Here is a 288,358-nt window from a genome sequence, read left to right as displayed (position 1 = left end):
CTTTCTTCTACAGTTCTTAGATAGTTCTGTTGATGTATTACATCTTAAAGTTTTAACAATGTTAATGTGCTCAGATACAAAGCTAAACAATTTTGGATATATTGTTTTAAATGGTTGAATAGAGAAGCAAGTTCTCTGCCAAAGCAATAAACGGGAATCCAAGAATGTTGTTCATTCTGTGAATGTGCAATTACTCACTTCAATTAGTAGCTTCGGTATTTAAAACATTTTGATGAAACATTTTGTAAATTAATTAGTAAGGGAGAATAAACTGTGTAAAAAGAAACATGTCAAAAAAGAGAAAGACTGCTAGAATTCTGAGGAGTCATTAGAATGTGTCTTTTTTACATTCCTCCTCATGAAAAGAGAGCTCCTGTTTTTTCCCTAATCGGTATGACATTTTTTATAGCATCCTTTAGTGATAAAGTTAACAATGTTTTGAATGTATAAAGTGCTTAGTAGAGAAGTCATCACTGTTGATTGGCACTCATTCTTGGCATCAAAGTACAACTTCACTGAAACTAAAAACGCAGAGGTGCATCAGGAGTCATGGTGTTCATTTGCTGACTGTGCCTCTAGCTACAGTATATCTTTTATTGTTCTCTTCTCTTTCTTTTTGCATGGTCTATGATACTCAGTTATGTAAGGACATTTTTATATATAAGGATATAAAGAAGTGTGAGCATGCCTCCTTACAACTACCTTCCATTTCTGCAACACCACCCTCCTCCTGTTAGTCCCGCTAGACACATCTGCCTTTACTTCCATGATATTTGTACATATATAAATTTTGATATATCTTTATTCAAAGGAGCCACAAGTGATAGAAAAATTTATATGCTAATTGTCTTTCTGAGGTGACATACATCACTTGCCATGGTTGAATGGTTGTTCCCCACCACATCCATACCCTGTGAATAACATAACAACTTTCTTCTTAGGTTTAAAATATTTCAGTATGTATGAATACTCTGTTTTCTTGGTCAGTCCCTCTGTTGACAGACATCATGGTTGGTTCCATGACTTACAGATTATAGGTAGTGGCACAATAAATATTGCAGAGGAAGTGTCCCTGATCCACTGATGTGTAATCCTTTGGATAAATACTCAGGAGTTACCTAGACCATGTGATAGGAGTTGGTAATTAAGAAAGAAAATCAGAAAGTCAGAATTAGTGGAAGGCTAAACCTTGACATACATTTTATATTATGATAAGCCCCTTCTTTAGTTTTACAACCCACACATGTATCTGCTATTTGCTATTTGTGGCAGTTTTCTCTCTTTCCAATTGTGACATTTATCTTGAGAACTTTTCAACATATTGGTGTGGACTCTTTAGTTAAAAGATAAATTTTTAAATAAAGGATTGGGTGAAAAATGATGTTTCGTACCTTGATGGGAAGTCTTACTATACAGAAAACACTTGTATGTTGGATGAAATATCTCTGAATTATTTCATTAGATGTAAGAGGACACTATTTTGTAATATATACAATTGTTCTAAGTAAACTAAAAGTATCTTATTTAAGAATAGTTTTGTTATGAATTTTCACTCTTGATATAAAAACATTGCAACTAATATATTATATATGGTACTTGTTCAATTAATGTTAATTTCAATGCTTTATTAGAAATTACATATATAGCAAAAATTGTATTTCCCCAAGAAAATGAATGCTCTTAACATGAAGTGAATAATGAAAACAGATAAGTGTCCTTTTTCTCTAGAGTTATAAGAAACTTTTGTGTCATTCTCTTAATTGAATATCAATATTTTTAATCAAATATTGTACACACAAATTAATATTTTAACCTGATAGACTTTTAAGTCTGATAATTATCATTGCCTCTGTCTGGACAATGGTAATTGACTAAGCTTTGAAAGTTTTGATCTTAAAATAATATTTATCTTCATATTACATTTCATCAACATACTCATAATTTATAGCTTAATTGCACTGTACCCCAGTGCATTTTGCATGTTGATTAGGTAATAGTTTTGTGTAATTGTCTGGATGATTTAATTAGACATCCATGGATTGACTATGCTCTGATCACATTAGCCCCAAAAGTAGTGCGACTATGTTTGCTGTGTATTGTTATTGGAAATTAAATTGCTGGTTCAGCAAACCTTATTTGAACATTAGCATTTTACCAATTAGGATGTTTTCATTAAGGCTATTAAATACAAATAGCCAAAACACTAAGAATGTAACATTTATATAATTCCTAATTGTGTCATGATTCTTCTTGTTATAGATAATCTATTATATATATGAATAATATTATAAATGTATATGTAAAAAATAAACATTTTTTAAAAGCTAAAAAAATGATTTTTAGTGGGTTTTTCACCTAGATTCATGTTTATAATTTCTACTGTGTATATATATATATATATATATATATATATCTGTGTTTTTATTTATAAATCCCAACTCAGTAATCCTATAGTGATACCTAGATTTATTTAAAAGCCTTGACATTATAATTAAGTCTGAGAGATGAGAACATTGTTAACCCTTCTCTCGGCCTCTGTATGGTTACATATATTTACATATCTACCTAATAATTGTGTATAATGTGTTATTGTCAGTAGATAGTAATGCCTGCATATATTTATCATGATACATAGAGTCACATATAGATGTAAATAGTATCAATATAATTATAGGTTCATTATGCCATATGCACTGTAATGTTTACTCTGGTTGTGCAGAATAACATACACTTATATAAATATGCATGTGATAGTGAATAATTATGTTATATAGGGTAACATGCTTTGAAATATATTGTCTACTTAGTTATCATCTTGTATAAAACTATATTTATATGCTATATGCCATCTGATAATATCACCTATTACAAAGTATCACCTCATATTTCTGCCATTGCCCTGATATAGACATTGCTGAGAATATGTGATAAAGATACGGAACAAAATTCATAGCTTTCTGCTAGGGAGAAATCAAACCATGCAATTTATAGTAAAGTTAATATATCCAAATTCTAATCTTATTTGGGGAGAAAACACATACTTAAATAGAAGTACATCTCATAACTTTTATTATTCTGATTTCAAAGATAGTAAAAGAAAAGGAGTAATTATAAATCCAGTTACTCACAGATAAGTCATCATCTCTATTCTCAGTTTCTATATAATTCCTTTAAACACATTTTCTAGATATTAAATTGAGATGGATAGATTTTCATAAATATATTGTGGAGATTATATTGTCTTCTGGCTTGTTAAAGAATCCTGTTAACGAATTCATCTTTCACATGAAATATGAAGTTGGCTTTTCTTTCTCTATCTGTCATAAGCTGATAACAGATGTGAAGTGGGTAACAAAGACAACAGGGAGAACACTCAGCCACTGTTTTGATTTTCCTTTTTGCTCCAGCAATTGTCCATTCATTCTGTTGATTTTCTGAGAGACCATATACATTGCCTTTTCTTAGCCCTAAAATCACCTCATTAACCTCCTTAAGAATAAATCACACCAGAGATATACAATTGTCACGTTGTCATATAAAGGCAAGTGCTATTTAGAAAACCCCAATCTATTTTAGATAGCTCTTCTCCATTTGTATTTTATGGAATATGTTTATTAACACTAGTGTTGAGATTTCAAGTAAAATGTCAGTCACAGAAACTATTTTTATAGAAATAAACTTCCACAAAGACTGTTTCTGTACTTTACACCATTCCTGGCAAAAGTATATGGTTTCTATTACAATAAACAGCATGTACAAAATCTAACCCATCTTGTTATGTATAGTCTGGCCTTGCATGCCACCTCATGCCACCAAAGAGACATAATTAGAAAGCACAGCATTTAAAAATCACAAATGCCAGCCTTTTCAACTGTCAGCAATTTTTCCCTTTGCACGTGAGGATGCTTGCTAATTGGATTGAGTTTGTGTCTGTTTATAATCTTTGCCAGCATCAGTTACGGGAACAGCTGCCACGTCACACCTGGGTGTTGTTCTAGGAGGTGAAGCCCACAGTGAAATCGAACAATTTAGAGCGCAGACCATGTGCATAAGTAACAGTGTTGTATTTCCTTGTTTAAAACTCTGCTTATCAAGAGTAATTGCTCAAGTGTCTTCAGGGATATCTAGACCAGCTACCTGTTTTGAACAAGTGGTAGATTAATGGTATCAAAAAGTGTTTCAATCACGAGGCCAAAACATTACAGCTAATTTTGTAGCATTCAACAGAAACACAAATTCTGACTTTTCTTAATAGCAGGTGGCAGAGAGTCACAGTAGTGTTTAAATTTTTCTTTGTAGCAGTGAAATACATCCAAGAGGACATATAGAGCACCAGCTCACCATGCAATTTATTTGTAAGCTAAGTTTATTTGCATGCAAATATATTTATTATAGCACGTATTTTCTATATTTAACTATATCAGTGATATTTCCAGGGTAAGAAACTTGCAGGCTGAGTTATCAGCATTTTTTTTTGCATCTGAACAGGGCATTTTCAGTTACAGAAATGTAAAAAAAGACATGTCACTAAAATATTTTTCAATATTACCTGGGAGAATGCTTTGTTCTGATATTACCAGGGAGATGGTAAAGAGACTTAAATGGAGTATACTGTAGGATGCAGAAAAGAAATTAAAGAATTAGCTAAACTGAACCTGATCCCCTACACAAAGTAGAGGACTTTCTCACTTCTATAACCTATTCATCCTGGGTATAGGATGTTTGTATTTATATTTTATTTATTTTAGATTAGAATTCTCTGGTGCAGTTACTCATCCCCTGTAGCATGGGACAGATGGGGTAAAATGACGTTTCACCAAGGCTGAGGGTGAAACCCAGGATGACGTTTCAACAAAGCTGAGCCCAGGATGAAGGACGCAGAAGATACTTTCTTGGTTCATTTTGTATTGCTCTTTCCCATTCTTGTTTTCTAGTATAAGGGAAATGTTCTCTTCTCTTCCCAAATTTCTCTGAAATATATTTTCTAATGCTTCAAAGGCTGATACTCTCTGTGGGTGAGCAAACGCTGCTACATGGACACTTGTGCTTCCCATATTTTCCTGTTAGCATCTCATCGAAACTTCTCCTTGAGTCGTTTTTAATTATTATGTGCTGTTTGCTGTATCCCTGAGGATGTAGGTACTCATCTTTTGACCATCTTTGAGGTTGTGTTTATCTTTTTTTTGTTTGTTTCAGTTTAGCTCTTCACCTGTGAGAAAGACTTTTGATCAGTTGAAATGATTATGACTCCACCAATGGTCCGGCTTTTGAGTTTTTTTTTTGTTTTGTTGTTGTTTTTAAAATGCAATATTTTTTTAGTTTTGTGTTCAGTGAAGGTCAAAAGTGATCTGGGATAAGTTTTAAAAAGGAGATTCATAATGAAATTACTGTTTTAAAGACAGTTAATATTTCTGTGGTTCTTTGAAGAGTTTGGTTAGATGCAAAGACAGCTAGAACCAGAAATAACTCTAGTCTCGGGAGACTGTAGAGGCCACTCTCTAACTAGGCAGAACTACTAGTGGAGCGAGGGGAACTTTGACCCAAAATTTACTATGCCTACAAGATGTGTGGATGGATGAAGATAGAGCAGAGATTGATGAAATGTCCAACCAACGTCAGACTCAACCTGAGACCCACCCCATGGAAGAGAGCCAACCCCTGACACCATTAATGATCCTCTACTATGATTTCAGTTGGGCGCCTGGCATAGCTATCCTCTGAGAGACTCCACCAACAGCCAATTGAAACAGATGCACAGATTCATAGCCAAACATTGGGTAGAGAGCAGGAAGTCTTGTGGAAGAGTCAAGGAAAGGATGGAAAGACCCGGAGAGTCAGCAGCTCCACAAGAAGGACCAACAGAGACAATTAATCTGGGCCTGGGCTGGGATTGGGGGAGCGTTTGGAGGATGAAGCACCAACCAAGGACCAACCGTGCACTGCACCTAAGCCCCTTATACAAATGTAGTGGATGAGTAGCTAGGTCTTCATGTGGGTCCTCCAGTTGGGGGAGCTGGGTCTGTCTCTGACATGGACTCTGTTGTCTGTTTTGTTTGTTTGTTTTGTTGTTTTTTTTTTTTTTTTAGAATTGTAGTGAGCAAATTATTAAAAAATTATTGTACAATCCAGGCATTTAAAACATCTTTACTTCTTCCTTTCCCATTTGGATCCCCTTGATCTCCTTTTGATGTCTTATTGCTCTGGCTAGAACTTCAAGAACTATATTAAAGAGATATGGGGAAAGTGGGCAGCCTTGTCTGGTCCCTGATTTTAGAGGGATTTCCTTGAGTATCTCTCCATTTAATTTAATGTTGGCTATTGGTTTGCTGTATATAGCCTTTATTGTGTTTAGAAAAGTGCCTTGTATTCCCGATCTCTCCAGAACTTTAAACATAAATGGGTGTTGGATTTTGTCAAATGCTTTTTCTGCATCTAAAGAGATGATCATATGGTTTTTCTCTTTCAGTTTGTTTATATGGTGGATTACATTGATGGATTTCCGTATGTTAAACCATCCCTGCATTCCTGGAATGAAGCCTACCTGGTCATGGTGAATGATGTCTTTGATATGCTGTTGTATTTGCTTTGCGAGTATTTTGTTGAGTATTTTTGCATCAATGTTCATAAGAGAAATTGGTCTGAAATTCTCTTTTTTTGTTGGGTCTTTGTGGGGTTTAGGTATCAATGTGACTGTGGCCTCATAAAAGGAGTTTGGTAATATTCCATCCATTTCTATCTTTCGGAATAGCTTGAATAGTATCGGTATTCGCTCCTCTTTGAAGGACTGGTAGAATTCTGCGCTGAAACCATCTGGCCCTGGGCTTTTTTTGGTTGGAAGACTCCGCAAACTGTGGCAACAGCCAAGGAAAAAATAGGCAGTAAAAACCTTGAACCCCTACCTGGACTAGCCGATGGACATTCTCCACTGTTGAGTGGAGAAGGAGATCTAACTTTCACACAAACTCTGGTGCCCCATATTTGAACATGTCCCTTGGACAGAGATGCCTGGTGGCACTCAGAGGAAAAATAATAGATCACCAAGGAGACACTTGATACCGTATGAGCATATTCAGGGGGAGGAGGTCCCCCTCAGACACAGACTTAGGGGAGGGGAGGGGAGTAGGGGGGAAGTGGGAGGAAGGGAGGGATGGGAGGATACATGGGATGGGCTAACAACTGAGATGTAATATGTATAAATTAATAAAAATGTATTTAAAAAAACATCTTTACACCAAAAACAGAGCAACTTGACTACAAGAATCATAAGTGACTTATTTCAAAAAGAGTATATTTATAGTTGAATGCAAATATTTTTGGATAAATTTGTATCAAATTATATTTTTGTTAGAATAATTTTGATTTCTCTAATTTTTTACCTACAGGGAAAAAATTTTTAAAACAAGTATCTCGTGTTCATTTTATGGATGAGATGACTTCACTCACTGAATCTGCCATGTTTGTCTGAATTACAGCTGTTTGTAGTGCAAATTTCTTTTTGATCATTTCCCCCTTAGTGGGGCTTTCTCTCCAGGCCACAAGGGAAGAAAATAAATTCCACCCCGATGCAACTTGATGTGCTGAGGTGGGGGAAAAAAAAGGAACCAATAGAGAGAAATCTCGGCAGAAACCAAAGCATGTCCAATAATATTAAGAGGAAGATGAAGATAAAGAAGAGGTAGAGAAAGAGGATTAAGAGAAAGGAATAAGAGAGAGCAGGAAGAAGAAGGGGAGGAAGAGAAGCAGGCAGATATCAAGGTTTGGAAAGAGATCCAAGGGATGGTGGTTTTAATCCACTGATGTTTCCTATTTAGGAAAAAAATAGCTTTTTTTAAAAAAAATCTGTTTATCAGGTCAATAATGTGTTCATTAATTATAAATGTACAGAAAGGTTTTTACAGAGTTAAAGTAATGTTCAATGTTATATTTATCCTTTAATTAATGAATGTTACAAATTATATTTGTGTGTTTCTTTTTAAAAATATCTTCAGTCTCTGAAAATTGCAAACATGAATAATGCGTGTAATTTACTTAAATCCTATTCATCTCCCTCTCCTTCCCTTAAACTTCTCCCAAGCAGTCTCACACCCACATCCAACCTCCACATTCAAATCCTTGTCCATTATTTTCCATTAATTTTCCACACTATGTATTATCAGTGTTGTCAACATGGGTAAGAATGTGAAACTGTCCCCAGGGGTATGGACGACCTGCAAGGAACTACATCCTCAAAGAACAATGATTTTTTCCATTTTCCTGCAGCACTCAACTGCCAATAGACCTTCAGAATGGAGTGAGCCCTGGAAAGCAACTTTCTCATCTATAGGGGGAGTTTGGATGGCTTGATCTTGTATAGGCCTTGAGGAGGTGTCCACCAGAGCTTTGATTTCATGACTGCAATAGTCACACCATGTACAGTAGACAGAATTTTCACAGCAGTCCTCACAAATCGCTACCTCTTCCAGGATGCTCTATAAGTCTTGGACTGAGGAGTGTGATAAAGACATCTATTTATAGCTGAACACTCTGCAGTAAACTTTTTTTTTTCATTTTGACCACTTGTGAGTTTCTTTTTTAACTATCTCAACACAGTAAAAAAAAGAAAAACGCTTATATGATAATGGTTTAGAGCTACAATGGGAACAATGTTGGTTAATTTTTTTCCAGGTAGCCATTACGTATCTTCTATCACTATGAAAGCTAGCTAGGTGGGGCAGAAACTTTTCTAACAGCTTGGTTTTTCTGTATCACTTGACCCAAATGTGTAGTGTTTCCAACAATGAGATTTGACCATCCAGTTCAGTAAATCATAAATCTTGTAGTTCAAAAAATTTACCTGTATTAAGAAATTTATTTTTGGTCAAGTCCAAGAAAAAACTGAGAGAACGTGAAATGTATGACATTAAGATTAATACATGAGATACCAGCTTTAGATTAGACTCTATCTAAGGAACCATTGGCATACAGATGAATATATATTAGAATTATGAAAGCCAAAGAAATTTGAATTAGAATAGAGACAATAGAAGCGAACGTTTTCCCATAAAGGTTTCCTCCAAGGTGCAAACAATCTATGTTTTCATATATAAAATTCGGATACATTAACAAACACAGAATTAGCTCTCTCAACCAAAGACTTAGAAATTTATGTTTTTGAGAATTGGAAAAGAATACAAACAGACATCTCAAGCTGGGCGTCAAGACAAGGACTGTTTACCCAAGTTTATTTCCCTTGTTGATACACCAAGTAGACAGTGACGTGTTACTAACCAGTGAATTTATCAGTCACTCACTCATATGTGGACAACACTTTTGATTCAACAAAATAACAGGGTTATTTTCAAGACTGTATCAAGATGCTGCAAGGGGAAGAAGTGTAAAATACCTACAGTTACCTTGCTACATAAAAGCCACGAGCCAGTGAATGTGTCCTCCTGGTTTATACTACTGGGCATGGAGTGATCTCCACACAGCTGCACAAGGGGTGAAGACCCTCCTTGTTCACCTTCCCCGCCATTTGTATTTACCGAAGTAAACTCGGATTCTTCTAACAGTGGATCCGTAATTGTATTTTACTGTTAAGCAATCAGTTTAAAATTAGAACAACGTTCAAGGATGCAGCACAGAAATATTAATGTATCCAAAGTCACTAGTAGTAATAAATGAAGAAATTAATAAAAGCATCACTAGTGCCATGTGCCCCTGAGCACCAGAAGTCAGTCCTCAGTAAAAGGCCTAATTTGACTCCTGTACTTGATTTTATTTTTGAACAGAGAAAGTCACCAACCAAGCAATCTAAAACTTGCATACTGTATAATGACATTTCTCTCCAAATGGTCTTTTGTGTTCTGTGATTACACAGAAATGTAAATTTGGAGTTTTAAATATGGTCCTTAAAATCATGAGGAATCTCTCTTATCTCTCTCTCTGTCTTTCTCTCTCTCTCTGTCTCTGTCTCTCTCTCTCTCTCTCTCTCTCTCTCTCTCTCTCTCTCTCTCTCTCTCTCTCTCTCTGTCTCTGCATGTGTGTGTGTGTATGTGATATGTGAGTATAGGTGTGAGTATTGCTATGTGTCATGACTCTGATCTAGCTTAAGCTCCTTGTCTCAGTAATATAACTGAACCTGTTTGGCTGATTGACTGTGTGATCTGAGAAAGAGTGAGGCTGAGTATTAGTGCCTTTGCTGTAGCTCATCAACCTAGAAAATAACTTAAATATCATTAATTATTCCATCTCATTGTTGAGAGAATTTTCTTTTAAAAATCTAGATATTACAAGTGTATTTTTTCTAAGCATTGGCTTCAAAATATATCTTATTTGACTTTTTAAATTATTTTGTTTTAATTGTATGGGTAAGAGTGTTTTGTCTGTGTGTGTGCTTATACACTTGTTCATATGTAGTCCTTTTGGAGGCCAGAGTAGCTATTCAAATACCCTTGAATTGGATTTGCAACCTGGGTGCTCTGGAGTCATTCCATGGTAGCTCCCACTGAGGAAGCTGACAACCCATTTATAACTCAGAACACAAAGCTCTCAGGACAATCAATCAGCTGAGGCCTCTAAGCACGAAATTCTAATTAATGGCAAGCTGGAACATAAACCACTTAGTATCTGGTAAGGAAGGTCTTCTAAGCAGATATGGGATGCTTCCATTGAGGGTGTAGCCGTAGAAGACCACAAAATCAGTAATTTGAAAGCCAGCAACAGTATTAGAACTTGTCCTGTTGTCAGTTGATACATTTTGACACTATTTTGTACGCACTCTAATTTTAGAACCATGCTTTGACTGCCAATGGCTCTTCAGACACCATGACCAAGAAGGAGGGAGAATGCTTAGGGAAACATACTTCAGTCTTGTCTTGATATTTTTTGAATAGATTCCTGGTTTCCTTATGCACTGATTTTTCTATTATGTAGAATTATGCTCATAAAAGATCATCCCATCTCCACCAAGGTTAAGAAACATACTCAATCTCAGCCCCTCAGCTGAACCACATCTTCAGTCTGCAGCCTTTCCCTAGAAAGCAGAATTGACAGGAAATTTGAAATTCCTGTGTATAGCCAACACAACTGTTTAGGAAAAGTCAAGGAAAAGACCACAACAGCATTTCAAGACATGCTTGAAATGAAAAGCAATCGAGTCAAGTCACATAAATATACTGTAACACTAAACCTGAAAATAATATTAGTAAAAGGTACTATAATAAAATCATTTTGAATCAACAGATAACTGAGAGAGGTATGCATTTCTTATGTAAACTTTGTCATTGTTTTAATTCTTTCAAATATAATTTCTTGTTTAAAGCTACATTACTTTTAGCCGCCTTCCAAATAAATATTTCTCTTAAATGTTGAGTGTTCATTTAAGATAACATTATGACTGGTCGTGGTGGCGCACACCTTTAATCCCAGCACTGGGGAGGCAGAGGCAGTCAGATAACTGTGAGTTCGAGGCCAGCCCAGGCTACAAAGCAAGTCTAGGACAGCCAAGGTTACACAGCAAAACCTTGTCTTGAAAAACCAAAGTAAGTAAATAAATAAAAATAAAACACTAAATAAATAGCAGTGTAAGTATATGGTGGGGCAGTCTGTTTCACAGGATTGGTCCTAAAGCGTTGTGCAAAGTGATCCTTCTCACTTCATCAAAGTAGCTTTGCTAAGAAGTTTCTTCTTTCATAGAAACAACAATTGGAACAATTAATTAGTTTCAATTTTAATTAAATGATGATCTCATTTAGCTCTGATTAAATTACAACAACTAGATAAACCCAGACAGCAGCATTTAGCTAATTGAATTAGGTATGGTATTGCTTTTCTGTGCTGTCACAGGATGACTAAGAGATGGTGCCAGTGCATTTCCTAAACAGGATTCTTTGCACTTGACTTGGAGTGACATAAAATGGGCAGGAAAAAGCCCGAGTTAAATTGCAGCTTACACTTTTTTCTGCCTACTTTCAAACTATTGGAAAAATCATAAGATACATAGGAAATAAATGTATCTTTTTCCCTATTTTTAAATGCAATTTTAAGTATCAACAGAAGAGTTTATATTTTCTCGAGAAATAAATTTGTAAGATCTTTGGAGTGACCAGAGTTTGATTTCCCTGATAGAAGGTTATATCCTCAAGACCTTTGTCTGGATTATTGTTTTTTGAAAATAAATCCTCAGCATTGTGTTTTCAGTCTATTCTTTTTTTGTATCTTTCAGTCTCCCCAGTAGTTGTAAACTATGGCCAACTTTCAAAACACCTGGATTCCTCATATATATATACCACTGTATTTTCCTACCTCATTGCCCATTACTTACTGTCCATTTTTCTTCATTCTCTACCCATATATTGAATATATAGAGGAAATGTGTATATATATATATATATATATACACACACACACACATCACACATGTATTCATACTATTTATGTAAAATGAGACTTATATTTATATATTGACATTCTATTTGAACGTAACTTGACATTTCACATTTCAAAATTAATAAACAAACAGACATGGAAGTAGAAAGCAGATTATCGAGGAAGAGAAAAAAGCCTTGTACAATAAGAGATAAAGTAAGTGTGGTAAACATGATTACACTATATTATATACATGAGTCAAAGTGTTACAACGAAGGCCCTCATCTTAGGCATTTAATATTTCTTAACAGAATGTGACATACGAATGTAAAAGCATAATTTAAAGAGCTGGGGGTTTGCTGGAGTCCTGCGCTGAGCACGTTGTCTAACCAGCACCAGTTTCCTGAAGTGCTATGGGAGGCACATCTTCACAAAGCTTCTGTGATAACTAATGAATCGGTCTCAGTCATGGGATAATATGCCTTAGTCAGGGTAAAAAGACCAGGCATGAGAGACTGAAATGAAGCCATCACAGAGAAGAGCACTGACTCCTTCTGCTGAGGACCTGGATTCATCTCCCAGCACCCAAGATCTGTAACTTCAGTTCTAGAAGATCTGACCTATTTTTCTGACTTTCATGAACCATCATGCACACAGAACAAACATCAAAATGCCCATACACATAAAGTAAAATAAATATATAAAAAGTACCATACCCCAAACTGACCGGGAATGATTGGCTTCCTGCCTTTTCAAATCTCTTACAGATTTTAGATCCACTCAAAAAGATGTGTGCGGTAGATTGTAGGGGGCTCTCACTTAGAAAACACAAGCCATGTCATACTCTGTTTCAGGAAGTATGATGGAAGGTGAATTTACTTCATATGATCTCTACTAACTAGAAGTATTTTCTAGGTTTTAAAAAAAAATGTTTGTTTCTCTTTCTGTTCCTTCTGCACTTTTGTTTCCCCTTCCTTCTCCCTCTGTCCTCACCTTCCACTCAAGTGAATTTATAGCTTCTTGTTTGAATTAGTTTCTGACTTGGCAGAGAAACTTAGTTTTTCAAAGTAGCAAAAGTCAAGACAATGTTTTCTCTCTATATCTTTGAAGCATTTAAGAATTTCAAAGTATAATTTTTAACCGAACAACGTAGGTTGTTCACATCTCTTTTTTTTTTTTTGAAAGCAAAATATAATTGCCTGATTTTAAACTAAAATATAATTGTTCAATTTCCTTGGCTAAAGAGATGCTTCAAATGGTAAGGGCCTAGAATCCTCTCAGAGAGCTCATGCACATGGCAGCTCACAATCATCTGTAATTCTATCTACAAGGCATCTCACGTCCTCTCTTGGACTCTGTGGCCAGTGCGTGATTGCCACGCACGGGGCACATATAGGGAAAAACTCATACACATAAATGCATTTTATAAATTACAAAATTGTAATTGTATCATTGATCCTTTCTTTCCTCTATCCAGCCCCTCCCAGTCCCTTATACTCCTCAAATCCTTGGCTTCTTCTTCTTCTTTTTTTTAAATTTTAAACCCATGTCAACAAATGCATAAATTAAAAAAAATACAACATCATGAATCTATTCGGCCTTGTTTAATATGAATATGATTTCAGGGCTTACTACTTAGTGCTGGGTAACCAATAAAGGCACTCATCCTTGGAGCAGAGAAAGTCTTCGTATCTCCACTGTCACTAGCTGCACGTGTTCTCTCACTGGGGTGGTGTGCTTGCGAGTACCACTTCCTATGTTCAACTGTTATTGGTGTTGTCATTGTTTAGGTCCTGGTTACAGAGTCGCATTGCTGAGGTACAGTGGGTGGTTTCGATTTGTATATTATATACAGGAGTCGTCTACCCCCATGGCAGTCCTTTTTAGAGTTATAATGCCAGATTTTCAGAATATCTTACAAGGAACCATGATTTGAAGATACAATTTTTAAGTCATTAGAGTAGGTTTTTGACAGACCATCATATCTACTGAGGTAATATGTTCAAGTATGGCCAATGAGGAAGAGTGTTACTTCTGGAAACTTTATAAAAAATGTTTTCAACAGACCCACAATAACATGTAGTCATTAATGTACAGGTATATTTTTTTATGAGATTTGAAGTCTAGAAATAATATTTTAATTTATTTAAAAATGAGTATTTTAATATTTTATCTTGTCCTCATTTTTCACATTATAAATATGTTATTGAGGCCTCTCCTAGCACAGTGCATAATTAGAATCCTGAGCATAAAGCCACTTAAGTGGCACAAAGACATTGCTGAAACTGAAGTCCAAGAACAATGTTAAATTAGTACAATATTTATAGAAATATCAGTGGAGACGACGTGAGAGACATTCGTTATTTTAACTAACAAGTGGGCTTAGACTACATTTTGTGATCTTGCCATCCTCCTCAGCGTAATTGGAATATGATTTAGCAGCTGATAAATGAGTATCCAAAAAAAAAAAAAAAAAAAAAAAGACCCGCACATAATTGAGGAACAGAAACAGACTTCAGAAGTACATGGCTTAATTGATGTCCTGAGGACATGGGGCAGCTGGAGGCTGCACTTCATTATTCTGTTCCTTCCCACCAGGGGAGGTGAGCAGAAGCGCTCTCTAACTGCAAAACACCCACTCTCTCCTCTCTTTATATATCAGCCACCATTGTACTCAGAGTTTGTGAAAAAGTATCTGCTCCTGAAAGACATAGTCATTCCTCAGAGAAGTGAAAAAAAATTTTCCAGTGTGTGTGTTGAATTGCGCCTCCAATTAAAACGCACTGAAGTGCCTTCCTTCTGAGCTGAGATCTCTGCCACCATGGACTGCAAATCCCCAAATTAACTGCAGATGAGTTGATATTTTATATGTGCTGATATTCAAATTAACATCATCCAGATTGGCACATGGGATTCATAGGAACAGATGAGAAATCAGCCAGAAGGCTGCTGCTCTCATTCAATAAGTGTGCAAAATCACTTGAGAAAACACTCATAAAAGGAATTTTCTGAGTACCTGTCGACACCGATAGAGCATTTGCTGTTGTTTTAATGGACAACAGGCAATCCAAGTTTACACTGACTTTACAAATTGTTATGAAAACTATTACCTCATAATAACCCTGTAATTTCTGGGTTTTTCAATTAACTAGTTAGAAAAACATGAATATTTAACTCCTTTCCCAAAAGACTCACAAGAAACATGAATTTGATAAAAAAAAATGAATTATTTAGAAAACAGAGCTGAGAGAAGTGCTGCCTTAGCTCAATGGTCCTATGCGTGTGTAGTAATCATTAGGACCTGTGTTTGATCCCACTGGTAAACATAGCAAATAGAGTTTTTATGTCTGAAAGTAATACAGAATAAAGCCTTCAAGTGAAACATATATAATAACATTTCATTTTACAAAGCAAGGTAAGAAAGTGAATGGAAAATTGATGTTTGTCATTTATTCTTTTTTATAAAAGCTACCATATTGCAATACACTCAGAAATAAAAACAACTAGATAAGGGAGTCAAATTATTTTCCCAGCCCCAAACTCTGTACATTTCTTCCAGGGTCCTAACAGTTAGAATGGGCATTCAGAATCCTGGAGCAGAACTACGGGCTTTGCAGTTTCACCACCAGTCACATTCTTATTTACTTATCTACCATAAAAAGAAAAAAAGTCATAGTAGGAACTAAGAAGATAAAATAGCTATTTGTCTTTTGCAAATCATATGACACCTTGTCAGAATTCTGTCCCTTTGTCTCACCTAATATAACTTATTCTTGCTCTCATTTCTAAATGTTATACTATGCCCACCCTTACTCCTGCTTTGACATATGCATGTACACATTATAGGTATGGATGTGCTTATGATGGAGAATATAGCATTTTCATTTTTATGTCTGAGATTGTGTCATGTCATTCAATACTTTCTAAGTTCATCCATTCTTTTCTGCAAAGTTCATTATTTCATTTTTCTTTAAAGTTGATTAATTTTGAATTTTGTATACATAAATCTTCATTTTCATTTATCGGTTGATGGGCATCTAAGTGGGCTCCATGAAAATGGTGCCCATAGACTCTTACATTTGATGATTTGGGCTTCCATAGATGAAACTCCTTGGGTAGGGACTACCTCTGGCATGGGCTCTGGTGCCCACTTATTGAATTTGAAGCCTTTCCAGAAATTTGCCTGAGATGAAGTTGAAAAGCAATCCTTCCGGAAAACTTGCCATTCATGGATGGTCACCCAGCATGCCTTGGCCGTCATCTTGGTTTTACATACAACATAGCTTTTGACCAAGAAACTCTGCTTCATATCCAAAGATCTATGACAGTGGTCCTACACTCTTGGAATCCATTTGACATGCCATATTTCCCACAATCCTGAAGCAGCCGGCACTGGAGGATGATCGATTGGTCTTTTGAAATAAAAAATGATAGCAACTGTTAGATGTCAGTTGCCGAGAGGGCTTTTTCCTCACATAAATAATATTCTGATCACAATTTCTTCTTCCAGTTCCTCTTCTTCTCCGATACCATCGAGATCCACCCCCCCATTATGTTTCTCATTAAAAGACAAACAGCTTTTTAATGGGTGATGATGATGATGATAATAATAATAATTCAAGATAAAACAAGAACTGACATGTCAGAGTTGGACAAAACAAACAAACACAAGGAAAAGAGCCCTAGAGATGACACAAGAAACAGAAGTCCACTTGTTTTTAGGCTTAGAAATACCATACAACACTAAACTGGAAGTTATGATTTTACACAGCGGATTTTAATGTACAAGAAGATAAAATATATGTAAATTTATATGCTTGAATAAATATATAATTAATTTATATGTTTATAAATAATATTTATTTATAAATTGAAGAAAATATATAATTTTTCTTCTGAAAAGCAAGGAATGGAAAGCTGTAATTTGACACTGTGAGGCTAGGAACCTATAAAGAATTCAAGTTTGTTTTTCATGTTTGTTGTTCAATTTACTGCTAACCATGCAGCCTACCCTTAGGAGTAGTTTGCTTCACTTGGAGGAAATGAAATATTCATTTGCAAGTGGCTATCAATAGAGTGTTTATTCTAGATTAGGGATGAGGCATGTGTCCACCTCTCCTTTCAGGTCCACGATGCCATCTGGTGCAGATTTTGGCAGGCTCTGTGCGTGCTGCCTCAGTCTTGGAGTTTAGAATGACATAGCAGATCAGATACTGTGTCACATTGACAAGAAGTGGACTTGAAATCACTCATCTTGTTTGAGTACTTGAGCACATCTGGAATCAACTAATACCCAAGTGCTAAGAACCCTGTGAGCAGTTGATTACATCATTTAATATGGGAGGACCCACCCTAAATCTTGGCCAAACTTTCTGGTGGCAGCCCAAATGAAAGGACAGGAGAAAAATGTAAGGTTTTCTTGTTTGTTTGTTCTGTTTTTGTTTGTCTGTTGCTTGTTTGCTTTTTGCCTGCTTGCCCTCACTCTTACTGTCATGTTCACTTGTCTAATGCTGAGGAATTCCTTTGCTAGTATTTGAGTCTACTACCTTAGGTGTTTAACATAGACCACACAGACCAGCTGAGCCATCTAACTTTGTGGATCAAATAAGTCATGATTATTTGCTTCTCTCTTGAAAACCAGACACTGTTGAAGTAGCCAGACCACAGCCTATAAGCCAATCTAAAAAAAAAAAATCCTCTTTGCATATAAACAAAATAACCAGATAATTATGTTCTTAAGAAAAACTGGATGGCAAATTCCTTTCCTTCCCTCTAGTTGATTCATTAGCACTCCCTATTCATTTATGTTTTGTAAGATGCTTGAACATAGTAAATTAATGTCAGGTTTGTAAATAATCAAAGTAGTTTTAATGGAGAGTGTTTTTCAGTTTGGAAAATTTCAATAAGAACTTTCTATATTCTCAGTTAGTGTTTAAATAAAAGTTTTGGCAAATTCCAAAATAAATATGAAATAAAATAGAGCTGGAGAGATATATCAGCAGATTAGAGCTTTTATTCTTTTAGGGGACAGAAGTTTGATTCCCAGCACCTATATGGCAGGTAATAAGCTGCTGTCACTATTCTGGGAGAGAATACCTCTCTTTACCCCAGAGGAATACATATGAAATGGGATATGCAGATGCACATGCAGGAAAACATATATACATATAAAAGAAAAATAATGTGTCTAAAAATAAAATCAATAATAGAGCCAATATATTATCTTAAAAACACAACATATTAAATTATATCATGTTGGGAATGATTTCTCGCATTTATAATATCAGAACGGATTCACCAATTAAAATATTTTCTGGATGTAGGTAACTATGGATGACACATAGATCCATAGTGATCAATGCATGTCAAAACTTTCACAGCTGCTCCAAAGGAAACCATAATATTGACACATAAACCCAATAAAATCAACTTACCTGTATACCCAGTTATCATGTTTAGTTGGCAAATTAAGTCCATGGAACTAATTCTTTAAATTACTACAACTTATCTTCCACCATTACTTTCCATTGCTAGACATAGAAGGATAAACAAACAGCTGTGAAGTTACGTTATCTTATAGTTGAAAGGAAACAAATAATTGATATGAGCATTATTATATCAATTAACAATTAACTTATATAACTTATTTATCCTAAACAGCTTATACATCTTAGGTGCAACTGATAGATATATTCTATAGAAAAATCAGGTAAGATAGTTACATAAGTTTTACAAAAACCTCAGAGACATACAGAATATGGCATTTAAAAATGTTTTTATTATTTAAAAGTTTCATTGACAATGAGACAGGTTAACTCCTGGCAACACCCATCCTACTTCAAAGAGGACGATGAGCATCAGAGAACCTCCTTATGGAGATGGCCTCAAATGTGGCAAACAAAACACTAGGGAAAATGCCTTCATTTCTACCACAGACAGAATTTTGCCTAAAAAGGGCAAACTTGGATACAGGCAGAATTGACAGCCAAACTCTGCCAAGACAGGGTAAGAAAGTCTTCAATGATTCCTTCTTCATAAATATATCGGTCAAATATATTGGGCCAGAAGGCTGAAGATGCTGCTCCAATGTTGTAGAGAGTTTGGGATGACTTTTCAGGTAGCAAACTGACTCTGTCATTATATTCATTGGAAGCTGTTAACCTGCACCCCCTGTTTACTCAGGTAATTAATTTTATTCCTTCTTAAGCCTCTGATGTGGTTGAAGACCTGATAATTTAGTTTTACAATTAAGCTTAGTTGTTTAGGGGTTAAGATAGTTTTAGGTCTAGATAGAAGTTTTAAGTTGATAATGAGAAGATATGACAGATATTGACTTATATTCAGAATTTTAGATGCACCAAAATTAGAAAGATGTTTTCTTCAAGACTGCCAAATACAAATAGCCAAAACTCTAAGAATGTAAATTTTTTAAATTTCCTCATTGTTTCATGGTTCTTCTTGCTGTAGGTAGTTTATTTTATAATATTGTATAATAATATAAAGGTATATATAAAAATAAAAATAATAAATAATAAAAGAAATGGAACAAATAAGAATACAATAATGATTTTATGTAGTTAACAATCGACTGCTAATCATAGCATACATGCTAAAATATTTGATATTTGATAATGTCTTTTTTTAAATTTCTTACTACCAAATTCAAACTTTCTAAACTGAGATAGTGATTATATTTTAGCGATACAAGCTACACCCAAGTGATGCTTGCTGTATTTGAATAATGAGTGTTGAAGACAATGGATTGTGGAAATTCTTAATTATGTTAGGAATTGACATACTGACATTTATCTTGACTGAGAGTAATACCAGAGACATGATTCTTTGCAGGAAGGAGTGTTTTAACAACGGTTGGGAACAGCTGGGCTGGCAGATTGTTCTTGTTTGTCCCTATTTGGCTTTGTTGAGCACTTCAGCCTATACTCGGCAAGCTATTTGGTCTACACATGGTATTGCCAGTCCTTCCCAAAGGTCAGAATGACAGCTGCCTGGTTTCTACGCTCTCTGCTGGAATTATTTTTGTAGTAATCAACCCTTAAGCTTTTTAAAGCACTGCTCATTATTTTACATGATTTTTAAGAATCAGGTTTTCCGAGCACTAGAGTCTAATTTTGATGTTTTAACTTCTGAAGACATGTAATATTGATTAAAAACAACTTTGAAGTCTTTTTCATAGATTGCAAAGATATTATAATGGTTTTGTTATTTGTTATTATGAAGTGTCATATTAATATATGCTATTTTCACTATGTGTTATGTGCATATTTATTATGTGAATTTCACAATGCATTATCTAAATAATAAATTAAATTCAAATTCAAGTCTAATAGATGTTTGGCTTCCTCATCCGTTGGCCCTATCATTACCAGAAAGTCAAGATTGCATAGTGGTGACATCAGCATCTATTTTCCAGTATAGGAATCAGTATTAATACTCTAAACACTACTATACATGGTACATTTGGATATATGATAAATCAAACAATAGTGCATGTAGGATAGTATATTTTGAAAGTATGGTCTAACAAATTTCCATTTAACACAATTCAGCCTACCAAAGCTAACTGCTAACTGAGTGTGGTAGTTGTAGTTATTTGCCTATCTTAGCCTCAACCAGTATTCTGATTTATTATAAATTATTTCTCTTCATTTGGCTAATTTCCTATGTCTTTTGCCTATGTATTTTAGTTTTATTCCATCAATCAATATACAGTAATACAACACATATATCTTGTAGTCATGACTTAGACATGTTGAATGCTCTAGTTATAGTTCATGAGCACAAGCAACTGGCTCCAATTAAAGAAGTTATCTTAAAAAAAAAAAGGCATTGTTGTGTGGAAAGAATGTCATCAGTGATGCACGAACTCTATCTATTTCTTCCCATAGACTTTGGAGACAGAAGGATATAACCTCACTTAAATGCTGTCTGATAAGTAAAAATATTAGCAAATCTTAAATAGGTCATGTTTTTATCTCAATCATGAATATATCATTCAACATAATTGAATATATAAATCAACATAAACATGAAATTTGAACTTTTATTGATTAAAGGAGACATAATCTTACTTCATTGATCTTCGAACAATTTAAATATTATTTCATGCTCTGGTTTGTCTTCAGGTTGTGTAATACATGTTTTTAACTTTTAATTATAGTTTTATGTTTTTTAAATATGATTTTTAAATTTTCATATGAATTTTAACGTGCTTATTTTCATGGCTGTGAGTAAAGAAATGCTGCTTTGTCTCATTGAATCAGTCAATTACTCACTGAAACCCTATACTTTGAATTTTTTGAGTGAAATAGAATTCACAGATTCAAGTATTCAGATGCAATAATGGGGTTGGAGGCACGCCTCAGGGGTTTAGGGCATTTGCTGGTCCTACAAGGTTCCTGGCACCCACATTATACCCACAATCATATGTAATTCCAGTTCTAGAAGATCTGGAACCTTCTTCTGACTTCAAGAGGAATTAGTACTGCACTTCGTGCATAGATATACATGCAGACAAAGCAGTCATACACATAAAATAAAATAAGAAGATAAGATAAAAAATATTTAAAAACATAAAAGTTCAATGATGGAATTTTAATGTGTTTTTAAATCACATTAAAAGTGTCTATGTCCTTACTCAAAAATTTCAGGAATGAATTTTCTGCTTTATATACATATTTTATGTTCACAGTACTTATGTTAAAATTAGCATATTTGAGTTACTGCTTTACTTTCATTTCATTTTTATGGAGTTTTTTTTACATAATTATATTTATATTCTGGAAGCTTTTGCTTTTGAGTTTCAATTGAATATGTCAACTGGATAAGTAACGTTAAATATTTATGTCCCAAGAGGATTGAAAATACCAGAAAGGAGTGTTCTTATTTAGTAGACAAATATGTTTTTAAAACGCGTCTTTAGAATTCAAACAATATGTAAATCTGGCAAATATTTGCTCATGAGAAACTAGAATCATTCTCACATTTTTGGAGAATAATATTGTGATGTTCTGTACATTGTAGAAGACTGTGCCATTCATATAAAAAGTCCCTGGGGTTTCTGTGATATAGATAGCAGTAAATGCATCAAGGCCTTTGCACTACTGTCTTGAATCTTCCCTTCTTCACCTGTGCCTTGCCTCCCCATTCTTGCCTACAGGAAATGTTAAGTATTTTTTCTTTCCCACTTAAAATCTATGCATATTACTTTGATCAAGACATAAACCAGTGTGTTCCATTTTATTATATACTTTCAGTGTGTATTTATAGCCAGAAATCAGGGCTCCTGTACCCCTTTTCCTTCATCAGAAGATCTGGGTACCTGTAACTCAAATAATTATTTCCTTGTTCCTGCTTTTGCTCATTTTGTTGTCCTCAATGTTTTATTAATTTTAGTTTTATTTTTTGTTTTAAGGTACTTTCTTCCTATGTAGCCCAGTTTACAAACATATCTTGGTCCTGACCAAAATTTCTTCACAATCACAGGTGATATTAAAAATGATAGCTAATAGTTATTTACTGTTGGTAAATATGAACCTTTGGGTCATAAATATAGTTGTTCTCACCATTTTCATAGAAAGCTAGAAAAACAAAACTGGAAACACAGACCAGCAAGGATTGTGGGACGTTCTGCCTTAGGTGGAGTCTTGGATCACACAAAGAAAAGAAAACCACTGTAATTTCGGAAGAGAACATGGCATTTCCATTTCTTGCATTTTAAAATCACTTTCAAAGATAACGTCTCTGAGAAACATCAGAAGCCAAGTGTTACGCACATTGGTAAAACTGACATGTATTACAGTAACTCATATGGAATGAGGACTTTGAGACTGATTTCTTGTAAAACAGCATAGTAAACAGAATTAATTGGAATATATTATGATTACAGTTGCACAATAGCAAGCTGAAAGAATACACAAATAAAGTATGCATACACAAACAGAGGAAACAAAATTATCCAAAGAACACTCCAGACCACAGAAAAGTACATAATGCTTTCAAGAATAATGCATTCAAGATACTATATTTATATCAGACTGGCATTTTGAATGCTAAGACCTGTTCTATATTGCATGGAAAACATATTTCCTTCTATGGTTAGTCTTTGCAAATGTATGAGGTTTGTTTTTTTTTTAATAGTGTGATAAGACACCTTCAAACCTCTGCCCTCAGTGTTTCTCTTTGAATTTTGGTTCCACATCACATCAATTTTAATCCAGATTTTCCAAATCTGTATCCCTATTTTCTTTTCTTTTTGTTTTTTAAATATATTATAATTTATTCAGATTACACCCAGATTGTCATGCTTTCTCTTGTATCTTCCCTTTCCCACCCTTCCTCCCTCCTCTGTGCTATTCCCTTCCCCTAGACCTCTGTCCGAAAAGGTCCTCCTCCCTACCTTATAGCCACAGCCTACTAGGTCTCATCCAGATAGCATGCTTCCCATTCCTGTGTATTCACTGGGCCTATCCATCAAGGGGACGTGATCCAATCAGGGGCAGCAGTGTTCATTTCAGAGTCAGTCCCCTGCCGTCTCCATAACGCAGGAGAATGAACTGTCCATTGGCTGTATCTGAACAGGGGGTCTAGGTCTATCACTTATGTTGTCCTTGGTTGGTGCAACAGTTTGTGCAGGGTCCCCTGGGTCCATATGTGCAGGCCTTGATGGTCTCCTTGTGGGGTTCCTGAACCTTCTGGGTCCTTTCATGCCCCCATTCTTCCATACCTCTCTCAGCGCTCCACCTGGAGTCCTGCAGTGAGTCCTTAAGTCACTGTGAGGTCACTGCTGCCCTGCTGATCAAACAAAGGGTGTGTTCAGTGCCACCACCTTGGATCCTTTCTTATCCTTATTTTCTTGACCTAGAGTGTCCCTTAACTGCGACCAGATGGAAATCCCCTTAAATCAGAAACACTGCAAAAGCCGGAACTTAGCATATGTAATATTTGAATCATAATAATTTGTAGTCTTGTAGTTCTTATATCCTAGGATCTCGTCTTTCACCCCTTTCCGCTTGTTTTTGTATTTGCAAAAATTCATATTAACATTTCCCAACAATGAGTAGTTAGCAGTTAAGAACAAATGTTTCATCAAGGGAGGCGTGCATATGGCAAATAAGCACAGGAAAAATGCTTGGCCTTATTGATCACTGTTAAGGTGTAAGTCATTAAGGTGTAAGATAATGAGACATTTTAGATGCATGTTAAAATTACTATAATTAAGAAAGTTGGCCAATAAAGTCCTTTAAAGAATGTGGATGAATTACCTAACAAAACCCCCCAGTGACAAGAACAGAAAATTTCCTTACAAGTTGATGGACAGGGAAGTCCAAGAGATTGCAAAACTACATAGACTATCAGCATATAGGCTTTGATGCCTCCCAGAAATAGAATTTAAACCCCTATTTGTGAAGACACCACACACTGTGATACAGGACTTTTGAGAAATCAAGTTAAAACTCAGAAAGAGTTATGCCAACAGCCAACAGGGAAAATGAAATTGATAATCCTACCTAGCTGCAAAATCTATGAATAAAAACAATGACCAGAATACCACAATGCCCCAAAAGGCATAATAGCGCCAGGATATAATACTTAAATCCTGGAGGAAACCAACATCTGTATATTTAAATTCTGACGTGTTGAAGGAAACTCATGCCAGGTGCTGTTAAGCTAGTCAAATATCCGTGGCAGGTAAGGACACGAACCCTACAGGAGACAGTAGTTCTTCCAGTCCTCAAAACACCCTAACTGCACCCTATAGACTTCACTTATACCCACAGACAAGTGCAGCTCTTCTACTGGGCGAAAAAAACTTCTATTAGTAACATACAGAGGACCATCACAGAAAGCCATAATTAAATGCAGAGAACAATTGACTGAGGTGCCCAGCCCTACCTAATATATCTTGATACAACCCCTACACCTAAGGCTCAGGAAACATCAGTTAAGACAGGTCAGAAAAACTGTGTACACCGAAGTATAACATGTACTTGAAAGAAACTGCCTTTTACCTGTGACAGTGACAGTCTCAACAATATACTGCCTAAATAATACCTGAGATATGACAGCACCAAATGAGGGGCTCCTGTAGAAAAAGAACTGGGAACAACTCATGACTGCTGAGAGAGAGAGAGACTCAGTTTCCCTCTAAGGATGAATCCCCTAATAGGTTATCCAATCAGTTTTAAACACATAGAAGCAACACTAAGTGAAGTCAGCTCTTTGTAGGCATGTGCGTGTGCATGTGCGTGTGCGTGTGCGTGTGTGTGTGTGTGTGTGTGTGTGTGTAACAATAGTAATTAAGAGAAAGATACCATGAATCTGAGGAGGTGGGGCATGGGAGAAATTGTAGGGCGTGAAGAATGCTGTAAATACAGCACTCATAAAAATTTTTAATTAAAATATACAGGAAATGAAATCTGGCTAGTGGTTATGATACTACCTCCTCAGAAGCATGTTACTTTGGATTATTAAAGAATAAAACCTGAATCTGTCATTTGATCCCAAATTTCCAATATCTCCGTAAAGATATATGACATCTAGATATAATGTGAGATTCTGAATTGAATTCCAAGACAGAAAACTGATTATCAGGGGTTTGAGCTGTGGCTCAGTTGTATAATACTTGCTTAGTCTATATCCAAATTTCAGTCGACAGTACCAGAGAGCCACACAGTAAGCATGGGATGGAATTGTTACCACTGTTACTGCTAAGTAATTGAAGACTGTTTTATAGTTTATGCATTATGTTTTTAAATTGAAGGTAAAACCTCAACTGTTTAAGCATTTGGAGTGAATAGTGAAATGTTGGTCACCACAAGCCAGAAGCTAGGAGGTGGGGTGTGTAAGGCACTGGATCCAAAGTTGTAGTTACGGTGAGCGAGAAAATATGAAGACGTAGAACCCAGCATCAGCTTGATAGTTCTGCACTGTGAATGATAATAGACGTTCCTACCACATGAACAAGTAAATGAGAAACGAAGAATCTGATAATGTATATGGCTATAGGTATCGCTTCACACTATCTGTATCAGAGCATTATATGTGCAACCTAAACACATAAAATAAAATACATTAATACGTAAGAACTGGCCAAATGGTATATACAGAGGGCAAATAAAACATAAAAAAATCTACATTTGTCTGTTGGATATTCAAATTAAAACAATTATGATAAAATAAACATAAAAAAATATAAAACCATACCATAGACACAGTTCTTTAGGCAAATGTCACCAAGAAGCAAGTAGCAGCAGGTTTCTTCAGGAATACGGAAAGCATGAGATGCAACAGGGCATCAAGGGCTCTGAGGGTGGTATAGGAATAAGAAAAGAAGTTGGGAACGTTCAGTGTGTGGTAAGATCTCTGCTCTACTGCTTCAATTTCCTCATAGAGATCCCAGCATCTGAAAGCTGTCACGGGCCATAACTCAGTTTTGACACACGCACATTTCACGGGACATTTTTGAAAACACATCAAGAAGCAATGCCTCATTATACCTGAAGACTGTCACTTCCATGCTGTCACTGTTTCTAGAAAGAAATTAATCTATATGTAGTTGGCATTTGGACTTCGTTATTTCCCATTGTTGGCAATAGCCTATAAAGCTCTAAGACAAGCCCAAGGAATACCGAGTCAATCACGTCAGAAAATGTCTACTTTGGTTGTTTACTGTTCCCAGTAATTGCATTTGTTCATTTTTCCAATTCTGAAATAGCCTATATTTAACTTTAAAGAAGACTACCATGTGCATGTGGGTGTGTATGTTTGTTTGCTTTTAAAAAAGGAAAAAATTTATTATTTATTTTGGCTCACAGATTCAGTCCAATGTGGCAGGAGAGTGTAAGGAACAAAATTCCTAACCCCATGGTCACCAAGAAGAAGAAAAGACGCTATGGCCCAACTTATGACTTCTAGTTTCCCTGCCTTTCTCCATCTTGGACTTCACCTGGTCATATTTAGAGTGATCATTCTCTGTAGGTTAATACTCTGTAGGTATGCATACAGATACATCCTGGGGTGTCCTGAGATGATCTTCCAAGCACTCCTCAATCAATCAAATTAAAGGGACACCCTCCATGCGAGCTCCTGAGTTCTTTTAACAAGGCCGTAGAAGTCTTCTTTTCTTGGAGTCTCCTAAATCAAGATTTAAAAAGCCCATTTTGCAGATCCCTTGCTTCAGGTCTATAGTGAGTCTTTCTCCATTGAACTCTGATTTACTTCCTAACAGGAAAAGTTACTTAGGAGTCATTCTTTATTGCACTCTTCCTGGATCCTCTTCTTGAAGTTTCTGAGTCTTGAGGGGAGGGATATTATGGGGGCATCCCATTTTGGGCTGAGTCACATCCCTCTCTCTCTCTCTCCCTCCCTCTCTCTCTATCTCTCTCTCTCTCTCTCTCTCTCTCTCTCTCTCTCTCTCTCTGTCTCTCTCTCTGTGTGTGTCTCTGTCTCTGTCTCTGTCTCTCTGTCTCTGTCTCTGTCTCTTCTCTCTCTCTCTCTCTCTCTCTCTCTCTCTCTCTCTCTCTCTCTCTCTCTCTCTCTCTCTCATACCTGACTAGGTTTTTATATTTGTTCTCATGTGCCTCAAGAGAATAATTATCTCATAATAGCTGGACAAGGCACAGATCTAAGACTATAGCAGATATTATTAGGAGTCATTTTATTACTGTGATATTTTTCTCTTTTTAAGACCAGTATTATTTAGATTTAGCCTAGGTCCGTGATTATCTATTCTCTTGATTTTGGCCCGCCAAGCAGTGCCAGGTGTAGGTTCCATCTTGTGGAATGGACCTTAAATAAAGTCAGCTATTGGTTAATTACTCCCAAGCTTTGTGTCCACCATTGCACTAGCATATCTTACAGGAAGGACGCCATTTTATATCAAAGGGTTTGTGGCTGTGGTTTTGTTTCTGTTTCTTGTTTGGTAGTATACAGAGTATATTTCTTTACCACAGATGCCAGAGCATGGAAATGAAGGCTTTATGTATGCACCAGGTTGACATCTCTATTAAAGACTAGACAAAAGATATGAAGAAAACATCTATACATATTATTCATAATTTATTTCTATTTATGTGTGCATGTATACGTGTGGGTGTGTGTGAGAGAGTATGTTGTATGGGTATATGCAACAGTTATGTGGGTGCCCACAGAGCACAGAAAAGGCATGCATCATATGGAGATAAAATTACAGGTGGCTGTGAGCTGCCTACTGAGTGCTATGAGTCGAACTCTAGAAGAGCAACAAGTGTTTCTAACTGATGCTCCATCCCTTCACCCCCTAAACTACTTTGTAAATGACAAAGACCAAATTACATTTCTAAGAATCATATGGATTATGCTTATACAGGTTTTCCTCTTTGTATTACTTTCAATAACTATGTCAGAGTCCATCTTAAATGGTTCAAAATTATGCCATTAAGTTCTATGTCTGGTTGTTCATCTTCCAAATCTACATGTAAACCTGTAGTGCTTTTTAGTTCAAGGTTACAATTACTCACTATTTTGGATTAGTCTCTTACAAGCATCCACTACAGTGGCTAGCAGAACATTTTAGCATAGAATCAATTTCTTTCATTGATTTTCATTTAAAGCTATAAACACTAATATAGCACAATAGCAAAGTAAAACCAGTTTCACTTAGTGTTTGGACTGTGCTGGAAGATATGTGGCCTGTCTTTTGTTTGTTTTCTAAAGTAATTTAGATAATTATTAAATGTAGCAAAAGAGCAAATATCGACCCAGTATGAATGCCAAATCACATATATTCTCTGATAAAGATACTGAGAGACTTCTGTATAATACTGCTAAAAAAGCCCAAATTTATGCATAAAATGTCAAAGAAATATTTATCTGCCTGATGTAACTGTCATCTTGGAGGCTTACTGCTGAATAATCTAAACCTTTCTAGCTCTTTCTGAACTCTGGCTGGCTAGTTCAACTCAGCTGTTCTGGCTCAAACTCCTATCAGAGCCTACTGATTTAATCTGGCTTCTCTTGGTTTCTCACTGGAGTGCTCCGCTTGGAAAACTGTCCCTGACCTCCACAAACTGAACTCCACTCAACTGAATTCCACTGTACACTCCCAGCTAACTGCTCAACTCAGTTCATTGCACCAAATTGCTTATGCTGTATTGTTCTGTACTGACTTCAACTCTACTGTATTGTTTTCTCTACTGTATTATATATTCTCTCTTTGTCTTTCTCTGTCTCTCTCTGTCTTTCTGTCTGTTCTGTCTCTGTCTGTCTGTCTGTCTGTCTGTCTCTCTCTCTCTCTCTCTCTCTCTCTCTCTCTCTCTCTCTCTCTCTCTCTCTCTCTCTCTCTCTGTATTGTACCCTACTCTCTTGTGCTCAGTGCTACAGTACTGCTGTCAAGAAGCTGCTTTTTTCCTGTCTGTTCGTGTGAGAGTTGGACGTACCCTATCTATGACTAAGTCTGTCAAATTTTTCTGTATTTGTAACTTTGTCTGCCTCTCAATTACATGCCATCGTTTATTCCAGCCAGAGGGATTAAAGGTGTGGAAGATGTGTGGCATGCCTTGATTCCAGCTTGATCTAACAGATCCAGCACTTTGGATGTGAGCCCTTGCCAGAGCAGCCATGTTGTGGGGGTAAAATTCCTCTACAAGAAAATATAGTTAGTTTGTTATATGTTAATTAGATTGTAATTCATAAGTATATGAAATCACAGATTGCAAGCCACTGACCAACATTTTAAAATAAACACTTAGTTATGTGCTATTGTTCTGAATTTTAAAGAAGAAAAGTATCAACTTATCACTTGACTCTTTACTGGAGAAAATGACCTAATTTGCCATTAAAGAAACAGCGAGGCACAATGTAGGCTGTTAGAATTTAATGCTATCCACTCTGGTTAGAGCGGACTTTACAAATTAAGCAGTCACAGTTGTATTACATACCATAGAGGAAAAGGAAGTCAGGCTCCTTATCAGTGTGAACAATGACAGATATGTCCTTGTAGGGTTTTCAGGATCAAGATAGCTGATACCAATTAAGAAACACTACAGCATTATAAAATGCATGCAATCTTCCAGAGTATAGTCTCTGTGTTCAGATTCCTGAATCTTTTCTTATCACTTACTTATTCTTAAAGGAGAGAAGCAAAGCCATATTGGGACCAATCACTTGCTGTGACACAAGGTTCATTGTGTTCCTATATTGTGATTTATGAAGAGCTTAACCTTTGCAGCTGGTTTGCCTTGATCTGCAGCAAAAGCCTGCCACTGGTGATGTCCAAATGCAATGTCTCTTTGGAGGCCTTGGAAGCTCTTATGAGAGTGGATTTACTGACTCTTGTGCCCCTTGGCCACAACATTTATTATTTCCCAGTAACCATCAAAACAGAAGAAAATGGAAGTTATGGCTAAGTGGCAACCAAAGTACAGAGGAAGATTTTTGAATCATAGGACTAACATTGTTTGATTTTAGTCAGTTCCATGTACCTTGTAATGCTTTCTCCCAAGGAAATGAAAGATATGTACAGACCCATGTCTGAGTAATAGCATTCCTAATAGGGCATAAAAGACCATTTGATGTCACTAATTAGTAGCTACACCATGAATCCCATGCGCTTTCATCATCCCATGTGTTTTTTTTTAATCTTCATGTACAAGTGGAGGCTTCCTATGTGAGAGGTACTGCTTCTACTATAAGCTGTGACAGAAAATGAATGCAAATTTGAGAAAAACCGCTTCATTGTTTTATTTTCCTTCCTTGTGAAATAAGCACGCTTTAAAGTAAGTCAGTTTTCTAGGCTATTCCTTTTACCCACCAATGTTCTGGCCATCTACTTCAGCTAGAGAAGAGCTGGGAAAATAGTCACCTGGAAAAATTACTCATGGAGGCAACAAAGAATAGATGTAAAGTTCTGGCTCCCGCAGCAAGCTGATCTTGGATGTTGCATCCATCTTTTCTAGTGATGCCCTTTCTTAAATGCTATCTGGAGTTTTCACAGCTCTCCATAATTTAATCAACGGGATACAATAGAAAAATGTCTGTAAGCGCATTACAGAAGTGTTTCCTTATGTGTAGCTGTGGGTTTTGTCTTGGTAAGTAATTGGTCATTTCTTCAGTATTTAAAATACTTCGGTTTTGTATTTTATATCTTTTGGCTTCTGTTCCATGACTCTTCATAAACCAAGTGCATATATTCTTCTTCTCTCAGTTCCCCTTTTTTCACACTGAGTGATGAAACATTGGTAATGGCTGCTCAGTGTATTCAAGTCCAAAGTGAATTCATCATACAGGCTAAAAATGGATTAAACTCTTTCCTATCAGGGGTGTTCACATCACTGCTAGATAAATAAGGCAATCCTCTGATCCTCGTTGAGAAACAGATCAATAAAAATTTCAAAATCCCACTAGCTAAAATAAAACCTCAGCCTTCTTTCTCCAGTAATGACTTGCTGAGAGGTTTCAGCTTGGTATTCTTTCGCTGCCTGAAGTTGTTGCAGTGGATGGAGTTCGTTGTAGCTTGTAAGTTCTGTGATATACAATGAGGTGATGCTGACCTATTGATAGCTTTTGAACTGTGAGACACTGAAAGAAGAAGAGATCACAAGAAAAGGTAACAGCACACTAGCCTTCAATTTTAGGTAAACAGAAAACTGGAATAATGTAAAAGCATTCACATTATGCTCTACCACACACACAAAAACTAAAATGATTTATTTTGCACATAATTAAATTATGTGATATACAGATTTCCTTATTTCCATTTTTTTAAAACACAGAGACACTCAGAGAAAGCCAAACTTTAGTTGCTACAACCTAAAAATACATTTTGGGAATGAGGTACATATTGATCTTATGCTTGTATAAGGCTAATTGTTTATCAGGGTGCAGTGACACATGCCTGTTATCCCACAACTCAGGGAGGCAGAGGCAGGTGGATCTGTGAGTCAAGGCTAGCCTTGTCTACACAGTGAGTCCAGGATAACAAAGGCTACACAGAGAAACCCTGTCTCAAAACAAAACAAAAAACCAAACAAACCAAACCATACAAAAAACAAACAAACAAACAAACAAAAAACAATAAAACCAAAACCAATCAACCAAACAACAAACAAAAGTCTGCTTGTTATAACAGAATGGAGGCATTAATATCGTGAATAAAGATTGTTGACACAAAACACTGAAATGAATGTCATGTTCTGAACATGCTAACCACCCCTTCATAAGTGTTCAGTATGCTCTCATGTTCCAATGAGATCTGTTACACATAATCACACACACACACACACACACACACATGAAAATTAGTTACATGTTTACTACCAATGTATTAGCAATATGTTTATTAGTAAAACATTGTAATTTTTGTAAAAAAAAAAAGTACATATTGTCTTTATTAAAGCTATGTAAACCCTTGTGATTGTTTGAAACAGAGTGTCTCCATAGGCTTGTATACTTAGTCACAAATTGTCAGACTGTTTAAGAAACATTGAATGTGTTAGGAAGTACGGCCTTGGTGGAGGAAATGTGTCATGGGGTGGGATTGAGAAAAGCCCAAGGCAGATCCACACTCTTCCTCTCGTACATCCTGTGGATTAGGATGTAAGCTTTCAGCCATTGCTTCAGCACTGTGCCTGACTGCCTGATGCTGTGCTAGATCCCAGCCATGATGGTCATGGCCTCATCCTCCGAATGAGTTCACTTACAATCAAACTTCCATTGAAAGTTTTCTTTTATAAGTTTCCTTGGCCATGATGTCTCTTCATATAAGCAATAAAACAGTTACGATCTTTTGCTTATATCTACTTGAAAGTTGATTTCTCCTTTCTGCATGAGGCACTATATACCTTAATGACTTGTGAATACTGTAAAAACCCTTAAGTATTTCCCAATTAGTCCAAAGATTATATGAGAGAATTATATGGAAATGTGGGTACATAATTTTGCATCCAGCAATTTAATGGAAATGAAAAAATTAGATGTGACACTGGTGATGAGATAAAAATAAAACTATGATAATGAAAGGTTTTGAAATCATTTGAAGTTATTATACAATCCTTCCTTCTCTGGTACTTTCCAATAAAGATGTCTATGGCTTCAGACATAGTTTAGCTTGCCTCATCCTCAGAACATTGGGCTTTAGATAAAAAAGGATGAGATGACTTCGGCTTGACAGAGCCCTTCTGTAGTAATTGTCCCCTCTAAGTTTCTCTTTAATTAAAATTTCTTGGTATTAATTTCTTCTGAGACTCAAACTTCATTCATCTCTAGGTGCTGCCCACCTGGCAGTGTAGAAGTTCTAGAAGATTTGCCTGTTTAGCAAACACATAATCTAGTTTTCCCCATTGCTCAGTAGAGTCCATAAGACGATCAGAACACTGCCCAATGAAGCAAGACAACTCTTTTAACTTGTTTCCTTAGTTAATTTATTATTCGGTGTTCCGGCATGCATGCAGGTAGGTGCCTGTGGAAGACTGGCAGTAGAGGCTCCCCTAGAACCTGAGTAAAAGAATTTGATGGGCAGAGTGGGGAGCTGGGGATTGAATTTAGCAGTAAGAACCCCTGAGGCATCTCTCCAGCTACCCAAATCGTTCTGTTCATTATGAAATTAAAGAAATAGCAACTTCTTTATATATAATGAATACACATACACAAATATTTGTGTGTACCATATACACCATGTATATATACACAATATATATATATATATATATATATATATATACATACATACATATATGGTTGTGAAGTTATATCTATGTATATATACATTTCTTTCCTTACATCATTTCACCTTTGTTCATTTGTGTTATTTTCTGTTCTACATTCTTTCTACTCAGTCTAAAGAATAAAAACAATATGTGTATATGGGTGCACATATTTATATTAATTACTTTCTGGGCTAAACATTTTAATGGCTTTATTTTTAAGTTGGTTAGGTTGACTTAGTGAGTCCTCAGAGTCCTTACAAGAATGCATGGCACAATTATGATCCAAGGAATATATGTTGTATATAAGAAAGAATTGTGGATGACATTCAAAAAATAATTTACCTCTTGTATATTATAGGTACCCCTTCCCTCTTTCTCCATATTGATAAATATGTATATAAATATGATATGCATTCATATATACATAGACCTGTCTTCACTTATCACACATAAATATACATACATACATACATACATATACACATATATATGTGTGCGCCATATACACCATTTATATATACACAATATATACATAAATATATATATATACATACATATATGGTTGTGAAGATATATTTATGTATATATACATTTTCATATATATGATATTCATAGATAAATCAAGTGGCTACCATTTAATTTTAATATAAACTTAATCATATTTGTTTCATTGTCTAAATTTATTCAATATCTGTATCATCATCATGGATACAACAAAATTTGTATCCCTTAAGTGACAGCTCTACCTGGCTTATTATTTGCAAAGTTATGCTACCTTCTTGCTTAAATAATGCAGGCTGAAACTGCAAATCATGCCCTAGTTTGCTTTACTGCCTTTAAAGTGCTTTTTCAAGTGTTTTTGCAGCATTTTGCAACATTTTACAGCACTCTAAACATTTCATAGCACTTCCCAGTACTTTAAAAGTGAAATAGGAAAATCTTTGCACTCTTTGGCTACCAAAATAACAACATGTACTCCATCCCCGCCACTGAATGTTTTACTTGCTAGAATAGGATATCTAGTAAGGGGATTTTTATTTTCTAAAAAATTTAATTTAATTTAAATTGCTTCACAAAAGTGTATGTTTTAAGAAGCTTATATGGTACTAGTATTGTTATCACCCAGTCTAGATTCCTTCTCTCCATAATGCTATTTTTTTTTTCTGTCATGAGAAATTCTTTCCTTGCTTCCGGCCCTTTATTAGGTATCTAACCTCTGTGGTTATTCAGATTGTAGTACACATATCTAAAAACTTAATGGTTAACACTCACACATAAGATGAAACATGCAGTGTGTTTCCTTTTGAATCTAGGTTGCCTCACACAGGGTGATTACTTCCAGCTCCATTCTTTTGCATGTATTTTGATAAAAATCCATCTTCTCTTCACTTCTCCCTCCCAACTGAATGTACTCTTTTTTAAACCCCAATAATTCGGCTTAGTGCTACCAATACACACATTGGTGTAGGGTCATTTATTACAACATGGACATCCAATCAAAGGCCCCATATAAAGAAACCAGATCATCAGCCCTCAAGGAAACATCACTAGCAAACAGGCCACACATGATAGGTGAGATATTTTAACTGCAGACTTTTGCGTAGCTTGATAATGTATAGGTACTGTGAATGCAATTACTGTTCCTGGTCACTATTTCTTCAAGTTTTGTTATATATACTAATTTTTTCAAGAATAAGTAAAATATTTTTCATTGATGGAGTGTGTGCAGATTAGAGTAAAAATGTACAAAATATTTCTCAAAAGGTGAAATACTTATGTATAGATTTATAACTATTTTTAGAGGAATCGTATCTGTGAATGTAAAATTTTCAATTATCCATTTCAACTGAATTGAGTGAGCAGCTAATTGTAACGAGAGAAGCATTTACAACTGAATTTTACATAGTTTTTGATTTAATGAGATCACTGCAACTCAATGCTTAATCAGTTTATGTAAATATTTCAATAACGATTTTATATGATTTATATATACCTATATTTTGTGGTGGCTATTTTTAAATGCTAAGTGTGATTGAATGGGAGCAGAGCTAAATAGCATGGGAAATGTTCAATGGGCATTTTAAGAGTGAACTGTGGTTGGGACATGGATACACATATAACAGGAGAAGAGAGGTGTTAAATATGGCAATATAATGCTCAAAATCCACTGAGGGGTACAGTTATCGCAGGCAGTTGGCTTTTGTTCACAACTGAGCCACATGTGAACTTAAACATTCTTCTCAAATCTTCAATGGTAATCGTTTTTGTTTCCCTAGGTCAGAGTATAGCAAATGATGCAATGCCCCATCCACAAATGTTACTGTAAGTTCTCTCCATGGTCACTCCATACACAAAGTAGCAGTTCAGAATTCCAGCTAGAAGCACAGAACCTTTGTGGGTTAGTAGTTGTTTTATTTCCATTGTTTTTACGTTTTGAGACTATCTAACAAATGAATATAAAGTAGTATTTCTAGGTGATTTTAATGGGGTATTTGAGACAATCACATACTTATCAATTTCTTTTTTTCTTACTATTTATTTATTCACTTATTTTCTTTTTCATTTAAAAAAATTTAATTTTATTAATTTATTCAGATTACAACTCAATTATTATCCCATCACTTGTATCCTCCCATTCCTCCCTCCCACCTGCTTTTACTCTATTCCACTCCTCTGGGTATAAGACTGAGGGGGACCTCCTCCCTCACTATATGGTCATAGGCTATCAAGTCTCATCTTGGTAGCCTGCTTATTCTTTTTTTTGAGTGCCATCAGGCCTCCCTACCTAGGGGAGGTGGTCAAATATGGAGCATCAGAGTTCATGTCATAGTCAGTCTCGGCTCTCCACAGAACTGTGGAGAATGTCCTGAGAAGATAAGAGTAGGGGTTGGATGTTTACTACTTGTGGACAAATATATGGGACTAGAAATGATCATGATGAGTGAGTTAACCCAGAAGCAGAAAGACTCATATGGTATATACTCACTTATAATTGGTCACTAACCCAAAAGGCATGTCCCACAAAAGTCTTCACTTACCAGGAGATTAGGATAGATGTGAGGACATCCTACTGAGATTCTAGGTAAGAGAAATATAGGAGATGGGGAAATAGAAGGACCCAGAGGGTCCTAGAAACCTATAAGAAGAACATCATCATGGGTGGATCGGGGCCCAGAGGAGTCTGCTCAAACTATTGCACTAACCAAGGGCAATTCAAGTAGTAAACAAACATCGAACCTCTTATTGATTTCTTGATTGGCCCTGTTTGCCAGAACTCCTGGGTTGGTACAGCTTTAACTGGTGCTTCGCCCCTCTGCACGTGGCCTGTGTGAACAGTTCTCTGAAGGTCCTGGACAACTTTCTCTATCTAGTACAGCTTGTAACTTGTATTTAACTTAAATTAAGTTAATAATTAAAGGCAAACTAACAAGGCCCGAGTGTTCGTTTAAATTCCATTTCATTTTCCCTTCAGAAGTATTGCTGTCTGGACATTGAATCTTAGAAGACAGTGGTTTGTTTGTTTGTTTGTTTGTTTGTTTGTTTGTTGTTTGATTTGTACTCCCCTAACCTTGCACTGTTTGCTCCCACCACCTTCTGAATGCCTGATGCACCATGACATGTGACAAAACATTTCCTCTTGCTACATTAAAGACTTTCAAACTGTCTTTCAAATTTTTGAGTATAAATTGCCAGATGTGGGCTCATCATGTTTACTCTCTTAAAAACTGCTAAGCTTTTAGCACATGTAAAATAATGTTCTTCCTTGAATTTGGAAAGTTTTTGAGCATTGTCACATATTTTCTATTTTTCTCTTTAGACTTCTTTGACATTAATTATACACATTTTAACAGCTTGCATTTCAGTAAATTTTATCAAACTAGGTGTACATATTTATCTTTTCATGTTTTCTTTAATATCAAGTAATTCATGACTAGTTAAAATTATTGTATATCAAACAGTGAATTATTGCTGCCTGCACAAAAATAGGAGGTCAACTGAATAAAATTTGGAATTCATAAATAGATTGGATCTGTATACATGACAAACATTACACTGCTGATTGATGGAGAAAAGCTAAATTGTCCAATAAATGTTTTTGCAGAAATAAATTTTCCAAACAGAATTTAAATGAAAGCTCACATTACAATCAATGACAGGTGTATTACAAATTAAAATACAATATATTGCTCTAAATGTGTTAAATACTTTCACGGAAAATAGCTCTATGAAAGTGGGCTATGGGTTAGGAATTTTCACAAGACCATTTAAAGAAAAAAATCATCTTGGAGAAGAAAATAACCTGATTTTTCTGCCTCTCCAAGTCATCTGTGCATCAAAATATGAGATATAAAAATACCACAGGTAGGTAGGCAAGTTTGGATGAGGTAACTAGCAATTACTATATTAAATTTTTTCTATGAATTAATAATAAAACTATGAATATCCAATAAAATGGAAAATGTTCTCAAACAGTAGAGAAATTTATCTTCATACCATTATACTCAACACTCAGCAAGACTTTATAAATTATACTATTAGAAGCCAGTTATCTTCGGTTCCTTTCTGCAATAATAGCAGAGTATCATTAATAGTGACAGAGTTGGCTCTTTCCTGTGGGGAGGAGGGTCAAAGTTAGGCCAGTCATTGATTTTCCATTGCTGTAATCTCTGCTCCATCTTTACCCCTAGACTTCTTTTAGGCAAGACAAATTTTGGGTTTAGGTTTTATGAGTGGTGTCCCCCTCCTTCCATTGGAAGTCCCAACGTCAGGCTCCTTAAACTCCCTTGCCATGCTAGAATCTCAGGTAGGGTCACCCCCATGGGCTGCAGAGAGCCTGCCCTGTCACAGAAATGCCCCTCCACCAATTTCCATTCTCTTCCCACACACCCCACCCCTACTCTCTGCACACCTGATTCCTACCCCTGTCACCCTCCCCACTCTCTCTCCCGCCCAGTTTCCTCCCTCCATTTACTTCAGATGACTATTCCTTCTTAGTGAGATTCAGCATCCTCACCGGGCTTCTTTGGGTCTGTAGATTGTTGGATGGTTTTCCTGTACTGTATTGCTAATATCCACTTATAAGTATATACCAGGCTTCATCCAGCAGTGGATGGAAACAGATGCAAAGACCCAGGACTAAACAATAGGCCCATTTTGGAGGAGTTCTGTGGAAGAGTGGGAAGAGGATAGAGGGAGCCAGAGGGGCCAAGGAAACCACAAGAAGAGCTGCAGAGTAATCTAACCTGGGGCGCGCGTGAGGGCTCACAGAGAGTGAACCACCAACCTAAGAGCATGCGCATGCTGGAACTAGACCTCCTACGCATATGTCGCTGATGTGTATCATCAATACGTGGGTCCACTAACAATGGGTGCAGGGCTGTCTCGGACTCTGCTGCCAGCTACTGGATCCTTTCCCCCTAGCTGGGCTGCCTTGTCTGGCCTCAGTGGTAGAGGATGAATTTGGTCATTGTGTGACTTGTGCACGGGTGTCCTTCCCTTCTCTGCGGAAAAGGAAAGGGGGAAATGAAGGGAAGTGGTTCTGAAGGTGGGAGGGAGGGAGGAAGGAGAGGAGGGGGGAGGGCTAGGATCAGGCTGTAAAGAGATTAATAAATGAATGAAAAATTTTTGAAAAAAAATTACTCTCAGTTAATTACTCTTGCTGGAGCTAAACAAGTGTATAGAAAGCTACAAACCATCGCCACCACTTACAACAAAACCCAACAAAATAATTGGCAGTAACAAATAACATCATAGTTATAGAATGATACTGGCCCTCATTAATTTAGTAGAGAAATAAATTAATACAGATTTAAAGAGCTACTTTTCAATATTTAATAATGTTGACTACTTATGTACTTTGAGAGCTGCTCTACCAACAGTTTATTCTATTAAAATTCACACATAAACTGAGGAACAGAGGCAGCTGCAGTAGGGGGATTAAAAGATTATGGGAATGCAGGAAAAATGGCTGTATTGACTAGAATTCCTTCCTTTGATATGGATAGACAAAATGTGCTTGCTCTCTCATACACATACTAACACATACCTGCACACACACACACACACACACACACACACACACACACACACACACCAGATATTTGGCTGAAAAAAAACATAAAATTTTTATTGTGATATGCCAAGTTCAATATTCCATAGATATTAAAGTTCAAATGCTTATGTGAGGACTAGGTGTAGCCTTAAATGTTTCTAAAAATTCCAGGGTGACATTTTAGTTGCTAATAGAATGCTTTTTCTTTAATCGAAACCTCTCGTTTCCAATCTCTCTCTAAATAAATTACTGCATCGTTTCAAAAGACATTCCACTTTGAACAATGTTCTTACTATAAGAAAGAAATATATCAATATAAAAATTCTGAGACTTGATTCACCTACACTGGGTAACACTTGTTTATGACCATCTGTTTATTTTACTTTTAAAACATTTATTTATGTTATGAGTACATGTTTGGTTGCCTGCATGTACGCACCCATTTATGTATGTATTTATGTGCACCACATGTATGCCTTGTAGGACAGAGGTTGAGGTAATCTAATCTTCTAGATTAGGAGGTCAGATGTTTGTGAGCCACCATGTGGGTGCTGGGAACCAAGCTTGGGTCCTCTGCGGCAAATGCTTTTAACCATCAGCCATCCTTCCAGGCCTAGGCCCAACTTATGAATTTAAATAATCAAGTTTGCAGAGGCTTATCGATTGGTTAAGACCGTTAAGATAGTGATGTGGGTGTGAGATTTGAACTGGAGTCCATTTAATATTGAGTATAATTATGTAATAACTGCCATATTCATGACCTACAGACCCTGCATATTCTGCTTCTTTAATTTGCAACAGCCAACAATCACTCAAGTGGCCAACTGCATATATGTGATCCTTGTTACAGGGTTTTGTTTTTTTGTTTTTTTTCAGTCTTTCAATTTTCTGAGGGAATAAATCCTGAGGATCCACTTGGCAATCTGCTGCCGACCAGCCATTAATGCAGAGAAGGAATATGTGCCAAGATAGAAGTGTTTAGTTGTTTCCTTCATGTTTCCTTCATGTGTACCTTAGTCACATTTTCTCTTTGTTTCTAAATATGTAGATTTTTTTCTCTAGAATGGTTTATTAGATTTCTAACACTTCGAAAGAAATCAGAATAAAGTACATCTCACAGCTCAGCTGTACTCCTTAATCCTAAACATCAATATGTTTACAGTCTCTCTGAAGTGACACATATAAACTCACTAATACTGAAATTTATTACACATCTTCTCTATGCTTGAAGCCTTTGTTAACTGTGCAGTCCAACCCCCACTGATGCCTTGATTTGTAAACACTTACAAAGAAACTTCTGGCTCAATAAACTTGATTGAAAATGAATAAAGAGTTGGGACTGAAATTCTGCTGTTTTAATCAAAGGGAATTAAATTATTCTGAGTCTAATATACTTTGTTTTAATTTTCCCAATGGTGTAATAAGAATTAAGCAGCCCCAAGGTGTTAAATACATTAAAATATTTAATGGACAGTCTGACATTTTCAGAAAATGTAGATTAGTCATTTTGAGAGCTGTACCAATGTGTTTTCTCCATTTCTGCATGAAAATATCTCCAAGAATATGAGAGAAAAAGCATTTATTTTTATGTCCCTAACCAATATGAGGAGCATATCAACTGCTGGTTTTAACATCACCGCATAAAGATATATTTTTCCCAGTTTTCTCATAAAACATATTGCAAGCATACTTACTTTGCACCTAACAAGTTTGTGTTTATGGCTCAGATATTCATGGTTGTGTTAGCTATTCAATACAGTAACTCCTGTTCACACAGTGAATTTATACACCATTTTGTTCATTCACAGTTGTGCAATACTAATTTTAACTTTGAACATAATTTTAAAAAATGACTAGCTGAGTAAAATCCATCTTCTTTTTTCTAGTGAGAAGAGACATTTGACACAATACATTATTTAATAAAAGAAATAAAATTAGTAGTCATATGCTGGCAGTTCCTGTAGACTAATTATAAAAATTCACATGCTCAACTTCAGATATGTTTTTTTTTTCATTTTCTATTATGTCAGTCTTATTTATCTGCCCTCAGTTTTCTAGGAACTTAGATGAAACCTGATTTAACTTCAAAGAGAAAAGAAAGAACTTTTTATGCCAGTGTTTCTCTATCTGTGGGCCTTGACCCATTTAGGGGTTGAGTGACTCATTCACAGGGGTCACCTCAGAGCACAGCAAAAGACGGTTATCTACATTACTAATCACAACTTTGGCAAAATTACATTTATGAAATAACAACAAAAATAATTTATAGTTGGGGCTCACCACAATACAAGGAGCTGTACTGAATGGTCTTAGCATTAGGAAGGTTGAGAATCACTGTTCTATTTGCTTGAATTTTAGGTTACAAACTTAAATAATAGTCACAATATTCTCTAATTAATTCTTGTGGTTTTAAGATTGGCTATTGCTTTTTATAAAGGACCAATATCTTTGTCCAACAGGCTTGAAAGAACTTTTCATCATTTTATACCAAATAATTTGTTAATATTAATAATGAGCTGTTTCCAAAGTCAGAAAATCATACAGAATACTTCCAAGCATTTTCAATTTAAAATATACTAATTTTAAAAAGGCGGGAGTCAGGATAGAGGAAGGAACACCATGATGGGTAAGTGACATGGAAGATGTTTTCACAAATTCATTATGTGAACCTATAACAGTAGAAGTTTTCATATATACATATGACAGATAAAGTTAAAATTGACCTGTCCTATTATGGGGTAACTATTCCTATTAGGTCACTGATTAAGAAATAAAAACTCCAGTGCTAGAAATGAATTACCTCTTTCTGAGTTGCTGACAAGTGAGATCCCATAGGCCCTCAAATATTACAACTGGAGTCTTTCAGAGGACGCATATGTTGGGCGAGTATCTATTTATAAGTGAGTATGCACAATGCATGTCTTTACGGGTCTGGGATACTTCACTCAGGATGATCTTTTCTAGTTCCACCATTTGCCTGGAAATTTCAAGATTTCCTTATTTTTAATAGCTGAGTAGTATTCCATTGTGTAAATGTAGCACAGTTTCTTTATTCATTCTTTGGCACATCTAGGTTGTTTAGAGATCTGGCTATTACAAATAAGGCTACTATGAACATAGATGAGCAAATGCTTGTATGGTGGAGCATCTTTAGTGTATATGCCCAAGCGTGGAATAGTAGGGTATTGAGGTAGTACTATTCCCACTTTTCTGAGAAAGCACCAGATTGACTTCCAAAGTGGTTGTACAAGTTTGCACTCCCATCAACAATGGAGCAGTGTTGCCTTTTCACCTCATCCTTTCCACATGTATTGTCACTTGAATTTTTTATCTTAGCCATTCTGATAGGTGTAAGATGGAATCTCAAAGTCATTTTGATTTGCATTTCCATCATGACTAGGGACAATAAGCATCCCTTTAAGTGTTTCCTGGCCATTAGATTATCCCCTATTGAGAATTCTCTGTTTAGCTCTGTACCCCATTTTTAAATTGGATTAATTGGTTTGGTGTTATTTAATTTCTTGAGTTCTTTATATATTTTGGATATTAGCCCTCTGTCAGATCTTCTCCCAGTCTGTAGGGTATCTTTTTGATTTGTTGACAGTGTCCTTTGCCTTACAGAAGCTTTTCAGTTTCATAAGGTCCCATTTATTAATTGTTGATCTTAGGGCCTGAGCTATTGGTATACTTTTCAGGAAGTTGTCTCCTGTGCTAATAAATTTAAGGCTCTTCACCACTTTTTCCTGTAACCGATTTAGTGTGTCTGATTTTATGTTGAGGGGTTAAATTCACTGTGCAGGGTAATAAATATGCATGTATTTGCATTTTTCTATATGTATACATCCAGTTAGACGAGCACCACTTGTTGAAGATGCTATCTTTTTTCTATAGATGGCTTTGGCTTCTTTGTCAAATGTCCATATGTGTGTGGGTCTTTCATCAATTTATTCATCAGCCAGCTTATTTCTATGTCAGTACCATGCCATTTTTATTACTTTGGTTCTATAGTATGGCTTGAGATAAGGGCTAGGGATTCCTCCAGAAGATCTTTTATTGTACAGGATTGTTTTAGCTTTTCTGGATTTTTTTCATGTGAAGGATAGAATTGTTCTTTCAAAGGCGATCAAGGGGATCCACATTAGAAAGGAAGAAGTCAAAGTATCGCTATTTATAGATGATATGATAGTATACATAAGTGACTCTCCCCAAAATTCCATCAGAGACCTCCTACAACTAATAAACATCCCTCAGCCAAGTGGCCAGATACAAGATTAATTTTGAAAAATCAGTAGCCATGTTACATACAAATGACAAACTGGCTGACAAAGAAACTAGGAAAACTATACACTTCACAATAGCCACAAATAATATAAAGTATTTTAGTGTAACTCTAACCAATCAAATGAAAGACTTAATAAACAAAACAAACAAAAACAAAAATTGTAAGTCTCTGAAGAAAGAAATTGAAAAGATATTAGAAGATGGAAAGATCTCCCATACTTGTGGATCAGGAGGATCAACATAGTAAAAACAGCCATCTTACCAAAAGCAAATTACAGACTCAGTACAATCCCTATCAAAACACCAAAACAATTCTTCAAGTACCACTTTCTAATTTTAAGAAATGTTGTGTCCTGAATTATTAAACAGCAAATTAAAATTCTATACCACATTTTCTTTTTTGTTTTTTTACATATACATTTATAATGTTACACATATATACAATAAACTACCTACAGCAAGAAGAACCATGAAACAATCAGGAATTATATAAATGTTAATTCTTTATGTTTTGGCTATTTGTATTTGACAGCCTTGAAGAAAACATCTTTCCTATCTTGGTGAGTCTAAAATTCTAAATGTAAATAAATATAATATCTCCTCATTATAAACTTAAAATATCTGGCTAGATCTAAAAATATCTTAAGCCCTAAACAACTAAGCTTATTTGTAAAACTTTTCTGCACTAATGTTCTTTGGCAAAAATAAAAAATTCCTACTAAAAGAAAAGGTGCCTTCCAATCTCAATTGGGCCAACTTTTCTTTTAATAGGAATTTTTTTTTGCCAAAGAACATTAGTATGGACTAGAGAAAATTAAATTTGTTGTTAAAGATATTCTCACATCTGGATATGAATGAGATAGAAGTCCAAAACTATGTGGGTTACCATAGACTGAGCACTCACTTACAGAACCCTAACTGAATTGCAGCCAAATGTGGACTAAAACAGGGACATGAATGCCAAGGGAAACAAAGAGAACAGAGAGTAGGTTTAAAAAGATGTTTTCTTGTTTGTAGTGTTAACCCTAGTCTAGATTTCTAGATTTCTAGATAATGGAATGAAAATTGGGAAAACCCACTATAGTCTCGATTTCTACATCAAGAAATAGCTGTGCTTTATCCAACAAAGATTTAGATGATAAAATCAGGTGCCAGCATTTTGGGCAACATCACCAAACAGAGGACTAAAGCTTTTGCTTTGCAACACATTTTTAAATCAGCAACTTCTAAAAAAAAATATAATGTTTTTCTCTTTGGACAGTGTGAAAGTTATCATGTGACCAAGGAGCCTGAGAGTCAAAAGCACAATATCCAACGCAAATATCTCACCCCTGACACCAAAAGTAAAAACAGTACAGAGGATATAACGACTCAGGACCACACATGTGGCAAACCCATTTTACAAATCTAACCAAAGATTTTGAAATCCACTGCCTGAGTGGAAGAACATGTGGGAACTAATAATAGTTCAAGTCATTACCAAGACTAATCATTTCCTTGATGCGTGAAATGGAATAATGACCACAGAAATACAGGATTTATCCATTTCCTAGCTACTGGAGTAAAATATAATTCTTGATGTAATTAAAAACACCTTGTTTAACACCTACCACTCTTTTCACATCTGTCAAGTGTGAGTCATTTCCTGTGTCCGGTGTGCTATGTCTGGTGTAGTCATAGCAGGGTCACTTAAGTCTGTAGGATGACAAGTGCTTACACTTGTTTCTGTCTTCCGTACACAATGTACCTTTGGACCCTCCCAGCCTCTCACGAGTGCTCGTTGTCATCATCCCAGTACTATCAGAGTGCTTGAAAAGGCCACTTACAAAAAGTTTAAAAGCCTGACTCACAAGCTGCCATCTGCTGGAAAACAGTTTCCTAGAGACTTCTGCCTTTCCATTCTCTACTCCTCATCTTTGTCACCTGCCCCATCTTCTCCCGGGGGTGGGGGATGGGGTTAAGAACTGACTCTATAGCTTCAGCTTCCCTGTGTTCTCAACTACTCTCTTTAAACTAGAAACCCAGTCCATTAGTATCATGTCTGTTTAATTCCATTTAACATCTGTTTCTGTGTGGATTCAAAACAGTATGATGATGTTTCTGAGCATCACTATTGGGATGCCAGATATAAATGGCAAATTTTAGTGATGAGTATGAATACAATCATATTACTAGAGATGCTATTTGTAGCTTAACCGCACTGTTTCTTTTATTATTATTATTAATTTATTCTTGTTACATCTCAATGGTTATCCCATCCCTTGTATCCTCCCATTCCTCCCTCCCTCCCATTTTCCCCTTACTCCCCTCCCGTATGACTGTTCCTGAGGCGGACTTCCTCCCCCATTATACGCTCATAGGGTACCAAGTCTCTTTTTGGGAGCCTGCTATCCTTCCTCTGAGTGCCACCAGGTCTATACTTTCAGGGATCATTTCTATAGTTCGTTAACCACACTGTTTCTCTTTGCAACAACAGTCTTGTTAAGCCTTCGTGGCTGGACATTTCTCCTTTGTCCTCATTGTGGCTTTCTTCGCCCGCCCCCCATCTCCCTTTGTCTAATCCTATTAAGCACTACAGAAACTGAGATGGAATGGAAGGGATATGGTACAAATATAGAGAGGGGTTTCTCACCCTTTGGGAACGTGAGGTATTCTTTTCTGGTGACTTTAAATGTTTCTTCCTAAATGCTTTTCTTGGGCAGTTTCTCAGCCAAACCGGAGGATGCTACTTATCCCAGGCACCAGGGACCTTGAATCGCTCAGTTCCTTTATCGAAGGTTTCCTCACTCTTTCTGTCAGATTTGATGAATCGCACAGATTGCTTCTTCAGCCCCCAAATGGCTGAAGCTATTTAGAAGTTTGTATCATACATAACCTTCTTAGGATGGATACCCAACTTGTATTCCCATCCTGTTGATCCTTTCTGGTTTACAGCACAGTGTTGCTTTTGCTGTCAACTGTCAGACAAACACTGAAACAATTTAGGATTGGTAGTCATAACAGTGTCATTTGGATATTAATGTGACAAGTGGGCACACATCTGTTGTCCATTCTTTTGGGACCTTTGGCTCAGTCTACCTTAGATGACTGCTCATAGTTTGTAGCCATCTTCTACTGCACAGTTTATTCAATTTAAGTGTTGCATCTTTTATAAATTAAAGTCTAACTTTCATGTTAGAGAAACATCATGAACCACCTTTTTATGGTCCCCACTTTAGCAAAATATCTTACCCAATAATTCTTACAAATCAATTTACTTTTATCTCTAATCTTCCTATTTTGTATGTTCCTTTTTTCTTATGGTTCTAAGAGTTGTAAGAGAGTTTGCACTGTATCTCAGTGGCAGAGAAATGGCCTAGCGTGGACGAAGCTCTGGCCTTGATCACTAGAGCCAAAATTATAAGGAAAAAAGAGTGCCACTAGGCCAACCACCAAGGCAAAATGGTTAAATAGGGGGCACCAGAGTTCATGTCAGAGTCAGTCCACACTCATACCCAGGAAGATACATTTGGTATCTATTCACTTTATAATTGGATACTAGCCCAACAAGAATGCCCTCTGAGAGTCTTCACTCAGTGGGGGGTTGGGACAGATGCTGGGACTTGCTATTGGGACTTTAGGTGAGAGAGGTATGGGAGAATGGGAAAATAAAAGGACCCAGAGGGTCCTGGAATCCTACAAGAAGACCATCAAGGCTGGCAGAGCTGGACCCAGGGTGGCCTGCACAAACTACTGTACCAACCAAGAACAGTGCAAGCAGTAAACCTAGTCACTCTATTCAGATCTAGCCAATGAACCCCACTTCTTTTTTATTTAATTTTATTCAGATTACATCTCAATTGTTAATCCCTCACTTGTATCTTCCAGATCCCCCCTCCCTCCCTCTTTCATCCTATTCCCCTCCCCTAGGTCTGTGACAGAAGGGGACCGCGTCCCCCACTATAAGGTCACAGACTATCAGGTCTCTTCCTGGTAGCCTGCTTAGTCTTCCTCTGGTGGGTCTGCTCAAACTCCTGTACCAAACATGAACCCCATTTCTTAATTGGGTTATTTGGTTTGGTGGTGTTTAATTTCTTGAGTTCTTCATATATTTTGGATATTAGCCCTTTGTCAGATGTAAGGTTGATGAGAAGCTTTTCTCAGTTGCTTTTTTCTGTTGACATTGTCCTTTGCCTACAGAAGCTTTTCAGTTTCATGCGATCCCATTTATTAATTGTTGACCTTAGAGCCTGGGCTGTTGGTGTTCTGGTCAGGAAGTTGTCTCTTGTGCCAATGAGTTTCCTACTTTTCTTCTAACATATTCAGTGCATCTGGTTTTATGTTGAGGTCTTCAATCCACTTGGACTTATTTTGTGCATGGTGATAAATAAATGGATCTACTTGCATTTTTCTACATGTAGACATCCAGTTAGACGAGCACCATTTGTTGAAGATGTTATCCTTTTTCTATGGTGTAGATTTGGTTTCTTTGTCAAAAATCAAGTGTCTTCAAAGCCCTTAGTCATCAGAGAAATGCAAATCAAAAACAACTCTGGGATTCCATGGACAGCTTATTCTCCATGGTTGTGTGGAGAGTTGGGACTGCCTTTGACACGAACTCTGGTGTCCCCTATTTGACCACTTCCTCTTGGTGAGGAGGCCTTGTGGCCCTCAGAGGAAGAGTAAGCAGGCTACCAGAATGAGACCTCATAGGCTCTGAGCCAATGGTGGGGGAAGAGGTTCCCTTTTGTTACAGGTCTGGGGCAGGGGAATAGGGAGAAAGAAGGAAGTAATGAGGGAATGGGAAGATACAAGTGAAGAGGTAATAATCTGGATGAAACCTGAATAAACTATTTAAAAAATAAAAATTAAATTTAAAAAATTTTTCAAGCTTCATAAACCTAACTTCCCCTACTGAAAAACTTTAAAAATCATACAAGTATGTTGTCCTGGGTAATTCTGGGGGACAAAGCTCCAATCAGTTCTGTGATTGATTACTTTATATTAGAGATAAAAGACATTCTAACATACTCATAAATGTCATCTTCATACAAAATACTTTTTCTCTATTATATTATTTAGGATCTCTACATAAATTTGAAAGCATGTAGACAATATGCAGAACACAAACGTGTGGATCCTTTTGAATTGAAATGTTTAAATAAATTAAATGTCACATAAGAAAAAAATGTCAAAAACTCTCTAGTATGTAGCTTCACCCTCCAATGAACTCTGGTCTTAGTAGTCACTGATGTTTAACTCATGGTGTGAAGTTCTCATATTGAAATTGAAGCAAGTTATTGACTTGCTCATTAATTTTCATTTTGACTTTTATTTTGACTCTTAGAATATGTGTCATTTATATTAATGAGTGGTACATATTCTTAGGCTTGCATTCATCTTATTTTTCAGATAAATAAAAATTGATACAGCAATTCTACTTTAAAGAGAAGAAGTTATAAAACCATTAACAGTAGCCAAGTGGGTTGAAAGTTAAACTAGGGATGTGCTCAGGTCTTGGGGTTGTACAGTGGAAGTACAGGTTTCCATTCATAATGCTGCATAGAAACCACTTCCGAGACAAAAATGGGGGTAAAAGGCAATGCTTCTGCATCTGAATGCAATGCTCCATTAGAGTCATCTGTCACCCATGAGGTAACAGGCCAGATGCTTTTATGCTGTAGAGATGTTGATATGTACACTGACTTAGTGGAACATGTGCTTAGATCAGCTTAGAACATATACTAGACAAAGGCATCATAATACGCCTTTAGTATGAAGTACTTTCATTTCCTATATAATTTGTTCATATTACTTATTGAATTAATGACAACATAGTTGCATTTTATTATATGTTCAATTTTTTTTCTTTCAGAGATGATGTAATTTTAATTTACTAAAGAGGACTAATTAAAAAATCAAGTTCCCATAAAGAAACTTAAATTAAGATAACTTTATAAATGTTTATCTAAAATACTTAAATACAATACTAATTTTATATACATCTTCTAGAAAACATACAAATACATTAAAATACTTTGTTATATATGTCAAATATTAATATGGTCCCAAAATGATAATAGAACAACAACAATAACATTTCAGCAAGGAGCTATAATACTGGCTTTCATAACATATTGAGGGTATATTATGCCAGCATCATAATATAGAATATAGAATAGAATATAGAATAATAAAAATAACATAGCTCACTCTATTCATAGGCTAAAGAATATAGCATATACTTTCATGAGAAAGTGCATAGAAAAATATTATTTAAAAGTTTTCTTTATGACCAAGATTACCTTTGAAATATTCCAACAGTATAGTTAGAAGAGAAAAGTTCCACTGAGCAAAATGTCCTTGTATCCACCACAGAAAGAATTCTGCCTAAAAATGAGCAAGTTTAGATGCAGGCAGAGTTGACAGCCGAATTCAAGTCTCTGAGGGGGGTGGGGGTGGGGTTAAAGACCAGATAGTTTAGTTTTAAAATCAAATCTCATTGGTTAGGGGATAGGATCTTTTTATATCAAGATAAAAGATGTAAGTTAATAGAGATGAGATATGAGAGATACTGAATTTCATTTAGAAATTAGACCCAACAGGATAGGAAAGGTGATTATCATGTTTGACAAATACAAATGGCCAATTCTCTATGAATTTAACATTGATATAGCTCACGATGATCTCATAGTTCTCCCTGTGGTATGCAGTTTGTTTATGTAATAAAATAAATGTGTCTGTTTAAACAAAAAGAAGAGAAAGACTCACTATACCACTTGTGCTGATTTGAATGAGAATGCCCCAAGTAAGTTCAAACACTTGAATGGTTGATATTCAGTATGGATGTGGCCTTGTGAGATGTTTCTCCATCCACATTTGGAAGACAACTGGCGTTGTCATTGTGCGGGTCTGTTCTGAGTGAACACATAGTTAAGATTTCATAGGTGCATCTTCCTGTCATTGTTACAAGATGTGCCTTTTGATAGCTGGTGGCAAGTTTGAATATACCGGAGCACAGACAGAAGGCTTTTTCCAAGGGTTTCCAGGAAGAAACTTTTAGCTACTAACTAATGACTTCTGGAGGCTGAAAGATCTTATTCTTATTCTTGTAAAACCTGGACATAAAAACATAATACAATTTAAAGTGAATTAGAATTTAATCAAAGGATAAATATAAAAATTTAATATTCCCACCAGTTCAGTATTAATTTTTAAAGAAATGACCTTTAAGAGATGGGTAAAACATTTGCATGTGAGTTTCCTAGAAGTAAAAATATAAAAGGAAACATGTCTTGTGATTACATGGTTTTCAATATCAGCGCCAATTTAAAATGGGCATTTCTCATAAAAGGCAGAAAAGGGGTTATCAGATGCATCATAGGGAACAGAATAGATAAGGAATGGAGAATTATTAGTCGAAGGGTATAAAGTGGAGCAGGAGAGACAGCTCAGCTGTAATATTGCTTACAAGTCCTTGAGAGGACCATGGTCTTGTTTCCAGTAACCACGTTGAGTAGTTCAAAGCTCCTGTCACTACAGTTCCAGAGGAGACGAAAGGATGCTTTACATGGGTCTCTTCAGGAACCAGCATTCTTGTGCACCAAAACACACACACACACACACACACACACACACACACACACACACACAGAGAGAGAGAGAGAGAGAGAGAGAGAGAGAGAGAGAGAGAGAGAGAGAGAGATGGAGAGAGAGAGAGATTTTAAAATAATCTTAAAAAACAAAAGAGAGAGATATGGAGAAAGAGAGGTTTTAAAATAATCTTAAAAAACAACAAAGTGTAAAATTTCATAAAAGTTAAAGGAATTGGATTTGAGATTTTTGTCACTACCATCAACAACAACGTGCATTTCAGAAATGCCACAATAGTGACATCTGAAGGGCTCTAATGATTCAATGTAACAATTCAAAAAAAGCTGAGTAAACTTCAGAAGTCGCCACATAAAAGTGGTTGAAATGTTAAGCTTTTTCCTGCTTTTCTGTCACTCTATAAGTACAATAAACGTTTAAACTAATTGTTTTCTATTCATAGAATATGAATGATAAAGATCTAATTGTTTTAATAAGAAAGACACTAGTGGAAAACACAGCAATTGATGCTATGACCAAATGCTGATTTCTAGGTTCTCATATTAAGGAAGCAATGTAAACTTAGCAACTACATCCCAAACAATCTTTTGTAATAAATAACACAATAAGCTTTGAAGACATTGTATTAGATTTATGTAATATTTTCATTTAACAAATCTTATTTTTATAAACTATTTTCATATCAAATATTGGTACTTTAGGCAATCAAGAGTGCTAATGATAGTTCAGCCATGGTTATTCGTGAAGAAGCATGATAGAGCTTACCACTATCATTTATAATTATAACATCATAATTAATTTATTATGGTCCCTTGTAGTCTTGCTTCCATTTTGGATGAGGAAACTGTAAAAATGTTGTTCTGTCACACTGCCCGGTTCTGAAACAATGGTATTAACGATGGCTTTCTTCTTGATCGTAATTTCCTCGGTACCATTTAGTACAGTGTTTTCTCATTGTTGATGCAAGTATATATCTCTAAAAAAAAAAGTATTTAATTAATTTGGTTATTAAGAATTTATAAAATTACTCTGGGAAATTCTCTAAGTCCATATAGATAAAATTGATGGCTTTGATGATATGATGGTATTATATTAATATTTAAAGATCTTAATCATAATGCACACTTTCTAGATTACATATAACAATTTACCTAAGTTAAAACATTCCATATTTTACAAAGCTCCTCAAGTCTCAGAAAATACCAAAGAGTGGATAGTTAAGACCTGTAAGTTTCATGGAGTTCCTGAAACGGACCAGTTACATAAGGGCTGTTTTTCTCTAAGGTTATATGGACAATGGGTACTTCTAAGAGGCACTATCACACCAGCTGAGCTCCATGAAGAAGCAGGAGCCACGTGATCTGCCTTCGGGAGGCTCAGACCAGCTGAGAAACATGCATACACTTGTTCAGCTGATGGCAAATTAAACAGCGAACTTATGGTTTCCAGTTTCTGTAGCTGTCACCCACTCTGAAACAGACTTCAGGTGAAGAGTCTGTCCTTGAATCACGTCTTCTCCGGTAAGAAATTCTCACCTCTACACCTGTAAACAACCTCAATAAACTCACACACCACAAAGGAGTATGTTGTTCCCCATTGGCCCCTCATGTACTAGGTAATAGAGGCTTACGCAGAAGTCCTGCTTCTGCATTGGAATTCCACCACAAACAACTTAAAGTCTAGATTCTCATTCATCCCCTCACTACCTCAGTCATATTAGATGAGACACAGCATCATTCGTAGTCTTTGAAATGACAGTTACAATAGGTGACTCTAAAATTCAAGTGATTCAAGAAACAATAAAGATAAGTGGAGAATCAGTGATGGTAGAGGGAAGGTGGTGTCATTTTCTCCAGGGATAAATGGGAATAAAACAGAAATCTCTGCAGTATTTCATAAATTATTTCTCCTGGACTTAAATAGCTAATACTTATATTGTTTCCACATGATAAATACAATGTGAGATTTTTGTGTTAGAAAAAAGACACAGTTCGTACTCATGCCTAACACATATATACTATATTACTGTAACGTTAGTAAGAAAACTTAATATATATATATATATATATATATATATATATATATATATATATATCACAAAAAGTGGTAACTTCAGTTGTCTATGTTCAAAATTTAAAACTCTTTGTAGCACGTGCTAATATTATATTAGGAGTGGATTATAACTTTAACACCAACAGAAGAAGCAAAAGTGTAATAGTGGTGTCCCATTACATGGCAGGGAGTTAAAGGCCCCAGAAGTGTGATTCGACATTAAATCATTGTATTGAATGCCTCCTTATCAAGATTTTAGAGTAAATGGACAGTGTAATTAGCACATGGAGGAAAACATTTAAGCACACACAATTTGGACAATTGCATTCTTCTATACTTCCTTCTATGGGTTACATAAGTTCAAAAAATAAATAAAAGCAGACTATTTAATTTTAATGTAACCCTCAGTAATACAAGCATTTTTGTACCAAACAAAACAAAACAAAGGCAGTATAAATAACAAGGTGCATGCCATTCTATTTCAAGGGATGCATGGAGAGTTCCAGAACTTGGAAAATATGTTAAAATGTTTAATGTGTCAAGAGAAATAAATTCTGATTCTTTGTGTTTATGTTACCAAGACAAACTGTGTGTTTGTTTTGCAAGCATAGTTGATTACAGGGAAATATCTGTGTCTGGTTTTTGTATAACTTTGTGCATCCCACACTGTTTGGCTTTTTCTTGGCTAATATTATCATTGGCATGTGACAACTTCAGGGTATACAGTGAGAGCAGTTGTGTTTTCTTGAAATTTGCAGTAACACCAGCATTATTTTTCTCTTGTTATTTTAGATATAGTTTTAGAAGGTACTTTGTCAGTATAGTTTTAAATTCTAGAAATTGTAGAAAACTAATAAACTATTACATCAGAATAAAACAATAATTTTGTTGTATATATGAGAATATTTCTGCTCAAGAAAGTATGCAAAATAGCTTTGTATTACTGATGATTTAATATCAAAATGTAAGGTTAAATTTAGCCAAAATTTTTATAGTTTGGCTTATAAAACTCATTACCAAATGATTTTGTAAATTTTTATCAAGGTAATATAATCTGGGAAGCCAGTACAGATTGCTAAATATTCAAAGGGTAGTGGTTGGTCACATTGCTGAGATAAGTGCATGAGCATCTGTGGTTTTTAAGGATAGGAACGTGGTCAGGTAACTGACTGTGTATGAGGACAAATCAATGAACAAGGTACTTTATTTACAGATCGAATGAAAAATGAGAGTTAGAAATCAAAAACTCTGTTGCCAAAAATCTCTGTGGTAGTTTTTAATAGGTACATAAAGCAGATGCACTGCAGAGCCTAACAGGTTTAGTATTTATTATAGAAACCCAAAAAGGTGTTTCCTAGTTGGGGGCTAGCTTAGGTAAAATGTCAGTGTCATAAAACTCAGTAATTTTAGAAAGTTGATCAATAAATATTGTGCAGTTATTCAAGATAAGGCACTTAGAAGAGTGGTTTCAGAGTTATGGGGATATATATTCTTAAAATAGTGTGTTTCCCATATGTAGAAGTTAAGGACATTGATTTCTTAGAGGAAGGTCATGCAGGACAAGTCCCAAGATCCAAGAACCATAGATGGTTGATTTAGTAAAAGGCCAGAAGTCAGGAATCTAAATACAGCCAGACAGGAAGAAGAAATTAGAATATTTCATAGCTCACTTGATTGAAGATGATTCTGTAAATCAGATGATTAAAATCCTAAAATTTTCTCATATACTTTATGCAGATCTACAGTGGAGAAGTTTGAGATTTCATAAAAATAGAAATGATAAATATACTAAGTCACTGTGGCCTTAAATGTGTATAAATGCCATCCATGCATTGGTTAAAACAAGTGTTTCTTCTCATAACCAAATATGCTTCTTTTATATATAAAAGAAAAGACAGACAAAAATCTATAACCAAACAATTGAGAATTCATTTATTGCATGCTAAAATTGAGACAAACATATTTGTTTCACCTTAATCAGTCATCATTAATATCATTCACTAATTATCATATTCCAGATAGGACACTATAAATGCTTGATGATCAAAACAAACTGGAGCTTAAACAATATTAGGAAAGATTGTAGAAGTAAATGATTAAAGGAGGATTGATGTCTTCTCTAAGTTGCAGAAAAACAATAGAATCCTGTGTTTTGAAGAACTATATTATATGTCTCCTGTTCTGACAGGATTATTCTGAGTGCTGGGTTGAGAACGCACTGGAGCTTTGAAACCTGCAGATTTATAAATCAAGATTATAAGGGATTGTTGCTTGTCAGGTAAGAAGGGACCAATACCTCTGCCTTCTAAACAAAGAAATAGTAGAATGTCCAGGCACAGTGTATGCTAATTGTAAGAAAGAGACTGTTGCCTAGCATGTTGGTAAGAATTTTACTTGGGGAGGACTTTGTTACCTGAAAAGAGAACAGTTGTATAAAACCCAGACCAAAGAGTAGGGCAAATTGTGATTTTTCGTCACTGGCAAAACTGGGTGAGTTTAGATAATGTCCGGCAGACAATTGGATAAACTAACCTGCTCAGATTAGAGGTAAGATTTCTGATTAAAGATATTGTTGTGAAACAGGCAATTATATGTTGCAAAGGCATATGGATGACTAAGTTCATCAAATAAGTGACTGTTGACATAAAGGAGAAGTCAAGGGTTAGAGCCCATTAAAAGACAAATTATCCAAAGACACTTGGAAAACTCCAGTAAGACAGGTAAAAAGTTAAAGTTTTACATTAAATCTACTTATGAACTTGAGGGGGTGATGTTCTGAGGGAGAGAAATGAGAGTAGAAGGAATAAAGATACATTGTATACATGAATTAAATGTACAATGAGTAAGCTTTAAAAGAAATCAGGTGTCCTCCTAACCAAATGAGCTGATTGTTTTAAAGAGGAGATAGTGACCAAGTGTACACAGTGATCAAAATTAACAGATATTTCATCCATATTTATGTGAAAGCAATACAATATAACCATGTCATTAAGCACCTAAGGATCTGAATGCTTAATCAATGACAAGATAAAGATTTTGAGCAAAACCACACCACAATCTGCTTGAGTTTTCCCAGATTTATTCCAAAGATTTTTGAGAGGCATTTATGTACCTAAAAGGATATTAGGTAATGGGTAAACTGCCAATCAGACCTGAGAGGCATCAAAATTCTCTGATGTAAGACCCATATTTTAAAATTTTCTGCTTTCTTTTTTAAAGGGAATTATTAGAGACAAGAAAGTATGACGAGACTGAGCCACTGTTTTACCATATGTATTGGACGGAGGCCAAGATGGGTCCTTAAAGCATGCAAAGAGCTCTGGAGAATCACATCCTCATGGAACATCATATTTCTTTCTTTCTTTCATTTTTTCTTTCTTTCTTTCTTTCCTTCTTTCCTTCTTTCTATGTTTTTTTCTTTCTTTTTAACTAAACATGAGCATTTATTGGCCACAGCTATTTGAGGGGGATGAAGCAGGGGAAGTGGGTGGCACCAATACTAGGCCTGACATGTTCCACAGGCTTGTAGGTGATGGAGAACTCTCCCAGGTAGTGGCCAATCATCTCTGGTTTGATCTCCCCCTGGTTGAAGGTCTTTTAGTAGTGCACGCCCACCATGCTTCCCACCATCTTAGGTGGGATGATCATGTCCCTCAGGTGGCTCTACATCCCTACTCCCCCACCCCCCACCAGAATGATGTAAAACCTCTCAGAGGTTATCATGATGTCTTGTAGCTCAAATTATTTATGTAAAATGTATTAGACAATTTTCAGTATTCAATCAGAAATAATGATCCAAAACAGTAGAAAGAAACTATGACAAAAAAAGAAAGAAATACAAATTTAGACAATGACACAGAATAAAAGAGGTCCTTTAATAAATAATGGAGTGGTCAAACTCAGACTTATTTGTAATATTTTAGAGATTAAGATATTGTTTTAGAAAATTAAAAATGTCTATGGCTAAAACACTATTTTAAAACTCAGTCAGTATGCAGATATTCTAGTCTGTTATAAAAACACTAAGAGGTAATAATTGGTGTAAGAAATGAGAGTGGTATGCGGAAAGAAGGGAGTGTTAACCCATGCATTCACAAGAAGGAGAAAATGTAGGAAAAAGGCATATTCAAAATAGAAAATTAGATTAGAGAAAGAATTAATGAAAACTATAAACATTGTGGAGTCAAAATGTTCACTTGTGCTGAAAGATATAATCTTTCTTTGAATAAATATAAAATTGATAAAAATATTATAGTTGCTTATTAATTCCAAAATGAGCACTTGGAAATAAACTAGACAGAAAAATATATGAGCATTTTTAAAAACTATTGAAATAAACATTTAAGGAAAGATATATTACAAGTAGTAAGAATTCAACAAAGGACATTATTAAATATATTTAATCCACATAAATGTATGCCTAGATTCTTTCCAGTGGAATCAAACACACTGGAGAGATTCCTCTGAGTGAACTGCATAGGACAGGGATTCGGGCTGATGTCAGAATATTGAGCCCAATTCTTCCCCTTCCTTGGGAATCCCAGTTTTGCTATTGAGACATTTCTACACATCACTAGGAGCTTATAAAACTGTGAAGGGAAAAGACTACACTTATCTGTGTGTATAAGGACAAAGGTGTAGAGTGTAGTTAATGATTAGGGTCGTTTAGTAAAACAGCTGTTGTAGGTCCTCCTCCAAGAACCAGGATGCCACCAACCCTCCACAGTTAGCCTTGGTGTTCAAGTACCAGGCAGGATTTCCCTGTTGTTGTGTGGGTCTTATAACTGATTAAATAGTCTTCTCTATGGAAGAATGTATCAATTGATTACCCAACATCACAAGGTCAGCCTTGAAAACATTATAAATACTGACTAGGATGTGTGTGTGTGTGTGTGTGTGTGTGTGTGTGTAGTTTTACAATAATTACTATGTATAGAGACCTTGAATTTGAAAAGGAACAAGGAAGGCTTTGTGGAATGATTTGGAGTAAGAAAGCGGAAGGGAGAAATGATGTAACTACTTTATTCTCTGAAAAAGGTAAAGGATAGTTTTTATTTACAGGACACTGTAAATGTTTATAGTGACAAAATACCTTCAAAGAAACACCTACTTTAATGGTGGATTAAATTTCAGTGACTAAAAGGTAATCAGGAATCATGAACAGCACCAGGATACCAACCAAAGAGGCACATCATTCCTTCTCACACAAGGGCACAGAGAGAATGTCTGACCTCCTAGGAGAAGCAGTTCCCGGGTGGTTAATTCCTTGCTGAGCTAGGATTTTACCTGAGATCTAGCGTGCTATGAAACACAAATTCCTTTTATTATTTTATTTTTATTTTTAATGTGTTAAATTTACATCCCAGTTGTAGTTCCCTCCCTCATCGCCTCCCCCTCCCTCTCGCCCTCCATCATCCCCTCCCCCTCCTTAGTCCTTAGAAAGGGAGCCCTCCACCACTAACATCTGACCTCAGCTTGTCAGATTCCATCTGAACTGCCTGCATTTTCTTCCTCTGTGCTCTGCCAGGGGGGAAGTGATCAACCTGTGGGGCCAGAATCCATGTTAAAAGTTGTCCCTTCTCCCCACATTATGTGACCCACAAGGAGACTGTGTTGCCTATTGACTCCACCTGAGCAGGAAGTCTATGTCTTGATCGTGCATGGTCCTTGGTTGGTGCATCAGTGTCTGCAGCAAACCCCTCCTCTGCCTGGAACCGTTGGCTTCACTGGGCTGCTCGTGGAGCGTGGAGCAGCTGACACCTCCAAGTCCCTCAACTCCCCGACTCTTCCATAAGACTTCCTGTTCTGCCCTGGAGGTACCAGCAGGAGAGATCCAAGTACATGTAGAGAAACACAAATTCTTATCCGGTATAATATGAAGCCCAGAACCCAATGATAGTTCTAAAATAAAACTTGAACTTCACAATTCTCTCATCTGCTTTTAAATTCTTCTTCATATGTGCATGCATGAGGAATAGTAACAAAGATTCAGACACGATTCAGTTGGGAACAAATTAAATTTCTGCGCTTCTATCAGGTAAGGGACGGGATTTTAGACAGAAATGTAATCATTGTTTCCTCCACACTCAGTGAACCATTTCCTTATTTCCTGGAATGACTTTAGATCACTTGTTTAGAGCTATTAATATTTCCCCTTAAAGTATGAAATACAAATATTTATCTAAATTCTCTTTGATGGATGCTTAATATTTGGTGATGATTGCATTTAAGCTGTTAAATGTCAAGTCATTTGGAAACATAATGAGATAGCAACAATGGTGTTTTGCTGTACGGGTAGAAAGAGTTCAAGGGCACATTTCTCATTTTCTGTTCAAAAGGTAAACACATCCACCTGCTTCCTCTCAGCTTTTCAAATGGAACACTGTATTATCACACTGTAGTTAGGAAGGTCAATCGGTGTGTGGCTCTGCAAAGTGTTTTATTCTTAGCTTCAAAAGGGAGACCAGTAGTGAAAGGTCGAGCTTGTCAGGTTCATTCATGTTCAAGTTATCTCAAATTACCCACATTCCACCTTAAACGTCCTCCACAGACTCAGAACTGTTCAGTTCCACCATCTCTCAGTCAGTCTGTAAAATACATATCACTCCAACTGTGCATTTTCTCCTGAATTTGTTGTTGGTACTCTTTCTTAAACATAAGTTATTTACAACAAAAATAAATGGAAAGCAAATGTAGCCTATATATTTTTTAAAAGTTTTGTCATGCTAGATCATTTAAACTTTGTTACTTGAAAAGGTACTCAACTTTTGTGTGATGGTAAGACAAAAACTTATATGAACAGTTATCTGTGATTCATGGGAAGTAAATGTTTAATGTATGAACACAGTTTATTTTAAGTCTTCTAAAATTATGTTATGAAATAAATATTATTATTACTATTGACCATAGATAAATGCTGCATCAAGTAATTGAACATTATGCATCAAATGCAAATTAAAAAGTCAGGATTTATCCAAAGCATACTTTGGTTGATATCTGACTTCTGGGGAAAAAAAAAGCAGAGGTGTATAGCATTGTGGAAACATAGGCTTATATATGAGAAAGAAAACACATTTAAAAAAAGAGAGACAATGATGTTTGCTAAATATTTAGGCTTGTTCTCTGAAAATAATAATAAAATAGAAATTAAGTATCTATGTTGTTTTTAATTATCAATATTATTATGCCTACCATGTTGGGTGCCACTTGTTATTTTTACATTATCTGTATTATCAGCAATTGTTTATTATCAGGCCTATAATTATTATTACTTCAGTATGCCCAGCTAGCAATCAATCAAGACACAGACACCTGTTAGATTTTAAAATAGCTTTAGTTATCCTGGGGCAGGGCAGATATCGATCCTGTAAACTACTTCCCATAGTTCCCATACCTGCCCCAATTCCATGCCATCTGCTTTTAACAACTTCTATCAAGCTACCTCCCATACAGAATCCCAAATACTTTCTAATGTTCTTCATTTGGGATAAATCTCCATACACACACACACACACACAAATCTCCATCCACACTGGCCATGTGTTTCTCTTCCATCTAACCCATGGCGGCCATCCTCTCCTCTCTTCTTGGGACTCTCTTCTTTTTCCCAGGTCTCTCTTCCCTCTCTCTAAGTCAGGAACCTTAGCCACACCTATCTCATCTGCCCTGCCTAGGTGGGATGGCTTTTTTTATTAATTAGCATCAAAATACATCAGGCCAACCTCCAACATATCTATTACTGATAGGCTGCTAATTTGAACAGTATGTACATTTTGAATGAGAAACTGTTTTAGTATATAAATATCTGATGAAATAAAAATTTCTGAAGTTAATTGTTCAAAATATAAAATGTGTAGTACAAATTGCAATGACAGGCTTATGTGAAAAGATATTCAAAAATGACTGAATTTAAAAATTCCATGGCTGGTAAAACAAAGTCAGTGAGATAATGAGTTTCACTATGAGTGCTATATTCCAGTGATAGCATAATATGCTATAATAGAGTATACATCTGAATTATGAACCAGGAACTATTTCTTTCCCACTTAGATGTGCCAAACAAAACACCTTCTCTAACACTTAAGTCCTTAGCCACCAAGGAAATGTAATTCAAGACTAAATTGATATTTCATCTTGCATCCATCAGAATGGCTGTGACCAATAATATAAGTGGCAGCTCATGCTGGTGGTTCCTCAGAATAATAGGAATCTACCTCAAGATGCAGCTACCTCAAGATACACCTCACTCAATCATAGAGACTCTTACTCAACCATGTTCCTTTCTGCTCTATTAATAATAGCCAGATATTGGAAACAACTTAGGTTTTCCTTGTCAGAAGCATGGATGAAGACAATTTGGTACATTTACACAATTTAGTATACTTAGCTGTTAAAAAAAGACATCACTATATTTTCAGGTAAATGGGAGGAACCAGAAAAAAAATCATACTGAATGAGCAATCTAAGACTCAGGATGGTGAATATAGTATGTATTATCTTACATGTGGATACTAGATTTAAGTCAATGATAAACAAGTTACAATTCATAGAGCCACAAAAGACAGATATAGAATCAGTGGCTACAGTGTACAGATATATCTCATTAGGAAAGGGAAATAGAATAAATAATTATGTCTGGACAGCAGGGCTGGAATTGGAGGACCAAGTAGTGATGGGGAAAAGAGAGTGTGAGAAGGGTACTGGGAGTCAAAACTAAAATTAAACGTCATTTGAGAGAGATTACGGAAACCTAGTATAGTAGAAGCTTTCTTAAACATATACATTTATGAAAGCGTTATAAATGAAAGTGCTAAACAATGGGAAGAGCCAGAGCCCCAGCTTGCCACCTCATGTCACCGAATGAAGCTTTCCAGTCCTGGGACTGGTTTACATCTAGTTGTGCTCTTGGCCAATGGAGCTCGAAAGGAATCTCAAAACTAGGCAGGCTGTTATCAGGACTATAGTTTGCTGTCGACAGACAGACAGACAGACAGACAGAACCTTTTGCTGAAGACGATGTGTACAAAACTCATTGAACATGGAGCCATAAAGCTGCTACGTACATAGAGCCTTCACTGCTACCTCCTAGCATTTTTTGGTACAGAAAAGTACTATGCAGGCTACCAAACGTGAAGTGTAAACGCCAAAGTAATAACAAAACCTTTAATCTACAATGGTGTATTGCATGCAAGATATGCTAATGCAACAGTGGCACAAATCTTGTGAGAGTTACCAAGAAACATCTGATTTAACTTAAATGCCACTTCACGAGATGGAACCCATACCAAACACTGTATGGTAACCAAGAAGCCAAGATTTGATATCAGGCACCTAGGGTAAAACAAAATACCACGGTGGCAATAAACAAACAACAGAAATGTAGCAATGACGTGGCTCCTAGTGGCATTCTGGTATACTCATGACCAGTGCCTCACTCAGCCATGATCAGAGAAGCATCCTCCTCCAACAAACTGAATGAAATACAGAGTCCCATAGCTAGTCACTATATAGAGAGGTGGGAGACTTTGGAGGCAACCCCATTAAATGTCTCTTAGCAGAGCTCAGGGAACACTGGAGAAGAGGAGGCAGAAACAAGGTAAGAGGTAGAGTGACTGAAGAATACCAAGAAAACAACTCTTTAAGTCAACTTAATCAAAGTTCATCTGAATTCACAGAGACTGAAGCAGTATGCGCTGGACTTGCCAGGTTCTGTACCAGGTCCTCTGAATATATTTTATGGCATCCAGTTTAGTGTTTTTTTTATGGAATTCCTGAGGGGGGGTCTCTGATTCTTCTACCTTCTCTTAGGCTCTTTTCTTTCTGCTTGTCTGATTGTCCAATTCTAATGTGTTACTTTTTTAGAATATAGTTTATTATAATTGTGTTGTTTCACTTAGAAACCTTTTAGTTTTCTCATGAGCAGAAAGGGAGTGGACCTGCGTGCAAAGTAAGGAGAGAGAGGAACTAGGAGGAGTTGGGAGAGGGGAAAACCATAATCAGGATATATGATGATACTATGTGAGAAAAAAATCAGTTTTCAATAAAGAGGAAAAATAAATTAAATATTATGACTTTTTGTTTTAGTAGAACCCTTTGAATTTTTATTTTCAGTATTTTATCAGTGTCATACCACTTGACAAAGAACTTTAATAAATTACAGATGAAATTCACACTCTTCCTCCACCCACTTAAACATCTAAGATAGAATATGATCTCTTGGTGGCTGAGCAATATGCCATGATCAAGAATTGGCATATATGCTTGCATAGGGTGCATTATTTAATTTGGAATTATTTTCACATCAGCTTCAATCATGCTTCAACACATATTTTGAAGTATGATATCAAAGTCTAGTGGAGAGTAAGCGCTGTTATCATTGAGTTGCTGACAATGGAATAATTCTGAGGTCCCTCAGTGCCTTAGATGGCAGAGCATAAGCATACTATTTGAAGGTGGGCATATGATGAAATACCATTAGCATTAAGAATTAAAAGGGAGGTGGGAAAAGCCCGTGCCTTTAAAGCAGCAATTTTTTAAAAAAATCACAAAGTAGAAACTATCATGGTCAACAGTGTGACCTTCAGGCAGGCTTTGGCTCCCTAAGGATACGCTGTGCTAAAAGATAAATGAAAATCAGAAAGAATGTGACTAAGACAGAGGGAGAAAGAAAGGAAAGGAGGCAGGGGAAAAGACAGAAAGAGGGAGAATGCTTTCCCTTGTAGGTGGAAGATGGTGCACTAGGATTTCTTCCAATAGAGTTTATTTTGACAGTACACATTTAGATTATGAAATGAAGTGGAATTGAGTTTGTTCATGTTTGGAAAACGCATAAAAGCTGACCACTGTCTGACTCTTCCAGAACTCTTGCTCCTACTCACGCAGTGAGGGAAAAGAGCAAGAGTGTGTGCATGCGATTAAGATGAGCCAGTTTCAATTGCTCTGTTCTCTACTTTTGACTTATATTTCTGACCTTGGGAAATCCTTAACTGGAGGCTCTTATTCACCCCCACACGACTGTATAAATCTTCAGTGTAGGCATCCCTAATTCGTAACAATAGAAAAGCGAAATGACCTGAACTGTAGCCCATTTCAGGAATTGAGCAAGGCATGATGTAGAAATAGCAAGGGGAGGATATTGATATATTTCCAGGTTAATTTTCCATTTTATAAGTCTTACACTTTGCCATCATAAACTGATATTTCTAGAGAGAATTAACTGGGCATACTCCTTTAGAGATTAAGCTGTCTGCTATAAAAAGTGATTCCTGATCAAATGCACTTACAGCTTCTGCTGCCAGCTTCACTCCCGAGACACCAGCTTCACGGGCTGAGCAGCTACTGAGATCTCTGCCTCTCCAGCGTGCACTCTGTCATCTAAACCAACTTAATAAAATCCCTCTTTAACACACATGCATGCTTGCACATATGTGCAGACACACACACACTCATTCTGTTACTTTATGAAACCATCTAATACATATAGAAAAGTAATACTTTAATAAGATTCTTACTGAAGAGTATTTCAGGCAGAGGCTGTTATGAGGTCAATGTGTAGAAGACAGAATAGATTGTCATATCCTAACAAGAAGAAAATGACTGTCTATAGGCAATGAACTACTCAGATTCAGGGACAAGGAGTTTCATAATTGAAGCTTTTTCCAATAAATAAACAGATGTCATAGGAGCTACTATGACAGCTTGAATGGCGTATTAACTAATTCGTATGTTGACATTACAGGTAATGAGTTGTCACAGTAGAAAAATGGAGATGAGTGAGGGGAATATTGTTCAAATTCATACTGTGATAAATAGAATAATTATGGTAATGATGGTGGCATGGAGAGGTCAAGTGGAATCTTAGTAAGACTAAAGGTATGTATCTATCAATACAGTTATATAGAGGTAATATATGACTTATACATATGTCAATATATGTTAAGCATGTTATATATTATGTGCAAATATATAAATATTACCTACTCCATATATATTTACAGAAGTATTATATATAATATAGATATATATTACATACATAATGCTAAATATAACTTTATATATACTTGTATTATATATTTACATTTTATAAATATATTACATATACATATATTTCTATACAGATGCTAATATATAGTTATATATAATATATAGCTAAGAAATATATTAATATAGAATATGTACATATTATATGTGTTATATTACATACAAATACATAAATATTATATGCTATATGTAATATATAAATATTATCTGTATTATATTTATCATAATATGTAATACAAATTATATACTTATATAGTATATAGGCATATTTATTACATATTTATATATATAATTATATATAAGCTTATACAATTGTATTATATAAATATATTTTATAAGTATATTATATATTCATATATACAATTGTATTATATGCCAGGTTTTATTTATGTGCTAGCTAACTTCATGTCAACTCTACACAAGCCAGAGTTGCCAGAGAGGAGGGAGTCTCAGTTGAGAAAATGCCTCAATAAAGTTGGTGTATAGGCAGGATTGTAGGAAGTTTTCTTATTAGTGTTTGGTATGAATGGGCCCAACGTATTTGGGGTGGTGTTGTGTCTGAACACATGTTCCTGAGTTCTATAAGAAACCAGACTGAGCCAAGCATGTGGGTGCATGCCTGTAATCAGGGGGGCAGAGGCAGAGGAAGGTGGATCTCTGTAGGTTCAAGGCCAGCCTATTCTTCAAAGTGAGACTAGGACAGTCAGGCTACACAAAGAAACTCTGTCTCAAAAAATTAAAAAAGAAAGAAAGGAAAAGGAATTAATAGAAGAAATTAGAGTGGAGCACACCACAAGGGGCAATCCATTACACAGCACTCCCTCACGGCCTCCACAGCATCTTCTGTTTCTAGGTTCCCGCCCTTCTCAAGTTCATCTTCTGACTCCCTTCAACAATAGACTATGATACGGAAGTGTAAGCTAAAAAAAAAAAAAAAAAAAAAAAAAAAAAAAAAAAAATTAAAAAATTTTAAAAAGAAAGGAAGGATAAGAAAAGAAAGAACATTTAATTGCCAATGCATTTGATCCTATTGTTTCATGAGAGCAATAGAAACCCTAATTAGGTCAGATGTTGTCACCAGGATATGGGCTACTGCTGGAGAGACCTGACCATCTGGTTTTTGAGGGATGGTTAAGGACTTTGAGACTTTGTTCTAGAAAAGCCTTGTGTGTTGAGAGCTCCATGGACTGTTCTGTAGGACCTCAGAGTTAAGAATTCTAAGTTCAAATATGGTCAGACAGTGGGGGAGGAGACCCCCACCCATTCCTGCTGTGAGAGGTCTGGGGGAGGGGAACAGGATGGAAGAAGGAGGGAGGGTGAGAAATGGGAACTTAAGAGTAAGGGCAGAACAATCCTATTTAATGTGAATAAATTAAAATAAAAATGTATAAAATAAATGCATTTCTCCCAACCTGCTTTTGGGCATCATGTTTTATTATAGCAAAGAAACCTAATTAGAGCAATTCGTATACACAAATGTAATGTATCATATAGTACAATTATAACTTTTTCTAAAGAATTAGGTACTACAAATAAACACATATATGAATGAACATGTTATATTTTATATAATTTATTTCTATATATGTGCTATGAAACTATATTAAATGTTATTTAAAATATTTCTGTGCTATACTGTAGTCTTTTTAATTAGATTGTATGAATTATTACTTACTTGCTTTGAAGAGAGAAAAACATCACTGATAACCACATGTTATTTTTTCTTCTAATTACCAGCGATATTTCTTCATAATATATTTGTAGACACATCAAAGTTCACTAAGTAATATGAGCTGTAGTAGTGATAATCCTGAATAAACTTTATCAGGAATATTCAATTTTTTGAATGAAATTATATAAATATTAAAATCTTTAAAAACATTGAAACACATCTTTTTATATCACTAAGCACCTGTGAGAGAAAAATGAATTATTTGTATTTTATCTAGGTGATACAAAATATATTTTTGATCATGATTATCATGGTACTATGCATGATGAAATGAGAGAAGCATGACGTTTTCTGTTAGATAATCAATTGAAATAATGGATGGTTCCTTTAATATTTGTTAAATGGTTTAAAAATAATTAGTAACAATTTATCATGATGTTATATACATAGAAAGTATGGATGCTTAAATTTCACTTTTACCCTAAAATGGAAGCTCTAAGATTATTAATAGAATAATTTCAGAAGAACTAATTAGTTCAACTCTTATTAACTTTCTAGAAATCAATGGTTATTTCAAATCTGGGTAATGAAATCTAAGTGAACTACCAAACTATTCACTTAATCAGTAAAAATAAATAAATAATCACATGAGCCTGAGAATTTTAGGTATTTTAATTTATCTTATCTCCATGGCCCCAATCTTGTTAAAGTCAGAAAAACTGGTCGAAATAAAGTAATATTCCAACTTCCAGAAAAATGTCCCTATCTATTTTTACTAAAATGATATTCCTTTTTTTTTTTTCTTCAGACCGACTATTTTGCAGAACCATCAAAAAAGAATTGTACCTCTGGAGTTCCTGAGACTTCCATGACTTAGAGAAACCAATTAAAAGGTAACTAAAGGAGTCAGGTAATAGGAGGTAAGTTCCATCTGGAGCTGAAGGATGTCTTCCCTGAGAGCTTGCTAGTAGAGCCCCTTTGCCATCTCTGAGAGACCGCAGGGCATGTCTAAGTCCTTTGAGAAGACAAGACCCTCTATCGCGGCAGTGAGAAAATGACCCAATGTCCATAGCCCCTCCGATCAAACCGTAAGTCTTCTTTTAGCTAAACAACTCATTTACCATTGGCCTCCATTAAACTGTATCTCTTTAGTATTGGTTTGACAGACTTGATGTCAAGTAAGAGCTTTAAGAATTTGAGAAAAAGGGATGCTTAATTGTAAAATAAAGGAGGGTGTGTCTTTCTTGTATTTTTTTTAACCCGTTACTTTAATACCTCTTCCGTGGTCGCTCCCCAAAGCCGCCTTTCTTGATGCTGCATGTGGCTCCTGGAAGCAAGAGTCAATGCTTCCTCTTTTGGAAGATGTGTAGGGAGTGTTGTTCCATGAAGCTCTGTTCCATGAGCACTCTTCCAGGAACTAAACTGTCTCAGAAGCACAGTTGCGAACATAACCAGATGGGGTAATTGAAACTTCTCAAAATGAGCTTCGACAACTCTCTGCAGACTTTTAATTTTCGGAAGGTAAATGCACTGGGGTGTTTTCAGTTCTGTCAAGTGGAGGAGGAAGTAGGATGGATAACACATGTTCCTCAAACAGAGTAGGAGAGTAAGAGCTAAGTTCCAAGAGTAATTATGACGGCGTGAAAAAAAAATTAATATGTAGTACAAACCTGGAGCTATTCCATATTTTTACAGACAGAATCCTCTTTTATTCTCACAGTCTCCAATTATGTAAATATCATACTATATTGCACGTTTGAAAAAAAGAATAAGACACAGGAAGAAAACAGAACATTTCCAGAGTCTGCAATTTAAAAATTTCCGCATGCTGAAGCTGTAGTGTAACCTGCATTGCAGCAAGGCAAACAAGCAGAGGGTGGAAGTGGAGCTCTTTAGCATCTCCAAAGTTACCAGCTTCCTTCAGCCCCTCAGCCTGTTTGAGAAGCGTGCTACATTGTGTTTTGAAAAGATCTAACACAAAGTCATTAAAATTTAAACTCTGTTATAGTTTGTCTAAAGTTTGTATCACTTTATGTTTGTTTTCACACACTCAAACATACCTAAACACATTAAAACTCATATGCTGATCAAAGTAACCTCTTTCAAATAAAAGGGTGGAACAGAGAGACAACAAAAATTTCATTTTCTTCTTATCACCAGCTTTATAAAGCTACTCTCTGCCTGAGAAAATATTAGGATGGAAGGTAGGATTATTTACATAGGAAATTCTAATTAGGATTTTTCCTATAGTGTTTTTTGTTTCTTCTTTATAGTTAAATTTATAGGAATAATGAATCATAAAGAGGGATTTAATATCATCCATGGTGTATGACATTAAACTCAAACATAGAGATGATGATAGTTTTGTTCAGATTAGTACACATAAAAAAGAGCAAGGCAAATCACTGAGTCATTTTCAGGAAAGGCAACGCTAACCCTACATATTAAAAACACTGCAAATAAATTAAAATTACCAAGGATGGTTTGAAGATAAGGCAGTAGATGACATTTTTGTAGCGAACATCTTAAAGCGTGACTTCAGAGAGCGTGAAGAAGAGGTCTGTAATGAGCACAAAGAGGTACGTAATGCATTCTGAACTGAAGCACACAGAGAAGATGCTCTGAGGAGGAGGCAAAGGAACAGAAAACAGAGGAACAGCGTGTGGGCAGTGATAACTGGCCCTAAGTGGCGAAGAAATAAAGTAACAGATAGAGCATTTTCACATCTCTCAGGTAGAGAAGGTGTAACTAAGTTTGTACACATAACAACAAACTCATTAAAACAACAGGGGAAATCATTAGTTTACTGCAAAAGGTATAACACAAATTAGCTTTTCACAATACATGACAAAATTCAAAAGAACAGAATTTAATTTTTAATTTTTTTCATTTTTATATATAACTTGTATTATTACACATATAAAAACTATGTAGAAAGAAGAGCCACGAAATAATCAGGAATTATAAACATGTAACAGTCATAGTGTTTTGGCTATTTGCATTTGGGAACCCTGAGGAAAACATCTTTCCTGTCTTGGTGAGTGTTAAATTCTGAATGTAAATCAATATCTATCATATCTCATCTGTATCAACTTAAAATATCTATATAGATCTAAAATCAACTTAACCTCTAAACAGTTGAGCTTAATTCTAAAACTAAACCATCTGGTCTTTAACTCCATCAGAGACTTGAGAAGGAATAAAATTAATTACCTAAGCAAAGAGGAAGTGCAGGTTAGCACACATGCACCTAGATATACACACACAAAATAAGTGTAAAAGTTAAAATATTGAAATAAAATAACCATCCCTTCTTAATTTTAAGATATCACCAGAAATATAGTTCACAAATAAGTAGGCAAAACCTCAAATGAGACTTAATATAGTGAAATATGTTAAGAATGTTAAGTTCTCAAGGAAGAGTTTTAAGTAATAATTTAAGCAGAATTCTAATAAGAATTTTCTGCATGCTCTAATAAGATAATGAATAATTAAGAAGTTAATAGAAAGGAGTTGAAAAAGTATAAAAGACAATTTTAAATGAAGGAAGAAAAAGAAGAAAAATGTTAAATATAATCTCTGAACTAAAATATTGGCTGGAAAATATAAATGAAACAATAATTTAAGAATAATATTTTCAACTTGATTCCTCTAAAGCCTCTCTACAAAGTATGTGGTGTGCCTATAAATAGTTTTTTTTTCTTCAAGTATGAACTGGAAACCTCATCCATGAAGATGATCTATCATAGTATTAGAAAGTCTTATACAAGCTGCAAAAGGAGAGAAGTAAAAATAGTCCTACCCATTTGTAAAGGCTGACATCCAGGACAATGACTAGCCTAACAAGATATCCACAATAATATAATAGTGGTGCTTATATTTTAAGGGTAAATAAGAGCTATCCAATTGGATGTAAGGTATGCTCAATATAAGGTAAGTCATGTATAAATAGTGGACATAGCCTACTAACTTTCACTGAGGGTGTGATAGGATCTACCATTACTTACGGCTGTCTTTCCCAAAAAAAGTTATTTAATTTTAACTGTGGTCTAAATGTTTATCTTTAATTTCACACATTGGTGTACGTCCACTCCTTATCAAATAAGCTTTTTAAAGCATATGAAGTCTCGTAAACATCAAAACTGCCCAAAGAAACTGCCCAGAGAATAAATGACTGTGGGATGCCAAGTCGTAGTTGAAACAACTACAAGCCAACTTTACACTTGAAACCTGAGAAGCACTGAGGAGGAAGGTGTTGAAAGACTGTAAGAATTGAGGAGCTGTTGTCTGCTGCTAGGTAATGTCTTCTAGACATGACAATCTCAAGTATCAGTTGTCTGAACAAGATACAAATAATGTCTACATCTGTCTACATACCAGCCAAGGTACAGGAATGTTAACAAGGCCACAGCTGTAGAAGAACTACAGAAGATCAATGGATGTGGAGCCAGGGAGAAGCAGTCTTTTGTAGGGACAAGCCACTTGATAGTTTATCCAACCACAAATATTCAGCCTTAATGAAAAACTCATCAGAGCAACACTAAATGACCTCAATGGGTTGTATGGTTGTGTGTGTGTGTATGTGTGTGTGTATGATTGTGTGTATGTATGTGTGTGTGTGTATGGTTGTGTGTGTGTATGTGTGTGTGGGTGTGTGCGTGCACACACATGTAAGTTGTGTGTGTGTTAGTAATAAATACAGAAGCTATCACTATCACATCTTCCTGGGTAAGTAGGAGGGGCATGGATGGAAATAGAGAAGGAAGAAGCAGGTAGAGAAATTACGTTATCATGACACTCATGTATAAAGTTATCTGTTAAAATTCAAATTAAAAAATAACTTTCCATTTTACTAGTAAGATAAAAATAAACCTGTATTAGTTTAAAAATATCATTTAATATTAGGAAACGAGAATGTTAATATTGAAAAAGTAAGAAAACTTATAGTAGCTTCCAGAAATAGGAAAACCTTTGCTGAAACCAACTTTATATACCAAGTTTCAAGAGCAGCCAGAGTCAGAGAAAACTAAGTAAAGGATTAAACAATTCAGCTAAATTTCCACCTGTAGCTATAGCAAGTCTGTATGGTGTGATAACACAGCACAAAATACATTTGGGAAGCCAACAGAAGGAAAGAAGAGGCAAACTCACAGGAACAAGTAGAAAACTGAACTTTTTCTCACAATAACTGATAAAGATAAGCAGACAAAAATATTTTATCATGGTGGTTGCAACTAGTATTTTAAATTTTGGGAACCACCTTTTCACTTCATTACCACATTTTTGCTGAGTTATTTACATATTTTAATTCTCTCTCTGTTCTCGGCATCCCTCTTCACTGAGAGGTACATCTAACAAAGGTTTCCTCTCATTGTGTATAATTCTATCATTCATTCATTCCCTTAGCTGATAAGAGGCATGTAATTCCCTGCACTGTTGGTTTTTATTGCCCGAGCATATTTTTGTCCCATTCAAGAAGGCTTGAATTATATCTTGAAGTTTTGTCATACTCTGGCTTCTGCAGTTTCAGAATTTGGGGTATGAGATGAAGATCTTTGAGCAAATTTGAATTTACCTTGTATTGGTTGAGGGGAGAAGGGGTCCTAGCTGTGTTCATTTCCCTGTGGGCATCCATTTTTTAGCACTGAGTGTTAAAGAAGATATAAGGTCATGTTTTCTCTTATGATTTGTTTCAAAGGTTTGTCAAAACCCAGTGGCTGTAGCAGTGTAGGATTACCCCTGGTTCCTGTATGCTAAGCCATCTATTTACAATCCTTCTGGTTTTGTGCTTCCACCGTGCTGTAACTATTGTGTGACTCTGCTATGATATGTGGTTTTGAGAAACCTACAGCACTGTTGCTCTTCAGAGTTTCTGGAACTACTAAAGATCTTTTGGATTTAATGATCTAATTCTCATACTGTTTCATAAAACAAAGTATGTTTGAAATTTAGTCTTGTATGTAACAAGGTTTATAGCTCATTATTTCACTTATTTATTTTATGGGGGTTTTTTTATTCACTTATTTTTTTTAAGACTGATTCTCCCAACCAATCTCAGCCTCGTTTAGAAAACCGTAAACAGCCTAGATCAGCTCTGATCTGGTAATGAACCTGCCTCTACCTTCAGAAAGCTGGGATTTGTAGGAATATACCTCAATGATCTGATCTATTTCATTTGAGCACCCTTGTTTAAAAAAAAGTTTATTCTAAAAAGCAAGTATAGTTTGATTGCCACTATATCTCTGAAAAGGAAATACCAACTTGTGATGCATGTTTCTTTAATTTAGTAAAATCATATTATCTTGGTGAACATCAGTATGAGGAGACAAAATAATATAAATTGGTCCACGACTTTAGGGAAATATATAGCATACTTCTCAAGAGAGTTTTCAGATGCACATTTCACATACATTTTTCATGCACACACACAATACAAGTTTCAATTAGTATATAAGCCAAATGTTTCACTTTACATTTTTGATAAGAAAACTAAGAAGGCTAAATAACTCTGAAAGGTAGAACCACAACATAACTTACTTCTCCTCTACAATGCCTTGTGTCAATATTTCGACCCATCTTTCGAAAACTCATTGGAAACGTTGGGCCACGCTTTGGTTGAACGTTCCCTCGATCTCTGCTCTGTCTTTATCCCTGCACATCTTTTGTGCAGGGTAAATTTTGGCTTGAAGTTTTTGTGTATGGGTTGGTGTTCCCCTTCCTCCGCTAGAAGTTCTGTCCGGTTCAAGATTGTCAAAATGACCCATACTCCTACCAGTGGATTTTTCTTCTCTCTACAAACCATCTGTCTTACAATCCCCACTCTCCTCAGGTCTGATCCCCACCCTCATTTCTCTCCATGATTCCTCTCCTACCTTGTTCCCTATCTTCCACCACTTTATCTAGTATATTTCACCTTCTCTCAGTGGGATTAAAGCATCCTCTCTTGGGGCTTCCTTGTTGCTTCTCTTCTTTGAGTCTGTGAACTGAAGTATGATTCTCCTGTTCCATACTATGTGTGCCTTTCTGGGTCTGGGTTACCTCACTCAGGATGATCTTTTCTAGTTTTATCGATTTGCTTGAAAATTTCATGATTTCCTGATTTTTAATAGCTGAGTCGTATTCCATCATGTTAAACGAACCACAGTTTCTTTATTCATTCTTCAGCTGAGGGACATCTAGGTTGTTTCCAGAACCTGGCCATAATGAGGCTTCTAGGAACATAGTTGAGCAAGTGTCTTGATAAGATGGCCGAGCATCGTTTGTGTATATGATGAGGAGTGATATAGCTGGGTCTTGAAATAGAGCTATTCCCATTTTTTCCCCAAGGCTCTTCCCCTTTTTCTCTTCTAATAGAGTTAGTGTATCTGATGTTATATTGAGGTTTTTGATCCACTTGGACTTGAGTTTTGTTCAGGATGATACATATACAGCTATTTTTCTACATGTAGACATCCATTTATGCCTGCACCACTTGTTGAAGATACTTTATTTTTCCCATTGTATAGTTTTGGCTCCTTTGTCCAATATTGTTTCCCAAGGTGTGTGGGTTTATTTCTGGATATTCAATTTAATTCCATTGATGAACCTGTTTGTTTTTCTGCCAGTATCATGCAATTGTTACTATTATTGTTCTATATTACAGCTTAAGATTAGGGATGGAGATTCCTCCAGAAGATCTTTTATTGTATAGGATTATTTTAACTGTTCTTCTGTTTTTTCCCATATGAAATTTAGAATCGTTCTTTCAAGATCTATAAAGAATTGTATTGATACTTTGATGGAAATTGCATTGAATCTGTAGGTTGCTTTTGGTAAGATAGTTTTACAATGTTAATTGTACCAATCCATCTTCTGATATCTTCTTCAGTTTCTTTTTTCAGATACTTGAAGTACTTGTCAAGCAGTTCTTTGAATTTCTTGTTTAGAGTTACAGCAAGATACTTTATATTATTTGTGGCTATTATGTAGTTCCCCTCTTTTCTCTCTCAGTCCATTTTTGATATGTATACAGGAGGGCGACTAATTTTTTTCAGTTAATTTTGTATCCAGTCACTTTGTTGAAGGTGTTTATCAGCTGTAAGAGTTCTCTGGTAGAATTTATGGGGTCACTTATGTATACATATGTATATTATCTTTGAACAATAATATGTTGATTTATTCCTTTTCTATTTGTATCCTCTTGATGTTCTTTAGTTGTCTTATTATTTTGGCTAGGACTCTCTCCATGAGAGAGAGCCAACCCCTGACACTATTATTGATACTCTGCTATGCTTGCAGACAGGAGCCTAGCATATCTGTCCTCTGAGAGGCTTCTGCTGATCCAAGCAGCAATTTGAAACAGATGCTGAGACTCAAAGCCAATCATTGGTTGAAGCTTAGGGAGTCTTTGGAAAAGTTGGGGGAAGGATAAAAATGCCTGGAGGGAACCAGAGCTCCATAAGAAGACCAAGAGAGCCAACTCATCAGGGACCAGAAGAGCTTGTGGAGATTGAAGAACCAAGTAAGGACCATGCATGGACTGGGCCTAGGCCCCCTACACAGATGTAGCTGATGAGCAGCTTGGTCTTCATGTGGGTCCCCAAATAAGGGGAGTGGGGGCTGTCTCTAACATGGACTCTGCTGCCTGCTTTTGTATCACTTCCTCCTGAAGGGGCTGCCTCACCAGGCTACAGAGGAAGAAGATGTGCTCAGTCCTGATGGGATTTGATGTGCTGGGTTGGGTTAGTGGATAAATTTGGCTTTTCTGAGGAGTAGGGGAGGGTGCGCAGGGGGAAAAGTTATGTAGACTGGGACTTTGAGGAAAGGAAGGAGGGGACTATGATGAGGATGCAAGGTGAATAAATAATTAAATTTTTTAAATTTAATGGAAAAACTATGGAGACATGACATTTTTCTTAGACTATTTTCCTCAATTAGATATGAAAATAGCTTTTAACGAAGTAAATACTGAGATTTTATATGTAGATACAAGATGCCCTCATAGCAATGATCTTTACTTAGTATAAATTCCAGTCAAATAAAAAAATATGATCCACCTAATGGACTCTACCTGGCAGAGTCCTAGAAACATCCATTATGTCAAAATTTGCAAAAACAAATGTTTTACCATTGAGACTGGGAATGATTAACATGAAGAAAATTGCTCTCAATTTTCTAAAACATATTTCTTTGCCAAATGCATCACAGAAATGAGGAAACAGTCTTAACCTGCAGTTTTAATACGTTCAGGTTGTAACATAGCACAAGCCAGTATATAAGAATTTCCTAACAATTACTTCTTATTTGCCAAGCTTGCATGGGACAACATCGAAAGGACAATTCCAGAACCTCTGACTGAGTCACAGTGTAGATTATGAGTACACATCTGTCCATTCCTCTCTAGAGATGTGTCTGTCCAGATCTATCTATCTATCTATCTATCTATCTATCTATCTATCTATCTATCATCTATCTATCTATCTATCATCTATCTATCTATCTATCTATCTATCATCTATCTATCTATCTGTCTATCATCTATCTATCTATCTATCTATCTATCTGTCTGTCTGTCTGTCTATCATCTATCTATCTATCTTACTATCTATTTTAGTTAACATACAAAGTACTAAATATCATAATGACATTTTCAAACTGTGTAATAGCTGTTTCTCCTTACCCTCCCAGCACAACTCTCCTCTTGTCAGCTGTCAACCCTTGCCCCTCTTTTCCACATTCTTGTCACATACGTCCTTTTATACTCTTCCTTTCCTTCCTATGGCACCTCCTCTAACCCTTCCATAGTTTCCCTCCTAACTTTTAAGAATTTACTGACACTGATACCCCTTTATCCAAAAATATGTAAATATAAATGAAGTTGTTGGAGGGATGTATTTATAAAAAGAAATCTCCTACCTTCCTTCCTGGCTAATTTATGCCAAAAAAGCAACAGAATTTGGAATATTTATTTCACTTGACCAGTTAGGGAGTCTCCCTCTAACTACAGAGAAACTTCACAGGGGGGGGGGTGACACCATCTGTTCTCTGAAATTCTGTGTCATGCATGAACTGAAATATCAGAAACATGTTGAGAGCAGTGAACATCTGGGGACTCCTGTGAAGGCCTGGGTACAAAGACACATGAAAGTCTGCTCACTTGTAAGAATCATATCATGAAAGCATGAGCTAAGTGTTCGTCTGAACCATGAGATTTGGTTTGGCCACATTCATGGAGGTAGGCAGTAAAGGTTCTAGAAGTAGAACAACTGACAGTCCAAGGCTTGGGGAGGGGCCATCAAGTATGTGGGAAGAAGGAGGAAATCAAAGAGGAGGCAGGCACATCTTAGGTCCAGAGAACAAGCTAGCTCATACGGTCCTGCAGGGCAAATAAATGAGGCAGGCATAGCATAAAGGAGAACCACTGGTCCCAAGGCTAATACAAAGTAGTGAAGCTGCTTAAAACTCTCCAATTCTTATACTTGGAGAACCCAGCAAAAGGGTTGGTAAAGAGAAGACAAAAGGAATATAAGAGAAAATCATGACAAAAATACATCCCAAACCATACCTGCCCTGTCTCTTAACAGACTTCAAGATCTGGTAATGGTAGCGTAGGCCTCAAACCAGACCCATGACTGGTAGCAATGAACATTTGAAAGTAAACATATGTGGACAAAAGGCTATCCTGCGTGATACACTACAGCGCCTATGACAAGATTTTTTGTTTGTTTGTTTCATTTTACTGGGCGGAGGAGAAGGATTTTGGTGCATGACATGTAAATCATAGACATTCGATAAAAGTAAAATGAAAGAAGGAGATAGAAGTAAATAGGAGATCAAATAAATAATTTGATGGGTACTTTGATATTAAAATAGAAGAGAAATATTCACTACCATGACAGTGCTACAATTTAAAATTAAAATATTGTAAAAATTAGTTTTTTTCCTCTCTCTCTTTAGAATTGTGGTAATCTGCTGGAGGGTGGGGTAGAGTTATGGAAGGAGCTGCACTCGGCCCACTCAGAATGGCTGTAAATGACAAGCGTGTAAAAGATGCCCAGAGATGTGTACAAATAGAAATGAATCCTCAGAGATTCTACAACTTTCATCTCTTCCTTGCTCCTCACAGGTCTTCATTGACTTGAAACAAATTTCATAATTTAGAAAAACGATCAGGCAGTGGTGATATTTATATGTGGTTAATAGTATATTAGAGGCGTAACTAAATTAATCTAATTTCAAATAGATATCTGATTTTTAGTATAGAAATGTGGGTCTGTAAGTGTGCGGAATATTAAGGTTATTTTAGGTATTGTAGCAAAGTTTAATCATGTGTTTATTAAAAACTGATTTAGTTATGCTAAACAAATATGACCATCCCAAATAAGATAATTTGGAAAAAATTTGGGGTGGATATGTGGTTAATGAACGTGAGTCAGTTTTTAAGGTAGGGAAATGAAACTGAATGTTTTAAAGATGACAATAATGTGATAAGATTGTTTGAATAAACTGTAACTTCTCACGTAAAATACAAGAGTATGCACATATACACACGTGCATACATATACATGCATCAGTACCTGTTAGTCATGGCCTTGAGTATTATCCCTTGTGATGGACATGACTTGTGCACATGAGTTTTCCTTTGCTGTTTTCATAACTATCAAAGACAGTGACATTAAAATGAAGTAGAACCACTTTGCCACTCCATTAGCTTGCAATCTATAAAACTCATTTTATTTAAAATCATATTGTGAATAAATTCATTCATATGAGAGATATTTCTCTTTGCTGTAAAGGAAATTGGGGTAAAATTGCATTCCTTTTCATGCTGAATTTTGTCACTTTAGAAAGCATGGTTTCCTTCTAGTCACAACAACTGTCATTCTCTCTTTCATTAGACTGAGTGTATACATTAGAGTGACATCGTTTTAAAGACAGACTCACAATATAAGACACTTATCTTATGTCCACTTAATAAAAGTTATTTGAATGAAGTTGATAAATTAGAGAATAGAAGAGATAAATAGTCACACTCTCTCTATTAAGGTCTCCCTAAACCAAGTCTTCTGCATGCTCTATATGCTAATTTAAAAAGACTAAAATTTACAAGTGTAAATGTAGGTAAGAGACAAATGACTGAATAGCATATTTATGTATTGTGTTCAGAGAGACATGCATCTGTTCTGTCTATCTTTAGAATATTAGTTGCTGTTTGGAAGATATATACTCTTCACATGTAAAGATTCATAAAGAGAGAGAAAAACTCAAGAAATATTTCTAAGATAATCTTTTTTTTTATAAATTATGACACTACTGGAATTGTAGTCTAATAAAAGACAAATTGAATAATTATGCCTATAATGACTACTGCTATACTTTATATAAATTGCAAAGATTCTGTAAAGTCGCTAAAATTGTTTTTAAAGCTAGACCATGAATCTGTGAAAGAGGCAAAGATTCACTGTGCTTCCTTCTACGTTACAGAATCTCAGTGTCCCACCAGTGCTGTTAAGGAGCAGATTTGTTCATATCAATTGTTAAAGATATTCTAAAGCTAACTTCCTCTCTGCCCTCTGAAATTTCAATGGAAGATATTGACCAAGACAAATTAAATATGATAAATTGTCCCAAATTTACTCACCTAGTGTAATTTAACCTCCAATGAAGTTTGAGACTCCATTTCTACAGACATGAGAAAAATGGAGAACACAAATAATTTTATTATAGGTATACATTAGGAAGACTCAGAAAGCCAAGAGTATATACGTTGGCATGTTTGACTAACACAACAGAGAACTGCAAGGTATTGCCAATTGAGTATTAAAGGAGAACAGGGTAACACTCACTAATGTGTGACACAACATTTCAATGTGTGCCTTCTGATTTCACCCTCTCTCTTGGTATTTCTTAGGGAAGATAATAAAGGCATAGAAAAGGCATGAGAGATAGTCCTGCTTACGTGGTGGGTCTGGACTTAAGGTTGAGAAGAACAGAGGAAAGCTTTTCTTCAGACAAGCAGGGGAAACTCCATAGAGCCTGTTGTCAAGCCTGCTTCTAAGATACTGTAAGGTCCTTTTGAACAAATCACTCGGTATATGAAGCTATTTTGAGAGGTAGTATTTTCTATGCCACAAAAAACAAACAAACAAACAAACAAAAAACGGGTATGACTTTCACACGAACTCTGGTGCCTCATATTTGACCATGTCCCCAGGAGGGGGAGACCTGGTGGCACTCAGAGGAAGGACAGCAGGTTACCAAGAAGAGACTTGATACCCTATGAACATATATAGGGGGAGGTAATCCCCCTCAGGAACAGTCATAGGGGAGGGGAATAAGGGGAAAATGGGGGGAGGGAAGAATGGGAGGATACATGAGATAGGATAACCATTGAGATGTAACAAGAATAAATTAATAAAAAAATTTTAAAAACCCACTCCAAAGGTTGTTGTTGAAGTGTGGAAATTAAGTTTAAATCCAGTAAGTAAAGAGTAGCAAAAAACATAATAGTCAAATACCTAAAAGTGTTCACTGAGCAGAAAGTGCCTAAAAACTAAGCACCTGAGATTTAAAAAATGATTGAAGGAAACCAGAATATGAGGTATTGTGCTGAGCTCGGCCACAGTGAACTGGTATTGGTAGGAGTGGGCCTAAAAGATGACGTTAGACACCGAATGTGAGGAATCAGGATTAAACTGAGCAGGCGAGCTTTTATTTTAATTGTGATATTTATATATATATATATCATATAAAGCAGGAGAACTATTATAAGTTTATATTTCACAGAATTAATTATAATTGCATCATTTAAAGCCTTTCCCCTCATCGCTAGAAAGTTTTTATTATCTCAAAATGAAGATATTTACCAACTAAATAATTACATCGTTGCTTAGCAGAAGTCCCCCTAAACATGCGTGATGTTGAGGAGAGACGAAAATGTAAGAAACCAAATCAGAACTTAGTGAAGAAACAATTCAGAAGAACAAAGGACAAGTGGGATCGAAAAAGTAATTTGTATGAATATGGTGGTACACACCTTTAAACCCAGCAGTCAGGAGGCAGTGGCAGATGGGTCTCTGTGAGTTCGAGGCCAGCCTGGTCTACAAAGCGAGTCCTTTAGAAGAGTCAAAACAACAACAACAACAACAACAATAACAATAAATAATAATAATAATAATAATAATAAAATAACAATAATAAAATAATAATAATAATAATAATAATAATAATAATAATAATAATGATGATGATGATGATAATAATCTGCCACTGCCCCTCCATTTTATGAATTGAAGATCATGAACATAGATATGGACCGAACATAGCTAGGGATACTTCAGGTGTGAGACAGGGACAATAGGTAAGGTACGGGAAAACTCAGAACGATTCTCAGTAAGATGCAATGGTAGATATATGGAAATATACATTTGGCCAGATAAATAGAAGACAGAATTCCTAGCATAATCCTTCATGTAAATTACTAACCATGAGCATCACTAGTGACTGAGCATAATTTATTGCATTATATCTTCACTACTGATGGATATGAATAGCAACTGCATGGTGGATGAGGGTTGGAGTTTGTATTATTTCCTCGGTTAAACCCAAATGTGCACCACAATATAAACATTCAAAGTGGAAAACAAATCACAGAGTCTATTACAGACATTCTTTCTTCTGAGAGTGCTATAACGTATCATGAGTATCATGCATAACTGCTTATCTGAATATGTTTTCATACCTGGCTTTGACTATAAAATACCAGACGAGTTGGATCCATCATGCCTGGGAAGACATGTCAACAGCCAGGGAGACAGGGAGGTATACCAGAAAAGCTAGCTCATCACACTGCACTAGCAACCAAGAAGAGAAAGAGTAAAAGTCTTCCCCGACCCCTGGACTAACAGGCTTCCTTCAGCAAGGTTACACCTCCTAAAGGTTCCAACACTTTACTTGACGGTACTGCTGTTGGGACCAAGTGTTCAAACATCGCATCTATGCCCAACATTCCACATTCAAAACACACTATGAGTATGACTTTCAAAGAAACAATGAAAATAAGAGAAAACTGAAGTATTCTGTACAGAAAGTGAATAGAATTTGGCACATAATAAGAAAATAGGTGGATTGGAGAGGCAAGAAGAAAAAATATAGGAGTAAGTCTGCAAAAGGACAGAGGGGGAAAGAGTGAGCCAGTGAGACACTATAGCCGGGGATGGGCTTGTACTGTACTCACACATGAAAACAGAAAGATTCAGAGATGATAAAACTATTGCTAATTTTTGCTGTCAAATAATGTCCCCCGCCAAAACTTATAAAAATTGTCAAAGTTTCAGACAACTTCAACCAGTGTCCGTTCTATTTGTAGGCATTGTTTGTTCATATTAAGTTATCATTTATTTTACCTGTTACAGAAAATCAATCCCAATCCATTTCTTATATCCACTATAAACAAAGTGATTTTTTTTCCAGGTAATGATTACAAAAGTAGTGAGGTATCAACATGGCAATTAACACTTTGGATATTATAAGTTGAAAACATTCTAAGTGGTGACATTTTTTAATATCATTTGACTTCCAGTTTCACACAAATGCATGGCTACCTCTTAGTACACTGTGCTTTATTATGGAGGAAAATATAAATTTACATTATTAAAGTAAATGCATACCTTTGTAGAATGTAAGGGAATTTCATAAAGTTATTCCAGAGGCAATGGACTTAGAAACAAATACATACAGGTGACTTATTTTACATTCGAATGATGGAGAAAAGCTTGCATCTTTGCCATCTTCCTGATCCACACATGGTTAAAGGGGACCAGTTGTTGCCAATGGGAACGACACAGGAACACTGCTGCATATTCACTAAATCTTCGGGATCTCCTTTTCCCATAGAGGACTTGTTTTTCTCCATTCTCATCTGTTACATATGCAGCAAATTTTATTATTTCACATTCTTTGTGTATATGAAACCCAGTTAGGAATGAAACTGGAGGCTTTAGGGTTTAAGAAGAAAAATTGTCCATTTGTTGTATGTAGGTTTTTCAACTCAAAGGAAAAGCTCCCAAATATGTGCAGGATATATAAGTAGGTAACAGCTGGCTTCTGAAGAAGCCAGTACCAATTAGCTCCTAGTTTATGAGGAATAATTATAATAAATATTATTTCCAGAAGGATTTGCTGTGCTTATTTACAAAGAGTTGAAAACATTGTTTTATTCTATTCAATTACAGACTCTTCAGCATACAAGAAGACTCCTGCTTCTGTTTAAATTGTTTAAATTATATATAATAACTATGTGTTATACATTTTATATGGATATATACATAAATGCACCCATATGCATTTATAATTCTCTTTAAATATAGAGGCAGTATACAACTGATAGTTTCACTACCACAAAATATTTACTTTGGTCCTCTGGCTTCTACATTTTTGGGTATGTTGTAGAGGAAATTTAATCCAGCAATATAGTTACTCTGGCAGGAACATAGACATGTCTTAGCACACAGCTATAATCCTTCTGCCTGGAGTACAGACATGCTCTTAGTCCACATGTATAATACCAAACAATGAAAGTAAAGTTAGTTTGTAGAATGAAGCACACATGCTTGAAAGTGACATCTAATTGAGAGGCAGAAAAAGTGACAAATCAGAGAAAGATTTGACAGAATGAATCAGGATACAGTGCACTTAATTCTCACCAGAAGAAATAGGAAAAAGATGACTTAAAAGAGAATAGGCAGAGATAGATAGATAGATAGATAGATAGATAGATAGATAGACAGACAGAAAGACAGACAGACAGACAGACAGAGATAGAGACAGAGAAGGAAACAGTACAGAGAGTTAAGGCAGTTTTAACATGGAGAGATGTAATGCAGTTTTACTTGCACAGTTATCCAGAGACAGGTTGAAGAGAGAAAAAGTTAGATACAGAAAATTAGACCATATTGCCAAAGTTAGTATGAGGCCAAGCAAAACAATTCAGTCAGACACTGAGAGAAGCCATTTTGAATCAATTAGCTTGAAAAGGAGTTTGAACCAGAACAGCTGAGTTGAACCAGCCAGCCAGAATTCAGAAAGAGCCAGAAAAGGCGAGCACTTTTAGCAATAAGTCTCAGCTAGGTCACCCCCATATCCTTCCAAAGGCCTAATCTTTTGCAGGTCTCCATCATGTTCCCAGAATTTGTCCCCTCAGCTTCCCTTCCCAGCCCTTTCACCTGTTACCCCAGCTCTCCCCACATCTGATCCCCAGTGTCACTCCACTCCCCACACCATCTCCCACTCAGTTCCCACACTTCATCCATTTCTGATGTCTATTCTATTTCCTCTTCTGAGTGAGTTTCAAGCATCATCCTTTGGTTGCTCCTTGTTACTCAGTTTCTTTGGGTCTGTGACTTGTAGTATGGTTATCCTATCCTATATGGGTAAAAATCCCTTATAAGTGAGTACATACCAAGTGTGTCTCTCTGGGTTTGGGTTACCTCACTCAGAATGATCTTTTCTAGTCTCATATATTTTCCGTCAAATAGCCTGATTTTCTTGTTTTTAACAGCAGAGTAGTATCCCATTATGTAAATGTACCCCAGTGTCTTTATCCATTCTTTGGAAGTGGGACATCTATGTTGTTTCCAGTTTCTGGCTATTACAAAAAAGCTACTATGAGCATAGTTAAGCAAGTATCCTTGTGGTATGGTGGAGTATCTTTTGTCTATAAGCCCAGGAGTGGTAAAACTAATTTTGAGTAGAACTATTTCCAAATTTCTGAGAAAGTGCCAGGCTGATTTCCAAAGTTGTTATACAAGTTTGTACACCCACCAGCAATGAGGAAGTGTTTCGCTTTCTCCACACCCAAGCCAGTATCTTCTATCATTTGATATTTTTATTTAAGCCATTCTACTGGGTGTAAGGTGAAATCTCAGTGTCTTTTTGATACACATATCCTTGATGACTAAGGATGTTAAGCATTTTAAGTGCTCCTCAGCCATTGAGATTCCTCTGTCAAATTCTCTATTTAGCATAGTACCCCATTTTGAAATTGGTGTTTAAGGTTTTGAGTTCTTTACTATTTTGGATATTAGCCCTTCATCAGATGTCGGGTTGTGAAGATCTTTTCCAAGTCTGAGACTGTTGTTTTGTTGTATTGACAATGTACTTTGCTTTACAGAGCTTTTATGTTTCAGGGGGTCCCATTTTTAATCATGCATATTAGAGCTTGAGCAATTGTTGTGTTCAGGACGTTGTCTCTGTGAATTCAAGGCTCTTCCCAAACTTTATCTTCTAACAGATTTTGTGTGCCCAGTTTTATGATGTGTTCTTGGGTGCACTTAGAATTGACTTTCCCGCAAGGTGATAAACATATATTTACATTTTTTTTCTCCATGTAGACATCCACTTAGACAAGCACTACTGTTGAAGATGCTATCTTTTTTTACCATTGTATGATTTTTAGTTCTTTATCAAAAAATCAAGTGTCTATAGGTGTGTAGGGTTTTCTGGAGTATTGATCTGATTCCATCAATCAACTAGTCTACTTCTATGCCAGTTACAATGCAGTTTTTATTACTATTGCCCTGTGGTATAACTTAAAAGAAAGGATGGGGCTATTTCCAGGAGTTCTTTTTTTTTTATAGCACTATTTTATCTATCCTGGAGTTTTCAAAGTTTAGAAAGTCTAAGTTGTGGAAGAATGGGTGTGTACATTTACACTTCCACATCACAGTTCCGTAGGCTCAATTTTCTTATTCAATATATTTTATTAACAACTTATTAACCGAGCATATGTCACTTATAACCTGACTGACCAAAACAATAGGAAATGAGGATTATGGAACACAACAACAAAACTGTAAGGATATCAGTTCCGAGGAGCGATTCTCCTGGCGTAATTAGTGGGATTTCTTCTGCTGGAACCTGAAGTAACCAGAAACCAGAACCTCAGCAGAAGCTGGAGCCCTGAAGCCTTCCCTAGAGCGGTTCTCTCTAGGAGCATCTTGAAGTACAGTGATGAACAGCCAAAACTATCCAAAGTCTCCAAAAGCCCTGCCTCTAGTTCTGGGCTAATTTATATATCTCCTCCCAGAGTCTGTTCACGGGATCTTTTCAGCTGGCAACAATCAAGCTCCCTCACGAGGTGGTTGGTCTTCTAGTAGATTAACATCACCTGCTCTCTTACAAGAACATTCCAATCTCACACTTGGGATCCGAAAAACCAGGCTTATCTCTCCTTCACTGTTCATCATCAAAGGAAGTCAGGACAGGAACTAAAAAATAGGTAGAAGCTTGTGCAGAGGCCATGGAGTGCTGCTTACTGGCTTGCTCCTCATGGCTTGCTCTGTCTGTGGTCTTATAGAACCTAGGACCATGATGGTCTGGGCCATACCCCATCAATCTAACTAAGAAAATTATTTACAACTGGATCTTATAGAAGAATTTTCTCTGCTGAGGGTATCTTTTTCAGATAACTCCTGCTGGGAGAGAAGAGTATTGCATATGAGCACAGATTTTTAAAGCCAGCAACTGAAATCAAGTTATACTTGGAGACTGGATACCTATGCGAAGATAGTAAGTGAAATGGGAAGTTTCTGGTGTCTCTGAAGAGTCAGTTGTGTCATGTGATGTTTTCTGGGAACTGTCTTGTGAGAGGACACATGATATTTTTTTCTGGAAGAGGTCTTGTGAGAGGGCATGTGATGCTTTGCTGAGAGCAGACATGTGAGGCTCTGTGTGATGTTTGGAAGAAGTATAAACAGAACACCACAGACACATAGCTACACTGCTATGCCCTAAAACTCACTCATCTTTGTTGGTCTTCGCTGGTCCTCACTTAGCAGAGAGAAACATTCCAGAGGATTTCTCTTGGTATTCCGGCTGATTCTGGTACCTTCCACCGACTCCCGCTGATTTGGATTCCTGTTGCTGTTTGGTGTTGGCTATTGGACTGGACTGCTGGTATCCTGACAACACAGAGTGGAATTGGCCCAAGGAACTTAATCTAAACAGGTACATAACCCCTTTTTCTATTAACATTCTTTTTTCTCTTCCTCTGGTAGGTGGGTTAGAACTGAGGTTGAAGTGTTTAAGAACCCTAAATAAAGTAGGCTTTGAAAAAAAAAACCTAAGCCTACAATTAAGCATCCCTGAGAACTGGTAGTCTGGTAAAACAGCATGGATGCTGCTCAGCATGAGAACACCTTAGAGAGTCTATAAACTATTAGTTTGGGTATGGGGGAGAGTGTGATGCTGCTTAGATTTGACTCTGGTTTGTTTGTTTATTAGAAATGTTATCCAATTAGGATGCAAGTGCCAATTAGGGAGAAGGTGAAATTATGGTAGGTTTGAGAGTTCACCAGAAAAATTGGTTAGGCTACCAGTATGAACTGAGCTAAATAAGAGAACTTCAGCTGTGTTTCAAGACACTTGAAAACAGTACTTGAAAATGGCCAAATCTCCTAACATTTGTGGTTGGGTCCTCCCAGTATATCATAAACTAAGTTGCTGGCTGCTCTTTAGAACCGTAAGACATCACCCTGTGAAAGATCTGCATCTTCTAGAGACCCAATTCTTTTTATTATTATATCATTGGCATCTTGATTTTGACCCACCTTTGTGGGTTTGCAAGAAGATTGGTAACAGAGAGATTTTTGTCCTGTATGGCTTTCATGAATATGTCATCCACCACACAAAATCTTATTTTAAAAATACATTGAAAAATAACATACCCAGAATCTCTTGCTGTTACCCTGTTCTCTGGTTAGCTGATTCATGGGATTTTGGCCTATTTATTCCCTTTCTCTTTTTCTGATTGTCATATCTGCTGTTATATTCTTTTCTCAGACTGTGAGTATCCTCTAGGAACCTCAGATCCAATGAGTAGCAAGAACGTTTGATAAAAATAGAACCTGGCAGAACAGTTTGGATTGACTGGGGTGAGGGATTTAAACTTGGGAACTATGAAGTTTCAGGGAGAAGTGTTGGTGTGATAAAGAAGTTAAGCAATAGTGTAGAATTAGTATCATAAATTTATTTTTGCTTTCAGGGAGCAAATCACTTTGTATACAAGATGTAAAGAGTATGACATTATATGTTTAAGATGCTTTCAATAGAGAATAGGGATCTGGGAATGAATATTGATGGCTTGTAGTAACTACAAATAGGCTACCTATGTCTAAGGTATTACCCACAAAACCGCTGAGGGAATGCAGGGGATGATGTTTATCGAGCAGGGTGTTTCACAGTAGGGTGATGTCATTTTCAAATATAATAATTAACAAAGTGAGAAAATACAAACATATAATTTCAAGCCATATTTGCAAAGTCCTAACGTCCAGGCGACAAAACGACCTTTGGGTCATTTACGATCTGTGAACTTGGGCCTAGACTACAATGTATTCAGTAAGATACTTACTTTGCGGTAACATAATGTCGGTCACAAAAAGCCTAAGGGAAGAAAACCTTATTTTCTTCACAGATTCGGAGATTTCAGTATGCATTCCTTAGCCTTATTGACTCTGGCCCCAGACGGACACAGATCATCACGGCCAGAGACGTTTGTGTTGTAGGAGGTGGTTCACAGCATGATAGACATGTGACAGAGAGGCAGGGACTGGGGACAAAGTGTAATTTTCTTTTTTTTTAGATATATTTTATTAATTTATTCATATTACATCTCAGTTGTTATCCCATTCCTTGTATCCTCCCATTCCTCCCTCCCTCCCATTTTCCCCTTACTCCCCTCCCCTAAGACTGTGACTGAGGAGGACCACCTCCCCCTGTATATGCTCATAGGGTATCAAGTCTCTTCTTGATAGTGTGCTGTCCTTTCTCTGAGTGCCACCAGGCCTCCCCATCCAGAGGATGTGGTCAAATAGGGGGCACCAGAGTTCATGTGAAATTCAGACCCCACTCTTCACTCAACTGTGAAGAGCGTCCTATCCATTGGGTAGATCTGGGTAGCGGTTCGAAGTTTACTGCATGTATTGTCTTTGGCTGGTGTCATGGTTTGTGCCAGACACCTGGGCCCAGATCCGCCCATCCTAATGTTCTTCTTATAGTTTCCTCGAAGTGTAATTTTCAAATACATGCCCCAGTGACCCATTTCTTCCAGCTAAACTGTCCTTCCTCCTAATGTTTACACAATCTGGTCCTGACAGCTAGAGGCTTAGCTTCCAGTGTAAATCAGTAGCCCTCAACCTGTGTGTTGCAACCCTTTTAGAATTTGAACAACCCTCTCTCAGGGGTCTCATATCAGATATACTGCATATAAGAATTTCACATTATGATTCTAATAACAGCAGAGAAGTTACAATTATGAAGTAGCAATAAAAGCGCTTTGTGGTTGGGAGTCACCACAACATGAGGAACTGCATCAGGAAGTTTGAGAACCTCTTCAGTAAATGAATTTCATATTCAAATCTTACCACTCACTGAATATACCATTTCATCTACCTTTCATTGTCTACAAATTCAAGTTAAATAATACTTATTTAAGTACTTATGAGGTTGAATATATGTTAATTATTTTTAATAACATCATGATTTCCCTGAATGAGTTCAGATTACATAGCATAAATACTAGGGAAAAAATTACTCCAAATGAGTGAAAAGCAATTAGAGGCACTTTAAGTTCTGAAGTTAAAAGATCTTCTAATATTATTAATTTGAGACAAGTGAGACTACTTTGTTCAGAAAGATTTTAACATTCATTGGCTAATGGTAAAAATATTAATAGCCTTAGATTTTGAATTTCTTCTTAAGTGCTATGTTTTTTTCAGGATGCTATAAAAGAGTAAATTTCAATAGGAAAAATGTAAAACTCTTAGTTAAAAATTAAAAATAGTTATAAAATTGGTTTTCATCAAAAGGACAGGAAACAAGTTCAACCAATTTTCAGGCTTTCTCTGATAGTCTAGTGTCAAGGAATAACTAGGCAGAGCCACAGAAAGTCCATTTCTGCAGTTTCCTATGGTGCATAAGATAGTTCCATTCCCAAAAATGTGTGGTTAGTCAGGACTTTATGCTGTCTCCAGCATGTGTTTACCATTCTGAAATAAATATTATGCTGTCTTTATAAACATCAAAGTTTGTAATTTATATTGAAAGTTTGTTATTTTATACTGAAAAATTCTAATTTTATTTAAAATATGTCAGTATTCTAGATTGAATGTCATTGAACATGAGCTTCCAGTTCCAAAAACCTATCAGTATATTCTAATTAAATTGACAATTCTTTACATTTTTATATAATAAAGTTAACTATATATTACATTGACATATAAATTATCAGCATGCAGGAACTTCCCCTCCATCTCTATGCCTAAGGATATCAGAACTTGAAATAATTAACAACAACAAAACATATTGAGTTGCTATTACCTTTCCTATTAATTGAAAAGTCTGAGTCATCCTTAAAATTCTCAGCCCAAAGGAAAATAATAACAGCTTCCCTATAGGAATGTTGTTTCCAATCTTTCAACATATTTTATATTAAATCTCAGACCACAGAAAGGAAGAAGCTAGTTAATTTTAATTATTGTGAAACACAAAATATGAATGCTTCCTAAGGCAAATTGTGTCTGATCAAATTGAAATTACCATATTAACTATAATACTCAGTAAACCAGGGCATCAGGGGGACATTCAGAACAATCTGAGGACTGCTAAGCTTTCAATAATGACTCTTATTTTGATTTAATAATAGATAGATCTCTATAACTTTTTTAGTTAAAGAAATGCAACCTGGCTAAGGCTGCTAACTTCATTGACAAAATCAAACAGGATAAATACCTAGGGAAAATGGAAATCACACACACCAAGGAAGATGGCTCCATTACTTCCTAGAGATATCCATAATATGTGAACACATATGTGCATGTATATGTTTATATATTATGTCCATATACTTTGAAAACTTTTCATTTGCTTTAACAGAGAGGCCAAGTCACAGTGTTGTTCCCATTCCTTAGGTAAGAAATATATAGTTTTATTTATTTATTTATTTATTTATTTATTTATTTATTTTTTCTTTTTTTTCTCCTTTATTAATTTATTCTTGTTACATCTCAATGGTTATCCCATCCCTTGTATCCTCCCATTCTTCCCTCCCTCCCATTTTCCCCTTATCCCCTTCCCCTATGACTGTTCCTGAGGGGGATTACCTCCCTCTCTATATGATCATAGGGTATCAAGTCTCTTCTTGGTAACCTGCTGTCCTTCCTCTGAGTGCCACCAGGTCTCCCCCTCCAGGGGACATGGTCAAAGGTGAGGCACCAGAGTATGCGAGAAAGTCATATCCCACTCTCCACTCTACTGTGGAGAGTGTTCTGTCCATTGGCTAGATCTGGGTAGGGGTTTAAGGTTTACCGCCTGTATTGTCCTTGGCTGGTGCCTAATATATAGTTTTACCTATGGAATACTTTTGATTGCTAAAGATAAAATCCAAATGTTTAACTGAGCACAAAATTAGTTAACATAAATGAATCAGTCTCTTTTACATGATAAAATGTTAGCCGTATCACCCTCCATTTACTCATGTGTAACCATAATTCATTTAGTTTATTTTAAAAATTTTTTAATATTATAATTTATTCACATTACATCCCCATTGTAATCCCCTCGCTCTTTTCTTGCTGTTCCCACATCTGCCCTATTCCCCTCCCCTAAGCCTGTGACAGGTGGGGACCTCCTCCCCCACCATCTGACTGCAGCCTATCAGGTCTCATCTGGATAGCCTGCTTCCCCTTCCTCTCTTTCCCACAGGGCTTCTCTGCCAAGGGACAATGATCAAATTGCAGGAACCAGAGTCCTTGTCAGAGGTAGTCTTCTGCTCCCCCCTGTTTCCCATGTGGAGAACAAGTTGTCCATTGGCTACATCTGAATAAGAGATCTGGGATCTCTTCCGGCAATGTCCTTGGTTGGGGCATCAGGTTGTGCAGGCCTCCTGCTGGGTCCAGATCCATTAGCCTGGATTGTCTTCTTGTGGAGCTTCCAGAGGGCCACACTCCAAGGACTAGCCTCTGCATACCTGGTGGGCACGCAGCTTCGAGTTTCTAACCTGTTTTTACCATTTGAGACTTATCGTTAGACAAAATACATTTTTCTACTATGCCCCAGTATATTTAAAGCATGCCATTTTGTTAAATAATTTATACTTGCAGCATAGAACAAAAAGGGTTTTTTTTGGAAATTAATAATTTAATAATGCCATTATCCGTATACTTAAAATTAGCTGGATATATTATCATATAGTAAATCATTAGTGTCAAGAAGTTTGCTTCTGGTCTCTTGTATTTTATCTTTCTTCCAGGATTAGTTTGTCCCAGGTCTTCTCTGAACTTTTTCTGAGCTAGATTAGTTACATTCACAGTCACTGTTCTTAGAGATCATTTCGATGAGCACTGTATTCCAGCTCCCTCCTTCAGAGATGTATGGAGTAGATTCTTTCTGAGACGCTGAATATCTGAAAGTTAATCTGAATGATGTTCATCCTTGACTGACAGTGTGAGACAGCTCTCTCTGCTGGGTCTCTAGCATGTCACAAAGTAACCTGGTGCTCAACCAATTTTTGTGCTTTGGGTGAATTGTCTTTTTGAGAGAAATGGAAGTTTTTATTTAGGCTTAAAAGTTAGGATTTCATAATGATGCGTCCCATGTAGTTAATTTTATTATAATATCCAGGAATATTTTTTTCAAATTTTAAAGATTTGTTTTTCCTTTATTTAAAATTATGTCATCAGATTGTCAATGAGAAAATTAAATCTGCGATGTTACTCAACACTTATTTTATAAAGAACTTTAACCCACTAAATAAAGAAAGGTCAGAGATAATATATAAAGACTTGGTGCAACTGGGCAAGTGGAAAATATAGATAAATGCTTGGTTTGGCGTAGATATAAGAAAAGGTCTATGGTCAGGATTTCAGCCCAATATCATTAGATATGTTCAGTATAGAGATTTAAAAGAAAAAAGAAAAAAGAAACATGTCCCATTTCTTCCATGGTACACAGAAGGGAAACTATGCAGAAAATAATGATGACTAATTCTAATTCTAGCGTACTGCTTCAGAGAGGGTGTGAAATGGGGGAAAAGAGAAAGTGAACCATTTATCAAATATCCCAGCCTGAAAAAAAGAAACATCCACCCAGACCAAGAGGAAAAATGCTTGAATATCAACTTTAAATACATTATATATACACACCCAAAGACTTATATACCTTGGTCATTGTCATTGGAAACTTTTTCATCCAACACAAAATCAGAAACTTTAACAAAATAGATCTTTTAAATCTTAGGTGTCATTATAAATTGTGAAAGAGAAACGAGTAATAAATATGCTTTTCCACATCCAGGCACAACGGTGAAATAAACACTGTGTTTTTTACTAGGGCTATAAAACGGGAAGAACATGGTGTCAGTCATGAACCCAAGAAGCAGACAATTGTTGACTAACCATAATGATACACGTGTTTATTATAATCACGAATCCTCTCTGAGACAGAACAATGGATAAATAACCGAAGCTAAACTCAAGTAAGTACAGCAAAAAACAGCCTCAGTCCTGTTAGCCTCTACCCAGAAGAAAAGGACACTAGAGAAATCTAGAAGTTTATCCTGAAACAACAAAATGCCCAGACCCAGCACAGTTGCTGATTACCTTAGTTGAAATGCTGCCCTGAAGGCGCTGCAAACAGGGAAGTATGCACTCTGCAGCAGAAAGCCTAATATCTCAGCCCCCCTTATGCAACCAGTGAATGATCTTTCCCTTCAAAGTGTAAAGCTAACGAAAAGAAAAATTGAACTATGGTGTTCCCACAGAACTTAGCAAACTCAAAAAGGAAATGGTGAGGTCAAGCTGAGTCTATAGAAAGTACATTAACTAAAATACAAAACAGAAAAAAAGCAGTGAATAAACAAAAGCACCACTAACAGCAACGGTGAAAACATCGTCGCCCCTGCGAACAAGGATGAACCTCATCATGCCCAGCAGTACTGCCGTTACCAGCAACATCACCACTAACAACCGGAACCTCTCCTCTAAAGAACAGACCACCACCATCAGCACCACCAACACAACAAAGCAAGAACAAAAGCAAATGATGCAGAATTTACAGTATTCACTCTTCTTATCTCTGAATACAGAACTGTGTCTGTTGTTCTCCCTCTAGACCCATAGTCCTCTGCCCCCGCACATGATCTGCTTGAACAATGCTTTAAGCTATTCACTATAAGGATATTTCACATGTTTCCCTAAAAATATCCCTGGGTATTTCATTTTATGGTCACCATTTTGATGGAAGTCGTTTCTTTTCCAGAGGAACCTGTTGCTATATAGCATGCTAATGTAGCCTGAAAGTTTCCTGAATTTTTAATAGGTTTTTGTTTGTTTGTTTTTTTACTATTTGATTTAGTTCTGCTCCAGTGTTTGTTATTTTTTCTACATAATTTTCATTATTTTTCTAGATCTTTGAGATAAGGACAATAATTTATTTGATATACTGTTACTTTTGAAACAGTAATTTATTTGCATACATTTTCCTTTTAGTGCTTCTTTGGCTGTACACATAGGTTTTGTGTTGGTTTTACATGTTTTTATATCAAGAAACGTAATCTTTCCTAATCCATTGACGGTTCAACAAAAGAGTCCTTTTGGTGATAAGCCTAAATGCTAACAATTTTGAATATTATTATTTAATTTTAAAATTATTTTAAAATATTTTCATACAATATATTTTGGTTATATTCTTTCTTTTCTCATGGCTTCTCCCAAACCTTCCTCTCTGTTTTTTACTTATTTTTTTATTAAAATTTACCCTCCCCAAATTCTTCCAAGATCCTGGCCACCTCCCTACCCAGACAACTTCATTTTTCCCCTCTCTGTTAAAAAGGAAACAAACAAACAAAACATTGACGTGAAGTTCCATTTGTGTTGGATGACTACTAATGAGCCTCAAGGCCTGCCTAGAGTGTGTATCGAACCCTCAGTATTACTCTATTGAATAAAACTGATTTCTCTGCTTTCTGTATAGCACTTGGTGAGGGGTAGAACATAGCTTCCTCCTTTTTGTCCTGCTTGATTTGTATGAATTTATGCAGGTCTTCTGTGCTGTCGAGTGTTTGTTAGTTCATAGGTGCATGTACCTTGGTGTGCCTTGAAAATGCTCTTTTCTTGAATATTGCACCAGCCATGGCTCTTGGTATCTTTCTGTCCCACTTCTGCAGAACTCGATGGAGAGGGAGTAATGTAAGCTATAGTTTAAGATTGAGCACTCCAAAGTCACTTATTATCTGCATGTTTACCAGTTGTAGATTACTTTGCTAATTGCAGTCTACTTCAAAAGAACAGCTTCTGTGATGAGGGTTGAGCTACGTGTGCACTGGTCTGTGGTATAGCAATATGTTATGAAGAGTCATTTTGTTATTATATTTATTTGGCAGAATAATAGTTATATACTTTCCTCTGGGGACCATGACCTATCCAGTCCCACATCCAAGGACTCACTGACAAGGTGAGCCATGGTTTCCATCTGTGTAGCTGGCCTCAAATCTTATTTATAAAATGTAGTTGTTTAACCCTATAATATCTGTGCCACTCTTCCCCTAGTGGGAATATCTTGCCAGCAAGTTATTGTAGCTCCAAGTGTTCAATTTGGATGATAATTATTATTGCTTTTCAAGCAACAGCAATAGACTTTCCCAAGATTATGAACAATAGCCCATAGGGAAACTATGATATGTACTTAATTTGGGGAAATTGATTTTTTTATAATTCATAAGCTTTGTATAAATGCAACTAATGTCATAGTTTCTCAATCTAGCTGTATTTACAAATGTTCAGAGAACTTTATTCTCCTTTTTCATGTCAAGCAATGCTAAAGATCTTCCTAAATAATTATAAATATTTATCCTAGTAAGTTTATATTTACACTGATATATGCACAATATTTACAAGTCCCCCCTGTTCCTGAGGGGGACTTCCTCCCCCTGTATATGCTCATAGGGTATCAAGTCTCTTCTTGGTAACCTGCTATCCTTCCTCAGCAGAAAGACTCAAATGGTCTATACTCACTTATATCTGCATACTAGCCCAAGGGGCATGTCCCATGAAAGCCTTCACTTACCAGGAAACTGGGACAGAGGGGAGGACATCCTATTGGGACTCTAGATGAGAGAAGCATGGGAGAATGGCAAAGTAGAAGGATCCAGAGGGTCCTAGAAACCTACAAGTAGAACATTATGATAGGCAGATTTGGGCCTAGGGGTCCCGCTCAAACTAAGGCACCAGCCAAGGGGGTCTAGTTTTACTGCACACATTGTCCTTGGTTGGTACAGTAGTTTGACCAGACTCTCTGGTTCCATTATATCTAGTAGTATGCCCCTCAAATAGATATGTAAAAGAACTGTATCTGTTTTAATTTTTGAAAGTTTCATACTTGTGTGTAATATAATTTCATAAAATTCAGCATTCTCTCCCTTCAAATTCTACTCTTATCCCACCAATATTTCCTTCCCAACTCTATGTACTCTTTCCCCCCAATCTCATTGAGCCTTATTTGGGCTACGTGTATGTACATAGAGGTGTTATGATAACCTATTGGAACATGGCTAGCTTCTCAAGGTCTTCATGACTCAGCAGCTGTAAGCTGTTGAATATCTCCTAAGCTGAAGTGAAACTTCAATCAATACTGGGATTTTGGTTGGATTATTTTTGTGAAGGTCTTGTGAAGAATTCTTAATGAGTTTCCACTCATGATAAGGAAGTTATTGTTGACCTCTCTATGCACTGTATTTCCTTGTATTCATTTAATATGTTTGCCTAATGCAAATATATTTGTTGTATCATGACAACTTTTCTTTCCACGGTCTTCACAAGATGTCATGCTTAGACTTTGCCCTGTAGTGATACCCTGATTTGTAGGATAAGGGTATTGAGGCCGCATACATTCCTAGGTAGGGTATGTAGCCTAGAATTTCACCTATTATTCCTGCCTTTAGCTACACATGCTCTTGAGAGATACTAGGTTGTGTAGTGTAGTAAAAGATGGAATGAAAACAAGATTGCATAATGCAATTTCTATGAGATTGTCATCTGTGATGGAGTGGGGCTTTGCTGTTATACATGTTTGGGGTTACTCATGCTTCTGAATATAACTATTCCTGTTTTCTTTAAGAGATCCCATTAAGAGCATTATTCTTACCAAACTGAAATTTGTAAAAATCTTTGGCTTTATTTCTGTTGTTGATATTCATCTGATGTGAATAGATATTCATTTAAATCTCAAAACAATACTTTAAATAGCAAACTAATTAAACTTTTAAAGATGTTCTTTCTCTTTGTCAACTTCCTTAATATCAGCTAACATTAAGTTTACTTGATCTACATAAAAACTATTCTAAACATAGGCTGAATGTAATATAAGGCTGACTTCATATTGAGAATAAATATTGACAGACATAAATTTTCCATGGTTTTCAGGTCTAGCTTTGCATATTTATATCAATTATGTGAATTTCTTGAACCTTCTTCATATCAATTTAACAGAAACTACTGTATACAGAAATCTGTAGCTGTTGATGGAAATATTTAGTCTTTACAAAAATTCATGGTTTTATTGACAAGTACATTCCATTATCCTGTTTTCTTGAAGTCAAGGGTGTTTGTATTCATCTCTGTTAAAAAAAAAAAACCTAAGTACTAACAATCTATAGTTAAAATGCAAATCTAAATAATAAAGCAATAATATCACCAGTGTATAAAAGAAAGATAAACTCCAATTGGAAGCATCCAGGACTCAATAAGCAATCTGGAAACATCTGTTATTAATTATTATATCAATCACTCTTATAATATGTTTATATTTTTATAAATGCCTATATCAGTGGTTTCTTAGCCTTCCTAATTCTGTGAACCTTTAATGCAATTTTTCATATTGTGGTGACTCCCAACCATAAAATTATTTCATTGTTACTTCATACCAAAACTGTTAAGGGATATAATATAAACAGATGAGATTTAGAATATCTGATATGTGACCTCCAAAGGCATCACAATCTATAGGTTGAAAACCACTGACTTGTGTTATTTAACACCTGCATTATTTAAGTTTCATTTAAACTTTAAATGAAATACAAATGTTCTTCAAAAGTCTTGTAGCACATATATGGAGTGTAGGTATCTAGATCTGGTGGTACAAGTGTCCTCACAATGTACACATACATACTGTGTGTGATTTAAAACATGGCAATGCTATTGTAAAGTTGCCACTGCATCAAACTCCATCATCTAATAGGAAAAGGAAGATGTCAAGAACTAATTGTTCATCTATACTCTTAGATGGGTATGAAGAGGTCATTAGTACAAGCAATCATTGTCACGAGACATTCAATATTTTAACATAGAAAATTTCCACCTAATCTCCAAATCTAGTATTTAAATAAGTTTCTCAAGCCTACTGTTGCAAAGGACCATCATATCTTATGGGTTTGTATAAAATATATCCTCATTTTGGAAATCTTATTTTTGAAACTGTTTTAATAATTCCATCTGTCTTCCTTTTACATTGAAAAATTAAATCTATATTCAATTATGCAAGATATTTTTCATTGTTTAATCATGTCATAACCTATTTCCCATTACTTATTGACTTCAAAATTAATATAGATCTTCTCATCTTAGGTCTTCAAAAATTTTGTCCTCCTCAAATGGATTTCAGAAAATCTAATGGCTATTCTTTTCCTATATTCATAAAGATATACTTTCAGAAATCATGTTTTATTAAAGTATAAATTTCACTTTAACTTTTCATTATTCAAAGTTTCAACCTTTCTTCTTCCATTTTCTCTTGGCTTTTTCATGTTCCATGCTTTTTTATAAAAGTTCAGGAGTGAGTTTAAAAATTTTTTTCCTCTTAGTTTTTCTATATTTTGAACTGATTATTATAGAGCAATAACTTATGATATTGTGTCTACTGGGAGCCTGTTATCCTGTAACAATGCCATGAAATATTTATGACATTTTTCTAAACTGAATATACAATTTATTGATTTATATATAACCACATAAAATATATTTTATGAAAATTAGAAAGAGAGGGACTAGGCGTTCTGCTGTTAGGCTGAAAATAATAATGAATTAAAACAGTATATTAGACATTTAGTTTTTAATATAAAGTTCCTTATTACTTTAAAGCGCCATTGCTCTCTACCACATGAACTTGAACTTTATTTTCCAATGATGTTTTGTTTTACCCTTTGCTGCTCTGACAGATGGAAAACTTTCTGTTGATGGCATGTGAAGTGTCTTTTCATGTACTTCAGGTGCTGGCATCCACCTAGCTTATACGTGGCATGGTAACTTTTTAAACACACACATCATTTTGTGTCTGTACATTGCTAGAAATACTCCTGAAGCTTCATTTTTATTGTAACAAACTCTGACACTTTTATGATTTTTTTTTTTAGAATGCTCTACATGATCCAGGCACTAGCTAATGAGCCAGGTGAATCTTCTTTTCAAAACCACCTTCAACATACTAACATATTAGCATGGCTTGCAATTTAGAAACCTGCCAATGTGTTTTTTTATTATAACAAATGCTGATCAAGGCCCAAATTTTATCTCTTAATTTTTCCACATTATATATTTAGTTCTGTTAAAATATATGCAACGTGAAATTCAAACTAATTTCCCATTTATCCTCTGTCATCATATATGTGGACTGCTATGACATAGTGCCCCAGATTTGTGGCTTAATGACAAATATATATATTTTTTTTTCCACAGTCCTAGAGACTGGGAAGTCTAAGTTCAAGGCAATAAACAATCTCATTTCTTGTGATAACTGTCTTCGAGGCTTAGAGATGGCAGCCTGTTCATTATGCGTTCACGTGGCCTTTCCCTGGCTTCTTCAGTCTTAACAAGGAAGTGTACCTCTTTGACACCTCCCTTTGGGATGCCACTAACATTATCTGATCAATAATCCATCATTATGAAATCCTTTAACCCAAGATCAATCTTCAAGCGAAGTCGCAACAGGGGAACATAAATATTCTAATCTGTAACTTTGCCAAAATAGTGCATCCCTCAAATTATAGACCACTAACTTTGCTTTCCATTGAACTCCAACTAAATTCAGAATTATTTAAGATGGTATGAGTGTGTGTTTATTTAGGAAAATAAAATACAGGCAGCCATTCTAAAATTAATAGAAATCCATTGTCATAGACTCTAAAAATTGACAGGTATGATGATGATGATGATGATGATGATGATGTGGAATATACATGTGTTTGCATGTATTTGGTGTGCTTCCCTGTGTGCATATAGTGTGTAGAGAAAAAATCACATTCCTGCTTTGCTTTGCTTTTGTGTTATTTATTTTATTTTATTTTATTTTAAGGTATCATCTATCACTGAATATTAATCTTGCCATTGTTTTGAAACCAGTTATCCTCCTTTTGCCGTGTTACCATCAGTGAGATTACAAGTGACTCCTTACCTAAATATTTGTTCAGTTTCTACAATTGGAGCAGAGAGCTGGGCATGTGTTCATAGAATCCAAGGTGAGCAAATCACTAAAAATAATTTATATTTAACGCAGTATGCACAATCAATTCTTAATTCCCCACTTCAATGCAGATTTTGTGTGCTGCTCAACTTTTGTCAGGGTTACACAATGCTTTTATTTTAACATAATTCTATTTCAGGAAGTGAACAACATATCTGCCTTGATGATTATAGAACCCAAATCCCTATTAAATAATTAAAAAACTCTTCCTAATAAAAATACTATTTGATAAGAATGCCTACAGACAAACTGCCTAGAGAGAAACAGTGTGTAAGAAAAAATTTCAGCTATAAAGAAAGAATAGCAGGCTTTTAAAAGAATGTGCCTTTAATGAGACTTTTCTGCCCATTTGTTCTCTTTTGGCATCTGTGCACTTTAGACCACATGTCCATAGAATGACCTGTCACAGGTCATACCAAGCACGCAAATGACACATGTGTGAACGTGGTTTTCTTTCTCCCATGACCCTAAAATTCATTTGCTCTGGGGAAAAAATAGTTAGGAAAAGTCATTAGCACAGCATAATTACTTCTGATATGATTATGGATCTATTAAACATGGTGACAGTTTCATCACTTAGGCCATTGATTGTAGGGAGCAGCTTCTCTACTTAAACAAAGCTACATTTTCAATGGCTATTGGAAATGATGTCAAGGAAGCCACTCCTTGGAGCATCACAGCTAACCCTCAATATCTCATTATTGACCAGTGGCCAACTCATTCATCCAAATTCTTTAATTGAACAATTCAAGTTGAGGCTAAGGTAGACAAATTAATTTAGTGACTATCAATAGTCTGACATTCCAATGAAACTTCTGAAACTTTCTGTGTATTTTGAAATAATAACCAGACGTCCCATCTTTTGGAATAAATGTTACCTATCTTGTTTTAAACTCTGCTCTTGAACACCATTTATATTTTATGTCAGTTCACATTTTCGATATTTGAGGGCTAAAGTCTTTCCTACACATCCTTAAACAATGCCTCTTATGCAATCTGAATATATTACTTAGTAGGGTAAATTCAGATTTGGCTCGTTACTTTTACTCTTATTACTTTATATAACAATACTTATAATTATTTATATTGCTATTAGCATTATTATGTGTCTGTGTAAATGCTGTGTGAGAGTGCTTGTGTGCTTTGCCAGGATGTATCAGAGGACAACTTTAAGGATTTAATTCTTTCCTTCTATGTGAGATCCGGGGATTAAAATCAGGTCTTCAGGGTTGTGCTCAAGTGTTTTACACACTGACCCATATTTCCAGTGCCCACCTAATGATATAATGTATAAGAATTTAATATTTTTTGAAAACAATATTTATATGCAAGATATGCTGATTATAGTTCCTCCTTCTCTAACTCTTCCCTGATCATTCCCACCTCCCCAGAGACTCAACCCCAACAAAACAGCCTAGACCAAAAAGGAATAAAAAGGAAAATAAAAAGAAAGTGTAAAAGAAACACACACATACACACACACACATACACACACACATACACACACACACACACACACACACACACACACACACACACACACATAAGAACTCCCCACCCCACACACAAAAAAACTATAAAAACACAAAATAAAAAACCATTATATACAAGCAATAAGTAGTGAGACAGAAATATGTGCAAGCAAAGTATCATGAATCCAAAAGTCTACAAAACGCCATCACATTCGGTGTTAGTTGTGTGCATAGGGCCTACTCTTAAGTTTGGTTAATACTCCAAGTAATACTCCACTGGTGAAAACTAAGTTTTCCTTTGCAAGCGGATGTCAATTGGAGATTGCTTCTTGCTTAGGGATGGAGCTTGTGTCTACTTCCCCCTGGGTAGTTCTGACAAGAAACCTTGCTTGAAAATGTGAAGGGCCTGTGCATGCTGCCACTGTCTGCAAATTCTTATGGTTGTTGGTCCTTTCGTATCTGGGAGACACTGTTTCCTTTTTATCATTCATCCCTTCTAACTCTTACAAGTTTTCTTCCTCCTTTTCCATGTAGCTTCCAAGCCCTGATGGAGGTGTCTGATGAACATGCCTGGATTAATTAATACAGAATCTCTTATACTTTGTATATTGTCCAGTTGTGGATGTTGTTGTTGTTTAGTTCATATCTACTGCAGGAGAAAGTGTCACTGAAGATAGTTGAGCGAAACCTGTACTATTAGGGACAGCCTTTAGGAGTCATATTGCTATGATGCTTTAGCAGAACAACAGAATTTGTTCTAGCCCTGGGTTCCTGGCATTTCTTCTCTCAGATTTGTGATTACCCAAGAAACGTTGGGAATGGATTCCATCTCATGGAATGGGATTTAACTCCATCCTTGCTGTGTCATTGATTTTATGAAACTGCCTTGAATCGCCCTCCTTTCGGGTTGATACTAGCTGATAATCACTTTTATTATACTGAGGTCTGTCCCTCTTATGCCTGGTTCCTCCAGGTCTTTTCTCAACGGCCCCTTCTTTATCTAATGAGATGATCATGTGGTTTTTCTATTTTGTTAGGTTTATGTGGTGGATTACATTTACCTCTTTGTGTATATTGTGCCATACTTGTATCTCTAGGATGGAGTCTACTTGCTCATGGTAGATACACTTTTTTTATCTCTTATTGGGTTCTGTTTGTAAGTTTGTTTGTTTGGCTGGTTGGTTGGTTTTGTTTTAAAATTTTAGCATCTTTGTTCATAAGGGATATTTGCCTATAATATTTTTTGTTTGTTTGTTATTTAAGCAGATTAGGTTTCAGGGTAATTGTAGATTTATAAAAGAAATTAGCCAATACTCCTTCAGTCTTTATTTTTCAGAATAAATTGAGCAAAATTAGTGTTAATTAACCTTTGAAAGTCTAACAGAAATTTGTGGTGAATACATCTGAACTTTTGCTTTATTTTATTGATATCATTTTGTAGACTGTATATACATTAAAAGGAAATAAAATTTTTTCATGTTGGAAAATACGGAAAATTAAATTTCTATTTTTTAATTAAAGACAAGTAAATTGTGTGTAATTATAAATATGTAATCTCAACTGAAATAGTCAAGTTGTAATATGTGTCACAATAAACAAGTGGATTATGTAAAATAATATTGACATATTTTTATATAAATTTTCCTTTGCAACTTTACATTGTTTTTGAAAATAAAATTTCAATTGATTTTATCAATTCAAAATAACTACTCTTAATAAATTATGTAGGTATAAACAAATTATTGAACATATTTTTCTTACATTAATTCACATATATACTGTAAAAAGTCAGAAAATGCTAAGAATATATGATTTTGTCTTGAAATACACTAATATCTCATAACTTTTGAATTCATCTGAAGTTGCAATAATTGGTATATAAAAGTAAAATAAAACTTTTGTAATTTGTTACAAATGTGCAGGAAGAACCAAACATATAGTATTAAGACTTACTCATAAGCATACAACATACCTACATATATGTATGTATGTGTGTAAGTATGTATATATATATATGTGTGTGTGTGTGTGTGTGTGTGTGTGTGTTAATGTGTGTATGTATTAATGTATGTGTATTTGTGTGTTTCTCTTAAAATAAAAAATATCCAGAAACTAATGTCTGTGTAAAATTTTAGACTAGAATACTCAAGCAAATAGAACAAAACCCAGCAATTCAAATAAAATTAAGAAACAGGCTGCCAAATGTCAGGTTTAGTAGATTAAATTGGTGTATATGTAATAATTGAAGCTTCGAAGGTGCATAAATAGTAAATGTCATTATATAACATAAACTTTTAGGAATAAGCTTATGGAATATTTGTTAGGGAAAGGTTCTGAGTCAAATCACTATAAGTTGTGGAGATTTTCTACAGTAAAATATTTATTGTTCTATAATTTAGATAGCTGTTTTTCCTTTTCATTTTTATAACTGCACATTAATTACACATAATAGGTCATATTGTAGGATCTTTGTACATGTGCACAATGCACTTTAGTCATGTTTATTATGCTGTCTTCTCTTGTCCCATCTTCACACTCTTTATTGTTTTCTTTCTCTACCCAATTTGCTCCCATTCTACGTCTACATATTTCTTCTGGTGTCCCTATGAGTTTGAGTTATTTACAAGAACAAGAGCATCTCACTGATGTCAATACCACTGAAGAAAATCTATCCCTCCCCTAGCGATCATTAAAATCCCCAGGGAACGGTAGGACCATATGGACTCCCTGTCTCTTCAAGGCAGAATGTGGATGGATAGAACACCCCTGAGCAAATCTTCTCTGAGAAGCAGAGCCCTTTAGCATTCAGGAATGCGGCAGCCATGTCATGCCCACAAGTCAGTGTTCTACAGCACAGTGCTCCTCCCTCTGGCTCTACACCCTCCTTCTTGTCCACTAGATCCTGGGCCTTGAGGAGTGCGATGTGGATGCTCTTTTTATGAGTGGGCATTCTGGTCACTCTTTTTATTATTACTCTGGTGAACTTTGAATTTCTGCAGTTAATGCTGCCTACAAAAAAATAATATTACGTATTTCTTATTAAAGGATGCTGTCAAATTCCCTAGTTGCATTCTTCACTGAAAGCTACAAACAGAAATAAACGACACATAACTGATGGCAATTTTCCTGCCCTAGTGACAAATGTAGTATACACAGTACATGAACCCCCAAGAAGAAGGATGGCCATATACAGATACCACTGAGCCTTTAAAGTATACTAGCTAGTTTGTTAAGTTGATCTGTATTTAGTTAAAAAACATTTTTAAAAGAAGTAGCAAACTGTGGTTGTTCATATTGAACCTTTCATATTGTCTCAGAGGAATGAAGTAAGCCTCCAAACACATGGAAAAACAGTGACAGTCTTTGCCACCAATAATTAAATTCAGGTTTTATACAAAACCCAGAACTGTAGAAAATGTACTTGCCATGAGAATCTTGACAGCTTCCAAGCAACAAAGTCTTTTTCCTGAAACCGATTTCAACATGAACCAGAATTCTGTTGTCATTGTATTTGTACCTGATAAATGATAATTGCACAAATTTATGGGCACAAAGATATGTGTTGATATAGGTCCACATTCAAAGTGATCAAGTTAAGCCGACTCACCATTCAATCACTTCACACAATTTTATGTTGAGAACTGTTGACGTTTTTATTTTAGAAATCGTCACATGTATTTCACTAGTAAGTGTCATTACTACACTGTGCAGTGGGTTTTATTGTTTAGTGTAGTAGGTCAACATTTGTCAAGCCATATAATTGCTTAAACCATTATTTTTAAATATGCAATTCTTATTGAATGATGATTTGAAAGGAAAACGTTGAGAAATCCTGACATTGAATAGACCCTCAAATCAGTCCTCAAGCAGTGGGACATGTGTGAGCTGATGTTTAAATGCTGTGAAGAGCCTTGGCTTTGAAAGGGGTCACAAGCTCCATTACACTATCAGTAGTTGTTGACATGTAGCATGAAAAAGATGCAGTGAATTTTTTTTTTTGCTCCACTTTCACTTGACAGCATGACTTATGTTTATAAGATTGATACCTAAAAAACAATTTAGGACAGTCAATAATGCTCTTCTTTTTTGTGACATTATATCTCTGTGAAAGAAAATGCATTGCAACAATTAAATGCAAAAGTAGTTATTAAAAACCAGTGATTTTACTTTAAGATAGATATTACAAAGATTCTAAAAGTTTAAGAGCCACAACACTCAGAAATGTTATTGGAAAAATATAAACACTTGTTATTTCACTAATGCCAGTGTATTTAGTAAATAAATTCCTAGTAAATTATCAGTAGTGTAATAAGTTTACCTTCTAACTTTTAATTTGTAGTACAAAAATATTTATGAAGTTATTTATGACATACCCTGCCTTTGAGATGAAAGGGTTAATTGAGCTTATATTTCCAGGTAAGAGACCATCTCTGAGGGAAGTCAAGGCAAGAACTTAATCAGGGCAGGAGCATGACACCAGCCCAGGTATAACATCAGCCACAGTGATTTAACTTTGTTACTTTGCTGATTTCTTTTTAACAAAATAAGACTAAAGTTCATGTTATTTGTAAGGATAATTTAAAGCCTGTATGTAATTGCAAAGTTGCTAGTGAATTATGGATTTATTGAAATTCCAGGCTTTTCTTAAACATTTAAGACTCTATAGACTGTTTTTTTTTTTTAAAAATCACTTGTTAGTTTTGAATATTCTACAAACCAGATGTGACTCCATTGACTATTTTATAGAATACTGGTATTAGAAGAATCAAGCCTATAAAAATTCTATTTACAGAACAGTGATTAAGTGATACAGCACTGGAATTCACTGAAACAACAGATGGAGAAGCCATTTTATTTTTAATGTGAAAGTGACTCAACTTTGAAACTAGAAAGTCATTAAATAACCCAGAGTCAAGCTTCTAGCCAGTGGTGTGCTTACTGCTTAACAGGTACCCTGGAGAATTCAGTTTATTACAAAATTTCATATAATTAATAGTTCTGTGGCTTCCCAACATTATCTCCATTTTAAAACATCCATAAATAACCATTCAAAATGATTTTAAAAATTTAAAAACAGTAGCTCTCAGAACAGCATTTCTACTGAAAATACAATTTCCCCTCCTCAAAGTTCTGTCATCACAATATTCACGTGCATTTGCTTTGTGCTGTGTTTGCTAAAGGACAGTGGATTTCATTGTGTGTGAATAGAAATGTAAATACTGACATATTTAAAGCCAATGTGTAGCAACTCCAGTCCTGTTTGTTTACCTAAATTTTAAGACAGAAATGTAAAAGTAGCTTTTATTTGCTGATATGATTGTAGTCTCAGAGACTTACTGCCTCCATGTGATAACCTAGGCTTAATCCTAGAAGCTTCTAGCCTTCATGCAATCTAATCTAAGCCTAAAACATTTTCAGGCTCTGAAATTTACTGCTGAACAAGTTCATCCTTTCTATTTTTTCCTCAACTCTGGCTGGCTGCTTCAACTCAGCTGTTCTGATTCAAGCTCCTCTTTAAGCTGACTGATTCAATCTGGCTTCTCTCAGCTTCTGACTAAATTGTTCTGTTTGGCCTCAAGCTAACACTAGTGATCTCTTCTAAACTTCTGACTCCTTCTCTGGCTTATTCTGTCTTCACCTGTGAATCACCTGCTCTCTCTTCAACCTGTCTGTAAAACTTTCCCAATAAAATGTTCTCTCTCTCTCTCCCTCCCCCCCCTTATTCTCTCTCTCTCTCTCTCTCTCTCTCTCTCTCTCTCTCTCTCTCTCTGTCTCTCTCTCTCTCTCTCTCTGTCTCTCTCTCTCATTCTCTCTCTTGCTCTCTCTCTCTCTCTCTCATTCTCTCTCTCTTGCTCTCTCTCTCTCTCTCTCTCTCTCTCTCTCTCTCTCTCTCTCTCATTCTCTCTCTTGCTCTCTCTCTCTCTCTTACTCTCTCACACTCACTTACTCTTACTCTTTTTCTCTGATTTGTCACTTTTTCTGCCCATCCATTAACTAACACTTACAAACATGGGTGCTACCTTCTATAAACTCAGGGCCTTACCTCCATCGATTGGGATTAAAAGTAAGTAATAAGGGCTTGTGATCAAAGCAATATTTTTTTTGGATTAAAATTCCTCTACACAGAAAAAAAAAGATAAACCTGTACTTCAGGTTTCATTACACTATGCAATTTTCTTTTCTTTCTCTCTTTTTATTTTCTTTCTTTTTACCATGTTTTGTAAATTAATGTATAGTGGCATCCTTTTGTCCATTTGAGACACTACATATTCACATACATAATTTTGAGACATACTTATGCACATAATTTCTGTTATTTTATTTCATGCTAGTTAATTTTAATGCTAAGTAATTACTAATTATTGATTCCATCTTTTTGGTCATCGTTCCATCATTTATGATCACCCGTATGCAGCAATTCTTCCTTAGGTCTCTACAGTCGTTTTGGAATCTTGTTACCCACACGCATGTGAAATGGCAGTCTCAATCAGTGTATGCGTTCTGGCTGCTCCCTGACTGAACATCCTCCCATCTTTATCCTTCTCTTTGTGGTTTTCCTGCTTATTGAGATAAAAATACTATTAAAAATATGTCAAATCATAACTGGATCATGACTTGTGAATATTCAAATTGATCATTTTGTTTCCAAAGCTCTTGATGCAGATTGATGAGACAGGCATGCTAATGTGATGGGATACTCTTCAACAATATTCTCCTGAGGTAAAAATTGAATCCAATGTAGGCTCTATCTCCTCCATCGTGAGAAGGATGAGGAAGGATGAGGAAGGATGAGGAAGGATGAGGAAGGATGAGGAAGGAAAAACAGTCCACTCTACGGAAGAACAGTGCATCATAGACCAGTGAGTTGTGATGGAGTCGCCACCGTGAGTCAGCCAGCATATGTGGGTGAGCTAGCTCATTCCCGTGGCTACACAGAAACTCCTCGTCACCTGCCAGTGCATAAGAAGTGCTTCAGTAGTGCAAAAAGATGACATGCAGGACTTTCATAGCTAAAAAGCTTGTGTCTGGCCTCAAAACTTCAGAATGCAGGCTGGGTTTTGGTTCTGGGGGTTAATATAAGTTATATTTTATTATAATACCCTAGGGCATCAATAGTTAACTGTCTGCTCTGTTCTCTAACAATGGAGTAGCACAGCCTGACTAGGTAGCACCTCTGTTTATAATATAGTTATAGACTTAAAAAAGTCCTATGTAAAGATATCATTTTTCTTTTTCCTCTTAAATATTGTTTGAAAAAGTATAAGGCCCATTGCTTAAAAAAACACGTTATCCCTTTCAATACTACTATTCACTGCTGAGGCAGGTGACCAACCACAAACCTGACAGAAATGTTCGGAGTGGTAAGTGCTGTTTTCACACCTGTTAACAACACGCATTCTGCAGCTCTTGATCAGGTAGCAAGTCTGATTTTCAGTTCTCATACATTTAGTAAATGAATCTCTTTCATAGATATGATTTCTTTTAATGGTTGGGGGAAAGTAAGTCGGGCACCTTCTGAACAACACTTACCACTCCAGAATTGAGGACAACATCAGCAGTAACTGGAGTCAGTTTTCTTCCTCCAGTTATGTCTCTCTTTGACAGGTAGAAACTTAGTTGGAAGTAGTAACTTGGTTTGCAGTGACAGCGTCTGGGAGCTACATTCAGAGGAAAGCTCAGAGATATTACTGCAGTGCTGCAATATCATGAAAACCTTCAGTGTGTGAGACTCTGTCCTTCTAAGAACAAATAAAGCTGTTTCTCGACTTGAAACTCATCTGGGTGAGGTGCCATGAAGTTTTAAAAATGACTGCATTAGACTGTTGTTGCTATCAAATACTGAAGATCATTAATTATATATAGAAGGGATTCATTTAGCTCATTTTAGAATTTGAGGTTCATATTGGCAGTGGTGGGTGGGGACATAAACAAAACTTCTTGCTTCAGGGCTTGGAGCAACAAGAGGGAAGACAGAAATATGAAACCAGAGTCATCAAAGAGGCATGCCTTAATGCCCTAAAGCCCTAAGATGTTCCACTATGTACATAACTCTCAGAAGCTCTAAATAGGCAACCAAGACTTTAACACATGCACCTTTAGGAGTCATTCCACATTCACCTGTAGCGTTCTGTGCATCCTCCAGAATTCTGCATTTGTCTCACAGCACTAAACAGAGTTAACCAATCCCTAAATGTCCTCCGCTTCTTAAGCATCCCAGCTTTACTCATAGCTGTCAGTGTAAAGTCATCTCCTCTGATGCATTTAAGAGGATTAATGGCAGAGGGAGGAGGAAACGATGGAGGGAGAGAGTGATGGGGGTTGGATTATATTAAAGCAAGGCTGAAAACAAGAAGAACAAACATTAGCTCTCCATGTCTGACGTGCAGAGCATACAACGACAAAATTATGATATCATGTAGTTTTCAGGAGTTTCGGGAAGCACACATAATAGGCATCCGACTACAGTCCGTGTGGACTCTCTTCCTAGCTAACTCTGCAGGCTTCTTGAGTCCTCCTTAAGCTTGCGTTGCATATTGCACGTGGCTTTCTTACTAATTTCCGTTGCAGCTTTGCTCTTATTCTTATAACACATTATCCTGCCTGCGGCTGTTTTTTTCAGGAAATTCAACCCTACCACACGATGCTCACCCTTCCCATCTTTCCTTTGAAATATTGATGGAAACCTCCATCATCCTGCATGTTGCTCTTCTCATTACTGTGACAAAATTCCTGACAGAAGCAGCTTCGGGGAGGAAAGGTTTAATGTGGCTCATGATTTGTGAGTTATAGCAGCCCGAAATTGTGATAAATGCATGGTATGGAGACTCCTAGCAGTAAGAGTACGTCCCGGCGGCTTGTTCTCATGACAGTACATAGAACAGGCGTTTCCAAGAGACTGAAGTAAACATAAAAATCCCGGTCCCAGAAATTAGTTCCACTAACCATCTCAAAATGACCTTCTGAAAGAGTGCTGCTAACTGGAGATGAACTCACTTGTGGGGAACATTTTACATATAAAAATCCATCCTGTTTCCATTTCATCAGTGTCCATAGCTAGAATCATGTGGGTAATAACCATGTGGGTAATATGAAGGTCTGCTGCTGGGCTCTCGCTCAATCCCATAGTAAGCTGCTTTCTCAGGAAAGTAGAAGGCAAGCTTTAAGGGCTCACAGAGGCTTCCCTTGTGATTTCAAGAGAAGACATGCCAAACCAGGAAGTGTGTGAGAGTCCAAGCAAACAGCACCAAAGTGGGCAATGTGTGGAGAGGGCAGAGTGGCTTCAGAGCTGCAACAGACCCCAAAATGGTAGAGATAGAACAATGTAGGATGTACAACACGGGAAGCTGAGGGCAGCATGCAACACAACGTCAGAGTAGCAATGCGGGCCCACACCAGTAAGCTGTGTGGACAGAGCTGCTTAATCTCTTTGCAGACCACAGCCTACAGTACACCAGTATAGCCCACTGTACCCCAAAGCCAGAGAGGAAATGTTAGGATTTAATTCTTTTGTCTCTCGACTTCTTGTTTTATTCTAACTCCCTCAAGGATGCTTACTGCTGTCCTTCTGCTTTAAGTGAGCAATGGGTACTTAGCACTTGGCCCATCATTATTCCTTGAAAATACATAGCATTATTCTCTTGTTTCCAGATTCTATTAGGCTGGATAGTTTTGCATTGAATGTTGGAGCTATACTAGGAGAGTTAAGACTTTGGGGAGCTATGTAGACTAAGTGCATTTGCATGGCAAGAAATAGACAAATCAGTGCAGGGTAGGATAGACTAGTCTCTATTGTATTCTCCGGAAGTTCTTTTTAATGGCTTGGTTTTCCAGCATTGCTGTATTGGGTATGGCGATGTGGGGAGGATATATTGAGTTGAGCCTTATAGGAAAAGGTCATCACCAGGCACTTCTACAGTGATGTATCACCACAGAGCCAATTGGGCAGAAGCTGACATGTCTTTGTGTTCTCAAATTAGTCTTTCTCATTATTAATGTGTTTTCTAGAGTCTTTTTGTTCAAGCGATGTGAAACTGAATAGCACAGGCATTTTTGGTTTCATGTTGTTTATGTTTTGTGTATCAGGACCACAAGTGTTTCTTCCTGCTTCTTTTCCTCCAACGAATTGTCTTGTGTTGTTTGTTCACATTCTCCTCAGGAATATCATCTTAATCCTCAAGAGTGCATATGAGGTATCTTGGGACAGATGTGTTAGTTGAAGGAGGCTGGTGACTTCTGGCCCTCCTGAAGGTGGCTGTTTGTATCCTCAACCTTTGTGAGGTCTATGTAAGGTCTTTTCATAAGCTTTCTACATATTCACAACTGTCTCTTAAAATTGATAGTGCATATGTTTTCTGGTGTGTGTGTGTGTGTGTGTGTGTGTGTGTGTGTGTGTGTGTGTGTGCCTGTGCCTGTGCCTGTGCATGTAGACTCTGAGCATAGAATCTATGCAAAGTAAGCAAGCACTCTAGCATTAAGCTCCATCCCAGGCCAAATACACCCTCCACTATTGCTATACTCTATTTTATATGCACTTTATTTTTCCTCTCTAATGTTATATTTTTCTCCTCCACCTGTGCATCTTCACATTGTCTGGCTTCAGCTTACAGATTCTTTCTTCTGCTTGATCTATCTTCTTAGTGAAGCTGCTCAGCTTAGTGTACCTTTCATCAGAAGGATTTCTCTTCGATTTTATTTTAATTACTTCAATCTCTACTAAATTTCTGTGAAGGACTATTGAGCTGATTTTTAATGCTGGTGTTTTTAAACCACTGATTGTTTTCTGTTGAGCTCCATTGAACTTGCTTAGAGCAGCTCTTTTGAATTATTTGCCTGAGTTTTTAATGTATCTATTGCCTTACTGTTGGTTTTAAATAGTTTATTGTGCTCATTAGGTAAGGACATTGTTCCTGAAAATGTGTCGAGAAAGTATGCTTTACAGGAATAATTTACAGGCATGATCTTGGTTTGTTCTTGCTTGTAAATCCAGAAATAGTAATTTCAAAATAAGAACATTAGCACCAGACTGTATATGTAGTCAATGGTATATTAAGTCAGTGTTTGACCTGCATCCATATTTATTATATTATCATTATTTTGGCACTAGAAGTGCTCAAGATTCCTAACAACTTGCTGTCAGTATGATTCTTAACACAGATTTGGGTTCCCTAAAAGGGAGCAGTTGTCTCATAAGACTTTGACAGATGCAGACACATCCTCTACAGTTACCGCCCTGTGCTCAGACAACAATGGATCCAAACTAGCACTGGTCCCTACCATGGAAGGGTGATACTAGTATGGGGGTTGTAAAAATAAATACATAATTTTTTTTAACCAAAACCAATGATATTGCATTTTAGCAGTATTATTGTGCTTTAATTGATATGTAAACAAAACATATAGTCTGATGAGTTTTGACACACAACTATCTGTGTTCTCCTATTTAATAAGGACATATTTATAAAACCTCACAAGTTTAAAGCACAATTGGAAGGGGAGTATAAACAGTACCTTTTATCTAAAGCATTGAGAGTAATTTGCTAACTAAATTCTTTAGTGTGTTAAGGTATAAATTATAGGTTTGATTCTTTCCACGCTGCGGTGTCTGGGATTGGTGGTAAGCCAGTACGAGCAACACCACAACAGTTCTGTAGAAATACTCAGCAATGCTAGGTCATAGCCAGATCCTACAGCCCACAGAGACCAGTACAGCATAGGGGCCAGACCAAGGTTATACAAGTGCTGCTTGTCAGATGCTTTGGAATACTCATGGCATGGGTCTTCACTCATCAGCTCCTAGTTATGCTTGCCACACATAGATGTATATGTCTTTGGCCTAGGGTCTGTTTGTTTTATTTCTTATAACAAATGAGAATGCTATTTTAATCTATAAAGAACTTTTCAACTTGGTCCGTAGTCTTTTAACACATTGACCAGCACTGTCAGAAATGAGAATAGGAATGTAACAGAGTAAACTATAGCATCCTAGATACCAGAGAGCATGTAGTCAAAGTGCAGATGCTTTATGGAAATGGTGCCCCCATATGACACAATATTTAACAGGTGTGGGAACTGTAGAGTAAACTTGTACTTGTTCTTTCAAGTTTGACACATCCTTATCTGGATTGCAATAGAGGCTGGGTCTCAATTCTTCATTACTCTATTTGTAAGGACTCCCAAGGGTTCACATAGAGCCTGGAAAATAAAATTCCTTGATCTGTCAATGGATAATGCATACATCAGTCAGAAACATTTAGCAAATCTGCTTCATGCCAGAAGAGCTTTTGTGACAACTCTTTTGTTTATCAATATTTAGATTAATAATAAAATAAAAGTAAAAAGTCTCAATTAGAGTGGATATAAAAATGAATACATAAGAAAAACTATGTAATACAACTCATGGTAATACTTTGACCTTTTGCCTCAAATTTCTAGATAATAAAGTCTCAAATTACATTTATGTCAACTTTTACACTTCTCTGAATTTTCATTATGAAGATTTTGTTACAGATTTCTTATTTCTTAGAATGTCCTGGGGGAAAGAGAAATAACTCATAATAATGTATTTATTGAGGGCTTAATATGACCATCAGTTCTAGGTAGTGTTAAAATATTAAATGATTTAATCAACGATTATGAATCTCCAGGCTAGTAATTTTTTTTCTTTTAATTTGAGGACCTTGAAGCTTTGATGTGACTTTTAACTAGCTCTTTTCAAAGGTAAATTTTCTGTATCCCAGGGCTCCAAAGATGGGTATTTCCTCTTAGAACAAAGGATTTTGACATTTCAAAATTATATCTATCTTTTTTTTCCATGTAACATCACTTCTAGGCAATGATAAAATTTGGCTGACATTAAATGCAAAGAGTTTTTGTTTCTGGAGGTTAGATAGCACAAAATTGATAGAACAAAGTTTGTTTAAGTTGGTCATCTAAACTATACACCACCAAAAGGAAAACATTGGCTACATACTTATCAATTCATTGTACTGAACTAATTAAGCTACTCTCAAGCCCTTGATAACTAGGCTGCAGAAAGGCTGTAAGATAGTGTTTCTGTTTATATACAGATGATTGGGTGCCACGGGTAAGCCATTGCATCTCTTCGTTAGACAGCCAAGAGCCATTTTCCATTATTACATTGGTACACAATGATCTACCCAAGGGTGGTCAGACTATTTTCCATCCATCCGACTGACTATGTTTAAAGATTCCTTAACCCATTAAATGAAAGATTATTTGCTTACTTTTGAGTTGACTTCAGAGATAATAGATTGAATGCATAAATGATATTGTTACGCGTGTGTTCTCTCATTCTCTCTGTCCCTCTCTCTCTGTATACACACACACACATACACACACACACACACACACACACACACACACACACACATTCTTTTAAAAGAATGGGTTAAAAACCAAATGACTGAGGTAAGTTTTTAAGAAGTGATTACACCATGAACATGATTTCTCTGTTAATGTGGTTAAATGGTTATAGAGGAGATTTCATGTACAGTATTTGAATGTTGCCCCTGATTGTATAGAAAGCATGTGTGCATTCCCACTGGAAGATCCATGAAGTGCATCCCAAATGCAGAGATTACCACACAACACATCCTGTCAATAACTTGAACTTAACCTCCAGAATTGTGAGATGGTTTTGTCCTTTAAAAACTATCAAAGTTCAAGTTCTGTTTTGCTGTTGCAATACAAGCCACTATGTGATACACAAAAAAGAACAAGCATGGTGGAATAGTGAGGTGTAGGTCTGCACCTCAATCGAGTCACCGAGTGACAGCTAGAACCTTCCTACTATGGATGTGAGCCAGTCACACCTGAAACCTGTAGTTAGCCTAGTGCACAACCTGACCAGAAGAAGAACCGACTGACAAAGCTGCAGAATTACAAATATTAGTATAAATTAATGCTTTTTGACATGTTAAATGTTAAGATGAGATTTTCTATACATTTCTAGCCATTCATGATCTATACCTTTGGTTTAAAAAGAAGAAGGGATTTTTGTAGCTGTACTGATTGGCAATTTGACTGGATCCAGACTCACATAAGAAGTAAATTTCTCTGACTGTATGTGTGAGGGGTATCGAGAGGGAGTTCACTGAGGTGGGTCAGTCCCCATAAATCTGGGCGGCCTCATACCATGGGACCAACTGGATAAACAGAGAAGGGCAGTTGAGCACCACCACTCAGGTCTCTGGTCTTCCTGATTACAGGTGGATTATGATCAGTGGGTTTTCCTCTTCTGCCATCCTCACCCACCAGGAGACATCATGTCTCTCCGAACCCCCAGTCCTTATGTCACTGCTGTCAGACACTGGGTCAGAGAAATGGAGAAAAATAGATAACAGAAATGTCTTCATACAAAAGATTCTAGAATTTCACTGGAAATATTTGCCTTCCTATGTATTTTCTGCCTCTCATCACCAGTTCTAAAGTCTGTATGATTTGAATCAGGCACCAGGAAGGTACAGTACAACAGTGGCTATGATTTCAACTGTAGCCCTAAGAAATATATTGGGGGGGGGTGTCTCAGCCCAGTTTCTCATGACTCTGACTTAACTTGAAAGTAGGGTTGTAAGCGTTTTCTATCCTGGATTACAATGAGACCTAACACAGTGTGAGGGCTTGTCACTACATATAAACATAATTCTTGAAAAGTCAATCTCCTAGTCTCACTTTTAAGTAGTATTTGAAATTTATAAATCTTTAGTTAAATATTTGAAATTGTACCTCTCAGCTTTCTGATATTCTAGATCCAAGTAATTGGAGAAAATAATAAAATGTAAAGCTTCCATCGGAAGCTGCTGAATAAATGCAATTTCAAGTGTGAAGTTCAAAATCCTGAAGTTCATACAATTCAAATGACTCCACAATAACATTGTGGGAGCTTTGGATGCTTCCAACAAAGAAATTCAAATTTTAGATTTTTCAAACAGGAACAAACATATGAATTCTGCATGTTTATTTTCTTTCTCACTTTAAGCTACAAAATTATTTCTTTTAATTAATGCCTTTTTTCAACATAATCATAGTTACAATATGTCTCTGAAGGAACTAATTTGCACAGGCACAGCTCCTTGACAATAATTTACACTGTTCCCTTTGACAGTAGAGTTTCTTCCTATGAAAAAGAAGAGTGTCATGTCTCATATGGTTGATGCAGTTTGAAATCTACATGGCTGTGTATATAAAAAGAGACTAGACTGAAAGCAGAGAAAATATGAGGAACTCTTCAAGAGAAGTTCGAAGAATCTGAAATCTACACTAATTGTCAAAATTATCAAGAAATGAGGATGTTTCCTACAGAAAAATATGATGGCAACATCTATTCACACTAGTAACATAATCTTAGTCCAAAATACATTTGAGTATATTATATAAATGTCTCAGATACAGGCACATATGTTTAAACATTCAAATGCTCATTTTTCTTTTACCAAGAAAGTCATATCTGCCCAAGAAAACAGTTGCTAAGAGTAGGACATATGTATTACATTAACATTAAACATTCCTAATGCGATGGGAAAACATGTAGAAACTCATCAAAGAAAGTAAGTCCTCAAGGTGCAGTAAATCCATGCTTCTAACATACTCCTGCTGGTCTTAAAAATATGATTGCCTATAGTATAAGCATGTCTATATTTATGTTTGTTTCTGATTATTTGAATTTAAATACAAATTCATAGGGATTCAATTTATTTTACGGTAGGCAATATGTTTCATGGAGACAAATTCCCTCTGGGCTGTTATTTGAATTTCTGTTATTATTTTTATGTTACTATTTGTTTATATAAGCAGAGTGTTTTTCATTTCTTTAAATAGTTTTTTGAGAATTTTATGAAATGTATTCTGACCATATTCAAATCTGCCAACTCCTCCCAGAACCACTTCCTTCACTATCCACCCAAATTCATATCTAGATTTAAAACAAAACAAAACAAAACAAAACAAAACAAGAATCCATCAAATCCAAGTTGTGTTGTTCATCAGGATGTGTCTCTCATCTGGAGCACAACAGAACTCTTTGAGGCCACACCCTTAAAGAATATTGTCATCAATTGTCAGGGGCTCCTCAATAGAGAACAGGCTTCATACCTCCCCTACAGGCTAGGATGCTGGCTTGTTCACACTCACACACGAATAAATCTCATGCATGTATTCATAACTCTTGTAAGCTCATAAGTACACCCACCATGCCATAGGTGCAAAGCACTGCTCCCTCATATCCAACCACCATCTGTGGTTATTTAAATGTCTGCCCTTTCTTCCTCAGTGACCCTGAGCACTGAGAAAAGAGGGTGTAATCTAGATGTCACATTTAGGCCTGAGCGGTTTTTAGTTTCATGTTATCTGCACATTGACCACTTGTGTGCGTCTATGTCAGTTGACATTCAATGAAGGAAAAAAGAGTTTGTGGTAAGGGTTGAGAGTTGACCTAACCCATGTGTAGAGAAAGAAGTCATAGAGTCAGCTTAACACTGTGATCCTTTAGAAGATTATAGTACTACGTTCACTCCTAGGGACTCACTGTCCTGTCTAGCTACAGCTTCTTGGCCATGATATTGGTATCAAATAAGGAGTTAAAAGCAGGACATATAGCCAATCAGAAAGTGGTTGGTAACTCCCATGACAGTAAAACAGTGGGCATGTCTTACCATGCTACTTATTATTGTAGTGTTATGGTAACAGCTTGATAAGGTTGATAATTGCTCTATTCACCAGTAATATATTATACATCATAAAAGCTACCCAGTGGGGATGATAGTTCTAAATGGGCAACAGCTTTATTTCTCTATGTTCTGTGATCCAAGAATATGATGCCTTCAGCAACCCACAGACATGTGCATGGATACAGTGATGGGTAAATGGATTCAGTCTGAATGGCACAACAAAGTAGCTGAGTTATCTGCAAAGGATAACGCAAACGAAGTTTCAAAAATGTGCATTTGAAACTGGTTATGTCTGATAGAGTGTTTTATGGCACATTGGCCTTAATTATCAGATGAGACAGCAGCTAGTTCAAATTTAGGAAGTGGGTCCTATCATCTGGTATCACGTGACTGACACTGACTAGCAGATATTTCAAACGTTTCAACACCATGCTGGGTTGGATTTTCCTCTCAGAGCAAAAACACCATAGTAATCATCATGCTTAATGTAAAATAATTGCTATGTGAAACAGTGGGTGTTTCAGTTTTCCGCCCTAGAACAGCTCCTGGGTTGAGTGCAACTTGCCATTTTCCTGTGCCTGCTATCTTATCACATCTATGAACTTCTGTTTCCTGTTACTTTTTAAATAACGGCAAAAAATTTCAAAACAGACACCTTTTGAGTAAGTCAAGTGAATAATACCACAGACATAAGTACTTTCTGTGTGTCATCGGAAAACCCAGAGGGACAAGTGATCTCATTCTCGTTATTTGCCAGTGTTGGTATTGGTTTGGAATTTTCAGTAGTTGACACCAACTTGAACATATCTCTTTGTGTATATTAAATCCATTTATTTAGAAGCAAGATGCCAGGGAGAATTTCTCTGTAGTATCCTGACGATGCCTGAAGACTGGGGACTTTCCAATGGTTGAATGCTCTATTGAGTTTCCATTCATCCACACAAACACTGCCATCTTAGCCCCTGCTGTGCTAAATTAGTGAAATTTAAGAATCATATTGTATTTCACTTTGCATGTCCTAGTTATGCCTCGGTAAAACAGAAGTTTTGTTTGAATTCCCTCTTAACAGATGACTCACACATTATTTCTCATTAGAGATTTAAAAAGGAAAAAGGAAACAAGAGTTAAATATTCCGCTTCTTCCTCGGTGCTTCCTCATTTCTGGAACTGTGGGATTCTAACTGGTACCAATCATTCACTATCCTGTCCGCTTTCTTTGTTCATATGCTTGTGGATATAGCTGTCTTTGCCATGATACTATTCTTTTTTACCGGTTAATGACTCACATTATTTTATAAATGTCCATCAGGTTTTTCTTTTAGATAGATACAGAGACCAAATGAAAGTAATAATAGTGTCTCTTTCATCGCCCAATAGGAGCCCCATGATATATAAAAGTCTCTTCTCCTTTTCTTACAAGGATAGAAATAGTGAGATTTACATGAAAAAGATAGGATGCAAATGACCTCACCCAGGTGTCAATCAGCATTGCCCTAAGTGGATTCAGTAGAAGCCTCTGCTGCTGTAGTTATTAGCTTACAGACAGCAATAGATTTACACTGATCATAACCCAAGTTCACATTTCTCTCTAAAGAAAAGAGCTACCGCTGGAATACCATGGATTAAGAATCCACGGCAAAATGACAAGACGAGGATAACATGAAAAAAAAATGCAGGCAGAACTGAAAGTGATGTGTGAAAAACACATAAATTTAGATTTCTGCATTGGGTTGTGCACCGGTGACTTTAGGAGCATCATTTGAAGTGCCCTAGTGGATGTTTGTTGGAGCAGATGTTACCAGCACCAGTATCACAGGAATGGATTGGAATGATCTGGAAAATTCAAGTTATAGGTGCATAGAATATTGGGCCTACAAGGAAGCCGGGAGAGATGTACACTTCACTGTCTTTACAATAAAGGTTAAAAAACTGAAATCATAAAATATATTCCACAAAACCACACAGGGAAAGGTGAAAGTTAAAGCCAGAAATCCGGAAATCCTGTCAATGACATTTGATCCGAAGTTTAAAACACACCACTCCTATACGTATACCAAGCTTGTACAAATAGATACCCATGTTTACGTTTATCAGCTGTTATGTGCCTACAATGCTTCACATGAGAATACAAATATATTTGTGTTGTTTGAGAAGTATTTAATGGTTGTTTTCCTGTAAACAGATTATCTTGGAGCTAAGTGAGAAGTATTTCTTGTTAAAAGTGCTTATATGTGCTTTACTCTCTGCCTATGAGCAGTTGAGGCTGTCCAACGGAAACGGACATTTTTATTTAGAGTAACTGTCATTTGAGATGATCACAAAAGAAAATATTTTATAAAACTGTAATGCTTAATTTTTCTTTGCAAACTCTATCCCTATGTAACAGGTTTCATTAATAAATCATTAATTAAGAAGTGCATTATCAAAGACTAATGTGCAAAAATATCTGCTTTCTTAAATACTACCTTTGCTCTTGTGCAACTTTGCTCTTTGCCAAATTAAAATAAGATGTTAATAATTTAAATTCACATCTAAAACATGTCATTTCATAAAATTAAGTTTATAAATATTAATTATTTAATCTGACATACATCTTTGAAAGAATTTTCAATACAAAGTACTCAGTAATACACACACATGTATATATATTCATGAATATGCATATACACATTTGGAAACATGAAATATGTACAGTTTAATTTTAAAATTTAAGCATTAAATTTTATTCATTATATTAAACACCAAAATGTGCTCTTTAGAAGCAGAACTATACGGTTTTTTACGGTTTTTCCTAAAATTAAATTTTGAAAAATAATTGGCTCAGATATCTAAGTATTATGCTGAACATAAGTCATTTTTGCTTCAGTTTAGAATTACTGTACTGTGACTGATTCTTACATCCTTCTCAAGAGAATGCCTTTTCTCATCCAAATTCATGAGGATTTTACGAAAGTAAAATATTGTTTTTCCTCACATATGCATATGAAATCAATTAGAGGAACAACATTTACTTTATTTTTAAGTAAATTACTTTAATCATCTTGTAATGTTTAATTGAATGACTATATGATTACATGATGTTAATAAGTCTGCTCTTACTAATCTCAAGAAGAAAAAAAAACAAACAAAACTAAATAAACAAACAAGCCCAAAACAGTTATTAAGTTATTCTCAGCTGAAATAATTTATTTCAAATGTTCTAGCTGCTGTACTTGGTAACAAGAATTCTCTAAGGTGCCATGGTAGAAGGCCTTGTCCCCAGTGGAGCCTTAATGAGTTGTGCCTGGTGGAAGAAGTCAGGTCACTGGAATGTGTCTTCTAAGGAGACTGTATGACATTGGTCTATTTTATTTTCTTCCAAGCCCCCTTGCTAGCTTCCCCCATCATATATTTCTGACATGATGCACTGCTTCTCTATATTTCCATGGATGTCGTCTCTATCCATGTGGGTATAAGGTAGCTATCCACTGGAGCCTAGCATCCTCACAGAAGAAAACTGACTACCCCTCTACCCTGTTAGCCACCGACTGCCCTTATGTACTCAGCTAATGGCGAGGTCTCATGATTCCCTCCTCCCTCCATGGAGGACTGATGACTGACTTGATAACATTCTTCACACCTTGTGCAGCAACCAAAGCTGCTATGAGCTCAGGGGCACAATGGTTCCTCTATAGCAAGAAAATACTATTTTGTGGCAGTTTTCCCTAATCTCTGGTGTTTATGTAGTTTCTGCTGCTTCTTCCTCAAAATCTTGAGCCTTGGAGTAGGTGTCTCATTCGGGTTGGATATTCCATGCTTTGACCAGGTTAGAATATCTGCATACTGCGAAGGAAGCTTCTGTGATAAGGGCTGACAGATGCATGACATAGAAGACAACCGAGTGCCTTGTTCATTTGGCTTATAGTAGTACAAAGTCTGCTAGGGTCTGTGATATCCCCAGCCATAGGTTCTCAGGCAGGGATTGCTCCTGTAACGGGAAACTTAAATCCAGTACGAATCCCAGTAGGTTATACCAAGAGCAATCACACCACTATTACATCAATGGGTACATCTTTCCTATCCAGTTGTTATTGTAGCTCTCAGTGTTCATAACTGGATAAAAATCATTGATAATTATTCTTGAGCATCTTGATAATTATGCACCATACTTTCTAGCACTATGAAAGGATGCTTCTGGGAGAGTAACAGCATGATTTCTCCACATAATGTGACACACAAAAAAAATAATGATAAAAATAAAATCTTAGCTGTAGTCCTGGTGGAAAACTGAAAGTGGTGGCAGAATCCTGTATTATATAAAGAGGTCCCTGAAACATACTCTGACAGCAGTTTGAAGGCAGGTATCTCAAAACTAGCACTCAACATTCCTTTGCTTAGTTATTCATTCATTTAATTTTGATAACATATTGATTCTGGGAGCAGAGAAAGAATTAACAAGCTGTCTGAGAAACCATTCAACAACATAAGACTGAGACAGAAGTCTAAGGAAGACAAACAGCTGCCTGTCTATCCTGTACAGTGAGTCACACAGCATGAACAAAGAAAAGGAAAACAGAGAACCTTCTCAGTGATGGGGTGACAGAGGTGTGCCATAGTATTTGACATAAAACACATCATGGAAAGCATCATTTTGAGAGGCTTATGATTATACTAGAGGAACCAGAAATAGTGATAAGTAAAATAAAAGGTAATATATTAGAATTGGAAAAAACCAACAAACAGAAAGGAAAAGAGCCCAAGAGAAGGCATGAGAAATAATTTGTACACTCAGGAGTCCCATAAAAAACACTAAACTGAAAGTGTGTGTGTGTGTGTGTGTGTGTGTGTGTGTGTGTGTGTGTGTGTGTGCGTGTGTGTATGACCTGTGAATACCCTGTGCTTGCTGCCTCAGTCTCTATGAGTTCATAAGAGCTTTGGTAACGTGGATTTAGAGGGCCTTGTTTTCTTGGTGTTACCCATCCCCTCTGGCTCTTATTCTCTTTCTGCCTCGTCTTGCATAGATTCCAGAACTGGAGGCGAGGGATTTGGTGGAGATATCCTGTTTCCTAACATCTGCCTCCTGAGTCTTCATGGGTTGAGGTCTTGTTAAAAAACAACAGCACAGAGCTTGTGGGTATAAGCAACCCACAATCAGGCTTGAATTAAAATATCTTCACAAAAGGAAAATCAGGCCAACAATGCATGGGTAACCAAAAACCTGAGACTGGTGACCTAAGGTAAACTAACTACTATTGTTCTAAAAAAATAAAACCATAAACAGTAGCAATGAAGTGATTCCTCATGACATTCAGCTATACTCATAGATTAATGCCTTGCTCAGATGTCATCGGAGAGGCATCTCTTCTATAGCAGAGATCTGTTGCCTCTTTATTTACTATTTGATATTACATGCACATATGTGTATACATATGCATTTCTGATTGTAACCTGTTCCATTGATATAATCCCACCTGTATGTATGCGTTCAGGGCTGACATTTTGGCACTAGATAATCAGTGATGGACTCCTGGTGAACGCCACCTGTCTCGTTCTTAAACCTTTCTCAGTTGCCTGTAGTTCTTTGCGTAGGATTGGGGCGTCATGGATTTTCCACATCTACTTTGGCATGATCATTTGTGTTGCTATTCAGTTCATGTTTGAGCACTCATGTAGGTGAAACTTTAGGTATGTAATTCTGATGCTGCTAAGAGACACAATCTTTGCAGCAAACTCCCTGATTCTCTTGCTCTTATAATCTTTGCATTCCTGATTTCACAGTGTTCCCTGAACTTCAGGTGTAAGGGTTTTTTTTGTAGATGTATGCATTGTGTGTGGGCTCCAAAACTTTGTACTGTGCTTCTGGTTTTCTGTTGCTGTCTGTCTGTTTTAAAGAAAAAAAATTCTTTGATTATGGGTAAGGACTATACTTATCTGTTGGCATAAGGAAAATTTGTAGATCTTTGTAAGGGATTATGCTAGTTTTGTAAATAAGTGGTTGGTTATTCTCCAATAAGTTTGACCCCACTAGCACTGATTAACAAGCTAGGCTTTGAGCACCAGGCATTTTAAAATCAGTTGTGTTCAATAGCAATAACGAAAACTGACTTAGATTGGTTTGCAAAGTAGCTGATGATTTTTTTGTGCATGATGGGATAATTTTATTGAGACTTTCTAGAGTATGTCATTCATACAGCACTTCCTATTCCATTTGCTGGGAAATTATCAAAATATGGCTGCTGCAGCTTTAGATATTAAGTGCTAACTATTGACTATAGCAAGGCAAGGAGCTCCCACAGACACTCTAATCAGTAAGACTAAGGCTTTGTCAAAACTCTCACTCACAGGAGTCCCGTGATTAGGCTGATGTTCAAGGCTACTCAGTCAGCGAGGGAGTCTGTGAATGCAGCTTCTCTCAAGTAAGGGGAACGCCAAGGGGAGGTGATGTGGGAACAGTGGATATACACATTGATAGAGATTGCAGATGCAAATGAAACCAGTAGCATAAGTTTTCATATCATTTATGATTCATAAAAATAAATAAAAATTACTGTCGTACAAAAATAGAGGAGAAAGAAAAAGCACTGCTTACACTTTTTTGTTTTGTTTTTTTTTACTGTAAACATGATTTGCCCAAGAGTTGTTAGCATGCATTTTTTATTTAAATGTATAACTGGGATTAAAAAAAAACAACCAAGGTTGTTTAAATTACAATTTTCATAAGCTGTCCTACTTCACCTACCAAAGGTAGATTTTGTTGTTCTTAATGTACATTTTTTGTTATTATTGTTTATTGAATGCTTGTTTCAATAGAATAGTAGAAAGGATTTAAATTCATGGGATTTTGTTGTTGTTGGTGGTGGTGTGTTTGTTTGTTTGTTCATATGTGGAAGTTGATGTTAACAATAATTTCAATGAGTCTCTGGTTACCATGAATGGACCTCTGCAAAGTATGATAAGGCATGTGACTCAATAAAATAACTTGGAGGTTAGAAGTTACTCACTTTAGGATACTGTAGCTGACAAACATGTTCATATTTAGATGATAGGATTCCCACAGATCTACATTTAAACCACAAATATAAGAACTGTCTCCATTTGGTGCTTTTTCAGGTAGTTGTTTTGTTCATATAGCTGTTTTTCTGCATGTATGTTTGTATAACACGCATGTCTGGTGCACATGAAGGCTTCCAGATTCGGTGAAATTGGAGTTACAGATGCTTAGGGACTGCAGTGTGGGTCCGGGAAACATAACTGGGTCCTCTGAAAGAATAGTGGGTGCTCTTAACTACTGAGCCACTTCTGTAGCCCCAAAACTGTCTCTGAGATAGTCAGGATAAAAAGCTCATCTGACATTTCCATGCCAACTTACAGCAACTTTATTTAGTCACTGTCAAGAATACTTAATCAGAACCAAGGATCCTTTGCAGCAGTTTTAGATTCAAATAGCTTGCCCAAAGTGCCTTGTACTGGGAGATGATTCATAGTGTCTGTCTTTTACAGTTCTTTTATATTTCAGGAGGGATTGTTATATGGCTGACCTTATATCAGTGGTTCTTGATTCTTTGCAGAACATCTTGTAATTTTATTTTTGCCTGTTGTCTATTTAAAGGATGAATATCCCTACCATCCAATCTTATAATCCAGTTGGTTCCGTACAACCAATTTTCTAGTTTTTACAAGCCAATTACCTACCTAAGGCAATGACCACATTTAGCTAATCCTTCTGCCTAGTTTGGAAGTGAAGGGAAGATTGCTGCGAGGAAACCTTTGAATTGCAATGCAGATCCAAAATGTAAACAAACAAACAAATGACAGTGGGGACATGTGTCTTTGTTGGCGTCTGTTTTCAGTCTTATCATGTACAGATCTTTATTGGTTTTTTTTTATTAATTTATTCTTGTTACATCTCAATGGTTATCCCATCCCTTGTATCCTCCCATTCTTCCCTCCCTCCCATTTTCCCCTTATTCCCCTCCCCTATGACTGTTCCTGAGGGGGATTACCTCCCCCTGTATATGTTCATAGGGTATCAAGTCTCTTCTTGGTAACCTGCTATCCTTCCTCTGAGTGCCATCAGTCTCCCCCTCCAGGGGACATGGTCAAATGTGAGGCACCAGAGTACGTGAGAAAGTCATATCCCACTCTCCACTCAACTGCGGAGAATGTTCTGACCATTGGCTAGATCTGGGTAGGGGTTTAAAGTTTACCGCCTGTATTGTCCTTGGTTGGTGCCTGAAAAATATTCCAGGTCTTTATTGTTAATGAATGTGTTGTTAGCATGTTTGGCATGTGAAATTCAGGCAAAAGCATCTTCCAAAGATCAGAGGAATGAGAAAATTTATGTGAAAGTGGGTCTGTATTAACAGGAGAAACTGAGCTAGCCTGAATCAAAACACACTTGAATGGGTAATACAACACAAGAAAAAGGCTTTTCTTCCATGGGGCCCTTTGTCTAGATGAGTCAAGACACTTTTTCCTGTCATCATCATCATTATCATCATCCTCATCATCATCAATAATCATCATTGTCATGATCATCGTCGTCATCATTATCATTTCATGATAAACAGAAAAGCTGTGTTTTGTCATCTCTGGAATGCCAAACCTGAGCTGTTTGCATCCTTAGAAATAAATTTAACAACTCTCTGTTGTTATTCACGGTTAAAGAATATTGGGAACAACACCTTATCTGTCTAAGAAAATGAGATTTCCAAAGGTCATCATCTGTTTTGTTGTGAGATAGGCTCCATGTTATCCACAACGAGGGATATCCTGTGTGTTGTCCATAAAGACTGTTATATTACTATTATCATATTATGCCTTTATTCCAAGAAATCTTGTTAAGGTTTTAAAAAATGGTGCATTGTACCATGCTTATAATAGACCTCCAAGGAAAATATAAGATTTCTCTGCTTTGGCATATAACAAGGCATATGGATATGAACTCTTCAGAAATCATGATAATCTTCAGCTATATCAGCAGCACTGCTACAGACACCCAAGACCTGCCACTCCTAAGTAGGGAGAGCTACTGACTTACTTAAGCAAGCATGTGAGAAGTAAATAGGACTATTTTGGCACAAACTGCATTTCACAAGTTTGGTAATTTCCTCTTATGTTAATACACTTGATGGTATATACATCCTTTCTTTTATTTAGCACTTCCTACTAGATTTTTTTTAATCCAAAGGTTATTATTGAAAGATCTAGTGGCTGGCAAGCTTGCTTTGTATTTAAGAGTACTTGCTGCTTTTGTAAAGGACTCGAGACATTTCCTAGCAACTACATCAAGTGGCTCACAGGCACCTGCAAATATGGGCATCAGTGGCTCAATGTTATCTTCTGGCCTCTGTAGGCACTCAAATGCACATGGGCATACACACATGCAGTCACTCACATACAAACACAATAGAAACAATAATAAATGTATAAGAATTAAAGATATCTTACAGTTTGGGATGCCAATGCTTACCTTTCTATCATATAAAAAATGAGAAATGTAATAGTATAATAGTCAAATGACTTGGAATATTAATGTTTTTCTTATTGCGTAGTAACAATATTCTTACTTTACTAGATATTTTGATTTCAAAAGAGGACTATTTTCTCCTCATCTCTGCCTTTTATCTTCTCTTCAGTGGTGTTATTATCATACACAACAAAAGAAATCTTAGGATTTGGACACTTTGACTTCTTCAAATGTATATATGGAGAGAACATAAAGAAAAAATTTAAGCAAAGTATTTTTGAGCCACCAACCAACAAATACATCATAATAGCTCTCTTCTTAGCGATGTTCGTAAGGCCAAATCATGCCAGGGGAAATAGCTTCACTCTGACAACTTCCTATTTACTAGATTCTGATGTTTTCTCTGCTGAAACCTAACAGGAGTCTCCATATAAGTGTACATGACCAATGGAGAGTGTTCCGTGAGTAGAGCACACGTAGACACATGCAAGACTCCTTTGACTCTCCCCCACCACAGCTAGAAGCAGTAGATGCACACAAATGAGGGTGTGGCCAGGCTTTTGTGTGAACCTCATACCTATGTCTTTTGGCATAAAAATTTCAAACCACGAGCCTCTTTTGTTTTCTATAACTGACTAGAATACCCACTGCATCGCCTGCTGGTGCTCTTCTGAAAAAAATAAATTTTCCCAGGTGGATATTTATTTTCAAAATAACTGCTGCTTCTCAAGACATTTAGAAGCAAAAGCCCTAGTAAACTCTAGAGTTGGTTGGCTTTTGCCAGCCCTTTCTTTGGAATCCTGACCTTATCAAGGAAGGAGTGAAGAACACTGATCAATGAAGTAAAATATCCCAAAATCTAGAAAACTAAGCTAGGTTTTTTTCTGAAATTTATGATTCGTAAAGTTACTGAACTTCATGGTGTTTCTGTCATGCCGGTTGTCAGAGTTGTATTTGTGCATGTATAACGTACTCATGGGAGAATTTTTTATTCAAAATGAGTCTCCAATAAAAGGCACTACTATATACTTTTCTCTAATTTGTGTGATCTGCAGCTATGTTTCTATGTGATAAATTAAAATCTGAGGTGCCATTGCTGCGTTTCCTCTCTTCATAGTAATATGTTAACAGATAAAGAAAGAAGCAGCTAAAACTGATTATAAGGGAAGGTCCATTTTCAGTGACCTTCAAGCTTTCTAATTTGTAAATAGATACCTAATTAAATTATTAAGTAATACCGTATCAATTACACTGAATGTTATATAGATGCCAAAGATGCTATTAAAAGTGTATAATCAAGTGAGTGGTTTTCTAACCTTTGCGTATTATACATTTATTCAGGTGTCACTGTTGAAAACAAAATAGATCAACAAAGGCTTATATTCACATGCATTGTCACAATTACAACACGAAGGAAATCCTGAACTGAGGAATTTGTAGGATCATTTGAAAAGTATTAATAGTATATGACTTAGTGTAGCTATCTAAAGCATCCAATTTCATTAAAACAAAATGTAAAATTACCGGTGCATAGACTTTGTAATTGGCCGGTGAATTATGAGTATGCAGGTTCAGTTTCATGAGATGAGAATACTTGTGGCATTCTGTTGGATAATGCGCTTTTCCTCAAAACTACCATGGTGTACAACTAATATCGAGATATTTCATGCTGTCTATGTTGTGTGATTGTAACACAATTTAATGTTTAAAAACATGGCAATGTTAAATGAAGATTAAAATAATAATAAAACCCACAATAATATATGTTAGGAACTTCATGTACAGATGTTCATATTTTTCAGCACAAAAAACCTAGGCATCATTAGCATCAACAGTGTAAACTCAAGACCTGTAGGCTGATGAGTCAGTTTAAAAAGAATGATGGAAACCTGCAGAGAAGGGCATTTTATTTATTTGGTAACATTTTCAAAGGCCACAGATAAAAGTATCATGAGCTTAAGCCAATCTTTAGGAGACTGGGATGAAATTTAGGTTTAATTAGAAGATTAGAGGTATGCATAGTTAATCAGTCCTAGTCAAATTGTGGTCCTATTCGTTGGCCTATGGAATCCTGCGAGCTGGTGTAAGGTTCTCCAGAAGGATGGATACATGGTTAATGTGTTAATGTCATCACACAGCACACCTGCTGAAGGCCCACTGAATGATTGATTCTATTCCACATGCATTTTTTTTTACCTCCCGGATAACCGTCCTCATTAGTGGCAGTGATGATCGGTCTCACAGAGTTTTGTAATTTCTGAACTAGAAATTTACTCAAGTGGAAGAGCTAAGGACAATTTTATTTTTTTTGTCACTTCATACTAAAAGTACCTTTACAAAACAGGGAAAGATTTACTAAGCTTTCACCATGCTTCTAGTTACATTGAGGGTGTTCCTGAGAACTGAGTATATTTTATTAAGAAAACATTTTTAAATACCTGTTTCAATTAGAACTGGGACACCCTAATGGTAGTGGGAAAGCCTGGGTTTGCTTTTGGGATCTTCATATCATTGATAAAAGAATTTGAATACACATTCCCAGGGAGGCTCAAGAAGCCTTCCGGTTAGTAGTCTGTGGAGATAGTAAATACTTAGAATTCATTCTATGAGCCAGTAACTTAGTCTGCATCATTTAATTGGTGAGTTAATGCCTTTCTCATTCAACGTTAAAAGGATATTAATACTTTTTATAGCTTTTGCTGTTTTGTTTGGGTTGACCATCAATAGTCCTTCTTATCTTTTGCTAGTATCAAGTATTATCTGGCTTCCTATGAGAAATATATGTGTTACTCCCTCCCTGGCTTTGCCCTCTTCAACCATGTCTTTTATGGGAACTGTATCTAGGTTTTCATGGGTGAAAGTGTCTTTTTAAATTCTGTATATAGAGGATATCTTTAAGCATTTTCTACAGTGCTGGTTTGGTTGACACGAATTGCCTGTCTTGCTGTTTCATGTCCTGTTTCTAGCAGCTTCCATGTCTGTGTTTATCTTGGTTAGCTAGTCCTGTTTACTGCTCTGAGGACTCGCCCTCCCTTCCTTGAGACTTGTCCTCCTTGTGCGATTACCTCTTGAGGGATTTCACCTGGGAGGAGGATTCCTGTTTTGCTGCCTATAAGAAGGCTCTTTGGAACTCTGGGAAGATTAATAATAAACCACTGCCGCGGCTGCTGCTCTCTTAGCACGAAGGATCCACTGTGTTAGTGTGTGTGTGTGTGTGTGTGTGTGTGTGTGTGTGTGTGTGTGTGTGCATGAGTTAAATCCACAGCCCCCTCGCCCTGGACTTGGTACCATGGTGGCGCGGGCGTCACAATGAATTTTCTTAACCTACACTAGTCTTCAAATACTCTTGTTTCTCTATCAAAGTTAAGAGCTAACTTGGTGTTGCTGAGTATAGCAATCTTGGCCAGATAATCATGTTTCACTATCAGTGCTTGAAATAATCACACTTTGTTTTTCTGAATTTCATAGTTGTTGATGAAGCATCTGGTATTGCTTGATGTTTCTTTTTCTGTACCTAAGTCAGTATTATTTCTTCTCACACAACTTTTACTAGGCTTTGTTTGTTTGCTTGTTTTTATTTTGCTTTTTGGGGGTTTGTTGTTGTTTTGTTTTTTGGAAACTTGATTCCGACATGTAAGATTTTTCTGGTCATGACTGTTCAAGGTTTAAATGTCTATATGTAAAAGTTGTTTTTGTATCCTTTTTAACTTTTTGGAAATTCTCATTTGTAATGTCATTGAGTGATTTATCTAAGCATTTCAGGATTACTCTTAACTAATTCTACCTGAGGGATTTGCTTATTGAATATATCTAGACTGCTTGGAATTTTTCATTCATGTGCATTGATTTTGTTTTTGTTGTTGTTGTTGTTGTTGTTGTGAGTGTCTATATGTGTTTATTGTTTTGTGTTTCTACATCTTTGAAATTCATGGGTCTGCTTGTTCTTTTACTGGTTCTGTTACTTCCTGTTCTGTTTTGTGTAATTGTTTTTACTTGATTTACCCTTTCACTTCCAGAACTTATATATATTTTTTTTCAGTGTCTCAATTTTTATGCTGGATTTTTCGTCATCGTTGAAATTTTTTTCTTACACATAATTACTATTTCATTTACTTGGCAATATTCTGGCCCAGATCCTCAATTGATTCTGTAACTTTCTTGGCTAGCCCTTGTGTTGACTTCCCTATATTATTCTTCTATTTGAATCATCCATTTCATCTAGATGAGCATTGATCCTTATAAGTAAGGAGTTCGAAGACCCTTCTGTTTTTGTTCTTTGTTTTTTCTTTTCCTTTTCTTTTTGGCATCTCATGTCTATCTCATAGTTGTAGGACTATGATGCTTATTAATCAAACAAGGTAAGTTAGTATGTCCTTTCATATAGCAGAGCTTTTGAATCTGAACACTTTTTTGCCAGATTTGAGCTGTGTCGTTTACATGAGGTGCTAATTATAACCCCATATCTGTTTCTCCTAGGCACAATTTGTGCAGGGATTTCTCTGGCTGAATCTCTAAGAGCATTTAGAGGACTCAGTAATTTTGCGTCAACTTGCTCAGTCAGTCAGGATTCCGTAATAAGTTCTGCCACAATCTTCACATGAGTCACAGAAACATTCTATTTCTTTACATAATTTATGGACCATTCCATTTACTTCTTGTGTATTGTTTTCCTTTATCTTTCAATTTATTATTATAAATAGGTTCATTTGAAGTGAGATCCCTGTTTTAATAGTATTCATAGATTCATTAACATCTTATTAATTTTATTTATATGGATGTGGTTCTTGGCTACTAATAAAAATAGTCTTTCGCTGAAGGTAGTTTATATTAAGACTTAAAGACTTTATGGGACTGAGAAAGTGATTATTTTTGAGAATTTGATCTTTTTCTGAGCTTATAATATACAGTGTGATACTCTTACAAAGCAAGAATACATCAGTAGGCCACAGGTCCTATTACACCGCACAGTCATGTGAGGTGTCATTTCTTGGTGTAGCTACTCAACAAATTATTTAACATCTCTAGTCCTTGTAGAGAAGGTTTGTGTTAGATATTCTGTTAAATTGTATCTAATATAAGTGTTTCCAGAACATTAAGATGTGGCAAAATCAATTATGATGCTCGGCAAATTAGATGACTTAAATGAATTTCAGATTCATTATTCTTTTTAATGCAGGAATAATATGTGGACACATAATGACGTTGTAAGTCTTGTGGCATATATGTGTATATAACCATTGACAACCATTAAAGCAGCTACAATACTAATATACTATAGGCTAATTGAAACATATCTTTTTTAATGAAAGGAATTCAAAGAACTAGATATCTTTTAGAGCTTTTGTCTAGCACAATTGATCAGTAAAGGATGTATAGGACCCAAATTTTAGAATTAAAGAATATTGTGGAATGTTATGAAATTAGTGGATGAAATACAGTTGAGTCCTAATGGGAATGGCTATATTTCTATATTTCTATCACTTAAAATATATAAGTACTTACTTTAACAAAAACTAAATTATTCATGTCAGAAGCCAAATTTCCACTGTTTTAGAATAATATATGTACTGAAAATAGTGAGAGAAACTTATAATTAACTCCTCCTGAAGTTGAAGAAAATTAATTAGCTAGAATTTTAACTGCATATGAAATTAGAGTTAAGGCAAGCTGTGTGGTATGCTATAGGCATAATTAAACAATTGTGGGAATAATCCAATGGGTAAATGTGGAAATATAGTTACATTTAGAACTATGATATGTGATGCATAATTTTTTCATAACAAAAATCAAAAATGGCTACATTTAAGAGTATTTTAATATATTTGATAGATTATATTTTTGTGGGTAAATAGAATTTGGAGGTTTGACTAGAGTAAAAAAAATGTTGAAAAGTACATTGAAAACATTGAAAAACAGATTGGCTTAAGAAATGTAGCACTCAGACTTTTTTATTTTGTTTTTTAAGAAAGCTGTCTTTAGTCCCATGTCTCATTATTTTCCCCCTGAACTTTAGTTCTTTAAGGTCTCTATGTATTCTAAGTAATAACCCTCTATAAGAAGAGTAGGTAACAAAGAACTTTAGTTTCCTTTGGTCCCACTTGTTAATTGTTGGTATGGATGTCTTCATTACCATTGTACTGTCCAGAAAGTTTCTATCTGTGATTACAAGTTCACACATATGCTCCTCCTTCAGGCTCAGCATCTTAACTTGACTACTGTATTCATTTGGAGTTAAGTTTTCCCCAGGGTGAAAGGTAAGAATCTACTCCCATTTTCCCACTTGTATCTATCTATTTTAGCCAGAAATATTTGTTCAGCATGATACATTTTCTTTAATATGGTTTTTTTTCCCTCTTTCAAAACTAACCAGGATGTAGAAGTTTGATCTTATGTGTGTATCCTTGATTCTATTCCACTGCTCAGTATGACCAATCTATTCTGGGCAGTATCGTGTTGTTTTATTTGGAATGGTGCTATTCTCACAGCTCTTGTTGTTGATAATCAGGATTTTTATGTCATCCTTCATCTTTTGTGTTTCTGTATGAAATTTAAGACTCTTTTGTCAATTTCTGTGAAGAATTTTACTGGTGTTTGAGACTGCTCTTAGCATTATGGGCATTTTCACAATATTGATCCTACCAATCATGAGCCTGAGAGGTTTTTTTTTTTTTCCATCTACTGTATTTTCACTAGCTGAGAAATGTCAGAATTCAAACAAAGATGGAGAGAAGATATGTTGAGTCACTGGGATAAGTCTCAAAGTAACTACTCATGAGCAAATAAGACAGTGGTAATGGTGAAGGTACTAGTTTTGGAGAGCAAAACAAAACAAAACCAAAAAACAGATTTTTTTTTATTAATCAGGATTTTTACTGGTAAGGACCTGCAATACTTAAAAGAAAATTTTGACTGTTAACACATGACTGTTATTAATATTTAATACTTTTATATGATGGTTAAATGTAGCAATTTCTTACCTGCTATTATAGAAATAAATGCACACAGAAATATGTTAGATTTTTAATATGCCTTAAACACTGGAGCTAGGCAGATCTCAACCCCCTAAGCTGCCTTGTTATCTTCCAGCCACACATCTCACCCAACACTTAAAAAAAGAAAAGAGAAAAAAACTTGCATATGTTCCATTTGAGCTGTTGCTTCTTTCCATCATGCCAACAGTCAGGGCGAGCGCCTCCCAGCTGTTGCTTCTTGATCACACTAACCCACGATGATCTGCTCCTTTCGCCTTACTTTTTCCTTTCCTGCACATCTCTTTCTTATGATCCTTCTGCCATCCAAGCCTGAGAACCTTAGCTCCACCTACCCTTCGTCTGCCCAGCCCAGGTGTTGGTAATTTTATTGGTCAATCAGAGATCATTTGAAAGGAAAGGTTACACAGCATCACTTGGTGTGTGTGTGAGCATTTGCTCATAGAATAGTAAAGGTCTCCAGGGACAAGCAATTAACACTTGAATACACAGTAGCTCCACATCCACCACAACAGTTAACTACTGAGTAGGATTTTCAGAGAGTGTGTGTTAGAGAAACAGAATAACAGAAGACTGACTGCCAGGGCAAATGAGAAAAGTCAGAGTATGATAACGATTTAAAAGTTCATGGAAAAATAGCGCCCAACGGTTTCAATGCTCTAAGCAAAGTATCTGTAAATTTAATAGGAGTACTGATCCATAGTCCACAAATTGTCTGGTGTCTGAGTGTAGACCCAGGGGTGTCTCTGTGATTTAGTGACTATCTGAACCTTTGCTTGGTCAGAGCCATGAAGAGGTTGCTTTTGATAATGAAGCCAAAAGCCCTGCTCTTTCAAGACTTTCTTATGAAGAGATGCTTCATTTATGGTTAAGTAACCTGTCTTTCCACACGAATGGCGAGACCTTGGAAGTGGTATAGCACTGTTGGAAATGGATGTAAAGCACAACTGAAGAGCGCACACTTTAAATGTTAAAGCTCTGCTAAGGACTGGTAAGCCAACCATGAAAGGTCAAATTTTTATTGATTTTTTTTCCACATACAGTTTTTAAGGAATTAGAAGGGTTGGCTGAAACCACTGATTTTTCCACTGAGCTTAATGTTGTATTATTTGCAAAATTATTTAAAAAATTTTACAGTTATGGTAACAGTGGGTAATTAAAAATAATTCATGGATTGCTGTGTACATTAAAGAATAGTTTAAACTGCCTGCAATATGATAGCATTGTGTGGTAAAAATATTCAGTATTAGACACAAAATTTTTACACACATAGAAACAAAAGTATTTGACTTAATAATGCATGATGAATGTTTATATTAATAAATTCTATTTATTTTATTTATGTGTTTTCTATTAATAATAAAATTTACTCATCATATTCCCAATATATTATGTAATGAGTGGTGTTTTATTGTAAAATTTAAGAAATGAAATCTTCTTGGGAGTTATAATTTATTTTAGAAGCAGGTAAAAATGTCCACAAAAAAGTATAGGCTTTGCTTACTTAGCATTTATTTGCTGTGGTTGCATTTTTCTGTGTGTGTTGCACTGTCAAATGAGTTTTATTACAGTATGAATATTAGAGTTTATAAAAGGCAACCTATAAGCATTCCCACTTAATTAAAACAGAGCCATTGGATGCTTTATTCCCATCTTCAAAGTTGCTTAATATCTTTGAAAGGAAGATAAAAAAAATTGCATCTGCATATCTTCATACTATCACTTGGCTTATCAAGAGTTATTAGAATTAGTAAAATAATGAGGTTTAATATACCTATTTGGAAACCTCAGTGCCCTGGACTTACGTATTATTATTTTTAACTTCACAAAATTTTTTAGTGTTGCAAAAATAATTGTGACTTACTTTACATAGATCAGATGGAATATTGTTTGCAGACTTGTACTTCTCAATGTTAATGATTACAAAACCAAAATATAATTATAAACTTCTATTTCCAGCCATTTCCCAGCTCTTAGTATTTGTATCCTTCACACCAACCTAGATCCTCAGTTTCGAATTTCAATAGGAAAATAAAACCCACAAAATGAAAACGAAAATCAATCCTGTTTTATTTAGGAACAAATTAAACTCCTCTTCAAAAGTAATGATTTTTACCTTAAAGTGGTGATAACTATCTTGTTGCCCTGTCAAGGTTTCTCACCTCCTTTTCTTACCACACTTAACCTTAACAATCCCCTTGCTTTCAAGCCCTTCCTGACTTATGGCTCTTTAAGCACTTCTGTTAAGCTTGATCATTTCCTTACACTTGGCCTCTAATGGAGTCAGTGTCACTTTGAGAAGTGTAAATGGATTCTGCTGAAATCAAGTTTTTCAGACACTCTAGACCTAATGCAGTTTTTTACCCCTCCTTGTAGTAATTGATACCTGTGTTAAATGGATTTTCATCATGTTTGTGTAATTTCTTCTAATCGAAATGAAAAGATATCAATTTCTAAGTGTCCTTTCTTTTGATCTCCCAAGACTTCACAGTGCTTTGTGAACATGTTCATAAATATGGTCCTCAAAGGGTACAGACCCATAGTGCCAAAGTCAAAAACCGAAAAGCATTTCAGTAAGGAAATTACTTTCCAACAATTTCAAAGAAATGTCTGTTCTTAGGCACACAGATACAGACACACACTTTTACACACATATATACTTACACATACAAGGGCACACAGACCCAGACACACACATACACACTTTTACACACACATACACTTGCACATACAAGGGCACACAGACCCAGACACACACATATGCATTTTTACACACACATACACTTGCACAAACAAAGGCACGCAGACCTGGATGGACACACACACACACACACACACACACACACAGAGAGAGAGAGAGAGAGACAGAGAGAGAGAGAGAGAGACAGACAGAGAGAGAGAGAGAGAGAGAGAGAGAGAGAGAGAGAGAGAGAATGTACATTGATGATAGCTAATACAAACCCTTTAAACCCTTTAAATGTTATTACAATAACAGTCCACACTGCTCTCCATGGAACCTAAGTAAGGAAGTAAACTAAGTCCTGGTTTAAGAACCGAATGAAAGGGCGATGAATTCAGAAAGGCTTATGAGCCTTTAAAGAACCCTTCCATTGCTTATCTGCATATAGCAAGCACCTGCAGTCATGCTGCTTCATCAAACTGCGGCACGATAATCCACAAAACACTTGTGTCTCAAGTTCAAAGAGATCGCTGAACTTAAATACGGGAGGCACAGTGTCCTAAGAATATCCCAAAGGAATTTCGTCACAAGCCCCTTTGACTTGAACCCAATGTCAAAAAATCAAACACCATGTGTCATTATCTGTGCTGTGATCAGAAAGGAAATGCAAGGATAACTTTCCTTCCAAAAGGTTATTTCGGTTATACATTTGCCAAGACAAACTTCTGAATCAACTCATGCGGCAGATTCATAGCTGCTTATCTATGGAGAGATATTTAAGTTAAGTAATGAAGGGCCATGGATTAGTTTGATTCCTTCTGTTGGTTTATAAGAGCTGGAATATGCAGAAGAAGGCTGCATGTCAGAGGAACAGATTCAAGCTACACTGATCACTTCTTGCACCTAGTTAATGGTGCCTGGTGGAAGCTGATGCTACGGGTCAACATCATTGCTGAACAGGTTTTTACCAATGTCTCCATCACACTGAATGGTGTAATTTAAACTTGTGGATATCCAGGAATAAGAGTAGTTGAGGTCTTATGGACATCCTAGCCTAGCCCTTCGTTCACGGTGATGATCAGGAAAGAGAAGGGCTATGTTGTGGCTGTCCTCCTCTGCTCCATGGCAAGGGTGTCACAGAACAGATTCACTGTAAATACACATAGCCCTCTACTCTAAAATTGATTCCTAAGTTTCTGTGTCTCCCATAGTGATAGTAACTATGGTCTGTCGGGAACTAGACAGCCAGAGTCAGACACATTGTGCCCAGGGAGGGCATGCTACTGTGGTTTAGCGTCAGATTAGTCTCTCTGTCATCAGAATATACAATTTGACACTCGTGAGCTCAGAGGTGTAAATGTAACTTTTTAAGTTAATTAGTTAATTAATTAGTATCCCAATTGCAATTTATCGTCTTTTCTCTTCTCCTAGTCTCTCCCTCACACTCTACTTCCCAAATCCCTCCCTCCCAATCTCTGAGTTGAATGGGAGGTCTACAGTGAATATCTACCAGCCTTGTCACATCAAGTTGCACAAGGACTAGGTGCATCTTCTCTTATTGAGGCTAGACAAGGCGGCCATGTTTGGGGAAAGGAATCCAAAGGCAGACAACAGAGTCAGAGACAGCCCCTGCTCCAGTTGTTAGGGAACCCACATGAAGATCAAGCTGCAAATTTGTTACATATCTGTAGGGGGGGTGCTTGGTTTCTGCTATCCATGCTTTTTAATTGGTGGTTCAGTCACTGTGAGCTGCTACAGGCCTAAGTTACTTGCTTCTCTAGGTTTTCCTTGTGGTGTCCTTGACCTCTCTGGCTCCTTTAAATCCTTCCACCCTCTCTTCTAAAAGGTTCCTGAGCTTTGCATAATGTTTGCCTGTGGGTCATCCATCAGCTGCTGGATGAAGCCTCTCAGAGAACAGTTGTGCTAGCTTCCTGTCTGCAAGTAAAGCAGACTATAATTATTGTTGGCAGTTGGCTCTCTTTCACTGGATAGATCTCAAGTTGGGCCAGTCATTGGTTGGCCATTCCCTAGATTTCTGATCCATCTTTATCCCTGCATCTGTAGGTAGAAAATTTTGGGGTCAAAGTGTTTGTGGGTGGGTTTGTGTACCCATCCTTCCATTGACAGTCTTGCACGTTTACAGGAGGTAGATATTTTAGGCTCCATAGCCCTTGTTGCTTAGAGTCTTAGCTAAGGTTATACTCACAAATTCCTGGGATATTCCCTTGTCCTAGGTTCCTGGCTTTTCTCATAGTTACTCTTACCCCTACCTATTTCCATCTATCTTCCAGTTCTCTCTCCCTCCATCCTCTCCATCCTCTCCAAGCTTGATCCATTTTGTCCTTCTTCTACTCCTTCTGCCATCAAGATCCCTTCCTCCATCTGCCTCTCATCTTACTAAACGGTGGATAAAGAAAATGTGGTACATTTACACGATGGAATACTACTTAGCTATTAAAAACAGGAAGATCTCAAAATTTTCAGGCAAATGGATGAACCTAGAAAAGATCATCCCAAGTGAGGTAACCCATACTCAGAAAGAAACACACAGTATGCACTCACTTAAAAGTGGATATTAGCCATAACATAGAGGAACCATGCTGCAATCTACAGACCCAAAGAAGCTAATAACAAGGAGAAGGAGCCATGTTGCTAGGTCAAGAATCCTCCGCATTGAGGCACACAGGACAAGATCAATTAGATAGACTTGTTGGTCTTGAATCACAAGAAGATTTCCATCATCAGCATGTAGAGGACCTTAGATGCTACATACAACTCTCATAGAACCTAAATTACTAGGTTGTCTCCACATTGTCCCAATGGGTGATGATGCCATTCTTGAAAAGACCCTTTGTCAAGATGGCAAGAGGTGCTCTGGGACTCACTGTGCACTGAGGGTTCCTTTGTCCAGCATCCACAATGGAAGGCAAAGTTGACCAAGAAAGCATCCCTAGCAAAGAAACTTTGCACATGCCGGAATCATTGTAGACAATGAGCCTGTGACTTCCCTGTGACAGATGCAGGACCTGGAGATGTAAAGCTAGTCAAGGATAGTTATGAAGCTATTATTGTTATCCGTTATGGACACCTTTGCTATTTGCGTTTAACATGGATGCCTATTAGAGGACACTGCCTCTTTTATTTTCCTTCTTACCTATGTCTTGTTGCTTTTTGATTCTTAGGAATGAATCATTTCTATTAGAAAAACAGTTTGCTGGTTTTGCTTAACTTAGTTTCTTCTTTCATTATGATTTCTTATTACTTTATATGTCCTTTTTTTCAGTGACCTCCTTACTGCTGTCTCTAAATTCAACACTTCTTCCTTAGTCTTTGTTCTACATAGCAAAATTATGTCTTTAAGTTATGCATGTCTGTGGCCATTATGTTCCTTCAAAGTTCTTTAATGATTTCCATGTCTCTTCCCTCTGTGAAGTTAAAGTCCTTCTAGCCTTGTCTCTTAGTACATAAACTTGATTGCTCCCCTAGAGTGCTCATCATGATTTGTCCTCAAATACAATAGGTGCCCCATATTTATTCATAGAAAGTTCCTCTTAAGTCATTTGAAATTCAAATCCACCTGTCCTATAACACTACACTATAAATTTCAGATGATAAAGGAACTTTTGTCTCCTGTATTTAGATCAAACAGGATCTTTCATATGTCTTCAAGAGGCAATGGGACCAAACCACTTAAAAATCTATGATATCATCCTTGGAAAGTACTTATGCAACCATCATTATTTTGGAAAATATCAAATGTTGTTAAATGAATAATTGAAAATTATTTAAGTGTTTTACTGTATTTTAAATTTAAATATGGCGTATAAATTGTTGTATGAACTTTAAATTACTCCGTTGTTCTGAACTTCCTTATCACAGAGAACCAGGGGAATCTAAAAAAATAATGTTTTCTTTTCTGCTGTTGTGAAAGCACACTGACTGACAAGATGAAATGGTTTATTCTGGCTCACAGATCAAAGGTTCATCTCACCATGGCAGAAAAGCCAAGGTAATAAAAAACACTGGACCACCACTGAGTCACATTGTATCCACGATGAAGATCAGTGAGCAGTGAATCTAAGTTGTCACTTAGGTCTCTTCCTTTATTTATACAGACCAGGTTCCCAGCCAGAAACAAGTACTGCTCATGGCCAGTTGGTCTCCCTACCTCAATTAATATGATCAAGGTAATCTATGAACATGCTCAGAGGCCCATCTCACAGGAGACTCTGCATTCCATGAAGCTGACAGTGAACACTGACTATCACAACTCTGCTCCTAGTGAAGAAACCTGTTGATGAGAGATCTAACATTAATGCATGTGTGGTTTAGTATTTATCCCACGGTGAGGATAATTCATCATGTTGAAAACAATTTTCAATAAATAATCTGCTATATTCACTTCTTCATTAGAATGTATCCACATAAGGCAGTGAATTTTATCTACTTTATGTTAATTAATTTGTTGTCCTGTATTCTATTAGTTTTTCAGATGTTATTTCATATCTGAAATGTACTGAAACTCCACAGCTGTTTCAATGAAATCACCATTAGTCACATTTACATTAGTCACATTTATATTGAATGAATGATTAAATAATTAAAAGGCCTTTTTGAGTTATCAGGCCAAGTTTGTGTCAGGATAGACATGAGTTTTACAGGGAAATTATATTGAAATTGTAAATTCATTATGTGGTGCATTTTTGTGATATATAATATGATCACATAAAGAGTATTTGTATAAAAGTTAACAGAATTACAACACAACCCTTTGAGAAGCCCCCAAATCTGTTTTATTTATCTTCATTTAAAAAATGATGGTCTGTTCTTTCAATCTAACAACTAGGCAGACATAGCCAAGTGGAACTCTGTGAGTTCAAGAGCAATCTGATCTATACACTATATTAAGTTCCAAGCCAGGCAAGGAAACAGAGGCAGACCATGTCAAAACAAAAGAAATAAAATATCTTAACAGTAATTAGACTTCAGTTTATTTCATTACTCATAAACATCTAAACAAGTTTACATATATCTATATTATATATAGAAATATTACACTATATGTATGTATATACATACAGAGAAAAGATTCACAGTGTGTGTGTGTGCATGTGCATGTGTGTTTCTGAGTGTATTTGTGTGTGTGTAGTATGTGCGTGATATTACTATTTGTGGTAGAATATGAGCAAGCAACCAGATATCCCAGTTACAGAACTGATGTCAAGTCAAAACAAAAATATCATTAAATTCTGATTTGCAAATATTAAATCCTATCTGTGAACAATGCGATTATTAGTGTTAATTTAAAAAGTATGAACAAGGAGTTATTTATAGGAGAGTGGTCAACTCAAAGACAGCCACATCATCAAATGTCCACCACAGTAAGATCGAGTATTTGTTAAAGATGAGACCCTGTAGTTGTCTGCCCAAATGGCCCTCAGCTTCACAGGACTGAGAGGCTCCCTTTCACAAAAGTCTTTACCACTTTCATAACCATGTGAAGGAAGCAGTCGTTTGTATCTGGTTTCAGAGACTTCCTGTGACTTCTGAGTTGTCTTCTTCCTAAATCATGTTCCTTTAGACCTTCATAGTTCCTACTGTGCTTCCCTATAGGAAGGAACATTTCAACTCTGAAGAAATTGCTGCACAGCAGTGTACAAGATAAAGCATCTCACAGTTAATACACAGATAGGGACTGCACGTACTAATGGATATGAATGGAAACCCAGATCTGTTTTATGTGTTTTACTAAAGAAAAATGAATATTTATAGAGAAAATTACAGCACCTGATGTATGGAAACGTATTACACAGATCGTTGTAGGAGGCAAAGAAAAAGGCTGGAGGAGCCTGGAAGAGCTTACTAAGGAAGGCGATACCTAGCAGCAAAGCAGTAGGCAAAGACACACTCTGTCTGAGGTGAGTGACTCCAAGAAAATTGTCAACAACCTCCTATCCTTCCTCTGAGTGCCACCAGGTCTCCCCATTCAGAGGACATGGTAAAAAAAAAATGAGGCACCAGAGTACGTGTGAAAGTCAGACCTCACTCTCCAGGAAGGATAGCAGGCTACTAAGAAGAGACTTGATACCCTATGAGCATATACAGGGGGAGGGGGTCCCCCTCAGTCACAGTCATAGGGGAGGGGAGTAAGGGGAAAATGGTAGGGAGGGAGGAATGGAAGGATACAAGGGAGGGAATAACCATTGAGATGTAATATGAATAAATTAATAAAAAATATCAATTTATATATGTGAACAACAACAAAAAAAGGAAATTGTCAACAAGTATACACTGAGCAGCCTCTTCTAGGTAGTCACTAGGTCATCGGTGAAAAGATGAGCAGCTTTGTGTGCTTCTAAGACGGTCAGTGTAAAAGGAAGCATTCCTTGTGTCACAGACCGTTACGATACTTAAGGACTGCAAACTAATGGGAAGGGCTCAGCAGCGAAGAATGGAAGTATTAGGTAACAAATTATTGCTACAGGAGTGTGTGAGTCAAAAGTGAATTGTTGATTCCAGAGATGCCAAGAAGCAGCATTACCCAAGCCTTTTCTTTTACTCAAAAGGAAAATAGGACAACTCGGACAAATAAAATGTCCTTTTGAATTGGCCCGGAATACAGTAATTACCTGTGATCAAACACTAGCCCAAATTCTATGATAGACTCCTTCTCATAAGTTTACATTTTTCCTGTGCTCACAGATAAACACTAGGAAGAGGAGGAATGTTAAACATGTAAGGTTGTCTCTTCAAAGGGAAAGATTTATAAACTATTTTCTCTATTTTCTGCCCAGCATGCTAGTTGTTAGATAGCCTAGCAACCTTTGCAATACACGCATTATTGGGAACCACATCAGATCCGAGGGCAGTGTCAATGCACTCTACAAAGAGTTTCAGTGTAGTTATGTATAAAACTTTATTGTGAGCACAGGATACAAATAACTGTCACTAGGAAAAGTTTGGTTTTCCGAACTGTGATATGATAAAATAAACTACCTGGTGTCAGTTCTTGAAATTTGAAGCAACATCAGCTACCGATTTGTATTTAAATAGGCTTTCTTCTTGCCTCCTATGGATGATTATGCTGCTGGCCTTGGAGTTCTCAGAGACCCCACAGATAAAGCCTTAGGAATATAAATTATAAAGGAGATTTTCTTCCAACCTAGAAAAACATCAGTAGTGGGAAGCTAATATGAAATTTCCTGAATAAAATTTCCTTTTAAAATAATATTAGTCCAAGGATATTTCTTTTGTGTATGACATTGTCCCAGATAATTTCCTCATTCAATACAAGCAAGACAACTTTTGTTTCAAGTTTTCTTAAAGAAAATGCAAAGAAAACTAATAAGTTGAACGTGTTGTTGTTGGTAGTGGTGGGTTTTTTTTCTTTATTCTAAATGGATCTTTTATCCTACGATATACCTACATTTTAGGTCCTTAGTTAAATTTATATATGTAGCTGAAGAAACAAAATTAAATATTGTCATGAACAGCCCTTGATTAAAGGACATAGCATGTCAACCACGTTGGAGTTTTGTGAGACACAGGGTGCATAATATTCTCAACATCATGTCATGATGAAGAACAAAGCTATTGAGCAGGAAGCTCAATCCTAGGATCATGGATGGCAGAACAAGAAGGCTCCCCAGTTTCCCTCATGATATGCAAGGACATGAAGAGTCAGAGACGCAGACACAGATGAAGTAGTGACTCACTCTGTTCTGAAAGCAGCTAAAGCAATGATGTATGAACTAGCATATGCAAGACACAATGAAACATTTTACAGTTGAAAAATGTTGTAAATGTGTATTGTTTTTTGTGAAATAACATTAAACTAAGTTAATGGTTATCTAAAAATGCTGGCCTAAAGTTATTTTTAAAATAAATACTGTAGAATAAAAATGGAAGAGACTTGAATGTGTGAGTCTGTCTTCTCAGGGTAGCACTGTTTAGTTGGAAAAACAGCTCTCATGTATCAGCCATTAAATATCAGCTGGAGTTTTGCTACACATTCAACCAGCATTATGGTCTCTGTGTCTTATCTGAGCTATACCTTCTCCATTGATAAAAGGAAAGTGCTATAATGCACATCGCTTGAGCCCCCTTTCACACTAGTCATTATAGGAATCCACATGCTACAGCATACAGTTCAGCACAGTGGCCAGGGTTCTAGGTCATGCTGATGCAAGGAATCACAGGAAGGTAAAGCTGAAATGACTGATACAGAAATGACTTTACAGTTATCCTTATTCCCCAAATCACATTATTACCATTGACTGTTAAAGCAACTTTTCTCCTCAAATAGGTGCTCTATAATTTTTACAATACATATGTCAACACACACACACACACACACACACACACACACACACACACACCAAACACATTCCTCATATTGAGTGAGAAAAACTTTCTAAAATCTTTGACTAACCCAAGTTAGTCATTTACAAATGAACAAAACCAATAGAGAGGCATTTCAACTAAATTCTAATTTTTTAAAGCTGAATTTAGTCTAGCTAAATACAGGGATTCTAAAAAACATAATCATTATCCTATAGTGGGCAAATATCATGATATATATAATCTAAGTTTATATATATATCATCGTATTAGTCTTTTTGCTTAAATTAAAATAATATTTTAAATATTTATTCCTTAGCTGACTTGTAAACATTTGAATTCTTAGCCAGATAGTAGATCTATCAGTTGTTATGTAATCCATGATATTTCTCAACAGTGTGTTGCTTTATTTTTACTATTAATTTTAAAACACTGTGAACCAATCATGGACCTATATTATTACTTAAAAATCACATGGGAATGTTGATAAGAAGAAATTATCATGAGTTGTCCATCAATATTGGAGGTGATATTGCAGACATAGCGATAACTGAACTTGAAAGTTGAATTATACATCTAAGAGAAACATGGGAAAGTGCACTTAATGCTGTGAATGGCTATAATAAGCCAGTAGGACCTAAAGGGAAATAGTGAAAGAATGAATGAGGAGGATTTTGGCAAATGCTGTTGTGTGGCACGGGAAGAGGTTGAGACTGAGAGGAATATATAGTAAGACTAATATTATATATATATATATATATACCAAAATCAAATCCTCTCAAGTAGGAGAAATTCAACTACATTCAACCTTTACTTGGTGTTATGTAAATTGTTGAAGAAGTGATTACTCTGAGAGTACCTTGATGAGTAAAACTACACCAGTTTGCCACGGGAATACAATGCATACATTTCGGTATATATTTAATTTTAATGCATGTTTCTCATGTAGTGTGATGGCGCTCCCTTCAAGATCTAACACCGTGTTTTTAAAATTTCCAAAACCAGACGTGAAAAGACCAATTTAGAGTCCAGGGCTGCCTAAGAGACTCTCAAAATACACAGCCTGCTTCTTTTATCCTTGGTTACCTCCCAGAGGCTGAAGTTACATCCTGATTGCTGAAGACACTGTGCACTTGAGAACACAGATACAGCAACTGCCATGTTGTATCTGACCTGATCGTGCCCTTCCTGAATGCCGGCTTTCATGGTACCAAGAGCTGCCATGCAAATTTCCAAGGAGGGAGACAACCAACAGTCTTATCCAGCTGTGACACCTATGAGCCAGAGTGTCCCACAGAACCCAAAATAGTACTCGCCATTGCTAATGATGTGGTTCAACAGTGTCACCCTAAGAACCTATTACTGAGGATACCACAAGCTTGAGTCGAAGAAGATGAGGAAATAAAACAGGTACTGACATGGAAGACAGATTATAATCGGCTAGCTTTCCTGTGACGGAAGGTGTTATGCCCGCTACTCAGTGAGTGGAGCCAGAGTCCGCATTACCCACCTGGGAGCTCTGTGAGGTACAATAATGACTGGCCTAGTAAGACGCGCCCACTTGTGCGACAGTTGCAGAAATATCATGTGAGTAACCAACCACTTCCTCATTGTACTTAAGGCCTACTCCAGGAGATAAAACACATGTCTGGCACTATTATCAGGCCATGAACCTATGGCTAGGCAGGTCATAAAAGAGAATCTAAAAGAGGGCCGTGTGTGAAATGAGTATACGTATATATATTTTCCAGTGTTATGGGGAGAATTAAAAAACACCGGCACATATTAAGCATACCTGCTAATTAGAAAATTCTCAGTGTACAGTCCCAGCCTTACATTTCTGTTCTAGAGAGTGACCAAGGGTTGTTTACAGAATCTAACTCATCTCCCTACTCGACGATAATTTCATACAGTAAGTACTTAAACTAGCAGCTTTCTTAGGGCAACAGAATAGGGATTTCTGTAAGTGCTTAGGTGGTGTGTTATTTAAAACTCAAATTCATACACATTTCAAATTTACTATGTTAAGATATTGTTATGGGTAATTATTTCCCGTGAACAATGAGATGATAATTGTTCACACATAAACACACACACACAATGTTCTCATGCACTGTTCACCATTATACTGCCTCTAAAATATAAATTTGATGACTAGTAACATATATATGCATATATACAATATTTATTCAACATTGCATAGACTTTTGGAAAGGGGAGTATTGAAAAAACTCTGGTATGCTGTTACTGCACAAATACTTTCTTAAAACATTGGTCATCCAAAAGCCTAAGAGATTTTGTGAAAAATCATATTTTCATTGTTTTCCATGACTAATGTAGCATTTTCATTTTCATTCAGGTATATATTTCACATTTTTCAATTAAAAAATAACATTACAAAGGCTCTTTGTTTGAGGTAAAGCAACATAATAAAGTATTTTTATTCTTTAGCTGGAAGGCAGGTTATTCTGTTTGCTTAAATTGTTCAATCAGTCTTTCGAGGCATCCGGCATGCTGCCTGTTTCTTCTGCCTAAAACAAGCAGTCAATTTTAATTAACTTGGTGCACAGAAGTCTTTGGCACTTGTGGAAACTGGGCACACAGCCAGCCCTCAAAGCACTACTGATCAATTTGCCTAGAAAGAAGTAAAGAAATAGAAGATATTGCCTTGGAGGCGCTTCTGGGTGAGCTTCTGAAATAGAACAGCTAGCTAGAAGTCCAAAATTAAAATTCAAAAACAATTCAACAAAACGAAAATGTAATACCTTGCTAGAAATCACAGGCTTAGTAAATGTTTAGGAGTTTTATAATATGAGCGGATTTTTGAGTGGGAAAAGGGCTAATATCATTGTTATTTACTTTAATGTTTCTACAGAAGCAACAGCCTTTGGGTGTTAACGCAGCAATTTCTGATGAAAATCAATGGGATTTGGACGTATTCATGGGCCGATTCTTTGGAGAATTATTAAGGTGGCAGGATTTCCATACCGTGTTTCAAAGAATGGCAACATTGATAGCAATTTTCTCCTCTGAAACACGTACTGTCTGGTGTTCAAGGTATTCAGCTTCCAAAATTGCAATTTTTGCATGAATAAATGTAAATTATTTTACTATTATGCAATCTTACCAGCCTTTTTTTTTTCAAAGAGAACCTCTTCCAAAAGATATTTCCAGGGTACATGTTTCATTAGTAGCTTTCCCTTTCATTTTCACAGGTCATATTTGAGCAACAGGAATCAGAACAAATCAAAATCCAGCTATCTTCCAACAGTATCAAATGAGAAAGGAAAAGTCAAAATTCAAGCTAAGCAATATCTTACAAGATCAAAATAGCCTTTATTTTATGAGTTGTTTTACACAGCTGAGTGTTTTTTCCCTGTGAGTTGTTTATAATATATGTTTCCATGATTTTCTGAAAATATGTTTCTTCCTTGCTTTTACAAAATACAGTGTCACAGTTGACATTTTGGGGTAGGAAATTTTTTCAGTAGCACTGACTGACCTTTAGGAGACTGGGTTCAGTTCTGTCCCCACCTGTTGCCTTACAACCCTATGTAACATCACTTCCAGGAGCTGCTCACCTCTGGTCTCTGCGGACACTTCTCACATATGGCACACATAGACACATGAAAACCAAACACTTAAAATATAAAATAAAATAACTAAATCTGTTTTTAAAAGAGACACCCCTCTCCCAATTGGTCAAATTAGCTGTGCGACATTAGTGTTCCAGTAATATTGAATTTAATTAAATATAATTACAACAATGAAGAACCATTCACCAACATGTATTTCTAGAATTCATTTAATTTAGAAAAACTGAAATTCTATGCTTTTTAAACAGTAACCAATTTCCAATCTCCCACATCCTAGACTCACAAGCCACAACTTTTCTCTTTTAAGATTTTGATTACCCTAAGCGCATGTTATTTTGATAAAACACAGTATTTCCTCCTCTGCTACCTTACTTCTCCTAGCATTTATTATCTGTATCATTCAAAACCCAAATAATAATCTTACTAATATATAGTTCATACTTTGTTTCTTTATTCAATTGAAAAAGATACACTTCTTTTATTGCTTAGGTCTTAAAAACCTTGATTCTATTTATTTACTATTTTTATATTAGCACGTGTGGTATTATGACACATCCAAATAGACAAACAAAAACCGAAACATAAGAAGATGCTACGTGGTGGGCAGATTTCTCATGCACTTTTATTGGCATGATTAACATTGTGTGCATGGCTCTATTTGGAAAGGTAGCTGACAGATTCAATGCATTTACCATCAAAACTCCAATGTTATTTCTGGTATAACTAGAAGTGGTATTTCAAGGATTCACATGGAAACAAAGTTATCATGAATATTCAGAACAATACATTGTTCTTTGTAGACCGTGTTGGAAGAAGCCTTGCGGTACCTGAACTCAAATTATTCTACAGAGCTGCACTGACCAAGACAGACTTGTATATCCTTAAAACAACCAAGTCCATAATAGAACAGAATGGAGGGCCTGGAAATCAATAGACAAAAAAGTATGTGAAATGTAACTAGAGAAGAAGTGTGTGACCAGCATAGCCGTAGTGGCAGAGACACATAAGCCCACTGACGCTGGAGAGGGAACCACAGGTGTCAGTATTTAGCTTATTTGGCTCTAGTTTCGCTTCATTTTAGTATTTCTTCACTATGCCCTCTTTGGAACAGGAATGCATATTATTTGTCTTTGTAGGTTGGCAGTATGTAATTTTCTTTTTTTTTTATTTTCCATGGGGCCACAAGTAAGAGATTTCCTTGAGTTCCAGAAGAAACTTTGGACTTTAAAATGTTATTGAAAATATTAGGCCAATAAATATATATTTATTAAAAACAACACTAAAGATAAACTACTATGCCTGTTGTATATATCTATAATTATTAGCTTAAGTATATAAAATACTTATTTTAGTATATATAATATTTAAATTAAGAAATGGAGTAATCTTTAATATTAAATTAATATATTACTTAAGAGATAATCTTTTATAGAATAACTGAAAAAACTACAAAATAAACAACCAAATGCAAATAAAGATTCCCTATTAAAATGACAAAATCAATTATCATATGATTATTATATTATAAGAGGTTCTGTCTGGTACACACCTAGCAGAGCAATTTAATTTTACATTTATTAGTCAAATTCCAGTCTGAAAAAACTTATACGATTATTTATATAGCAATATAATAGCCATATAAATGTGGTAGAGAATAAAAATTTCAAGTATTTAAGTATGGAGTTGAAAACCTATTAAGGACTTCTTTATACATTTTGTAAAAGAGTTACTTCTTATTATTTTTAGTTTTGTTTATTTTTTTCTTGTGTGTCTGTGCCTGTGGCTTATGATGAATGTTTTGGCCAGAGGTGTTAGATCCCCTAGAGCTAGAAATGCAGGTAAGTGTGAGGTGCCTAATGTGGGTGCCGAGAACCAAAACTGGGTCCTCTGTAAGAACTGTACACGTTCTTAGCCAGTATCTTCTCAGGTGCATACCCTACCCCAGGACTGTTTTAAAGTTGTGCTATAGAGTAAATATGTGATAAATAAATAAAAGGGCATATCAGCTTCTGCAAGGCACACGATAAAAATTTACTAAGTAAAGATTCTGATTTTAAGAAAAATATTGAACACAGTCTTTAAATAATCTTTTTTTCCTCCTTTATTAATTTATTCTTGTTACATCTCAATGGTTATCCCATCCCTTGTATCCTCCCATTCTTCCCTCACTCCCATTTTCCCCTTATTCCCCTCCCCTATGACTGTTCCTGAGGGGGATTACCTCCCCCTGTATATGCTCATAGGGTATCAAGTCTCTTCTTGGTAACCTGCTGTCCTTCCTCTGAGTGCCACCAGGTCTCCCCCTCCAGGGGACATGGTCAAAGGTGAGGCACCAGAGTATGTGAGAAAGTAATATCCCACTCTCCACTCTACTGTGGAGAGTGTTCTGTCCATTGGCTAGATCTGGGTAGGGGTTTAAGGTTTACTGCCTGTGTAGTTTTATTCTTAAATTTTGGAGTTATACTAAGGTTTTTTGGTTTAGGAAAAAATTCCTTCTAGTGGTTTCCACTTGACACCTTTAGTATCACTAAACACCCATTTTCATATTCTCTCATTTATCTTTATATTTTTAATGTGTTTCATATATGATTATTTTCCCACCCATTAATTTACTGACTACTTACCAGCTGTTTCATGATAAGCACTACGTTAATGTCTGGTGGGAAAAAAACATGGATTATTCATAGGCCTTATCATAAAATTAAACTGATTGAAGAAGACAGAACAGAAAGCATTATAATTATTTGAAAAAAAAACTGAACATCCAAATTTAACTGTATAACCATAGCAAAACAAATATACCACATCTCCTTTTCTCCTTTACAACAGTTCTGGAAAAGCTAACCCTTCATGAAATCTCCAGGGAGTCGCTTATGAGTAGGACTGTGACCGTGGGTCCTTCTCTGCACCTCCAGTATATGCATTTATTCCACTCCCAATCGTGCTTAGACTTGATACCCTATGAGCATATACGGGGAAGGGGGAGGTTCCCCCTTAGTCACAGTCATAGGGGAGGGGAGTAAGGAGAAAATGGGAGGGAGGGAGGAATGGGAAGATACAAGGGATGGGATAACAATTGAGATGTAATATGAATAAATTAATAAAATATATTTTAAAAAATCATGAGATCACCACACACAAAAAAATAATGCTTTTCGTTATAGCATCTTCATGTACAGACTTACACACTTTGCTCGTGTTTCTTCTTTATATCTTTTACAACCAGTCCTTGCCCTGTGGTACTACACTCCCTTATCATAAACAATTACTTATCCTGCTTTCTGTGTGTGTGTGTGTGTGTGTGTGTGTGTGTGTGTGTGTGTGTGTGTGTGTGTGTGTGACCTTGAACCTATACCTGCTAACATCCACCTGCCTAGTAGCCTTCATGGAGAATGAATAAGGTGGGTCTTAAAGTATGTCGTATCTGCCCATAGCTCCTTGAACTCTCTTCAATCTCTCACCCCCTACCCTGACTCTACCTTCAGAAACCGCACATTGAATTTGAAGCTTTGCAGAGCTGGAGATGGGTCCTGTGGATAGACCTGCTTGCCTTGGTTCTCAAGTGAGGCCTTAACTTCTGTTTCCCTCTTGTTGAGAGCCGCGTGGCTGGAGCCACGTTCTAATCACTTCATCTGCTTGGTTATTTTGTGTCTCCCTACTTCTCTGTTGTCCTTACCTGCATCTGTCATTCCCAGGCATCTGCTCCTTATCTCTATAGAACAGATTGCATTGTCTGCTTTCCTCATGCTACACGCAGAATCGGCTTCGACTCGGCCATCTTACTCAAGACCCTCCTCCAGAGCTCAGCTCTTTAAGCTTCACTGAGGTTGGCACTTTTTTTCCTTTGTTAATTGTTTTGCATTTTTTTGTAGTTGTTGTATTGGAAACAGAGACCCACAGGCAGGACGTCGTGTGCACAGAAGCTTGTGAGTTTGTGTTACCTCTACAATGAGGATGTGCAGAAGCACTTAGGAGTCACTATTGCATTATGCTTGTATACTCACTAAAGGATAAGTAAAACATGCATTGGTGATGAATAGTATAAGAAACAGAGTACAATAAAATTGATGTCACATTTTGGTTTCTCTATGTGAAAAAAATGCTTCAATATATTTCCTTAATCTTTCTGAGCTTCACATTGTTCATCTGTATTTTAAAAAATGGATGTCTAAGATGGTATGGTGGCACATTCCTCTAATCCCAGCACTCTCACTCGGGGTGGCAGAGGCAGAGGCAGGCAGATCTCTGTGAATTTGATTCCAGCCTGGTCTAGAAAGCAAGTCGAGAAAAGACAAGGCTACACAGAGAATCAGTGTCTCTAAAAACCAAAAATTAAAATAAACAGGGAGGATGGGAAATGTCTATTCTGATGTGCTCACTCTCAGACTCAAGATGATGATATATTTCTATTTCTGTGACTCTTAGTTGTTTTTCCCCTAAATTACATGATTACAGTGATCTAGCTTTTTAACATCACATGCACATATCATGTAGTATCTCAGTAAATAAGCTTGATAAATGTAAACCACTATTACAACCTCACTACCCACCTTTTCTTACATATTTGACCATAAAGCATGACTGGAATCTTTTTATTTTATAGTCTCTGTGTTATTAATTGCTGTGTTTTTAGTTATAACATGGTAAGAGGCTAAAATGGAAGAGGACTTCTGTTAATCATAGTTTAGCTATCAGATGATATAAAACAATTTTGTTTAAAACATTAGTGTGGAGGCAGGCTCAACAAAGTACCATATACCCCGAGGAAAAATTATTTTCATGAAAGTCTTAGTTTTGAAAAATAGCTATAGAGGAAGACATATACTATCTATCCTGTGAATGTTAATGATACTTCCAGTGTCCCCAAATGACACCTTTATTCTTATTCCTTGTGTGTCCCTAATCCTAAAATTTTCCAACTGTGGAGCACTGATAATAAGTGACTGTAAAAGTTCTGGAATTTTACCTTATTTACAAGGTAATAAAAATCAGCTACCACGTTTTCACGGACGCACTTAGAAAGTCAACACTCCTAGTCCATAAATGAGGTGTAGTTTATTGCTCCTTGGATTTACACTGGCCGCATTGTCAGCACTTTACATTGTTCCTGTAAGATCCAGCTCTCACAGCACAACACAGAAAGAGTCCTGTAACCCCTGTACACTCTCACATGTCCCATTACAAGAAAGAAGCCCCAAGCTCGGGATCGGCAGCCCCTTATGTGACAAGCAAGCCTGGTTCTTGACTTGGAGTAGGACATTATCCTTAACAGACTACGCAATAAGAAACAGGTCCTTGGCTTTGGAAGGAAGCGTCATCTCTGATTTCCAAGGAAATCATATCTTTAATGGGACGATCAAGGGCAAAACTCCTCGATAACAAGACAAGCTAAAAACACAAGAAGCTTCCAGAGTGACTTGTATGATTAATATCGGTCCAACTTTTAACTGCAACCAAAGCTACAATTATAAAATAAATTTACATTAGGGCATAAAATAACAACTACAAAATGGAAGAACACAACAAGCAGGGTTGCCATGGTGGCACACCTTTAATCCCAGCACTCACGAAGGCAGCTGGATCTCTGTGAGTTCCAGGCCAGCCTGGTCTACAGAGTGAGTTCCAGAACAAAAACAAAAACCAAACACCACAATACCACAATACCCACACACACACATACACACCAAGCAAAAACAAACAAAAAACAACTGTGATTTCTAAGGTTTCTTGGAACTGAAATGTATAAATCTTTGTGGATGTCGAACATCTTTTACGTGCATTGCATATACTTTACCCTATGTTCTTCCGCTCACATCTCCCTCATTCTGGAAAGAAAGGAAACAGCATTTTTGTCCTCTTCTAACCTAAAGTAGGATACAATTATTAGTCTCATTTTAAAGTCACATCATGATCAAACGAATCATAATAATTATGAGGCATCGTTTCACGTAATTGTTTGGTAGTTGGATGACATTTTTGGCATGCCTCTAGTAATCATCAGCTAGATGCCCCCATGTTAAATAACATATCAATTTTATTTCTAATATGCAATTCAACAGCAAACAAGCATCTACAAGTCTGCTTACTTTATTGTTCGATCCAACCAAGCCCTTCAGGAAATTGCAAATAAAATAATGAGTGACTTGCATAATAAGCTACTGGAGTGGATGCACATACCCCTCTTTTGTTGGGAAGACATGGTCCTCATTATTTAGTAGACACTGTTTAACAATGGCCAATGGTATAAACAGGTTGTGGGGTTGGAGAAGGAGGTGGGAATGTTGGTCTTTTATTCTGTACTCATGGTGCTCCTGGATTACTAGAAACAGCTGCATAGTACCATGATGAACACATGCTCCTGCTTATTATAAAGCATTCACAACTTGGCATGAGATGCATGAATAGACCTCAAAGGAAAAAAAAATGGATTTCACTTCAACAATAGGGATGTGAGGTTGGCGAAAGAAGAGAGAATAATGTGTATAAAGCTGTTGTTTCTGGAAATGGATTGTGTTGACCCTTGGAAGTGAGGGGGAAATACCTGCTACTAATTAGTAACATTTTGGTTTTTTTCAGTATTAGCATAAGCCAATAGAAATAAATTATCTGGTTATCCAAACAGTAGAGATATTTTCCAATACAGGAGGGAGAGTGAAAATGGCTATGTCCTATTCAGATCTTTATTCACCTAAATCTGAACAACCCACTTAGCCCAGTAACAATCACTAAACTTCAACAGTGCTATATGGGAAATAGACTGAAGTACAATTAATTAATATTTATTACAAAATTCTATACTGTTTTAGACTAGATTTGAGGCACAAATCACAGGATGGAGTTCATGACTGATAATATACACACTATCAAAACCCAAGGACGGTGAAGTCATGAGCTCAACGGAATAATCCCTTAGTGTTTTTAATTCCCAAATGGTTCCGTGATCAAACTGTTTTCAAAAGACTTATATTTGTATATATATGCATGTAGACAAAAGAGTGCTACATGCAATCTTTATCAGAAAAGCCTGTCATTGAAGTAAGCAGTTGTTGATGCAGACAAATTGCTACTTAAAGTCCAAACAATAAAAGACGGCAAGCGTTCAGCTACAGAGGTGACGTCTACATTGCCAGGCCCGCAAAGATTTGCAGAACTCTGCAGAGGACAGGGCTGAAACCATATTAGAGAAGTCAAAGATGAGTGCTGAGAAGTGATTCACTCTGGGTATGAAGATGCTGTTGCACACAGGAACTTATGGCAATTGTGGCTACCTACACACAGCACAGGCCAGTTAGGAGCAGGTGGAAAGTGTATGGAGAATGAATTCCAGAGACCTCACCCCTACCTAAGGAGCTATGGGTGTTGAGGAATGCAATTCCCACTTTTTTTTTTTTACAAGTGTCGTTTTTCTCCATGCACCAGAGGATGATCTCACACCCACATACATATGAAGAGCACTAATAAGATTCAGTGATTATAAATTAGAGAAAAATTATGAAAAGATGACGTGACATGGAGATGGAGATATAATGGGGGTTCCCGGGAGAATTGGAGTAGGAGAGAGAAGGGTGAATATAAGCGAGATGCATGATATAAATGTATAGAATTATCAGAAATTAAATAAAAATTATTGGGAAATATTCATGAAATCATTTTATGAGATAACTCAAGTGTAGGATATTATCCAAATATCCACTTTTAACTAGAATATTTTTCAGCTATAAAAAAATAACAAGTAACCAACACGTGTGAAAACACAGGCTGTCTTTGAAACATGACAGCAAGTTAAGGAAGCCAGGAACAAACACTCACACCCTTTCTAATTCATTGTGTTTGAAACATTGAGAAAAGCCAGTACACAGACACAAAAGAAAATGTAGTGCATATCTGTAAGTGCTAGGAAAGAGGCTAGCAGGGAGTGACCATGGCAATGAGTGAAGATTCCATTTTGGAGTGAAGAAAAAACTAGAAATAGAGATAATGCAGATTGCTACAGAGTCAGTGTCTGACATTCCCTTCAACTTCAGATTTCAAAGTGTTGAATTCTACACCTGTGAATTTTACTGCAAAAAAAAAAAGTTGTTGAATATACAAAAATAAGATGGATCAGAATGAAACACCTTTCAGGAATGTGTTTTTCAGGCCGGAATAAGCTATTGACAAATGTGAATAATTTACTTAACATGGTACGTTATTTCCTTATCATCCTGTTTATGTGAACCACATTCCTTTAAAACCAAATTCAGTAAGCTTACTGCACTCTCTGATGCCTTGTACACATTGCCGTTAGTCTTGAGCTAATGGGAGATTCAGCAATTATTTTCAGATTCCAAGACTAAGGCACAGAACATGCTACATATCACAAGCGGCAGATCTCACTGATGATGAATCTTCAACCTTCCATGAACTATAAATCACATGATCTGCTTCTAACGCTGATCAGGCTCAGTTCTATAATCTATTTTATTTAAAGTTATATTCATTTTTCTTCATAATGGTTTGGAGTCTGTAAAATAAATTTTAAACAGGAAGCAATTTTGGGGTGGTATATTTTTTAAAAGAATTCTCACTGGCCTGTTTGGTGACACTGAGGATGCTGGCTACTTTCAAACATGGTCATCACAATGGGAAGACACTGTGACGTTTATCCCATGTTGCTCAGAAAGAGGGACAAGGAGGAATCAAGCACTTTATAGCTGAATGAGATGCTCCACAGCACCATTCATTCTGCCCCCAGTGTCAGTTGACTTTAATTTTATTCAACCCACTTTGTAATTATACTGCATCTCTGGTACATGATTCAGTCTCTGGGCTCAATATTTATCAAACAGAGAAATTTCAAAGGTAAATAAGATACATTTTGATAGCAAAGATTCTCAACAAAACTGTACTTTGTCAGTGATCTTCATCTATTTTAAGATTTTTTTAAACTCCTATGAAATATTGATTACTTAAGGTTTGTATATTTCAAACTGATATATTCCCACCTGCTCTGCTTTCATTGGTACACTTGACTTCCATTTCTGCTGTAGTTTCTACTGGTCTACCTAAGACTGTCCTTAAAGTCGGGGACGCATTCCATGACAGCTTATATTACTTACTTTTCTCATTTTGTGCCAAAATATTCAACAAAAGGACATATGAAAGGGAAGCAGTTTTTCTTATTTCTGAATCAGTTTAAGTGTACATCTGTCATGGCAGGAAAGACATCAAGGTAGGAGCCATAAGAGCTGGTCACATTGCATCCACAGCCAGGAAGCAAACAGTGATTAAACTAGTGCTCTGCCTGCTTGCTCCTTTTATTCATGGCCAGGCCCATGTGGTCCATGTGACAGAGCCACTGACATTTGGAATTGGTCTTCCATCCTTAATTACATCAGTCTAGGAAATCTCCAACAGATACTTCAAAGGTTTGCATCCTAGATTTTTGTCATGGTGACAACAGGTGTTAACTACTATGTGGTTGAAATCCCCTCAGCATATCTTGGTGTTTTTCCAAGTTCTCCTAGAGGAAGGAGGTACAGCGCCAAACACAAAGTATAGGTGCCTCCCACAATACTGGACCCCCCCACCCCATCTCAAACATTAACAACTTATGGGTTTTCCTTTTATTGTTCAGAATCTACGACAATCTGTGAACTGATATATTTTCCTATTGAAGGCCCGTTCTGAGAAGCCTTATACTTTGAGCATGCAAACAATTTTTATTTTGGAAATTTTGGATAGTACCATTCTTCTGTTTAAAAAAAATTTATTGGCTCTTGAAATTTTACAGAATCCTAGTTCATCTAGCCAGGCATTGGTTCTTCATAGGCCACACCCCCTGGCAACCTAGGGATGACTTCAGCTTTGAATTCCAATGTCTGGTCACTGTCTATGTGATGGGAACATCTGATCAATACACAATTTTTAGCCATCTTGGCCTTTGCCTTTTGAAAATTAGGACATAAATTTCTTTTGCCCGGTTATTCTTCCTAATTGTCTACCTAATGGACATTTGTCCAAAATTCAATACACATCACTCTCAACTTCTTTGAGAACTTTCCTCTTCTCTTTAAATCCAAAGTAGAGGGCACCGAAGCAGTTGGTGTGCAGGGTGCGTGGTCATCAATGTCTGCCTGTGTCTGGTAAGTGTTCACTTCTTACCTGCTAACATTTCTGATTTCATTTTCTCTGTCTTCTTTTTGTGATCTCCAGAATCTGGTTTCTGCTCATTCAGATTTGCCTTTAAATCAGAATTGATGATAACAATGAGGAAAATGGCAATGCACCAGGATCCACACTGTGGAAAGCCATGGAAGAGGTGTTCTGTTGCCTATTAGCTTCATTTCTTAGAGTCTTTCTTTTCAGCCCTACAGAGCTTGCAGTAATTATTCTAGCTGAGCATGCAGACCGTAATGAGATACATCAGAGAGTCAGGGAGCAGCCCTCATGTTCTATAATGTCATACAACTAGCAAATCATGGTTTGGGGTTTTCTGCTTAGCCGAGCAAGAATGGAAAATGGCTAAAAGCAGTCTTCCTGGGTTGGACTGTAGGCTCTTTCATTGATTACTTGATGGAACATGAGCGTGTCATATGTCACCAGTGTTAGCTTCTTCTGCCTCAACTTGGGCCATGATAGCAAATGACTGAGACATTTTTATGAGTCTTCAATTGGCTACCAGCTCTGGGAGCATCTGAGAATAGAGAAAGACCTTGAGAGGAAAACTCAAGACCTAGACAACTCCATGTTCACAATGCAATCTTTTGGAGGGACTAAATTTCCATGGTGTTAAAATAAGGAAGCAATATAAAACTCTTACCTTGGGGTTTTGAAAACATTTTCTATAAAGGGCAAAGAATGAATGTTTAGAGCTGATAGGGCCATGAGCTCTTTATGGCAATGTCAGAACCCAAGCCTTGAATTATAAAGCAGGCGGAGAGAGGTGTGTGAACATAGCTAGATTCGAAGAAATCTTCTTTTCTGGACAATGACATTTGGATACTTCAATTTTTTTGCATACACACACACAACACTGAACATCTTCCCAGTGTGTGTAATGTCCATACCATTCTACCCCTGTGAGCTGTGCATGGCAAAGGTTGAGCCAGATTTGGTGTGTGGACACTTTTCTGACCTCTGGTTTTTATGTTCTATTTTTCCCCTTTGTTACTAGATATGTGAACATATTTCTAAAGGTTTCATCCCCTGAGTCAGAAATGTACTTGTGGCCTGTTTCTGAAGTGCAAGAGAAGAGAAGAGAAGAGAAAGAAGAGGAGAGAGAGAGAGAGAGAGAGAGAGAGAGAGAGAGAGAGAGAGAGAGAGAGAGAGAGAGGGAGATGATATACTGGTCCTGGTCTTAACAGGAATGCAGACAGGAATACAGACAAGAATGCAGACAGGTGGCTCAAGTTAAATTAAAGTAAACAACAAAACATCTTCCTGGATCATCAGTGGGGAAAGGATTAGCATGAGCTCTGCTTTCTCCAGGCTGATTGTCTGTTGTGATCCTATAGTTAAATATGAACTGTGAAACGCTACACAAAACTCAAGACACAGTGAGATGCTAATGGTCCACCTTAGTTTCTGTTGGCAACAGTTGAAAAACAAGAAAATGCATTTCTAACACAACACACATTTCCCAAGGAGAAACGGTGGAATGAACATCTGAATAGAAGCCAAGAAAATCAGACAGAAACATTTAATAGTTTTATTGCCTTGTTGAAACTCAGTTTATTTTAAATGAGTCACAATCTTCAATGTTGGGGAAACACACAAAACGAAGAGCAGGACCAATAAAGACCGGAACTGGAGTAACTTAGTGTTTCCTGCAAGATTACAGAAAACACTTACTGCCTTAGTTCTTGGCTTTGTGATTCCCCTCATTATTCATCAAATGCTGGTAGGGTCAACAGTCATTTAATGATAGCAGTGTTCTGGTCAATTGCTGCCCCGAATTGCTATACCTTTGGCTTAATTCAATAGCTGTGAATTACAATGCCCTGGCTCTTTCAATCTGAATAAATACTATAGCAATTACAAAGATTAGCTATGAAATGATTGAAAAGTGAAAGCAAGATTCTGTAATTAAATCAGTAACGAGGATAAATCGTGTGAACTGCTTTTTTGTTTTGTTTGTTTGTTTGTTTGTTTCACCGAGAGGTGAGTATTTATGACAAATTATCCCCAATGCATTGAGGTAGAGGCACTGTCTTCATTGATCTGATTGCTTGCTGAATTCCATATTAAATTCACTACCAGCTGAAATTTGGTGCCAGTGTGTTGTCTCCCCTCAAATAGAAAGCCCACTCAAAGACCGATTCCAAGGAAGAAACACATATACATGGTTATGGTTAAAATTACTGAAAGTTATGATTTTGATTTGAAAAGTGGATTCATTTAGTGAAATAAAACTATAGAAAGATGCTGATATTAAAAACCCCAATCAACAGTCCCTAGGAACTCCACAGGTCCTCGGTGCAGATTCAGTTTCCAACAGTTCTGGATATTCCAAGCCCTCCCTTCTAGCCCAGTGCCATTCCTTTATGTCAGCCACACTTTCTACCACAGAGGTCAAGTGGCCAAAGCAGGATGGGACTCAGGATTTTTTCTCTCCCATTTCAGTCCTCCATTATGATCTTTCCAGGCTCTCCTCAAGCTCTGTAGTGGACTTCTTTGAGGTGCCTCTCCACCCACCATAACTTCACTCACTGGAGACTCCAACTCTTGGTACAAAATCAAAGTCCCCGTAGTCCCTTAATTCCCATATTTCAAGATTACTCTTTGTCCTACGGCAACCTACATGCAGGAGTCCCTCCTCACACCATCCTCCCAAGCCTGTCTTGCAATGGAAAAATTCCCTTTATCCCTTTGTCACGGCCCCTCTCAGTTTTTTCTCCTATCCCAATGTCTTATCCCTCTCTGCTACCCACCCACCTGAGAAGCATTTTCTACCAAGGAACCCACATCCTCTACGCTTTCCTCATATCCAAAGAGGGCGAAAGCAACCAAGGAGCAGAATACCCACCCAATAAACACAAGACAAACCATCTACAGATATAACCATCTCAACTATCTAACCCCAGATGCCTTGACACCAGTGGAAAGACATAAAAATTAACAGCTAAGACAATTATGTCTACACCAGAATGCAGTCACCTGTTACAGTGAACCACGAAAAGTGTAATATAATTGAAGCACTTTAGAAAACAATTATGGATATGTCCAAACTCCCTAAAGAGGATATGAGTGAGCCCCTTCATGAAGTCTGTTCAAACATGAATAGCACTGAACTCTAGCTGGCTGGTTCAACTCAGCTGTTCTGGCTCAAACCCCTCTCCAAGTTGACTGACTCAAACTGGCTTCTGTCTGCTTCTCGCTGAGGTGTTGTGCTTAGAAAAACTGCCTCTGAACTCCATGAACTGAACTGCCCAAACTCAGTTGCACTCAAGCGGACTGCACAGAACTGTAACTAACTGTAGTGTACTCCTGAACTCCACTCTACTGTTTCCAGGAACTCTCTTCTCTCTTTGTGCTACTCTTAAGTAGATTCTCTTTCCCGATTGTTCTCCTGATTGTTGGGCATATCCTATCTCTGACTCATCCTATTAAATCTTTCTCTCATTTGTCCCTTTGTCTGTCCCTCAAACAGATTTCATTGTTTGGAATTTAAGGTATGTACTAAATTCCAGCCAGAGGGATTAAGGGTATGTAATAAGCACAGATCACAGATGCTAGCTCTTTGGATGTGATCTCTTGCCAGAACAGCCGTGTTGCTGGATTATAATTCCTCTATCACCACTGACTCATCTCTCTACCTCCATAAGAAATAATCTTCTTGTATTTTTCTCAATAAGGACTGACCTTTTGTAATCTAAAAATAACTAAATTTACACATGATTTAATTTTTACTTCTTTGGTGATAAAAGCTGTAAAATCAGAACAAATTTTAGTTTGATACTTAAGTATCCAAGGTATGTTATTCCATTTACAACAGTTTGACAATGAAAATATTAATAATGTCTTACATAGAAATAAGTGCATGATTTAATAAAATTGAAAGATTAAGGAGAACAGAGAGCTCCACATAGTCCTCAACAGGTCTATAATACTGACTGAAAATCTAACATTAGAAAATATTCCAATAAGCAAAAGCATGAAAAAAATTTCCCAGAAAATATCCTTCAATTGGTATGTGTTCTTTTCTATTGCACCATTGTGTGTATAGTGTAAACTCTGTTGCAGAAACAATTAGAAAGGAGAAGGATACACATTTTTTTAATGAATAGCTCCCTCTTAAATAGATCAGAAATTTTATTATACCTCATCACTTACAATGCTAATTTTGTAATAATGTTTTATTGTTTGAAGTTATGGTTTGATTATATCATCCCTCCCCTTCTGCTTTCTTCCTTTGATGCTTCCCATGCACCTGCTTACTTCCTATGCAATTCATGACCTCTTCTTCTTCACTTGTCATTATATTTGCATATGTGTGTGTCTGTATGTATTACTAAATACACTAATGTTACCTGACCAATGAAGACACAGGATGACGTGGTAAGATGGAGAGGGGAAAGCCCATGGGGTCACAGACAAAGAACTGTGAGCAAGTGAGGAATGCTGACAGCAGGAGCAAGGATCTTCTCCATAGAAAGTCACATCAATCAGTTATCTAGTAGCAATGGGTCAATCCTGAGGTCATATGCATGCACGTAACAGTGTAGAAACACATGTCTGATACTTATTTTACCTCACTCAGAATTCTTAAGCCTACTTTTACATGTATTTGAATAATTTTTTTCCTCATTAGAAAGCTTATTGGTACAACACAAAGTCTATGACAACCATTTGGTACCTTCACTTTATCTTCATACCTCACACTAGGAATTTCTTTGTCTGGGAAATCTGAATAGCCTACCGAGGAGACTTGAATTCAATGAAGAATTGCAGAGCCCTCTGTTTCCTTCATTTGTCCAGAGATTACGTTTCATATGTTGTCATTTCTACTTAGTCAAATGCAAGATATTGGTATCTGCTTTTCTCAGATAACTTTGTCATTGTTATCACAAGATCTTAGTTCCTACAGAGGTTCACAAATGCAATTTCCATAGAGTTTAGACTGAGAAACTAAAAAGATTGAAATTGTATCTTGTGTGATTTCTGGCAAACTATATTCCAAGCTAAAATAATAGCTATGATTACTAAAAAGCTAGTGGGCATAAATTGAGAACATTGGCTAAAAATTCTATTGTTGGATGATTTATTTTAATTTTTGATGACCCATGCCATTTCTTAACACATGCTATAAATTTATTTCATTTTTGGGGGCTTATCTTTATTAAAATATTTTACATGTACCTTACATAAAAAATTAATTTCATGTTGATCCTAAGTTACAGAATTGCTTTCTTCAAAATTGGAGAGGTGTCATTTATCCATAAATGCTTTCCATTTGTAAATAACATTTGCAATATTAATTACTGAAAACCAGTAAATTCTTTACATTTATTTTCCAAAGCAATCTTGTTCTTCTAGTGTTTGACAAAATCCTAATGGAGATATCTTAGATAGCTAAGGAAATTCTTTGACAAATATTTCTAGTTATCTCTAACATGTATCTGCATAATAATTCAGTAAATATTTTCTTCTTTATTGGATACATTGATGTAAATGATAAAACAGAAACAAATCAAACATATCACTGTACATATAGGAACAGATGTGCATATACACAGATTCAGGTTTAGGTACATTAAGTATATAATACAGTATATGCCAACTATCAACTAAATATTATTCTGTAGTTTTGTGCTATGCCCTTTGAGAGGAAATAAATATATGTATTGGGTGGTCTGATGTACTTTGATGCTAATTAATGAAAGGTTGTCACACTTGGGCAGGGCAAATGAGATAGGCGTGGCTAAGGTTCCCGTGTGTGGGGAGACAGAGAGAATCTCGGGAGGAAGAGAGACCTGAGGAGAAGAGAGGAGAGGTGGGCTGCCATGGGTTAGATGGAAGAGAAGCACAAGGCTGGCATGGATGGAGATTTGGTCCAGATGAAGAATATTAGCAAGTATTTTGGATTATGGATGGGAGTTAGCTTGATAGAAATTATTAGAAGCAGATGGCATGGGATTGGGACAGGTATTCCATACCTGCCCCACGGTGGGAAGTAGTTTAGGGGATTAAAATCTGCCCTGCCCCAGGTTAACCAAGGCTATTTTAATTAAAGTCTTGATTGATTCTAGCAGGTTAGAAAATACTGCTATAGTAATAATTATAGGCCTAATGTATACTGATATTGTACCACAAGTGGCATTTGACATGGGTCAATTATTAGGCACACAGGACTTATATTAAGCCTCGCATTTCTCAATATTTAGAGACTGGATGAAAATTACTATTCCTAGCTTGTTTAACCATTATTTTCCTAATTGTATTTGTGCCCCTCTACATTATTATCTGCCCCAAAATCATCTGGAAGAAACCTTAAGAAAAAGATGCCCTGTTTCCTTAAGGGGGGTTGGGTAGGTTTTTGGTTGCCCTCTTGGGCTATAGATGTATATTGTCATTTAGAGGTCTGGAGATAGGGGTTGAAAAGAAAGAAAATGTTGGTGTTGGTATGTGTGTGAGTTTCTCAAGAGATGGCTCATTACTTCCCATACACAAGACCAACTATGGTGTCTCCTATAAAAGTGAAATTCATAGCAGGATGGTTCTGCGTTAGTAATATGTCATAGGTAAAGGTGTTGTATAGGGAGTGTGAACTGAAAATGCATTCAATTCTTCCTTATTGTCTTTAATGTTTCCTTTTCCTATTATAACATTTTGACCTAGTCACTAGTGGCTTTAAATAGTAATAGTTGTTTTTTAAAAATATCAGATGAATCTCAAAGCGAAGATGTCAGACACTAGTATACTGATAGTTGGAAATGCTTAGTTGTTGGTATACAAAACCCTAAAGTGTATAAAGCAATCTGTTATTTCCATGATAAAGTGAATATATTAGTAAAAATAATCATATATACTAATTCAAAGAGTATACATGTGTTTATTCACTTGAATGACAATATAATTCTTCTTTTTTTTACTTTATTAATTTATTCTTGTTATATCTCAATGGTTATCCCATCCCTTGTATCCTCCCATTCTTCCTTCCCTCCCATTTTCCCCTAATTCCCCTCCTCTATGACTGTTCCTGAGGGGGATTACCTCCCCCTGTATATGTTCATAGGGTATCAAGTCTCTTCTTGGTAACCTGCTGTCCTTCCTCTGAGTTCCACCAGGTCTCCTCCTCCAGGGGACATGGTCAAAGTTGAGGCACCAGAGTATGTGAGAAAGTAATATCCCACTCTCCACTCTACTGTGGAGAGTGTTCTGTCCATTGGCTAGATCTGGGTAGGGGTTTAAGGTTTACCGCCTGTTCTTCTTGATGAGCAAAAGTTTTCAGGAACAATTGTTCTCTCAGTGCTAAGTACATAATGCTGTAAGGAGGTAGGCCTCTCTAAAGCCTGTACTTTTGGACACATGGAATGAATGATAAAAAGGACTATGAGGGTATTTAATGGAGAGAAAGAATGAATATTCTATTCTTTTAAACAATGTGACATATCCTTCTTCTTTCCATGTGTTTAATGATAGTCTTGGGTCATTGTTGGAAATAAATTTACAGGAATACAACTCTGTTTTGGTAAACAGTGCTTTAGAGTTAATTGTGATGGGGCTTTCTCTTGTCTTGTGTATGTGATAGTGACTTTCATGTTACCTTACTGGAAAGTCTACAGAGCAGCAAGCTTTAAGGAAAATACTCCTGAACCTTTCATTTTGTCAGAATTTATTTTGCACAAGCAATTACCAAAATTGCTTCTGTGGATTTATATTACATTTTAATTGGAATGAAATGAGTGGTGTCAGCTAAGATACTTATTGCTTTTTAAATTTGCTGACAAAGAAATATATCGTATTAGATATTTAAAGGGTTTACTGTTAAAAATAGAGTTGCATTTTGAATAAAGTATTTAAAGTAGGTTGACTAAATATTTAATACTACAAACTGGCTAAGTGTGTTTTTATAGCTTCTCACTTTAATCAAAATGTTTATAATTTTACTTGAGAAAGACAAAATTTTAGTCAATATATCAATTTTTATGACATTGTAAGAGGGTGTTGCAGTTCATATTCAATCAATCTACTAGGGATATACATATGAGTTCTATTGGAATCTAAATAAGAAAAATATTATGAATTTGCATTTCTGACATTCTATGTAAAGCAATTCATTTTGTATTCTAACGCACAGTTAAGTTATTCCAAATCAACTCCCATGTTTTCAAGGAATGACAACATGGTGTAAAGCCACAATTCCTTCAGATTATTCTGAAGGTATTTAATTTACAAGGCTTGATTTGAGACAGATGATGACATTTACTCCACGAGTCACTTTGCATGCTGCTGTGGAGGCTGCTGGTTACTCTTTCAAGCAGAGGCTCCAAAGGCAGCAGCTCTCTGCTTCCATTTTCCATGCATTGGTAATAAGGTGAAATCTGTCATAAAAAAAAGTTATGTCAGCTCTCACCTCTGATTATAAGTTATTTAATTATAATGATATGTTTAGTTTCCAATAAGACAATGAAAAGTATGATGTGTTGATGCATTCCCAAACAACTCGTGCACTTGCCAAGACTCTAGGTTGCTCTCTGTAAACTGACAAGTCCTCATTGGGCAGAACATGGAAATGCTGAGCAGGTGCCACATAGAGAATTCACACCTATGTCCTGGAGTCTTGAAAGAGGAAGGCTCTCTGCACACTATTAAAAGACAGGCATAAACACTAGGCCAGCCAAAAATACTTTATCTAAAATGACCTACTACCTACAAGACATCTAGGACAATTGTGGCACAAAGCTTGTGAGAGTAACCAACCAACAGCTGATCTGACTTAAGGCCAAGTCCGCAAAACGGAACCTATACACAGCACAGCTTGGTTGGCCAAGAACCTGAGAGTAGATAGCTCAGGGTCCTAGGGAAAAACCAAATAACATTGGCAAAAAAGACTATAGTGATAAAACATTGTCATTAAAGGTAATGACTCATAGTAATATTCTGTATAGACCAGTGTCTTGTTCAGTCATCATCTAAGAAGCTTCCCCCTGCAGCAGTTGGAGATAAATATAGATAACACAGCCAGATATTGTTCAGAAAGTGAGAAACCCATGAACCCTCAGCCATAAATGGGATGACTCCACTAAATCTTTCCCCTCAGTGTTCAGTGGACCTTGTTGAAGAGAAGGCAGAAAGTATAAAAGCCAGAGGGGATGGAGTATACCAAGAAAGCAAGGCCCTCTAAGTCAACATTCTTAAAGGTCATAAGAACTCACAGAGGCTGAGGCAGCAAGCACAGGGCCTGCACAGGTCTTCACTAGGTACTCTGTGTTTATGTGTTCCAGTTTAGTGTTTTTATGTAGTGTGCCAATAAGAGATTTTCTCAGGCTTGTGCCTTCTCTTGGGTTCTTTTCCTTCTGATTGTTTCATTTTTATCTTGTTATATCTTTTTAAATTAAACAATGAATGTATGAAAACCTGGCTACTAGGGCAAATATCAACTGCTTACCTGTCCTTTAAACTTGTTAGGAAAGCAAAAATCAGTTTTCTCCAGTGGGTTGACATTGGGTGTATCAACCACTCCAGGGCACGTCGTCTCATGTTTAGGAGTAGTTAATCAACAGATAGCCGACTCCAAAGTTTGTTTGTTTGTTTTCCTGGGCTTTTGTTTGGTAGTTCATTTCTTTAATATTCTTTATGTTTTTCATTCTTTTTGGTTGTTGTCACGTTTTAATTTCTTGGTTTTAAGTTGTATTGGGTTTTGGGTTTCCTTTTTTAGAAAGAATTTAAAGTTAAGTCAGTAAGGAGGAAGAGAGGATCTGGAAGAATTTGGAACAGAGGGAACAATATGATAAAATATATTTAAATTTACAATTTTTTAAGTAATAAAAATATAATAAGAACATAGTAAATAAATTAATGAAGAATTATGGGATACAAGCATAAAATGAAAGACAAGTGCTAAGTACAGAGATTGAATGAATATTCATAAATATGCACATACAATTCCACTAAAATCTCAAAGATATTTGCTAGAAAAATAGGAGAAAAACTATCAGATGATCATACGAAATTGTCTGTGTTCATTTGTTCTAGTATCTGAGACTGGGTAATTTATAGAATATTAGTTTTTTCCCTTAGAATCCTGAAGGTATGAAGCCAAAAAGTAAGATAGTTGTGGATGCCATCTGAGCCACCTCTTGTAGGAAACAGAGGGGACAGAAGACACTGTGATGAGAAGACAGGGAGGACTGAAGATCACAAAAGCGCCTGTCAGTTTGCTAAGCCTATTTATTGATCAACATCTAGTCCTGGTCAATAAAATAGAAATACAGACTTTGCAATTAAGAATATTTGCATACCAAGTGTTTGACAACAGGTTAGTGTCAAAGACAAAAGAACATTTTACAACTCAACAGTTTATAAAATAGCACAATAATCTGTAGAAATGTGGACAAAGAACTTTATTTTTTTATTTTTAAATTTTTTATTAATTTATTCTTGTTACATCTCAATGGTTATGCCATCCCTTGTATCCTCCCATTCTTCCCTCCCTCCCATTTTCCCCTTATTCCCCTCCCCTATGACTGTTCCTGAGGGGGACTTCCTCCCCCTGTATATGCTCATAGGGTATCAAATAACCCAATTGAGAAATGGGGCTTGGAACTAAACAGAGAATTCTCAACTGAGGAATATCAAATGACAAAGAACTTTAGATACCTTCAACAGAAGATATATATGGCCAGTACACCCACACACGCACGCGCGCGCGCGCACACACACACACTTATGCACATTCACACACACATTCACACACATACACCAGTTTGCTCATTACATCAAGTTAAACACACAACAAGATACCACCTTACATAAATATATCTGTTAGTATATTTATGTATAAAAATTGGTAAAGAAGTGGGGAAAAGGAATCATCAGCCATGGTGAAATTGAGTTGGTAAACGTCATAAGGACGGCTACATAGAACCTTTTAGATAGCAGAACTATTTTATGATCCACCAGTTCCATTTTCAAGGATATATCCAAAGGGATTGAAGTCTGGTCCTCAGAGTAATGTGGTATCACACACTATTTATTGAAACATTAGTCACAGTAACAGAAGAATACAGGTAGCTCAGTGTCCTGTTATAAGAAAATGTGTAAAAAAAAAAGTGTCTGTCACACATAATGGAGTATTATTCCATTAAGAAAAAGGTAGCTTTGCCTACATTTCCCAGCAACATGTATGAATATGTATTCAAAAGTAAATGGCCCAATCAAAAATTGAGAAACGTGTCAGGATTCATCCCTCAACAGCCACATTTATAAAAGCAGAAACTAAAAGACAGTTCCCAGGGAGTAGATGAGGGGCAAATGGGAGACTTGGTAAATGGGGATTGAATCTCTGTTCTGAAAAATAAGTGCATTACAGAGCTCTGCTCTACAATCTCACCACTAGCAATGGCGATGCAGTGTCAGGGACTGAAAAATCTATTAAAGGGATAACTATCCTGCTAAGTGATTCAAGTAAGAAACTTTTTGTAAATGATAATATACAAATAAACAAATATTTATATATGCACATATGACTGTTACTGCAAATGGATGAACATGACCAAACTCATCAATGCATGTCCAAACTCACTAAATATTTGTTTTATTTGTATATAATTTAAAATGCAATACAAGCTTAAAAGAGAACCGAGCAAACAAAAGGTTGGCAGTGATTCTGAATGCCAAGTTTTGTGCCTCCTAAGATATTCCTTTGTTCTCAGAGGACACACAAACAGCTATCCTAAAAGGGTTAATGAAGATGTGGTTTTGGTTACCATGTTATGTACATATGTATGTACATATGTATGTACATATGTGCTTGGTATCTCAGTAGTGTTTCAGTGTGTAGGCTGTGCTAGCTGTGATATCCTCCTGTCACAGCCTTCTTGGTGCTGAGATTAGAGATGTGCACTGCCATGCTGTCATATCAGATAATTTCTTAGTGTTAAAGGTGTTCGAACATTCTGTACCTATATAGCTTCCAATATTGATCTGAAGCCAAAACAAGACAAGACAAAACATTGCTTATGTTGTTTGTATCTCAGCTATAGGAATAGAGGCATCACCAGAGAAAGCCAGCAACTTAAAGACACATTTATCAAAATATCATTTTTTCTTAAAAAATAGGATACATATACAATTTTGTAAATGCTACCACATGGGCACTGATCCTGACCTTCATCTTTGGACTATAGCTGTGTAAAAGCTTTTACCATCTGCAGATGCCAAGGCTGCGAAACAGTTCCGATCCTCTGAATGGAAACGTGCTTATAAAATATAGATGGTGATGCATAGGTTATAAAGAAGCTGATGTATTGTTTCAGAGCAAAGCAAGACTCTAGTTAGAGCAAGTTCATATAGCTACAATTACAGTAATTCCTCATGAGAAATGCCATTGTGTACAAATGCTCGTGGAGGAGGAATTATGTATTACATGGCACGGTTCCCTTTTAATTTACTATTTTGTGAAACATTTACCACCTACAATTCATCAATTATCAAACACACTTCCTGTGATCACGCACCTGATTCTCCTCTATAAGAAGCCGTCTTTTATGAACAATTGTTTTAAAATATGGTGCATTGTTTTGCTCTTCATGCCAGGAGATATTGTATCTATGCCTGGTTGCCTGCTCTCACAAAGATAATGCATTTTAGCTTTCTTTGAAGCCAGTAAAAGTGCCAGACATGAGGTAGCTTGGGAAGGTGCTGACAGGTAATAAATTGACACATAACAAATCACTTCCTTGTGCAGAAATATCAGCAAACTGGATGATCTTTCTTTTCAGGCACATGTTAACTTCAGGAATCTTTGCTTTAAGTGAAGTATGTCAGCCAGAGTATTGACTTCATTAATAAATCATAGGCGGATAATTCATTGTGCATATGTCATTAGCAAGCCAAAGCAAGACTTCTCTAAGTACATTAGGCATATGAAAAATTGATTGTTATGTAGACAAAGCAAATGATCTAGAAAATATGTTCTATTCTCAAACTGTGTTCACATCATTGCTATAGTTTCAGAGCAATGTGTTTTTCACACAGGACCTTATTTTAAAACCTCTGCACTGAATTGAGAATTTGAGTAAGACAGCCCAGCTTGTGACAAATTACAAGTTGCCAAAGATTTGAAGATTTTCAGGGACTGAGAAAACTGTTTCTAGCAGATACAAAATTATATCTCTTTCTTTTACTCGTGGTAAAAGTAAAACATAATAAGTGTGAGCTGCTTTTAATTGCAAGCATTTTATGAAAAAAATAACCCTTACCTATAGTATATTTAATAAGCATAAATATGCATATATCATTCTATATTCAGAGGCTCATTAGTGTGGCTAAGATTACTTAGATACAGGAAGTAGTTTTTGTTTCTAGAGCCTGACTTTGCACTCTTTTATTTTTTTAATTTATTTATTATGTATACAGTGCTCTGCCTGCATGAATGACAAAAGAGGGCATTAAATCTCATTATAGATGTTTATGAGCCACCACGTGGGTGCTGGGAATTGAACTCAGGACCTCTGGAAGAGCAGTCAGTGCTCTTAACCACTGAGCCATCTCTTCAGCCCTTACAGGAAGTAGTTTTAAGCTCTAGTGTAGATATGCTTACCCATGGTTCTCTCTACTTCTAACATCATCCTGAATTATTTTTATTTTAAAATATATTAATTTATATTATATGAGTATGGTTGTTTTCCCCCGATGTATATGTATGTGCATCGTGTGCATGCGTTGCTCACAGAGAGGCCAGAAGAGAGGGCATATGATTACCCAGAACTGGAGGTGCAGGCACTTTTGATCAGCCAAATGGGTGCTAAGAATTAAGCTGTGTTCTCTGGAAGAACAGAAGGTGTTCTTAACACTAAGCCACCTCTGCAATCCTCACTCTGTATTCTTTAAGATGAAAATTAATTTGTTTTCCTCACCACAGGTGTGTCGCCTCATACTAGACTTAATAGTCATGCTCTACAAACTGAGAAACATCTGCCAATAATGAATTCTCTCATGGCAATGCTATGTTTGTTTGTTATCTACATGATTGTATTGATTATCATGAACTTTCTCATAATTCAGTTTTTTTCAGTTACTTATAGTAAGTGGACATGAGTCCATTTCAGCAACTTTTTGCGGAAAGCATTCAGGTTACATCTAATTGTCAAAATATTGCCATGTTTCTTTTTAATATAAAATAAGTATTTTTTTCAATCTAAAATAATCAGAGACAAAGAAATGTTTAATGAGATGAGGATTTCATTTTCTAGGAAGAAATGTTTGTTCAGAGTCTTCAAATAGTCCCTAGTCTGTAAAGATTTGTACGAGCTGCTCAGTGGCAACAATCAGAGACCGAGCTCCAGAAAAAAAAAATTGTAAGGTTCCATCAGACACTGAATGGGTTTTAACCTAAGCTTTTAATCTAAGTTGGATATGGAATCTTAATATTCTGCTTGTACTTGTGGCAGTTGTTGATGATTTATAAGATTTATATTCAGGATAGAGACACAAATACTCACCATGCATAAGGACGAAGCTAATCGTGGGCAGGACTTCTGGTGAGTTTTGAAAACTGTACAATTCAAAATGGTTGTTAAACCACTGGCTCAATTCAGAACAGATACGAAGAGATTAAATACAAACAAGAAACAGGTGAAATCATTTCCTAAAGCCTGCATTTTTCTAAAAAGTCAAACAAGAGAGTTAACGTGTGGTTGTCTGAGGTCCCAGAAGAAGTCATTCTGGAGAAAGAATTAGACTGGGGGAACTTGGTAAAAAAAAAAAAAAAAAAAGTTTTGAAACTGCGTTGCAATGATGTTTCCCACCTATACACGTTTGTTGAAATAATTGAGCTGAATGCATGCAATGTGTGGGTTTTATGATATGCAAAACCTAACGAATCTGCTTCCAAAGTGATGTCACAGTGATGGGAGGTGAAGCAAGGACTTTAAACTCGACGATGATCTGCACTCCTTGCCCCTGACCCCATAGAGTGCTGTCTAGCTGTAGAGTATCTGGGATCTCTGGAAATGGTTTTTAAATTCTCTAACTCATAAACTGGAATGCATTCATAACTAGAAATGTTACACGTACACTGTACATGCACATGTACAAAAACATGCAATAAAATGTGATGACCTCTGCTTAAATACATTACTACGCAATGGTGTTTTTCTGAATAAGATTGTGCAACTGCTCTTTTTAATTGGTGTTGTGTGCTGCAACTCTGTTAAAACATGAAAAGTCATCCAACGCAATGCCCTTTAACATTTTAGTGAAAGAAAATAAAACAGTCTGATCATATCCAGAGACTGCATACAAAGTTGAGGAAAAAGAATGAGAGTAGATTTCTGGATGCAAACTTTGTGTCCTCTCTTTGGCTCTGACTGTGCTGAACCTATATTTATTCTCAAACTCTCTCTCTCTAAATGTCGTTATTTGTTCCTGTGATGGATTAAAGATCCTGTCATCTGTTATAAAATATTTATATTAGAATCTCAAGGAAGACATTTAGTCACTGAAAAGCTGATAATAACTCGGAGTGTCTCTTTAATGTGCTGTTTTTAGAAAGTCACTGACAGATTTGATTAGCTGCAAGTGAGAAGAAAACAAAGCTCTAGATGTGTATTTTGTCTGGTCAGCACATTTCCTGAGAGGACACATTTACTGTGCTCTCTCAAGGATATAGAAGGTGTACAGTGTTTATTTTCAAAATTTAACAACAAGGCCATCTATCACTATTGAGTTTTTATTGAAGTTAAAATATCATCTGATACTCATGTTCTCCACTTGCTAAAGTTACAAGTTTTGGAAACTTGGTTTATCATATTGGAGATGTTTTCCAAACACCTAGGATAGAAATTATACAATAAAGAGTGGATTTTTTTCTCCCAGTTGGGTTTTTCCAGATACAACTTTATCCCCATTGTGACTAATGATTTCCTGCTAGAGTACTGTTAGGAACGTCATACTAAGTAAACTTATATTTATCTGTTATTTTCAAAAATCTTTAGAATAATTGCATTCTTTTTGAGCTACCAAATAAAGTCATCTATTATTTTCTTTTTATTTCACTACTTTTAAAAGTCATTTATACGTATCAGGAAGGTCCTTGAGGTTTTTAAAACACAACATATTTGTGAGAAAACAAACCATAGTTAGTTCTCTGTTCTGATTTGCTGTTGGCATTTTTGACTGATGATTCAAAAGTATGCAATTTTAAGTACATCAAATCCCCAGTCTGAAATTGGATATAATCAATACAATATGTTACTTATTCACAGTACTTCATTAATAGAAAGCATTTGAATGTGTAAAAGTTCCAATATTTTACTTTTATACTTAATATTTCCCTTCATTTTACTATATTAAATAATGTTTCAGTTGAACTCTCCTCTGTCAAGAATGTGATAATATGGATATATTAGACAGTGGTGAATATTTATTTTGCCTTTTATTGAAACCTTCATTCATGTAATTCCTTATCCAAATATGTAAGAGATAAAATGTTAGAGAACCATGGCATTTAAATTATTTAAAAAGATCACCTAATGGCTTTGAAACAAATGATCACAAACACAAATTAGAACCTAAGTCATACAGGGAATAAAAATCTGAGATCATTCAAAATAACTTTGCTTTTCAAACTTTTTGTGCAATCATATAAGAATTTCAGGACACATGGACTGGGCCCAGAATAATTTTGAGCTTGTTGCTTTAAACCCTCTCCTACCAAATCACAATGAAATGGCTGTGCATTTATTTGCTTGCTTTGAGGAAAGTAGCAATATGACTTGGTTGTGGCATAGAGATTCTACATGTGTTATATCACATAACATGGAAGTATCTTTCCTGATATTCTACACATGATACATACGCTCAAAATTTAGGAACACTGACAAACAACATCAAGTGGTTACTGCCTGAGGCTTTGCCCAAAGTACCTCATGGACATTCAGGTTATTTCACATTCCTAGCAATATCTGTTGCAGTGGTATTAATGGTCCCATGTTGCATAGAAAGAAGCAGAATCATATAAGAAGCCAATGCCCTTTGTAAGAATGTACAGATAACACGAATCAATGCTAAAAATCTAATATTTCAGTCTGCATTGGAATCTGGGCATATACTGACCTACTACAGAACTCTAATACAGAAAGGGTATATATCACAATCAAATTGTCAAATATTATTTCACTATGTTTGGTCCATATATAATCATTATAATACATTCTAAGGTAACCCTAACCAGTATAGGAGTAGGACATGATGCCTGCTAGGTATAATAAAGGCACTGATATGTAATGCTGATGACAGCGTTAGCAACTAGAGCTTTCTACCTTTTCATCGAAAATTGAACCTTAGGGCTTTAAGTAATATTTCTCTGTTTGGAGAACATCTGAGGGTCCACAATCCAGTCTCACTCATGAAGCTCAAAAGCTCATTAGCCATAATCTACTGCTTCTCTCTTGAGTCTCATTGAGTTATGGCACAGGTGTTGTTGTTGTTGTTGTTGTTGTTGTTGTTGTTGTTGTTGTTTAGGGGGTTGCTTTGTTTTTTTGAGACAGCATTTCTCTGTGTAGCCTTGGCTGTCCTACAGTCACTTTGTAGACCAGGCTGGCCTGGAACTCACAGTGATCTGCCTCCTCTGCCTCCCAAATGCTGGGATTAAAGGCATGTGCCACTACGCTTAGCTTTGATGCATGATACAACATATCAACATTGACTATACATATTGGCATTTAAAGCCAGCTTTAAGCATTTGTAAAATTTCCTTCATAAAAAGAAACAAAACATATAGATCACGGGACAGAAGAGAGACTATTCAGTGAGCAAAGAGTTTGCTATGCATCCATTTGTACTTGAATTTGATCACCTATTAGCTTTGTAAAAGGCAGAAATAATGGTGTCCACTTACTTATAAGGCAAGCACTGCTCAGGGCAGGTGGACTGACAGTCGCTGATTTCTGGCATCACCAGCTAGACAAACTAGTCAAAACAGGGAGCTTCGTGTTCATTTAGAGACCCTGTCTCAACAGGTAAGGTTGAGTGTAACAGAGGACAATGTCAGACATCCACCTCTGTACTCCACACATTCATGCGTGGGTGAGTAAAACTTCAATATGCGGACGCACATGCACACCCCCACACACAAATCTTTAAAATGTTCATTGTGATTACAGTTTGGAATTTCTTTGCTCTACTGATCATCAGATAGTCTATTTTTTTTACTAGTATATCTATCTTTCTACACTTTCTTTAGGGAGGCATCTTAAACGCTTTCCTAGTTTTTTGGTGTTGGTGGTGGCTGTTTGTTGTCGCTCTTGGATCATCTTTATATATGAGACGCTTCATTCTGTTTACTTCAGCTCTTCAAACACCTCATCCAAATGAGTTTCACTGTTCTACTTCAAGTATTGTGATATGAAATAATGCACAGAAAAGTTACTTGAACGTTGACATTCTCTATCCTGTACTTTTGTCCCTTTGCAGGGCTCTGACCTTCAGTTACCCTATTCCTCTAGCTCTCCAGTTTTAAACACTGCCAAGTCTTCTCTGTCTGTAGATCCTTATTTGGACTTCTTGATAGTGTCTATGACTCACTTATTTCCAAGTAAGCAACACAAAGTGCATCCTCCTATAATCTAATAGATGTCTTAAGATGCCCTGGTGTGGCATGCAGCAGAAAGAGCTTTCAAAATATCCTGTATCTCTCTCCATCTTTTCCTTCAAACATGTTCCTCGCCGGGCATGGTGGCACATTCCTTTTAAACCCAGCACTCCAGAAGCAAACGCAGGTGACTCTCTGTGGATTCAAGGCCAGCCTGGTCTACAGAGTCCAGGAGAGCCACGGCTACACAGAGAAACCCTATCTCAAAAACAAAACACAAAACAAAACAAAACAAAAATCTGTTCCTCATTTTGCACAAGAGAAAGATATTGGAACCTCTGCTTAGTCCATTGCTCAGGGCACAAGTACTGGTGCCATTCTTAGTATTTCTCTGCCACTGTAGCTTGATTTTCAATATATTAGAACTCAAACTAAATTTACTTCTAAAATTAATTAGTATTGAACTTAGTAACAAAATTTAAAGGAAACTCTTTAGGCATGGTGATACAGATTCTAAGAGTCCTGCATTCAAATTCCAACTCAAAGGAGTTCAAAAATCGCTATCTGCAAAGTAAAGAGTAGCCATGCATTCTACATCTGAGGTAGATGAAGTCTAAAATCAGCAAACTAAGCCTTGTGAGTCAGTGCATTCAGCATCAGCTATGGAGTCACTGGCTACAGCTGGTTATACCTCCCGTTATCATTGTTTATTAACTTAATCATTGATTACATAATTTTTGACATAAAAGAAACTAAAATTTTGCCTTTAAGAGCTTGTTCTTTCTTAAGCGATCAATGGGTGCCCCGTTTTGTAATAAGTCCTCTCTTGTCTAGTGATATTTATTCAACCCATGCAATGCTAAAAGCTCTATCATTTTAATAATTCAAAATTTACCTGATCATAATGTGTTCAGCTAAATGTTCAGTAGCTATCTCCTCAGAGTTGAAACACTCCCTTCTGGAGAGAGGGAGGAGTCTCATTAGACTTACCACTGTAGATAAATGAAACATACACAACTAACCATGTTAGGGTTGGCATTTCAGTAACACAGCTGCCTTTGAATTTCTTATGTACTTAAAATCCCCCTAACAATACTCTTGTAAGTAACCCGATAAGCTCACTGGTTTACTAAGATACACCTGGGTGAAATCGTTTATTTGTTCAGTCATTGGTTCCCTCTCATCCTGAAAAGACATTTCCCAAGGAAAAGTCAGGCAACAGTATAAGACTCAAATAAGGAAATAGCATAGAGAGAAAAAAATTCACACTGTAGTTGAATGTGTTGTTTATGTTACTGCAAATATATGTATAGTGATGGGTTTTGTACAAGATTAATAGATCTCCCTCAAGTATTTACCCTCCTGCCTTGAATTCCTCAATTATTAAACTAAATAATTCAGTTAATAGTATCAATAAGTAATCATACCAGCTTTCCAAAAAATACCAATATTCACAGAGGTGAGGCGATTTCTTATGCACTAATCTGTTCTCCAGGTCAAAGTATCCAATTCTTGTTAATATTACTGCTTCCCTATGTAGTATTATAATAAGATGTCAATCTGTGAAATTTGGCAGTACATGAAATCACCATGGGGAATCTCACAGATTAAAGAGCAGCCTTTGTTTAATATCTTTGTTCCCTCAACAGAGCTGTGGGACTAATTGATAAGTTGGATGACTGACAAAAGCCTCACATTTTTATATGATACTAGGAGACACTGGATAAATTGTAATCTGTATTTCTGTTCAACACTGTAAGCAAGAGATCTGACAGCTGTGAAATTTAAGGGCCCGGTTTCAGTAACAAACCTAATAACTGCGAAACAGTTTTAACATGTTCAACAAATTATTTGGGGATTTAAAAATTGAAAAAAATATATTTAGTAATTAGGATATTTGCAATAAAATGAACTTCAAGTATTGGCATATTTTCTTTCTTCCTAGAGAATGTTATTGAACTTCAAGGGAAGAAAAATTAAGAGCCAGCGACTGGGGAGATTTGAGGTACAGTGATGTCTCTAGGACTCTAGGACATGACATGGTCATGAAATTCATGAACTCATTACAGCTGTGATGATTTGCACTTGTCATGCAGAAGGTTGTGTCAATCAGCTTGTCCTCATGGCCATGCTAAAGGAGTATTGACAATTAATGTTTGTTGGGGAAATGGGTCATTTTCTTCAGTGGTGTAGCCAGCTATAAGTTGCCCTTTGCTTCAGAAAAGAATTTCCCACCCATACTCAGGCAAATGAGTCCAATTAAACCCAGCTGGTCACACCAAAAGGAGACAGGAAAGTAGGGCTGGTGTTTCCTGGTAGAAAGGGTTTCAGTGAGCAAGGGAGGAGAATGAATGGGTGAGGAAATAAAGAGTGAAAATGTTTAAAATTCATTGTGCAATTTATACAACCATAAAAGTTCGAAGTCATAAATAAAAATAAATAAATAAATAAATAAATAATAAGAGAGTATTGAATACAACTCAAGCCTTAATGTGAAATAGATATGTCATGAATATGCACAAGACTTTCCCATGGTTCAAAGATCGAGATGATCCCAGGACCAGGCCTACAGTTCTGGATGCATCTCAAGACCTATCCCAGCACCAGGTACTCATCCTTTAGGTCAGCCTCTGTGATTGAAAAGTTTGAACTCCTCCATAGGCTGACCTCCAAGCAAGTCTACTTTAGTGGTCCCATGTTCCCAAAGCTGACCTACAGAGCCATATGTCAAACCTACCCTCCTAGCAGACTGAGCATTGCAGTATTTTGCTTTTAAAACTCTATCTCCGATGCCTACTAATGGAGCATATCACAAACCATCAGGAGAGTCTGAGTAGGCTAATTGTTTGGGATTATCCTACTGAAGCCAGTGTTTAAAGACTCAACAAGACAGGAAAGATGTTTACTTCTAGTTCGACAAATACAAATAGCCAACTCACTATGAATGTAACATTTATAGAACTCATGATTGTCACGTTTCTCCTTGCTCTATGTAGTTTGTTTTATGCATGTGTAATGCAATAAATGTATATGAAAAAAAGACTGAAGTCAGTGTTTTGGGTTTTTATAAGGAGGCTTATGAGTAACCAAAACAGCATTCCATCACCAACAAAACAAAATAAAATGACAGTTTTGGCCAAAGAGGGAGATTCATTAATGTGACTGATAGTTAACTCACTGTAATTATCTTAATATACATTGTAAGTTAGAAGAAACAAGGGTAGACTGAAAAATTAAGAAGAAAAACAACTCAAATGAAAAGTGTAACAAAACTTGGCTACTTCCATAGATAACTTAAATAGCAGATTTAGTAGTTAGAAAAAGTCCAAGTTATTTCAAATAACCCAGTCAAAATTACAAGATAGATAAAAGATTTAAAAGGGAATAAAAAAATCAGAAGGGAATTATAAGATGCTGTCAAGTGAACCAATGAGTAGACAGACAGAAGGAATCTCCAGGGAAGTTTATTCAGTGAAAACAGTGACAGAATAGTACTAAGCTATTTACTGAAGAATGAACATGCAGCTACAGGGGGTTTTATCATGCTTACGTGTATGATATATGGCGATGCGTTCACTAAGACACACCTTAGTCAAACCTTTCAAATGAAAAGATTAAAAAGAAATTTAAAGCAACAATACAAATTGGCATCTTGTTTCAGGGGGTAGCTGTGACAATTGTTGGTGGTTTTATTAGCAGAGTATTTCAGGAAAAGTGAGAATGATTTGATACTCCATCATTTCTTTTTTTTTTTTCCTCAGTTTTATTTTCCAATTTGCAGTTACAAGTGCTCAACAAGTGTGGGAAACACTACATGAGAAATTCTAGAAATAAACAATTTATGAATTTTAAATTAAATCCCATTCACAACAGTGTGATAAAATATTATGTTATTCCATTCTATCTGGGCTGAGATAAGAAGTGTTACTTTGTCCACTGTGAATATGCCATATGCCCTGTTCTCATCAGCTACGTAGCAGCTATCTTGTTTATCAGACTGAATTATCTTGTATTTCAGTAATCATATTCAAGTAATACTTTCCTGGCTTAATGATGGTGTAAAGCACAAGAGTAGCAACATTGTTATCTAGGAGATGTAAAGAATGTATCTCAGATATATTGAACCAGAAGGCTGAAGGAGATGCTCCAACCTTATAGAGAGTTTTGAATGACTATCCGGGTAGCAAGCTGTCTCTGTTATCTTCTCATCTAGAAAGCTACTAACCTGCACTCACGGAATACTCAGGTAATCAAGTTTATTCCTTCTCAAGTCTCTGAGGGAATTGAAGACCAGGTACCTTAATTTTACAATGAAGCTTAATTGTTTAAGGATTAAGATGTTTTTAGGTCTAGATAGGTGTTCTAAAGTGATAATGACAATATGTGATGGAGAGTGATTTACAGTCAGAAATTTAGATGCACCAAGATAGGAAAGATGTCTCCTTCAAGGCTGTCAAATACAAATAGCCGTAACACTAAGAATGTAACATTTATATAATTCCTTATTGTGTCATGGTTTTCCTTGCTAAATGTAATCTATTGTATATATGTGTAATAATATAAATGTATATGTAAAAATAAAAATAAAAAACCAAAATAAAAAAAGAAAGAAAAATGTAAAGACAAGCGGTAGTGTCACACACTGATGTTAAACTCTATCAGCCTATTTACTGCCTTTCTCATAGTTAGGATAAATCCTTCATAAATAGTGTTGTGAAAAATAAAAGTTTGGAAATAAATTCATGACATTTTGATGCCACAAATGACTGTCAGAAGTTATAGGCACAGTTCTTGGTAAGCATGTAGATAAATTAGAAAACGTAATGATTTTGTAAAACACAAAACAAAAAACATGAGTTCAATCTGATGGCAGCATACAGGTCCCAAAGACATGAAGATGTATGAATACTTTAACAAAGTCCTCACTGCAATAAGTGAATTCACTGTACTGAGTGAATGCAAGAGTCTTACTCAAGAAAAAGATTGCTATTTAATCTTAGTAACAAAAAATTAGGAACCTTCTGCCAGTGAAAAACCTACAGTCTCAAGTCTGTCTTAGATAAAGAGCTGAACCACAGAGAAATCAGGTGTTCAACTACAATGACCTGGGCCTTTCTAAAAGAAATTGTTCAAGTGGAGGCACTTGAACATGTATAGAGGCAGCAGGGCACAAAATATGAGGAGCCAGATTAACTTTGGTACTACATACCAAGGACTTGAGATCAAGCCACGCTCAAATGTATAGTCAGAAAAGTATACACACTCACCAGGCCACAGGGAAAGAAGGTGCACTCAGTCCTGATGAGACTTGATGGACTGAGATGGAGTAGTAGGTGTATGTGGGCAATCTTCTTTTCTGAGGAGTAAGGGAGAGGGGATAAAAGGAAGAGGGAGAGAGGGTGGGGCAGGACAGAGAAAAGGGAGGGTGCTAATATCTGGCTATAAAGTGAAGAAGAAAGAAAGAAAGAAAGAAAGAAAGAAAGAAAGAAAGAAAGAAAGAAAGAAAATCAAATCTTATGTTGAAGTGGAGGACAGGCATTCATATAACCCTTTTTTAGAGAATAATATTATAATTATTTTCTATTATTGTTGTTAATGTACTAGAACACATAATTTACAAATTGAAATTCATTATAGCTATATATGTATATACAGGAAATATAATAGCTCTAGGGTCAGAAATATTTATAATTTCTGTCACCCACTAAAGATCAAGGAACATATTTGCCATTGATAAAAAAGCAATGTGGCCAAATGGCCAATATAACATCAGACACACCTAATCTATTAGAAGAGAAGGTGGGAAAGAGCCTTGAACACATTGGCACAGGAGACAACTTCCTGAACAGAACACCAACAGCTCAGGCTCTAGCATCAACAATTAATAAATGGAACCTCATGGCACTGAAAAAGCTTCCTTAAGGCCAAACACACTGTCAATAGAACAAAGCAACAGTCTACAGATTCGGAAAAGATATTCCCCAATCCTGCAACTGAGAAAGGGCTAATATACAAAATATATAAAGAACTCAAAACATTAAATACGAACAAATGGTTCTCACCTTTAATCCCAGCACTCAGGATGGGAGGCAGAGGAAGGCAAATAGATGTGAATTCACGGCCAATCTGGTCAACAAAGCAAGTCCAGGACAGCCAAGGCTACACAGAGAAACCCTGTCTCAAAAAATTTCTTTAAAAAATGGGGCTCAGAGCTAAGTAGAGAATTTTCAACAGAGGATTCTTGAATTGCCAAGAAGCACTTAAGAACATGCTCCACATCCTTAGGCATGAGGGAAATGAAAATGACTTTGAGATTCCATCTTACACCCCTCAGAATGTCTAAGACCAAAAACTCAAGTGACAGATGATATAGAGAAAGGGGAATGCTATTCCACTTCTGGAGAGAGTATGAACTTATACAGCCACTTTAGATATCAATCTGGCCCTTTCTCAGAAAACTAGAAATAGCTCTACCTCAAGACCCACCTATACCACTCCTGGGTATATACCCAAAAGATGCTCCAAAATGCAACAAAGGCACTTGTTCAACTATGTTCATAGCAGCTTTCTTTGTAATAGATAGAATCTGAAAACAACCTAGATGATCCTCAACCAAAAAAAAAAAATAGATAAAGAAATTGTAATACATTTACACAATGGAATACTATTTAGCTAGTAAAAACAAAGAAATCATGAAATTTTTGAGCAATTTGATAGAAATAGAAAAGATCATCCTGGGTGAGGTAACCCAGACCCAGTTGGTATGTACTCACTTATAAGTGGATTTTAGTCATATGGTATAAGATAAACATACTATAATGTACAGACTCAGAGACGATAAGTAACGAAGAGGATCCAGGGTAGGAAGCTTAAATTTCACTCAAAGGAGAATATAGAATAGACAGAGGTAGAGATTGAAGAGAGCTTAGAAAGTATGAGAGAAAACAGAGAGATATGTGGGTGGAGATCAGACCTGGGGAGAGCTGGAGGCAGGAAGACAAAAGGCCTGTAGAGAGAAGACAAACTGAGTGGGGGGCATCTTAGTGACAAGCTGGAGACCTAAGTCAGGTTAGGGTACTGGGGCAGATATGAGAGGGACTCTACCAGAGATTCCTAGTAGCAAGGGCCATAGAAACTGAGGAGGACACCTTCTTACTAGGTGTCTTCTAGGAGAGGGAAGGAAAAATATTGACTCCAAATTCGCACTGCCTATAAGAAATGCATGGATAAAAATAGAGCAGATACCAAGAAGAGACTTGATACCCTATGAGCATATAAAGGGGGAGGAAGTCTCGCTCAGGAACAGTCATAGGGGAGGGGAGTAAGGGGAAAATGGGAGGGAGGGAGGAATGGGAGGATATAAGGGATGGGATAACCATTGAGATGTAACAAGAATAAATTAATAAAAAAAAAATTAGAGCAGATATTGCAGAGAGTTAGAGAAGGTCCACCCAATGCCTGGCCTAACCCAAGACCCACCCCTTGAGAAAGAAGGAATCTTTGACACTATTAACTATATTCTGCTATGCTTGCAGACAGGAGTCAAGCAAAGTTGTCTTCCGAGAGGTCCCACCCAACAGCCCTTTGAAAAAGATGCTGAGACTCATAGCCAAACATTGGGTGAGGCATATAAAGCCTGGTGTAAAAGTGGGGGGAAAAAGAAAAGGACATGGAGGTGACAGGAGCTTAAAAAAAAAAAAAACAAAAGAGCCAACTAACCCTGGCTCAGAAGGCTCTGCTGAGACTGAAGCACTAACCAAGGACCTTGCATGGGCTGGACCTCCTACACAGATGTAGTATATGATCAGCTCTACTCTGACTTCCTGTGGTCCCCCTAGTAAGGGGAGCTGGGGCTGTCTCTGACATAGACTCTCTTGCCAGCTTTTCAATTATTTCCCTCTGGCAGTATTGACTTTCCAGGCCACAGTAGAAGAGGATATGCTCAGCCCTGATATGACTTGATGATCTGAGGTGGACAGGAAAGGGACCTCCCCTTTTCTGAGGAACAGCAGATAGGGAGCAAGGGTGGGACCAGAAGGTGAGTAGCAATGGGCCTATGAACATGATGTAAAGTGAGTAAATTAATTAATCAATTAATAGGTATTATTGAGTTAGCTGTGAAGATGGCTCAGCAGGTTCAGGTATTAGCTTCTCAGGCTAACAACTTACATTTGATCCCCAGGATACACATGGTAAAAGAAAAGAACTGACTCTCCTGCAATTTGCCCTCTGAGCTCCACAAATGTGTTGTGGCATGCCTGAATCCCATACAGACACACACACACACACACACACACACACACACACACACACACACACTCACACACACACACAAATCAATAAATGTTTATAATATCTCATAAACATTAACTTAAGGTTGCCAAAAAATGTATAATTATGGTTGTGAGCCTAGCCTACAATGGCTGAGCCCTCTCTGGCCTGGGTGTGGTGGCACACACCTTTAATCCCAGCACTCAGGAGGCAGAAGCAGGAGAATCTCTGTGAGTTCGAGGCCAACTTGGTCTATAGAATGAGTTCAGGACAGCCAGGGCTACACAGAGAAACCCTGTCCCCAAAAACAAAAACAAAACAAACAAAAACAAAAAATACAAGTCACAAAAACACAACAAATTACCCTTTTCTATAAATGTAAACAGCTTACATTATCTATGAAATGACACAGAATTACAGGATACATAAGGAAACACAATACTGCTTCAAGGAATTCCTAAGTTGTGATGGTTCAACTTAACTTAAACATTTCCAGGAGGACAGGGGTGTAAAGGAAATACACTTTCATTATAAACTGTATTACCCATGAATCTTCTTCTGGATTGCTAGTGTGAAGGGTAATAACTCATGATGCTTGGCAGTTGATATGAGCTTCTGCATCGAGTCAGGCAGACGAGCACCAGGGTCAGAAACTGGAATTGTCTCGCTAAACTGTGGCATTTGGTAGATTAAAAATAGTAAATGAATTTTTGACTTGTGATTTTCTTTTAAAACTTCTGATGGGTCTTTCAATGAAACTCTGTTATAAATCAAGAAACATCTATTCATTCTGCTAGCAGGAAGTTTCCCAGTGCTTTAAGGACGCACACAGGTGAACATAAAAGGTTGAAAAAGAAGGTAATCTCATTCAGGAAGAGAGCACTAGTGGAATGTATACAATAGTCAAAATAGACTTGAAAAATATTCTATCAGAAGACAACTAAGGCCAATATAGAGTGACAGAGCGCTTAGTGCATCTGTTAAAGTATGCCGACTGCCATTTCCAACCACACAAGTGATATCAGGAATCTGAGAGAAGGCTTGGTGGTTAAGGACACCTCAGGCCCTTGCAGAGGACCTGGGTTTGAGGCTCAGCACCTACGTGGTGGCTCACAATCATCTGTAGCTCCAGATCCAGGAAATCTAATGCCCTCCTCTGCCTTCCTCACATAAAAGGTACACACTTAGTATGCAGATGTACATGCATGTAATACATGCATATTTGTACAATAAACTACACCTAAAAGTTCAAATCAATATAGTAACATGAGTTTCAGAATATTCATAAACTTGGAAATTAAGCAATATGCTCTAGCAGAATCAGTGGTTCTACAAGAAAAGATTTTCTGGTGGTATCTCTATCCCTGAACTCAAGCTGTACTATACAGCAACAGTATAATAAAACAGCATGGTACTGACATAGAAACAGTCAGGTGGATCAATGGAATTGAATTAAAGACCCAGAAATAAACCCACATACCTACGGATACTTGATTTATTACAAAGAACCAAAACCATATGGAAAAAAACCCAGCGTCTTCAACAAATGGTGCTCATCTACCTGAATGTCTACACTTAGAAAAATGCAAATGGATCCATGTTTATCACCCTGCACAAATCTCCATTTCAAGTGGATTAAAAAATCTCAACATAAAACCAGACACACTAAATCTGTTAGAAGAAAAATTGGGGAAGAACCTTGAACTCATTGGCACAGGAAACAACTTCCTGAACAGAAAACCATCAGTTCAAGCTCTAATATCAACAATTAATAAAGGGGACCAGTTTATTGTATTATGTGTAATAATGTAAATGTATATATAAAAATATTTAATAAAAAACCAACTAATAGCCTAAACACTATGAATGTTACATTAATATAATTCCTGATTGTTTTGTGGTTCTTCTTGCTGTAGGTAGTTTATTGTGTATATGTGTAATAATATGAATGTGTATGTAAAAAATAAAAAATATTTAAAATATAAGATAAAAGGGAACTTATAAAACTGGAAAGCTTCTGTAAAGCAAAGGGCAGGGTCAATAGAACAAAAGAGCAGCCTACAGACTGCGAAAAAATCTTCACCAACCCTACATCTTACTGAGGGCTAGTATCCAATATATATACAGAGTTCAACAAAATTAAACAACATCAAACCTAATAATCCAATTTAAAAATGGGGTACTGAACTAAAAAGAGAATTCTCAACAAAGGAATATCGAATGGCTGAGAAACACTTAAAGAAATGCTCACTGTCCCTATTCATCAGGGAAATGCCAATCAAAGTGACTCTGATATTCCGTCTTACACCTATCAGAATGACTAAAATCAAAATTTCAAGTGACCGCATATGCTGGCAAGGATGTGGAGAAAAGGGAACACTCCTTCATTGCTGGTGGGAGTGCAAACTTGCACAACCACTTTGGAAGTCAATCTGGTGCTTTCTCAGACAACTGGGAATAGTGCTACTGTAAGACCCATCCATATCATTCCTGGGCATATACCCAAAAGATGCTCCACCATACAACAAGGACAATTGCTCAATTATGTTCATAGAAATTTGATTCATAAAAGCCGGAATCTGGAAATAAGCTATGTGTCCTTCATCTGAAGACTGGATAAATAAACTGTTGTTCACTTATATAGAATACTATTCAGCTACCAAAAACTAGGAAATGTTAAAATTTGCAAGCAAATGGATGGAACTAGAAAAGATCATCCTGGGTAAGGTAGCCCAGACCCAGAAAGACACACATGGTATATAGTCACTTATAAGCTAATCTTAGCTACATAATACAGGATTAACACACTACAATCCACAGACCTAAAGAAGCTAAATAGCAAGGAGAGCCCTAGGGAGAATACTTAATTCTCATTCTAACAAGCAAATAGAGTAAACACCAGAAGCAGTTGAAGAGAAGGAACAGGATGGAGCCTACCACAAGAAGTCCTCTAAAAATCTCAACCCAGCAAGTGATCAGAGAAGATGCTGAGACTCATAGACACACTTCAGGGTGGAGCACAGGGACTTGTATGGAAGAGTTGGCGGGTAGCAGGACATGGAGGGCAAGAGGCTCCACAAGGAGAGTAATGGAGCCAACATATCTGGATGGAGGATACAGGTGCTGCAGAGACTGATGCACCAACCAAGGACCATCCATAGTGAGGACCTAGAGCCTCTGCTCAGATGTAGTTGATAGGCAGTGCAGTCTCCTTGTGGGTCCCCTAATATGGGGAATAGCGGATACTTCTGACATAGACCTGGTACCCACTAGTTGATCACTTCCCCCTGGTGTGGTGGCCTTCCCAGGCTACAGAGGAGGAGCATACAGGCAGTCCAGATGAGACATGATAGGCTGAGGTCAGATGTTAGGGCAGGAGGGATCCCCCTTTTTGAGGACTAAGGGAATGGGGGAGGGTAGAAGAGAGAAGGAGGCAACAAAGGAGGGGGCTATAATTGGGATGTAAAGTGAACAAACTTTTTAAAAAGAATTTAAAAAGCAAATAAAATTTAAAAAGATAAATTTGAAAGTATAATCAAGTGAATAACAATGGATATACTAAATTATAGGGTGCAGCCAAATATTTACAGATGTGATGTGCGTGTGTGTGTGTGTGTGTGTGTGTGTGTGTGTGTGTGTGTGTGTGAAGAGAGAGAGAGAGAGAGAGAGAGAGAGAGAGAGAGAGAGAGAGAGAGAGAGAGAGAGAAAAGAAGAAGAAGAAGAAGAAGAAGAGGTGGAGGAGGAGGAGGAGGAGCAGGAGCAGGAAGAGGAGAAGGAGGAGGAGCAGGAGCAGGAAGAGGAGAAGGAGGAGGAGCAGGAGCAGGAAGAGGAGAAGGAGGAGGAGCAGGAGCAGGAAGAGGAGAAGGAGGAGGAGCAGGAGCAGGAAGAGGAGGAGGAGGAGGAAGAGGAGGAGGAAGAGGAGGAGGAGAGGAGAGCAGAGGAGAAGAGAGGAGAGGAGAAGGAGAGAGATTATAAGAACAAGAGCACAGGGTCTAGACCATTGACATTAGATGTTGGCATATAGACAACAATTCACAAAAATGGAGGCATCTCTCACTTATGTTTCTATAGTGACTATCAGCAAAACCCTTTTCACGTGTCTGCTTTTAGTGGCTGGAGAGGTCGCTCAGCTTGTAAAAGCAATTAGTGCTCTTGCAGAGGACCTGCCTTTGGTCTCCAGCACCCATATCATGTGAATCACAGACACAAGGAACTCCAGTACCAAGAGATCTGACAGAATCTCTGGACTTTACAGAAACCTCCGTGCACATAATGCAAGTGAATATGCTCAGGCATTCACACACACACACACACACACACACACACACACACACACACACACACACACACACACAGTAAAAAGCATGTTCTTCTCCGTAACAGCAATGGTTGCTTTAAGTAAGTAACTTGATTTTGCCTAATTGTACGCTAAAATGCTAGATACAGATGTCTAGAAAACACATTTCACTTAAAGAGGTCCATCCAGGTGGATGGCAGTAATCCAATATGCATGCAGTTATTAGGACTTACAGGGCTTTTGAACACAGTGCTTTATATACCAAGGTTATTATGTAACTTCATCTTTCTATTCATGATAATGTTACATCCATAATTGCACCTGATAGGTATCTCAAATGCACACCTAAAAGACTGAGTAATAGCAGTTGAAATTTGGCTGAAATTTAATTAAATTATTTTTTTAAGAAAACCATCTGCCATTAACAGCAAATTCCATTAGTGGTTGATAGCATCAGATTTGGTAAGGTATCACAAATTTTAAGGAAGAAAGATTATTTTATAGCCAAAGTAATTTGCAGGTGTCTCTGTGAAGAATGAGAGTGATTAAAGTCCATAACACACAGTGATTTCTAAATCTCAATGAAACCACGAAAACTGTTTTCCTCCATGGTTTGCCAAGCTTTTCAAATAAGATATCCATTTTTAATGGATGGTCATTCTTCTAATAGTGAAAGTTACAATGTTTAATTTCTGTCTTGCCGTGGTACATATGATAGGCCAAACTTAGAATTCATTCAGCTACTAAAACAATAAAAGGTTTCAGAGATAGCTGACTATATGTTCTGCCCACTGTCATTTACACTTCTTTCTTTCTTTCTTTCTTTCTTTCTTTCTAAAAGTCCCTTCTTTACAAAGCTTGATAAGTGTGCTGTTACTGTTGGCAGAGAATTTTTTTAAAAAATGTGTTAGTCTTTAGTCTTCCTTATCATAAGGAGTAATAAATTTGTTGTTAAGTGATATGATGATGCAAAGCTGGAAAGTCCCTTAACAATTGTATCTGAACATTGTGTCACATGAGAAATTATTCCTGGTGGGTAAATGTACCTAATATATGGATTCTAATAAAGAGAAAAAAATTTTATTTGACATATGTGTTTTGTAGTAAAAGTAAATTAATGTTCTAAGTCATACAGCTATGAAATGAGTGAAACTATATTCGATAACAATAAAATGGGGTATTATACATAGTTAAGAAAATTTTAGTTAGATCTCCAAAATATTCCAACAAATATAACAATAAAACAATAATAACAAACTGTCAAGAAGTATTTCTAATATGCTAGAAATAGAAATTTCTAGTATTCTAATAATCAATAGTCAATATTTATTATTAACTAAAAAATGAAGCTTAAATAGGCTGTACTATAAACCACAAGGAATTTAATATTTCTTTAATTTCAATACTAAACCTTAAAACTTCCATTTGACATGGCTTTCTTATATATTGCACAAATAAATTTTATATCAAAATTTTCAAAGTATACTTATTATTTTTTAGAATTTCATATATAAGAACCGTATTAAAAAAACATTTGCACCACCTCCACTTCACCAGTTTTAGTGATGTCTTCCTTCTCCCTCTTAAAATTCATGACCTGTTTATCATCACACAGGCACACACACACACACACACACACACACACACAAAGAATAGGCTGGGTGTTTTTGTATGTGTGTAGGGTTGACAATAGGGATCAGATGAACTTTTAGGGAGCTGATGTCTAGGGAAAACTGATTCTTCCTCTCCTGTACACATTGTTTGTAGCTCTTCATCTAGGGTTGGCATCTTGTGAAACTTCCTCATCCATGTTGGCATGTCAACTTATGCCACTGTTCAGGTATCGTTTAGACCGCCATGTAGTTAAAAGTGCATGGATGCAGTTCCTTATCTTATACAGTAGAGACCCTCTTGCCACAGTCTCATTGGTCCTCTGGCTCTCACAGTCTCTCTGCGCCTTCTTTCACAAGGTTTCCTGAACCCAGGTGTAGTAGTTGTAACAGACATATCACTTAGGCTTGAAGGCCTCAAAATCAGCTCATTTCCACACTTCAGTATTTCTGTAATAGTCTCGTCTGTTGCAAGGATGACTTTACTCGATGTTATGTCGGAATGAACACTTGTTTATCTTACTTATGTGTGTGAATGGTTTTACGTTTTATAATGTATTCATTTTTATATAATGTATTTTGATCATATTATCTTCCCCTCATTAAAGATCTTCCCTACCTGCCTAAGTTTATGTTCCCACTCTCCCTCTCTTTAAAAAAAAGTAAACAAAACAACAACAACAAAAGATGAAAATCAAATACAAATAAACTTTAAAAAGAAAATAAGTAACACAAATATATATCAAAACAAACCAAAAAACCAAAAGGGCACACACACACACACAAACTGGAGAGAACTTGTGTTTCTGAGCACGGGGCCTCCCCTGAGCAGCTTCTATTTTGTTATTGTTGAATGGTGTCCTTTTCATATCATTAAACCTGTGCAGAACTTGTGTGTGAGGTCACAGTTTCTATGAGTTGATATGTGTCTCAGTCCTTTTTTTTTGTCTGGAAGATACTGTTTTCTGGGGGGGGTCAGCCGTCACATCTGGCCTTTACATTTTTCTGCCTTCTTTTTCACATAAATCTGAGTCTTGAGGAGGCGTATTTGGTGACGACATCCCATTTAATGAAGTACTCCATTTAATGAAGACTGAGTACTTCAAAGTCTGCCACGGTCCTCACATTGAACCTCTTCATTAATTACCATATACTGTAAGAGGTAGCTTCTATGCTGAGGGCTGAACAATACTCTAACCGATGGTCACAGCAATATTTCATTAGAAATTATTTCACTGCTATGTTCCTTTAGCAAAACAATCATTTCCTCAGGTCCATGACCTGACTAGATTCCTGACCCTTTTGCAGTGTTGTATATGGGTTCCATCTTACGGAGAGGGATTAAATCAAATTAACATAGTTTCTTATTCCCGTCGCATTTGTGCCACTTTTGCATTAATATATCGTAAAGGCAGATCTCTGCAGGCATGAAGCTTCCAGTTGGGCACCAGCTCAATTTCTCCACATTTAATGATGTGTACAAGTTGTGTCTTCAGGAAAATGGCTGTCTCATCAGTTTGTGGACATTAATTGACAATAACTTTGGCAATCGCTCATTATAGTAGTCTATTGGATCCTTAGGCCAATGATTCATCTGTATGTAACCCACGATTGTCAGTGGAGGTTTTATTTGGTGGCATGTGATATCTAATTGGGATAATGTCTTCACCTTTACTTGGTGACTTCATGTGCTTTACATGGTGATTTTCCATGCACTACCCATTTCCTCTGTCTCAAATTTATGAGTATGGTATTTTTATTAATTTTTAATTTTTCAAGATTTAGTTTTTTAATTTTTTGTTTGCTGGCATAGTTTGTTTTTGTTTTTAGGGTTTGTTGTTGTTGTTGTTGTTGTTGCTGCTGTTGCTGCTGCTCTTCTTCTTCTTCTTCTTCTTCTTCTTCTTCTTCTTCTTCTTCTTCTTCTTCTTCTTCTTCTTCTTCTTCTTCCTTCACCTATGTGTATCATACAGATATTTGGTATGTGCTCTAAAAGGGCATTGGATATTGGATACCCTGGATCTTGCCTCACAGATGATTGTGAACTATCATGTAGGTACTGATAACTGAACCCAAGTCATCTGAAAAATGGAGGATTTTAAACCACTGAGCCATTCCCGAGTCCCTGGATATAAGTATTTAGAATTTAGTTTTATCATACACTAGGAAACCCAGTTTCAATGAGTATATTTAGCCCTGATAAATTTGTCATATGATTTTGATATAACCACACCACTTTTATAATATTCTCACCTGAGTCATGATGAAGCATAAAAGACAAACAATAATATAAACAGGTTTATCAACAGAATGAATGTTAAGTATAACATGAAACTTACTTGTGTGATTTTGGGGTCAAAAGCAGGATTAGAAGTCATCTAGAATTTCAGACTTTCTATTGTAGAAATGAAGGAATTCAGAATAAAATCAGAATCATAGGGAATATAAATTTAGCAATTTGTTTTCTTTATGTACCTTCATACACACGGTCCTAAATTTCTGACTCAAAAACCTTGACTTCATTCACTCTTCTCATTTCATAGCACAAATTTTTTCCATACCTTTAAATTTACTCATTATTTTCAAATATTTGTGTCTCCGTGTGCATGCATGTGTGTGTGTGTGCACACGCATGTGTGTGTGCATGTATGTGTGTGTTACAAATGACCTAAGACCCCCCCCCCCAAAGACAACAAACATTGCAATCTGGACCCTAATCCATAACCATAGAACATATTGATAAATGAAACAATATTATTAATGGCTTTACTATAAGAAATTGTTTTAACTGTGTGATTTTGCATGCTAGGTTCAAATAATATAATCTTCAGAGAACAAACTGGGTTTAATGTACTTCCTGCTAAGTGAATGGCAGGACTCAATTGTAAAAGCTTCTGTTCGGGGCTAGGCATACTGTGAAAAAATACAAACAAAGGAAAACATGACTAGGCAGACAGAGGCCACAGATCTAAAGTTTATGAGAGCAGATGTGTCTGTTGAGGCGACTATTGAATAGAGAAGGTGATCTGAAGGACAAAACACAACACAGGTGTGAAAACACCTAGCAGATCAAAATCACAATGCAATTTGCCTGAGCAACTGAGCTTATCTAACCAGTTCTAACCTTTCCCATTAGCTGACTTACTGCTCTTCCAAGGAATGGGGAGGACTCCCGGGAGTGCTCAGTGGTATCTGGCTGTGGCTAGTGAGTTTCATTAAAGGGCCAATTCCTGACAGATTCCTTGTGATAGCAGAATGAGTTGCACGGACAGGTCCTCATTTACATTTGTTACCGCATAATTATTGAGTAAGCATTCATACTACCACACTTTCTGGTTTCTTTGACTTTAAATATAACACTGTAGAAATATTTTCAAATACCTTTATCTGGAAAGCAACAAAACATACTAAAGTGGCAGTACAGGGTGCCTGAAAATATTCCAAGAATCTGTCATGTCTTTTTTTTTATATATATAGTCATGCCAGAGACCCAAACTAATGGTCTGTGATATAATCACCAATGTGAAAATTAGTACACACACACACACACACACACACACACACACTCACACACACACACTCACACACACACACACTCACACACACACACTCACACAAACACACACACACTCACACACACACACATACACACACACACACTCACACACATACACACAAAGACGCCCATACAGAGAAGTCTTCTGCTATTAAAGCATAATGTATAGCTTGGTAATTGTTTCCAAATAGCAAACCTCTGAAATAAAGCTCAACTGCACAAACTATGCATTACAATGTATTTTTGTAGATGCACTAATACCATTTTTATATTTTCTTGCCCATTCACTTCCATTTTGAGTGGGTTGCGGAAAAACAGGATTTAAGATGGTCTATCAAAAATTAAAAGCTGAGTTTTACAATTCTTTCACATACAGGAAAACTGTGTTTGTATATGTCTAAATATTGAGATACATAAAACAACATCAGTAGAATTGTTGATATACATATGAAAGAAATTTCACTAAGAAACATTTGCTCCTATTTGTATGTCATCAGTCTCTCTAAACTTTTTTTTAAGATTACAGGTCTGAGGCTCAGTTCTAAATATTATTATATTTGATATTATAGAAAATTCATAGATTCAAAGGATATTCATAAAGCTTGAAGTAGTGAAAACCAGTGACAATTTTATCATTACATGTTTAATAAATTTAATTCTTCCCCTCTACATTATTCTTTCATCACCTGTGTCCAAAACTTTTGAATTACATTGATATCTGTAATTATGACATTTCACTGTAAAATTTTTCTTTGTCTCTTCTTGTTCATAATGTATCAAGAAACATTTTATTATATGCATATTAGGACATTAATTTCATTTTTATTTGCTAGAACATATTTACCTAGTTTACAAAAATTAAGACCCTTTACAAAGCAAAATATTGCAGACACAGTTCTAAATGCTCTAAGTATTTGTGTAGACTAATATACCGCCTTAAAAAGAGGAAATAGGTTAGCTTCTGAGGTTAGAAAAGAAAGCGAATAATTGTAGACACTGGTTTATTTAGGAACAGTACAGCTGCAGTTGCATAATAAAGACATATTGTATATATTATATTAAGCTAAGTAGGTATGACATAATATATTAATTGTTTCCAAAGACTATTTAAAATAATTGTGTAAACTTTCAGTTGAAGGTATAGCAGTATTCTATAACATTATCTGGAAAATTAATGACCTTTCTCACTGGCCAATATTATTCAATACAATTAAAAGTAGCTGACAATAAATATGAAGATAGAGCAACCAACCTTAATGTTGCAAATGAAAACATCAACTTAGTTTAGTCAGTATAGTGTGCACTGCTACAAATACTCATGTGATTAAAATTATTGGCTTGCATTTATAAAGTAAAGAGGTTTGGACATCCTAATAGCTTGTGTGCTATTTTTAATATTCTCACATACTTTCCAAAATATTCTAACTTACAGGTTTTTAACATCATAACAAACTGTTAATCATTTCACTATGTAAATTATACATAATTTAAGATAGAAAATCAAAAGCATCTAAGTATTTAAGAGTGTGATTGTCCTTGTAGTATGAAAGAACCAACTGTGAAATGGATTTGAGTAGCTTTAGAAATGTGAATAATTCATTATTTTGGTAATTCATTATATATCTCCTCAACGTGGCAACATGTCGAAAGGAACTGATGGTGGAAGTTTCCAAAATATGCTTTTATTTCAGACTGGTATAAGCCAAGGCTTTAATTGGTTCATGGACTCCTTCCAACAGTAGATGGCTGATCCATAGCTACTCACCAACTAGTGATGTAGTGATGTTCTTGGCAGAAATGGGTTAGTTTAACAACTGACCTGCTTACAAAAGATGTGTAAATATTGAATGAGGTAAGCCATTAATTGAATCTTTCAGTTCCACAGACTAAACCTAACTACCTTTTGAAGGAACTCTGAAGGAGTGTTAGTCAGTTTAACCTCATTCAGAGAAAGATAATCTTAGGAGGAAGGAGACCTCCTTTGAGCATGAACAAGGCCAGGACCCACCTGGTAACACGCATGTGCAGAAGGAGGCCTCAGTGTGGAGTTGGCCCTAGACCTGCCTGGACATGCCCAGAGACTGACTGCCCAGAGTCTGGTAAACCAGACTGAGAGGAAGAGGAGGAGCCACAGCAGGAGCTTATGGGGCACTGAGAAGGGGGTATAAAGGCATGCTGTATTTCCACAATAAAGGAGTCAGCATTTGCCAGAGCCAGACAGTTGTCATTGACTCTGTGTCAGCTCACCCCTGCCCCCAAGGGGCCTAGGCCTGGGTCCCAGGAACAGTCATCAGCTTTAAAAGCTTTCAAAGTAGATTTCGAAGTTACTTCCTAAACATTGTGTGAGGTTCATGTTCCTGAATTACGCGTCAATAAAGGATTTATTAAACTGCAATGTATGGGATTTCTTCATCAGCCAGAGGGGCCTCATGGTGTTTATTTCTGAATAAATGAAAAAAAAAGAAACAGTATCCAATAATTTCTTTAAAATTTTTGTCTTTACATAATTATGAATATAGGCGAAATAGAATTTTGTTAAGTTAATGCACTTTAATCTCAAATACAACTTAATGTTATATAACGTACAGCAAAGAATATTAATGTTTCTAAAATTTAAGACAAAATGCTAGAAAACTCATCACTACCTTTGAACAAATTGCATATTTAAAATTTTTATATGAAATAAGATAGATATTCACTGAGGTAGGATTACTTTAGTCCACCTTAGTTAATATGTTTCAATGTTAACAATGTACCACATTTATTTATGGATTTTTTAATGTGTATATAATGCTGTAGTTAATTAGCAAGTAAAAAAAAACCTGGGTTTACTTGCAATTTACTATCAGAGACTATAACCCAGCCATTAAATATATTTCTTACATGACTGAATAACTGAGTTTTCAGGCTAAAATAAGACAAAGAACATCTTTGTCCCTGTTTTCAAAATGGATCTTGAGACCACATCTGAGGCAGCTCAGATGTCTAAATGCTCTTTGGCAAGCATTAAAATGCCATCTCAGTCCTGTTTAGATGCTATTGATTTTATATTACAAGTAGATGAAAGGTCTGCTGGGGAATTCTGTTTTATAATTGCTGCAGTGACCTCGTCATCCAGCACTACTCAGGGCAAATGTTGTTTGATCAAAATCAATGTAAAGTACACATTCATTCTCTAAACTTCTGTGATATGGTGGAGAAGGGGTGAATCACCAAATATGAAGAGGGATATATAATAATACGACCTAAAAAATGAAGTAGTTGCATCTTTAATAACGCTCAATTCCAGATGATTCTGAGTCTGATTTAGGATCTGTGTGGCTCATCAGCATTAGGCTAGACAAATCAATAACTTCTGAAAGAGGCCTTGGTATTTGAAAGACAGAATCTTGCTTTAGGGCCAAAATGAAGCCGCACAAAGCAGCCCAAATAGCCTGGTTCTTTTCTGTTAACACATGACTGTGTAATATCACAGGTAGTGTATGTAACACATGGCATTAACATATACCTGGCCCAAAGCATGGCTTTATTCCCAACTTTGCTTCAACCTTTCCGAGCTTCTTTCTGTTACTGTCATTGAGGTTGGAGTCTCAAAGTTGGAAAGCCAAAGGAGTCTCATTTAAACTTGATAGGTGATTTTTTTCAGCCTCAAGAACATGTGTCATACATGATAAATCCAAATTTGAGCATATCCTTTGATACCGAGCAGAATGAGGTTAGGCCTTGGGTTGTTGAAAGTTCTTCTTTAGAACAGAGGTGGGCTGCCAAGAGAAGGTGGAGCTTAAAACTTCAACTGTTATAAATACTTTACGTGCTTAAACTTAAATGCATACAAAAGTAATATAAAACTATGCCTTAACTCATTCCTAATTCTAAATAATGCTATTACAAATTATACTGTGGAGGTTCCTTCAAGCTTCACAGACAACAACAACAACAACTAAACAAATATACAATAAGCAATAATCCCAAAACAATCCAGGTTAGGAAATTATAAAATTCACTTCAGCCCCAATTTAGGTAATCTGTGCTGGGCCAAGACTTTGAAATTCTACCATCAACTCATTCACTTTTGTCATAGTTAAGCATGAAACAATTTTTTTCTCCTTTATTAATTTATTCTTGTTACATCTCAATGGTTATCCCATCCCTTGTATCCTCCCATTCTTCCCTCCCTCCCATTTTCCCCTTATTCCCCTCCCCTATGACTGTTCCTGAGGGGGATTACCACCCCCTGTATATGTTCATAGGGTATCAAGTCTCTTCTTGGTAACCTGCTGTCCTTCCTTGGCTGGTGCCTTAGTTTGAGCGGGACCCCTGAGCCCAAATCTGCCTATCATAATGTTCTACTTGTAGGCTTCTAGGACCCTCTGGATCCTTCTACTTTGCCATTCTCCCATCTAGAGTCCCACTAGAATGTCCTCCCATCTGTCTCAGTTTCCTGGTAAGTGAAGGCTTTCGTGGGACATACCCCTTGGGCTAATATGCAGATATAAGTGAGTATATACCATTTGAGTCTTTCTGCTTCTGGGTTAACTCACTCATTATGATCATTTCTAGCTCAATCCATTTATCCACAAATTTTGGGAATTCCTTGTTTTTAATAGCTGAATAGTATTCCATAGTGTATATGTACCACAGTTTCTTTATCCATTCTTCTATTGAGGGACACTTAAGCTGGCATGAAACAATTTTTAAAAAGCTTTCAAATAACAATTAACTCAGTCCCATGAATACAACAAAGCTTAAAATAGGTTTACATTAAAGTTCTTCACAAATTACTTTGCAGCATTCTCCTTGAGTTCTTGTAACTTACAACACAATGCTCAAGAAACATATCTATGGAGAATGACCAAGATAAATACTGTATCTCTGCCTGCACCTGTGGGAGTAAGGCTGTGGTCCAGCCCTAAAATAACACAAAAGTCCTTTAGGATCTGGTAAAGTATGCATGACACTTCTCACGAGGATGAGTTTTATAACCTAACAATAATTTTACAAACAGAATATCCTGAGAAATAGGGGCAAAGCCTGCTTCAACAGATAACAATTATCTTTGTTATCCAAGCATTCCAAGAAACAGTCAAATTTCTTCTCCCTTTGGAAAGATCACCAATGTGTTTAAATTTTTCTTGACTTCTCCAGTGCTTATCTGTGTGAAGTAAGATTTTTTTTTTTGCGCTTTACAGATTTATTATTCTTAAGAACTGATCTGAAATTACTTTAGGCTCGTGTGGGGGTCCCTGAAAACACCATAGCTGGCAGACTAATGATCTGAGTGAGGCAAGAGGGAAATCTGTCATAATGCAATTTAGTAAGACAGTGTTGGTTCAGACTTCTAGACATATATAAACACAGTACAAATTTGAAAAAGAAGAGTTTCCTGGTGATAATCATCAGAATAAAGCCTAATAAGACACAACTACATCTAAACTCTCTTCCAAAGCACATGTGACATTTCCTATCAGAGTGCGTTCTATTGATTGAGAAACAGTGCTCCACATAAAAGGCTAGGGAGGAAGAGTCTGGGATGAAAACAGTAATGGTCTGGGGGCTTCAAGTGCAGCCTGGCACTTAAGGCAGCACGGATTGCCATGTTCCTAACTACCACCACTCCAGCTCTCCAGGCAGAATCCAGTATACATCCTTTCTCTTGTAGAGACAAGCATGAGTGGTTAATGTTCCTGGCTTCTGTAGAGATGTTTGTAAGCATAAGATTCTTGCCCTCTTCAGTCTGGGAATCCATAAATGTAAGTTTTCATGTTATTGAGTCAGAAGATAGGAGAATGTCTGATATAGCACTGTGTCAACTCTGTGTTTCCCCGTCATTTGGATTTCATTCTCAGTTTTCCACCCCTGCTATGTTTCCCTTTCGCTTACCAACTGAAGGCTGTAAGCATTTCTTTCCTTGAGTATGTCTATGAGAGATAACTTTTCTAAATAATTATCTCCAATGTCCTCCTGGCATCCTAACAGCCTGGAAGTGCAGAACTTACAGTGTGTTAGCAATTCAGCAGATGAGGTCCTTTGTAAAAGTATCTCTTATCCACCAGATTTGACTGATGTCTCCAAGGTTCACTGCCTTTTTTCTGCTAACCTAAGCCTAGTTCTGGAAGTTTCTGGTCTCCATACAATCTAACCTAGGCCTAGAATGTTTCAGCCTCTGAGATTTACTGCTGAATAGGCTCACCCTTACTTGTTCTTTCTGAGTTCTGGGCTGGCTGGTTCAACTCAGCTGTTCTGGCTTAAGCTCCTTTTCTGGTTAATTTACTTAATCTGGCTTCTCTTTAGGCCCTGAGTTGCTCTAGTTGGCCTCAAACTAACTCTATCAATCTCTTCTAATCTTCTGGCTCTTTCTCATTCTCTGACTAAGTTCTGTCTTCTTCTGTGCCTAGCTGGTTCTCTCTTCAACCTGTCATGTACGTCTCTCCTGGTAAAACTGCCTCCCTCCTCTCTCTGTGTCTCTGTCTCTGTCTCTGTCTCTGTCTCTGTCTCTGTCTCTGTCTCTGTCTCTGTCTCTGTCTCTCTCTCTCTCTCTCTCTCTCTCTCTCTCTCTCTCTCTCTCTCTCTCTCTCTCTCTCTCTCTCCATCTTTTTTTCTGTCCCTTCTAGTGAGAGTGGGGTTTATCCTATCCTGAGTCATCCTGTCAAATCTTTCTCTGATTCATCATTTTGTCTGCCTCTCAATTAGACGTCACTTTCAAACATGGTTGCTTTCTTCTGCAAACTAACTTTATATTCACTGTTTGGGATTAAACTGTGTACTAAGGGTATGTGTGTACTCCAGCCAGAGAAGTCATGTTGCTTCTTCTTCTTCTTCTTCTTTTTTTCAAAACACTACTTTATTTTATTTTCTCTTTATCTCTAAAAAGCATGTACTTATATATTACAAACACACATTAATAATTCATTCCTTCTTGGTTAGAAGTTAAAGATGATTTTAGTTTCTTTTAAGGAATAAATACATCTATCTATCATCTATCTATTTAACTATCATCATCTATCATCTCTCTCTCTCTGATTTATCATTGTCATCTATCTATCTATCTTCATCATCATCTTCATCTTCATCATCATCATCATCTGTCTATTTATATGTGTGCATGGTGTATGTAGAAGGCAGAGGATAAATTGGGGGAGTCTGTCTTCCTCCACATGATAGTCAAACTCAGATTGTCATGCGATGGGCCATGCGCCTTTACTGAGCCAACTTACTAGCCCTTATTGCTAATGCAGCTGAGTCTCTTTTTAAAATATCATTTAACACTTGCCCGAACCTTGATGTCACAAGTCCATGATTGTGCCAAAGTAGAAAATTGAGAAGATAGGACTTCAATAAAGCAAGCCTGAGAAATAACTTTCTACTTCAGAAATGCATCGCTGCTCTCTTTCTGGTAAAGTCAGGTTCACTGTTAAGGAGAGAAGCCGGGGGAAGTTTAATAAGGTCCTCTGGTCCATAGCAGAGGATTATCTCATGGAGGACTTGAGTAGGACGGCACTTACATTTATATTCATATGCACTTCCTTCCTGCTCAATACCCCAAGTAATCACAAAAGGTCTCTCACACACACACACACACACACACATGAATATGCATGCACACAGGCACACACACAAACATGCAGACATGCGCACATACGCACATGCACACACACACATACCCACAAGCACACATGCCCACGCATGCACACATACGTGCTCTCTCTGTACAGATACGTGATTTTTATGTAACTACGACTGGTTTCTTCAGTACTTTTGAGAGTTAGAATCAAACTTTTATGAGTTTGCATTTCTCTATTTGTGTGACTGTATTCATTATATTTCTTATTGTCTGCCAGGGGTGACACAACATTCTCCAGATTGGAGTGGTGCAAATAGACCGTGAATTTACTGCAGGTAACCTAGAATATCAGAGTCTGAAACTCATAAAATGTGACTCTACACACACAGCTGTAGCTTTTGCACTACAAGTTTTCATTATCCTATTAAGATAAATATATTTGGTAGGTCAAGATGTGAAAAAAGTGCATTATTTTCAAATTTATGCTTTATCTTTTATTTATTTATTTATTTACTTATTTATTTTTCAAGACAGAGTTTCACAGTGTAGCCTTAGCTGTTCTGGAACTCACTCTATAGACCAGTCAGTCCTGGCACACACAGAGATATGCCTGCCTTTGTCTCCAGAATGCCGGGATTAAAAGCATGTGCTACCACTGCCCAGTTTTAAAAATGTTTAAAGTACCCCTACCCAGATCTAGTCGATGGACAGGACAGTCTCCACAGCTGAGTGGAGAGTAGGGTATGACTTTCACATGGACTCTGATGCCTCATATTTGACCATGTCCCCTGGAGGGGGAGTCCTGGTGGCACCCACAGGAAGGATAGCAGGCTACCAAGAAGAGACTTGATACTCTATGAGCATATACAGGGGGAGGTAATCCCCCTCAGGCACAGTCATAGAGGAGGGGAATAAGGGGAAAATGGGAGGGAGGGAAGAATGGGAGGATACAAGGGATGGGATAACCATTGAAATGTAACAAGAATAAATTAATTTAAAACTTTCAAAAAATGTTTAAAGCATATTTAAACATAAAATTTTTGTTTTAAGTTTAAAATTTGTGTTTCAAATATGTCTGTGTAATAACAATTGATTAATTTATCTGAACATTCATTAAGATTTCATATTATGCTTTTTATATACAAATTTTATTTTCCAATACCCAGTAAAGGTATCATTTATTAGTAATTTCCTCTGCAGTAAGCACTATATACATTGTATATCCTGAAATTACCTGTTATACTAAACAGTTCAAGTTTTGATGCCAAATCCACTTATAAGTTGTTATGATATTGAGGGAAACAATCTAAATATTGTCTGGAATTTGAAGATCCTGAGTAAATATATGATTATATTATTTCAAAGTATATCTATTATTTTTGTAGTCCCTAAACTGAAATATTACTGCATACTGCATACTCAGTACTGACAACATCTTTTCTCTTGTGGGCTATAGATTGACAGGCATCAAGTATAAACCTCATCCTCATCTAGTCAAGGTCAACGTATGAATCTTGCCTTCTTGTGTGGACAAAGTACACTCCACACCACTGACATCAGCCTTGTCCCATATCATGTGTTTTAGTTAATGGAAGGCAGTTTTAAATGGATTAGTACCATTTGCAAGTTTAAGCAATCAATAGTATTACTGGTTTCCAGTGTGGGAAAGCATAGAGACCCACAAAATGCAGAATGCTAAATGATCTGACTTCAACACATAGTAAAGAGCAGAGTCACTGTAGCTGACATACACATTTGTCATTAAGTCCCAAAGATTCACTTTGGGTCCTTGAATCCGTGTTTTGTTTTTTTTTTTTTATCATGCAGAAGAGATGTTGGTAATTCAACCATTTCCCTATAAATCTCTATATTATTCAAAGCGTTTTAATAAACAAACATTCAATAATATTAATTCCTTTAATTACAATCTTCTATTTAGTTATCATTTTATTTTGTGTATATTTATGCATATGTATTGACAGAATGCATGCACATGTATGTGATTGTATGTGGAGGACTATCTTCTTATCATTCAGCAGGCACTGTCACGTGTGTGTGTGTGTGTGTGTGTGTGTGTGTGTGAGTGTGTGTGTGAGATAGGATCTCTCACTAGCCTGGAACTGGCCAGTCAAGTATACTAACTGGTCAGCAAGTATCAGGCCTCTTACCACCTCCACTTTCCCAATTCTTGGATTACCAGGATGTGCCACTACACCAGGCATATGTCACTTGGGTGCTGGTATCAAAACTAGGTTGGCGTTCTAATAAGGCCGGTGTATAAATGGCTGCACTATCTTGCTAATTAAGCATTTTGAAACAGCATGATTTTTCAGGCAGAATCAAGGTCAATTGAATATGATAGCTTTTGGAGATTTTGCTATCATTTAGATATAACTCTTATCAGTGCACTGGGCAACTAGAGAGATCACCGCCTCCCTAAAACATGCCAGCATCGTGCCTTCCTTTGGCCTTCTAAAACATTAATTGCTATTTTTTGAGAGAATATTTTCTATCTTTCCTCACATACTTTTCAATTATTCAGTTCCTATCTTGAAATCCACTTCCCCATAAATGGCTTTTCTGATACTTTACATGAGCAAAATTTTTCTTCCAGTATAAAATATATATCAAGCCTACATAATAATTTTTAATTACATACTTCTGTATCTACTTGTGGGTTTTGTATCTTGTCTATTCAAATCTAATCCACATGAAGCCAAGGGCAAATATTTAACTTATTTACTATTGTTTTCACAGAATTTAGGGCAGTGCAAACTGTTTATAAATATTTACATATATTTTTATGTATTCAGTTTCAAAATATATATTTTTCATATACATATTTAGTTTAAGAAACTAAGGAATATAGTGGAAGTTTTTCAATATTTAACAACTAGGGAATAAGTGCAGAAGCAATATTTATACCTATTCAAGTATATCTGTTGTTTGTCAAAATCCAACCATTAGGAGAAAAACCTCAATAAAACTAATTTTCACCCATAACACATCTAACCTTAATTAATTCACAATATTAGTAATTTTATCTTAAGCTTATGAATCAATCTCCTATTTCCCAAATTAAATATTTCAGTAATTATAAGTGCATCATTATAGATGTTGATGTGATGTTGATTATGGATGATGATTTGATGTTACTTAAATAATGGATTTCAAATTGACTTACATAATTTAGAAATACTTATTAAAATATTATAAGAAATATATAAGTTGTATTATTTATTTTTAAGCTAACAACTTCAAAGTTTTTTTGTTATACAATTTGATGTGCCTCTTTACTATCAATAATAAATATTTATAACGTCTAAGTTATTTTCTTAAGCTTTCAGTTTCATTATTCTAACCGCATGTTTTACAATAACTGAGTTTGTATCATACTTCAGTTACAATTGAGGAGATTTCTTTATATTAAGAAGAAATCTTCTTTTATTGCATGACTGGACCAGCCCAATACTATTCCCTAAAATGTGTCTCATTTTTGACTAATTCTCTGTGCCATACCACGTTCAATATAGTTGGTCCATAGAATGCCGATGGTTGTTACTGAAAATGAATGAACATGAACGCTGAGCTGACTTAGACATCTAAGCTTGCACTGGATGTTCTGTTGGTGCCTGTTTCCTAAGGTGGTGTGGAATGTTGTGCCCTGAAGGTACCGTCTGTAGCCAAGGTGCCATGACTGCTTTCATGAGACCCTCAACACCTAGCTTGAAGAATAGGTGGACCCCGCTCACAGTTCCTCACTTGAGAATCCTGCCTCTCCTTCCTATACCTCTGCTTATATGTAATACTTCCCAAACTAACCCTAATATCTGCATCCCAGAAGGCTATAGAGTTAAAAAAAAAACTGAAAAAATAACTGAATGGGGGATTCACCATAGGTGTCAAGGTTTGTAAATATTATCATGAGGGTGTACAGAAGTCTGGAGACATGAAGTTGATAGCCTAGATAAAAAACAAAAGTAAATGTCAGTACCAAAAACAGTGACTGGCAATGTGGGATCTAAATTAAATCACTGGGCATGAGGCTGGTTCTAGCTTAATAGGTAAATCAGTCTAAGTCTTGAGTTGCAAATGAAAGGAATCCATGTCACCTAACTTAAACATTATCTTTATGTGCCTGGAAAATGTAAAGAGGAGGAACAGTTAATTATTTTACCAATAAAACAAGGGGCGGGGCGTGTTCACTAGATTGGTGATTTATATGATTAACTGTTTACTAATGGATCAGCACTCTACATACTTAGATATTTGAGAAGCTAATGTAAACTGCGTTGTATCTGTTTTCATTGTTGAACATAGCTATATGTGTTAGGTAGTTTGGTAGGAATAGTTCTGTTTCTTCTGCCAATCTCTCCATGTAGGAAAAATATGCATAAAACTTCATGGGTTCTGAGTTGAGATGCATGATTAATTTCACCCAAGTGTGAATTGGTGTTCTGGGAAGTTCCACATGAGCCTTGTTAGCCCTGCACTACATCACCTTGGTTTCTTTTCTTTTCTTTTCTTTTCTGTTAATATTGTTTTTGTTTTTTCCCCTGTGTCATGAACTTAATAGTATCCTTGGTAGGAGATTTTTTTTTTATCAGTAAAGTCATAAACTGGATATTAAATAAAACAGCAGAAGTAATGACTGCTATTTTATAAGCCACCAAGATTGTGAATCAATGGTGTTTATTTCACAACATAATTTAGCCCAAGTTTTACACAGGCATATGTCTGCCAAAAACGTGATAATGATGTAAATTATATGTTTCTTTTATGAACACAGCAAATGCAGTAACACTGTAGCAATGTGAGCGACACGTTCCATTAGCCATAGCATTCTTGACTAGCACTTAGAGGTTCGGCCTTTCCTGGAGTGCTGTGGAAAATTGAATTGGAATTTCAGACATCATTCTCAACATCTAACAAAATAATTAGAGTTCTTAAAAACATTGATATACCATCCCTTACATAAAGAAAATGTATCAAACACACAAAATGGTGGATAATGGCTATTTTAACAAGAATAAAAATACTGAAACGTTCTCATGTTCAAAAGTAGAAATTGACAAAATAAACCATTACCCATGAAGGGATATGTTAGACAACTTTTGAAATGATTTTAGAGAAATTGTAAATGGCAGCAATGGTTAAAAAAAAAAAAGAAAAAGAATAACAGAAAAGAAATGTACTTAATCTATGACCTTAACGTCTTTGAATTATAAATGGACACAAGGATATAAGAGAAATATTTCAACTTTTTAATGGTTGTAATTAATAAAAGTTAAGAAGCAACATCTATTGCTCTTCAACATGGCATACTTGTATGTATTTCATTACAAATGAAATGTGGAAATAGCAGGAAAATTAAATAAATTCCTGTTTTTCTCATATATGAATTTGTCATTTCTAACCCAAAACTTTTAAGTTAAAATTTAATTTAAAATTATTCCAAAATCCAAACTTTAAGCTACTATACAATGTCTCAAACAGAAAATTCTATATCAAGGAACTTTGTTTTCTATCTAGAAGCATTTATCAAATGACTCTAAATCCTCTTGTAGAAGGTGAAAAAATTGAAAGATCAGTAAACTTGCCGTGTGAGACAGAGGATTTGATGCCACCATCCATGTGAGAGGCTATGAAGCTCCTGACGTTCACCTGTAATCCCAAGGTGGGACCTGAAGGCCAGGACCGATCAGGCTAAGCTAATACCTGAGTTCTAGATTTCAGGACCTTTGTTTTAAGACACAATGTGGCCCCCACCTCAGAACTACTCCTGAGGATGAATCCTAATTTCCATGTTCACTCAGACACATGTATAGTAGCACATACATGAATATGCTATACACACTGAATAACATACACACATTCGCATGTATATGTGTACACACATTACCACATGCATATGTGTGCACATCCTTACACACATGCACACACACATACACAGGCACACGCACAGACACACACACAGGCACACACACAGGCACACACACACACACACACACAAACACACACACACACACACACAGTTGCCATTATGCAACATGTACAAAGTGTATGTAAAGAGTAATTGATTTTAAGTTGAGGTTTGGGTACTAATATCAAGATAATTAATGAAATAAAGGTATCTCCTAAAAGATCAGAAATCTAAAGCCCTTGTTTTGCAAACTTTTAGGATAACATATAGTCAAAGTTGTGCGTACCATGAATGCCTTCCCCGGAATGATCTTTCCTTGTTGTTTACTCATGGTTGGAGTGCTGGTGTTGTTACAGGTCCCTCATATTTCATAACAATTTCATTCTATTTTTCTCTTGTTTAAATATCGTGTTGATTGTATTCTTGAAGCAAGAAATTCTAATTTTTACAGTTAGGGAAAAAATCAAGTATTTTAACTTAATTCTCACCACTTCTATTTCTAACTAATATGGAGATAAAGAATTCTTTGTAATTGGATATTACTTAATGATTAATTCCAGCTGCGACTGTTACCAATTATGTCACAATATGATTTACTCTAAGATATTCACAGGTCATTGATAAACAGCAAAGGGAAAAAACAGAGGATTAACAGTAATTATAGCAAAGTGATTTGCTATTAAATTAATTGAATAAAATGTAATTGGATTACGTATGGCCTCCAATACCTACTAGAGTTTAAACTTTAATTAAATTGTCATAGTCCTCATTCAAAAACAAATGTTTGAACATTAACTATGTTTAAACAACAACAATACAGCACACTAATCAGAACTGTGCGCGTCAACAACTTCAAATTGAATGCTCTCTCAAACTGATTGCCAACCAATTTCCCATGCTGAAATCACTCGGAAAAAGTGTTCAGCTCTTGTAATCATTTGTAGACTTTTCAAATATTATCACTTGATAGGAAGTCAATTAGAATCGATTAAGAAAACTTATGGTTAAACAATTAGCCAGTGTATGCTTAGTAAAAAAAAACCTATTTTTTTTTATTTTGTTTGGAAGCTTTAAAGTGAAAATTACAAAGAGAAATCATAATTGAAATTCTCTCAAATATTTCTGCATCTATCCTAGGAGTTATTGGACATACAATACTTACTTTATCTATACTAGCACTCTGAATTAAAGATGAATAACCAGGCTGGAGAAATGGGTCAAAACTTAAGAGCAATTATCATTCTTGCACATGATCTGGGTTTGGTTATTAGCACCCACATCAGGTAACTCACAACGATCTTTAACTCAAGTTCCAGGGTATTTGATGCCCTGTACTGGTCTCCAAAGGTATCTGTACCAGGACCACATAAACTCCCATAGATATACAGATATATACATAAATATAAAGACAAATTTATTCATAAAATAAATCTGAAATATCTGACATGCAATATATGAATATTTTTAAGATATGCATGCACACACATACGTTCATATAGACAGATTTACGAACACACATCTGGATGATATGTACTACTTTTATTTTATCTTTTTTTACATATAAGAATTTTTTGTGGTTTTTTTTACTTATTTTTATGAGGTAACATTTTTCTATTAACTAAACATTTTTGATTTTTTACATATACATTTATATTATTACTGGTATATACCATAGACTACCTATAGCATGAAGAACCATGACACAATCAGGAACTACATAACTGTTATATTCTTAGTGTTTTGGCTATTTGTATTTGACAGCCTTGAAGAAAGTATCTCTCCTACTTTGGTTTGTCTAAAACTTTGAATGTAATTCAATCTCCATCACATTCTGTCATTATCAACTTAAAATATCTATGTAGAACTAAAAACATCTTAACCCTTAAACAACTAAGCTTCATTGTAAAACTAAGCTACCTGGTCTTTAAATCCATCAGAGACTTGAGAAGGAGTAAACTTGATTACCTGAATGTGCCAGGAGTACAGGTTAGTAGCTTTCCAAATGAGAAGATGACAGAGACAGTTTACTAGATGAATAGTCACCCAACACTCTCTCTATAACGTGGGAGCATCTTCTTCAGCCTTCTGTCCCAATATATCTGACAGACATATTTGTGAGTTGGAAACTATTGAGGACTTGCTTACCTTGTCTTGGCGGAGTTTGGCCATCTACTCTGCCTTCACCCAAGTTAGCCCTTTTATAGGAAGAATTCTGTCTGTGGTAGAAATGAAGACATTTTGCCCACTGGCTTGTTTGTCACATTTGAAGCTCTCTCTTTAAGGAGGTTCTTTGATACTCATCACCCTCTTTGAGGTAGGTTGGGTGTTCCCAGGGGTTAACCTGTTCATTGTCAGTGAATCTTTAAAATAATAAAAAACATTTTTAAAATGTCATATTCTGCAAGTCTCTGGGGTTTTTGAAGACCTTACCTAACTATCCTACTTTAAGTTTCTATAGAATCATATCTATCTGCTCCCAAGATGTATATTCTTGAGATAAAAGTAGGCCAGTAATTGACATGACAATGATTTCATCAATTAACAATTAAAGGTTTTATTTATTTGCCTTATTATTAATTGTGTCTGTCTGTATTATGTTTCTGTGTGAGGGTTTGTTTATGTGGATCCAGAATGTGCAGAGGACAGAGCTGGACATCAGATCTCCTGAAGATGGATGTGTGAGTGGTAGAGACCTTCCCAGTATGTCTGCTGACATTCCAACTCAGTTCTTTGTGAAAAAAGTATGAACTCTTAGCTGCCAGGCCATCTACATATCTCTTCAATTATGATTTTAAATGAGAACAAACAAAGGAATAAATTATGTTTCTATCCTTGGGCATCATTTAATGCTATAGGTATATTACCTTTTTTCACTAATTCGTACATTTTTTTCCCTTACTACAAGGAATTGCTTTCCTTTTAAAACGTAGTTAAGTAGTGTTCAGAAATGCTCAACGTTTTCCTTGAGGCTACAGTGATAGTGGCTTCTAGGACAGGGCCTAGGTTTCAAAGCCCTGCTCTCCTTGCACTCCAAGGAAATGATATGAGGGTGCCCCAAGCCTGAGGTAGGCTGGAAAAGGATGGAGGGTAGAAGACATGTTTGTTCCCTTCCTGAATGAGTTCCCCACAGGCAGTTTCTCTTCCTCAAAGCAAGTCCTCCAGATTTACCCTTACTAGACTCCTTGATCCTAAACTTAATTTACAGAGATTGACAGCCTTAGGTTAAAATTAACTTGTCACCACACATTTAGGGATACTTAGCAGTGAAATCAATGCCACTAGTTAAAGATAAAATTAATCCTAGAGAGAGCACGGGCAAAATTTTAGACTACCCCTTTCAAAAACAACAATATTTTAAAGCATAGAATTAGCTAATTATGAGCTATCAGCAAGAATAGCAAGTGGTTTTTAATAGTTTCCCATAAAAATGTCAAGACAGTTTTTGTACTGATCATTTTAAAGGATTAAAGAATAAGAAAATGAGATACAGAATGTGTTCATTATCTACAGGTAAATAAAAATGACACCTGCTGACCATGCAGTCACATATTTATGTGGTCATACTTTATTAACTAATTGCTTGATGCCAGACAATGGGAAAACCTTGGTTAGTTCAAAGGTGTCTGTGTGATATGGCGTTCAATGTAGATATTCTTACAAAATAATTATAAAATGCATATTATCAAACCATCGTGATGTAATATGACCAATAATACGAAGCAAACTTTGGGATTGAGAAATAAAATAAATGAAACATGAGATGGTTAGAACCTAATTTTTTTCTGGATCTCTGTATGTATTAGTCGAAGTATAAAATGAAAGTAATGGTTTAAAGAGAGTGTAAAAAAATATTTTTTTGCTAAAGAATTTGCTCCCAGATACATCCTCGTCTCCTTGCCTTCTGTAATGGAGTGGAATAGGGTGTTGCCGATCATTTGGAGGTAGTGGCAATGGACATGATGATGATGGTGTAGTGGCAACGGTAGTACATTGGCAGTGGTCATCAGGACAGTGATGGTGATATTAGCACGTCAATAATAATCAGGATGGCGATGACGGTAGGGTAGTGGGGATGGTGATGGGGATGCTAATAATAGTGCAGGCCGCAATTATGTTGGTGAGTATGATAGAGGTGTGTTAATGGTGATGACGTTAGTGGAATAGTAATTGTAATAATGATAATGACTAAATTAATGGCAGTGATGACAGTGAAGATTATAGTGGGGCGGTAATGTTAACAATGACGGTGAAGATGATAATAGGGTGGTGAGGGTAATGGTGGCGGTGATGATGATAGTAGCTAGTAACGGTAATAATGGTGATGATACTGGTGATGGTGGTAGTAGTGGGGTGGGACTAGTCATGATGATGGTGATGATAACAATGGGAAAATAATGATAATTGTTATGACGGTAGTGACATGATACTAGTAACGAAAATAAATATGATTATGTAGTGACATCAAATTGTGTACAAACCAACTTGTATAACCTCAAACATAATTCAGAGAATAAATTTGTAATCATCATGAGAGAGGAAGTTATCTATTTTTCTTTTTGTGCACAATACCAATACAGAAATCAAATTAGTTCTTTCAATTAAGAGACATTCTTTTATTGAACACAAAATTTAATGTGATGTACACACAAAAAAACAGAAAAATCATATTAATTGCATTAATCAATCTTTCATCTGTTACAGGAGTCTCATGTTCCAGCCACGTGGTGGCATGTAGCAGTGTCTTCCCTCGTTTTCTTCATAACAGCATGCTATAGTATATTTCTAACACATGTTGTTTGTGCCTTCATCAATTAATGGGTGCTTAGATTTTCTCTGATTTCTTGTTTAATGTGACTATTCCTTTAGTCAGAATGCCTTCAATGAACTAACTTCACTCATTGAATATACGCTCAATAGTGGAATAGATAGATCCTATGGTCCTTCTATTTTAGTTTTTTGAGAAATATCTATGCTGCTGTCCACAATTGTTACAGTGTGTCTTTTAGAGATAAAGGGGCTATTTGGAGCCACAGAAATTTAACCAACCCTCACACACTAATGTATCAAGTGGGTGTCATTTTGCAAAGTCAGTCATTGGTAAATGCATCCCTTCCATGATTACTAAAGCCTTGATTTCATCTAGTTTATGTAATTTCTGATTCACTGAGCCTAACCTATGAGTAACTTTAATTAAATGAGTATTTCTTTCTGATGTCTCTAATGACCATATATCTTAGAAAAAAACCCAAAAAGTTTATCTTGAGAATTTTTATTGACTTTGTAAAACTTTTAAATTTTTCCTTATATTTAAGGTACATTTTTCTCACATATTATATCCTGATTACATTTTTCCTTCCCTCTATTTCTCCCAGGTTACATGAGAAAAATATAATTTCAGTTTTCAATTCTTGATTGCGTACCACTCACACTCACACACTCACACACACACACATGCACACACACACACGCACACATAAAATTCTGAATGAGTCATCTAGCTGTGCAGACTATTTTCTAATTTCATATCTTCATTCTGTAATGCACTGCAATATTGAAAATTATTTCTTACAAATGTAGTAATGACAATATAATAACAGAACTATTCTACTTGTGAAGATGATGAAGGTGAAAAGTAAGAATGAGGCATAGAAGAAGACACTGTATTTTTCAGAAACAAAATAATTCTTCAGAGTGATTTTACTCAAAAATTATTCAGATAGTTACCATATGGCCCAGTCTTATAGTATAGTATATTTTCATTAATGCTGAGAAATAAAATAATCATCTTGACAGTAAATTTTATTTTATATATATATATATTTCTCTCAGTAATATAAGCTTAAATATAATTAAATATGTGTTGCCCTCTCATGGTAGATATTATTAGGGAATATTGTGTAAGAGAGGGTGGAAAGATCTTAAGAACCAAGAGATCAAAGGGTTTGCTTTGATACTGTAGTCACCATCTTTTAATGAGGATGTTTAATAATGTTACAGTAGATTTCACATAGTTTCCTGTCTTCAGTGTGAATTATATTGGTGAAGCTCAGTAGTCTAGAAGTTTCTTTGCTTTTCTATGTTATTTTTCTTGTTCCTCATTTTTCTTGTTTCATCTGTTCAGGAAATTCTTATTTCTAACTGTGATACCATGTTTTAATGGCATAACTTAAACATGTTTTGAAAAATACTGAAATGTTGATCCAGATTTTTTCTGGCTCCAAATGCTGAAGTTTAAACATCATAGATGACAGAGATAGTATGGGTTGTGTCAGTGGAAAGCAGGTTGTGCCTGTGTTAAACATGTTTTCTCAGAGTCCAGAGCTATATTCATCTTGTCAACATGACAGTGTTTTTCAAAGTGATTTAATATACTTGCATTAATCTCTAACGTAGCTGAATGATGAAAAAGTATATCCTTTCATGTACTTTTTGTAGTCTAGATATGAAGGAGAGTAGACTAGAGACAGCTCAACAATTAAGAACTCTTGCAACTCTTGCAGCGGACCAGAGTTCAGCTCCCAGAGCTCTTTCCAGGCAACTCACAAGTGCTTATAACTCTTGGTCCAGAGGTACAACACTTTTTTTTTCCTCTGAGGGCACTACATACAAGTGGTGTGAATACAGACAAGCAGGCACACAAACATGCACATAAATTATTTTAAAAGCATATCATTTGATAGGAAACTGTGTGTCATTAAGCACCCCTAGGGATAAAATTGTGAACAGAAACAACACAAAGTCTGAACACCTGTCTCTAGAAAAACAACATTTGTACCCTCTACTTTTCTAAATGGAAAATGAAAAAAAAAAAAAAACACCTATAGCATCTGTTTACCACAAAGGCCTCTATGAGTTTGCATGGATGTTTTGTCAACTGTGTATGTTTTTCACATTTCCTTTGTTCTTATTTTTTAAGACAAACTTTGAATTTGGGAACATAATCCCTTTCCTGCTTCCTTTTCTCTCCCCGATGATTCCCACATATACCTTTGCTATTTCTCAAATCTATGCCTATTTTAATTTCATTTTTTATTTAGAAAGATAAGTAGTAGGTAGATAGATTAGTAGATTAATCGAGGATAGATAAATAGATGATAGATAGATAGATAGATAGATAGATAGATAGATAGATAGATAATAAATAGATATCTTAAATATAAAAACCAGGTGATAAGTACTGAACATGTATATAGACAAGTAACATTATTGGGATGAGCAACTTTTAGTTATATATTTATGTTTCCTTTTCTGACACATTCATGCTGTTCCCTTTATCGACAGGATTCTAGGAATATTACAAACTTCAGAATATATATGTATTCTGAATATATATATTCTTAATGACCAAAACTTGAAATACATAATATTAATTTATAATTAATATGAGTTCATGAAGCCTAGGAAAGCATTTTAAGGGTGAGTAGGAGATATTTTTTGATTAACTGCATGTTTAAAGGTGATTAAATGCCAGTATATAAAAATTTGTAGGAAAAAAATCAATGTCATAGAATGACCATAATTCTTTCTACTAGAAATAATTCAAAAATAGAGACAGGATGTAAACATTATTTTGGGTTTGAAGATTTGAGTAGCAAAGCAGGGCTGTTGGCTTTTATAGATCTTGAATATAAGGATTAAAGTTTAAAAAAATGCATGAAAGTAACTTTATCTCCAAAAGTCTTTCCCTAATGATATGTACAAGGTCTGATAACATTTCATCACAGTCAGCCCACGCCAATCTTCTCCTGTAAGTCTAGGACTTAAATGGCCCAGGGAGCTGAGACTGACAACATTCAATTACAGAGTTGTACTAAGTTGTCAAAATATTTCAAAACAAAACTTTGGAGCTGTTAGTGCAGTGAATTGCAGATATGGTCCTCTACAAAGTTTATTGTGCACTTGGCAAACATATTTGCTTTGTCCTCTGAAAGAGGAACTGATATTTGGACTAGATTGTTCTTTTCCTCCTCTGTAGAATAAGTGAGAAACAACACAAGAGACTCGTGGTGATGTGAAACTGTATTTTAATGTAACCTCCCTATTTCATGTCATCGAAAAGTCTAAGTCTCCAACACTACCTCTCCATTGCTTTCAACTTCTATAATTTTACTAAGCTATAAATTACATATGGCGAGCTTAATATCATTCTCAGAGGTTTAACTTAAATATTAATAAATGTCATCAGGAGCAGTAGTCATTGCAGCTGCACACTGTCAGTTAATCAACCTTTTCAGAGAGTGTCCAGCTGCAGAGAATAGAAAAGAGAGGCACAGAGTTGTCTAAGTGCTCACAATCAGACCATTCACAATATCAAACAAAAAAACCCATTTCTAAGCTGTGGGAAACAACTATATATATATATATATATATATATATATATATATATATATATATATATATCTGAGTCTAAGATATAAAGGTGAAAAATAAACCTGATTTGTGGGAGTTGAAGATATGCATTCCTCAGTGGTTAGGAAAACTTCCTGCTCTGCCAGAGGAATGAACATCAGATCCCACATATGAAACGTGAACATCAGGCTGTGCACAATTGTCTGCAGCTGCAGCAGATGTGGCACGCCTTTGTACTCTCCACAGGTAACCAAATGTGCTGGATATTCACACACACACACACACACACACACACACACACACACACACACACACACATTAAAACACACTAAAACAATTAAAGGTTGCTTTGTAGTTTTCATTAATACCTCAGTACTTCGTTAGAATTTCCCTATTTTGCAATTTTAACCCCAAGCCCACTCTTGCAGAATTTGGTCAATATGCTGTTTTTTGTCAATTCTACAATTATCTGTATAATTTAAATGTTAAATTAGGAATTCATAAACTTTAACTTTCATAAATATTTGTATATAGTGAAAAGATTATAAATTAAGCATATTATAAGCAAAGGGCTTTCTGCCAAATAATATGGTTAGTCCATTTTAGTAAAAATTACAGTTCCAGACCTTTGTGAGTCTAAAAAATTTAAACACACTGCCTTTGTATAAAACATGATTTTCTCAATTAATTCTAACCCAAATATTGGAGGAAAAAAATGGAGACAATGTGTTTTAATTTGAAATTAGATTATAAAGACTTAATGTGCACTAGACCACTTTTCTACCCTTAAACATAAGTTCTTTTCTATAATTGGTTTTATGCTGAAGATGTAAATTCTCACTCTCTTTCTAGTTTTGAGAATTAAAGAATTTTTGGAAAAGAACAACCTAGCCCAAATATCAGTTCCTCTTTAATAGGACAAAGCAAATATGTTAGCCAAGTGCATAATTAAATTTTGTGTTTTATCTTAAATACACAGTCTACAGTATGAATTGGTTGTACTCAGTTAGCAATTTATGCATTTTGAATAGTATTTGCTACAATTGTCATCAATCTTCAGAAACATGTATTTTCTGTTACTAACAAGAAAAACTGCATATTTACAGCAGTGTAGACTCTGAGTTCGCTATCTGTATAACTAATACAATGTATAAACAATGTAAAATTGAATTTTAAAATAGAGTATAAGCTGTATACTGTATAAGAAGCTAGGCTAGTGTAAATATTGTAGTGGTATAGTTAAACACTTCTAAATTGAAGTGTAATATTTAATGCATAGAGGCAAGATGAATACAAGGATGCATATTTTTGTTAAAATTACCAAAACATTATATATATATACATATATATATTTCTGTGTGTACATGTTTGTGATATATAGCTTTCCTTCACCTCAGCTCACAGATTAAATTTAGACACCATAAACACTTCAAAGTAAATATGTTCATATTCTTGTTAAGATGGAAAGAAATATTATTAGATGAGGTTTATTTAAAGGTCAAAATAGTTACTTTTCTCATATTTGAGATTTGTTAAATTTATCAATATTATGTAACCTTTAGAATCTGACATTAAATTTATCATACTTGACAATACACGCTGGATATTTTGTAGGTCTAAAATATAACACAATTAATGGGATAAATGCACACCACAATACACATATTGAATGAAGGTAATTTATAGCATGTAAATTTACCTTTCTGAAAATGAAACACACTCTGACTCAGAGCTCAGCTGGATAGGAAATTCGATAGTTGAGTGAGTTGTACTGTGGATAGCAGTACTGTGATTCCTTGCTAACTAGACAAATTTCCTGAAAAAGCCTAAAGATGATGTGCTCCTTTTCATACAGAATACCAAATATGGATGAAAAGTCAAGCCCTGACTGGGTGTTAGGTCTTTGCCTGGCAATGCAGTTAAGTCTGAATGATACCAGTGTTCGTCCATGGACAACACATGATGAAAACAATGATATCAATCTCTCTAGAAGCATGCATTTTCTACAAAATTTATGCCTTCCTCAGTTGACATAGAACTTCATTACGTGATGCACTAAATATAAGGAGGTAAACGCACTCTCCATATTTTGGAGAATTATGGAGTGTTATTTTGAATATCTTTGGTAGGTAAGTGAAGAATATTATTAAGGACTCACATATGTGAAATAAGTAAATTAAAATCTTAAAAATACAATGGAAGAATAAGAAATATTCAACATTCATTGTTTGCAAACTAAGGGATCCTAGTGCTAATGGCAACATGCACTCATGCACTCTGCTTTTGAATATCTCTGCATTTGATAATCTTGGGTAAAGCTGAACTTTTTACATGCAATTGTAAACTTTTTGCATAAGTTGTATTATTACTTATTTTCAAAACGATAGCATTTCCTTTTATATATAGTACCTACTATATATGGCAGTGGATTAGCATTTTTGAATTAACTATTTTAAATTGCGTTTTACTATTTGTGTCGTTCTAGAAGCCTCCGAGCTTGCTCTAGATTGAACAATTGTTAAGTGACCAGGCAGACGTTGGAACAAAGAATTTCCTGATCTCTCCTCTCTCGTTCTATTTCAAACAAAATTTCTAAGGTAAAGTGAGTAAGAGGAAATGAATCACCCGTGAAAAGTGACCTGACTGGCATCCTAGGGCACATCTAACAGCTTTAGCAACACTTGTATCTTCTGCCTGCCTATCTGGTTGACTTTCATGTGCATTTCCATGACTTCTGGCTTCCTTACGCCGCGTCCATTTTGTTTACCCACAGTCATCTGTAGAATCAATGGGTCGGAACTATCCGTTCAAGCCTGAATGGGGTCACCAGTGGGCACACAGCTGAAGACTGTAAGTCCTTCAATCCTCAGAATGTGTTAGTTGGAAACAGTCCTACAGCAAGCAGTGAGGCCCCCCTCAGACCTTCCTCCATCCCTGCTACGTTGCAGAGGCGCTCACTCCTGCGCAGACGCGGTACAAGCATCTGCAGTTGGCGACTTACCCTTATCTTCTTTCTTTCCTTTCTTCCACAGTGTTTGCTGATCCCTTCGTGTAGAAGGGATCACACGATTGGTTTGTTCAGGGCTAGTCACTCTCCAATCACTTATTACCAGAATCGTGTGCATTCATGAGTCTCTGCACTCGGCACTGTTCACTTCCAAGAGGGACTTATCCTATTAGAACTGAAAAGAGAATTTAAAAGAGAATTTATCCGTGGGTATCAACATAAATATTTAGAAGACGGTTTTGTCACCTTAGCTAAACAAAAACACCCAGTTCATCGTTACAGCCTATTATTTCTACCATAATTAATTTTTTTGTTTGTTGTGATTTTTATTTTTTAAATCAGGTTTACCGTACCTGGCATGACGTTCCCCCCCGCCCCCCTTCTCCCCACCCCTACTGTCCCGCACACACAGCAGAATGGGCTTCAAGTCCAATGAGAGAGCAACTGATTCCCTATATAACAGCAGTCCGTCTATTGGACAAGTGAGTCCACATCACCTGGCAGTATTGTAGGGGTCACAGCAAGGTAAGAGTTTTTTTCTCCTGCTAATGTCTGCGTAGTATCACCTTCTGGTGTAAATGTTAGGATGAATCTTCCAGCTCAGTTTCAGCTTGATTTCTATGGATCACACATCTATAGTGTGTGGTGTCTACCAAAATTGTCTTATCTTTTAGCATTGGTGGCAACTAAGCATGGCTCTGAATTGCTTAAGAGATGTGTGATACCTCCCCCACCACAGTAAGCTGCTCTTATGGAGGTACCCACATCAGTCACTTTCCAATATGGGAAAAATTGTGCTTTTATGAAAACATAATTGGTGTCTGGAAAGTTATTATAGGAAATCTTTCTGTAATAACAGAAACATCTTAAATTCTCTATCAGCATTTTCTTCTCTCCTTTCCTTATTGTTTTATTCCCTGTTTTAGCTAAAGCTTTGTTTTTAAAAATTGCACACCATAGAGAAAATGCCTTTTTCCTTGATATTTTATTCATACAAGGCTTGAGAGAATCAGTTTTTTAATCATAATGCTCGGCTGTTAACTCAATGTAAACAGAATTTCAATCTGGAGATATTCTCTGTCCTTTAATTCAAAATATCTTAGAATGGCTCCTCATACGCTAGATGCTTGTGAAACCTATCAAGCTATCCACTGTAAATTTTAGACATTCTTTATATTTTTAATCACTATTTCTTTTGAATGTCTTTGGATAGCCTCTCATTATTCAAAGCAACTTATTTTTATCTAGGAGCCTCAGGCTAACTATCATAACATTAAACAAAGATCTTTCCCTGGCCCTGCCTGTCAGGTCCATGGCAGACCAACAAGATAGCTCTGTCTTTCCACAAACTGCTGGTAATCTCTTGTTTTGGACATTTCTCAGGAATTGGGGTGGGAGAATATTTGCAACTTCAGAATCTCAGGTTTCTGGGTATGATGGACTATAGTAAGGTAAGCAGTATAAATGAAAACTTCAAGTCCCCTTTATCTGCATTTAGACAAAATTAAGAAAGTGTGTATACAAATGCTAATTGCTTTAATATTCTTCACTAACTCAAGATATATAAATGTATGCTATAAACATTTGAAACATGTATATGAAACAGCTTTTCTTTTTCCATAAACAGATATTGATATGTTAGCCTAAATAAATACTACTTCAAATATGCACTTACATTAATATATTGTAGGTAGAAATTGAGAAGAAATCTTTTGAAATTATTGTCAGTTATTTATTGGTAAAAATTAACATATAATTCAATGTATAATCACTCTCAGTAACTAACAGTTTTAATTTTATTTTAAAAATTATAATATAATTACAATATTTCACTCTTTCTTTACTCCCCCAAAACTTTTCCATATAACCTTTTCCACTTTCCTTCAAATTCAAGATGTTGATTTTCAATAATTATTATTGCATACATATACCTGTATGCATATACATATATATTATTAACCTTAACCTTCTCAGTCTGTATAATTCTACCCATATGAATGTTTTCATGACTGACCATTAATACAAAGAATTTACAAAAAATCCATATTTAATTAAACTGGTAGATAGACCATTTTCTTAAGGTACAAAGTTATTTGTATAAATTTTATACTGAATGCAGTTAACTATAATTTGACATTTAAGCCCATTAGTCCATCTCAATTCCAGCACATGAAAAGACAGTAATAAAAAACAAACTCTTTGTAGAAAAATTTAGCCATTAAAATAATAACAAAAATACTTTCAGGTTAGAAAGCATTTCATGGGTCCGGAAGTGTTTTGTGAGGAAAAGCACTTGCTGGGGCTCCATATTGAAACTCTAAGTTCAAAACTCCTATGCTCTCATACAAATCCTACCAGGGCCGTCCCCATTTGTAACCAAGTGCTGTTGTGGACAGACACAGGAGGACCACATGTCTTACCAGCCACAATCCCAGTTCCAGGTTTAGTGAGAAATCCTGCCTCCAAGAATAAGGATGAAGATAAAGATGGATACAGCATGACACTTGGCATGCTCCTGGCCTCTATTAAGTGTGCGTACCCATACATTTTCAAACGCATATGCTCCAGAGATACGTATTGCACATATCCAAAACTCACACACAAATGCACGCACATTTATATGCACATATATGAAATGAATAAAAGAAAACTAATGAGTGAAATAAAATGATACTTAAGTAATGATTTTTATGATCATGACAACTCTATTTCACTCATGTCAGATATAGAGAGAAACAGATTCTAAAATGTTTCAAAGTAGTTTATATGGCCAGAGAGATAGCTCAGTGAATAAGACCACTTAAACTCTTGCAGAGGATCCTGATTCCCTTCTGAGCACCTACATTTAGCAACTACTTATAATAACATGTCTAGAGGATCAAACAGTCTATTCTGACTCTGTGGTTACCAGGAGGGCATGTGGCACACGTACATACATGAGTCATACTCATAAAAGAAACATGTTTAAAAATAATAAAAACAAAAATGTTAAAAAAAACAGGCTGTAATTATGTGAAATTAATTAGCCATGTGATAAGAGGCACAATGAGGTAAAAGAACAAGAAACAGTCTATTGTTTGAAACACAAATATGAATGTGAAACTCATAATATAACTTGTGGTCCACATCAAATAGCCATGGCTTTATTCTCAAGATTTTGACATGACATGTTCACAAACATTTTGATGTAATCAAATCAATAACTTGTATGATTACTTTTGTTTGTTTTGGCTACTTAATAGAAAAAAAAATAAAAATTCTGCCAACATCCTTGCCAGATGGTTTATGAGAACTGAGAGCCATTTTCTAACATTCTGTACTACCTGGAAGTAAATTTCACTTTATTCAATTTGGTTTCAATTGCATCACACTTAAGAAATGGCTCAAGTTTTCATACTGAATGTGCACATGGGTTGTGCCCAACCTGGTGCAGCACACTTAAAATTTAACTTAAAAATGCAAACACAGAACTACATCAGACAATAGTTATGATTTTCATAAAGAATGTTATACGTTCACCAGACATTTTCACTGGCATCTTAAATTGCATCAGAAAATACTTAAAATGTACTGATGATTATTTTGAGGAAGATTTGTTTACATTTCATATATTTATATATTCAGTAAGAGTCATCTCTTTCACCATTAAATATTATATATACCAGACAGTACCATTCTGTCTTCCACATTGACAGCAGATAATATGATTCTATCACATTTCTGCAAAACATTTGGTAACAACTCTCTTTCTTTTACTTTTTAAAATAATTTAACACCAGACTAAGCCGAAATGCTCAGCAATCACCAATAAAGGATATTAAGAAGAAGCAATCAAACCTGTCTTGAATTTTTAACATTATTATTTTTTATTTAAGTAATTTATTCAGATTACATCTCAATTGTTATCCCCTCACTTGTATCTTCCCATTCCCTCTCCCTCCCTTCTTCACCCTATTCCCCTCCCCTAGGTCTGTGACAAGAGGAGACCTCCTCCACCACCATATGATCACAGCCTAACAGGTCTATTCCTGGTAGCCTGCTTACCCTTCCTCTGAGTGCCTCAAGGACTCTCCACCAAGGGGAATTGACTAAATAGGGTTCCTGATTAGAGTTCATGTCAGAGTCAGTTCCCGCTCTGCACACAACTATTTAGAATGTGTTGTCCATTGGCTAGATCTGAATAGGGGTTCTAGGTTTACAGAATGCTTTGTCCTTTTTTTGGTACAGTAGTTTGGGCTGACCCCCCTGGGTCCAGATCTGTGAGCCTTGCATTATTATAAATGAAGGAAATGGACAAAGATTTGTCTAATATGTTCATATGGAAGAAAGTCTTTTTGATATCCCCTGTAAAACAAAACAAAACTAGACTAAAATCCACAACACAATAATAGTATAAAAACAAGACACCTCCCCCCCCCCCCACCGAGTTTATGCAGTTAGCCAGTTAGCTCTCACACACTGAACTGTGCAGCATTCAGGGATTTTTGTCATTCAATATAGTGTGTGTTTCAAGTCAACAAGCCCTTGCCTTTTAACAAGTCTTGGAATCAATGACTAGGCAGTCTGCTCGTCTTCAGTTTTAGACCCTCCTTTAGATCTGATGTATTTTGCTTGAAAGGATATACTTCAACAAAGATTGAAGATAGGTCTCTTGATATAGGTAAGCCAAGTCTGATAGCATAGGAGTGCTCAGACAAAAGACAAGTGTGGTGTATTACATTGACTTACATCCAGTTTGTATCTATTTAAGTGATATTTCGCAATATATTAGGAACCTACAACAAAGAAGCTGTGCTCAAATGAATCCCAATATTATGTTGCCAATCGTTGTTTGTGGGTTCGACATTTGTATGCAAAGATGTGCTGAGCTCCAGAAAGTTGAGCCGCACTGTGTACACACCTACAGTCAACCAATGGAATACTATGTCTTTTCTCATCTGGTTTGCATCTCATAAATGTGGACAAACTAACCTCTGCAGCCCACTTAGTTGCTCCATTACAATAGCCCTGAACAGAGCCAGTATAAATACTGCACATTTCTGTGTAATTAGAACTATATTTAATTGCTTGCTAATCTACAATTCAAACACCTATTTTGATTCTGTACTCTTATGTAACACAAACAAGAATACTCATGGCCTGGAGAGACGGCTCAGAGGTTCAGAGTCCTTGCTGGTCTTGCTTGTTGGTTTCAAGGAATTTGTCCTCTTCTTGTTGCCCGACTACTACTGGATATGGGACCTGCCATGAGCGTGGTCCATATATCTAATGTCAAAGAATGAAGACAAACTGAATTTTCACCAGCAGCAATCAAATGCCAACAGCTTTTTTGTCTATGGATGGGTTTGTGCCCACTTGCCCTTCTCGACCCTGGGATGTTGACCAGCTTGTGCTTGCTGCTGTGTAGCAATTTCCTCCAAGATTAAAATGTTCTATCTCAGAGGGAAGCTCATTAAAACACAGGATGTTAGGCGGGAAGTTAAACAACAGGATGCATTCTTTTAAAATTTTAATTAAAAGATATTTATATAATTTTTTTCTTCCCTTTTCTCTCTCCAACTATTTTCTTGGATGCCTAACTAACTTCTTCTCAAATCCCAGTTCAAATACACACACACACACACACACACACACACATACACACACACACATACACACACATACACATACACACATACACACATACACACACATACACACACACATACACACATACACACACATACACACATACACACACATACACATACACACACACACACACACACACACACACACACACACACACACACACACCTTTCAGAGCTGACTTGGTATTGGATAATCAATTAGGGACTTATCCCTAGGGAAGTCTAATTCTGCTGTTTCAGCATTCCTGAGTTGCCTATAGTTCTTGTCGATGGTGAGGCTCCATGAGAGCTCCCCTTTCCTATTAGCATGTCTATTGATTTTAGCTTTGTTCAGGTCTAGTTTAGGCAGCTAAAAGGAAATTTACTGCCATAGAACCATCATAAAATATACACATATGTAAAAAGCAATTTAAAAGGAGTTGACATACAACGATCCAACAAGAAACATTACGCCCCTGAGTAAATCCCTGAGTGCCAGGAATGAGTTACATCTTGATGAACAGCTGGGTCTTTCACCTCTGAACATCACACACTACTGCTGAATGCATAGCCTACCAGCCACAACCTGATGATAACACCATATCGCTGAAGATACATCTCACTTATGTCACTAAACATCGAAAATCATGCTGTTGATCAACTAGAAGATTCCCCACTACTGCCTAACATTCATGGTTCCGGAAAGTACAGTGCACATTTTTACTGGAGAAAGTATTCATCAATATGACATAGCTAAAAGCCTTGTGACCTGCAGTGACCTGCCTCCAGGCTAATGCTTCAAAAGTGGCACAAATGTTATAGGAACAACCCATCACTTTTTATTGGATGTTAAGCCTCCCCCATGAGAAGAACCCATATCTGAAACTCCTAAACTGTCCAGGAGTCTGAAGACAGATGGGGAAAAGGGCCCCTGGGAAAGTCAACTACTCATATTTTGCTAAAGGAGCATATCAATAAAATTACTCTTAATGATATATTCTGATAGGTCACTGCATCACTCTAACCTAATCAGAGAAATGTCTTTTTACTGTAGCTAGGAATGAACAGAGAGACCCACAACATAAAAGTGTGCAAAGAGTGAGATACATCGGAGAGAAGTCTTGCTGTGGCTTTGGTTTGCATTTTCTTTGAGTATTAAAGTGATCTTTTTTTTTCATAGACCTCCTGGCCGTTTCTATTTCTTCCTAAGATTAGATTAAGGTCAAGGAGGCAGAAAAAAATAGTCTTCATTGAGATCACCTACATTTGCTTCCCAGAATTCTCTCAGTCTATCATGGTCCCTACAAGCCGCCTTTGGCTAAGGTTGATCCTACTCATCTTACTGAGTCCAGACTGGAAAGTCATAACTTTGTCTGTATCTTTTTTTATTTTTATGTTTATGAAGAAAGCATGAAACTATATGTTTTCTTACTCTATCTCTAAATTTTTCTCCCAATCATGTGGCTATTTCTCCATTATGAGGCTGACCTCCATCCTGACTTAAACCAAACAGCATAGCGTTTTTCCTTTTCTTCTCTATTTTCTTGCTCTAGGAAGCCACCAATATTTGCAGCTTTCCTGCACTCACATTTTTCTTTCAAACCATAATCATATTGTTATCAAGCTTTAAAAATGTTCAAGAGTTTTATCTGGTGTTGAAAAATCCAAGCACATTGAATGTTATAGTTTTCAGCATGATGTAATAACTATGGGAGTAAACTCATTTGTTAACTAGCTAAATTAGATTATTCCATTATACAATGTATGTGTTCTTCAGTACATAATATTGTTCATAATAAATCTAATTCTTTATACTGTTTTAGTGTAACAAAATGAGTTGTAAGTCACCCAATTCACTTAACTCTGTTTTCTCTGTGTGTTAGGTTCTCAGGTAAAAATAATATCTAATAGAATTTTCAGTTGTGTTCTCAATGATTTCTGTGATCTCTCCAGCTTGTAGTATTTCAATGAAGTGGTCAAGAAAGACTTTCTATGGATGATCTTAAACTATGCAAATAGAAATAAAAGGAAAATGCAATAAAGCAAACTGTGCTCACTAAATAATTGCATTCAAGTGATTACTCAATGTACAAAGTATTCTCTCTGTAAGTCATTGTATCTTGTGTTTATGATATATAATTACTCAGAAAGAAAAATTTATAAAGTGAAAGTTTTATACAGTGTGACTGCATGGACAACTGATGTTCATCAGTGCGTTTTTCTTCATGACCAAACAAATCCCTCATTATGCGTACCTATCATATTCTCTTTATAAATTAACCAATGGGAATTTAGGTCAGCTCTCTATTTTGGGTATTGAAAATGGCCTGCAACATCTACAAATGTGCAGTTGGTGTGCTTGTACATTGCCCTATTTTTCATGTATATACCTTGGGATTGGTAGAGTTAGTCTGTAGGATTGTTATGTTGTCAGTCTTGTGGAACATCCATATACCCTTCCACAGAGGCAGAGTATTCAAAACAGATACTTTTTTTTTTTACTGAGGTTGTTAGAAAATGTCCTAAATTATATAAAGCAACCCGAACATGTGCATGCTACCTTATCAGATTCATGGTATAGTAATGAGCTCCAGGTGTTAAAGGTCTCTGTGGAATATGAGTAGCTGAGAATTGCTAAATTCTGCGACCTGAAACAAATTTCTTTCATCCTAGAGCCCTCTTTTGATAATGGGTATGATAATTATACATTTCCAGTGAGTGATCCAACACCTAATGCTTAACATTCTAGTATGTGTTATTATTTGCTTCCCCACTTTTATCTATCTGTTGTATGATCAAGCTTGGCAAGAGACTGGACACATTTGTCTATCAGCTAGTGCAATGATGCCTAGAAGCCAGTAAACAGTGTTTAAAAGGCTCCATAAGATGACTGTAAAGCCCAGCAGAGTATAAGGCATAGTGAGTCCTCTTTTTGTTATTTTCTTTACATAGTTGTAAAGATCATGAGCACTAATAAGGGATGACATATACTGCTTAGCTCTGTAAATCTCAATGAACAGACTTAAAAGTATGATAAATTTGGGTGAGTTTTGAGTTAGTAGATAACATAAGCTTAAAGAACTGTTAGAATATTTGAGACTGTAACCTAGGTGAATATATGATAGCTGGAAACAACCTTCAATAATTGTCCAGTTATCACCAAGGCTCTCTGCTTCTTTATTGTTCGATATATGAGTAATCTCCATTGAATAGGCACACGACTAAGGGTTCTCCTCCACACTGGCCTAGATGGGGAAAAAAACATGAGCCAAGATAAATAAGTTGATTCTGTTAAGTATTTTGTGTGTCAGGAGTAACTAATACACAAAATAATATATCTTTCATGGTACTTTTATATGCAGAATACAAATTTTAATGTCATTCATGCCAACCTAGGCATTAAAATCCAAGTAGGACATTTAGGGAAAGGTGAACACTAGTGAAAGGGACGGAGAACAGTTCAGGGTAATGTGGGAAGAATGTTGCCAAGTTGTACAATATGCTAGATAAATGATCCTCATAAAGCCCACCACTTTGTGAAATCAGTATGTTTTACCAACAACATTTTTAATGCTAACAAAAATGAGGAAGACGGGCAACCGAATCCACGTCACGTTCTGTACCTTTCTATAAAAAGTTAAAGTGCATTGTAGTTCTCCGCAGGAAGCACCAAAATTTAGGTGAGCTCCAATTTTCAGTTGTTTGCCAGTTCCAAAGTAGCAATTTTTCTTTTAGTCAAATACATAGTTACTGCAAATTCTGTGGAATTGCCTCATGTGTGTCTAATATCTTGGAAACTAGTGAAGTGTTAGGAATTATCATTGTAGGCAATTAAAACTGCTATGTTAGCAGATGACCTGACAAGGTTGGAAGGGCTGGCAAGACTGATTGAAGTCCTGAGTCATTACCAAAGGAGAGTTATTCTAAAGAAATCCTTTCATAATTTGGAATACATAATGATGCAAGAGTTCAGGGCCCTGGGGACAGCTGGGGAGTCATTGTCTATGTTACTTCAGGACTTCATGAAATTACTCTATTCCATGGGGGCTTAGAAGCTGATCTTCTCCCTCCTGTGCAGGGCAGTGCACAGCTGCCTAGCACTAGATGTAGAAGGAAGATTTTTCTTAATGAACTGTTAATACTATTAATACTGCCTATTAATACTGGTCTGAACAATGAATATTGAACATAGATAATATTTTGAGACCAATGTGTTCTTTCGTTTTATGAACTAAAGTAAGTTATAAAACAAAGCAAGGGAAAAACAAAAACCCAAAATCATCGTCATGAAGACTGAGCCTGCATGCCTTGTATTGGAGTTGAGGATGAGACTAGACAAACGTGTGGGTTGAATTGATGCAAAGAAACTGTCATTTTATAATTATTTGCCCTGAGTCCTCACTGCTTGCAGTAAGTTATATATACATTTCACAAGAATGAAACCACTCTATTGGGAACGTCCTTAAGCCACTGTAAACTGAATTCAACTTAATGAGTCTAAAAGAGACTCTCTTCGCAGTTCCATTCCAAGGAGAATGCTCCTGACATATTCCCCCTGTATTTACTTCTACCTACCTCTTACAAGTGATGCCATATACTTACTACATATTGTGTTCCTCTACTAAAGAGAGCAGAAACAATAGCATTAAATATAATAAATAGTCATTTAAATGCCAAAGGGATCTGTTGAAAGCAGGTCTAGGAAACCTCTGTAGCAACTGAGGACAGTCTGCCACAAGAAGCTGATGTTCAGTACTGGTTCCCATAGTCCTATATTTATTTCCCTTGCAGGAAGATGGCTTAGAGAAAAGTGGGAGTACAAAAGAGAGCATACATAAAATGAAGCAAAGTTTTCATTTTATGTGTAGAACACTTAATATATTAAGTACAGAGTGAGGGAGATATAAAGACACAAAAGCATATCAGATGACTCTGCTCTTGTGACAAATGTGGTTTTTTCTCCTTAGCAAGTATTGTCATTTATTAAACAAATACCCCGTCACCATTACAACAAATTACTATGCCTATGTTACTTATTTAAAAACATAAGGGTTTGTATGTTCTCTATATCTTGGTACAAATACTAACATGTGATTTTGTAAAAGTAGTATATTTATGTAATAAGTACACAGAAAAAAAAAACAATTACCTTCTTTCATGAGTTTCCTTGCACCTCTAAGGAAAACGTTGTTCTTTAAAACTTATACCACCTTGTTTGTTTGTTTTTTGTTTACTTGTTTATTCTCTCATACAATAACACTCAACCCTAGTTTCCCCCTGCCCCACTTCTCCAAGTTTCTCACCAACTTTTCTCCCCCAAATCAAATTCTCCTCTGTTTTCTTCCATAAAAGACCAGGGTATCAACCTAACTCAGGATAAACAAAATGCAATTAAGACTAAGAAGAAACTTTCATATCAAGGCTGGACAAGGCAACAAAGTAAGAGCTAAAGGGTCTGAAGAGCAGATGAAAGAGTCAGAGACAGACACCCCCCACCTCCTTCTGTGAGGACACCTATACCCCTTCTTAATACACATACCCAACTAAAGCATGTCTTCTCTCCAACAATGGAGGGATAGGTAAAGATCAAGGACCTAGACTGCCTTCTTGACCAGGATCTACCATTGTATATTATTCCCATGGATTCTTGCTGCCCTTAAGCTTTTTTAAAGTTTTGACTTCAGATTTGTTTTAATTAGTTTTAGAGATTTCCAGCAGAAAATAATGAAATCGTTATATAATGATGGTTTTCCAGATTACGGTAATGTGGCTTAAAGCTGTCCCCTTGGTTGTCAAGAATCCAGGGCTTCTGCAAACTGTTGCACATCCCCTTCATGCTTCAACTCTGCTTTTCCTCCAACACTGTCCACAATGCTGGGCGTTCTAGCCAGGTAACCACACGGGCCAAACTCTTCTCCACTGCATGATATGTGTATTATATCATAAAATAATAAAAGCATCACATTCAGACTAACGCTCTATCTTGGTCCCTTATTAATTTCTATATCTTATTATATACTGTATTGAAGGTAATTTTAAAGTCTCATGATGTCAAATCAAACTCAAGTGAATGGTTTCACCCTAAACTTTCCTAGTGTGAAATGACTTTCATAGCAATGACATGAGCACCATCTTGAGAGTTGATGAAAATTATGGAATCTTGGATGCACCTGAATTAGTACATTAAAATATTTGAGCAGAATCCAGTTCAATACAATAATGGCATGTGAAAAAACCAGATTGAAAATTGGAATAAGAATTTCCATTAGGGATGGAAGTTAAAACACTTTACTTGTTAAATAAAAGCCTAAGGTTCTATCTCCAACACAACACACACACACACTCACACTCACACACACACACACACACACACACACACACACACACACACACACAGAGAGAGACAGAGACAGAGAAAGAGAGAGAGACCAAAACATTAATTAAATCTAGTCATATAATATTGTGAATAATTACAAACTATTTTTATAATTATTATTTTCTAATGAAGTAAAATTATTATAAGATATTGTTCAATTTTATGTTGATAAATTTCAAGTCTGAGGACTAGACATATTTTTAGACATATTTACTATACTATGGGTAATAGCATAAAATTCAATCTTCAATTATAGGAAGAAATGAAAACAAATTTTAACTTATCAGTTATTTCACAGCTACACATGGAAACATGTAAAAGCATTCAATTGTGCATGCTTAGTTTGATTTCCTTTTAATAGAGTTTATAGTTCTGTATCAAGTCTATTGGCATACAATATATTAATACAAATATTTGTATAGTTAAAATATATAGCTATTGCAATACAGTATCATAAAATAGCTCAGTCTACTATGCTTTGGGGATAACTAAGAGGGGGGTGTTCACTACTAATCAACAAACCTTCAGCTTGCATGGTCTGCAGGCATTTTTTCCCAAGCAAAAATTAAGGAACTGTAACATCAGAGAAAGAAGTCCCTCATATCAATGATTCCAGACTGCACACTTACTCTCTGCATTATTCTCAGATTTGTTTTCTATGACAGGGGTTTAGGATATAAATTAACAAAGGTTTGGGTGATTATACATATCATTCTGACATGAACTACTATGAAAGGCTTGCAAAAAAAATTCTCATTTTTAATTTAAAATAATTTCTTTTTTTCTTTTATTTATTTATTTATTTATTTATTTATTTTCTCCTTTATTAATTTATTCTTGTTACATCTCAATGGTTATCCCATCCCTTGTATCCTCCCATTCTTCCCTCCCTCCCATTTTCCCCTTATTCCCCTCCCCTATGACTGTTCCTGAGGGGGATTACCTCCCCCTGTATATGTTCATAGGGTATCAAGTCTCTTCTTGGTAACCTGCTGTCCTTCCTCTGAGTGCCACCAGGTCTCCCCCTCCAGGGAACATGGTCAAAGGTGAGGCACCAGAGTATGTGAGAAAGTCATATCCCACTCTCCACTCTACTGGGGAGAGTGTTCTGTCCATTGTCTAGATCTGGGTAGGGGTTTTAGGTTTACCGCCTGTATTGTCCTTGGCTGGTGCCTTAGTTTGAGCGGGACCCCTGTGCCCAAATCTTCCTATCATAATATTTTACTTCGAGGCTTCTAGGATCCTCTGGATCCTTCTACTTTGCCATTCATCCATGATTCTCTCATCTAGAGTCCCACTAGAATGTCCTCCCCTCTGTCTCAGTTTCCTGGTAAGTGAAGGCTTTCATGGGACATACCCCTAGGGCTAATATGCAGATATAAGTGAGTATATACGATTTGAGTCTTTCTGCTTCTGGGTTAACTCACTCATTATGATCATTTCTAGTTCAATCCATTTATCCACAAATTTCGGGAATTCCTTGTTTTTAATAGCTGAATAGTATTCCATAGTGTATATGTACCACAGTTTCTTTATCCATTCTTCTATTGAGGGACACTTAGGCTGTTTCCATGTTCTGGCTATTATGAATAAGGCTGCTATGAACATGGTTGAGCAAATTTTCTTGTTGTGTGCTGGAGTATCTTCTGGGTATATTCCAAGGAGTGGAATAGCTGGGTCTTGAGGAAACCCTATTCCCATTTTTCTGAGATAGCACCAGATAGATTTCCAAAGTGGTTGTACTAGTTTGCATTCCCACCAGCAATAAAGGAGTGTTCCTCTCTCCCCACATGAAATTAAACACCACCAAACCAAATAACCCAATTGAGAAATGGGGCTTGGAACTAAACAGAGAATTCTCAACAGAGGAATATCAAATGGCTGAGAAACACTTAAAGAAATGCTCAACCTTCTTAATCATCAGGGAAATGCAAATCAAAACAACTCTGAGATTCCATCTTACACCCATCAGAATGGCTAAGATCAAAAATTAAAATAATTTCTGTTTGAAATTTCCCAGGTATCTAAATGATCCATTAAGCATATTCCAATTAGTTGTTTGATCTCACCCAAAGCTACTTTTGCAGGAAAATATTTCTCTAGTATCCTCAAAACACTTGTGCCATCTACACATCCCAAACAGTTAAATGTCTATCTGGACACATAATAGTATGCCATTAAAATTAACATATTTTCTTTTAACTATGATCATAAGAAAAACACACTTTAGAGAAATAAAATATTGTATTTTTCCTCTTGCAAATAGTTTTCTATTTCTTACATTAGCCAATGTTTCCAAAAGAATCCTTTAACACAAAGTTCTTAATCTACCTGTCTCTCTATCAATAAGTCAATACACACACACACATATATATATATCACACAATGTAGTTTAAATTAAAATTTTATATTAGCATCTTTCAGTCAGACACTTTGTACCTTGATTTAAATATAGTACAATTTTAAATTTAAATGATCTATAAAAAAGATGCTTCAATTATAAATATGATTTATATTGAATCTGTGATTAGTCTATCACCTAATTAATTATTCTTTTATACTCTTATACATAATATACTATTGAGTATCTGTATGTAGTTTACAAAAATACTGAGTTTAAAAAGATATTGAAAATATAAAAGTTTACAGACTTTTAATATTATGTTTCTTTTTTAATGTATACACTTATATTATTACACATGAATAAAATAATAAAATACACACAACAGGAAGAACCATGAGGCAATCAGGAATTATATAAATGTTAGATTTGGCTATTTGTATTTGGCAAACTTGACGTAAACATCTTTCCTATTCTGTTAGATCTAAATTTCTGAATGAAGATCAATATCCATCATATCTCATCTCTTTTAACTTAAAACATCTACCTTGATCTAAAACAGTTTATAGACTTTTACGATAGTAAGATATCTTAAATACGGTTAATCCTCCTTCTTATTGCAATTTAAATCTTAGCAAAGATTTATATTAGAACAATTAACTATAAATAGTATGCAAATTTTCAGATAATGAAAAACAAGTAATGTCAGTGAGACTGTGAAATAGTCTTCTCGCTAAGATAAAGACACACATAGGATGGGGCAAACGTTAGTGTCTTTCCTCTGAAAGCACTGTCCTCTCTTCTCACCAGAGGACAACTGAATTCAAAGCAAAAACACTGTGTAGACACAACACAATAAAATCCAATAGAGTAAAATCCGGAACACCAGGAGATGGAGGAAGGGGGCGTTTGAATAAATAGTATGGCCATCCACAGAGGTATGTCCCAGTGCAGCTTGCATTCCGGATGAATTCCAACTATGTGTGGACAGGATAGAATTTCAGGAGAAGCATAAGGACGCAGCTACTGAAATCATGAAACAAGCAACATCAAATTGTAGCTGCTCACCTCTTCAAGGGAGAAAGAGTTGAGATGTTAAATTCCATAAGCTAAGAGGAACATAATGAATGCGTGGGTTTTCCAGCAAAGTTCAGGAAGGGACACATCTGCCTAGATTACCGTGTGACCTGGCTGGAATACCGGCATGGCCTTAGTAAACACCAAACAATGAAAGTAAGATAAGCTTATAGAAGAAAGCAAGAATAGTTGAGCGTGACATCCAAATGAAAGGCAGACAAAGTGATGAATCAATGTAAGATTTGACAGAATGAGCCCAATTCTCAAGAATGCAGACAGGAAGGAGAGGCTGTGTAAGAGCAGTGCAGGGAGAGAGAGTGAGTTGAATCCGGTGCCGTTCCGTTCACTTCATGTAGTCAGGGCAATTCACTTCATGGAGTTTAGAGGCTTTTATTCCCAGCAAAACAATTCAGTCAGAAGTGAGAGAGACTAATTTGAATCAGTCATCTTGGAGAGGAGTTTGAGGCAGAACAGCTAAGCTGAACCAGCCAGCCAGAGTTCTGAAAGAAGAAATAAGAGTGAGCTTTTTCAGCAGCAAGTCTCAGAGACTGAAAATATTCTTGGCCTAGGTTAGATTGTAAGAAGGCTGCAAGCTTCTAGGACTAGGTCTAGGTTAGCAGACAAAGGCTGGAAGCTAAAGCCTTCAAAGTTAGCTTTTGCTGAAGATGATATTATATGGAGTCTAGAAATTTCTAGTGCTAGGTCTATGGATAGATAGGAATGCTCTGATCTCAGGCCAAGCCATGTGTTGGCTTTCATTTCATCCCCTCATCTGAGGAAATAAAAACAATGTTTACACCTATTATTGAAGACACAGGTAACGTATGTTGTCAAATATGACAACAAGCTGGTGTCCAACTATAAGCTTCCCTCCTACTGAATAGCATCCATAATGCTAACCAGTACTATACACGCAGCCAACAGAGAAAAGTAATCATCAATACCACCCAGATACAAACCCTGTGACCTACATAAAGCAACTTGCTTGCAAGTTATACTGATGTAACTGTGGTTCAAGTGATACGATAATAAATAATGACTTGTTAGTTGTATTTTAAACCTGATACTTGGAAAATAAGTCATGAGACTTAGGGGAAAGCCACTACGATTATTTTTCTAAACTAACATAGCAAAAAATGTCTACTAGTGATTTATTTACACATATGGCTTTTGCATCGCTTCACATCGGTGTTCATCAATTCAAGATGCTCCTAGAGAGGAGCACTACATCGAGTTTCTGAGTTCTGGCTGCTATTCCACATTCCAGGTTCTGCAGCCCTGGTGCCATTTTCTGAATTTCTGGCCAGCTGTTTAATGGGTCATCTGTCGTCCTGAGGACAAAGAGTGGAATCACTTCAAGGAACTGAGTCTAAAGGGGGCTACCTCCCCTGTCCCAATTAACCTTCTTTCTCTCCAATCTAGGGTGGGCGGGTTGGAAGGGAAGTAAAGTCATTTAAAAAAAAACAAATAAAGTAGGTTTCTAAAATAACAATGCTTATACACAACATGTTTTTGTTTTGGTATCAGGGGAATAGAGCTATATCTTCCATTCAGTAGGATTTACCAAACATCTTTCAAAACATTTTAAACAAAATCAATTTAGGACCATAACTCAAGAAAAGGATACTTAAATATAACTAGTGGATTTGGCAAGCATTTCAGCATCCATGACTCAGATGTATTATATAAAACAACTAAAGTGATTAGTTTTTATTGAAAATACAGTGTTCCTGCTGTATAAGAGCTATTAATTTAGAATATCCACGGAGAGCTCTTTGGAGAGGTTAGCAGGAGAACATAGCTGCTCATACAGCCAGAGCATCCTCACATATTAAGAGACATCACACCAGCAAGTAACCCTCCAGTTCTAAGAATAGATTATATATAATAAAGCTACTGGTCAAAAGGTTTCCATGGGAATCCCCAAACAACCTAGTCGATTGCCAAGGCTATTGCTTGCTCACCACAAACTGATGGTAAAAGGCACTGTTTCTAAAGACAACACTTAGACAAATCACTTGTGGAGCTGATGCCTATCTAAAGCCTTCAGTCCCACTGACTAGTGTCCATGGTACTGGAAGATACTCTGCACACTACCCAGGTACAAATTGTACAGGTGGTCTGCCTGCAAGATGTGCACAAAGCTTATGGGAGTAACCAACCAATATCTGATTAGTTTTAAGGCCCAGTCCATGCAATGAAGCAATCCTGACACTGCTTGAAGTAGCAAAGAATTGGACATAAGGGAAGATTAAATATTGATGTTTTACAACAAAAACAAATAAGCCCCCATAAATATGCAAGACCAAAACCAAAATAATATAACAATACCCATAGGCAAATGTCTCACTCAGCTATAATCAGACGCTTACGCCTGCAGTACAGGAAAATAAATACAGGGAGCCACAGTTAGACAACATGTAGAGAGTGAGAGACCTTGAAACTGCCAGTGTTACATGGGATGTCTCTGTCAAACTCCTTCAACATTTAGGGAATCCTGTGGAAGCAGAGACAGAAAGCATGAAATAACCCAGGGATTTGGAGGACCGTAAGGACAGAAGGACCACTAAACACACAAAATCACAGAGACTGTGGCAGCATGCACTAAGTCCCAGCCTCAAGAGTGTGAAATGAACACAAGACTCCATCTCTGATGCAGAAGCTATTTCCTATCTATAAATACCCACAAATAAGAAAACAGTTTTCTCTAAAAGAGGCTCACTGGGTAAACAAGCCACTCTTAAGGGTAGGCCCCAAGCTCTAGGTAACCAACAAGACAAATTTGAAGGCATTTGGAGGTTATTTGGCCTAGATACCTTTGTCGGGGATTTAAAACTGATGATGATGGCGATGATGATGGTGATGATGATGATGATGATGATGATGATGATGATGATGATAATAAGGATGATGATAAGGATGATGATGATTGATTTATTGATTGGTTAATGATGGTGGTGGTGATCAAATTAGGGACATCAGATTTCATGTCAGGGGCAATCTCTGCTCTCCCAACAACCATGGAGAATGAGCTGCCCATGGGCTATATTTGATTTATTCATGATAACAAGCACATTTATAGCTATATTATGTTACAGGGGTTTATACTTAGTGAAATCCTTAGTGTTTTAGACATGTTGTAAGTTCAGAAGTCTTGGCATGCATATTCTGTAATCAAGGCAATAAGACACTGCTTGAAGAACTGTGTCAGAAAACTTATAAAACAGGAGTACTGCAATTTTATGTATCTACCTAATTATACATAATAAAACACACACTGGACTATGTCAGGTCTTGGTATTCTCATTTAATATCTCATTACTTTTAAAATACTTTACATATATTTAAAACAATCTAAATATATAAATGCCTCTTTAAATTTGTTTAAAATATAAGATTGAATACATAGTTCTTGAGAGCTATTTGAAAAATGCATTGGTCCAGGCTTTGTGGAACACATATGTATTCATAGCAAACATGAAGCCGAGTCATAAAAAGTCATAAAATGGATGCAATGTTGGACTACAACAGAGAGACTCTGTCCAAATAACACACACACACACACACACACACACACACACACACACACACATACACACACACACACACACAATAATGAGCCAGTCAAATATGCTGTATGAAAAATTTTGGAACCTGACTTCTTTTGGCTTCCAAAAGAAAGTCGGAAATTTCTATCTGATTCCTTCTATTGGGGCACAGGGAATAAGGCAGGTATTCAATGCACTTCATGATGGCTAAAGGGGAAAACAGTGGCAGCTATTGATGGCGCCATTATATGAGTCATTAGCAGTCTTCCTAGCCTGTAGCCTCACATTGACACTCTACAAAATAGACCATTTCAATGATACTGTTGAAAATGTTTACTATCAAAGGAGAAATATTTTCCTCTACAAAGTTTTTGCTTAATATGATTTTATGGTGGTACCAAAAATAGTTGGGCTTAATTAGTTCATATCAAACTCCACCTGCACTCAATTAACATGTGAGAGAAAAATAACAAACAGTGCTGTATCTCAGGAACAAACTAGGAAATTCATAAATCTTATACTCAAAGTACATTACACTCTTTTATAATTTTTTGTTCTCTCTCTCTCTCTCTCTCTCTCTCTCTCTCTCTCTCTCTCTCTCTCTCTGTGTGTGTGTGTGTGTGTGTGTGTATGTGTGTGTGTGTGTGTGTGTGTGTGTGTGGCAGTGTTTCTTTGTGTAGCCTTGTCTGTTCTGAAACCTGTTCTGTAGACCAGGCTGGCATCAAACTCAGAGTCTGCCTGCTTCTGCCACCCAAGTGCTGGGATCACAGGTGTGTGCCTCTACTGCCAGGCAAGGATCTTCCTGATATGTGTAAGATCTTACAGTAATCTATTAGATGTAATTTCTAAAGTATACGTATTACCTGTGTTGGCCGTTCTCATTTTATTATTTTTTAATTAATCAGTCTTTACATTTTAATTAAAATACAGTCAGGTCACTTTCCCTCCGCTTTTCCACCTTGAGTTTCTCCTTACCCACTGTTTCTGAAATTTCGCTTCTACCCACATCAAATCTTTTTTGTTATCATTGCTACATAGAGCCACTATGCCAATACCTATTCCATATGTGTTGAGCATCAGAAAAAAAAGGAGACTGTGAAACTCACGTCTTACATTTTTTAGTCTCAAGCATCACAGATCTACTCTGTTCAACCGAAAGCACACAGTAGCTTTGTATATGTCTACCTTGTTGTTCTTAATTGGCTATGGGTGATGGGTAAGTCTATGCCTATTGTTACATGAAGGCTCCTTATGAAATCCCATTTGCCTTCAGAGTATTCTTCTTTCTCTTCGTGCCTTTTAATTTCACACATTTTTTAGTAACTAGAAAATTGTGTACCTTTTTGTACTATTTATTAAAATATTGGGAAGGGGAAAATGGGAGGGAAGGAAGAATGGGAGGATACAAGGGATGGGATAACCATTGAAATGTAACAAAAATAAATTAATAAAGGAAAAAAATTTAAAAAAACAAAAATAAAATAAAATATTGGATATTTTAACCCTAATTTCCTAAAGTACTTTCAAGAAAAAACTATATCTGGTTCCATGAAAACTTTTATTTCAATAAAAGTATTTGCAGGGTATCTCATTTTTATAATAAAATTTGTTTTAAAATTGAGCATTGTTAATATAGAATTGCAGATTGTAAATATTCTGTGTAATTTTCTGGAAATTATATTTTCTCTAATGCTTTATTATTTTACATACTTTTGTTTATTAACTCAATAACTTAAAATTCTCTTTGTAGAATGCATATATATTTTTTTATTGATAAGTTCTCTGTATAATGAGCTGAAACATAAAAAACAACTGACCTAAAGCAATAATTTAATAAATAATGTCTGTGGATGGAACTGCCATTATTATCACTGCTAAACAGAAGAAAAATCATAAAGAAAATCAACAATTCTCAAGTTCCTAATTCAGTTTCAATTTGTATAGTTATGGTAAAAGACAGTATATCTAATTCCTGGATAAAAAAAGTTTTTTTTTCTGCTGTCAACACTTCATTCACCTTTTGTGAGAAAACATGACAACAAGTTTTACATACACATAAAAAGAAACAACTTGGGTATAAATAAGTTCTTATATTAAATGTTTAATATTATTGTTATTCAAATATTAAGTGTAGGTTATTTGTGACATGTCCTACATAAAAAATAATAAGAAACATCAAGAATTACTGCAGAATAATGATCTACTCCAATTGAGTTTGTTATTTATAGAGTTTATAAAATATCCATTTTAAATTTTTAAAAAAAGAAGTTTTCTATGTGCAGAGAAACACTGCTTCAAGTAGAGGCAATCTCATATACTTAAGGTAACCTTGACCCTATACTAAAGGCCTTCGAAAGGAAATTACCTTAAGAATTCTCCAGACCTAATGCTCTCACAACATTGACCAGTATGAACATTAAAATGATTGACAACTAGTTTCCAATCGAGTTCAATGTCAGATCCATATCTTAATTAAAGGGAGTCATAATGAGGTTCCATAATGCAAGAATAGGAGTGCTTTGCTGCAGCCTACCTCATCACTAGCTGCATGTGTTGTTGCATGTTTTTTTCCCTCATGTAAAATGTGAAGAAAAGGAAACATTATTCCATGGTTAGTTGTCACTGGGCTGAGGCAGAGTATGATGAACACAGTCTTGATGGCCATGTCTCTCTGCCATTCAATGTAGACTTAATCGACCATCAAAAATTATTAACTAAGCTCTCTGGTTATTTATGTAAGTTTTCTGGGGATGCACTTGTGCCTCTAATGACAAAGCAGAACTCCTTATATAAAATAAGTGTGGGACTACTGCAAAAAGGTCTGGAGAAAATTGAAACTGTTTAGAAGTCTGAGGCCGTGGCAGAATATATGTGCAGACTTAAGATTATGAATCCATTTGCATTTTTAAGGAGCTTAAATCAATTCAATTTACGTATACCTGTCACAGTTTGGGTTTGTGGTTTCTAAAATATGGTATGAGAAGTGCAGGTCATGTAGCCCTTGTAATATGGGTTGTTGTTCCCATCTTTGTGATGATATAATGAATCAGGTTCATAATAAATCATTACAATAGCTTTCTCTGGTGGAATTCGGGTTCACATTTCCCTTTAGCATTTGAGTCTGTAATCAAGCTATAGGTTCACAGGGAGGAAAGCACTTACAAAACTTGAGCAGTAGGCCCATATGGCTGGAGACAGAACAGTAACATATATGCACACCAATGGTAAACAAAGACAGAGAAATGCGAATCGAAACGACTCCGAGATTACATTTTATACCCATCAGAATAGCTAAGATCAAAAATACAAGTTACAGCATATGCTGGCAAGGATGTGGAGAAAGGGGAACCCTCCTTAATTGGTGGTGGGAGTGCAAACTTGTACAACCACTTTGGAAATCAATCTGGTGCTTTCTCAGAAAATTGGGAATAGTGCTACCTCAAGATCCAGCTATTATACTCCTTGGAATATACCCAAAAGATGCTGTACCACACAGCAAGGACATTTGCTCAAGGATGTTCACAGTAGCTTTATTCGTAATAGCCAGAACCTGGAAAAAAAAAACCTAGATGTCGCTCAGTCAAAGAATGGATAAAGAAACCGTGGTACGTTTACTCTATGAAATACTACTCAGGTATTAAAAACAAGGATATCCTGAAAATTGCAGGCAAATGGATGGAAGTAGATATGACCATGCTGATTGAGTTAACCCAGACCTAGAAAGATACACATGGCATATACTCACTTAGAATTGGACACTAGGACAACAGAGATGTCCCCAAGAAGTCTTCACTTAGCCATAGATTGGGATAGATACTGAGACTTCCTATTGGGACTCTAGATGAGAGATGTAAGGAAGAATGAGGAAATAGAAGGATCCAGAGGGTCCTAGAAAACTTCAAAAAGACCATTGAGGCTGGCAGATCTAGACCCAGGTGGGTCAGCTCAAACAACTGTACCAACCAAGGACAATGCATTCAGTAAACCTAGAACCCCTATCCAGATCTGGCCAATGGACACCACATTCTCTACAATTGTATGGAGAGCAGGGACTAACTCAGACATGAACTCTGGTGCCTCCTATTTGACCCTTCCCCTTGGTGGGGAGACCAGGTGACACTCAGAGGAAGAGTAAGCAGGCTACTAAGAAGAGACCTGATAGGCTGTGATCTTAAAGTGAGGGACAAAAATCCCCTTCTGTCACAGACCTAGGCACAGGGAGTAGGCTGAAAGAGGGAGGGAGAGGGAATGGTGAGATACAAGTGAGCAGATAACTAATGAGATACAATCTGAATAAATTACTTAAATAAGAGAGAGAGAGAGAGAGAGAGAGAGAGAGAGAGAGAGAGAGAGAGAGAGAGAGAGAGAGAACTTCAGTTCATAGGACGAGTGCTATATTTACAAAAAGGAGGAATCTAGTCATACAGTGCTCAGCCCTTGTAAACATCATTTGCTTGCTTATAAGTTTGCTTGGGGAGAAACAGTGATTCATGGAGAAATACTGAATCCATAACTTCCCAGACACTCTTTGTGAACAACTGATCACATCTCTAGAGTGGTACCAGATAATTTAGCAGTCAGAAGATACATCATCATTGAACAGAAACGAGAAAACATATACACTGAGATTTGAATGAAGGCATTGATAAAATTTAGTAATGACATCTCTAATAAAAAAAGAAAGTATAAAAACTATAGAAGTCCAACAGAATACATTAGAAGTACTCACCCTGCATGTGAAAACCCAGACCTAGAAGGGCATGCATACACATAGTGTATTTATAAGTGGATAATTGGCCACATAATACAGGATTCCCATACTGCAATCCAAAGACCTAGAGAAGCTAAGTAACCTCCCTAGGAAGGATGCTTAATTCTCATTTGGAGCTACAAATAGAATAGACACTGGAAGTGGTTGAAGAGAGGGAACAGGGTGGGGAGCTTGCCATAGATGCCCTCTGAAAGACTGCACCCAGCAGGGGATCGGAGCAGATGCTGAGAATAACAGGACAATTTTGGGCCGAGCACAGCGAGTCTTATCAAAGAGTGGAGGGCAAGAAGGACCTGAGGGGACAGGAGCTCCACAAGAAGACCACAGAGAGAATAAATCTGGGCACAGGTGGGCCTGGGGAGACTGATGCAGCAACCAAGGACCATGCATGGAGAGGACTTAGGCCACCGCCCCCAGCATAGATATAGCCAATAGGAACAGGGGTTGACTCTGCCTTGGACTCTGTTGCCAGGCCACAGAGGAAGAGGATGCATGCAGTCCTAACAAGACTTGATAGGTTGGGGTAAGTTGGTAGGAAAGGAGGGCTCCATCTTTCTGGGGATTAATGGAGGGAGATTAAGGGGAAGAAGGAAGGAAGGGTGGGACCTGGAGGAGATGAGGGAAGGGGATGATGATCTGGATATAAAGTGAATAAATTTTTTAAAATTAAATTTTAAAAAGTTTAGGTCTTTCTTATTGGATTGAGAGACTATATTTTGATTCTTTGTATTGTTCTCTTTGTTTCTAATTTATTTTTCAGCCCTGAGTTTGATGGGTTCATGTTATCTACTCCTCATGGGTGTGTCTGATTCTTTTTGTTCTAGAGCTTTCAGGTGTGCTCTTAAATTGCTAGTAGGGGGATCTCTCAAGTTTCTTTATGAAGATGCTTAGTGCTTTGAACTTCCTTCTTAGTACTCCTTTCATTGTGCAACATAGGTTAGGGTATGCTGTGCATTCATTTTCGTTTAATTCTAGAAAGTCTTTGATTTCTTCATTTCATTCTTCATCCCTGTTCCAGTGGTCATTGAGTAGGGAGTTGTTTAGTGTCTGTGCGTTTGTAGGCTTTCTGATGTTTCTGTTTTTGTTGAGTACCAGCTTCAATCCATGGTGGTCTCATAAGATACAAGGGGTTATTTCAATCTTCTTGTATTTGCAAATAAAGGCAAAACATTGAGTCCAACCCCATACTCCATTTATTCTTAAAAGTTTCACTCCAATGTTGTGAAACTTTTATTTCTTCATCATACATACATATGGTGGCCTGCGTTTGTGTTTTCTACTTCTGTACCTTCTGAACTATGTGTTATTTCAAACTCTAAGCTTTAACACACTCATTTTCATAATAGGCAATACATATTATATGTAATACATTATTCAGACTTTCCATTACATAAGTATTCTGCAATTGTATTTATGTAATATTATATATATATGTATGTAATATTATGTATATCTACACTTGTATATTCAGGCAAACTTAAATTCATTTATTCCTATTTCTTTTGACATCCCTTTCAGCTTTCATTTGGTTTTGTGTTTTGAGGTTTTATTATTGTTGTTTAAGACAGTTTCTGATAACAGTTCCTTCCTTAACTTTGAGGTTAATATGATTTTTTTAACATTGCCCTCTCCAAGTCAAATTAAACTAGTCACTAAATCTCTGTGGTCTGGAATAGAACATTTTTAGCATTTATTTAGGTGAAATCATTAAGTAAATACTCAGTCAACAAAATCATTTCAAAGCAGATGCAATACATTGAAGGATGCCTTGTCCACATGCCAATCATGACGTCAAAATGTAATTGTAAATATTAAGCTACAAAAATGTCTTCCACCTAGTATGAGCTCTTTCAAAGAAACCTTCAAAGTTTTTGTTTGAGGACAGGTTTGACATGGATAATAATGGAAGCAGTCAACATGAAAAATTGCCAAGATGATACCATTAGTTACTTTCTATTGAAATTCTTGACGTCAATGCTGCCAGTTCATACAACAAAGTCATTCTTGCTCCTTCATCTAAAAGAAATAATCCTTCAAGGATAAATAAGTTGTACAAGTTACTTGTTAGTTGATCAAATCATGGTCATATAAATTACTAGTTTACTTTTATCACGAGAGTATACATCTTTTTATTTTATTTTTTTATTTTAGTCAGATTACAGCTCAATTGTTATCCCATCACTTATATCCTGCCGTTCTTCCCTCCTTCCCACTTTCACCCGATTCCCCTGCCCTAGGTCTATGACAGAGGGGGACCTCTTCCCCCACTATATGGTCATAGGCTATCAAGTCTCATCTTGGTAGCCTACTTATTTTTCTTAGAGTGCCATCAGGCCTTCCCACCAAGAGGAGGTGATCAAATATGGTGCAACAGATAGATATCATAATATAGAAAAATAAGGTAAAATACTTAGTCAGGATCTTCAAAACCCTCAGATACATACAGAATCTGGCATTTTAAAATGTTTCTATTATTTTAAAGATTCACTGACAATGAGATAGGTTACCTCCTAGCAACACTCAGCCTACCTCAAAGAGGATGATGAGCATCAAAGAATCTCCTATGGTGATGGCTTCAAATGTAGCAAACAAGCCACTGGGCAAAAGGTCCTCATTTCTACCACAGACAGAATTCTGCCTAAAAAAGGGCAAGCTGGGATGCAGATAGAGGCGACAGCCAAACTCTGCCAAGACAGGGTAAGCAAGTCTTCAATAGTTCCTGCCTCACAAATATGTCTGTAAAATATATTGGACTAGAAGGCTGAAGAAGATGCTCCAATGTTATGGAGAGTTTTGGGTGACTATTCAGGTAGCAACCTGTCTCTGTCATCTTCTCATTTGGAAAGCTAATAACCTGCACTCCCTGCATATTCAGGTAATCAAGTTTATTCCTTCTCAAGTCTCTGATGGAGTTGAAGACCAGGTTGCTTAGTTTTACAATGAATTTTAGTTCATTGTAAGGATTAAGGTATTTTTAGGTCTAGATAGATGTTTTAAGTTTATAATGGCAAGATGTGATAGAGGTTGATTTACATTCATTTCATACGCACCAAGATAGGAAAGATTTTTTTTTCAAGGCTGTCAAATACAAAGAGCTAAAACACTAAGAATGTGACATATATGTGATTCCTGAATGTGTCATGGTTCTTCTTGCTATAGGTAGTTTATTGTATATATGTGTAATAACATAAATATATATGTAAAAAATTTTTAAATGTTTAATTAAAAAAAGAAATAATCCAAAGAAATGTGTGTGGAGGTATGAAATGAAGAGCAATTACTGAAAGAAAGGTCCTTTCTCGTGCAGAACTATGATCCACAAACTGTGTATAGCATAGTAGGGCCACCTGAGAGCTGCTGCAATCCATAGTCACCTGAACAGATACGCCACCTAAAAGCTACTAGACTTAGCAATCAGTCCTTAGTGGCTCTGTCCTTAGCAAGAAAAGTTATTCTGTTTTTCCCTGTTGTACTGAAAATTCCCCAAGCAGGGAACAGATCTTCTAACAGAATATAAATGTAAACACAAGTACACCTTCAGCAATCAGGTGGAAATATTATGCACCCAGAAACAGACAATATTTTGAGATTATGCTTTTCCTATGGCCTTAGATTTATATGGCTCTATTTGCAGTAAATTTTGCAAAAATGAGTGACTCCATTTTTAATGTGAGAACTATATTACTTCCTAACAGGGTAATACAATGCTTGGGGCTTATCCTTTATAGCTAGCATACAGTAAAAAATAAAATGTTTCTACAAATAATTTAAGTTGCTAGGCATTATGCAAATTTAAGGAATTTAAAGCTGTCCCATCTAAATTATGTAAAGATTGATTGAAAATTCTGTGTCGAACGCATAAATTTCTTCCTAGCCCCTACTTCTGAAGTCCTGATGGAAATACAGACATGCAGTGAGGAACCCAGAGTGACCACAAGGAGGCCATGGTAGCACCGAACCTGGGATTCTGTGTTCAAGGACAACTGCTGCTATTAGGATGGGCCAAGTCTGAGGGTAGGTAGGCCGGAGAGAAGGCAGAACTCACTCTTAAGTAAGTAAAGGCTTGGAATGGCTTCATGCACAACGCGCCAGCATTATGATGGGGGAATTGTTATGCTATGCTGGTCATGTTCTTTGATACAATTTCTCCAAATATTAGCAGGATTGGAAGGCATTGTGATTTATATTGAGAAGTCCTCCCTCTTTTTTCTTTCCTTCTTTCTTTCCTTCTTTCCTTCTTTCTTTCTTTCTTTCTTTCTTTCTTTCTTTCTTTCTTTCTATGAATGTTGTTAGCTATTAACTTCAATCTCAAGGCCAGAAGCTTTAGGCTGATTTGATAAAAGCATGAAAACAGAATGATCATCATTTTCAACTTGCCGATACACAACTAAAGGTAAGAAAGCAGGGGGAACACTGAGGAGAGAGCAGCCCTATGGTATCTATTGACAGAGGCACCAGAGATTTGTGAAGTGGGGTAAAAAAAAAAAAAAAAAAAAAAACAGAGGGACACTGATTATAGTGAAGAAACACAAACTTTGCAATCTAAGTGATGAACTTAAACTGGGTTCTGTCATTATTAACCATATATTTACTATTTGCTTTAATGCCTCTATACAACGTATATTCACATCTCAAATATAAGTTGTTGCCTATAGGACACGTATCATTTTGAAAATTAAACAAATTAATTATAAAGTTTGTGAGTACTCCATATATAAAAACCATGTGGTAATTCATGCTTATAATCCCAGTAAGTAACTTGGAGATAAAAGCAAGATTATTAGTTCAAAATCATTCTTTATTATAGAGCAAATTGGTACCATATTCTATATAGTATATGATACATATATCATATATTAATACTATATATACATACATATAGATTCTTTTGAATCCATCTACATTTCCATCTTAAGGGATTCAACACCCTTCTGAGCATCGGGTGTATACATTTGGTGCACTTACATACTTGCAGACAAAAAAAACTTATACATAAAATAACCAAATAACATTAGTACTAATTACCTATATATAAGGCATGACACAGTTTACTGTAGGGATTCATAGACTTCCCTATTAGTGTGTCTAATAATTTTTTGCAATTGTGCTATAATCAAAGACGCTTCTTGTACAATTGTTTCTTAAAATATTGTCATATGCACCTCTCTGTGTCATTCTTTAAGATCTCCTCTGCCAGTCCTCTCACCCTTTCTCTTATTATGAGGATTTTCTCACAATAAATCTTTTGTACATACACACTTGACTTGATTTCTGTTTTGTAAAGAGGCTGAATTAACATCATGATAAACAGCTAGATGCTCAATTGTGTGTCAAGTGAAGTTTGTCAAGTAGATTTCATTCTCCAATTGAATATTTCAGTATAAATACATTTCTGGTGTGTGAAATTGTCTTTCACAGAGATAATTTGCTTTTCTAGGAAAATTTTTTTTCTTTTAAAGTGGTTGAGTCAAACTTGTCGACAATGATCGTAAGCATGTTTTGAACAGAATGTAAGTTTCTAGAATACATGGTAAAAGAGCATGCAGTCTATGAATTATATAAACCCTGTGTATAATTATTAGATGCCAAGTTGCATGACACATGGACTTTAATGAGTCAGAATAAAATTAACGAAATTAATGACCAGCAAAATGATAGTTGCACTTAAAATGTTTAGAACCCACTTAGTTTTTCTGGAAGAAATAAACCCAGGTCCTTAGCATCAGATACACACTTCTTTAATAGAAAATGTATGGAGTTACCAGTTGCATTCCAAACACTCCTCAGAGTATCCTTTTAGTTGACTTTAGCAGTGGTTAGCTAATATATTGGCTCAGTCAAGTTATTGATTCAGAGATAAGGTGTGGTATGCATATATGCATACATGCACACAAGCATACATGCACATAAAGAAAGACAGGGAGACAGCAAGAGAGAGGGCTGGAGAGATAGCTCAGAGGTTAAGAGCACTGCTTGCTCTTCCCAAGGTCCTGAGCTCAATTCTAAGCAACCACATGGTGGCTCCCAACTATTTATAATGAGATCTGGTGCCCTTTTCTGGGGTACATGCAGGAAAAACACTTTAAAATAAATAAATAAATAAATAAATCTTTTAAAAAAGAGAGAGCAAGGGAGACAGAAAGACAGACAGACAGACAGACAGACACAGACACAGACACACAGACACACAGACTAGACAGACACTAGGGAAGACAACTTGAAACTGTGTATTTGTCATCAATCTCAATTCTTGGTTATTCTAATGACCATCAGTGAATCTTGCCATACTCTTACAGTGTGATAAGATTATTTACTAAAATTATATGCTTTAAGCTTGTTAGGTCTTATAAATAGTACAAAGTGTAGTGAAATAAAACATAACTTCACACTGATGTACTATTGAGGTTAAATAAAGCTAAAAGAGCATGCAATTATTTGAAAATGAGCTTAGTTATTAAGGCTCATATCAAAAGTAAGTGTCATGGTAAAATGTACAAACATAACAGCTGTGTGACCAGAAGGGCATGTGACTTTCATTATCAAACCTTTTATTCCATAATTGCCCTTTGACTATACACATATACTGGGCAATTCTTATATGATTACTTTTTGATAAATGTACATAATATTAAGGCTCAACATTTATAGAAAATATATTATCAGAAGTAGCAATAAAACTTGATGAGCGATAAAGGAAAATATAGTAGAGGTATCATATTAATCACAATAAGCAAGATTCAGTAAAACAAATATTCTTTTCATTCTTATATTAAGCTAGCTTCTCTCCCTCCTCTTTCTTTCTCTCTTTTCTTTCCTGCCTCACTCTATTATACACACATGTTTATGTATACATATATGTATATATTATTATATATGTGTGTATACATATATGTGAATGTGGCACCTTAAGAAAAGGACTAGTGCTAAAGATAAAGGAAGAAATATGATTATTAATATATTCAAATACATGAAATATATAATAAATATTTAATATGTTATCCTGCATAAAGAATAAGTAATCCGTTATTTTAAAAATAAAGCTTGAAATTAAAATTTGAAGGAATAACATATACATAACAAAGGTGGTCAAGAAGCAATTTTTTGTGTAACATTTATGCCATGCAATAAATCTTACCTAATAGCTTTTCAATGAGAAAACATCCAAAACTGTATATCACATTCAGAACACTTAAAAATTGAGTATATTTCTAGCAGACTCATAAACAGCTTTGTAGATGTTAAATTTGAAACTTCAGATAGGTGCATTTAACATAGAATATCCATAAGGGTCAGGAAATTAGTAAAGGTCACAGGGAAATTCCAGGGGAAGGAATATAGATAGGACTCGGTGTACATAAAAGTGTAAAGAAGAATAATGGATGACCAGGATTAAATGGATTGGGGTGGAAGGCAGAGGAGAGGAAGAAATACAGACAAGGATGGTTGACTCTAAATACATATGAAAATTTCTTATGGAAAACTGCTGCTGTAGAAGCTTTCTGGAACATACACACACACACACACACACACACACACACACACACATGCATATATGTGTATGTATACATACATACATGCATGCATACATCCATACAAAGAGTTTAAACAAAGTTACCCAATAATATGGCTGCAATGCCCTTAATAGTCTCCATAACCTAACAATTAAATGAGAGAAAAAAAAACAAAATCAGAAACAGTGAATGGATTATTTCTTTTGAAAGTTTTGGCCATAGAGATCCAATAGTTCCCCCCCCCCAAACATTACAATGTTGTCATTATTCTAATTTATCCTCTGGGACTTGGCAATAACTGTCTATTGCTGGAGATCGTACATGTTTCAATTATAGAACATGAAGTAATCAAGCTGGTACTCTCAAAAGCTTCATTCCCACTTTCTAGCTTTCAAAGCACCGGAAAGTGCCATGCATGTTACTGAAGAAAAATAATTACTAGCCCACGATGGAAGATGAAACTCATACCCAACACCATTGTTGCCATCAAGAACCAGTGGCTAGACAAGCCATATATATGCCCTAGGGAAGAACCCATAACCATCACTCCACCAGGTGGAATAGAATTAAGTGGACTCCGAATGTCTTATCACTATGCCCAAAGATGAGTGCATCTCTCAACCCTCATAGAAGAAACTTCATTACAGAAAATCATGATTAAAACAGAGACCTATAACTGGCCAATGTACAGAAAGCAGAGACTGTATTTCTGAGCTCTAAATGGGACAACAGCATCACAAACCATTCCTTCAATCCTCAGCAAACGATTTGGAAAATGAGATAAGAAAGATTGTAAGAGCCTTTCGCGATGGATGACTCCAAGGGACAGTGTTTTCTGGACACTACAGAGGAGTTACACATATAGACTCGTGGAAATTGTACTAAGTGTGCAGATGCTTAGGCCAATTAAACTCTCAGCAAAGAAATGGAAGTTGGTCACTAAGTATTAGTAGCCGTTATTTCTGGGAGAGATAAAATCACTTTTGTAAAGGCTGAACTCATGCAATTCCACCATGCACCATAGGAAGGCTGGACATGCAAGATATATTGACAGCACAAATAGGACTGGATGAGTTTATTTAAAAAAAGAAACAGATATAAGTGAGTATATACCATTTGTCTCTTTTTGCTTCTGGGTGAACTCACTCATTATGATAATTTCTAGATCAATCCATTTGTCCACAAATTTCGGGAATTCCTTGTTTTTAATAGCTGAGTAGTATTCCATAGTGTAAATGTACCACAGTTTCTTAGTCCATTCTTCTACTGAGGGACACTTAGGCTGTTTCCATTTTCTGGCTATTAGGTATAAAGCAGCTATGAACATGGTTGAGCATATGTCCCTGTTGTGTGGTACGAACAGGATATTCTCCACTGTAGCGTGGAGAGTGAGATGTGACTCTCATATGAACTCTGGTGCCCCTTTTCTGACCACGTCCCCTGGATGGGGAGGCCTGGCGGCACTCAGAGGAAGGATAGCAAGTTACCAAGAAGAGACTCGATATTCTAAGAGCATATATGGGGGAGGAGGTCTCCCTCAATCACAGACATAGGGGAGGGGCGAAGGGGGTAAGTGGGAGGGAGGGAGGAATGGGAAGAAACAGGGGAAGGGCTAACAATCTAGATGTAATATGAATAAATTAATTTTTAAAAACATAATTGTATTTAAAAACAACTTGGTAGCAATATTTTATCATACTAGTTTGCATTTCAATTTTATTTATAAATAAAGTTAAAACACTTAGCTATAAAAAAAAGATACTCATGTCATTGGCTGGAACATCTTCCAAAACCACAGCTTAAAAATCAATTAGCAAAGATTAAAAAATCATTTGGTCAGTAATTTGGCAGAAATAAAGCAAGTAGATTGAACTGTCATAACTTTGTGATGTTTTAATATGTTTCTTCCCTCGGTCAGAAGATTTGGAATCTAAGAATCATTATAGGGAGACTTTGCTTAGAGTTCTACCTGTTGGTTCTATTCATTTTCTAAGAAATCTATTAAGTTATCAATATCTGGGGCAAAAATGCATGATATTAGCTATAAGCCCAACCAGCAAGGACTTACTCAAGTTATTACGTACCAGCGTCTATCCTGTCCTCTTAAAATTCAGAGTACCACAGTCAAATTGTCAGCAACTCCCCTCTACAATATGAATTATAAAATAATTCCTTGGAAAAAACAGTACAAAAGTCAGTGGGGATGGAGGACACTAAAGAAAGAAGGAATCCTAAAGCAACATAACGGAAGCTCATGTGAACCCACCAGGACTGAGGCAGCATGCACAGGACCTTGCAAGGATCTGCACAGGTCATCTGTGTATGCATTATATCTTCTAGGTTAGTGATTTTATTGGAATTCTGTGTGTGAGCCCTCCTCTTGGGCTCTTTTCCATCTGTGTCACTGTCTCACAAATGTGAAAATTGTAGGGTTATGCGGCTATATTTTATTATGTTATTCTTTATTGTTATCTCTTAGAACCCTGATTTATTCTAATGAAGGAGCAGATCCTAATGAGAGTGTAGGTGGGGAGGAACTTGGAGTAGAGGAAGAAGGAACCATAATCGGGATATATTGTGTAAGAAAAGTATTTATTTTCTTTTATAAAAAATATATTTTATTAATTTATTCATATTATATCTCAATTGTTATCCCATCCCTTGTATCCTCCCATTCCTCCCTCTCTCATTTTCCCCTTACTCCCCTCCCCAATGACTGTGACTGTGGGAGACCTCCTCCCCCTGTATATGCTCATAGGGTATCAAGTCTCTTGGAATAAATTAAAAATCCTCATTTGGTGAGGCTTTTTACTCATCAAATTGTTTAAAATGTGAAAACCCATAGCCAGAAATGATTTCCAACTTTTTCAAATATTGCTATGCACAAAGACGTGGCAGTTCTATGAGTAGTAGATTCTATAGCATGATGATCCCTCATTACTTCTGCTGTGGGCTCCACCAGTGACCTTTTATTTCTGAAAGATGGATGGCTACTTTATATTTACCATTACATTGTCACCTGATCAAAGATACGATTAGAGGAAGGTAAGTCAACCATGCTTTGAGTGTGTGTGTGTGTGTGTGTGTGTGTGTGTGTGTGTGTGTGTGTGTGTGTGTGTGAATGTATGTATGTATGTATGTATGTGTGTATGTATGTATGTATATATGTATGTATGTGTATGTATGTACATATGTACCCTGGGCTGTGAGCTGCTATGAACTCTCTCTGCACTCTGCATACAGTGTCTTCCCCTGAATGTCTCATACCTGGATCTAATGTCTACTTTCAGGTCCTTCTCAGGGCAGGATTTATTGGGTCGAACATAATTATTCTGAAAACAAAAATTTTAAAGGTTAGCCGTTTATTGATCCCTGGCTAAACAAGGACGACTGCTCTTAGTTTAAGAATACAATTCTCCATTGTATTCTCTGTGAGCTTCCCTGAGCTCTGAGGGGAGGGATTTGATGGAGACTTCCAGTTTAGACTCTGTCTGTATATGATGTCTGGCTGTGGGTCTGTGCATCTGTGCCTGTCCACTGCCAGAAGAAGCCTCTCTGTGGATGACATGACATGGCACTGATGTGAATATAGAATAATATCACTAGGAGCCATTCTATTCTTTTGTAACAGTCTTGTTTTGTTTCTGAGGGGAAGAAGGTCTCCAGGAAAACCTCGACCTCCATATCAGCTAAGTGAGGTGCATATGAGCTCTCAGAGACTGAATCAAGGAGCACAGAACCTACATGGGTCCCTACTAGGTGTATATATGTATGTATGTACGAATGTATGTATGTATGTACAAATGTATGTATGTATGTACGTATGTTTTATAGTTAGCTTAGTACTTTTATGCACCTTCTGGCTATGATACAGAGTGGGTTTCTAACACTTTTGCCTGCTCTTGGGATTCTTTTCCTCCTGTTAGGTTACTTTATTCACCTTCAGTGTGAAAAAAAATTTGCTTCATCTTATTATACTTTATTTTGGCATGTTGATCATGCCAAATGGATTGGAAGGGGAAGAGGTGGGGAGGAACTAGGAGGGAGGTAGGGAGCAGGAAAGATAATCAGGGTATATTGTGTTAGAAAGCATCTATTCTTTTTTTTAAATCAATGTGGATGAAACGTCCTTGTCTCCAAATACAGGGGAATTGCAGAGTAATTCATCCATTGTAGGATGCAGTGGATACTGAATGTGTTTGACAATGAGACCACACTCTACCACTCCAATAAATCTAGGTCTGCTAAGTATGCCCAAATGCTGGAGCTGGTTAAAGGACCCCCAAGTGTTTAACAAACTTGTGCTACTTGAGAGTCTTCCCTTGTGTGTTTCGTTGTTGATGCTATTGTTGTTTTGTAGTTCTGTGCTTTGGCGTTCGTTTTGTTGTTCTTGTGGGATAGATTTGCAGGTAGTAACTGTGGTGTCCAAAGCCCCTGCTCATCATCACTTTCGGTGATGTGAGAGGAAACCAAAATGTGATTTTACTGGCAAAGTTCCTCACCAGTGAGCATCTAAATGTTTTCTGAAGTGGCAGATACTCAGCATTCCATAGGTCACTCTCTCACCTGTTGGAGTACATGTGTCTCACCAAGGTTCAGTAACTCTCCCATTCTTCACTTGTCTGCCCTACTCATCGTGATGAGTTTGATTTATTAGATTAGTGTTATGGCTTGAGTGAGATTTCCAAGCAATCAATAGCTCCGTGAACCACAATCTTAGAGGCCAGAGGATGTAGGAAAACTCCTGAGCAGAATCTTAAAATATATTGCTCTCTCAGACCAGAGTGCAAACTATTTCTGATCTTTAAAAAAAAAAGTAGTGTATAAGGTCTATAGAGGTGACTCAAAGGTTAAGAACACCAACTGTTCTCCCAGAGTGCCCAGGTTTGATTCCGGTACCCACATGACAGCTCACTATCCTTGCAGACGTAAATCTCAGGGAGTGTGATATCCTCTTCTGGCCACTGAGAACCAGACACAAATTTGGTGCAAAACGTCTATAAACACTACAAACGCTACACATACGCGTGTGCATGGTTAGTAATATTAAAAATTAAAACACAAAACAACATACACTATCTATGTTCTGGTTAATCTCCTTTGGCCGTATTGCTATTCCTTACACTAATCTGCTATCATAGCAATTAGAATCAGTATTTATTTTGCTCAATATTGCTGCTTTATATGTCATTCTGAACATTGCATTAGTGAATATTGATCATTGTTCATAAAGAAATTAATTTAAGCTCCTGTAAGGCTTTGACCATAATAATATTACCAACTGATTAATAAGACAGGACTAGTTGTCAAGGATGGGTTTGAAATTAACTTTTCTTCAAAGTCCCTCCTTTAAACCAACTGGTGGATGAGTTCTCATCACTTGGACTGAAGAAGCAAAGTAAAATTAAAAATACAGGCTCCATGAGGTATTTTTCCTGAGAGTCATAAAATGAGTTACTCATTCTAATGTATAGAGCCAGTGTCCCACAGGGAATTAAGTTAACTTTAGACATCACTTAGAAATTACTTTATAAATCACCAAGAAATGATCCTGAAATAACTGTTTTGGGAATTCACAACACACGTAATGCAAAAATAGAGTAAACTAAGTGTGTGGATCATTAAAAAATAAAAATTGTTTCTTTAAATCTTCAGTCCTTAAACTGCACTTAAATATTGCAAGTGCATACTCTACAGACAAAAAGAAAGCACTGCTTTGGTCTCCAGACACCACCAAGTGCTCCTTAACTAATGTGGATACATAAATGTTTTAAATATCACCCATGAATGCCAGACATCCTTTCTTCTGAAAGAGTGTGTATTTAGTGCAATATATCAAGCAACAAATGTTTAATTCAAAATGTCTGTACAAAAAGTCTCGAATGTATAATGCAAGCTAAATTGCCACAAGTTTCTTTTGTTTCTATTTTTCACATCTTTTCTTTTAACAACTGAATGTCTTCTTTATTTGCTTTGCTGTTTTGTCTTGTTTTTAAGAGAAATGGATCCACTCCTCAGTTAGGCTGTCCTGGAACACACTATGATAATTCCATTAATCATAAAGTATACGTATGCTCAAAATTCAGCCTCAAAGGGTTGAGGTCACAGGCATGAGTTATTACACTCTGCTCATGAACATCTACTCTTTTGGAAACAATATAATAGAATTTTGCTGGTATTACTTATTATTGCAAGTGAAATGTCAGGTTTTTTTGTATTGGTAAGGAGGCTGTTCTCTATTCAATTTGGAGTGTTTCCAAATATTTTTATTCAGAGAGTTTGGGAATAAAACTTTTCTAAACTATTAGGTGTTTAAGGCTATGGCAAAAATATCAAATATTTATAAACATGCAAATTAAAGTCTAAGCAAAGTGCTAGGGATTGTATTATAGTTTAATGATGGGGTGTTTATCTGTCATGTACAAGGACCCAGGGTCAACCCTGATGCCAAAAATATAAGACAGAATAGAAAATACTGGAAATGAATTTTGTAAAAAGCTTATTTTTACTCTGCATTACTATGTTTATGAAAATCACTTGAAAAGTCAAACATGTCACCAAATAATAATAACTTTTAGAATGATAATACCTAGTGCTGATTTTAATAAGTAGATTTTCCTGCTCCCATAATGTGCTGTTGGATGTGTAGTATCAAAAATAAAATGATATGTGGGATGTTAATCTACCTTTGGCAAGGCTAGTGATCTTTAGCATCAGCATCAGTGTGCCCATGTATGACCAAGGGAACATTTTTCAATGGAAACATGTCTCAGTATTAGTACTTTAGTATTTGAACCTGTGCTGATGCCATATGTGTATAATTATATATGTCACAACACACAGGACATAATATTTTAAAAATCACAAAGACTGAGAAAATTCAATTGTACCAATATACGACATAAGACCCAAATAAGGCTGGACACAGAAAAATTTGTTGCACCCCCAGAGAGTATTTTCCTGCCCCATCTTCCAAGTCTACCAGATTTTCTTGGAGGAAAACAACAACTATTTAAAATGACACAAAATAAAGAATAATTAAAATCCATACTCTAATGGGTTAGAATTGGGGAATTATGATCCTCAGATTATAATTACAATCAACAATGCATAGCTTTTGCTCCCCCAAATTATTTGTCCCTCAACAAGATTTATTAACTTACTGGTGCTTAAATAGCCAGATTAACAATTGTACTATATCCTGTCTTCATAAATACTGGGCCGTGATAACAAGAATAATAACAATGATAATCCCATTAATCATAAAATGTCATTTTTATTAAAATTTCAGCCCAATTTCTTCATGTTTAGATAAACCTTTGAGATTTCTTAGCCAAAAGCATCACAAGCTTGCCTAGATTTTGTCTAGTCCTCAGTCATTACAGCATCTAGTAGTCTCTAAAGTTATTGTGGTTATTACCGAGATAATTTACTTATTATCTGATCTCCATTTATGACCATAAGACAACTAGGGAACAGAACAGCTGTGTACTACCAAAGTATGGATGCTGAGCACAGCACGGGTGGTCATGGAACCTCTGCTAACTGAACTGTGGAACACACCTATTTATATCATGTCTTAATAGAGGAGGCATGTAAGCATACACAGTTTTTCCCTTTGACAACAGACAGTTTTAACAATATAGAAATGAGAGGCTGAGATAAAATTTCAGTTACCTAAAATTTTCATACAATTGAAATAATTGATTCTAATTTTAACTTTTGTTACCCTTATGCAATGAAAGTATCCAGTTTCTTCTATCTGTCAGACTCTATTTCATATGTAGTCTCTGTCTTGAATTTTCAAATATTTCTGCATGACATATTATTGTAAATATCATAAATACAATAATTTAAAAATATATCTTGCATTCAGTTTCTCAAAGTATCAATACTTCCAATGGCAAGGCAGTTCCTTCTTTTATTTCGCAGGCTGACTGCTAAACATGTGGCTGCCTCTGAAGGTTATACCACATGCAATGATCATATATTCACAGTGCATTTTATGCCTTTACATTAGAGGCAAACTGAAAAATCATTATCCCATAAATATCTGAAAATTCCAATGTGTTGAAAATAAATAAAGATTATGAGTCAACCAGTTACTTATATTGGAAAATATGAATGGTTATTTTAGCAAGTGAGCAACCAATATACATAAAAACTGAAGTTTTCCAAGTTATTTGTTATGACTCTTTTTTGAACTTATTTTGGTCCTCTGTACCTAATGTGATTTTGTTGTGGAAATATGAACCAAACTTAATTCAAAATTTGTTATATGAAGATGGCAGAAAGAGTAAGAAAATTGCCAGGAATCCATGTTTTGCAGTTATATTCACATGTATTTAAAGAATCTTGTTTAGACGTGTTGTGTCTTGTGATTTACTTTTAAATCCCTTCAGCTAAGAAGGCTTTTCCTTGATCAATGTAGAGTGCATTCCAGTGTGATCCCTGATGCTCTCTGTAAATGAAAAGAAAACGCTTGGCTGCTGCCTCCATGAAACACACAGCCTCAGCGTCCTCAGACAGAAATTTTGCTGGACAACAAAATCAGACACACCCATTCCCTGGATTGCTCCAAGAGCTCCTGGCTGAAATAGAAAAAAAAAAATTTGTTTGACCCTTGATGGTAATAGAATTTACACATATCTGGATGAATAAATCCATAGCCATCACCCATCTTCAGACAAGCACAGCTAGGAAAAGAGGACCTGGTGTCACAGCCATTTCACATAAGGTTGACATGATTTGGGATAAGTATCGCAGTGTGGTGTCTGTGGTCCTTATTTCCCTCTTCTCCTTGTGTGCTACCTTGTCCTCTGTCACTTTCTAACTCTACAAGTACCTCAGCCTTTCACCATGATTGGAACACCTAGTGACAGAGGGGCATTCGAGTAGCTACTTCTATCACAGTGGGTTGATGAAGCCCTCAGCAGGGACCACACTCTGTCTGTAGGAGTGACCATGTAGGAGGCATAACCTAAACTCCCACAAACTACTAGGAGAACCATACTCTTGCAAGACTCCCATAGAGGCTGAATTCCTTCAATTGTACTAGGGAATCCATTTTACCCAAATTCATTCATCACAACCACAGGAAGATAACTCTGACATACAAATCTGAAAACAAAATTAGAATTGTCTGAGAACACAATGTCCAAAGGCACATCTCCATGAGAAATAATCATTAAGAAGGGCATGTAAGACTTGTAAACATCAATAAAAATATTAAGGGTCCTTCAATAAATGAGTGTAATAAAAAGCTACTAAGGGTTGCTACATTTAAATAGCAACTTTCATATATAATGAAGTGGACACAACAGCCTGTACTTAATTCAAAATAGAAATTCTAAATTTCAAAAGGTGTAATGTTATGGTTTTGATACGGAAGGTCCCCAGTAGATACTGCAATGGAATGCTGAATAGTGAGTTATTAATGTTGTACAAGGCCCAGACCAGGTGTTTCCAGGTTATTGACTTCTTATAAAAAATTATCATAAAGCTGCACAATGTTCAAAAGCAAGGCAATAGTACAGATAAGAGAGATGTTGTTAAGGATTGTAAGCCACTATCGTCAGAGTACACAAGGGTCCTGACTATTGTTGAAGGCTTTCTTTTAACAGGAATTTGATAGCTAAGGAGGACAGTGTAGGTGGGTTTCTGTTTGGAGCTACAGGCTTGGGTTGTATTAGCTTTTGATTCTGTGCACGTACTTTTCTTAAATCACAAGAGTGCTACCATTTGGACAACCAACTATGCATAGGCATATTATGGCAACTAAGGAGTTATTCCTAAGGTTCATCAGTAGAACATGACTTGCCCCAAGAGCAAGTTCAGACAACATTAGTCTATATACCTGGCACTCAGATATTACTGAAGCACAACTGATTAGAAATGTCCAAGTTGGATGGTTCTGAAGGAAAGGAGAAATGTGTTTCACTATTTGGAAAGGGGTATGCATGCGCCTTGATGCAGGTGAGTGGTACTGGATTCCCAGGTGCATTGAGTAAGATAGGGGCGTGTGCATGTCTACAGTGGGCTGCCCAACTACTGCCATTAGAAGAGAGTAGTATGGTTAATATAAGCCAAATGGAGTCCCAGGTTGCTAAACTAGTAACCGATGCCACTATTGAGAAAGTATTAATTCATGAAGATGCTAACTTCATCAACTTATTAATCCATTAATGAGTTATTAGCTGAATGAACTATACACAAAGACATGGAGCCAGTAGAAAATGGCTAAAGAAAACATACCAGCCATGTACAGTGAATTATTGTTTCAGCCACAAGGAAATATGGAAATCCTTAAATTGCAGCAAAATAAATATAGCTGGAGGACATCTTGATCTGTGAGTTAAGACAAGAACAGAAAAGAGAGCGTCGTTTTTCTCCCCTCTCATCTGGAATCTTAAGAAAAAGTAACCTTGAGGTGAAGAAGATTTGTGAGACAATGTGAAGGATGCTAGGGGTCAGTGCATAGTACAAATGTAACAAGAACAGCAGCAAAACTCCTCACATTGTCATCAAAAGGCATAAAGAAATGCATGCTGTTCATATTGTAGACAGAAGATGAGAAGCCAATACAAATATGAATAGCTGTCTGTGAGACTCCCTAGTGATGCTCTTCACAGTAAGGGACTTTGAAATAATTAACAACACAAAAAAATTCACTAAAAACAGAGTATTTCAGACTCATTCTTACAATTTTTGATTAAATACAAGCATCTGTCCAAGAAAGACTGAATTTATGTTTTTCATGTCCTAAAATATTTGTTTTAAGAAAAATGCCAAATATACCAATCTGGATACCAAAACTTCTATAATTAATGACTCGCTCAAAATTTGTCAGAAATAGATTTTGAAGCCATTTTCTAGTCCACTGAGAATCTTATAGGAAATGTAGGTATTCCTTAATGACATGAGGAGCCTTCGGTCTCCCTACTGTGTAGCACTGCTTTTTCCTGGAAAACATGGAAGGTTCACTGGATCAACATCTTTCATGGTTGATGGCATTGAGTTCATTTCAGAAACATTCCTATACACACTTCCCATTCCCTTCCCTTCATCCACCATGCGATTCCCATGCCCTTACCTCATTCACCCATGTATGTGCATCCCATCCCCTTTTCATCACTTTGTCATTCACCACAGATGGCACAGGAACAGTGCTCATCTCTGCTTTTAACAAATGACTTTAAGAATTGGCTGTCAATACAGAGGCCAGGGACCTGTAGTTGTCAATCTGAGGACGGAATATTAAAAGACAGCGGATTGCTAAGATTACGTATTGCAAGTACCTGCCATTTGTGAAAGGCAAGCTGGAAACAAATTGGAGCTGGATTCTATTTCGCCGCCTGGCAGAATGCCAAGCGCTGGCATTCTGACGTTCTTTGACTATAGCTCAGCTTAAATGCATGTTATTTAGTGTTTTATGGATATAAATAATTCTAGTCATTATGCTTTGGAACACAGCCTAAAGGATGTTTCCCTAAGTTAAGCGGCCTCACACTTGTAATAGCCTGTAAATGAAACCAAATCTCCTCACTTACAAAATGCACTCGCTGCTTTAAAATTAAGTGGTTTCTTTTTTTTCCTGACATAACATAAATATCCGTAGAAAGAAGAAAATACATTCTCAGTGCGTGGTTAGTGATATGATCCTGTTATTTCATCATAAAATACTGACGCTTATGTCACATAATCATGTGTCACCTGAGCATTTCTACATGTGTGTACTATGTTCACAAATACATTATTTTACCCATGTAGATGATGCCTGGTAATAGACAGGCAATCATACCTGAACGTTTTTGATATGTGATGTTATGCAAAATTTAAATATTTAGTACGTTTCTTGACTTTTATTGACTAACCAATAATATTTATATTTATATTTGAGAACATAAACAGATGACATGTATCCACCTCAATTAATGGCATCTAATCTAAGAGTACACTTACCAGGCAACTCCCATCCCAAACCGGGCACGTCAGGGTATATGTGGAGGGAATAAAATATTACAAGCTTGAAATCTCAAAATTTGTTACAGTTACATTCAAATAGTAGCTTCCCAAAAACCGAAGAGGAAGACCTGCAAAATCTTAGGAGTGTGTGGGGCGGTCAGTGTTCATAATCACAAATGACCTTTAACACACATGTCCCAGCAGCTTAGAAACCACTCTCCACGTCCATCCCAACAACTTCTTTCATATGCCTCAGAGAACCCTACTCTTTCTCTCCAGATTCACCCACTTGATGTTTACCTACTTTAACTACAAGGGAAGGCAATTCTTCTATTACTACCATGGTGACAGTGTTCTCTCTGATAACACGTCTACACAGCAAGCTGCCGTAGGGTGCTGAGCAACACATATGTTTCTTTATACATCATTATTTGCGTCCGTAGTCGTTCCCGCAAATGCAACCTTATCAAGTCCTTATGGCCCCTTATTGAACAACATTAATCAGGGCTGTGTGTCATTATAGTGGTACAAAAAAAAAAAAAGGACACATGAAGAATAAGTTAAATTTTTAATATTAAATCTTTATTTGTTCATGTGGTAATGATTCATAGATACATAGAACAATGCACTTTATAGTAGAATGTTCATTGTCAGCCACACTTACTAACCATAATGAGCTCCTTTATGATGACAGGGCTTGTGATGAGGTAAGAGAATTACAAGAGTCTCAATGAGACTTTCAACTTCCGATGAACTGATCAGGATGTAACTCATTTATACAGCAGAAAGCATCTATGATTTTTTTTTTTTTAGGGCAGGTGGATTCAGTTCTTTCTAGTACTTTATTGATCAGGCCACCAGAAGACACTTCTCCAAGAATCTTTGTTTTTCTCTTTTAGTTCCTCTTCTCAAGTTCATGAGAACTCTAGGAATTCATAGTAGATCCGGACTTCATTGTGCTCACTTTTGGCTGTAGTTGGTTTCATCTCGGATTAGTTTTGATGTCTGTGTGTGTAATCCATCAAGACCAAACACCCAGCTTCACCAAGCTTAGGTCCTCGGCCAAACAGATGGCCCCACCAACATGTTACATACACAACTGATGCTCGGTGTTTTCTTAACTGAACATCTATTTTCATTACCCCAACAAATGGCAGCCATTCTTCTGTTTGTACAGGGAAAATAATCCTGGGCTCATCTAGATTGTCATTCTCTCTCTCTCTCTCTCTCTCTCTCTCTCTCTCTCTCTCTCTCTCTCTCTCTCTCTCTCTCTCTCTCTCTTCTCTCTCTCTCTCTCTTTCTCTCTCTCTCTCTTTCTCTCTCTCCCTCTCCTTGCCTCCCTCTTTCCTTCCATCCACTCCTCCCTCTCACTCTCTCACTCTGTTTCTCACTCTTCTCCTTAACTTCAGACACTTCTTGAAGAATTTATGAGAATTTTTCTGAGTGGCAAAATGTTTTTTATTTCCTTCACAACTTTGGTGGAAGTTACCACCCCATTTCCTCTAATGTTTATAAATACTTTATCCTACAGTTTGTCCATGTATCCCTGATCATAAAGTTTTGCTTACACATGGCACTTTGCTTAAAACCACATTATAATTGCTGTTGGTAATAGCAGATGTTTTGCAAAACACGACAGTGAAAAACAATGTTGATAGGTTTGAATAATGTTTGACCCTTCACTTTGATTTTGGTGCTACATTCCTCATATTTTCCTGTATCAGTATTAGACTGCTATCACCTTTTAATATTTCAGCAAGCCACAGATCAGATATAACTGCTCTGCAAAAGTACAAGATTAATAGTTTGCATGAATCAGGGAGCCAGGCATATGTCTTGGTTTGCTCTTCTAAAAAAAATAGTGATGCTAATTATAACATATTACAATTTTCATCTCCAGGTTTTTTTCCTGACATTTTCTTCTTGTCCACAGTCCATTCTGAGCTATAGACACTGCCTTAAATATTAACAAGTGATATTATTATTTATTTGCTATAAATTGTACTATCACTGCAATCCAAGGGAGAGAAATGGAAATTCACTTATTTTTATAGTAAAAAAAGAAAAGAGAAATACATCAACCCAAATAAGTCCCACAAGCCAAGGAAACAAACACCTGTGCTATCTTGCCTCACTGTATGTAACAGTATTTCTGTTCACTGACCTCAAAGAGGTTTGAACCACTCACTTCAGTCATTTCTATAATTATTATTATTTTTAATTTCTGAAATAAAATTAGCCCAAGATAGTCGTTGCCAGCCCTATTGCACAGCTTAGTGAGGTTGAAAGATGGAATGCAGTTGGTAAATATGTTCTTGAACCAATCTGTGCTTTATCACATGAGAAAATAGTGCAAGTATCCCTGTTAAACTCTGTGGTGGCCACACCTCTGAATTATTATGAGGATGAATTATTTAAGCATAGAGTAGGGATGGTGCTAACACATTTAGGCAGTAAAAAACGTAAATGAGAACTTGCTATTAAAGTAAAGCCAGGGCCAGCAGCATGCTCCCAAGGGACAGGCTGGCCACAGGCATCATTAGCAAAGAGAGCTGTGTTGACCCCACTCACTAACAGGGCCACATCCAAGATCCCTCAAGCATCAGATTTCTCAAATTGAAACAATCACAGAGAAAAAAATTAAGACTCTACAAGAAATAATAAAGTAATGAAAAACTTTTAGTCTAAAGCAATCTAAAAGCTGTGGTCTCAGATGACTGTTTGCAGTTAAAACACAGATGCCCTAAAAATACTGTGCAATATTATCACCAGGCTATGTTTGTAAGATATACATGAAACATAAATTAACTTCATAATTAGATGTATGTCAAATCCCAAGATATATCACTGTGCATATGCAAATATAACAAAGTCTGGAAAAAAAAGAGAAACATTTGCAAATAATTAAAATTGTGTTAAATTTTCTTTTATATAACAGTAATTTGTTTTCAAGAATGATTTGGGGAATTTTCATATTTCAATGACTTTTTACTGTTTTATCAAGGTGCAAAATTTTACTTGAAAATAAAATAAGATATATAACAATCATATCAACAACAGGAATTTTTTGTTTTATTAAGTTATTTATTTATTTATCTATATCCCAATCATAGTCCCCTCCTCTCCCCTCCCCTCCTCCTGGTCCCATTTTCCACCCCTCCTTCCCCATCCTTCTACTTATCAGAAAAGGGAGACACTCCCACTACTAACCCATCCCAGCTCATCAAGTTTCATCAGAACTAAACGCATGCTCTTCCCCCGTGGCCTGTCTAGGCAGTCCCTCCAGGGGGAAGTGATAAAAAAGAAGGCAATAGAGTCCATGTCAGAGACAGTCTCCACTCTCTTTTCAGGGGTACCTACATGAAGATCAAGCTGCCCATAGGCTACATCTATGTAAAGGGGTCTAGATCCAGTGTGAGCATGGTCCATGGTTGGTGCTTCAGTCTCTTCAAGTCCCACTGGGCCCAGGTTACTTAACATGTTGGTCTTCTTGTGGAGCTCCTGTCTCCTCTGGGCCCTTCTACTCTTTTTCACTCTTCCACAGGACTCCCTATGCTCACCCAGTGTTTGTCTGTGAGCCTTAGTATATGTTTCCATATGCTGCAGGGTAGAGCCTGTCAGAGGATGGCTATGATAGGCTCCCTTCTGTAATCATAGCAGAATATTGTTAATAGTGTCAGGGGTTGGCTCTCCATGGTGTGGGTCTCAGGTTGGGCCAGGCATTGGTTGGACATTCCATCAATATCTGCTCTATATTTATCCCTGGGCATCTTGTATGTAGGGTAAAATATTTTTGGGTTGGTTGGTGTTCCTCTCTCCCCATGCAACTAGGAGTCTCAGGTAGAGTCACCCCCATATTCCTCCAGAACCCTACACTGCCATAGAGTCCCAGCTTGAAAGAGAGATGCCCTCACCCACTGTTTCTCTTTTCTCTTCAGGCCTTCTTTCCTCCCAACCCCAGTCTCCCCAGGTCTGATCCCCACCCTCATTTCTCTTTGGGATCCCTCTCCTATCCTGTCCCCTTTCTTCAACGACATTTTCAAGCAAGCTTTTCAACCACGTTTCCCCTTCTGATTGAGATTTCAGCATCCCTCCCCCCCCCTTGGGTCCTCTTTGTTGCTTACCTTCTTTGGGTCTGTAAATTCTAGTATGGTTATCCTGTACTATATGGCTAAATTCTGTTTGTAAGTGAGTACATACCATGTTTGTCTTTCTGGGTCTGGATTACCTCACTTGGGATTATCTTTTCTAATTCCATCCATTTGCCAGCAAATTTCTTGTTCTCGTTTTTAGTAGCTGAATAGTATTCTATTATGTAAATGTACCACAGCTTCTTAGGGACATCTGGGTTGTTTCCAGTTTCTGGCTCTGATGAGTAAAGCTGCTATGAACATAGCTGAGCAAATGTTCCTGTTGTATGATGAATCATCTTTTTGGTATATGACCAGGAGTGATATAGGTGGGTCTATGGCACTGAAAAGAAAATTCCTAACAGAAGAGTTGATAGGCTATCAGTTTCTTTGGTCAGCATCCATGTGACTTCATCCTACACCAGAAAATGGTTTTAATTTGTTTTAAATAAAATGTCATCTTTAAAAAATAATAAGAAATGTTGAATGTAAAACATTTTAGACAAATTTCAAGTATTTTATGGATTAACCAATGGCATTTGGAAACTCATTAAAAGTTTATCTGAACAAAAATTAAAGAATGAATTCTGTAACAATGATTTATTGGGAAAATAAGTAGTGATAAAATATGATAGTCTATAACATTTATCTAAGCAAGAAATTTTTTCTTCATATTTGGGAGAAATCAGAATTCCTATTTTTAGAGTAAAGAATGTCATCAGGCAAATTTGATCGCAATTTACTATTATCTTTATATGGTTCTTAAATATGAGTTAGACTGGGATTTAGATTAATGACTTTTCATGTTGCTTCCAGTTGGAAATTCCTAGATATGATACTATGTCTTTCTCATTCATCATGATACCAGAGGCCTATTGCCTCAGAAGTGTAGTCATTCATGGATATAGTTCTGAGCCATAGAGGTTGATGGATCATAAAAGGTCTCCTGTCCCTTCTGGCAGGCTTCTAAGTATTTGGCGGGATTTATTTTCAGAATGGTTCCAAGATGGGAGAGCCAAAGGCAAGGCTGGAAGAAATGTACAGAGACACTGCCTTCTCTGCTCTTGGCTCTAGCTGGTGCTATGTAGCCATCATTTTATGAAAACAAACACAAAGCTCGGCCATTCTTTTTTAAGCAGATAAAAAGAGCTAAGCTAAAAATAGACCATGCCTTTGGTGCACCCCTGTCATGCAGCCATACCTGGCAAGCATTTCTCTTTGACTAGCAGATGCTACCAAAGTGGACAGAGTTTTCTGTCTCTTCCTTTCCTATGCAGGCAACATTCTAACTATAATATTTTATGAAACTCTAAATTCTACAGGCATAACATTTTCCTGTGAGCATCATAATGAAACTCTATTAACTGTAACTGAGAAGACAGAGGGTTTTTTAATGTTTAAAAATACATTAATATAGAATGCTGAATTTGACTTTCTGCATCAAATTTAGTTCCAATAACACTTCAGATAGAAAGGAATGTTTACAAAGATACACTTTAATCCCATGTCCTAAAAGATTATTTATTTGAGTTGGCTATCATTCACTGAAGATGAGCTGGTTTATAAGAATGTGTGAAATCTCCTCTTTACATGAAATCCTCTTAAATAAATTATAATAATCCACCCTGCTCCTAGTAACTAGAATATTGTTGAAGATTTCAGGTTAAATGAACTAATGTTAACACATAATATTTCCCAGTGTTGTGTGATACAGTCCAACAGTTGCATCACTTACTGTCTTATTAGGAGAACTATAATAAATATTTCAAAAACCAGAAGATGCTGCTGGAATGTAGCATTTTCAAATTTCTGCTTGGGTCTAAATTGCCTGGGATGTTTAATAATCTTTTCACAGATATAAGGGCAGATTAAAAATATCCAGTTCCATTGCCCTACACTCATACAATGAGAAGCTTATGTGTATTATTTATTGTGATTGACTACATTGATAATAATGTATTTGAAAATTGTTTTCATTATGCTTTCATAAAAAAGTATCCTGCAAGATGGTACTGGCCTTTAATACCAGCATTTAGAGGCAGAGACAGGCAGACCTCTGTCATTTCAAGGTCTTGGTCTACAGAGCAAATTCCAGGACATCTATATCTACAAAAGGAAACTCTGTCTCCAAAAATAAAAGAAGAAAAGAAAGAAAGAAAGAAAGAAAGAAAGAAAGAAAGAAAGAAAGAAAGAAAAAGGAAAAGAAAAGAAAAAGCATCCATTAATCTTATATCTTATATAAGTGGGATTAAACTTTCTGGAATTTAAATTATATCCTTTTCCAAAGTTGTCCTCTGTTTTATGTGCATATTATTATGAACCACTTCAAACAAAGTAAAAACAGTTTTCTGAAGCTATTATGTTTATTTATTTCTGAATGAATTATGAAAATCGATAAACTAAGTAGGAATAACAGCCCACCTTTCTCTATATTCTAGAAGGGACCTGATTTTTTTTTTTCAGATTTATTTTCAATGCATCAGAATAGAGTATAATTAGGGTGATATGTTATGAAGTTTTCTTTTTGTAGATGCCTTTTGATGTATTTTTTAATGTTTTTCTATTAATTAAACATTTTTACATATACATTTATACTATTACACACATATTCAAACATTCTTCAGAGTTGAGTGGAGAGTGGGGTCTGACTTTCACACGAACTCTGATGCCTCATATTTGACCATGTCCCCAGGATGGGGAGGCCTGATGGCTCTCAGAGGAAGGATAGCAGGCTACCAAGAAGAGACTTGATACCCTATGACATGTACAGGGGGAGGATCCCCCTCAGTCACAGTCATAGGGGAGGGGAGTAAGGGGAAAACGGGAGGGAGGGAGAAATGGGAGGATACAAGGGATGGGATAACAATTGAGATGTAATATGAATAAATTAATAAAAAACATAAGAACAACCAAACAATAAACTTAAACTCTCATAAAGAAGAAGAAGAAGAAGAAGAAGAAGAAGAAGAAGAAGAAGAAGAAGAAGAAGAAGAAGAAGAAGAAGAAATTCTGAATGTAAATCAATCTTCATCACATCTTTTCATTATCCACTTAAAACGTCTATCTAGACCTATAAACATCTTAACCCCTAAACAACTAAGCTTCATTGAAAAACTGAGGTACCTGGTCATCAATAAGCAGGTGTTAGTCACATAATACAGGATCACTACAGTACAACATAGAGACTGAAACACCAACCAAGTACCATGTATGATGTGGACCTAGACCCTGTGCTCAGATGTAGTAGCACAGTCTCCTTGTGGGTCCCTCATGTGGAAAGTAGGGACTACTAGGGACATGCACTCTGGCCACAGAACTTAGATCACTTCCCTCTGGCAGGACATTCTTGCCAGGCTATATAGGAAGTGGTTACAGGTTGATCTCTCTTTTCTTATTAGTACTTTTATTCTTTAATTAGCACACAAAACAATGAGTTTTATTCCCCACACATATTCTGCTCCTGTTCCTTTTTGGTGCCTTTCCCTGTGTAAGTCCAGCGTTGTGCCGGCTCCGTTGCTTCCCTCTGGTAACTGCTTCGCCTGCTTTCATATCACAGGGTTCTACTCCATCCTGCAGGTTTTTTCTTACTTTAAGATCTTTTCCCAATCTCATGATCCCATCTCTGTCTCTGTCTCTGTCTCTGTCTCTCTGTCTCTGTCTGTCTGTCTGTCTGTCTGTCTGTCTGTCTGTCTGTCTGTCTCTCTCTCTCTCTCTCTCTCTCTCTCTCTCTCTCTCTCTCTCTCTCTCTCTCTCACACACACACACACACACACACACACACACACACACGCACACACACAAACACACAGACACTTATATTTTAGAATCTTAGAATCCTAGAATCCACATATGAGAATCCACACATGAGAATCTGGCCAACTTTGCTTAAGATTATGGGAAAATGCTACATTTCCAGAAATATCTTCTGATTTTTGAAATATTTATTTTAGTTCCCTTAATAAGACAGTAAGTGATGCAACAGTGGGACTGTATCACACAGCATTGGAAATATTATGTGTTAACATTGGTTCATTTAACATAAAATCTTCAACAATATTCTAGTTACCAGAGCAGGGTGGATTATTACCATTTATTTGAGAGGCTTTCGTGGAAAGAAGAAGTTTCATATATTACTGTAAACCAACTCATCTTCTGTGAATGATAGCCAATTAAAATTAATATTTGAGGGTCTTGTCTATAAATAGTGAGGATTTGACTATTTTGTGCGCCTTTTACTAACTTTCCTTTATCTTCTTTGGTTGTATCTAAAACTTAAAACATCATATTTAGCAAATGTAGAGACAGTTGGCAGCCTTGCTTTGTTCCAGATTTTAAAGAGGGTGCCTCCTTGCTACCTTCATTTAATGCATTGAAGTGCATTTTGTGTATGTAGCATTTACTATGTTAAGGTGGATTTTTTTTATTCCTAATTTCTTCAAGATATTTGTCATGGTGGGATATTTTCTTAACATAAGTTTTCTGAGCCTTTTGAGATAATCATGGAATTTAGGCCCTTATATGTTATTGTATGTTCTTTTTCATGCATATATTTTTACATTAAATGAACTACATTTCTTTGATTAAAATGATTTGATTGAGATGAAGACAGCATTGAATATAGTTGACAAATATTTTGTTGAGATGTTTTGTGCATATCTTCAAGGAAATTAATTTGTAGATATTTTTGCACTATGCCATTATCTGATTATGGCATCGGTGTAATATTGGCTTGATAGAATGACATTGGCAGTGTTCCAGCCCTTTCTATTTTTTGGGACAGTATAAGAATTATCGGTAGTAAAAAATAAAAAAAATATCGGTAGTATCTTCTACTTAAAACATTTTTATAATACATCAGAGGCCCTGTCTGATCTTGGATTTATATTTGTGAAAAGACTTAACTACTGTTAGAATGACATTGCTTATAATTTGTCTCCCTAATTTAAGTATATTCAGCACTAAATATTTAAGAGTTTATCTATATGACCTAAATATTCTAGCTAATAGCAATTTAAATTTTCTAAAAGATCCCTTAATGATAATGGACTTCATTTTTAACATCTCCTCTTTGCCTAATATTTATTAATTTGAGTCTTCTTTCTTTTTGTTATTTTCGACTAGGGGATTGCCGTTCTTTCTTAAATCAGAAAGAGTAAAGACTTTTTTAGAGTCCAACTATTTTTTTCTTTTATTTCATGAATTTCTGCTTTACCATCAATAATTTTGATACCTTCTTTCACTTTGTTTTCATGTTTTCTAAAACTTCGAGGTGCATCCTTAAATTATCTGTTTGGCATCTGTCCGGTTTATTGTTTTATTTTTTTGTTTTTATTTTTTAAATAATTTATTCAAATTATATCCTGATTGTTATGCCCTCACTTGTATCTTCCTGTTCCTCCTTCCCTCCCTCCCTCTTCCACCCTATTCTCCTCCTCTGGACCAGACAGAAAGGGACCCCTCCCCCACCATATGATCACAGCATCTATCTGGTTTATTATGTTAAGTGAACACATGCATAGCTATAACCTTTCTCTCTTATAACATCATTAACTAAATCCCAAATATTCTATTCTGCCTATAAATTTTAGTTAATATTGTAAATTTCCTACCTGAGTTCCTCAATGACCAACTGTTCAATTAGCTTTGTTACTGTTCTATCTCTAATAATTTTTACAGTCGGTACAGTTTGTCTTGCTTTTGATTTCTGGTTTTGTCCTATGACCTGGTAATATACAAGATACTTTGAAAGATATTTTACCAAGTCAGGAAAAATAACTAAGTAAAACATGTGTGGTCTACCACATTAAAACCATACATAAAAATAATTTTCAAAAAATCTAAAACAAGCAGTGAGATTGAAGAAATAATTAAAAGTATTTCCACAAGAAAAGCCCAGGGTCAAATGGGTTTATGGCTGAGTTCTTCCAAACTTTTAAGAAAGTTTGAATGATAATATGAACACAATTCAAATCATTCTATAAAAAAAGAAAAGAAACATGACCTAACTGTTTTAAAGGATTTTTAATATATTTAATTTCAAATAGAAGTGCATTATTTCCCCTTTCAGTAATCCAATATCCCCTTTCAGCTACCCTCTCTCTACCTGCCTATACTTTCCAACTCTCAAGTCATTATCCTCTTTCTCTTTCATTATTATATTTATGTACATTACACTATATATCAAACAATAATGAGGCTCATCACTCGGAGAGGCTAATCAGTCTTTTTCCCCAACAGTCATCGGTTAGTTACCTGTAGTTCTTTGTGAGACCTGTCAAAATTCACTATCCTTCATGCGAACATGCCTATTGATCCTGACGTTGTTCTGGATTTGTTTGTTCAGCCACTTTTAGGAGAAATTAGGACAGACTGCTCAATGACAGACTGTCTGATTTTTCTGGTTCTCACAATCTTTCCAACCCCTCTTAATCAATGTTCCCTGAACCACAGATGCAACAGGTGTAATTTAAATGTACTGGTGAGGCTGGGCGCCCCATGGTTTGCTGGCCTCTATATTGTGTCCACTTGTGGTCTTCGGTGATGGTCTCTCTTGGATACAAACACAACCTTCTCTGATAAGGGGTTGTAGCTATGCTTATCTGTGGCTAATATGATAAAATTCAGAATGTAAGGAATCTTGCCTGTCAATCAAGTTGGAAGAAGTATAATTTTTTCTAAGGCCCATGACATTACTAGCCTTTACAAAACAATCAAAATGACATGCTCTGTGCCTCATACTTTGTTAGGCTATCATTCTGATGGTAAGCATTGTCAGCCCAAGTGGAATATATACATGAACGTAAGCTACATATATTTGTGCGCATGTTTATACACACTTACCCTTATTGGGTATAGTATATTTGGGCACAGGGGTCCCGCTCAAACTAAGGCACCAGCCAAGGACAATACAGGCGGTAAACCTTAAACCCCTACCCAGATCTAGCCAATGGACAGAACACTCTCCCCAGTAGAGTGGAGAGTGGGATATGACTTTCTCACATACTCTGGTGCCTCACCTTTGACCATGTCCCCTGGAGGGGGAGACCTGGTGGCACTCAGAGGAAGGACAGCAGGTTACCAAGAAGAGACTTGATACCCTATGAACATATACAGGGGGAGGTAATCCCCCTCAGGAACAGTCATAGGGGAGGGGAATAAGGGGAAAATGGGAAGGAGGGAAGAATGGGAGGATACAAGGGATGGGATAACCATTGAGATGTAACAAGAATAAATTAATAAAGGAGAATAAATAAATAAATAAAATAAATGTAAGTAAGTGTAAATAATATAATTTCTTGAAGTGCTATCAAACAACTGTGACGTTGCTCATCCTTTGTCCTTCCTACTTCTGTGTGAGCTCCCTCCCCTATCCCCTACTGTAGTGGCCTCCCATGTTCAAACATCTTCCACTTCACATTTCCTGCCTGTTGCTATTCTCCTCTCACGCCCCTCTTACCTATATTCCTTTTATATGTACTTTTTTGGTCTCTGAGATCAATCCCTGTTGTATATTGTCATCTGAAGATTTTGAGCTATGAACCAAAGATCACAGAGGACTGGGAATAGGTTCCTCACTCATTATAATAATTTACCTGAAAAGTTCATGATTTCATTTTCCTTCATAATTAATAAAATGTCTTTATGTATATGTACCACCCTTTTTATTATTCATTCATTTATTGAATGGTATTTCAGGTTTTTTTTTTTTACCATTTACAGGCTATTGTGAATAGGGTGGCAATGAACACTGCTGAATAATTATCTGTGGGGTATAGTGCTCAGTTCTTTGGGCATACGCCAAAGAATGGTATATGTAAACCATATGGTAGGCCAATATTTTTGAGGATTCTTTATACTCATTCCCAGAGTCACTGTGCCAATTTGCATTACCACCAACAATAAATGATGATTCTTCATTTTCAGCTACCGTGCCAGCACTTTGTTATCAGTTGTTTTGTTGAACTATGCAAATATCACTGGGTTGAAATTAAATCTCAAAGTTGTTTTAGTTTGTATTCTCCTAGCTGCTAAGGTTGATGAACATTTTTTGAGGTAAGTTTTAGGGTTTTCCCCCTAATTCTTCTCTCTGTCTCTCTGTCTCTGTCTCTCTGTGTCTCTGTCTCTGTCTCTGTCTCTGTCTCTGTCTCTGTCTCTGTCTCTGTCTCTGTCTCTCTCTGTCTCTGTCTCTGTCTCTGTCTCTGTCTCTCTCTCTCTCTGTCTGTCTGTCTCTCTCTCTCTCTCTCTCTCTCTCTCTCTCTCTCTCTCTCTCTCTCTCTCTCTGTCTCTCTCTCTCCGAAGCCAATATAACTATAATATAAAAACAGATAAAGATGCAACAAAAATTAAAACTACAGACAGATATCCCTGATGATCATAGATGCAGAAATCCTCCATAAAGTACTAACAAACTAAATACGAACAGTCAAGATGATCATCCACCACAATCAACTCGAGTTTATCTCAGAAATGCGGGGTCAACATATATAAGATAATAAGTAGAATAAATCTTATAATTGGGCATAAGGATAACTATCACATGATCATCTCAATAGATGCAGAGAAAGTACTTGGCAAAAGCCAACATGCTTTCATGACAAAATTTTTAGGGAGCTCATGACTGGAGAAAAAGTGCTTCATAAAAATAAGGCAACCCACAGCCTTCCCATTAAAATTCAGAATGAGAGAGAGCTTGCCATCGTCACCAGTCCTTTCAATATAGTAACTGGAGAAATAAAGAAAAGAAGAAATTTAAAGGGATACAAATAAGAAAGAAGAAGACCAGTTATCTAACTTTGCAGATAATATATTACACCTAAGCGCTCACAGAAGTACATCAGGAAATGCCCAAAACATTCAAAATTATAAAGTACGACATATGAAATAACTTATTAAAATTGCCAGTCTTTCTAGACACGGAGTACAAACACACTGGAAAGGTGATCATGGGTACACTCCATTTACGATCGCATCAAATGCAATACAAAAAGCTGGCATGATTCTAATCAAATTCTCGACAATGAAAACTTCAAGTCTTTAAGGGGAGAGACTGGAAAGGATACTGGAAACTGGAAAGACATCACTGTTCATAGATTGAGGGAATTAATGTTGTGAAAATGACCATCCCAGGGGAAACAATTTACAGGTTCAATACAATTCCAATCAAAATAATTACATCTTTCAGAGCATAGAAGTAGAAAAGGAAGGGCATCCTAAAATTCACAATAGACCCTGAAGAGAAGCTGGACAGCCAAAAGCAATTCTGAGCAAATAGAATAACGCTGGAGGGAATGCTACTCCAGACTTCAAGATATAGTACAGAGCTGTAGTAATAAAAACAATATGGCGCTGACAACACACACACATGCGCACACACACATGTAAAACAATGGGATAAAATGGAAGAGCCACACATGAATACTTGTAATTACAGTGATCTGACATTTCACAAGAGAAAAAAAACTGTGGCCATTATTATTTGGAAATACTTTTCTGGTATTTCAGGTGTCTCAATTTCTTTAATGCATAGTATTATGGAGTTATAAACAAGTTATAGTGTCTTGTTATCTCACTGTGTTTTTGTTGTCCTGTTTTTTTCTCATATAGTAAAAGTAAAACTCATGATTAATCATTGACCAACATTTCCAATTACAACTCAATTATATTTACAGGACAAAGATGAAGAATATTATGAACAATGCTTAAAGACATTTTAGTACATGAATTAATGTTCAGATTCCATAATTCAGTAATATTGTTTCTATTCAGTTTGATTAATAGATATTCATTACACCAAAATTACCAGTAGGCTATTTTATAGAAATCCTTAGGTGAAAATGTCAGGAAGCTTCCGGCATGTAGGCGTTTCACACCCCATAGGCTGAGGCAAGGGGATACAAGATGGAGGAAAGTTGTTGGAGAAAAGAGGAATAGGATTTGATATATAGAGATCTGAAACTTGCTGTCACTGCGGTAAGTTTGCAATGCTAGCACTTGGAGGCAGTAAGTTATTTAATGCCAAATCTTGATGAAAAGTGAAAAGTTCCCCTACCAAAAAAGCCTTCACTAAGTAAAAGCAAGGGGCACCTAAACCAATAGATAAACAAAGTAATTGTATTTCTACCTGGTATATTCAATTATATATGTGTTGAATAGAATATTAATAAAAAGAATATGTTTGAGCCAGGAGTGGTGGCACACGCCTTTAATCCCAGCACTCGGTAGGCAGAGGCAAGTGGATCACTGTGAGTTCGAGGCCAGCTTGGTCTACAAAGCAAGTCCAGGACAGCCAAGGCTACACAGAGAAACCCTGTCTCAATAAACAAAACAAACAAACAAACAAACAATCAAAAGAATATATTTGATATACAAGTATTCTGATAGAATCAAGAAAAGTTACTATTGCATGGCCCTATTCCATAAATTTTTAGGGAGTATGAAGAAATCTATTTTGACAGAAAATAAATCAGGAGCTGGATGGGTGGAGTAAGACAAGGGAAGTGGGAAAGAGAAATTAAAATAGAATCATTAGGACATTTGTAGAGATGGATATGTTCATTATCTCGTGGAGATGAATTTTAAGAGTACGTACATGTGTCAGTTTGTGCAACAAATGTATGACACATGCAAATTTAACTCCCAAAAATGTTTTTAAAACTAGAAAATATGTTTGGAACTTAATGAACTTGGCAAGATATACTTTTATATGTAAAGAAAGGTAACTAGTCTTTAGAGTAAAGGAATCAACATTGAAATGCAGTCAATGTTACTTGCCAAGTTGGACTTTATAAGCAGATTATACATTAATATCTAATACTTTTAAGTAGCCATCTGTCAGTAAAATTACATATATCAAGTGTGATTTTATATGCCATATATTGGTCAATCTGTATAATAATAGACTGAGAGCTGATGACAATGTATGTTAAATAAAGGAATAAGTAATTTATAATAGATATATTATTTTTATTCTAGATATAGTTAGATGACAATCATTGGATAAACAGCAGTGGTCAACTATAATTTAAATGGATAGATAATATAAAAATGACATAAAGAGAAGGTAGTAGATACATGATAAATAGATAATACATAAAAAACTTATAAAGCATCATCAATAGAAATATACCTGAATCTCCAAATTATAAAATAAATGATTTATTGCTATATTTAAAAAATAAGCAAATACATATTGAATGAACCTTGGCTCTTGCATTTTTGGATGTTTAACACAATCTAGCTTAAGCCAACATGCCTTTTCAAATTCTGTTGTCAGTCCAACAAAAAGAGCCACCATATGGATGGATTTTTAAACACAGAGGAGTCTCCTCTGCAATTGATAACCCACCAGAGAAATGGAAATGTGATTAAGCTACCCTTGTAATGTGCTGTTCTGTTTTATCTTTCTACACATTACCTATCCTACAAAAGAAATACTTTCAAACGATGCTATTACTTTAATAGCTTCCATTTGCATTCCGGATTTTCATTGTGTCAGTTATCCAGTTCCACTTATATGATGAAATTTGTGGGCCTCATGGCTATTTTAATGTGATGCCTTTTATACTGTAATTGAGGAAGTCTCCAATGAATAAAGTAAATGGTTTCAGAGGGTCCTTAAGCCCTCAACAGACATCAGCTAAATGTTAAGAGTGCCTTCAAATCCCCCTAGTGCTATATTTTCTAACCGAGAAAGAAATGTCATTATTGTAAATTCCCAGGTTTTGTCTGGAAATCTTGTACAGGATCCCTTGAGCGTCAGTTCAGTTAATTAATTCAAACAATTTTCTCTCTAATCTCTAAAACATTTTCATATTTAAGACAATAAATGAGGTACTTAAGGGGTTCACTCATTGTTGGTCATTAATATGCCAGAGAATTACAAAAATTACTCCTAGTATTTAGTAGCATGAATAATGTCTTTCTTTCTCCCTATGCGTCTGACCTGGACAAGGTTAAAGCCTGGCTCTTTTGCTTTCTCTGAATTTAAGAAATCTTATTTTCCACTTGCTTTGGTTTAACACATACAGCCTTGATACTCCTTTGTTTTTTTTTTCAGCATTAAATTTCATATGTAGCTTGATAGGATATGCTAATTTTAAGATTAAATTAGTTAATAATAACTTTGAAATTAGTGATTAGTTTAGAAGAAGAATAATTGCATTTTCCTTGAACCAGTACATAAGGTTAATGCAGTGGTGGTGTGATGGTTCCAGTAACGTTGACACTAATTGGTGATTGTGTTTTACACATTAGATGTAGTCAGCATGAACGGATCCTCATGAGGTTTGCAGAGAAAAAGCTATTTGTTCACCAATCTACTTTCCTCTATTTGAACAATTGGTTTAATTTCATAAAATGTTGGACTGTGACCTTAATGATAAAATTTCATTGCATGTAATGCCTTTGTCTCTGATTTGACAAAGTGAAACAAAGAATGAGACATAACATTCTCTCTAAAATAAATTCAGCCACTTATTTGTCAATATGAGTTTAATTGCTCAGTCCTTAAAACAATTCTCTGGGGAAGGAATATAACAGGCTGGAAGTTATTCAGAATGGTTTCTGTTTGCAGAGCATTTAAACCCAATATCCTATAATTTTATGATAATTATAAATTGAGAACACACATGTACAAAGAGGGAGTGGAGTGGAAAGAGACAGACAGACAGACAGACAGACAGAGAAACAGAGACAGAGAAATTCCTATTAACTAATATCACTGTGTTGACAAACCCGGAGATTTGGATATGTCAAAATTATGCACAATCACTGTCTCTAAGTTAAGACAGGCATAGGAAAGCTAAGAGACAATTTCTATCTATTCCAGGGTAAGACCATACCTGTTACTAGATCAATCTTGTCACGGGTGTTGTATATATATGCAAAAGATTCGGATATTATTCTATTAATCTCTCAAAGGTTTTGTCAGTAAAAAATTAAACATTAACATATTAAGCAGCATTTTATTTAAAATATTTAGTCATCAATATCATTGTCCTCATAACATTGATTTTACAGTAAAGATTATGTTTTGATCATCTAGTGTTTATTTGTAAATCGTTAAATACTAGACTATTTTTTAAGCAACTTCCACTGGTAAGTCCAAATGTTTCTAAAGTCTTTTGTTGCTGTTGTTATTTGTTTTTGTTTTTTTTTAATAGCTGCAATGGTTTATTGTCCTTAACTTCCCCAAATAAGTTTCGGTATAACGTTCATTGCTGAAACAAATATAATAATCCTATTATGTTTACTATTTCATATTATTATTTAAAACATAAATTCTGATGGTCTTTTTTTAAATTCATGAACCTGAATGCTAACATAGTTTCAATACAAAGGACTAAAATCTTTTGCCCAAAACCTGAAAATGGACTCTAAGCTTTTAAGTTAAAACATAAAAATGTTAAAGGTTTTTTTCCAGTTTATGGCTATTATGAATGAAGCTGCTGTGTAGACAGTTGGTCAAGTGTCCTATGTTATGATGGAGTATCATTAGCGTATATTTCCAGGAGTGATACAGCTGAGTCTTGAGGTAGAACTTTCCCCAATTTTCTGGGAAACGACCGGATTATTTCCCACAGTAGTTGTACATCTTTGCACTCCCACAAGCAATGGAGGAGTGGTTTCCTTGCTCCACATCCTCTCCAGAGAGTGCTGTCACTGACTAAAAGCAACCTAGATGTCCCTCATCTGAAAAACGAATAAAGAAAGTATGGTACATTTACACAATGGAATACTACTCAGCTATTAAAAACAAGGACATCATGAAAATCACAGGCAAAGGAATGGATGGAGAGAACAGCATGGGAGAGGGCTAGGGAGGGAAACCAGAGTGGGGATCAGAAGTGGGGAGGGGGAAGGCGGGGAAGGAGGACAGAAACCAGTGGTCCAGTGGTGGGCATCTTTGGGACAGAGAGACTTCTGGGAGTCTGTGGAATGACCCTAGCTGAGACTTCTCCCAGAGGAGAATAAAGACTTTGAAGAGGCCCCCTCCTGTAGCCAGCTGGGACTTTCAGTGATGGGACAGAGACACCAATTCGCCAATGAAACCTTCAACCCAAAATTTTTCCTGCCTACAAGTACTACAGGCATAAAGATAAAGCAAAGATTGAGGGTATAACTAACCTATGACTGGTCCAACTTGTGACCCACACCATGGGAGAGAGCCAGCACCTGACAATATTAAAGATATTCTGCATTGCTTCCAGACAGGAGCCTAGCGTGACTGGCTTCTGAGAGGCTTGATCCATCGACTGATGGATACAGATATGGGGACCAACACCCAAACACTCAAACAATAGGCAAAGCTTGAGGATTCATAGGGAAGAGATGTGGGAAGGAGTGAGGGAGACAGAGGGATCCGGGACACTACAAGAAGACCTACAGAATCAACTAATCTGGGCCCATAGGAGCTCACAGAGACTTAACCACCAACCAAAGAGGCAGAAACTAGCCCCCCTACACATATATAGCAGATGTGTGTCTTATTCTTCATGTGGACCCCTAACAACTAGAGTGGGGTCTGTCTCTGACTCTCTTGCTTACAATGGGATCCCTTTCCCATAGCTGGGCTACCTTGTCTGGCTGCAATGGGAGAAGGCGGTCTTATTCCTGCTGGGACTTAATGTACCAGGGTAGGTTGGCACCCATAGAGTTCTCCCCTTCTCTGAGCATAAAAAGATGGTATAATGGGGAAGGGGGAATTGAGAGTGGGACTGGGAGGAGATGAAGGCGAGGGCCTGCAAACAGGCTGTAAAGTGAATTTTAAAAAATAAAATAAATTATTAATGGTTTTTATTTACCAAAAAAAGATAACTTTAAAAAAAAAACACAGAATCTCTGCTTGTCATCTTGCGACACACAATGCATTTATTCATAAGAATTTCCGTAAACGATTTTAGACTAGATATCAACCAAGGTTCTGCATTTAGTTGGCTGAGTACTCAATTCATAGTCAGGGAAGCTTGAAGCAATGGTGTGGATAAGTAGGTGTTTTCACCAACGTTCTGTTTCTGTGAAGAGACACCAAGGCAATGGCAACCCTTATAAGGGAAAACATATATTGGACTTGCTTACAGTTCAGAAATTTAGTCCAGTATCATCATGGTGGGCAGACATGGTGCTGGAGACTTAGCTGAGAGATCCAGATCAGGATTGACAAGCAGCAGGGGGAACACTAGGCCTGGCTTGGCCTTTTGATATCCTAAAGCCCACCCTCAGTGACACATTTTGTCCAACAAGACCACACCTCCTAATCTCTGTCAAGTAGCTCTGAGTAGGTCCTAAGCATTCAAATCTAAGGGTCTATGGGAGCCTTTCTTATTCAATCCACCACCATAGGACACATCTCAATGAAAAAGAATCTACTCCCACTGTGCTACCCAAAGTGAATATCTCTTATTTTTTCATTTTGTTCTTTCCTCTCTTTTCCAGTAGTATTATATTCTAAACTTGATTATAAAAAAAAGAAAATAAGATGTCCAAGGATACTAAGAATTTTCAAGTGAAATAAAAAGAAACAAAAAGAAAAAATAGTTTTATTGATGTGATAGATGACTTGAATTTATTTTTAACATTTTAAAATACGTTAATACCTTAATATATTTTGGTAACTCCATATAAATGTCTTTACTATTATTTTCTTCTCCCCTCATTTTCACATTTTTAACTTGATGGAAGTTTGTCAAAATACAAAGCTTTATAAGAAAATTCAAGGAAAGGGTTTCTGACTTCCTTTAAAAGACTAGTGACTACTTCTTATGTGATTTTGAAACCTGCATGATACAGCTTATAGTATATATACCTGTTCATTCCCAATAATTGTATTTTATTTCTTTTTTCTCTCTTATTCTCATCTTTCTCTCTTTTCATTTTTTAGAAAATTTACAAGAATTATTTTCATTTTTCTTAGTAAAATATGCAGAGAGTGAAAAAGAATTTTTATGATGAGGTTGGCATGTCTAAGAAGAATAAGGGTAGTCAGAACCACAAAGTCAGACTGGGATAAAAGTTGATGCTGTAACCTAGTGAGAGATGCATATAAGGTATACCAGTAGACTAGTGATTTGAAGTTACAACATTATGGCATAATTTAGTCTTCCTTAGGAAACATCAGCAGATCCAGTTAAGGCTTTACCTTATCAGATGTAGTACATTCCCACTGCATAGACTGAACTGCTTTATTTAACTGGTTGTTAATATTAACCAAATCTGAAAAAAAAATCTAGTAATATCTATGATAGACTAAGACCAGAGGAGTATAGCCTAGCTCTTAGATGTGTGCAATTCTCTGTCTGTCTGTCTGTTTGTCTGTCTGTCTGTCTCTCTTCTCTCTATATCATATATGTATCTATGTATCTATCATCTATTTATATATAATCTATATACCCATCTATCTATCAATCTATCTATTATCATCTATTATTTATATGTCCATCTATCAATCCATTAATTTGTCTTTATCATCATAATCATCGTCATCATTATCACCATCATCTATCCTCATTTCTCTTTTCCTAATGCATTCATGCTGACAACTATCTTCTAGCTCTTTTTACTTGTTGTACAACTATGTTATCTCTTATGTTTTGCTATCATGTATCTGTGCTTTAATAGATATCACAATTTCTCTTGCCTAACTTTATCTAAAGATGAAGAACAGGGAATCAATTTGTGCTATATATCAAGGATCATTAAGAAGCTATTAAAATCAGGAAGTATGGCAAAATATGGGAATTAACTGATCCACAGAAGAACATATAAGGCTCAGGTATTTGTGGCACTTATTATGGCATGCCAGCTAAATTATTATTTTAAAGCCTTATATTTAGTTTACATGGAAGTAGAAGAATAGATATACTTAGCTATATTTTCCAGTAAGAAAAATATATTAAGGAAATTAAACATGATTTGAAATTGAGAGTAAATTCTCTCTACCTAATGATGCACAGTTGATAAAATATTAATAATCTGTGTTAAATGTTCAAATTAGACTGAAGAATATGATAATACAAACAATGAAGTGAAAGAGACATGAGTAAGCACTCCTGTCCTGTCAAGGCCTTACACATCTTACCTTATATGTAGATTTCAGTAGCAGCCTTCATCTTAATCTCTATCCTAAGAGTCTGATATCATTATAGTTTCCAAACTTACCAGCCTCCTTTACATGACAAAATTTCTTGGATTAAATGTCTTTCCTTTTATCTATCTTCTTCTGGAGAACTTGAATGTTAGAAATATAATATTTATGAATAATTGTAAGGCTGTGATGGTTTACAAAAGATGAGATGCATAAAAACTGAATAGTAAAATGATGACACTCTTCTTTGACAGCTGTATGCCTCACACAATTTATACAGGTGTTTTATGTGTCTTTTCAGATTTACTAAATCTTATGCTAAATTTTTTATATTTGTAATTTGTTTTTATATTTCAAGCGGCCTCTTGAGTTCTCTGTTTTTTTTATAACTCTTGGGCATGCATATTTTTCTCTGTGTTGCAATACTAAACAAATAAAATTTCAAGCTAACCTGCACTTCTGGTTCATTCAGGGAATTAGGTTTCATTCCTTCTCAAGTCTCTGATGTGGATGAAGACCAGATAGTTTAGACTTACAATTAAGCTTAGTTGTTTAGGAGTCAAGATGTTTTTGTGTCTAGATAGATGTTTTATATTAGTGGAGATGAGATATGATAGATATTGATTTTCATTCAGAATTTTAGACTCACCAACATAGGAAAGATGTTTTCCTCAAGGTTGCCAAATTCAAATAGCCAAAACATTATGAATGTAATGTTTATATAATTCCTGATTGTTTTGTGGTTCTTCCTGTTGTATGTAGTTTATTTTATTTATGTGTAATAATATAAGTGTATATGTAAAAAAAGAAATATAATAAAAAATTTTTAAAAACTAAATTAATCAGCTCATGCCATCAGAAAAGTATTTTAATGCTGAGAAGAGTAAGCTGAAACCGGGCAGAAACCATAAGGGCCCCAAACACAGTTTTGAGAATGTTGTCACTGGAGGTGGTGATTTCCAGAAGAGTGTTTCAGGAACTGATTCTGTCCTTTCTTTACCTCTAAATGACTACCATGACCTCAAGGAAACATGTGGCATGTGACTGAAGCTAAGTGGTGGAACCTGGCTGTGTAATTTGACCTACTGTACCACTAAGCCACTAAACTATGCCCAGGTTTCAACCCAGTTTCTATCAGAAGTCCTTTCATTAAAAATAAACATATTGGCAGTTCAAGTGTACCCTGTTTCCTGGTGCCTCTCATACCGTCCGGGAGCTATCCTTTTTCTCCCTCCCTCTTCATCCCCTCTTATGAATCTATAATAAATGTCTCTAACACTTGTGTGCTTTCGTTCTTGAATTCCATTACTTGAGTTTGGAAAAAAAAAGAACATGAAAAACCACTGGCTCTGGGCAGCTCTGCCAGGAAATAAGTTTTTCCTCAGCCAAGAAAAATGTTATCATTTACAAAGACAACACAATGTTTCCATGAAATTGCCAAGGGGTGAAATTGTGAAGGTATATTCATTGAAATCTGTATAAAATGTTTAAAATAGCTTCTTTATCTAATATTCAAGATGGACTTTCTATTCTTGAGAAGGGGCTACCTGTGGAATAGCAAGCAGGTGTGTTCATTTGTCACTGGAATTTAGAAAACATCATTTGATCGATGATTTAATTGGTGTTGTAAAGGATGCTACTTTAATTAAAGTTGTGTTTTGTCTTCAGGGCTGTATTTTTTAAAAACATTGTGACTCACTGATGGATCACTTGGAGGTTCCAATTGTACCTCAGATATCAACTAGATTGATTCTCTTTTAGGTAGAAATAAAGTGTCCTTAAACTTTCATTACAGTGATATTGAAAAATTCATGGCCCTCCACAGGAAATCTGAAAACTCCCAAGAGGCATATGCTCTTATAATTATGGATGGCTCATAAATCTGGCTTCTGTTAAATTTGTTTAACTTAGCAGTCATATATATGTCTTGGTACTTGCTCTACCCATGTTCAGAAGCATATTTACCTAACTGTAAAACATTGCCCTTTATTTTCATGAGACATACCTAATCACGTTTAAATCAATATGTATACAATTATTCTTTAAAGAATATTGAGAGAGAGAAACATGTACAAGCTTTTAATGATATAGTTTTAAATATTCTTACTGGGGAAATCAGGATTCTCTTTTGGGCTCTTGGTATTCTTAATAAAA

Source organism: Acomys minous (genome assembly GCF_964271855.1).
Source record: "Acomys minous genome assembly, chromosome: 15".
Taxonomy (NCBI): Eukaryota; Metazoa; Chordata; class Mammalia; order Rodentia; family Muridae; genus Acomys; species Acomys minous.
The sequence above is the reverse complement of the archived record's forward strand: the minus strand, read 5'-3'. Positions refer to the sequence as shown.